This window comes from Oncorhynchus kisutch, linkage group LG11, assembly GCF_002021735.2.
Source record: "Oncorhynchus kisutch isolate 150728-3 linkage group LG11, Okis_V2, whole genome shotgun sequence".
Lineage (NCBI taxonomy): Eukaryota > Metazoa > Chordata > Actinopteri > Salmoniformes > Salmonidae > Oncorhynchus > Oncorhynchus kisutch.
The window spans coordinates 19,445,423-19,733,780 of record NC_034184.2 but is presented as its reverse complement, the minus strand read 5'-3'; the positions used below and the strand labels follow the sequence as shown (position 1 = coordinate 19,733,780).

At 43.1% G+C, this 288,358-nt stretch overlaps 6 protein-coding genes across 12 annotated transcripts in view; 3 read left to right on the top strand and 3 right to left on the bottom strand.

Moving 5' to 3' along the window:
• Nucleotides 1–62,139, top strand: part of ankfn1a (ankyrin repeat and fibronectin type III domain containing 1a) — a 221,125-nt gene extending 158,986 nt beyond the window's left edge. The window contains exons 10-25 of the mRNA XM_031835416.1: nucleotides 3,063–3,257; nucleotides 5,385–5,498; nucleotides 8,688–8,785; nucleotides 11,440–11,530; nucleotides 26,999–27,106; nucleotides 33,020–33,119; nucleotides 33,239–33,371; nucleotides 33,598–33,714; nucleotides 33,828–34,043; nucleotides 34,814–34,980; nucleotides 41,171–41,345; nucleotides 42,259–42,427; nucleotides 44,959–45,125; nucleotides 56,302–56,524; nucleotides 56,892–57,084; nucleotides 60,454–62,139. Of these exons, the coding sequence (XP_031691276.1) occupies nucleotides 3,063–3,257; nucleotides 5,385–5,498; nucleotides 8,688–8,785; nucleotides 11,440–11,530; nucleotides 26,999–27,106; nucleotides 33,020–33,119; nucleotides 33,239–33,371; nucleotides 33,598–33,714; nucleotides 33,828–34,043; nucleotides 34,814–34,980; nucleotides 41,171–41,345; nucleotides 42,259–42,427; nucleotides 44,959–45,125; nucleotides 56,302–56,524; nucleotides 56,892–57,084; nucleotides 60,454–61,174 (2,987 nt within the window). The 3' untranslated portion in view covers nucleotides 61,175–62,139. The remainder of the gene's footprint in view (nucleotides 1–3,062; nucleotides 3,258–5,384; nucleotides 5,499–8,687; nucleotides 8,786–11,439; nucleotides 11,531–26,998; nucleotides 27,107–33,019; nucleotides 33,120–33,238; nucleotides 33,372–33,597; nucleotides 33,715–33,827; nucleotides 34,044–34,813; nucleotides 34,981–41,170; nucleotides 41,346–42,258; nucleotides 42,428–44,958; nucleotides 45,126–56,301; nucleotides 56,525–56,891; nucleotides 57,085–60,453) is intronic.
• A 31,297-nt stretch (nucleotides 62,140–93,436) lies between these two features.
• nog3 (noggin 3) lies at nucleotides 93,437–95,374 on the top strand. The gene has a single exon (XM_020494204.2). It carries the CDS (start codon nucleotides 94,201–94,203, stop codon nucleotides 94,870–94,872), a length of 672 nt encoding a protein of 223 aa, XP_020349793.1. The 5' UTR covers nucleotides 93,437–94,200; the 3' UTR covers nucleotides 94,873–95,374.
• Nucleotides 95,375–112,530: 17,156 nt separating this feature from the next.
• Nucleotides 112,531–115,880, bottom strand: LOC109899149 (chromobox protein homolog 2-like). The gene is made up of 5 exons (XM_020494205.2): nucleotides 115,758–115,880; nucleotides 115,629–115,672; nucleotides 114,891–114,956; nucleotides 114,511–114,580; nucleotides 112,531–114,273 (listed from the first exon to the last, which is right to left on the bottom strand). Exons 1-5 carry the CDS (start codon nucleotides 115,821–115,823, stop codon nucleotides 112,645–112,647), a joined length of 1,875 nt encoding a protein of 624 aa, XP_020349794.1. The 5' UTR covers nucleotides 115,824–115,880; the 3' UTR covers nucleotides 112,531–112,644.
• An 11,998-nt stretch (nucleotides 115,881–127,878) lies between these two features.
• On the bottom strand, nucleotides 127,879–147,233 carry LOC109899918 (hormone-sensitive lipase). Of its 5 annotated transcripts, none has more exons than XM_020495551.2 (12): nucleotides 147,082–147,233; nucleotides 140,878–140,956; nucleotides 140,145–140,394; nucleotides 136,853–137,131; nucleotides 136,477–136,567; nucleotides 136,139–136,284; nucleotides 134,202–134,387; nucleotides 133,916–134,071; nucleotides 133,603–133,747; nucleotides 133,210–133,437; nucleotides 132,513–132,895; nucleotides 127,879–132,094 (listed from the first exon to the last, which is right to left on the bottom strand). In XM_020495551.2, the coding sequence occupies exons 3-12, from the start codon at nucleotides 140,382–140,384 to the stop codon at nucleotides 131,873–131,875; spliced, it is 2,076 nt and encodes a 691-aa protein (XP_020351140.1). In that variant the 5' UTR covers nucleotides 140,385–140,394; nucleotides 140,878–140,956; nucleotides 147,082–147,233; the 3' UTR covers nucleotides 127,879–131,872. The 5 variants fall into 5 exon arrangements, with proteins under 5 accessions (XP_020351140.1, XP_020351137.1, XP_020351139.1 ...); XM_020495548.2 differs by lacking the exon at nucleotides 147,082–147,233 and adding an exon at nucleotides 143,281–143,378; XM_020495550.2 differs by lacking the exon at nucleotides 147,082–147,233 and adding an exon at nucleotides 142,769–142,950.
• Nucleotides 147,234–151,299: 4,066 nt separating this feature from the next.
• On the bottom strand, nucleotides 151,300–254,475 carry abca5 (ATP-binding cassette, sub-family A (ABC1), member 5). Of its 2 annotated transcripts, XM_020495552.2 has the most exons (37): nucleotides 254,134–254,475; nucleotides 242,746–242,927; nucleotides 229,013–229,202; nucleotides 228,506–228,679; nucleotides 223,135–223,232; nucleotides 219,592–219,821; nucleotides 218,987–219,128; nucleotides 204,019–204,207; nucleotides 203,405–203,552; nucleotides 203,069–203,246; nucleotides 199,607–199,665; nucleotides 199,052–199,338; nucleotides 198,613–198,732; nucleotides 192,038–192,176; nucleotides 191,793–191,883; nucleotides 190,386–190,525; nucleotides 190,056–190,175; nucleotides 185,201–185,402; nucleotides 184,704–184,870; nucleotides 184,295–184,422; nucleotides 183,639–183,776; nucleotides 183,291–183,404; nucleotides 182,282–182,452; nucleotides 180,004–180,117; nucleotides 179,555–179,761; nucleotides 179,263–179,354; nucleotides 175,495–175,618; nucleotides 175,229–175,346; nucleotides 174,382–174,473; nucleotides 171,473–171,648; nucleotides 168,011–168,086; nucleotides 167,004–167,098; nucleotides 165,386–165,505; nucleotides 158,914–159,066; nucleotides 158,656–158,735; nucleotides 158,490–158,545; nucleotides 151,300–158,357 (listed from the first exon to the last, which is right to left on the bottom strand). In XM_020495552.2, exons 1-37 carry the CDS (start codon nucleotides 254,144–254,146, stop codon nucleotides 158,217–158,219), a joined length of 5,064 nt encoding a protein of 1,687 aa, XP_020351141.2. In that variant the 5' UTR covers nucleotides 254,147–254,475; the 3' UTR covers nucleotides 151,300–158,216. The 2 variants fall into 2 exon arrangements, with proteins under 2 accessions (XP_020351141.2, XP_031691274.1); XM_031835414.1 differs by lacking the exons at nucleotides 151,300–158,357; nucleotides 158,490–158,545; nucleotides 158,656–158,735; nucleotides 158,914–159,066 and adding an exon at nucleotides 164,960–164,993.
• Nucleotides 254,476–271,620: 17,145 nt separating this feature from the next.
• Nucleotides 271,621–288,358, top strand: part of c1qtnf1 (C1q and TNF related 1) — a 41,683-nt gene continuing 24,945 nt past the window's right edge. The window contains exon 1 of one of the 2 annotated variants that reach the window (XM_020495553.2): nucleotides 271,621–271,869. The gene's annotated coding sequence lies outside the window, so the exon portion shown is untranslated. The remainder of the gene's footprint in view (nucleotides 271,870–288,358) is intronic. The other variant, XM_031835413.1, reaches the window with a different exon arrangement.

Below are 288,358 nucleotides of genomic sequence, written 5' to 3'. Positions count from 1 at the left end.
CCCGGCCCACCACTGGAGTAGCTAGAGCGCAATGGGACAAGCACATTCCGGCTGGCCAGACCCTCCCCAGGTCCAGACAACACTGGGACAATTCTGTAGCACATCATGGGTCTCCGGGTCGCGGCTGGCTACGACACAGCCCGGGTTCGAACCTGGATCTGTAGTGATGCCTATGTAGTACTGCTGCTTGTTTGGGGAATCCGGAAAAAAGCTTGTCCGGAGAAGACAAGGTGAGCGCTACCATCAGTCCTGTGTCATGCCAACAGTAAAGCATCCTGAGACCATTCATGTGTGGGGTTGCTTCTCAGTCACGGGAGTGGGCTCACTCACAATTTTGCCTAAGAACACGGCCATGAATAAAGAATGGTACCAACACATCCAGGAACAGAGCAACTTCTCCCAACCATCCAGGAACAGTTTGGTGACGAACAATGCCTTTTACAGCATGATGGAGCACCTTGCCATAAGTGATAACTAAGTGGCTCGGGGAACAAAACATCGATATTTTGGGTACATGGACAGGAAACTCCCTAGACCTTAATCCCATTGAGAACTTGTGGTCAATCCTCAAGAGGCTGGTGGACAAACAAAACCCCACAAATTCTGACAAACTCCAAGCATTGATAATGCAAGAATGGGCTGCCATCAGTCAGCATGTGGCCCAGCAGTTAATTGACAGCATGCCAGGGCGAATTGCAGAGGTCTTGGAAAAAAAGGGTCAACACTGCAAATATTGACTCTTTGCATCAACTTCCTGTAATTGTCAATAAAAGCCTTTGATACTTATGAAATGCTGGTAATTATACTTCAGTATTCTATAGTAACATCTGACAAAAAATATCTAAAGACACTGAAGCAGCAAACTTTGTGGAAATTAATATTTGTGTCATTCTCAAAACTTTTGGCCACGACTGTATTTTAGGCCTACCATAAGCGACATGAGTCTCACTAGTGTTGAGTAATGTGCTGTTAAAAGTGGTGTAGGTCTTATTTATTTTAAAAGCATATTGAAGTTAGAAGCAGTACGATTTGAAACAATAGCCTACCCACTGTGGTCAACTATTTCATCACCGTTTCTTGCTGCTCTGAGAGAAGCATGGGGACTGGTCTTAATAAATCAATGAGATATTTATTTTCACTGAATCTCCATTTGGGTATTGGTTAGACTACAATTAGGGTGTGAAAATGTTATGCTCTTAGTACTGTAGCTTACTCCCGACCGTCACGTTGTACAGCACCATATTTTCCTAACAGAAACCTTGAGGGTTTTTCATTTTTCTTGGAATAGAAACACTATAAAATTAATCTAATTAATTAAGCTAAATTTCTTAAAATCAATCCCATATACTTCTTACAAAAAAAGTTTTTTCTCTAGTACAGCCAATATAGAAGGCTATCAAATGCTTGTCAAAGATGCCCTCTGGTGGTCAAACTAGCACTAACTAACATTAATGGTAACAAAGGCTGACAATTAAATAATGTGCCATAGAATTCTGTGGCAGCCCGTAAGGAGTGCGGCAGTATGGTGTAACTTTTACAGGAAGAACCACTGTAAACAAACACTTTATGGCAACCTCGCAATAGAGTATATTATGACAAGCACAAGCAAGCTGTTCATTATGACAATGTTTTCTTACAGAAACCATTTGTACGTTCCACTGTTATTTAATACGAAATGTATTAGCTATAAATTTCAACTGCAAATTACATGAGCTGATGACATTTATGCAGGCAAATACTTGCCGCACTACTATTAATCACACGTTGTCTAATTTAGCTAGCTAGCTAACTTAAGCTTCTTATCTCATCATGAATGCAAGCACATGGCCTGAACGATAGATCTGCGCCAACTGTCTGGCTTTTTGCAAATTGCATATTTGGGAAAACTAACTAAATAAGAACACTAGCTAACATAATAGGCCAAGACAGTAACAGTGTTCTTTTTGTATCAAGGACGAGAGTTCACTTTGGCGCCAGTCCAGTATTAGCACATAAGTAGCACAGATTGCTAGCTAAGCTAACTACTTTAACGAAGTGAGAATGTGATGAGGACAGGGCTCCTTGCTTGGTGACGTGTACTTTGGATTATTTACTTAATCAAATATGCTGGCTATGGCAAGCTACTCACCTTCAAGCCACCATGCCTACTCTCTCTCTCTCACACGTTGTGAGCTAGAGCTGAATGATTTTTAATGAGCAGCTGGTAGAGCGCCCTCTTCATGCAACCATTGAAAAATACTAAAAATGACCACAAATGAGCAGACATGTTTGTTTATTCTATGTATATAATATTGGAGCTGTATCTGTGTAATAAAGACACATTTTTTATTTTACCTTTCTTTAACTAGGCAAGTCAGTTAAGAACCAATTCTTATTTTCAATGACAGCCTAGGAACAGTGGGTTAACTGCCTTGTTCAGGAGCAGATTGTCAGCTCAGGGATTTGATCTTGCAACCTTTTGGTTACTAGTCCAACACACTAACCACTAGGCTACCTGCCGCCCCAAAATGAATATTTCTGTGAAAGGCTAATATTGTCCGATAATACCGGTCAACCGCTTTATCAGTCGGGCACTAATAGATGGCAAGCTTCTTTTTTTTTACTTACCTTGCCTGTGATAAGGAACATATTCCTGTCCTGCAATGCCATATTCGTGGCTCATTCACCCAACCCGTACTGAACTATCTGAAGCCATCAGTGTTTTTGTACGCCTTCAGGCTTTCTCCAGTGTAGGGTGAAGGGTTGTGTGTAAGGTACATGTAAACATCAGGACATGTTGATTCGGCAGCTTTTCTGTGTTTTCAGTGGCTTAAATGCGTTGGGTGGAGCACTATAAGGGTCGCATCCCCCAAGTACAGCTAGTTTTCCTAAATATCATTATTTAAATATTTTGCCATGTCAAGCTAGCTAGCTAGATTTATAATATAGCGGCTGTCTTTGTTACAGTAGTTGTGGACAGTGATGAGTCCCACCTTGGTTCCATGGTGGTGCAGGCTGAGATGAGGGCAGGGGAACTGTAATGTTATGTCTATAACTTTGTCTGTTTTGTGTCTGTCTTGTAGTTGTAAGTGTGGAGAGTCGCGAGGCCCACCTCGGCAGCCTGGTCATCGAAGCAGAGAGGAAGGCAGGGGAGCTGGCTGCCCAGGCCCAGAGAGAGGGTCTCAGCCTGGAGGCCTGTGACAAAGACAAGGAGCTCCGAGCCTGGGAGTGGAGGAGCAAGCTCTACAAACGCATGAGGACTGGCTTCCAGCATGCACGTGAGTATGCTGGGACCGAATGTGTGTGTGGGGGGAGAGAGGGAGGGTGCGTGCGTGTGTTAGGACTGCACGAGTCTTGACCAGAGCCCAATGCACAGCCATATTAAGGCAAGGGATGGGGAGAAAGAATACAACACATTATAGGGAAGACAAAGAAATGGTCATAGCTGCCACATACCTTAGTGTGGAGTGGTATGGCTTCAACCTTGGACATAAGTGGGGACAAGGCTAGCATCAATTGTTTGCAGGTAAGAATCTTTTATTTTTTGTGTGTTGATATGATCTCTTTTCTATATTTAGTCCTTTTACACAGAACAACTTGATTGTAAGCGTGAAATCAACAACCCCAGCATATGTCTTTGTCCACTAGGAGCTCTGATGGCACACACACACACCATGGGATGTGTCAAGTCTGAGATTGACAGGAGGATTTTTTGTATTTCAAAGGTGCCAGACAGGCTTGGAGGAAATCTGAGTGAGGTTATTATGGCTGGCAGGTCGTCCAGACTCCACAGTTACACCCTGTGTGTCCCAAATGGCACCCTTTTCCCTTTATAGGACATGGTGCATAGGGCTCTGGTCAAAAATAGTGCACTAAACCAGGAATAGGGTGCTATTTGGGACACCGTTCCAAACAGGCCTGGGGGTACAGCCTGCTAGGGAGGTGGAGTGGAGAGAATAAAGGGGAGAGTGTTCTATCATCTTGCCAAACATCTCCTATCCATTACAGCTGTGACGAGCAATAAAGGAGGATAGGAGCGAGTGTGTATTGGACACACATTTGTACACACACACTATTTTTGACCCTTTGATATTGATGACTGCGTTGTTGAGGAAGAGCTTGCATGTTTCACTGTGCTCTTTACACCTGTGCACGTGACAAATACACATTGATTTGATTTGACCACAGGAGGTTGGTTGCGCCTTAATTGGGGAGGACAGCTCATGGTAATGGCTGGAGCAGACTTGGTGGAGTGGTATCAAATACATTAAACACGTGGTTTCCATGTGTTTGATGCCATTCCATTTACTCCGTTCCATCCATTATTATGAGCCGTTCTCCCCTCAGCAGCCTCCACTGGATTTGACATACACACACATTCTCTCCTCCTCTGTTGGTGCACTGTGAGGTAAATGTTTGTGTTGTGTTTGTGCCCCATCTTTTTGTGTGCTCTATCCATCAGTCTGACAAGCATTGTTATGGACTAGGTTAGGTAGTTCAGTTCTAAGGGACACAGTTAGACACTACATTATCACGTCCACACTCCATCACCAGGTGGCAGCACCAGCCGGGTCAGGTGGCAGAACCAGCCGGGTCAGGTGGCAGCACCAGCCGGGGCAGGTGGCAGCACCAGCCAGGACAGGTGGCAGCACCAGCCGGGTCAGGTGGCAGCACCAGCCGGGTCAGGTGGCAGCACCAGCCGGGGCAGGTGGCAGCACCAGCCGGGGCAGGTGGCAGCACCAGCCGGGACAGGTGGCAGCACCAGCCGGGACAGGTGGCAGCACCAGCCAGGACAGGTGGCAGCACCAGCCAGGGCAGGTGGCAGTCTTGTTATGTGTTGATTGTGCACAGGTGTGGGCAATCAGGGATTGGCAATCAGTGAGAGAAAGGTGGAAAGGAATCTCTCGGCCTGCAAATTTAATTTTTTGTGTTGCGTCTTTAGTTTTGGACATGCCTTTAGTAGTTTCCCTTTTGTATATATTTATTTTCATAAACTGAACACACAATAATCTGTCTGGGCTGGTCGACCAAGGGGAGTACACTGACTTCTCACATAAATGCACACAGGTTACAGACCATTTAGCTAGAGCTAGGAATGTCTAGACCTGTAACAATATCAGTAGGTTAGCTCAGGGGTTTTGTAACAGCATACACATAATGAAAAACTATCTGTCCTTATTAATGTACTCTACAACCAGCACAGCCAGAGGAGGACTGGACACACCCCTCGGAACTTGGTTCTTCTTCAGGTTTATTCCTAGGTTCCTGCCTTCTAGGAAGTTTTTCCTAGCCACTGTGCTTCTGCCTCTGCTTTGCTTGCTGTTTGGGGTTTTTAGGCTGGGTATCTGTAAAGCACTTCGTGCCAACTGCAGATATGAAAAGGGCATTTCTTTTTTTTTTGGTAGGTGTGCCGGAGCCCCCGTCTGCAGTGGGTCTGTGTGTAACCAGTAGCTCCTCTCTCACAGTTACCTTCCAGGAACCCCACTGTCTCAATTCTGCTGTGGTCACCAAGTACAGAGGTACATACACACACAGACTTGTGGACACACACACCGACGCACGCGTACACACACAAACACACAGACGCGCGGACACACACATGAAAGGAACTGCAATTTAGAAAGGAAATTAATGGGAACAAATAAATGATTGTTGCTTTTCATTGTTACTTTCTCCCTCTGTATTCTCTCTCATGCTCTGTCTCGCTTCTCTCTCCCTCCTCTCTCTGTCTCGCTTCTCTCTCCCTCCTCTCTCTGTCTCGCTTCTCTCTCCCTCCTCTCTCTGTCTCGCTTCTCTCTCCCTCCTCTCTCTGTCTCGCTTCTCTCTCCCTCCTCTCTCTGTCTCTCTCTCCCTCCTCTCTCTGTCTCTCTCTCCCTCCTCTCTCTGTCTCTCTCTCCCTCCTCTCTCTGTCTCTCTCTCCCTCCTCTCTCTGTCTCTCTCTCCCTCCTCTCTCTGTCTCTCTCTCCCTCCTCTCTCTGTCTCTCTCTCCCCTTTCCTATTCTCCTTCCCTCTGCAATTTATTTCGAACCCCTGTGCCCCCTCAGTCTGTTGTCTCACTAACCTGCTTCCCTCCAGCCCTGTGGGATGACAGTAAATCTATTAACTATTGCCATGACTGATATTGACTTATTTCCCTCTCCTCCCTACCGGTCCCTCCCGCCATCCCTCTCTCCCTCCAAGCTACAATTACTTGGGGTGACAGTGAAACTATTAAATGTCCCTATACCATCCTCCACTCTAATCCATTCTGTCCCTGCCTCTCTTCTTCCTCCTCTCTCTCTCTCCCACCCTTATCCACCTTCATCCATTCTAGCTCAAGGCCAGAGAGCCCCAGAGAGCCCTAGCAGAGAGAGATCAGTGTATTGAACTGTAAAGGCTAAAGAGCCGGTCATTTCGGACTAATAGGCTTATGCTGCAGATGGAGCATGAAGGTTAACAACAGGCTTTGTAATGATCTATAGTTCATCTCTGCTCATCAGGGCTTTCCCTAGAGGTGTAGAAGTCTTCACACGCCTTTTAGGGGTTCTGTGGAAGTAGAAGCAAAGGAGAGAGAAATGAGAGAGATTGAGCAGAAAGAGTGAACAAGAGAGGGAGAGAGTGAGTACATTTCCTCAGTGAAAACGATGTACTGAGCAAATGGCAAAAAAACATAGTTCTTTCCACAGTGCTGTGGGGCGAGACAGTGATGCAGCTTAAGCCCCACCCTCTTCAAGATACATATCAACAAATTGGGGAGGGCACTAGAACAGTGTGCAGCACCCGGCCTCACCCTGCTAGAATCTAAAGTCAGATGTGTACTGTTTGCTGTGGATCTGGTGCTTCTGTCCCCAACCAAGGAGGGCCTACAGCAGCACCTAGATCTTCTGCACAGATTCTGTCAGACCTAGGCCCTGACAGTAAATCTCAGTAAGACCAAAATAATGGTGTTCCAAAAAAGGTCCAGTTGCCAGGACCACAAATACAAATTCCATCTAAACACTGTTGTCCTAGAATACACAAAAAACGATACATACCTCGGCCTAAACATGAGCGCCACAAGTAACTTCAACAAAGCTGTGAACGATCTGAGAGACAAGGCAAGAAGTGCCTTCTATGCCATCAAAAGGAACATAAAATTCGACATACCAATCAGGATCTGGCTAAAAATACTTGAATCAGTTATAGAACCCATTTCCCTTTATGGTTGTGAGGTCTGGGGTCAGCTCACCAACCAAGAATTCACAAAATGGGACAAACACTAAATTGATACTGCATGCAGAATTCTGCAAAAATATCCTCCATGTACAACATAAAACATCAAATAATGCACGCAGGGCAGAATTAGGCCGATACCCGCTAATGATCAAAATCCGGAAAAGAGCCATTCAATTCAACAAAGCCATCACCTACAGAGAGATGAACCTGGAGAAGAGTCCCCTAAGCAAACTGGTCCCCAGGACAGCAACACAATTAGACCCAACCAATCATGAGAAAACAAAAAGATAATTACTTGACACATTGGAAATAATTTTAACAAAAAAACAGAGCAAACTAGAATGCTACTTGGCCCTAAACAGAGAGTACACAGTGGCAGAATACCTGACCACTGTGACTGACCCAAACTTAAGGAAAGCTTTGACTATGTACAGACTCAGTGAGCATAGCCTTGCTATTGAGAAAGAAAAGGGCAACCAGTTAAGAACAAACATCACTGTAAATACAACCCATATTTATGTTGATTTATTTTCCCTTTTGTACTTTTAACTATTTGCAGATAATGACATTTGAAATGTCTTTATTGTTTTGGAAATGTAATGTTGTAATGTTTACTGTTAATTTGTATTGTTTATTTCACTTTTCTTTATTATCTACTTCACTTGCTTTGGAAATGTTAATATATTTCCCGTGCCAATAAAGCCCTTGAATTGAATTGAATTGAGAGATAATAGAGCAGAGAAAAGAGAGAAGAGAGCAGAGCTAGAGAGAGCAGAGAGCAGAGCTAGAGAGAGCAGAGAATAGAGCAGAGCTAGAGAGAGCAGAGCTAGAGAGAGCAGAGAAGAGAGCAGAGCTAGAGAGAGCAGAGAAGAGAGCAGATCTAGAGAGAGCAGAGCTAGAGAGAGCAGAGAAGAGAGCAGAGCTAGAGAGAGAGAATAGAGCAGAGCTAGAGAGAGCAGAGAAGAGAGCAGAGCTAGAGAGAGCAGAGAAGAGAGAGAGAGAAGAGAGCAGAGCTAGAGAGAGAAGAGAGCAGAGCTAGAGAGAGAGAGAAGAGAGCAGAGCTAGAGAGAGAGAGAAGAGAGCAGAGCTAGAGAGAGAGAGAAGAGAGCAGAGCTAGAGAGAGAGAGAAGAGAGCAGAGCTAGAGAGAGCAGAGAAGAGAGCAGAGAAGAGAGCAGAGCTAGAGAGAGCAGAGAAGAGAGCAGAGCTAGAGAGAGAAGAGAGCAGAGCTAGAGAGAGAGAGAAGAGAGCAGAGTGAGAGAGAGAAGAGAGCAGAGAGAGAGAAGAGAGCAGAGAGAGAGAGAGAGAGCATAGAGAGGGAAAGCGAGGGAAACTACACACCTCAAGGCATTAGCAGCCCAATGAGAAGGTTAATAGTGTAATACACAGCACCAGGGTACCTATTGATTTCTATTATGGAGAGAAGACACACACATACCCAGTCTGTGATGTTATTGTCTGTGAGTATTTGTAATGCTGACTTTGTGTGCATGTGCGTATGTATGTGTCATTACAGTGGAGTGGAGCTGTCTAAAGGATTTCTCATTGCTGGCCGGAGACATGGTGTTGGAAAACCTACAAACTCTCAAGTGTACCGTCAACGGCCTTACCATGGTAAATAGTACTGAAGTATATGCAGCAGACAGGGAGGAAGGGGGAGAGAGAGAGAGGGAGCACAGAGAGAGGAAAAATCGAATCACATTTTATTTGTCACATCCGCCGAATACAACAGGTGTACAGTGAAATGCTTACTTACAAGCCCTTAACCAACGATGCAGTTTTAAGAAAAATAAGTTTTAAGTAAAAAAAAAAATTGATAAATTAAAAATAAAAGTAACAAATAATTAAAGAGCAGCAGTAAAATAACAATATTGAGGCTATATACAGGGGGTACAGGTACAGAGTCAATGTGCAGGGGCACCGGTTAATGGAGGTAATATGTACATGTAGGTAGAGTTAAAGTGACTATGCATAGATAATAAACAGAGAGTAGCAGCAACGTAAAAGAGGGGGGGGTAATGCAAATAGTTTAGGTAGCCATTTGATTAGCTGTTCAGGAGTCTAATGGCTTGGGGGTAGAAGCTGTTAAGAAGTCAGGAAGCTCTTGGTGGTGCAGCTGTAGAACCTTTTGAGGATCTGAGGACCCATGCCAAATTGTTTCAGTCTCGCTTTGTCATCCCCTCTTCACAACTGCCTTGGTGTGTTTGGACCATGATAGTTTGTTGGTGATGTTGACACCAAGGAACTTGCCGCTCTCAACCTGCTCCTCTACAGCCCCGTCGATGAGAATGGGGGCGTGCTCTGTCCTCCTTTATCTCCTTTAGGGCACTATGGTGTTGAACACTGAGCTGTAGTCAATTAATATTATTCTCACATAGGTGTTCCTTTTGTCCAGGTGGGAAAGGGCAGTGTGGAATGCAATAGAGATTGCATCATCTGTGGAGCTGTTGGGGCGGTATGCAAATTGGAGTGGGTCTAGAGTTTCTGGGATAATGGATTTGATGTGAGCCATGACCAGCCTTTCAAAGCACTTCATGGCTACAGATGTGAGTGCTACGGGTCGGTAGTCATTTAGGCAGGTTACCTTAGTGTTCTTGGGCACAGGGACTATAGTGTTCTGCTTGAAACATTTTGGTATTACAGACTCAGTCAGGGAGAGAGTTTGAAAATATCAGTGAGGACACTTGCCATTTGGTCAGCGCATGCTCAGAGTACACGTGCTGGTAATCCGTCTGGCCCTGTGGGCTTGTGAATGTTGACCTGTTTAAAGGACTTACTCACATCGGCTACGGAAAGCGTGATCACACAGTCGTCCGGAACAGCTAATGCTCTCATGCCGGGGAAGTACGATTCAATCTTAGTCCTGTATTGACGCTTTGCCTGTTTAATGGTTCGTCGGAGTGCATAGAGGGATTTCTTATAAGCTTCCGGGTTCGAGTCCCGCTCCTTGAAGACGGCAGCTCTACCCTTTAGCTCAGTGTTGCCCGTAATCCATGGCTTCTGGTTGGGGTATGTACGTACAGTCACTGTGGGGACGACATCATCTATGCACTTATTGATGAAGCCAGTGACTGATGTGGTGTGCACCTCAATGCCATCGGAAGAATCCCGGAACATATTCCAGTCTGTGCTAGCAAAACAGTCCTGTAGCTTAGCATCTGCTTCATCTGACCTCTTTTTTATTGATCAAGTCACTGGTGCTTCCTGCTTTCGTTTTTGCTCGTAAGCTGGAATCAGGAGGATAGAATTGTGGTCATATTCGCCAAATGCAGGGCGAGGGAGAGCTTTGTACGCTTCTCTGTGTGTGGAGTAAAGGTGGTCTAGAGTTGTTTTCCCTCTTGTTGCACATTTAACATGCTGGTAGAAATGAGGTCAAACGGATTTAAGTTTCCCTGCATTAAATTCCCCGGCCACTAGGAGCGCTGCCTCTGGATGATCGTTTTCCTGTTTGCTTATGGCCGTATACAGCTCATTGAGTGCGGTCCTTGTGCCGGTATCGGTTTGTGGTGTCTCAGCAAAACCTTGCCTGAGACTTCCTTAGATTTCTTGCACCAGCTGTTGTTTACAAATATTCATAGACCGCCACCCCTTGTCTTACCAGATGCAGCTGTTCTATCCTGCCGAAAAAGCGTAAAACCCGCCGACTGTATGTTATTCATGTTGTTGTTCAGCCAAGACTCGGTGACACATAAGATATTACAGTTTTTAATGTCCTGTTGGTAGGATATAAGTGCTCGTAGTTTGTCTATTTTTTTATCCAATGAGAGAGATAAGGTGAAAGAAGGAGCTCACACAGAGAGAAAGGGGATGAGAGAGAGAAGGAGCACAACGACAGATGAGTAACTGATGGGGCCAGTATAGGAGGAGGGGTAATGATGGAGGGAGGAAGTGAAGGAGTGTGGTAATGACACAGTAATGGAGTGGGGGGCTGAATGAGGGAAAGCTGGTGACTTCTAGGATGCGTCCCAAATGGCACCCTATTCCCTATAACGTGCACTAGTTTTTATTAAGGCTCATAGGGCTCTGGTCAAAAGTAGTGCACTATGTAAGTTTATAGGTTGCCATTTGTGACATATCCTAGAAGTCACCATTCTAGCGAGTTGCCCTCATTCAACCAAAATACTGTGATATTACTGTGCTCTGCTCAACTTTCAGCTGTTTTAACTATCTTCCTCTGGCTAGTACATACTGTGTGTACGTTTTACGTAATGTGAACATGTATTTTACATAATGTGTGCGTGTTGTGTGTGTGCGTGTGTGTTTTCCAGGGGAGGCTGTACTATGTTCAGGTGTCGGCCTACAACATGAGGGGTTGGGGTCCACCTCAACAGTCTCTACCCCCCTCTGCTGCACCTTCCAGTGAGTCCATTACTTTATTAGGTTTAAATTAAACCTTTATTGAATGTACCTTCATACAAAATCATAGAATCGGTTTGGGCACTGCTGTTAAAACAGCAGGTAAACTGGTTGATATTTTCCTTCCAAAATAGTTTTGTTTTCGGAATAAGACACTTGTCCAGTAAAGTTGTGTTCTCAAAGCCTGCTATGGCAGTTATAATTAACTCCGTCATTCAGTTGGATTGAAACCCAAACTTGCTTTATTCCCTGCTACTTTATTCCCGGCTCTGTCCCAAATGGCACCCTATTCCCGATACACAGATGTCGCAGGAGGAATAATAATAATCCTGCAGCAGGAGGATTTGAATATCAAAATAAATATTTAGAATTGCCGTCAGGGGGCAGCTGGAAGCGCTGTCTGTATACAACGCAGTACCATAGCTACAGTGTACCTTATCAAATCAAATCAAATTGTATTTGTCACATACACATGGTTAGCAGATGTTAATGCGAGTGTAGCGAAATGCTTGTGCTTCTAGTTCCGACAATGCAGTAATAACCAACAAGTAATCTAACTAACAATTCCAAAACTACTGTCTTATAGACACAAGTGTAAGGGGATAAAGAATATGTACATAAAGATATATGAATGAGTGATGGTACAGAGCGGCATAGGCAAGATACAGTAGATGGTATCGAGTACAGTATATACATATGAGATGAGTATGTAAACAAAGTGGCATAGTTAAAGTGGCTAGTGATACATGTATTACATAAAGATGCAGTAGATGATATAGAGTACAGTATATACGTATACATATGAGATGAATAATGTAGGGTATTTAAACATTATATTAGGTAGCATTGTTTAAAGTGGCTAGTGGTATATTTTACATCATTTCCCATCAATTCCCATTATTAAAGTGGCTGGAGTTGAGTCAAGTGTGTTGGCAGCAGCCACTCAATGTTTGTGGTGGCTGTTTAACAGTCTGATGGCCTTGAGATAGAAGCTGTTTTTCAGTCTCTCGGTCCCTGCTTTGATGCACCTGTACTGACCTCGCCTTCTGGATGATAGAGGGGTGAACAGGCAGTGGCTCGGGTGGTTGTTGTCCTTGATGATCTTTATGGCCTTCCTGTAACATCGGGTGGTGTAGGTGTCCTGGAGGGCAGGTAGTTTGCCCCCGGTGATGCGTTGTGCAGACCTCACTACCCTCTGGAGAGCCTTACGGTTGTGGGCGGAGCAGTTGCCGTACCAGGCGGTGATACAGACCGCCAGGATGCTCTCGATTGTGCACCTGTAGAAGTTTGTGAGTGCTTTTGGTGACAAGCCGAATTTCTTCAGCCTCCTGAGGTTGAAGAGGCGCTGCTGTGCCTTCTTCACGATGCTGTCTGTGTGGGTGGACCAATTCAGTTTGTCTGTGATGTGTATGCCGAGGAACTTAACTTGCTACCCTCTCCACTACTGTTCCATCGATGTGGATAGGGGGGTGTTCCCTGTGCTATTTCCTGAAGTCCACAATCATCTCCTTAGTTTTGTTGACATTGAGTGTGAGGTTATTTTCCTGGAAGCTACGTGCCGGCTAAGAAGCATCTCGTGTGAATGCTGGCCCATGTTCAAATCAAATTGTATTGGTCACAAATACATATTTAGCAGGTGTTATTGCGGTGTGGCGAAATGCTTGTGTTCCTAGCTCCAACAGTGCAGTATTATCTAACAATTCACAACAATACACACAAATCTGAAAGTAAAAGAATGGAATTAAGTAATATAGAAATATTGGTTCAAGCGATGTCAGTGGCATTGACAAAAATACAGTAAAATAGAATACAGTGTGTATATATATATACAGTGGGGCAAAAAAGTATTTAGTCAGCCACCAATTGTGCAAGTTCTTCCACTTAAAAAGATGAGAGGCCTGTAATTGAGAGGCCTGTAATTGTCATCATAGGTACACAAAAATCGCAGAACCACACGGGGGGACCTAGTGAATGACCTGCAGAGAGCTGGGACCAAAGTAACAAAGCCTACCATCAGTAACACACTAAGCCGCCAGGGACTCAAATCCTGCAGTGCCAGACGTGTCCCCCTGCTTAAGCCAGTACATGTCCAGGCCCGTCTGAAGTTTGCTAGAGAGCATTTGGATGATCCAGAAGAAGATTGGGAGAATGTCATATGGTCAGATGATACCAAAATATAACTTTTTGGTAAAAACTCAACTCGTCGTGTTTGGAGGACAAAGAATGCTGAGTTGCATCCAAAGAACACCATACCTACTGTGAAGCATGGGGGTGGAAACATGCTTTGGGGCTGTTTTTCTGCAAAGGGCCCAGGACGACGGATGTAAAGGAAAGAATGAATGGGGCCATGTATCGTGAGATTTTGAGTGAAAACCTCCTTCCATCAGCAAGGGCATTGAAGATGAAATGTGGCTGGGTCTTTCAGCATGACAATGATCCCAAACACACCGCCCGGGCAACGAAGGAGTGGCTTCATAAGAAGCATTTCAAGGTCCTGGAGTGGCCTAGCCAGTCTCCAGATCTCAACCCCATAGAAAAAGTCTGAGTTGAAAGTTGAAAGTCTGTGTTGCCCAGCAACAGCCCCAAAACATCACTGCTCTAGAGGAGATCTGCATGGAGGAATGGGCCAAAATACCAGCAACAGTGTGTGAAAACCTTGTGAAGACTTACAGAAAACGTTTGACCTCTGTCATTGCCAACAAAGAGTATATAACAAAGTATTGAGATAAACTTTTGTTATTGACCAAATACTTTTTTCCCACCATAATTTGCAAATACATTCATTTAAAATCCTACAATGTGATTTTCTGGATTTTCTTTTCTCATTTTGTCTGTCATAGTTGAAGTGTACCTATGATGAAAATTACAGGCCTCTCTCATCTTTTTAAGTGGGAGAACTTGCACAATTGGTGGCTGACTAAATACTTTTTTGCCCCACTGTATATGAGATGAGTAAAGCAGTATATGAACATTATTAAAGTGGACAGTGATTCAAAGTCTTATTTACTTTCTTACAGTCCAAGAAGCTTTCTCTTCCCTCAACCTTGTTCTGAACACCTCCAAAACAAAGGTCATGCGGTTTGGTAAGAAGAATGCCCCTCTCCTCACAGGTGTGATTACTACCGCTGAGGGTTTAGAGCTTGAGGTAGTCACCTCATACAAGTACTTGGGAGTATGGCTAGAGGGTGCACTGTCCTTCTCTCAGCACATATCAAAGCTGCAGGCTAAAGTTAAATCTAGACTTGGTTTCCTCTATTGTAATCGCTCCTCTTTAACCCCAGCTGCCAAACTAACCCTGATTCAGATGACCATGCTACCCATGCTAGATTACGGAGAAGTAATTTATAGATCGGCAGGTAAAGGTGTTCTCGAGCGGCTAGATGTTCTTTACCATTGTGCCATCAGATTTGCCACCAATGCTCCTCATAGGACACATCACTGCACTCTATACTCCTCTGTAAACGGGTAATCTCTGGCTCAAATAGCCGACCAACCCTTAGTAATCTTCTGGAAAAAATTGTGTTCGACCAGATACAGTGCTGTTTCACAGTAAACAAATTGACTACAGTCTTTCAGCATGCTTATAGGGAAGGACACTCAACAAGCACAGCACTTACACAAATGACTGATGATTGGCTGGGGGAAATTGATGATAATATGATTGTGGGTGCTGTCTTGTTAGACTTCAGTGCAGCTTTTGACATTATCGATCATAGTCTGCTGCTGGAAAAACATATGTGTTATGGCTTTACACACCCTGCTACAATGTGAATAAAGAGTTACTTGTCTAACAGAACACAGAGGGTGTTCTTTAATGGAAGCTTCATATAGAATCCAGTTAGAATCAGGAATTCCCCAGGGTAGCCGTTTAGGACCCTTGCTTTTTTCAATTTTTATTAATGACACGCCACTGACTTTGAGTAAAGCCAGAGTGTCTATGTATGCGGATGACTCAACACTATACACATCAGCTACTACAGCAACTGAAATAACTGCAACACTCAAAAGGAGTTGCAGTTAGTTTCAGAGTTAACCTTAAATATTTCTAAAACTGAAAGCATTGTTTTTGGAACAAAACACTCACTAAACTCTAAACCTCAACTAAATCTTCTAATAAATAATGTGGAAATTGAGCACGTTGAGATGACTAAACTGCTTGGAGTAACCCTAGATTGTAAACTGTCATGGTCAAAACATATTGACGCAGTTGCAGCTAAGATGGGGAGAAGTCTGTCTATAATAAAGTGAGACTCTCTCTGCCTTCTTAACAACACTATCAACAAGGCAGGTCCTACAGGCCCTAGTTTTGTCGCACCTTGACTACTGTTCAGTCGTGTGGTCAGGTGCCACAAAAAAGGACTTAGGAAAATTGCAATTGGCTCAGAACAGGGCAGCACGGCTGGCCCTTGGATGTACACAGAGAGATAATATTAATAATATGCACGTCAATCTCTCCTGGCTGAAAGTGGAGGAGAGATTGACTTCATTGCTACTTTTATTTATGAGCGGTATTGACATGTTGAATGCACCGAGATGTCTGTCTAATCTACTGGCACACAGCTTGGACACCCATGCATACCCCACAATACATGCCACACAATCCCCAAGTCCAGAGCAGACTATGGGAGACACACAGTACTACATAGAGCCATGACGACATGGAACTCTGTAAAAAAGACAGATATAAAAAAACACCTTATGGAACAGTGGGGACTGTGAAGCATCACAAACATTGGCACAGACACATGCATACACACACACACACACGATAACATATGCACTATACATGCACATGGATTTAGTTTACATACACTTAGGTTGTAGTCATTAAAACTTGTTTTTCAATCACTCCACAAATTTCTTGTTAACAAACTAGTATTGGGAAATCGGTTAGGACATCTACTTTGTGCATGACACAAGTCATTTTTCCAACAATTGTTTACAGACAGGTTATTTCACTTATAATTCACCTTATCACAATTCCAGTGGGTCAGAAGTTTACAAACACTAAGTTGACTGTGCCTTTAAACAGCTTGGAATATTCCAGAAAACTATGTCATGGCTTTAGAAGCTTCTGATAGGCTAATTGACATCATTTGAGTCAATTGGAGGGGTACCTGTGGATGTATTTCAAGGCCTACCTTCAAACTCAGTGCCTCCTTTGCTTGACAACATGAGAAAATCAAAAGAAATCAGCCAAGACCCCAGAAAAAAAATTGTAGACCTCCACAAGTCTGGTTCATCCTTGGGAGCAATTTCCAAACACCTGAAGTTATCATTTTCATCTGTACAAACAATAGTACGCAAGTATAAACACCATGTGACCACGCAGCCATCATACCGCTCAGGAAGGAGACGCGTACTGTCTCCTAGAGATTAATGTACTTTGGTGCGAAAAGTGCAAATCAATCCCAGAACACCAGCAAAGGACAAAAGTACAAAAGTATCTATATCCACAGTAAAACGAGTCCTATATCGACATAACCTTGAAAGGCCGCTCAGCAAGGAAGAAGCCACTGCTCCAAAACCGACATAAATAAAGCCAGACTCTGGTTTGCAACTGCACATGGGGACAAGGATCGTACTTTTTGGAGAAATGTCCTCTGGTCTGATGAAACAAAAATAGAACTGTTTTGCCACAATTACCATCATTATGTTTGGAGGGGAAAGGGGGAGTCTTGCAAGCCGAAGAACACCATCCCAACTGTGAAGCACTGCAGGAGGGACTGCAGCAATTCACAAAATAGATGGCATCATGAGAAATGAAAATTATGTGGATATATTGAAGCAACATCTCAAGACATCTGTCAGGAAGTTAAAGCTTGGTCGCAAATGGGTCTTCCAAATGGACAATAACCCCAAGCATACTTCCAAAGTTGTGGCAAAATGGCTTAAGGACAACAAAGTCAAGGTATTGGAGTGGCCATCACAAAGCCCTGACCTCAATCCTATAGAAAATGTGTGTGCAGAACTAAATAATTGTGTGCGAGCAAGGAGGCTTACAAACCTGACTCTGTTACACCAGCTCTCTCAGGAGGAATGGGCCAAAATTCACCCAGCTTGTTGTGGGAAGCTTGTGGAAGGCTACCCGAAACGTTTGACCCAAGTTAAACCATTTAAAGGCAATGCTACCAAATACTAATTGAGTGTTTGTAAACTTCTGACCCACTGGGAATGTGATGAATGAAATACAAGCTGAAATAAATAATTATCTCTACTATTATTCTGACATTTCACATTCTTAAAATAAAGTGGTGATCCTAACTGACCTACGACAGGGAATTTTTACAAGGATTGAATGTCAGGAATTGTGAGAAACTGAGTTTAAATGTATTTGGCTAAGGTGTATGTAAACTTCTGACTTCCACTGTATGTTGTAGTGGTGGAGTAGGGGCCTGAGGGCACACAGTGTGTTCTGAAATCTGTGAATGTATTGTAATGTTTTTGAAATTGTATAAACTGCCTTAATTCTGCTGGACCCTTGGAAGAGTAGTAGGTTTTAATAGTCACAGTGGGTACAACATCTCCTATACACTTCCTGATGAGCTTAGTCACCATATCCGTTTATTCAATATTACTCTCAGAGGCTACCAGGAACATATCCCAGTTCGCATAATCAAATCTTGAAGCCTGGATTCCAATTGGTCAGACCAGTGTTGAATAGACCTTAGCATGGGTATTTCCTGTTTGAGCTTCTGCCTATAGGAAGGGAGGAGCAATCTGATGATCTGATTTGCCAAAGGGAGGGTGGGGGAGGGCCTTGTATGCATTTCGAAAAGTTGAGTAGCAGTGGTCCAATGTTTTTCCAGAGCGAGTACTACAGTCAATGGGTTTTTATTTATTTATTTAACCTTTGTTTAACCAGGTAGGCCTGTTGAGAACAAGTTCTCATTTATAACAGTGACCTGGCCAAGATAAATCAAAGCAGTGTGACAAAAACAACACAGTTACACATAAACAAAGGTACAATCAATACCAGAAAAGAAAAATAGAAAACTCTATGTACAGTGAGTGCAAATGTAGAAGATTAGGGAGGTAGGCAATAAATAGGCCCTAGAGGTGAAAATAATTACAATTTAGCATTAATACTGGAGTGATAGATGTGCAGATAATGATGTGCAGGTAGAGATACTGGGGTGCAAAAGAGCAAGAGGGTAAGTATTAATATGGGGATGAGGTAGTCGGGTGTGCTATTTACAGATTGGCTGTGTATAGGTACAGTACAACTGCTCTCACAGCTGATAGAACCGGTAGTGTTTTCCTCAAATTTGCTTTGTTAAAATCCCCAGCTACAATTAATGCAGCCTCAGGATATGTGGTTTCCAGTTTGCATTAAGTCCAGTGTAGTTCCTTGAGGGCCGTCATGGTATCGGCTTGAGGGGGAATATACACGGCTGTGACTATAACCAAAGTTAAGTATCTTGGGAGGTAATACGGTTGGCATTTGATTGGGAGGTATTCTAGGTCGGGTGACAAAAGGACTTGAATTACTGTATGTTATCACAATCACACCATTAGTAGTTAATCATGAAACATACACCCCCGCCTTTCTTCTTCCCTGAGAGTTCTTTATTCCTGTCTGCGCGATGTACTGAGAACCCAGCTGGCTGTTTGGACAGGGACAGTATATCCCGACAGAGTCATGTTTCCGTGAAACAGAGTATGTTACAATCCCTGATGTCTCTCTGGAAGGAGATCCTCGCCCTGAGCTCATCTACTTTGTTAGTGAGTAATATACTCTGAAGCAGTGGATGGTGTACACACCTCCTGAGTCAGACGAGAAGTTCACTCTGGATACCTCTTCTCCACTGACAGTGTTTTGGAGCAGTGTCTGGAAAAGTTCAATTGCCCTGTGGGGTACAGTACAAACAAAATATCAAATTCGAGAAAGTCGTATTCCTGGCCGTAATGCTGGTGAGTTACCGCCGCTCTGATATCCAAACATTATTTCCGTCTGTAAGTAATAACACAAAAAAATTATTGGCTAATAATGTAAGAAATAATACAAAAAAACGAAATACTGCAAAGTTGCTTAGGAGCTGTCATATCTGTCGGCACCATCTTAGTTTTGTCAAGTTGGCTCAATGTCCTTTTGGTTATGCAGTGTTGCAGTTCTTGACACAGACCGTGCACCTGGCACCTACTACCATACCCCGTTCAAAGGTACTGCAATCTTGTGTCTTGCCCATTCACCCTCTCTCTGAATGAGACACACACAATCCATGTCTCAATTGTCTCAAGGCTTAGAAATCCTTCTTTAACTTGTTTCCTCCCCCTTCATCTACACCGATTGAAGTGGATTTAACAAGTGACATCAATATGGGATCATCACTTTCACCTGGATTCACCTGGTCAGTCTATGTCATGGAAAGGGCGTTTTTCCTAGCCACCGTGCCTCTACATCTGCATTGCTCTCTGGGGTTTTAGGTTTGGTTTCTGTATAAACACTTTGTGACAACTGCTGCTGTAAAAAGGGCTTTATTAATACATTTGATTGATTGATGGAAAGAGCAGGTTTTCTTACTATTTGTATACCCAGTGTATGTTGAAGGCAAGCAATAGGCAGAATGAATTATTGATTTCTTCTGTGCCTGTGTGGTCCAGCGGTTACACTCACTGACCCCGGCACACATATACCTCAGCATGGATTCGAATCTGGCCCAATGCCGTTTGACTCATGAATGATCGTCTATTTTTGATGCATTAATTCTGCCTGGTTGCAGGTTTAATTGTGTGTGGTTACAGGGTTAAAACAGAAACAACTCAAAGGTTAACAGTTTAAGCATGAATTACTAGTGCTTAATGTTAGGGTTATGGTTTGGGGAAGGCTTAAAGCAACATAATAAAAACGATGCACATATCATCAGTATTCCTAGTACTCTCAGCGGTGACAATGGATAGGCTAACGGGCAGCGTACAGAATGTAGCTTATATGTAGGCACTAGATCAGTGGTTCCCAAACATTTTATAGTCTCTTACCCTTTCAAACATTCAACCTCCAGCTTTGTACCCCTTCCAACACCGGGGTCAGCGCACTCTCAAATGTTGTTTTTTGCCATCATTGTAAGCCTGCCACACAATATACAATACATTTATTAAACATAAGAATGAGTGTGAGTTTTTGTCACAACCCGGCTTGTGGTAAGTGACAAAGAGCTCTTATAGGACCAGAGCACAAATAATTACATGATAATAATCAATCATTTTGCTCTTTATTTAACCATCCTACATATAAAACCTTATTTGTTCATCGAAAATTGTGAATTACTCACCACAGGTTAATGAGAAGGGTGTGCTTGAAAGGAAGCACATAACTCTGCAATGTTGTATTGGAGAGAGTCTCCGTCTTAAATCATTTTCCACAGACAGTCTGTGCCTGTATTTAGTTTTCATTCTAGTGAGGGCTGAGAATCCACTCTCACAAAGGTAGGTGGTTGCAAAGTACGTCAGTGTCTTAACAACGCGATTTGCCAAGGCAGGATACTCTGAGTGCAGCCGTATTCAGAAATCTGGCAGGGGCTTCTGATTAAATAAGATTTTCACAGAACCGCTTGTTGCAATTTCGATGAGGCTCTCTTGTTCAGATATCGGTAAGTGGACTGGAGGCAGGGCATGAAAGAAAGGGATAATGAATCCAGTTGTTTGTGTCGTCCGTTTCGGGAAAGTACCTGTGTAATTGCTCACCCAACTCATTCAGGTGTATCACATTTGACATTGTCCGTAAGCTTGAGTTAATTTGCACACAAAAAAATCATACAATGATGGAAAAACCTGTGTTGTCCTTGTTGTCCTTGGGGAGGCAGGTAGCCTAGTGGTTAGAGTGTAGGGTCGGCAGGTAGCCTAGTGGTTAGAGTGTAGGGTCGGCAGGTAGCCTAGTGGTTAGAGTGTAGGGTCGGCAGGTAGCCTAGTGGTTAGAGTGTAGGGTCGGCAGGTAGCCTAGTGGTTATAGTGTCGGGTCGGCAGGTAGCCTAGTGGTTAGAGTGTAGGGTCGGCAGGTAACCTAGTGGTTAGAGTGTAGGGTCGGCAGGAAGCCTAGTGGTTAGAGTGTAGGGTCGGCAGGTAGCCTAGTGGTTAGAGCGTTGGACTAGTAACCGAAAGGTTTCGAGATCGAATCCCTGAGCTGACAAGGTAAAAATATGTCTTTCTGCCCCTGAGCAATGCAGTTAACCAACTGTTCCTAGGCCGTCATTGAAAATAAGAATTTGTTCTTAACTAACTTGCATGGTAAAATAAAGGTAAAAAATAATACAGAGAAGAGCACCAACTTCTTCATCATAGCCTCAATTTTGTCCTGCACTTTGAATATAAACTCAGCAAAAAAAGAAACTCTACTTCTCAACTGTGTTATTTTCAGCAAACTTAACATATGTAAATATTTGTATGAACATAACAAGATTCAACAACTGAGACATAAACTGAACAAGTTCCACAGACATGTGACTAACAGAAATGCAATTATTAAAAAATAATTATTTAAAAATAAAATGTGAATCACATTTTTATTTTGCGTACCCCCTGATGGCATTACACATATATTACACATATTTGAAATGTCAAAGTAAATCCAGTCAATCAGGTGGGGTGGAGTTATTTGTGCCAGAAGGACATTGGCTGGAATCAAACCCACGCCAACATGGTAGGCCCATACTGTATGTGCGCACTGATGGAAGTGTCCCTAACCACTACACCACCCCAGGCCACAATTGAACTTAATTTTGAGCTTAAGATACATTTGAAACTTGTTTTGTCATAGCCTAGTGGAGACCAATATCTATCTTGTGTTATTATGCTATACACTGACTGTAATGAGTGTCCATGACAGACTGACCAGGTGAATCCAGGTAAAAGCTATGATCCCTTAATGATGTCAGCTGTTAAATCCAGATGCATGGGAGGAGACAGGTTAAAGAAATATTTTTAAGCCTTGAGACAGTTCTGATATGGATTGTGTATGTGTGCCATTCAGATGGTGAATGAGCAAGACAAAAGTGTGTATCAAGAATGGTCCACCACCCAAAGGACATCCAGCCAACGGCAGGTCAGTGGTCGAAAAATGGGTCATTGATCAACGAGGACAAACGAGGCTGACATGAAATGTGCAGAGCAACAGACGGGCCACAGTTAGTCAACTGGCAGTCCAGTACAACATTGGCGCCCAAAGACCAATAAAAGAATGCACAACTCGACGTACCTTGACATGAACTGGGTATGGCAACAGATGACCTTATAGAGTTCTACTTCTTTCAGAAGAAAACAAGAAACTGCCGTTGCAGTGGGCTAAGGAATGAAAACACTGAACACGGGAGAATTGGAAAAACATTGCCTGGTCTGATGCATCCTGGTTCCTGCTGTTTCATGCTGATGGGAGGACTAGGGTATGGAGAAAACCACGAGTACATGCATCCATCATGCTGCCTGTCATCATTGCAGGATAGTGGTGGTGATGTGATGGTGTGGGGTGTGTTTTCATGGCACACATTGGGCCCCTTGATAAAAGTGGAGCAACATTTGAATGCCACAGGATAGCTAAACATCATTACCAATCAGGTGCATCCCTTCATGGTAGCAGTGTATACATCTGTGAATGAATTTTTTCCCAGCAGGATAATGCCCCATGCCACAAGGCTAGGATTGTCCAGGAATGGTTCCACGGAAATGACAGTGAATTCAACTTACTTTTCAAGTGGCCTGCCCAATCACCAGATCTCAATCCAATGGAATCTGTGGGATGAGATGGAATGAGCTAATCGGAGTAGAGATCCACTATCAGACAACTTTACACAACTGTGGGAAGCATTGGAGTCAACATTGGTCAGCATCCCTGTTGAACGCTTTCAACACCTTGTAGATTCCATGACCCGACAAATTGAGGCTGTTCTGAGGGCAAAAGATACGTTTTTGATACATTCAGATACATTTTTGTACATTTGAATCTTGCAGTAATAGAGCCTTGTCCTAACGTTTGTGTGAGCAAGAGAGAAAATGATTTTGATAGCAATCCCTGTTCCCAATGACTCAACTGTCCCTGCATGGACCAAAAGAGATTTGCTCATTTTCAGACACTCACGAGGCTCATTTGAATTTCCTGATGCAGAAGGAAAATTCTCTGTGACAAAAGATCCAACATCTGTAATGCACTACAGTCCTCAGCTACAATTGACACCTTTAACTAAAGCATATATTTGACACCACAGTTAGGACTCTCCTTCTAACCATTCACTCAGATCAGCCTTGGAGAGGGTGTCCCAGAACAAAATAAGACATAAAAAGAAAAATGTGAACAAATAACAAAGAGAGAGGTGGAAAGAAAAAAAGAGTGAGAAAAAGGGAAAAGGGGTAATAAGTAAATACTGAGTCAGGAGATGTTTTGGAACCGCTTAGATGACAAATCGAATAAAATATCTTCTTCAAACCAAAGTACACTTTATACAGTATGAATCACAAATTGGTTCAAACTGCATTGACAGAGGTCTGTTTGAATGTGTGAACTGTACATGTGTAGTGCTGAGAGAATGAACCCGAACACAACTACTACTGCGTTTTAGAGATGTAAACACACACTTAAGGACATTCACAGACTATTCCTGAAGCCACTCCTGCGTTGTCTTGGCTGTGGGCTTAGGTTCGTTGTCCTGTTGGAAGGTGAACCTTCAGGTGAGTGCTCTGGAGCAGGTTTTCATGAAGGAACTCTGTACTTTGCTCCGTTCATCTTTCTCTCAATCCTGACTACTCTCTCAGTCCCGGCCGTTGAAAAACAACCCCACAGCATGATGCTGCCACCACCATGCTTCACTTTTGGGATGGTGTCAGGTTTCCTCCAGATGCGACACTTGGCAATCAGGCCAAAGAGTTCAATCTTGGTTTCATCAGACCAGAGAATCTTGTGTCTCATGGTCTGAGTCTTTTAGGTACCTTTTGGAAAACTCCAAGCGGTCTGTCATGTACCTTTTACTGATGAGTGGCTTCCGTCTGGCTGCTGAACCATAAAGGCCTAATTGGTGGAGTGCTACAGAGATGGTTGTCCTTCTGGAAACTTCTCTCATCTCCACCGAGGAACTCTGGAGCTCTGTCAGAGTAACCATCGGCTTCTTGGTCTCCCTGACCAAAGCCCTTCTCCCCCGATTGCTCAGTTTGGCCAGGTATACATACAGTACCAGTCAAAAGTTTGGACACACCTACTCATTCAAGGGCTTTTCTTTATTTTTACTATTTTATACATTTTAGAATAATAGTGAAGAGATCAAAACTATGAAATAACACATATGGAATCATGTAGTAACCAAAAGATAGATATTGGTCTCCACTAGGCTACGACAATACAAGTTTCAAATGTATCCTAAGGTCAAAATACATTTTATACTTGAAATTCTTCAAAATAGACACTCTTTGCCTTGCCTTGATGTTCGATGAGAACACCTGCTCATCAAACATCTCATTACATGATCTTGGGCATTAGTATGGAGTTGCCCCCCCCCCCCTCCCCGGAAGGTTTTCCATTAGATGTTGGAACTGTGAGGGCTTGCTTCTATTCAGCCACAATAGTATTAGTGAAGTCGAGCAATTAGGTCTGGCTCACATTCGGCTTTCCAATTCATCCCAAAGGTGTTCGATGGGGTTGTGGTCAGGGCTCTGTGCAGGCCAGTCATGTTCTTCCACACCGATCTCGACAAACCATTTCTGTATGGACCTCGCTTTGTGCACCGGGGCATTGTCATGCTGAAACAGGAAAGGGCCTTCCCCAAACTGTTGCCACAAGGTTGGAAGCACAGCATGTATTTTATTTTATTTAACCTTTATTTAACTGGGCAAGTCAGTTAAGAACAAATTCTTATTTACAATGACAGCCTACCCCAGACAACACTGGGCCAGTTGTGCGCCACCCAATGGGACTCCCAATCATGGCCAGATGTAATGCAGTCTGGATTCGAACCAGGTGATGCCATTATAATGTCATTATATTCTGTAGCGATAAGATTTCCCTTCACTGGAACTAAGGGGCCTAGCCCGAACCATGAAAAACAGCCCCAGACCATTATTCCTCCTCCACCAAACTTTAGGGTTGGCGCTATGCATTGGGGCAGGTAGCGTTCTACTGGCACCTGCCAAACCCATATTTGTCCGTCGGACTGCCAGATGTTGGAGCATGATTCATAACTCCAGAGAACACGTTTCCACTGCTCCAGAGTCCAATGGCAGCGAGCTTTACACCACTCCAGCCGACGCTTGGCATTGTACAAGGTGATCTAAAACTTATGTGTGGCTGCTCGGCCATGGAAACCCATTTCATGAAGCTCCCGACGAACAGTTCTTGTGCTGACGTAGCTTCCAGAGGCAGTTTGGAATTCGGTAGTGAGTGTTGCCACCGAGGACAGACGATTTTTACAAACAACGTGCTTCAGCATTCGGCGGTCCCGTTCTGTGAGCATCAATGCCACTCCGACATTGCTCGTCCTAATATTTATTTCTTAATTCAATTTTTTTACTTTTAGATCAAATCAAATCAAATCAAATTTATTTATATAGCCCTTCGTACATCAGCTGATATCTCAAAGTGCTGTACAGAAACCCAGCCTAAAACCCCAAACAGCAAGCAATGCAGGTGTAGAAGCACGGTGGCTAGGAAAAACTCCCTAGAAAGGCCAATACCTAAGAAGAAACCTAGAGAGGAACCAGGCTATGTGGGGTGGCCAGATTTGTGTGTATTGTTGTGAATTGTTAGATATTACTGTACTATTGAAGCTAGTAACACAAGTATTAAGCTACAACCGCAATAACATCTGTTAAATATGTGTATGTGATCAATAACATCTGTTAAATATGTGTATGTGACCAATAACATCTGTTAAATATGTGTATGTGATCAATAACATCTGTTAAATATGTGTATGTGATCAATAACATCTGTTAAATATGTGTATGTGATCAATAACATCTGTTAAATATGTGTATGTGATCAATAACATCTGTTAAATATGTGTATGTGATCAATAACATCTGTTAAATATGTGTATGTGACCAATAACATATGTTAAATATGTATGTGACCAATAACATCTGTTAAATATGAGTATGTGACCAATAACATCTGTTAAATATGAGTATGTGACCAATAACATCTGTTAAATATGTGTATGTGACCAATAACATCTGTTAAATATGTGTATGTGATCAATAACATCTGTTAAATATGTGTATGTGACCAATAACATCTGTTAAATATGAGTATGTGACCAATAACATCTGTTAAATATGTGTATGTGACCAATAACATCTGTTAAATATGAGTATGTGACCAATAACATCTGTTAAATATAAGTATGTGACCAATAAAATTTGGTTTGATTTGTGTGGCCTACCACTTCATGGCTGAGAAACGTTGTTGCTCCTAGACGTTTCCACTTTACATTAACAGCACTTACAGTTGACTACCCCCTAACTCCCAAAACCTGACCCCTACCCCCTAACCTTTAGACTGGAGAGAGAGTGATGGTCGTGAGCCCAGGAGAAGAGGGCACATAGAGGCTATGGAGCGCTTGCTGCAACAGGTCCGCGCTACACACACACACTACAGCTGCGGAGGTGAGTAGACACACACACACGTAAAACAGCTCTCTCTTCTCCATCAGTGTGTGTGTGTGTGTGCGTGTCTGCGTGTGTGTGTGTCTGCGTGTGTGTGTGTCTTCTCACTCTAAGGCCACACTTCTTCCAGTAGATTAACTTTGTATTAAAGTGAATAAATGAAGCATGAAACTAAAAGTGTTTTTACTCCAGTATGCTATGAATGGGTTCTCACAGTACCTCTCACACACACACACACAAACAGTAGGCACTCCTCTCGTCACTGCCCCCCCTTAAACACCAGGGGTCCGTGTGTACATAAATAATGTTTCATACGTTTATCCATTCTGGATTATACACATTTATGTGTTTTAGCATGTCAACCGTATAGCCTTGCTTTGTAAATCATCATGCTGGGAGAGAAAATACACCTAGGGGGAGGGGGGAGAGAGAGAGATGGTAAGAGCTACTAAAGCCCACCGTGAGTGGCGGTCAGCGCTGGAGGGAGTTGTTGTTTATAAGATCAGATCCACCATCAGGTTGGGGGATTTCTCGACCATTATGATGGATCCTAGCTGGTTTCAGATCAGTCCCAAGGGCATCTTTCTGGTGGGCACAACACAGGGTAGGTAGAGTTGCGTTAGCAAGTGTGTGTGTGCGCGTGTGTTGGTGGTACGATGTGGCCTCAGTGTCTGGCTTAGTGCTTGACCCCAATCTTCGTGGTGGCGTGGGGGATAGGAGGAAGAGAGGGAGGGATGGATGGAGAAAGGTATAGAGGGCGGCTGTGCAGGCAGGGTGCTGAAAGTTGCCCAGCACGCACAAACGGCAGCTTCATGTCTAATGTGGGACTCCCCGAGAGGGAGCGTGCATGTGTGTTTGTTGGCGGGGGGGTGGAGAAAAACCCACCTTCACTCAACCGCTTAGGAGTGAACAGCTATGATGTCAGTGGGTTCGCTGCCAGCCACACACACACACACAGTCTGGAGTAGTAGAATATGTATAGTAGAAAGAGATGGGGTGTGTGAGATTGTTTGTCAAAGTGGATTTTGGACAGACACTTGCAAACAGAGAGCAACCTCATGGAAGGACAGACAAAAATGTGTTAAACTTGTAGTGAAAAAACTTCTGTAGGCATTTATTTGGAGTTGTTTGAATTTATGGTTAGAGTGTTCAGTTAATTACTCACTCTAATAGTGTGTGTGTGTGTGTGTGTGTGTGTGTCTGACCATGGGTGTGTGTGTTTCTGACCATGGGTATGTGTGTGTGTGTGTGTGTGTGTGTGTGTGTGTGTGTGTGTGTGTGTGTGTGTGTGTGTGTGTGTGTGTGTGTGTGTGTGTGTGTGTGTGTGTGTGTGTGTGTGTGTGTGTGTGTGTTTGTGTGTGTGCGTGCGTGCGTGTGTGTGCCTGCACACCCTCGCTCTGTAGGGTATGTGTTGACATAGTTTATTTTTGGCGTGTCAGTGTTAAAAAATACATTTGCAAAATGAATCAGAGGTTGGTACAATGCCACCACTATAGAAGGCTGGGAGCAAACCCCTCAGTTACCAGGAAGGTTATCTTCATTTCTGATGTGTATATGTGGAGCTTAGAGGACCTACACTACCAGCACAGCACAGAGACAGGGGTGTGTGGCACACTGCACCCTGCATTCCCACACACACACACAGCCATGTTCGCACACAAACACAACCAGCCCCAAATGGATCACACACACATTATTACGCTCACACACACTCTTTCTCTCTTTCGCTCTCTCTCTCTCCTCTCTCCTCTCACTCTCACTCTCACTCACTGCCCAGCTATGTAAGCAAACTCTCCAAACTGTATGATGAGCTTTTGAGGAGATTTCTTTCTCCTTGACACTCTCTCTCTCTCTCTCTTACACACACACACACACACACACACACACACACACACACACACACACACTCTCTCTCTCTCACCGCATCTCTTCCCTCTCTTTCCTCACTTCCACCCCTTCCCCCTCTCTGTCTGTTTGTGCCAGCAGTAGTAGTTGGATCAGATGGAATGGTCCTCACCTCATTAATCACTACCAATCCAGTTTCTCTCACTCTCTCTCCTTTCTCTTTTTATTCTCTGTGACGAGGATCAAGCAGCCTTTGTCATATTATCCACTTGTCAAAAGCAGTTGACCTGGTGGAAACAGAAATACACATAGACTTAAAGACTGGCGAGTCACCAGCACCGTTGTCTGTTCTGTCTCATGAAAATACACTATTTTTTAATTGTAACAATGCTGGATGCTATAAGCGTTTTTGGAGAATATTAAAAGAGAGCATTAAACTAGTTAACTATGTTTTGAATACCTAAACGTTAAAACTGTAGTCAGTAGATGAGAGAGGAGTGAAGAGCGAGAGGGAGACAGCGAGAAAGGTCAACCAGTGAAGAACAAACACCATTGTAAATACAACCCATATTTATGTTGATTTATTTTACCTTTTGTAATTTAACTATTTGCACATCATTACAACACTGTATATATACATAATGACATTTGAAATGTGTCAGGGATTTTCTCCTCTTCTTCTGAAGAGGAGAGGCGAGAAGGATCGGAGGAACAATATGCGGCATGGAAAGTGTCCATGGTTCTTTTAATAAGAAATAGTACACACAACTGAATAGAAAAACAATAAACGTGGAATGAACTAAACCCAAAACAGTACCGTGTGGTGAACAACACAGACACGGAAACAAACACCCACAAACGCACAGTGAAACCCAGGCTACCTAAGTATGATTCTCAATCAGAGACAACTAATGACACTTGCCTCTGATTGAGAACCATACTAGGCCAAAACATACAAATCCCCAAATCATAGAAAAACAAACATAGACTGCCCACCCCAACTCACGCCCTGACCATACTAAATAAATACAAAACAAAGGAAATAAAGGTCAGAACGTGACAAAATGTCTCTATTCCTTTCGAACTATTGTGAGTGTAATGTTTACTGTTAGTTTTTGTTTATTTCACTTTTGTTTACTATATATTTCACTTGCTTTGGCAATGCAAACATATGTTTCCCATGCCAATAAAGCCCCTTAAATTGAAAATGAGGGCCTCCCGGGTGGCGCAGTGGTTAAGGGCGCTGTACTGCAGCGACAGCTGTGCCACCAGAGACTCTGGGTTCGCGCCCAGGCTCTGTCGTAACCGGCCGTGACCGGGAGGTCCGTGGGGCGATGCACAATTGGCCTAGCGTCGCCCGGGTTAAGGAGGGTTTGGCCGGTAGGGAAATCCTTGTCTCATCACGCACCAGTGACTCCTGTGGCGGGCCAGGCGCAGTGCGCGTGTTTGTGAACAGAGCCCCAGGACCAGCTTGCTTAGGGGACTCTTAGGGCACCATTAGACCCAACCAAATCATGAGAAAACAAAAAGATAATTACTTGACACATTGGAAAGAATTAACAAAGAAACTGAGCAAACTAGAATGCTATTTGGCCCTAAACAGAGAGTACACAGTGGCAGAATACCTGACCACTGTGACTGACCCAAAATTAAGGAAAGCTTTGACTATGTACAGACTCAGTGAGCATAGCCTTGCTATTGAGAAAGGCTGCCGTAGGCAGACATGGCTCTCAAGAGAAGACAGGCTATGTGCTCACTGCCCACAAAATGAGGTGGAAACTGAGCTGCACTTCCTAACCTCCTGCCCAATGTATGACCATATTAGAGAGACATATTTTCCTCAGATTACACAGATCCACAAAGAATTTGAAAACAAATCCAATTTTGATAAACTCCCATATCTTCTACTGGGTGAAATTCCACAGTGTGCCATCACAGCAGCAAGATTTGTGACCTGTTGCCACGAGAAAAGGGAAACCAGTGAAGAACAAACACCATTGTAAATACAACCCATATTTATGCTTATTTATTTTATCTTGTGTCCTTTAACCATTTGTACATTGTTAAAACACTGTATATATATAATATGACATTTGGATTGTCTTTATTGTTTTGTAACTTCTGTATGTGTAATGGTTACTGTTAATTTGTATTGTTTATTTCACTTTATATATTCACTTTATATATTATCTACCTCACTTCCTTTGGCAATGTTAACACATGTTTCCCATGCCAATAAAGCCCCTTGAATTGAATTGAATTGAGACATGGAGAGAGATAGACAGAGAGACATGGAGAGAGATGGACAGATATGCAGAGAGAGATAGACAGAGACATGGAGAGAGATAGACAGACAGAGACATGGAGAGAGATAGACAGAGAGACATGGAGAGAGATGGGCAGAGATGGAGAGAGATAGACAGAGAGACATGGAGAGAGATGGACAGATATGCAGAGAGAGACAGAGAGACATGGAGAGAGAGAGACAGAGACATGGAGAGAGAGACAGAGAGACATGGAGAGAGATGGACAGATATGCAGAGAGAGACAGAGAGACATGGAGAGAGATAGACAGAGACAGAGACATGGAGAGAGATAGACAGAGAGACATGGAGAGAGATGGGCAGAGATGGAGAGAGATAGACAGAGAGACATGGAGAGAGATAGACAGAGAGACATGGAGAGAGATGGACAGATATGCAGAGAGAGACAGAGAGACATGGAGAGAGATAGACAGAGAGACATGGAGAGAGATGGACAGATATGCAGAGAGAGACAGAGAGACATGGAGAGAGATAGACAGAGACAGAGACATGGAGAGAGATAGACAGAGAGACAGAGAGACATGGAGAGAGATGGACAGAGATGGAGAGAGATAGACAGAGAGACATGGAGAGAGATAGACAGAGATGGAGAGAGCCTCAATCTTTAGTCTGATAATGGAGATTATATACGTCAGATCCTGATCCTCAGGCAGTTAGAGGCTTCACAAGGAAGAATTCTTCCTTCCCTTCTTGTATCCCTCCCTCCCTCCATCCCTCCTTCCCCTCCCTCCATCTCTAATGTCCCGGGGAGTGAGGGACATTACCAGACCGTGGCGTGGGCACATTTCATTTTTCCTTCCTTCCCTCCCTCCATCCATCCTTAGGGCAATGATACTTTGACTGAAATCGTGACTGAACCGAGTAGAGTTAGCTAACAGTATACTGTGGTCAGTCTGTCTGACTGCCTTGTGTTTCCACACTGTGATTATGTGTTTAATTAGCTGGTAGAGTCCCTGCGGTCTGGAGATTGGCATCACTGGGGCCAAGGGTCATGGGGCAGATAGCAGGGTGATGGGGGAGATACAGGGTTAGATGGGGGCTATGGAGGATAGACAGCTGAACAGACTGAGATAAAACAACAGAGTGTCACTGAAGCTTGACAATTGACCAGCACTGTGAACCTCTTATTTCTGACTCACTCTTCCCCTGCTGTTGTTTTGTGATTGTTTCCTTTCATTCAATTGCCAAGAAAGGACACGACATAACAAACAGTCAACAAGGTTGTTCTCTCCTGCTCTCTCTCGCTCTCTTTCTCTCTCTCTATTTCGCTGTCAATCCCTTTCTCTCGAAACCATCCACTCTCGCTCACTCCGATAAAGTAAGACTCACTTTGCATCTTAGAAGGTCAAGGTCCTAGTACAGCACTGACAATAACAACAATTACAATACTGAATAAACCATTAGAAGACATATGTACAAGTTCTGTACAATAACAGTTAATTGAGTACTGATCAACATGCAGGGAATAACATCATTACAATACTGAAAAACACACAAAACACAGAGTTACTATAACACAATAACACTCAGGCCTGGGTTTATAGACACTACTATGATTGCATTTCAATTCTGAAAGCATTTGAGTGTTTCAAATCAGCGCACAAACAGACATACAGACACTAGTTCATGTTCAAAACAGCAGAAGTAATGAGACCAACAAATAAGAGGTAAAATGTCTTGTTTACTATGAAGACAAGTAATCAGTTTCTCTTCTTCCTCAACCTGTCTCCTCTCCTACTCTCAGACACATCAAAGCTCCAGAACCCAAGCCGTAAGCAGTCCGTCTCCAGAAGTCTCAAGCACCTGTTTAACTCTTCAAACAAGTTCGTCAAGACACTCAAAAGGTGAGCTAGTAGTGTTTTTGTGTAAATTACACCACCTGGATGTACATCATGGACTGTTCAAATTGGAGACTCTCCATTGTGAAACTGAGCTGGACTATTCCATTGTGCTGGTTTTATAGGGGGGTTTACCTGGCAGCAGTGTTTTACCACAAAGACAGTGTTCTGGTGACCACAGAGGACCAGATCCCTATAGTGGAGGTGGATGACTCCTACGGCAGCTCTCTCATGCAGGACTTCCTCTGGTTCACTAAGGTATTGTGGGTAATGTAGTACATTGTATCAAGAACGGTGGCCACATTGAATTTATTTTTTGTATGACTAAATTGCATCAAGCTGGTTTCTGCATTTCACTTTATACTTAGCAGAGTAAAAAGGAATGTACCATGATACCTTTTCTAGATTATCTTCATGGTGCAGTCTCTCTTTCTCTCCTCTCTCTCTATTTCTCTCTATCTACATCCCCTCCCTCTCTCTGTAGTTGTCATGTATGTGGGAGGATGTGCGGTGGCTGAGACAGAGTATGTCTGTCTCCATGTCCTCCTCCTCCACTCTACAGGCCAGACAGAAGATGCTGTCTGCCGCTGGGCAACTACAGGTACACTCGTGTATGTGTGTGGTATGTGAGTGAGAGATGAATAGATAGGCAAACATACAGATAGAATGATTTATTGGTGTATTCAGTGATTGATTGACTGATGTCATTCTCAGAATCTGTTAGGCACACACAACCTGGGGCGTGTCCACTACGAGCCCATCAAGGATCGTCATGGTAATGTATTGTTATTGACGATCAGGGACATGGAGAGCCAGTACTCCTTCTTCAATGGGAAGTGGATGCAGGTGTCCAAGCTACAGAGCCAGAGGAAGAGTCTGTCCACACCTGAAGAACCCTACGCGCTGGACATACTGCTAATAACCATACAGGTAGAAGATAGATTTACCATAACATTCACACAACCCTACCATAACTCTACTATAACCCCACCATAACATAACCCTACTATAACCATATCATAGTGGTCCTCTGTAGCTCAGTCGGTACAGCATGACACTTGCTACGTCAGGATAGTGGGTTTGATTCCAGGTATCACCCATGCTTATGCACACATAAGCATGCTAAGTAGCATATATTATTATATTATAACCAGTGATGTATATAAACCCTGAATGAGAGGCGTTGAAGCCACCGGTCGGCCATATTGGCACTCCCAAGAAGAAGCAGTCCTCCATAGGAAGGAATGGAATTCTATTTCAATGAAATGTTTCATGGACAAAATTACATGTATTTAAGTATTTTATGTTGTAGTGGGGACAGTAACATTAGAACTTTCAAAAGATTATGCCTTAAGGAACATGTTTATCTCACATTATATCATTTAAAGCATTGAGATGTCTATAATAAAATAAACGTGGCAAAAGCAAATTTAGAAATGAATTCGTCCATTTCTATAGCTTCCAACATATTTGTTACATGGTGGGGGAGTGTCAAGATGGCTTCATTACAGCGCCCCCTGTCAGTCATCTAGTGTATACCCTATGCACTGGACATACTGCTCATCACTATACAGGTAGCACACACATACACACACACACTGACTCTGTATATTCTCTCTCCCCTTTTTCTCTCTCTCTCTCTCTCTCTCTCTCGCTGTCTCTCTCTCTTCCCCCCCCTCCCTCTGTCCCTCACTCCACAGGACATCTTGGCCTACCAGAGGCGTAGCCAGCATCGCCTGGTCCCAGGTCTGTACCTGGGCTACCTGAAGCTCAGCAGCTCTGTAGACCAGATCAGGGTGCTGGTACCACAGAGGATGCCCAACATGCTGTGCCACGCGCGGGTACGAGACAACGCCAATGTCTCCAGGTAAGGACTCACCACAGCTGGATGTATACTTACTGTCTTACTTACTCTTACCTTTACATTACCTTTGGATTTGTTGGGAGTGACACACAGAGCAACCAAGATGCAACTTTGTAGCAAGCAACCAAAATTGCATCCAGATTACTTCATGTGACATCAGTTTAAGGCTGCAATGAACTCCCTCCATGAAACATGTTGAGCGTCACTTCAAGAGAGGTTGATTTTGGACAGCTCCTCCATCATAGTGTTGCAACATGGTTCCAGGCCTCATATAAACCCCAAGATTCTAGCCCGGTCCAACCTAAGCATGGTGAGCTGAAGCCCGAGCCCAGGCTCGGACCGACATCACAGAAATTAAATGAGCCCGAACCTGAAATAAAAGCCATATTACTAGAAAACAGTATATATTTAAACTCATGCAGGCAGCAGCGGAGAGAGGAGACGAGGAAACAGCCCTTGGTTTGGATGCAGGCAGCAGCGGAGAGAGGAGACGAGGAAACAGCTCTTGGAGTGGATGCAGGCAGCAGCGGAGTGAGGAGACGAGGAAACAGCCCTTGGTTTGGATGCAGGCAGCAGCGGAGTGAGGAGACGAGGAAACAGCCCTTGGTTTGGATGCAGGCAGCAGCGGAGTGAGGAGACGAGGAAACAGCCCTTGGAGTGGATGCAGGCAGCAGCGGAGAGAGGAGACGAGGAAACAGCCCTTGGTTTGGATGCAGGCAGCAGCGGAGAGAGGAGACGAGGAAACAGCCCTTGGTTTGGATGCAGGCAGCAGCGGAGAGAGGAGACGAGGAAACAGCCCTTGGTTTGGATGCAGGCAGCAGCGGAGAGAGGAGACGAGGAAACAGCCCTTGGTTTGGATGCAGGCAGCAGCGGAGAGAGGAGACGAGGAAACAGCCCTTGGAGTGGATGCAGGCAGCAGCGGAGTGAGGAGACGAGGAAACAGCCCTTGGAGTGGATGCAGGCAGCAGCGGAGTGAGGAGACGAGGAAACAGCCCTTGGAGTGGATGCAGGCAGCAGCGGAGTGAGGAGACGAGGAAACAGCTCTTGGGGTGGATGCAGGCAGCAGCGGAGTGAGGAGACGAGGAAACAGCCCTTGGAGTGGATGCAGGCAGCAGCGGAGTGAGGAGACGAGGAAACAGCCCTTGGAGTGGATGCAGGCAGCAGCGGAGTGAGGAGACGAGGAAACAGCCCTTGGAGTGGATGCAGGCAGCAGCGGAGTGAGGAGACGAGGAAACAGCCCTTGGGGTGGATGCAGGCAGCAGCGGAGTGAGGAGACGAGGAAATAGCCCTTGGAGTGGATGCAGGCAGCAGCGGAGTGAGGAGACGAGGAAACAGCTCTTGGGGTGGATGCAGGCAGCAGCGGAGTGAGGAGACGAGGAAACAGCCCTTGGAGTGGATGCAGGCAGCAGCGGAGTGAGGAGACGAGGAAACAGCCCTTGGAGTGGATGCAGGCAGCAGCGGAGTGAGGAGACGAGGAAACAGCTCTTGGGGTGGATGCAGGCAGCAGCGGAGTGAGGAGACGAGGAAACAGCCCTTGAAGTGGATGCAGGCAGCAGCGGAGTGAGGAGACGAGGAAACAGCCCTTGGAGTGGATGTAGGCAGCAGCGGAGTGAGGAGACGAGGAAACAGCCCTTGGAGTGGATGCAGGCAGCAGCGGAGTGAGGAGACGAGGAAACAGCCCTTGGAGTGGATGCAGGCAGCAGCGGAGTGAGGAGACGAGGAAACAGCCCTTGGAGTGGATGCAGGCAGCAGCGGAGAGAGGAGACGAGGAAACAGCCCTTGGAGTGGATGCAGGCAGCAGCGGAGTGAGGAGACAAGGAAACAGCCCTTGGGGTGGATGCAGGCAGCAGCGGAGTGAGGAGACGAGGAAACAGCCCTTGGAGTGGATGCAGGCAGCAGCGGAGTGAGGAGACGAGGAAACAGCTCTTGGGGTGGATGCAGGCAGCAGCGGAGTGAGGAGACGAGGAAACAGCTCTTGGGGTGGATGCAGGCAACAGCGGAGTGAGGAGACGAGGAAACAGCTCTTGGGGTGGATGCAGGCAGCAGCGGAGTGAGGAGACGAGGAAACAGCCCTTGGGGTGGATGCAGGCAGCAGCGGAGTGAGGAGACGAGGAAACAGCCCTTGGTTTGGATGCAGGCAGCAGCGGAGTGAGGAGACGAGGAAACAGCCCTTGGTTTGGATGCAGGCAGCAGCGGAGTGAGGAGACGAGGAAACAGCCCTTGGGGTGGATGCAGGCAGCAGCGGAGTGAGGAGACGAGGAAACAGCCCTTGGTTTGGATGCAGGCAGCAGCGGAGTGAGGAGACGAGGAAACAGCCCTTGGTTTGGATGCAGGCAGCAGCGGAGTGAGGAGACGAGGAAACAGCCCTTGGTTTGGATGCAGGCAGCAGCGGAGTGAGGAGACAAGGAAACAGCCCTTGGTTTGGATGCAGGCAGCAGCGGAGTGAGGAGACGAGGAAACAGCCCTTGGTTTGGATGCAGGCAGCAGCGGAGTGAGGAGACGAGGAAACTCACCTTAGTTATGATCAACTGAATGACAAAAATCGTTGAATAAAGTATGCTAATGCAATTAAAGGCATCTAAACAATGAAATAACACATATGGAATCATGTAGTAACCAAAAAGGGTTAAACAAATCTAAATATATTTTAGATTTTAGATTCTTCAAAGTAGCCACCCTTTACCTTGATGACAGCTTTGCACACTCTTGGCATTCTCTCAACCAGCTTCATGAGGTAGTCACCTGGAATGCATTTCAATGAACAGGTGTGCCTTGTTAAAAGTGAATTTGTGGAATTTATTTCCTTTCTAATTGCGTTTGAGCCATCAGTTGTGTGACAAGGTAGGGGTGGTATACAGAATATAACCCAATTTGGTAAAAGACCAAGTCCATATTGCGTTCGCCTCAATAAAGGGCTCCGTTTGCTACACATTTCTGCTCTCCTGCGCCTGGCTTCCCTGCAGCCAGTTGCACACTCCTTTACAGGAAGTGCTCATCGGGATGGGGAAAGCACATTTCTGACCACACAGTGTGCTGGTGTCACAGACTAACTGAAACAGAAGTCCCGGGAATCAAGGCTGCTGATAGGCTGAATGAGATGTGGTGATAAGTATTTGGCGTGACCTTGACCAAAGAGACACTAACAAAAGTGAGAGTTGTCTGAATATGAGACTGAGCGGCCCGACTAGAACTAGCCATAAAGTGTGGCTAGAATCAGCTGACTGAAGCTGGCTGTTTTAACAGTGGTTCTAGCTAGCTGGGCTGCGCTCCTAGTCACCTGTGCTGCGCTCCTAGTCACCTGTGCTGCGGTCCTAGTTTGCTGTGCTGTGGCCCTAGTTAGCTGTGTTGCCGTCCTAGTTAGCTGTGCTGCAGTCCTAGTTACCTGTGCTGCGGTCCTAGTTACCTGTGCTGCGGTCCTAGTCACCTGTGCTGCGGTCCTAGTTAGCTGTGCTGCAGTCCTAGTCACCTGTGCTGCGGTCCTAGTTAGCTGTGCTGTGGTCCTAGTTAGCTGTGCTGCGGTCCTAGTCACCTGTGCTGCGGTCCTAGTTAGCTGTGCTGTGGTCCTAGTCACCTGTGATGCGGTCCTAGTTAGCTGCGGTCCTAGTCGCCTCTGCTGCCATCCTAGTTAGCTGTGCTGTGGTCCTAGTCACCTGTGATGCGGTCCTAGTTAGCTGTGCTGCGGTCCTAGTCGCCTCTGCTGCCATCCTAGTTAGCTGTGCTGCGGTCCTAGTTAGCTGTGCTGCGGTCCTAGTCACCTGTGCTGCGGTCCTAGTCACCTGTGCTGCGGTCCTAGTTAGCTGTGCTGCGGTCCTAGTCACCTGTGCTGCGGTCCTAGTTAGCTGTGCTGTGGTCCTAGTTAGCTGTGCTGCGGTCCTAGTCACCTGTGCTGCGGTCCTAGTTAGCTGTGCTGCGGTCCTAGTCACCTGTGCTGCGGTCCTAGTCACCTGTGCTGCGGTCCTAGTTAGCTGTGCTGCGGTCCTAGTCACCTGTGCTGCGGTCCTAGTTAGCTGTGCTGTGGTCCTAGTTAGCTGTGCTGTGGTCCTAGTTAGCTGTGCTGTGGTCCTAGTTAGCTGTGCTGTGGTCCTAGTTAGCTGTGCTGTGGTCCTAGTTAGCTGTGCTGTGGTCCTAGATACAGTGGGAAGTGAGAAACAAAGGGAAACATTGGACTGCGTTTTTCCCCTTCATCTCAAGAAAACACTGCAGTCAGACAGACTTTCTCTCATCCCACTTTCTCTCTCTCTCTTTCTGTCTGTTTACTCCTTCTATTCTCTCTATTTCACTGTCTCTCTCACTATCCCTCCCTCATGTTAGTGTGAGAGACAGAGAGGCAGACACTAGACGGGCAGCAGTGTGTATTTGGATCTGACAGTATAATATTATGCTACAGACACTGTGCCAAAGCCTCATGTATTTTCATCTACAGATCATGGAAATACTTGGGAGCTTTGGCTGTTGGTAGATGTAGAGAAACTGGAGAGTGTTGTACCCATGGTCAGTTGAGGAGCGAGAAAAGAGGGATGAGGGGAGAGGGGAGAGGAGAGAAAGAGAGGGATGAGGGGAGAAAGAGAGGGATGAGGGGAGAAAGAAAGGGATGAGGAGAGACAGACAGATGAGGAGAGAAAGAGAGGGATGAGGGTAGAAAGAGAGGGATGAGGGGAGAGAAGAGAAGAGACGGATGAGGAGAGAGGGGAGAAAGAGAGGGGTGAGAGGAGAGAAAGAGACGGGTGAGGAGAGAGGGATGAGGGGAGAGGAGAGAAAGAGACGGATGAGGAGAGAGGGGAGAAAGAGAGGGATGAGAGGAGAGAAAGAGACGGATGAGGGGAGAAAGAGACGGATGAGGGGAGAAAGAGACGGATGAGGGGAGAAAGAGAGGGATGAGGAGAGAGGGGAGAAAGAGAGGGATGAGGGGAGAGGAGAGAAAGAGACGGATGAGGAGAGAAAGAGAGGGATGAGAGGAGAGAAAGAGAGGGATGAGGGGAGAGGAGAGAAAGAGACGGATGAGGAGAGAGGGGAGAAAGAGAGGGATGAGGGGAGAGAAAGAGAGGGATGAGGAGAGAAAGAGAGGGATGAGGGGAGAGGAGAGAAAGAGATGGATGAGGAGAGAGGGGAGAAAGAGAGGGATGAGAGGAGAGGGGAGAAAGAGAGGGATGAGGGGAGAGGAGAGAAAGAGACGGATGAGGAGAGAAAGAGAGGGATGAGAGGAGAGAAAGAGAGGGATGAGGGGAGAGAAGAGAAAGAGACGGATGAGGAGAGAAGGGAGAAAGAGAGGGATGAGGGGAGAGAAAGAGAGGGATGAGGAGAGAGGAGAGAAAGAGAGGGATGAGGGGAGAGGAGAGAAAGAGATGGATGAGGAGAGAGGGGAGAAAGAGAGGGATGAGAGGAGAGGAGAGAAAGAGAGGGATGAGAGGAGAGGGGAGAAAGAGAGGGATGAAGGGAGAGGAGAGAAAGAGAGGGATGAGAGGAGAGAAAGAGAGGGATGAAGGGAGAGGAGAGAAAGACCTAAGGGGATAGAAGTGAGATAGAGGTGTTGAGTTTCTCTCTACAGGTGAAACAGAGATGTGTGTAGGTGTGCGTGTGTGTTCTCTGTGCGTTGGTGTGTGTGTTTGTGTGAGTTGTGTAAATGAGTTGTTTGTTGACATTGGTCTGAGGTGGTAGAGGTGACCTCAGTGGTTAGCTTGACACAGGGAGTATTATACAGTATATACACCCACTGGGCCAGTTACACACACACTCGCACTTTGGAAGAGGACTTCACATAAGTTTCAGGTAAAGAGGAATATAGACAGGCAGACATACACTCACTGTTGCTGGCAAGGAAGTATACACACACACGTCCAGGGGCAGTGGAAGATGTGATTTACTAGGTCTTTCCACAGACTGCACCACAGAGCACAGTGGGAGAGCCCACGTACAGAGAAATTCCCTGGAGCAAAACAACGATCCACACACACACACACACACACACACACATAAACAGACCGATGGACATAGTGATACTCTATTGGTGCATCGTAATGTTTTCGGCGGCATCAGCCTTCAGAGTCACAGCCCTTTACTCTGTTACTATTCTGCTGCTCAGTGCTATGCTCCGACACAGAGCCATCACAACAACTTGGAACCTATGATCTTATTCCTGCTTACATTAGGTGTTTCTCTTCTTTCTCTCTTTTTTCCCTCTCTTTTTCTCTCTCAGGGAGGAGTGGGACTGGCTGCAGAGACTGTCCACCCTAGAGGATGGAGAGGAGAGACCGGCGGGAGAGAGAGAGGGAGCAGATCAAACGACAGACAGTAACACACCGCTCCTCTACTACGAGCTACAGACTTCCCTCAAGGCCCTGCTCAAACTCATCAACCTACCTCTGCACCAGGTACACACACAGGAATGCACGTCTATACACACACACACACCAATCTGTCTCTACAGTAGCTCTGTGCCAGGCACATAAAACCCATCTCTCATCAGGTCCTTCTCTGACAGGAGCCATATTGGATGGTTGATGGTCCTGACGTGAGCCTCTCTATTAAGTTTATAGTTTCTGTTTGATCTTTTATCTTCTCTCTACCTCTGAACACTCCTCTCTTTACTCAGAGTTGTTTTACAACACAAATCAGCTGGGCTCTGAAAGCCATCTATCTCCCTGAGTGTCTTCAAATCAAATGTATTTGTCACATACATGTGTTTAGCAGATGTTATTGTTGGTGTTGAGAAAAATAAACAACATAGTTGTGTTCTTCAGGAATGTCAGTATCAGAGTGCTGAGGCTAGCTATGTGGTGGTGTCTGCGTCCAAAAAATGGCACCCTCTTTCCTATATAGAGCCATATGGGCCCTGTTTACAAGTAGTGCACTACATAGGGAATAGGGTGTCATTTTTCAAACGGAGGCACCGCCACATAGCTAGCCTCAGCACTCTGATACTGACATTCCTGAAGAACACAAAATGATGTCGTTTATGTTCTTAGAAGAACTGGACAGACAGAATTGTCTATCACATCTCACTGTCAAAGTATTCCATTAATTTAGAGATAAAGGAGAAATACAAGGCATGGAGAACATTTACCAAGACACTTAGATGGGCGAGTTGGAATGTGGGTTCAATGAGTCATGCCATGTCGTTTGTGCCTTAGTGAATGTGTGTGTCCCTGCCTGTGTCCCTGCCTGTGTGCGAGTGGGTGTGTGTGTGTGCGAGTGGGTGTGTGCGTGGGTGTGTGTGCGTGCCCGGCTGTATGTGTCCATCTTTGCCTCTGTTCATATTCTTACTGTGTTCATGTCTGGTTGCAGGCCAAGCACTTCCGTATCTACACTCACGAGGTGTTGGAGTTGGGTCATAATGTTTCCTTTCTGCTGCTGCTGCCGGCGGCTGAAGATGTGTGTACAGCTCCCGGACAGAGCAACCCCTACACTCCCCACTCCGGCTTTCTCAACCTCCCTCTACAAATGTTTGAGCTGGGTACGTCTACACTGACCACGGCCTTCTGTTAAGCCCCTCATCTTGTTGGAACATCTACTTTCTCCCATCTCTCCCTCCTCTATCCCTGTGTACATCTCTCCGTCCTCTATCCCTGTGTACATCTCTCCCTCCTCTATCCCTGTGTACATCTCTCCCTCCTCTATCCCTGTGTGCATCTCTCCCTCCTCTATCCCTGTGTACATCTCTCCCTCCTCTATCCCTGTGTGCATCTCTCCGTCCTCTATCCCTCTGTGTACATCTCTCCCTCCTCTATCCCTGTGTACATCTCTCCCTCCTCTATCCCTGTGTGCATCTCTCCGTCCTCTATCCCTCTGTGTACATCTCTCCCTCCTCTATCCCTGTGTACATCTCTCCCTCCTCTATCCCTGTGTACATCTCTCCGTCCTCTATCCCTGTGTACATCTCTCCGTCCTCTATCCCTCTGTGTACATCTCTCCGTCCTCTATCCCTGTGTACATCTCTCCGTCCTCTATCCCTGTGTACATCTCTCCGTCCTCTATCCCTGTGTACATCTCTCCCTCCTCTATCCCTGTGTGCATCTCTCCATCCTCTATCCCTGTGTACATCTCTCCGTCCTCTATCCCTGTGTACATCTCTCCCTCCTCTATCCCTGTGTACATCTCTCACTCCTCTATCCCTGTGTACATCTCTCTCTTTCTCCCTCACGCTCCCTTGAATGAGTGAGAGATTATTTTTTCTCTTTCTCTGTTGGCCCTTCTCTCTCTTTCTCGCTCTCTGTTCCTCTCTCCCTTCCTCTCCTTCTCTCTATTAGCCTCTGTTCTTCTCTCTCTCGCTCTGTTTCTCTCTACTAACCTCTGTTCTCTCTCTCTCACTCTGTTTCTCTCTATTAGCCTCTGTTCTTCTCTCTCTCACTCTGTTTCTCTCTATTAGCCTCTGTTCTTCTCTCTCTCGCTCTGTTTCTCTCTATTAGCCTCTGTTCTTCTCTCTCTCGCTCTGTTTCTCTCTATTAGCCTCTGTTCTTCTCTCTCTCGCTCTGTTTCTCTCTATTAGCCTCTGTTCTTCTCTCTCTCGCTCTGTTTCTCTCTATTAGCCTCTGTTCTTCTCTCTCTCGTTTTGTTTCTCTCTGTTAATCTCTGTTCTTCTCTCTCTCGCTCTGTTTCTCTCTATTAGCCTCTGTTCTTCTCTCTCTCGTTTTGTTTCTCTCTGTTAGCCTCTGTTCTTCTCTCTCTCGTTTTGTTTCTCTCTGTTAGCCTCTGTTCTTCTCTCTCTCACTCTGTTTCTCTCTGTTAGCCTCTGTTCTTCTCTCTCTCGCTCTGTTTCTCTCTCTCTCTCTGTGTTAGATCAGTGGTTGCAGAATCCTCTCTTTTCCTCTGGTCCGTAGGGCCACACATTAAATCAGTCTCTCTGAGGGCTCCAGAGCAGTGCCATGCTGATCTGACCTTTGACCCCCTCTCAGCGTGACTAGCCCCAGAGAATAGTAGTGCTGTGAATACAAAGACACGTTCATCAGTCACTGAATGTCTTGTTATACACCTGTTATACACCTGTTATATGCTGTTAACATATATTAACATATAGTTATTTATTTGATCAAACCTTTATTTTTTTCAGGCAAGTCCCATTGAGACTGTTTTTTACAAGGGTGCTCTGTTTACAAATGCAGAATAAAATGCATAACAAGGATTTAATAACACAATTATAACAATCTCGCCAGTCCACTTCCGTGCGTATAAGAAGTTAACTAGTCTATATATTGTATTTTCTTATATATATTTGTCTCTTTAATCCACTTCTGTGCGAATATGAAGAAGTTCATTAAAAACACCTGGTCTTTCCATGACACAGACTGACCAGGTGAATCGAGGTGAAAGCTATGATCAGTTGTCACCTGTTAAATCCACTTCAATCCGTGTAGATGAAGGGGAGGAGGCAGGTTAAAGAAGGATTTTGAAGCCTTGAGACAATGAGGCATGGATTGCGTTTGTGTGCCATTCAGAGGGTGAATGGGCAAGACAAAGGATTAAAGAACTACAACACTGATGGGTTTTTCATGCTCAACAGTTTCCTGTGTGTATCAAGAATGGTCCACCACCCAAAGGACATAAAGCCAACTTGACATAACTAACAAATGCTTGTAGTCCATGCCCCAATGAATTGAGGCTGTTCTGAGGGTAAAGGGGGTGCAACTCAATATTAGGAAGGTGTTCCTATTGTTTTGTACACTCAATGTACGTCTCGTTATACAGTATTAACACGGTATATGTCTCTATCCAGTCCATGTCTGTGCCTATAAGAAGTGATTTAGTCTATATATTGTATGTTCTGATATACTGTATATTTGTCTCACTCCAGCCCAATTCTGTGAATACAAGGAGAAGTTGGAGTCTATATTTTATATTCAAAAATATATTTCTCTCTCAAGCCCATTTCTGAGAATACAGGGATAAGTTTGAGGTTATATTTTATATACAAATATATATTTATCTGTCCAGTCCACTTCTGTGCGAATAAGAAGTTCATTGGTCTATATATGTCTCGTCTCTCTCCAGTCCATTTCAGTGCCTACAAGGAGAAGTGCATCAGTCTGTACTGCCGCATGTCATCTGTCTTGGACCTGGATGCACTTATTACCCAGCAGGCACTGCGAGAGGCCATAATGGACACAGAGGTTGCCACTGCCAAACAGAGACACCAACATATACTGGACTATATACAGGTAGGGAGATATAACTGTCCCTGTAAATGTACAGCATGAAACTGGCAGCAGAGTTGCCAGCTAAATGCAGTAGTTTTGCTTTACAGCAGGGATGCTGTCACTTGTTTAACAGTAAGAAAAACAGTGTTGTATTATACAATACAGCATTATACTGTAAATAGGCCTACTGTAATAATTACAGCAACACAGCTGTATTATATAATTACAGTAGTTTGCTGGCAACTCTGCTGCAAGTATAATGCTGTAAATGTACAGTACAGCATGTTACTGTAATATTTTTACGGTAATTGTAATGAATGAATTAAATTAATTGAAGGGAGGCAGGGTACAGTATTTTACTGTAATTGCTTGGGATTTGCTACTAGGTAATGTGTTTTCATATTACGGCATTTCAAATATATATATATGTAAACTTGTTTTTCAATCACTCCACAAATGTCTTGTTAACAAACTATAATTTTGGCAAATCGGTTAGGACATCTACTTTGTGCATGACACAAGTAATTTTTCCAACAATTGTTTACAGACAGATTATTTCACTTCAATTCCAGTGGGTCAGAAGTTTACATACACTGAGTTGACTGTGCCTTTAAACAGCTTGGAAAATTCCAGAAAATTATGTCATGGCGTTAGAAGCTTCTGACAGGCTATTTGACATCATTTGATTCAATTGGAGGTGTACCTGTGGATGTATTTCAAGGCCTACCTTCAAACTCTGTGCCTCTTTGCTTGACATCATGGGAAAATCAAAAATAATCAGCCAAGACCTCAGAAAAACAGTTGGAGACCTCCACAAGTCTGGTTCATCCTTGGGAACAATTTCTAAACGCCTGAAGGTACCACGTTCATCTGTACAAACAATAGTACGCAAGTATAAACACCATGGGACCTCGCATGGAAGGAGACGCGTTCTGTCCTAGAGATGAATGTACTTTGGTGCGAAAAGTGCAAATCAATCCCAGAACAACAGCAAAGGACCTTGTGAAGATGTTGGAGGAAACAGGTACAAAAGTATCTATATTCACAGTAAAACTAGTCCTATGTCGACATAACCTGAAAGGCCACTCAGCAAGGAAGAAGTCACTGCTCCAAAACCGCCATAAAAAAAGCCAGACTACGGTTTGCAACTGCACATGGGGACAAAGATCGTAATTTTTTGAGAAATGTCCTCTGGTCTGATGAAACAAAAATAGAACTGTTTGCCATAATGACCATCATTATGTTTGGAGGAGAAAGGGGGAGGCTTGCAAGCCGAAGAACACCATCCTAACCGTGAAGCACGGGGGTGGCAGCATCATGTTGTGGGGGTGCTTTGCTGTGCAGGAGGGACCTGTGCACTTCACAAAATAGATGGCATCATGAGGGAGGAAAATTTATATATTGAAGAAACATCTCAAGACATTAGTCAGAAAGTTAAAGCTTGGTCATAAATGGGTCTTTCAAATGGACAATGACCCCAAGCGGTTTTTGGGGGATTCAGTTCATTTGCATGGCAAAGAGGGACTTTGAAATTAATTGAAATTCCTCTGATCACTCTTCATAACATTCTGAAGTATATGCAAATTGCCATCATACAAACTGAGGCAGCAGACTTTGTGAAAATTTATATTTGTGTCATTCTCAAAACCTTTGGCCACGACTGTGCTGTTAAAACATGGTTTCATTGGAATTTACTACATAATTGACCAATTACCCCTAAAATCACCCGGAGTGCATTGGGAGTTATGACAATTTACTGTAAATACTTATTAGGGTACATTGCTGTTAGTTGTATTGTATAATACTGTAAAAACAACAACAAGCTTTAACAGTGTAAGAAAATATGAAAGAATGATGCGCCGGTAATATGGGTCATATGCATTTGCTGTTTGTTTTGGTTGTGTTTCAGATTATTTTGTATCCAATAGAAATTAATGGTAAATAACGTATTGTGTCATTTTGGAGTCACTTATATTGTAAATAAGAATATAATATGTTTGGAAACACTTATACATTCATGTGAATGCTACCATGATTACGGATAATCCTGAATGAATTGTGAATAATGATGAGTGACAAAGTTAGAGGCATAAATATCATAAACAGGCAGTTAACCCACTGTTCCTAGGCCATCATTGAAAATAAGAATTTGTTCTTAACTGACTTGCCTAGTTAAATAAAGGTAAAATAAATCAAATAAAATATATTTTTGAACTATTTGGGCTAGAAATAAGTTGGTTTCTCTGTAGTAATGGGGCAAACAAAATGGTCACGAATCAAATCAAATCAAATGTATTTATATAGCCCTTCGTACATCAGCTGATATCTCAAAGTGCTGTACAGAAACCCAGCCTAAAACCCCAAACAGCAAGCAATGCAGGTGTAGAAGCACAGTGGCTAGGAAAAACTCCCTAGAAAGGCCAAAACCTAGGAAGGAACCGAGAGAGGAACCAGGCTATGTGGGGTGGCCAGTCCTCTTCTGGCTGTGCCGGGTGGAGATTATAACAGAACATGGCCAAGATGTTCAAATGTTCATAAATGACCAGAATGGTCAAATAATAATAATCACAGGCAGAACAGTTGAAACTGGAGGTGGACTGGGGACAGCAAGGAGTCATCATGCCAGGTAGTCCTGAGGCATGGTCCTAGGGCTCAGGTACTCTGAGAGAAAGAGAGAATTAGAGAGAGCATACTTAAATTCACACAGGACACCGGATAGGACAGGAGAAGTACTCCAGATATAACAAACTGACCCTAGCCCCCCGACACATAAACTACTGCAGCATAAATACTGGAGGCTGAGACAGAAACGAATCTGTGCTCAGTTTATTCACTATGGCACCCAGAGGCTGCGGTACAGCGAAGCCTAATCATTAAAACAATTATTATCTGGGTGATTTATTTGATATTTGATTTGATTTATTTTACCTTTATTTAACTAGGCAAGTCAGTTAAGAACAAATTCTTATTTTCAATGATGGCCTAGGAACAGTGGGTTAACTGCCTGTTTATGATATTTATGCCTCTAACTTTGTCACTCATCATTATTCACAATTCATTCAGGATTATCTGTAATCATGGTAGCATTCACATGAATGTATAAGTGTTTCCAAACATATTATATTCTTATTTACAATATAAGTGACTCCAAAATGACACAATATGTTATTTACCATTCATTTCTATTGGATACAAAATCATCTGAAACACAACCGAAACAAACAGCAAATGCATCCAACAAATGTGTCGAGTCACAAGCTTGATCTAGTCATTCCGAACTATGAATATGGGACCAAATACTTAACTTTCTACTTCTTTAATACACACACAAGTGTACATGACCATCTGATCATTCATCACTCCAGTGTTAATCTGCAAAATTGTAATTATTTGCCTACCTCCTCATGCCTTTTGCACACATTGTATATAGACTCCCCCTTTGGTTTCTACTGTGTTATTGACTTGTTAATTGTTTACTCCATGTGTAACTCTTTGTTGTCTGCTCACACTGCTATGCTTTATCTTGGCCAGGTCGCAGTTGCAAATGAGAACTTGTTCTCAACTAGCCTACCTGGTTAAATAAAGGTGAAATTAAAAAAAAAAAAAAAAAATTTGCCCCAATACATTTGGTCCCCTAAAATGGGGGGAGTATGTACAAAAAGTGCTGTAATTCCTAAACGGTTCACCCGATATGGATACCCTCAAATGAACAGTCTGCACTTTAACCTCATATGTAATCATTTCCTATCTATAGTGCTGGAGTACAGAGGCAAAACAACTAAACGTGTCACTGTCCCAAATCTTTTGGAGCTCACTGTATAAACCATTTGTATCTATTTCTAATACAAACGCATGAGGCCTTTTTTTCACATTCATCAAAAGAAAATTGTTTAAAAGCTTATTTTTCATATCGTTTATGTTGTCCATTTTTAAGTAAATATATTTATCACGCACTAAAAATCTAAGAAACAGCAGAAACAACTGCACTAATAATCCTATTGGAGTCAGTTTATTGATGTAATAAAGCCTAACTGCTACGAGTACTAGCTGTTAAATAGCTTGTTTTTCTAATGTTAAAGAACTCCATAACTGCCCAGCCTTCTCTCTCTCATGTCAGAAAGTTGAAAGCATGAAAGTAAACCCATCTGGTGTTTTTCTCTGTGAAGAACTAATCCAGCTTTTACCACCATGGTCTCTACTGGTAATGGAGACCAACCACAAAACCACAAGTGTGTTTCTGTGATCTGAGAGTGTGTGTGTGTGATCTGAGAGAGAGTGTGTGTGTGTTCTGAGCTCAGAGAGGCACGGAAAAATGTGGCCCCCAAACCACAGATTACACAGTACTCGGGAGAGCGAGAGAGAGCGACAGGGGAAAAAATAATACCAATCATGAATGACTGAGAGGGAGAGTGTGTGTGGGTGGGGATGTCTGAATATGTGTCTCTGTATAAAAGTGCCAATGTCTGTCTCTCAGTCTGTGTATGTGCATGAGTCTGCCTCTGTGTGTGCATGTAAATCTCATAGTTGTGCGTGTTTGTGCATTTGTGTGTGTGTATGTGAGCTCAGCAATGTGGGCTGCATTAGAGAGAGTGAAGTGTCAATGTGAGGGGGCAAAGCGTGTGAAAAGAGGCCCGTCTGTCTGAAAGCTCTTAGTGCTGGCCTGTCATACCACAGTCTGTCTAGATACTGGGAGGTCCTGTCAGGGTGCGTGTGTGTGTGCACGTACGTGCATTTCTATGTGTGTGCGCATTGTTACTTGCGAGTGTATAGGTGCGTGAAAGCGTTTCTGTGTTTACGTGCCTGTGTGTGTGTGTGGCTGTGCAGAAATGATGACGTTAAGCCATCTCATTGTACAATTTGTTTAGACTTGCCATTACATGATCGGGGGGGGGGGGGGGGGGGGATTCCCTTACTGTGGTATTGTTGTCGAAGACTGGTTTAGTCCAGTAAACATCCTGTTAGTATTGTGTGGAAGTGCATCTTATTCAATTCATCACTGGATTTGGCATCACCCTCACATCAACTGACTAAATGAGTGAGTGGACTAAGTAAGGCCTGCGTCTTTTGAACATTGGAAGGAAGCCTCTGGTAATCTGGACTCCTGAGAGGAGAATTAGGGGACCAACCTCTAACCTCAATATGTGCAGTTCCTATTGTGTAGTTCAACACATTGATATACTATAAACTGACGTTGTCCTGCTGTGTGCGCTTGCGTCATTCATCCTCCAAAGGAACCACAAACCCAGCTGCATCTGGCTCTCTCAGGCACCACGACAGCCTGGTGGTGGGGGAGAGACCCCAGCAGTGGGGCCCCTGCCCTGGATCAAAGGAGAGTGGAGGGGGGCATCTGTGTGAATAGGGGGAATAGATGGGATAGGGTGCAATTTAGGATTCAGACTAAGTAAGCTTCATTGATTGAAGTGAAGGGAAGCTAGAATCATTCCTCTGCAGTCAGTTTCCTCAGTTGCTTTTCTAATAGCACCCTATTCCAGATGGGCCCTGGTCAAAACTAGTGCACTATATAGGAAATATCCATAATCTTAAAGCCAATATTGCATACTATATATCTCCTCTCCCCTTCAGTAGGAATAGTAGAGGAACAAATATGCCCGTAAACCAGCCAACCGTCCCGCATCACTCCCAATACGATCCCCCCTCTGGTTCTCATCTGCGTCTCACGCTGAATACCGTCCCACTCTGGCTCCAGTCCTTAGCTCCAGTGCGGGTTAATGGAATCTAAAGATGTCTGGTCAGAATGGGCAATTTCCTGTTTCAGGAGGAAGTCGTTTTGTCTGGCGCGCCTTACCTGTCACCATCATTTGGACTCTGGGACCACTGCTCTCTCAGCTGGCTGGAGCCTACCTGGAGAGGGGCGGGGGCGTCGTGTGTGTGTGTGTGTGTGTGTGTGTGTGTGTGTGTGTGTGTGTGTGTGTGTGTGTGTGTGTGTGTGTGTGTGTGTGTGTGTGTGTGTGTGTGTGTGTGTGTGTGTGTGTGTGTGTGTGTGTGTGTGAGTTTCCCAGTCACCTTCAGTAAGACTCATTTCTGAGATGACTTCTGGCTCCCTGCAGGCGTCTTGTGAGCTCTTGCTGTCAGGAAATTATGCTGCATCAAGAGCACACACACACACACACACACACACAGAATAGTCTTACACTCTCTTCCTCTCACACACCCACACACACAGGTCTTGGATGACACTTGGATCATCTGTCGAGTGCTCAAGAGAGATGATACTGCTGTGCTGATGAATGCTGGGAGTCTGGGGGATGCTACCTTTCTGGAAGCTATAGTGGGTTTCCTCTCCTGATTAGGGCTAGACGCAATCTGTTGAGATTGAATTTCCTCAATCTACAGAAATCATTGGCAAAAACTATTAAGTCAGTGGAATGAAGGGAAATACCTTGAAAGGAGGACAATGGAAGTTCAGTAAAAAGCTTTTTAATGATTAAAAGCCCAAGCATTTTAGAATGAAAGCCTTCGTCAGGGTGCTTAGAAAAGTTAAATGGCAGTTGACATGCATCCAGTTGCTTCTGGCTTCTTGGCTTTCAGAGAAGTGTATGGCTGGATTAGCATGCATTATTATCATACTGGCTGTAAAAGAGTGATGGAATTTGGTTATAGGGAGAAAGAGAGGAATATCCTCTATTATTCCCAGTTTTGTCTCCCTCTCTGCCATCTGATCCACGGCATTCTTTCCAGCCGAGTCATCCCCTGGTGTCACTCTCTTTTATATATATGTGTGTGTGTGTGTGTGTGTGTGTGTGTGTGTGTGTGCCATCCCCTGGTGTCACTCTCTTTTATATATGTGTGTGTGTGTGTGTGTGTGTGTGTGTCATCCCCTGGTGTCACTCTCTTTTATATATATATATATATATATATATATATATATATATATATATGTGTGTGTGTGTGTGTGTGTGTGTGTGTGTGTGTGTGTGTGTGTGTGTGTGTCATCCCCTGGTGTCAGTCTCTTTTATATATATGTGTGTGTGTGTGTGTGTGTGTGTGTGTGTGTGTGTGTGTGTGTGTGTGTGTGTGTGTGTGTGTCATCTCGTGGTGTCAGTCTCTTTTATATATATACAGTGGGGCAAAAAAGTATTTAGTCAGCCACCAATTGTGCAAGTTCTCCCACTTAAAAAGATGAGAGAGGCCTGTAATTTTTATCATAGGAAAACTTCAACTATGACAGACAAAATGAGAAAAGAAAATCCAGAAAATCACATTGTAGGATTTTTTATAAATTTATTTGCAAATGATGGTGGAAAATAAGTATTTGGTCAATAACAACAGTTTATCTCAATACTTTGTTATATACCCTTTGTTGGAAATGACAGAGGTCAAACGTTTTCTGTAAGTCTTCACAAGGTTTTCCCACACTGTTGCTGATATTTTGGCCCATTCCTCCATGCAGATCTCCTCTAGAGCAGTGATGTTTTGGGGCTGTTGCTGGGCAACGCTGTGTGTGTGTGTGTGTGTGTGTCATCCCCTGGTGTCAGTCTCTTTTATATATATATATATGTGTGTGTGTGTGTGTGTCATCTCGTGGTGTCACTAAGTGCTCTCATACTGTCTCTCAGACAGACGCCTAATTGCTGCTTAACATTTGTCATGCTTCATTCTCTACACACACGGAAACACAGAACAATGCTCTCTCACTCTCCCTCTCTCTCTCTCTCTCTCTCTCTCTCTCTCTCTCTCTCTCTCTCTCTGTCTCTCTCACACACACACCCTGACTCCCAGGGGAGGTTTGGAGTGATGGAAAGAATGAGAGGGGGAATAGGAGGAGTGAAAGCAGGAATGACGTTTGGTTACGGTGGCCTAGGGCCCCTGATAAGATTGGAACCACATTGGAGACTGCATGCATGGGGAGACTGGCAGGAGAAGGGCTTTGGTGTGCAGCCAGTCATTGTTATGGTCACAATGTGCTTTCTATTCTATACATTCATCACAAATGGCACCCTATTCCCTATATAGTGCACTACTTTTGACCAGAGCCCATAGCACTGTGTAGGGAATAGGGTGCTATTTGGGACAGTCTATACATTCACTACTGCTTCTTCACCAGACTGCTGTGATATGATCAGGTGCCAATTAAATGCAGGATTCTGTGTAGAGGAATCATATGCATTATGCATAGTTCTATTCGCTACAAACCCTTTGACTGTGTGGGAATATACAACAGTGCACACACTTGCACAAACACACATTCACCTATACACAGACACACACACCTGCGTGGTAATAATGTATTTAGTGAAGCTGTAGGCTTAATGTGTGAGTGGTTTTGTCCCTCTCGGAGTGAAATAGAAATAGAAACCTGCAGCTAACCTTAAGCTGCTGTACTACGTAGCTCTCAGCGGTAGTATCCAGGGGTCTACTAGTGTCACTTTCTCCTGGCTATCTTGACCTGGACCTGACTTTTGTTCTCCATTTCAGCAACTGGATGAGATGTTTTTTAACTGTTATAATCAACTATAACTATCTAACTATGACTTAAAACTGTTATAATCAATTACAACTATGATGCTTTATAACTGTTATAATCAGCTATAACTATGATGCTTTATAACTGTTATAATGAACAATAACTATGATGTTTTATAACTGTTATAATCAACTAACTATAACTATGATACTTTATAACTGTTATAATCAATTACAACTAATTATAACTATGATACTTTATAACTGTTATAATGAACTATAACTATGATGCTTTATAACTTTTATAATCAACTAACTATAACTATGATTTATAACTGTTTTAATCTACTATAACTAACTGTAACTATGATGCTTTTTAACTATTATAATCAACTATAATGAACTAACTTTGATGCTTTATAACTATTATAATTAACTATAATGAACTACAACTACAAATCTATGATGCTTTATATAATCAACTATAACTATGATTTATAACTGTTATAATGAACTATAACTAACTATATCTATGATGCTTTATAACTGTTATAATGAACTATAACTAACTATATCTATGATGCTTTATAACTGTTATAATGAACTATAACTAACTATATCTATGATGCTTTATAACTGTTATAATGAACTACAACTACAAATCTATGATGCTTTATATAATCAACTATAACTATGATTTATAACTGTTATAATGAACTATAACTAACTATATCTATGATGCTTTATAACTGTTATAATGAACTACAACTACAAATCTATGATGCTTTATATAATCAACTATAACTATGATTTATAACTGTTATAATGAACTATAACTAACTATATCTATGATGCTTTATAACTGTTATAATGAACTATAACTAACTATATCTATGATGCTTTATAACTGTTATAATGAACTATAACTAACTATATCTATGATGCTTTATAACTGTTATAATGAACTATAACTAACTATATCTATGATGCTTTATAACTGTTATAATGAACTATAACTACAAATATATGATGCTTTATATAATCAACTATAACTATGATTTATAACTGTTATAATGAACTATAACTAACTATATCTATGATGCTTTATAACTGTTATAATGAACTACAACTACAAATCTATGATGCTTTATATAATCAACTATAACTATGATTTATAACTGTTATAATGAACTATAACTAACTATATCTATGATGCTTTATAACTGTTATAATGAACTATAACTAACTATATCTATGATGCTTTATAACTGTTATAATGAACTATAACTAACTATATCTATGATGCTTTATAACTGTTATAATAATCTATAACTAACTATATCTATGATGCTTTATAACTGTTATAATAATCTATAACTAACTATAACTGTGATGCTTTATAACTGTTATAATGAACTAACTATAAATATGATGCTTTATAACTATTACAATCAACTATAATGAACTACAACCATAATGCTTTATATAATCAACTATATCTATGATGCTTTATATAATCAACTATAACTATGATTTATAACTGTTATAATGAACTATAACTAACTATATCTATGATGCTTTATAACTGTTATAATGAACTAACTATAAATATGATGCTTTATAACTGTTATAATCAACTGTATGAACTATAACTATGATGCTTTATAACTGTTATAATCAATTACAACTCATTATAACTATGATACTTTATAACTGTTATAATAAACTATAACTATGATGCTTTATAACTGTTATAATCAATTACAACTAACTATAACTATGATACTTTATAACTGTTATAATAAACTATAACTATGATGCTTTATAACTGTTATAATCAATTACAACTAACTATAACTATGATACTTTATAACTGTTATAATCAATTACAACTAATTATAACTATGATACTTTATAACTGTTATAATAAACTATAACTATGATGCTTTATAACTGTTATAATCAATTACAACTAACTATAACTATGATACTTTATAACTGTTATAATAAACTATAACTATGATGCTTTATAACTGTTATAATAAACTATAACTATGATACTTTATAACTGTTATAATAAACTATAACTATGATGCTTTATAACTGTTAGAATCAACTAACTATAACTATGATACTTTATAACTGTTATAATAAACTATGACTATGATACTTTATAACTGTTAGAATCAACTAACTATAACTATGATGCTTTATAACTATTCAAATCAACTATAACTAAATATGATGCTTTATAACTGTTATAATAAACTATGACTATGATACTTTATAACTGTTATAATCAACTAACTATAACTATGATGTATAACTATTAAAATCAACTATAACTATAACTGATGCTTTATAACTATTATAATCAACTACAACTATGATGCTTTATATTATCAACTACAACTATGATGCTTTATATTATCAACTACAACTATGATGCTTTATATTATCAACTACAACTATGATGCTTTATATTATCAACTACAACTATGATGCTTTATATTATCAACTACAACTATGATGCTTTATATTATCAACTACAACTATGATGCTTTATATTATCAACTACAACTATGATGCTTTATATTATCAACTACAACTATGATGCTTTATATTATCAACTACAACTATGATGCTTTATATTATCAACTACAACTATGATGCTTTATATTATCAACTACAACTATGATGCTTTATATAATCAACTATAACTATGATGCTTTATAACTGTGTTATAATGAGTGCATTTTGTTCTCTATTGCAGCAGCTGGATGAGATGTGGCGGGAGCTGCGTTGGATCACTGATGCCCTGCAGTGTGCCCGCTACAAGCAGCCCCGTGGCGGTGTTCCCATCACCAGCCTGGTCAATGCCAGCGAGCCTGAGTCAGACCAGGGGGCACAGAAGAGTGACTCAGCATCCTCTACCATGGACTACCTACCCACACCATCGCCATCACCTGAGCTACGGCGCAGGAAGGATGTTAGTGGTGAGGAGAATGCACACAGAGAAAGACACACACACTGTCTTGGCTGTCCATCGAAGACGATGATGACGATGCTCCTCTTGAGGATGGGGTTGTATGGGTGTGTTAGCCCTTCTGGCGCTGATGCCACTTCACACCTATACATGCAGTGCATACAAATACACAGACATAAACATACATATTGACAGACATTTGTCCACCTCCTCACTCTCAATACACTGGAAGTAAGTCAGGAATGGTATTTGTCATAAGCTAAACACATACCCCCACTCTATAATCATAGTTTGTACTGTGTCTGTGTGCAACGCTATTTTGTACATGGACTGTGTGTGTGTTTCTTACCCATCTGTCTCTCTGTCTCCTCCCTCAGACTCCCAGCTGGGGTCAGATGATGACGGTTGTTCAGAGGTGTTCCTGCCGACAGATAGTGACTACGACTCCAGCGAAGCCTTGTCCCCACGCGAGCTGGACCTGCTCTACTCCCCCCCACAGGACCTATCCCAGCAGGCCGTGCACGCCCTGGGAGGTAGCGCTCCCGACGTACTACAGATACACGAGCTCAGGTACGAGAAAGACCTCTAACCAATGTTCCCTGTAAAATGTTTTTGGTACTGAGCAAATTTCAGGTCTGCTGAGTGTAAATATGAATGTTGTGAAAGTGGTGTGCAACTTCCGGCGTGCATTTACTGTGAACACTGAGGCTATACCTGCTTTATGTTACTTTTTTTTTTTTTTCCCTTTTTCTCCCCAATTTTGTGGTATCCAATTGTTGTAGTAGCTACTATCTTGTCTCATCGCTACAAATCCCGTACATGCTCGGGAGAGACGAAGGTTGAAAGTCATGCGTCCTCCGATACACAACCCAACCAAGCCGCACTGCTTCTTTAACACAGCGCGCATCCAACCCGGAAGCCAGCCGCACCAATGCGCCGGAGGAAACACCATGCACCTGGCCACCTTGGTTAGCGCACACTGCACCCAGCCCACCACAGGAGTCGCTGGTGCGCGATGAGACAAGGACACCCCTACTGACCAAGCCCTCCCTAACCCGGGCGACGCTAGGCCAATTGTGCGTCGCCCCACGGACCTCCCAGTCGCGGCCGGTTACGACAGAGCCTGGGCGCGAACCCAGGGACTCTGATGGCACAGCTGGCGCTGCAGTACAGCGCCCTTAACCACTGCGCCACCCGGGTATGTTACAGTTTTAACAGTGGTCAAGTAGACTACTGTGGCTATTTGATCATAATGTAGGCCTACTAGAGTGGCCTACCATCAAAAACAATGGCAAAAAATGCAGTTACATTGAAAGTGGCTAATATTGCATTGATTCAAGCACAATTCCCACAATAGATCGAAACATTGATAGCGTTAACTAAAGGCAAAACTCTAGAAAGATGAGTGAAGCTTCTCTGTGCGGGCTAATATTTATTATTATTATATAATATTTATGATTCGGTGAGCGAGTTCATTAGAACGTGCGTTGAAGATGTCATTCCCATAGCAACGATTAAAACATTCCCAAACCAGAAACCGTGGATTGATGGCAGCATTCGCGTGAAACTGAAAGCCCGAACCACTGCTTTTAATCAGGGCAAGGTGACCGGAAACATGACCGAATACAAACAGTGTAACTGTTCCCTCCGCAAGGCAATCAAACAAGCTAAGCGTCAGTATAGAGACAAAGTAGAATCTCAATTCAATGGCTCAGACACAAGAGGTATGTGGCAGGGTCTACAGTCAATCACGGATTACGAAAAGAAAACCAGCCCCATCACGGACCAGGATGTCTTGCTCCCAGGCAGACTAAATCACTTTTTTGCCCGCTTTGAGGACAATACAGTGCCACTGACACGGCCCGCAACTAAAACATGCGGACTCTCCTTCACTGCAGCCGACGTGAGGAAAACATTTAAATGTGTCAACCCTTGCAAGGCTGAAGGCCCAGACGGCATCCCCAGCTGCGCCCTCAGAGCATGCGCAGACCAGCTGGCTGGTGTGTTTACGGACATATTCAATCAATCCCTATCCCAGTCTGTTGTTCCCACATGCTTCAAGAGGGCCACCATTGTTCCTGTTCCCAAGAAAGCTAAGGTAACTGAGCTAAACGACTACCGCCCCGTAGCACTCACTTCCGTCATCATGAAGTGCTTTGAGAGACTAGTCAAGGACCATATCACCTCCACCCTATCTGACACCCTAGACCCACTCCAATTTGCTTACCGCCCAAATAGGTCCACAGACGATGCAATCTCAACCACACTGCACACTGCCCTAACCCACCTGGACAAGAGGAATACCTATGTGAGAATGCTGTTCATCGACTACAGCTCGGCATTTAACACCATAGTGCCCTCCAAGCTCGTCATCAAGCTCGAGACCCTGGGTCTCGACCCCGCCCTGTGCAACTGGGTACTGGACTTCCTGACGGGCCGCCCCCAGGTGGTGAGGGTAGGCAACAACATTTCCTCCCCGCTGATCCTCAACACTGGGGCCCCACAAGGGTGCGTTCTGAGCCCTCTCCTGTACTCCCTGTTCACCCACGACTGCGTGGCCACGCACGCCTCCAACTCAATCATCAGGTTTGCGGACGACACAACAGTGGTAGGCTTGATTACCAACAACGACGAGACGGCCTACAGGGAGGAGGTGAGGGCCCTCGCAGTGTGGTGTCAGGAAAATAACCTCACACTCAACGTCAACAAAACTAAGGAGATGATTGTGGACTTCAGGAAACAGCAGAGGGAACACCCCCCTATCCACATTGATGGAACAGTAGTGGAGAGGGTAGTAAGTTTTAAGTTCCTCGGCGTACACATCACAGACAAACTGAATTGGTCCACCCACACAGACAGCATCGTGAAGAAGGCGCAGCAGCGCCTCTTCAGCCTCCTGAAATTCGGCTTGTCACCAAAAGCACTCACAAACTTCTACAGATGCACAATCGAGAGCATCCTGTCGGGCTGTATCACCTCCTGGTACTGCAACTGCTCCGCCCACAACCGTAAGGCTCTCCAGAGGGTAGTGAGGTCTGCACAACGCATCACCGGGGGCAAACTACCTGCCCTCCAGGACACCTACACCACCCGATGTCACAGGAAGGCCATAAAGATCATCAAGGACAACAACCACCCGAGCCACTGCCTGTTCACTCCGCTATCGTACAGAAGGCGAGGTCAGTACAGGTGCATCAAAGCTGGGACCGAGAGACTGAAAAACAGCTTCTATCTCAAGGCCATCAGACTGTTAAACAGCCACCACTAACATTGAGTGGCTGCTGCCAACACACTGACTCAACTCCAGCCACTTTAAACAATGCTACCTAATATAATGTTTACATACCCTACATTATTCATCTCATATGTATATGTATATACTGTACTCTATATCATCTACTGCATCTTTATGTAATATGTATGTAATGTATCACTAGCCACTTTAACTATGCCACTTTGTTTACATACTCATCTCATATGTATATACTGCACTCAATACCATCTACTGTATCTTGCCTATGCCGCTCTGTACCATCACTCATTCATATATCTTTATGTACATATTCTTTATCCCCTTACACTTGTGTCTATAAGGTAGTAGTTTTGGAATTGTTAGTTAGATTACTTGTTGTTTATTACTGCATTGTCGGAACTAGAAGCACAAGCATTTCGCTACACTCGCATTAACATCTGCTAACCATGTGTATGTGACAAATAAAATTTGATTTAATTTTGATTTGATTTGAGTTGCCACTCTTGTCCTGTCCAGTCCACTTGTGTCCACGAAAACCTCTTCCTTTCACTCTCCCCCAGCCCCAGATTTGTCCTTTTCCCTCTCTCTCCTTTCCTCTACTATCTCCTTTCCTCCTCTTCCCCTCTCCCCATCTCTTTTTGACAGCCATGAATAGAACCTAACAAATCTTATTTTTTGTTTTCCAGGTACAGCATCTGCCAGCCCAAAGACCTCGCTCTCTCCCCTCTCTCCCCTGCCTTCCCCCTCTCCCCAGGCCCAATCCTCTCCACCGCCCCACCCCCCTCACCTGCCCCCATCTTCCCTGAGACCACTCTATCCTGCTCCAAAACCCTGGAGGGTCTCTCCCTCTCCAAAACGACCCAGGACAAGCACTCCTTCACCCCGTTGCGGCACCTTGCCAACCCCCCAGCCAAGCGGAAGCTGCTGTCCCGGAGCCACGGGGCTACTGGGGCCCAGGCAGGTTACTTCAGCGGTCCCCAGCGGTGGCTCAGGGGCCACAGCGACAGCCACACAGGGTCCCTGTCTGAGGGTGTCTATACCAGGCAGAGGGACCCAGACCTGACCACCCTGCCCCTGAATCTCCCATCACCTCAGGGGGAGATATATGCTAGTCATGCTTCCTGTGTCCTGGAGGGCCGGAGGGGGGGACAGAGGGAGCCCAAGCCCCATATCAGGACTATCTTTGTGGAACCGTGTAAGGAAACGTCACCTGAGAACAGGGGCTGTGGAAAGGAGGAGAGAGGGATGGAGGGAAAGGGAGGGATGGAGAGAGGGGCAGGGGTGACAATGGTTTTGGCAGAGGAGGGGTCAGGAGAGGAGGGGTATGAAGGAGCGAGAGCCCAGGATCTGGACTCAGACGACCAAACAAACGCACAGGTGTCAGAGATCCTCAGCAGCAAGCTCTAGGATTAGACAATGGTTCGGCAAGGCGCTCCAGGATTGGACAATGCTCAGTAATATACTCTAGGATTGGCCATGTTCAGCATTTGACAGTGGTTCAATAACAACCTCCAGGATTGGACAATAGCTCAGCAACATGATCTAGGAGTGGACGGGACTGAGTAACACGCTTTTGAACGATTGGACATAGGCTAATTGATGACAGCTGGATGGAGCAATGTTGTTTTGGTGCGTTGCATACAGTCCCTCATCCCTGTGTCCAAACTGATAATGATGCTCCTTTTCTTGTCTGTTTGTCTCTGTGTGTGCTGTTGTGTGGGTCTATATCTTTCTTTTATCCCTTTCTCTTTCTATCTATCCTTCAAATTACTGTGGACAGGCATGCTGAACTGACACTGAGCTAGTGCATGTTTCTCTCTGAGCTCATGCACGTGTGTAGCTCACAGACTAGACAACCCTTGCTCTCTCTGTAGAATGTTCTAGAGACTCAGGTTGCTGGCCAACTGTCTGAACTGTTAACTCAGAACCAAGCCAAGGCTCCAACTGTTATGACCTATAATTAATGCAACATGACGTCGCTGTCGGATCTAAACGTCAACTCCAAAACAGAAAAAATACATTATAATGTATTTTCCAAATAACGAACATACAATTATGGAACTTCAGAAGTATTTTGAATACATTTTCTTTGTCCTAGAATGATGAAAGGAAGTTACTGCTTTCAGCACATATAAAACCTGAAAATTGGCAAAAATGGTGTTAAAGCTTTTCATCCGACAGCGACGATGAATTTAAGCACTGCTTTACCTATACCTCTGCACTTGAAAGTGTGTTGATGGCCGACAATGGCTCAAAGTTGCTATTTCAATTGATGAGTATCCATTATACATTGACACCTTACATAAACTCAGCAAAAAAAGAAACGTCCTCTCATATCAACTGCGTTTATTTTCAGTATAAATATTTGTATGAACATAGCAAGATTTAACAACTGAGACATAAACTGAACAAGTTCCACAGACATGTGACTAACAGAAATGGAATAATGTGTCCCTGAACAAAGGGGATATCAAAAGTAACAGTCAGTATCTGGTGTGGCCACCAGCTGCATTAAATACTGCAGTGCATCTCCTCCTCATGGACTGCACCAGATTTGCCAGTTCTTGCTGTGAGATGTTATCCCACTCTTCCACCAAGGCACCTGCAAGTTCCCGGATATTTCTGGGGGGAATGGCCCTAGCCCTCACCCTCCGATCCAACATGTCCCAGACGTGCTCAATGGGATTGAGATCCGGGCTCTTCGCTGGCCATGGCCGAACACTGACATTCCTGTCTTGCAGGAAATCACGCACAGATCAGCAGTATGGCTGGTGGCATTGTCATGCTGTCAGGATGAGCCTGCAGGAAGGATACCACATGAAGGAGGAGGATGTCTTCCCTGTAATGCACAGCGTTGAGATTTTCTACAATGACAACAAGCTCAGTCCGATGATGCTGTGACACACCACCCCAGACCATGACGGACCCTCCACCACCAAATCGATCCCGCTCCAGAGTACAGGCCTCGGTGTAACGCTCATTCCTTCGACGATAAACGCAAATCCGACCATCACCCCAGGTGAGACAAAACCGTAACCCGTCAGTGAAGATGACTTTTTTCCAGTCCTGTCTGGTCCAGTGACGGTGGGTTTGTGCCCATATGGGGACGTTGTTGCCAGTCCTGTCTGGTCCAGCGACGGTGGGTTTGTGCCCATAGGGGACGTTGTTGCCAGTCCTGTCTGGTCCAGCGACGGTGGGTTTGTGCCCATAGGTGACGTTGTTTCCGATGATGTCTGGTGAGGACCTGCCTTACAACAGGCCTACAAGCCCTCAGTCCAGCCTCTCTCAACCTATTGCGGACTGTCTGAGCACTAATGGAGGGATTGTGTGTTCCTGGTGTAACTCGGGCAGTTGTTGTTGCCATCCTGTACCTGTCCCGCAGGTGTGATGTTCGGATGTACCAATCCTGTGCAGGTGTTGTTACACGTGGTCTGTCACTGCGAGGACGATCTGCTGTCTGTCCTTTCTCCCTGTAGCGCTGTCTTAGGCGTCTCACAGAACGGACATTGCAATTTAAAGGCCTCTTTAGTGTCCTAAGTTTTCATAACTGTGACCTTAATTGCCTACCGTCTGTAAGCTGTTAGTGTCTTAAGGACCGTTCCACAGGTGCATGTTCATTCATTGTTTATGGTTCATTGAACAAGAATGGGAAACTGTGTTTAAACCCTTTACAATGAAGATCTGTGAAGTTATTTGAATTTTTACGAATTATCTTTGAAAGACAGGGCCCTGAAAAAGGGACGTTTCTTTTTTTGCTGAGTTTATTAGAAGTGTGGACACACGATACAAGCCTTATGTTTCTCTAGGTTTCTCAGCATGGGTTTATAGGCATTTCCCCACTCACAGTGATTGTATTGTCATGGTTTAAAGTTGGTTTTCTGCAGTAATTCATTCTGTTTCATTATCATCATGCTAAGCTGCTTGATTCTATTTGGTTCTTTTGTGGATCTGTTATAACAAGACCAGAGTATCATTCAGAACGATAGGAATGTTCTTCATACACTAAAACAGTAACTTTTCCCACTTTTCTCGAACTAAGAACATCTGACGACCAGCCTTCAATATCTGCATAGTATACAGTAAGAAGTAAACAGTTTTGAACCTGAAAGTTTACTGTCGATATACGCTAGTTGCCCCCGCGTCTAGTTCTGAAGAGCCCATCGTTAAGAATACTGATGATAACGAGAGTACTAAACATTCCACAGCAAGCTGCAGTGAATTCCAATATCATAGCCCCTATATCCCTATAAGTACGTTTGTACTCTCTTTTTTTTCATAACTTGCTATTCAGCATTGAATGCCTACCATTCGTATTGTACTTGAGTCAAATGATGTATTATTTGTTAGCATGGACTTGTTTTGTGTGGACTCTAGCTTATGTCCAGTTTGTGCCCCCCTTGGATTGGCTTGAGAAGGTCAAGGGTTAGAGGTCATGGTTGGTGGGGTCAGAGGTTAGGGACTTGAGTTACACAAAAACAGTCTGCACTTTGCATCCTGGACTTAAGTAGCCATGTTCTTCTGTTTAGCCAGAAAGTGATTTGTGGTTTGAAGTTATGTTTCTATAACACTTTAAGGGTTGTTTTAAACTAAGTTGAATCATGAATACTGTAGCTTTGTGTTCTTATCCTATCTTCTCTGGTACAGAGTATTATACCCTCTATAGTAGTATTGCTCTATATTACTCTCTAGAGTATTATATTCTCTGGTAGAGATGCATACAGAGTATTAGAATCATGTTATTAAAGTAACATTTCCAGGACCAGCTAATGATTGTGCTCATATGAGGTTTAACACATTATGGACTATATCGGACTAAATTGCACTTTCAACATATATGTCTTGTTTTTTTTTCATTTGATTTCTATGATACATCAAGCTAAATCCCAAATAATACCTTAATGGTTTTATCAAAGCCATGTTGCACGGGTAACAGGGATACCTTGAGCTAGCTTTCTACTATTTTAACATTGCAGGTGATTATAAAACCTCATTTCAATTTGATGTACTGATCGAGGGCAGCTTTATCGGTAACTATTGTAAAACAAATTGTTGCATTATTGGAATATTAATATGACTTGTTGAAGTTTATTGTTGCATCAACAGGCCTGTTGGTTTTCCACTATACAGTATATATTTGCAACAATGTTTTTATCATTAGGAAAATATGTAGATTGGTTAGTAATTATTGCGTCCTCACTTGACAGTGTATAAGCCACCTTTGCATTTACAGACTGTTGTAAATGAGTACTGATCGCCTACGAATAGCAAGTGTAATAGGGGATTATAACACGTGTGTTTCACAGTATGTATCCATTCATAGTTAATGGGCTAATAATTACAGTAGTTGTTATAAGTAGATATGAGCTGTAAGGAATGCTTATAACTAGTCTCATAATGCTCTACGAGTGTTGTAGAAGGCACTATAATGCATTATTAGGCTACACAGGTGGTTAATAGATAATGTATGTGTCCCAAATGGCACCCTATTCCCTTTATGGACGATAGGGCTCTGGTCAAAAGTAGTGCAGTATAGGGAATAGGGGGCTATTTGGAACACAGCCAGTGTTACACTCACTTTTATTTACAGTCATGTCGTCTTTAAACCACCTCCAAATGACCAAATGCATTAATGCTATTGTTTTAAGTGTTGGGCTTTGGATTTGGGTGTAGGTCTACTCCCAAATCTACCAGTTAATGTATATTTCCTCAGGAGTAAAAGCATCATTTGTCGCTATGAAATATTGAATATTACTATTTTATTGTCCTATTTATTTTGCTATATATGTCTCGCCACTTCCACCTCTATCTATCAGTCATTAGGCTATTAGTTTGTGGTCTATCAAGTGACTAGGCCTCATCAGATCAGTGTCAATGCTTTTATACCATGTGCACATAGTGAGTGGGCCAAAATCAAGAGGGGTCATCATTTCTGTATATTTTTGCATTTCCTGATAAAATGTTTGAACTATCATAGCTTCTTAAATGAAAATAAGGCTAATATGTTTGCGGTTGGGGTGAAAAAGTCCTAAAATCAACATAGTTCCTGTAATGGTTTGATTCTTTTCTTCCTGGCTTGTTGCAATGCTATCTCTGACTAGGGCAGGCCTACCTTATGGTGGCACATGGATGTGTTTGACCAGTTTAAATAATAAACCTTTCCCTTGTGGATGCTGTGTACAACACTGCCTCTGTATGTCACTCTTCTCTCACTACATTGATTAGTGAAGCCACTTCAAGGAGTGCAGACAACATACTGTACAGTATACCATCCTTTATTGATGATTCTACTTTACTCTAGTGGGTTATAGTACTTTATCAGTCTGTAGAAAGCCAGAATGGATCTATCTATCCAGTAGCAGCTCAAGAGAGTACGGTGTGTTAGTGGAGTTCTCTCACCTTCTTCTACCCCTCCTCTCCTCCAACTCACTTATTTCTCAGTTGAATACATCTTGGATCTGTTCCAGCTGATAGTTTTTAATGGCTGTCAATGTCCTGTGCCCACGGCGATAGAGTACAATGGAGTAACGCAACATCTCAAAGGCCTCCAGATATCAACATTGGTCTGAAGGCATGGCAACGGGTGTCCATGGCAACCACACAAAGGCGCTGTGTGCGGTCCTGATCTGCAACATTTTGTGGTGAGAAAGATAGAGATGGAGACAGGGGATTGGATAGAGAGATGGAGAGAGGTAGAGGAGAGGGGGGGGGTGGATAGAGAGAGATGGGGGAGTTGAGAGAAAGGGATGGGGTGGAGAGATGAACAAAGATAATGGATGCAGATGTATTATTGACAGGTATTGTCTGCTGCCAATAGCCATGTGGGGAGAGAGGGAGAAAGAGTGAGATAAGAGAGAAATGACTTCATACAGCATTTGGGTTTTTTCAATCATTTTTGCATTAATCCCCAGGAGATTGATTTAAAACATAATTAAAACAGCAGCACAGATAGTTAATTTGGGGGTAAGAGATATATTGTTTGTTGTTCTGTTTTTATCTATCTTAGATTCAAAAAGCCACAAGTAGAACTAAAATATACAAAAAATAAACGCAACATGTAACAATTTAAAAGATTTTACTCAATTACAGTTCACACAGGGAAATCAGTCAATTTAAATGAATTCCGTAGGCCCTAATCTATGGATTTCACACGACTGGGAATACAGATATGCATCAGTTGGTCACAGATACCTTAAAAAAAGGTAGGGGCGTGGATCAGAAAACCAGTCGGTATCTTGTGTGACAACTGTTTGCCTCATGCAGTGTGGCACATCTCCTTCACATAGAGCTGATCAGGCTGTTGATTGTGGCCTGTGGAATGTTCTCCCACTCCTCTTCAATGGCTGTGTGAAGTTGTTGGATATTGGCGGGAACTGGAACACGCTTGTTGTACACGTCGATTCAGGGCATTCCAAACCTGCTCAATGAGTGACATTTCTGGTGAGTATGCAGGCCATGGAAGAGCTGGGACATTTTCAGCTTCCAGGAATAGTGTACAGATCCTCGCAACATAGGGCCATGCATTATCATGCTGAAACATGAGGTAATGGTGGCAAATTAATGGCACGATAATTGGCATCACGATCTCATCACGGTATCTCTGTAAATTCAAATGACTATTGATTAAATGCAAATGTGTTTGTTGTACATAGCTTATGCCTGCCCATACCATAACCCCAAAGGCTTAAGGTAGAGAAATAAACATTCAATTCCCTGGCAACAGCTTGGGTGTACATTCCGGCAGTCAGCATGCCAAATGCATGCTCCCTCAAAACTTGAGACATCTGTGGCATTGTGTTGTGTGACAAAACTTCACGATTTAGAGTGGCCTTTTATTGTCCCCCGCACAAGGTGCACCTGCGTAATTATCATGCTGTTTAATATACGATCATGCTTTGTGATATGGTACACTTGTCAAGTGGTTGGATTATCTTGGCAAAGGAGAAATGCTCACTAACAGGGATGTAAACAAATTTGTAAACAACATCTGAGAGAAATAAGCTTCTGGATCGTATGTATAGGATTTTTTATTTCAGCTCATGAAACACGGGACCAACACTTTACGTTTATATTTTTATTCAGTGTTCATTTATGTTAGTTGAGTGTGATGCAAAACCCTGGATTATTGTTATTCTAACTTCCGCTACGCATATAAAGCCCTCCCCCGCCCTCCTTTCGGTAAATCTGACCACGACTCCATGTTGTTGCTCCCAGCCTATAGACAGAAACTAAAACAGGAAGCGCCCATGCTCAGGTCTGTTCAACGTTGGTCCAACCAATCGGATTCCACACTTCAAGATTGCTTCGATCACGTGGACTGGGAAATGTTCCGCATAGCGTTGGACAATAACATTGATGAATACGCTGATTCGGTGAGCGAGTTTATTAGCAAGTGCATCAGTGATGTTGTATCCACAGTGTCTATTAAAACATTCCCCAACCAGAAACCGTGGATTGATGGCAGCATTCGCGCAAAACTGAAAGCGCGAACCACTGCTTTTAATCAGGGCACGGTGACCGGAAACATGACCGAATACCAATAGCGTAGCTATTCCCTCCACAAGGCAAGGCAGCTGGCTGGTGTGTTTACGGACATATTCAATCAATCCATATCCCAGTCTGCTGTTCCCACATGCTTCAAGAGGGCCACCACTGTTCCTGTTCCCAAGAAAGCGAAGGTAACTGAGCTAAATGACTTCCGTCATCTTGAAGTGCTTTGAGAGACTAGTCAAGGACCATATCACCTCCACCCTACCTGACCCTAGACCCACTCCAATTTTCTTACATCCCCAATAGGTCCACAGACGACGCATTCGCAATCACACTGCACACTGCCCTAACCCATCTGGACAAGAGGAATACCTATGTAAGAATGCTGTTCATCAACTACAGCTCAGCATTTAACACCATAGTACTCTCCAAACTCATCATTTAACTCAAGACCCTGGTTCTCAACCCCACCCTGTGCAACTGGGTACTGAACTTCCTGACGGGCCGCCCCCAGGTGGTGAGGCTAGGTAACAACATCTCCACCCCGCTGATCCTCAACACTGGGGCCCAACAAGGGTGCGTTCTCAGCCCTCTCCTGTACCCCCATGTTCACCCACGACTGCGTGGCCATGCACGCCTCCGACTCAAACATCAAGTTTGCAGACGACACTACAGTGGTAGGCTTGATGACCAACAACGACGAGGCGGCCTACAAACTCGGAGTGTGGTGTCAGGAAAATAACCTCACCCTCAATGTCAACAAAACAAACGAGATGATCGTGGACTTCAGGAAACAGCAGAGGGAGCAGCCCCCCATCCACATCGACGGGACGGTAGTGGAGAAGGTGGAAAGTTTTAAGTTCCTCGGCGTACACATCACGGACAAACTGAAATGGTTCACTCATACAGACAGCATGGTGAAGAAGGTGCAGCAGCGCCTCTTCAACCTCAGGAGGCTGAAGAAATTTGGCTTGTCACCAAAAACATTCACAAACTTTTACAGATGCACAATCGAGAGCATACTGTCGGGCAGTATCAAAGCCTGGTACGGCATCTGCTCCGCCCACAACCGTAAGGCACTCCAGAGGGTAGTGAGGTCTGCACAACGCATCACCGGGGGGGGGCAAACTACCTGCCTTCCAGGACACCTACACCACCCGATGTCACAGGAAGGCCATAAAGATCATCAAAGAAAACAACCACCCGAGCCACTCCTGTTCACCCAGCTATCATCCAGAAGGCGAGGTCAGTACAGGTGCATCAAAGCGGGGACCGAGAGACTGAAAAACAGCTTCTATCTCAAGGCCATCAGACTGTTAAACAGCCATCACTAACATTGAGTGACTGGTGCCAACATACTGACTCATCTCTAGCCACTTTAATAATGAAAAAATTGATGTAATAAGTGTATCACTAGCCACTTTAATGGCACTTTATATAATGTTTACATTACTCATCTCATATGTATATACTGTACTCTATACCATCTACTGCATCTTGCCTATGCTGCACGGCAGTCGCTCATTCATACATTTTTATGTACATATTCTTATTCATTTCTTTACACTTGTGGGTATAAGGTAGTTGTTGTGAAATTTTTAGGTTAGATTACTTGTTAGATATTACTGCATTTCGCGTTCGCATTTCATGTTCTCTTGAGTGATGAATCACGCTTCACCATCTGGCAGTCCAACGGAAGTATCTGGGTTTGGCGGATTCCAGGAGAACGCTACCTGCCCCAATGCATAGTGCCAACTGTAAAGTTTGTTGGAGGAGGAATAATGGTCTGGGGCTGTTTTTCATGGTTTGGGCCAGGCCCCTTAGTTTCAGTGAAGGGAAATTCTAGATGATTCTGTGCTTCCAATTTTGTGGCAACCGTTTGGGGTAGGCCCATTTCTGTTTCCACATGACAATGCCCCTGTGCACAAAGTGAGGTCCATACAGAAATGGTTTGTCGAGATCAGGGGGGACGAACTTGACTGGGCTGCAAAGAGCCCTAACCTCAACTTCATCGAACACCTTTGAGATTAATTGGAATGCCGACTATGAGCCAGGCATAATCGCCCAACATCAGGTCTTGGTCTTGGTCTTGTAGTTGAATGGAAGCAAGTCCCCGCAGCAATGTTCCAACATCTAGTGGAAAGTCTTCCAGAAGAGTAGAGGCTGTTATAGCAGCAAAGGGAGGACCAACTCCATATTAATTATTTTGTCATTGGATGTTAGACGAGCCGTGTCCACATACTTTTGGTCATGTAGGTATTTTGAGCGGTAAAGGTTGTTTTGGCGTTTTTTTGTCAATTGGTGTAAATGTTATTTTCTTTGAGCCATTTTTAAAATGTACCTATGGCTTCTTTATTTATTTGCGATTCTTTGATCATCTTGGCATTAATCCCCAGGATATTGAATTAAATTATAATTAAAATAGCACCAGATACATTAGTTAATCTGAAGACATGAGAACATTCATTATGTATCCTTCTCTCAGTCTTACAACCCTAAGCCTGTGCTGTGTGCTTTCTATTCAGTAGCGATCGGCCTTGATCCTGGTAGCCTTCAAACCAACCATGAGCCCACAGCATTTACAGAAAGTGAAACTGCTTTCCAAGTGGCTCAGCGGTCTAAGGCACTGCATCTCAGTGCTAGAGGTGTCACTACAGACCTTTTTTCGATTCCAGGCTGTATCACACCCGTCCGTGATTGGGAGTCCCATAGGGCCTCGCACGATTGGCCAGCATCATCCGGGGTAGGCCGTCATTGTAAATCAGAAATTGTTCTTTCCTGACTTGCCTAGTAGATAAAGATTACATTTTTGTTAAATGATATATACACAAAAAAAAATGTGTTCCGCTTTGTGAAGTGTGGTGATTCAATGTGGAACCACAATGACTCAAATAACCCTTTGAGCTCTTCAGTGGTTCTTTACAGTTTACAAAAAGGGGTTCTTTGCTCTTTTGGTTATAAATAAGATGTGGGAGGCAGCTCATTGGAATATTTTGGGGTGTGGTTTGCTCACAGCTCTTTTTTGCAACCTGGAGTGAGAGTGCTAATTCCAGTTGATCTAATATGTTGTGGAATGCCATTACAGGTTATATACCACGGTTCCAAACTTGGTCCTGGGGCCTCTCTTGGGTGCATGTTTTGGGTTTTGCTGATTGAAATAACCAGCTCATCATCAAGCTTTGATTATTTGAAACGGCTGTGTAGTGCTAAGGCAAAAAACCTGAATGTGCCCCCAGTTTGGGAAACCTTGTTATACAGTATATGACTACGACCAGTGATGGTGTTTTGTAAATACTCACATGTGGCCCTGTGTCAATTTGAGAACGATTTACTAAATCAGTCAGTGGTTCTCAATTCAAATTGTCAATGAACACAGTAATAACACCTATGGAATGTTAACAAAACAAATATGGCTGACCAGAATACAAAAAAAACTGTATGGTTCTTCAAGAGAATCTACAAAAACCTTTCAGATTGAGAATAGTTCTAAAAAGAACCTTTCTCCATAAAGGTTCTATAAAAAAACATGAAAAGGGTTCTATTTAACCTCAAACAGGGTTGTAACCATAACGGAACCATTTTTGGTGCTATTAAGAACACGAGCATGTTTTTTTTATTGAACCTTCAAAAAAGGGTTATGCTAATGTTACAAGCCAAGGAACCCCTATCTGGTACTATTTAGAACACATTTCATGTGTGTATACATGCTATGTAGAACCGTATAGGGTGATTTGGTCTTCCCCCATGGTGCTTGGTAGAAGCCTCTATGTTCTACTAGCTTTATTTGCATATTTTTATGACAATACATTACAAATATCATAAGGCCTTTCTTTCAGGGCCTAGTTATACCCTAGCACAGTGGTCGCAAACTTCTGGTTTACATGCCACACCAGGCCTGCAAGTCATATTATGCTGGCTTGCAAAGTGATGTTTAATTCCTTTTGGAATCCAGAGTGAGGATCAGTGTTGCCAACTATTTTTCTGAGAGAATCACTATTGGATCCTTGATTTGTTGCTAGAAGTCGCTAGATGACTTCTCTGTTCATTGCGCAGACAGGAACAAAGAACTTTCCAGGAAACAGAGGTGGAGAGGAATGTCTCATGATTAATAACTCATGGGGTGATTGTGGTAACGTACACGATTTCAAGTCCTTTTGTTCTCCCGATCTGGAATACCTCACCATCAATTACCAACCGCATTTTTAAAATTTAACCTTTATTTAACTAGATAAGTCAGTTAAGAACAAATTCTTATTTACAATGACGGCCTACACCAGCCAAATCCGTACGACGCTGGGCCAATTGTGCGCCACCCTATGGGACTCCCAATCACAGCCGGTTGTGATACAGCCTGGATTACCTCCCGTGAGAATTTTCTGTGTACGCTGTCATGACGTTGGCCTCTTTGGGTATAGCAAGCCCCATCCCCCTCTCCCTGCCTCCCCCTTTCCTCCTTCACCTAGGTTGCTGTGGTCAGAGAGACGTCGTAAATTCCTGAGGATCTCCTCATGGACACACAGTATAGAGAGAGTAGAGGACAAAGGAAATCCTTCCACCTCATAGTACTTGAGATACGAACAAATTTCATGTTCTGGAGAAAGAATAAAAGATCTGTGACGAATCCAGCTACAAACTGGTCCGTTTGTCACAGCTTGGGGAAGCTCATGGGAGATGGTGTGGCCACATTACCATAACGCTGTCTATATAACAGCCTCAGATATGAGGTTTACATCTAATTGTTGTATGAGATGAATGAGTGAATATGATACTGTTTGTATAATTGTGTCATGTGATTTTGGATTGTTTAATGAAGAAAAATACAATTCCCTTTTTGATTTGAACTAAATCAGAGGACTGCCCCTGAGCCCAGTTAGGGTCAGGCCTCCTGGGACAGCCCTTTTTCGGCCCTTCCGAATAAAACCCCCCGCTCTGGTTTTCGATCAGTAGACCGAGCTTACCTCAATTACGAGATGGCTAAAGGTTGCAGACCATTTTTTTCTCCATTAGGAGGACAAAGGTTGTAGACCATTGCTGAATCTTTTAACCATACCACATGGTTAAACTCTTAAGACTATCGATACCGACAGAATATGAACAAGTCTTTGATATTAATTACTAGTCTGCAGCTAGGAATTCGGTATCATTGAACGCGAAGAACGACAACCGCCGAAACATCCATTCTATTATGAAATGATTGAATGTCACTCTGAACTATACACTATAACCAGAGAGAGATGGACAATTCTACAAAAGAAACAAACTTTTCACCAGCGATCAAGACAACACACTGAGCGTAAATATATATATAGATTGCAATTGTTCCCGAATGAGTGAGCGTTCATGTGCAAAGGATTAGCATTTCAATTGTTATAATTATCACTCTGTAGTGACTTCTTAGTCGACCCCCACTTCCCCTTTTGTCTAACAAGCCGCCATGCCGGTTTAGCCCACTAGGGCACATTCTCCTCTCATTTCATGTAACCACATTTACCTTGTTTGTTTGTTTGTTTGTTTATGCATTTCTGTGAATTACTTAGTTTGTAATAAATAAATTATTTAAGACAATTGATGTATGGATGACTCATAGTGAAGACTGGGTTTATGCAGATAACCAACAATTTACAACGTTTGGAATGAGACTAACGTGAGGTAAAGTAAATAATTCATTAATTCGAAGACTAATTGATCAGAGAAAATATCTGAAAAGTTATTTTAGGAAATGATAACTTTGTAATCTGAATATTTTTCCTTGGTGCCCCGACTTCCTAGTAATTACGGTTACATGATACATCAGTCTAATTGCGTAATAACTAATTACAGAGAATCTTTGATAAAAACTATCAGTCTTTAGTTAATGATAGTAAAGACACAACAACGTGATTTTATGACATTTTTGTCACAGCACCAATTTGCCTTGCTGCGGCACAGCTGTGGTCCTCGAAAGGATATCCAACAATTGGAACTTTTAATCACCTCAACCTGCATTTAGAATGACTGCCAGGGTAGGGCAGATTGATTAGTGGGACTACCTAAATCATTTCAACTGGAACAAACATCTCAGTAACAGGTGCGATAAATCCAACTACTAACAGATTGGATTAGTTTCGAAAAATCGTATTTATCTTTGCATACCAGTGCAATGAAATCAAATTGTATTCGTTACATGGGCCGAATACAACAAATGTAGAGTTTACCGTGAAATGCTTACTTACGAGCCCTTTCCCAACAATGCAGTTAAAAAGTAAGACAATTTACAAATAGATAAAAAACAAAATAGTAACACAATAAAATAGTAACGAGACTATATACAGGCTATATACAAGGAGCAGTTGGGGTGATTGATTGAGGTAATATTGAGGTAACCTACATGTAGGTTTGGTTAGGTGATCGATTGAAGTACTAAGTACATGTAGGTAGGGGGTAAAAATCAGGACGTTTGGGTAGCCGTTTAATTAACTCTTTAGCAGTCTTACGGCTTTGGAGTAGAAAATGTTCAGGAGCCTTTTGGTCCCAGACTTGGCGCTCCGGCACTGCTTGCCTTGTGGTAGCAGAGAGAACAGACTGTGACATGTGTGGCTGGAGTCTTGAACCATTTTTAAGGCCTTCCTCTCAATTGTGCAGCTGTAGAACTGAGGGCCCATGCCAAATCTTTTCCGCCTCCTGAGGGGGAAGAGGCGTTGTCGTGCAGTCTTCACAACTGTGTTGGTGTGTTTGGACCATGATAGGTCCTTAGTGATGTAGACACCAAGGAACTTGAAGCTCTCAACCTTCACCACTGCCATCCCGTTGATGTGAATGGGGACGTATTCAGCTCTCCATTTCCTGTAGTCCACCGTCAGCTCCTTTGTCTTGTTGACGTTGAGGGAGAGGTTTTTGTCCTGCACCACACTGCCAGCTCTCTGCCCTCCTCCCTATAAGCTGTCTCATTCGTCATTGGTGATTATGCCTACAACTGTCGTGTCATCAGAAAACTTAATGATCGCGTTGGAGTCATGTGTGGTTATACAGTCGTGGGTGAACAGGGAGTACAGGAGGGGGCTAAGCACGCACCCCTGAGGGGCCCCGTGTTGAGGTTTAGCGTGGCAGATATGTTGTTTGCCTACACTCACCACCTGGGGTCATACTGTAAGAAAGTCCAGTATCCAATTGCAGAGGGAGATGTTTAATCCTAGGGTCTTTAGGTTAGTGATGAGCCTGGAGGGCACTATGGTGTTGAATGCTGAGCTGAGGCCAATGAACAGCATTCTCACATAGGTGCTCCTTTTGTCCAGGTGGGAAAGGGCAGTGTTGAGTGCAACAGAGATTGTGTCATCTGTGGTCCAGTGAAAATAATGTTTTTCATCAAATTGGAAGATATATGGATGAAACCAGTTAATAGTTGGTAGATCCAAGTATGAACATTTCCTGTAGCTGGTACATTGACAAAGTTGCAACATCACCTATTGCCGGACATTTTATACACCAATGGTAGCGCCTTATAGTCGTAGTCGTAACTCATTTAAATATGTAATGCATTCAAACAGTCATCACATATGGCATCATACGGCTTGGTTCGCAAACCGTAAGATTGCTCAAGCAGAACATGGCAGAACGATAACTAACCCCGTTTCATCTGTGGTATGACTTTTAGCTAGCTTACTAGCATGCCGAAAAAACACACTGTGTTATGACTTTTAGCTAGCTTACTAGCATGCTGAAAAAACACACTGTGTTATGACTTTTAGCTAGCTTACTAGCATGCCGAAAAAACACACTGTGTTATGACTTTTAGCTAGCTTACTAGCATGCCGAAAAAACACACTGTGTTATGACTTTTAGCTAGCTCACTAGCATGCCGAAAAAACACACTGTGTTATGACTTTTAGCTAGCTTACTAGCATGCCGAAAAAGCACACTGTGTTATGCCTGGATGCCATACTCTTAATTTATTATCACACTATTTTCCAAAGAATGAAGACATTCGACAGCAGTGGTTGCTTTTTTAAATTCCATTTTTTTTTTTTTCGGGTGGACAGGCTGCACCAAACATTGTCATGCGTGTGCAGTGCACATTTCAAGCAAAGTTGCTTTATTAATTGGAGAGAACATTCGATGGGTCTTGCCAGGAAGCTAATCCTGAAGACAGATGCTGTACCATCATTAACAGTGGATCAGTGGATCTTGGAAGCGCTGCCGGTAACGTAAGTATATCTACAGGATCTCAAGTATTTGGGTCGGGGGTGCTAACGTTAGATTATGCAATTATAACTGTGGCTGCTTTGACTTGTGAACTGTATACTTTCTGTAACAAACCTGACAATCACTATATGTTTTTTGTTCTTCCATCCTTAAGCTCCCTACATTAAGACTGAGAACTGCCAGCACACAGCTGACACGAAGGAATGTTGTCCACAAAAGGAGTTGCAGTGTGTATAGTATTTGTAATTTACCCCTGGAAATGATATTTAACTATTCCATTGTGTGGGTTGTTGTCTTACAGTTGATGTAGCTTGTGTCATCGGGGGTAATCATGATTATTAGAGGGGGGGGGGGGGGGGGGGGGGTTATTATTATTGAACTATTATTTTCTATCTCCTTTTGTCTTTTCACTATCATCAAGCTGTAATGATCGACATTTTAGACAATTCAACATCTAGTCTGTCTGCGCAGCTTCCCAGGCAACCACCTCAGCAGGAATGATGTGATACAAAAAAGCACTATTTTTTAATTTTTTATTCTGTGATACAGCTTTCCCAAGGCAAAGAAGGGGGAATATGATGTAAAGACAGACACAACATACCAGTCATAGTATTTCAGGCACACACATTCCAAATACAAACAATGAAAAGTTTCACCAAAAAGTGCACTACCAAATATAGCACATATCAAATAGAGTACTTCAAAAATACCAGATAACACATTGTAGAGTGAATAGATCACTAGGTAAATTAATTGATGACTGAAGCCAAGTGGGTAACAGAAGCCTGCTTGATTGAAGCGGGGTACATGGGACCCACTCCTCTCCTGCTCCCTCCCCATCAATCTCTGTAGTTGGTTGCAATTCCTAAAGCCCAAGTAATTCACTTTTATGTGATATGATATGACATTTTGTTCATTTTTATTGTTTTTTTTCAAGCATTCGGACGGGAGATGAGTGTTACAAATTGTGCCAATCAATGGGGTCCTGCACACTGTAGGGAGGCCGGATGCCTATATTAGGTGTATGGCTCTAATATGTTTTTTCCACCAAATGATGTCTCACCATTATTTCTCACCTTTATTCCTCATGAGTGTTCATATTTATCAATATTTTAGCTATGGTAGCCTATTACAAATGATGAAATAATGTCTGATCAATACATAATATGGTTGTGGTTTTAAGTGTTTACTCTACACAGAGTAAAAATAATCACACTCAAATGTGTTTTTTAACACCGACACTGGGATTATTTTACATCGCTGAGTGAATAATCAACACTAGGTAACACTTGTCAATTTTCTCTGTACCATACAGTACACTGCTGGTTGACTCAGACTCCCTTCTATTCTCCTACTCTCTGCTCAATAACAGAAAAATACTAATTTGAAAGAAAGAAATCATGGCAAATATATAAACTATTTCAGTACTGTGTAAAATGATTAAGGGAATACCAGATACATGTACAAATACGTGTTTAATGCCATTCCATTCACTCCATTCCGGATATCATGAGCTGTCCTCCCCTCAGCAGCCTCCTGTGATGTACAAATATTCCAATATAGGTCAAGTTTCCTTATAGCTCCGACAATCGTCGAATGTGGCAGGACTTGCAAACTATTACGGACTACAAAGGGAGCAGGTTGAGAACTTAAAGTTCCTTGGTGTCAACATCACCAACAAACTAACATGGTCCAAACACACCAAGGCAGTCATGAAGAGGGCACGACAAAGCCTATTCCCTCTCAGGAGATTCCCTCTCTGCCACCGCACGGCAAGCGGTACTGGAGCGCCAAGTCTAGGTCCAAAAGGCTTCTTAACAGCTTCTACCCCCAAGCCATAAGACTCCTGAACAGCTAATCAAATGTCTACCCGGACTATTTGCATTGTGAAGGGTTCTATGTAAACTCAGCAAAAAAAAAGAAACGTCCTCTCACTGTCAATTGCGTTTATTTTCAGCAAACTTAACATGTGTAAATATTTGTATGAACATAACAAGATTCAACAGCTGAGACATAAACTGAACAAGTTCCACAGACATCTGATGGTGTCCACCTGCCACCTATCTGATGTGGCCACCTGCTGCATTAAGTACTGCAGTGCATCTCCTCCTCATGGACTGCACCAGATTTGCCAGTTCTTGCTGTGAGATGTTACCCCACTCTTCCACCAATGCACCTGCAAGTTCCCGGACATTTCTGGGGGGAATGACCCTAGCCCTCAACCTCCGATTCAAAAGCCAAGAGATCCGGGCTCTTCGCTGGCCATGGCAGAACACTGACATTCCTGTTGTCACGCCCTGGTCGAAGTATATTATGTTTGTCTTAATTTATTTGGTCAGGCCAGGGTGTGACATGGGTTATTGTGGTGCGAATCAGACCTGAGCCAACTCTCCCTGTTTATCGTGACGAGCCAAGGAGGAGACCAGAACCAGAGCCGGTGTTAGAGGTGAGCGAAGCAGAGACTGTGAAGGAGTTAATGGGGAAATTGGAGGAGAGAGTTATGAGGGAGTTGCTGAGTTGGTTCTTTAGGTACGGTATTCGCCCGACGGAGCGTGTCGGGGATTTGATGGCACCTGGGTCAGCGCTCCATACTCGTCCTGAGGTGAGTGTTAGTCGGCTGGTGAAGTTGGTGCCAGCCTCACGCACCAGGCCTCCTGTGCACATCCCTAGCCTTGCACGTCCTGTGCCAGCACTGCTCTCAAGATCTCCAGTACGCCATCACGGTCTAGCCCATCCTGTGCCACCTCCACACATCAGCCCTCCGGTGGCAGCTCCCCGCACCAGGCTTCCTGTGCGTGTCCTCGGCCCAGTACCACCAGTGCCAGCACCACGCACCAGGCCTTCAGTGCGCCTCACCTGTTCAGCGCTGCCAGAGCCTTCCTCCTCTACAGCACTGCTGGAGTCTCCCGCCTGTTCAGCGCTGCCAGAGACTTCCTCCTCTACAGCACTGCAGGAGTCTCCTGCCTGTTCAGCGCAGCCAGGGCTGCCAGTCTGCATGGAGCAGCCAGAGCTGTCAGTCTGCATGGAACAGCCAGAGCTGTCAGTCTGCATGGAGCAGCCAGAGATGTCAGTCTGCATGGAGCAGCCAGAGCTGTCAGTCTGCATGGAGCAGCCAGAGATGTCAGTCTGCATGGAGCAGCCAGAGCTGCCAGTCTGCATGGAGCAGCCAGAGCTGCCAGTCTGCATGGAGCAGCCAGAGATGCCAGTCTGCATGGAGCAGCCAGACCTGTCCGTCTGCATGGAGCAGCCAGAGATGTCAGTCTGCATGGAGCAGCCAGAGATGTCCGTCTGCATGGAGCAGCCAGAGATGTCAGTCTGCAAGGAGCTGCCAGTCTGCATGGAGCTGCCAGTCTGCAAGGAGCAGCCAGTCTGCAAGGAGCAGCCAGAGCTGTCAGTCTGCAAGAAGCCGCCAGAGCTGTCAGTCTACATGGAGCAGCCAGAGCCGCCAGTCAGCATGGAGCAGCCAGATCCGTCAGTCTGCCAGGATCCGCCAGTCAACCAGACTCTTCCAGATCCACCAGTCAACCAGACTCTTCCAGATCCGCCAGCCAGCCAGGATCTGCCGGATCCAACTACCTGCCTGAGCTTCCTCTCAGTGCTGAGCTTCCTCTCAGTGCTGGGCTTCCTCTCAGTGCTGAGCTTCCCCTCAGTGCTGAGCTTCCCCTCAGTGCTGAGCTGCCCCTCAGTCCCGAGCTGCCCCTCAGTCCCGAGCTGCCCCTCAGTCCAGTGGGGTTCTGGGTGAGGACTACTAGGCGAGGGTGGACTATCCTAGGACGCGAGGGGGAGGAACTAAGACATTGATAGAGTGGGGTCCACGTCCCGCGCCGGAGCTGCCACCATGGACAGACGCCCACCCGGACCCTCCCTATTGTTTTGATGTGCGTCCGGGAGTCCGCACCTTAGGGGGGGGGGGTTCTGTCACGCCCTGGTAGAAGTATATTATGTTTGTCTTCATTTATTTGGTCAGGCCAGGGTGTGACATGGGTTATTGTGGTGTGTTTTTTGTCTTGGGGTTTTGTGGGGTGTCTAGCATAGTCTATGGCTGCCTGAGGCGGTTCTCAATCAGTCAGGTGATTATCGTTGTCTCTGATTGGGAACCATATTTAGGCAGCCATATTCTTTGAGTATTTCGTGGGTGATTGTTCCTGTCTCTGTGTTTGTTGTCACAAGATAGGCTGTATAGGTTTTCACGTTCCGTTTGTTGTTTTGTATTGTTCGTTTGTTTTTCATTAAAGAACATGAGTAACCACCACGCTGCATTTTGGTCCGCTTCTCCTTCTACAGACGAACGACGTTACACCTGTCTTGCAGGAAATCACGCACAAAACGAGCAGTATGGCTGGTGGCATTGTCATGCTGGAGGGTCATGTCAGGATGAGCCTGCAGGAATGGTACCACATGAGGGAGGAGGATGTCTTCCCTGTAATGCACAGCGTTGAGATTGCCTGGAATGACAACAAGCTCTGTCCGATGATGCTGTGACACACCACCCCAGACCCTGACGGACTCTCCACCTCCAAATCGATCCAACTCCCGAGTACAGGCCTCGGTGTAACGCTCATTCCTTTGACGATAAAAGCCAATCCGTACCATCACCCCTGGTGAGACAAAACCGCGACTCGTCAGTGAAGAACACTTTTTTCCAGTACTGTCTGGTCCAGGGACCTTGGGTTTGTGCCCATAGGCGACGTTGTTGCCGGTGATGTCTGGTGAGGACCTGTCTTACAACAGGCCTACAAGCCCTCAGTCCAGCCTCTCTCAGCCTCTCTCAGCCTATTGCGGACAGTCTGAGCACTGATGGAGGGATTGTGCGTTCCTGGTGTAACTCGGGCAGTTGTTGTTGCCATCCTGTACCTGTCCTGCAGGTGTGATGTTTGGATGTACCGTTCCTGTGCAGGTGTTGTTACACGTGGTCTGCCACTGTGAGGACAATCAGCTGTCTGTCCTGTCTCCCTGTAGCGCTGTCTTAGGCGTCTCACAGTATGGACGTTGCAATTTATTGCTCTGGCCACATTATGCCTCCTTGCAGCATGCCTAAGGCACGTTCACGCAGATGAGCAGGGACCCTGGGCATCTTTCTTTTGGTGTTTTTCAGAGTCAGTAGAAAGGCCTCTTTAGTGTCCTAAGTTTTCTTAACTGTGACCTTAATTGCCTACCGTCTGCAAGCTGTTAGTGTCTTAACAAACATTCCACAGGTTATTGTTCATTCATTGTTTATGGTTAATTGAACAAGCATGGGAAACAGTGTTTAAACCATTTACAATGAAGATCTGTGAAGTTATTTTGATTTTTACGAATTATCTTTGAAAGACAGGGTCCTGAAAAAGGGCCGTTTCTTTTTTTGCTGAGTTTAGTACCATTCTTGCCTTCCAAAGAACCCTTTGATTACAAAGAACCTTCATCGTCCAAAAAAGGGTTCTTCAGATGAAAACGGTTATTGGCAGAAACCTATGCCTCCACAAAGAACCCTTTTGGAACCCTTTTTTCTAAGAGTGCACAGCGCGTGTCAAACTCTTTCCACGGAGGATCGAGTGTCTGAGTTTTCACTCCTCCCCTGCACTTGATTGATGAATTCAGTTTTTTTATTTCGTTTTTTATTTCACCTTTATTTAACCAGGTACGATAGTTGAGAACAAGTTCTCATTTGGGACTGCGACCTGGCCAAGATAAAGCATAGCAATTCGACACATACAACAACACAGAGTTACACATGGAATAAACGAAACATACAGTCAATAATACAGTAGAAAAAATAAAACAAAAAAGTCTATATACATTGAGTGCAAATGAGGTAAGATAAGGGGGGTAAAGGCAATAAATAGGCCATAGTAGCGAAGTAATTACAATATAGCAATTAAACACTGGAATGGTAGATGTGCAGAAGATGAATGTGCAAGTATAGATACTGGGGTGCAAAGGAGCAAGATAAATAAATAAATACAGTATGGGGATAAGGTAGATAGAGGGGCTGTTTACAGATGGGCTATGTACAGGTGCAGTGATCTGTGAGGTACTCTGACAGCTGGTGCTTAAAGCTAGTGATGGAAATATGAGTCTCCAGCTTCAGTGATTTTTGCAGTTCGTTCCAGTCATTGGCAGCAGAGAACTGGAAGGAAGGGCGGCCAAAGGAGGTATTGGCTTTGGGGGTGACCAGTGAGATATAGGTGAGGTAACTGATTAGTAAGGAATTCTTCTCACCTGGTTGTCTAGGTCTTAAATGAAAGGGATAACCAAAAACCAGCCGACACTAGACCCTGCATGGAATGAGTTTGACACCCCTGGTGTACAGTATACAGTGTATGGACTGTATATAATTTATTTTGGTCTCTATTCAATCCGTATCATGCAAAGGCCTAATGGAAATGTAAAGGCAATGTTCCCGCGTTGGCGGAGACTGGATTCACGGTCAATTCTGCATATATCAACTCAACCTGAAATTATCTTAAAATTTAAATTGTGCAATCTGTAACGCTTCAGTGATACAGATTGAATAGATCCCTCATTTAGCATAGGTAGCTGAGAACACATTATATTTTACAATAACAACCTGGTAGATCTTAATTTATGCTACTGTCCCCAGGTGAGGGAAGAGGAGCTTAGGGGCAAGACATATCAATGATGAGTGCTGATCTAGGATCTGTTTTGCATAATTAATCTGATTATTATGGACAGGGAGGACACAAATCTACAGGTGCTCCACACCCCTTTCCCTGCTAAGCACCCCTCTCCCTGCTCCACACCCCTCTGCCTGCTCCACACCCCTTTCCCTACTAAGCACCCCTCTCCCTGCTCCACACCCCTTCCCCTACTCCACACCCCTCTCCCTGCTAAGCACCCCTCTCCCTGCTAAGTACCCCTCTCCCTGCTAAGCACCCCTCTCCCTGCTCCACACTCCTTCCCCTGCTCCACACCCCTCTCCCTGCTCCACACCCCTCTCCCTGCTAAGTACCCCTCTCCCTGCTAAGCAACCCTCTCCCCTCTCCCTGCTCCACACCCCTTCCCCTGCTCCACACCTCCCTCTGCTCCACACCCCTCTCCCTGCTAAGCACCCCTCTCCCTGCTAAGCACCCCTTTCCCTGCTCCACACCCCTCTCCCTGCTAAGCACCCCTCTCCCTGCTCCACACCCCTCTCCCTGCTAAGCACCCCTCTCCCTGCCAAGCACCCCTCTCACTGCTCCACACCCCTCTCCCTGCTAAGCACCCCTTTCCCTGCTCCACACCCTCTCCCTGCTCCACACCCCTCTCCCTGCTAAGCACCCCCTCTCCCTGCTCCACCACCCCTCTCCCTGCTCCACACCCCTCTCCCTGCCTAAGCACCCCTCTCCCTGCTACGCACACCCTCTCCCTGCTCCACACCCCTCTCCCTGCTAAGCACCCCTCTCCCTGCTCCAACCCCTCTCCCTGCTCCACAACCCCTCTCCCTGCTAAAGCACCCCTCTCCCTGCTCCACACCCCTCTCCCTGCTAACACCCCTCTCCCTGCTAAGCCCCCCCTCTCACTGCTCCACACCACCTCTCCCTGCTAAGCACCCCTTCCCCTGCTCCACACCCCTCTCCCTGCTCCACACCCTCTCCCTGCTAAGCACCCCCTCCCCTGCTCCACACCCCTGTCCCTGCTCCACACCCCTCTCCTGCTAAGCACCCCTCTCCCTGCTCCACACCCCCTCTCCCTGCTCCACACCCCTTCCCTGCTAAGCACCCTCTCCCTGCTAAGCACCCATCTCCCTGCTCCACACCCTCTCCTGCTAAGCACCCCTTTCCCTGCTCCACACCCCTCTCCCTGCTAAGCCCACCCCTCTCCCTGCTAGCACCCTCTCCCTGCCTCCACACCCTCTCCTGCAAAGCACCCCTTTCCCTGCTCCACACCCCTCTCCCTGCTCCACACCCCTCTCCCTGCCTCCACACCCCTCTCCCTGCTAAGCACCCCTCTCCCTGCTAAGCACCCCTTTCCCTGCTCCACACCCCTCTCCCTGCTAAGCACCCTCTCCCTGCTAAGCACCCCTTTCCCTGCTCCACACCCCTCTCCCTGCATTTTTATTTGATTTATTGAACCTTTTTTTCTAACTAGGCAAGTCCGTTAAGAAGAAATTCTTATTTTACAATGACGGCCTACCCCGGCCAAACCCTCCCCTAACCCAGTCGATGCTGGGCCAATTGTGCGCTGCCCTATGGGACTCCCGATCCCGGCCGGTTGTGATACAGCCCAGGATCGAACCAGGGTAAGTAGTGACACCTTTATCACTGAGATGCAGTGCCTTAGACCGCTGCTCCCCACCAGTCTCCCTACTCAACATCCCTCTCACTGCTGGCGGGTGGCACAGTGATCTGTAGTTAAGGGGACCGAGTAGGGACGCCATGTGGGAGTGTGTGATGGTGGGGTGTGAACCGACTGGAATCTCACACCACTTTTGGCAGGGAATATTCCCATTGGAGCACCTCGGAGCACTGGGGAGCGCCAATCCAAGCCACAGGATCGCGGTCCCAGAGCTGCCCTCGCTAGCTGCCGAGCTGACGGGGGTTGGCACTCTCACAGTGGCCTGTCAGAAAAAGGACTGCATCTATCTATCTATCTATCCCTTAATCAATCTGCCTCTCTATCCATCTGTCTCTCTACCTTTGCAAGGTCATGGGCAGAGCAGCAGACAACGCTTGGCAGTAAGAGGTCTGCACACTGTACATTTTCTCTCTGTTTCTTTTTCACTCCCTTTCTCTCTCTCACTCTCACTATTCATCGCTCTATCCATCTCAATGCAAGACAATGCATTGAAAAACAATTCCATGAATTTCTGATTTTCAACCGGGCGTGTTTCCCAAGAGAGAGGGAAGGAATTTGAAATAATGCACTACTGTGAAGTAGTGTATTGTGAATCTAGTGTTTTTTTTAAATAATATATTTGGTCAGGCTTGAGAGAGGGAGAGAAAGGGGTGGAAGACAGAAACAAAAGAGTGCTACTCTTTATTTGTATCTCTCTTTATGTGTGTGTGTGTGTTCAGCGTATGTGTGTGTTTATGAATTGACCCTTGGCTGCCACCCTGAAGCCTTCGCACCCAAATGGACCGTCCAAATTGCCCTGTTGTCAGACCATCAAAGGTCTGTGAGGAGAATTACACAAAAACAAACAAATGACGTTTCAATCTTTATCTAGGGTCACAAAAGTAGCAAATAACTACTCTCTCTCGACCTGGGAGGCCTGTTGATTCACCATTAAGATTAACAAGACTTTGTATTTGAACATCAGAGCAAACATACTGTATTTTGTGTGTGTCTGTGCATGTGTGCATGCGTACGTGCGGGCATCCATTGTGTGTGTAATATATACGTGTGTGGCATTATTGCCGGCCACTGCTTCAGACGACATGTCCACAGCGGCCCGTGATCTACTGCGCTGGGCTGTAGCAGTCATCCTCTGGAAAATCTAAGGAAAATCTGATTGAAACCATGTGGATCTCCATCCGTAGTGGAAAGAAGAGGGGAAAAAACACACTCAAGGAGCAAATTGGAATATACAGAAAGTCGTAATGACTATGGGGCTTCATTTGACGATAACGGAAGCTAATACTGTATACATGACAAAATGTAGTTAAAATACAAAATTGTGTTGCCTCGTGCCACCATATTGCCGGCACGTTGGCCACCTAAACCAGGTAAACACTTTGACTCAGCACTGGAACATTTGTTTAGAAGTTAGACAGTTGTACAATAGGCCTATACTGAAATAGTTACTTTGTTCTGCAATGGATCAGTATGGTCAACAAAGTTAAAGCCACCATCTATGGACAAATACAAACTTTCATGTTAAATTCATTGATTTAATAGATTAAGCCCTTGGCTCCTTTAAAGCTGCAATCCTTAGTTGCTACATCCATTTTTGGACTTATAAATTAATGATATACCAATTGATTCTTGAAGAATATAACCTAGAAATGACTCATGAGCTTGGTTCAACTGTCCTACCCCGTCAGACCTCAAAATATAAGCCTTTAAAAAAAATGTTTTAAACAAATATACTTATTAGTTCCAAATAGAACAATCAACAAATTACAAAAATACAACTTTATTTTTTATTTTTTTCACACATACCCCCACCCCAACCTAAATAGACCCAACCAAACATTCACAAAAAAAATTATAATAGTCTTAACATTTCCAAGTATAATATGCAGTCACAGATGTATTTTTCACTATATAAGTACATTTTTTCAAGAGCCAGGCTTGACATTAATTATTTGAACCAATGACCTAGTGAGGGGGAACTGACATACTTCCAGTGGAGAGCAATTGAACATCTACAGTAGCTTGTAATAGACAGAGGTCAACCATTTTCTTCTCTCCTATGTAAAGAGATGTTCTCTGGGTAAAAATGTAGGATGCAAAGTTTAGGGATTTGTTGTATTGGGGTAGAGGTAATCTCAGAGATATAGTGCAGTACTGAGCTCCAGAATGTTTGTATCTCAGCACATTCCCACAGGTATACAAGGTGCCTAAATGCATTTAACATTTAACACACAGGTCTGGGATATTAGGATCAAATTTGTGGAGCTTTACAGGGTGATATATGTTCTCATTATCCAATTGTATTGCAACAATCTCAGGCGGGTGTTTATTGTCTGTATCTGAGCTCTAGAGCATATCATACCCCAGTCCTCTGCTGAAATATCTTCCTGCATATCTTGTATCCACTGAAGTCTCTTACTATCAGAGTTGTCTTTGAGTAGCTACCATTTTCCCATATAATGATGTCATTTGACCTCTTCCATAACAAATTTCAACAGAGAGCATTTCTAAAGTGGTCAAAGGAGATTCTAGGGCAGATTGTTATAGACTGGAAAAAATAAAGCTTTCAACTGTAAGTATTTTTTTTAAATGGTTTTGTGGTACGTTAAATCTTCCCTTTAGTTCGTCAAACGACATGATCCCTTTTTCATTGTATATGTCCATTACTCTAACAATACATTTTCTTATCCATTCTTTAAACCCCAAGTCATTTTTACCAGGGATGAAATTGTCATTGCTCCAAATTGGTGTAAAACTGGATAATACAGTACAAATATCCATGCAAAGCTAAGCCTTTTGTGGGCAGCATTTCAGTCTGCAGCCAGGGTACAGTAAGTATGGTTTCTAAAATATTGCAGCCCTAAGTTGTGCAGCCCAGTAGGCTTGTAGGTTTGGTAGTTGCAACCCTCTATCATAGGGCAAATAAAGAAGGGAAAGTCTAAACCTTGGTTTTCTGTTGCTCCAGATAACATTTGAGAGTGGCCTTCTGCTCTTTGGGAAAAATTAAGATGGTGGAGAAAGAGGAATTGATTGAAATAGATAAAGACATTTGGGCAGAATATTCATCTTAATTATATTTATTCAACCAATAATAGATATAGGCAATTATGTCCATCTGTTGATGGATTCTGTTACACTCGTTACCATGGGTTCATAATTTGTTGAACTCAAGGAACTAATTTCTGGTGTGATTTTAATACCAAGATATGTGAGACCTTGTTCTGTATTCACAAATGGATGATGTACAACTAGTGTCAGTCTCTCTTGCTTGTTGAGGAAAAGGATAGAAGATTTGGTTTTATTAACTTTAAACCCAGAAAACTAACTAAAGTTATTAATTAAATTGGAGAGAGAGAATTATTTAGATCTGTTAGGAATAAGAGGGTATTATCGCCATACAGGGCTACTTGATGTACAAAATTCAATGTTTTAATTCCACGGGTAGGCCCTTACTGCAACGGCAAAGGGTTATTTTGCTAAAAGAAAGAGTCCAGGACTGGTCGGACATCCTTGTCTCGCGCCCCGAAAAAGCTTAAAAGGTTATGAAATCAAGTTGTTAGTGGCAACTTCTGTAGTGGGGTCGGTATGTAATATCCTAATCCATTTATAGAAGCAGTTCCCAAACCCAAATCTCTTAAGCACTTCAAATAAATAAGACCCCTTAACCTCGATCAAATGCCTTCTCTGCATCAAGTGAGAGTATGGCAGTATCAGGGGGCCCTTCACACATATGCACTATGTTTAGTACTCTCCTTACATTGTGAAAACCTTGACGTTTTTTCATGAAGCCATTTTGGTCTTTGTGTATTAGATATGGGAGCACTCTATCCAATGTCCGTCCTGGCTAAGGCTTCAGGAAAAAAAGAAATGAGTAGGAGTTCAGAAGAGAAATTGGTCTGTAACTTTCACATTTTGTTGGGGATTTATCAGGCTTCAGAATGAGAGTCATTATAGCACTCCTTCAAGAGGGGGGGAAACAACCTTGCTGAAATGATTCAGCATACATATCCAAAAGTGGACTTAGAAGTTTGACCTTAAATGTCTTATAAATATCAATTTGGAGCCCATCTGGACCTGTCGCTTGACCTCCCTTCATATTGGAAATAGCATCAGATATTTCAACAGCATTCCTTTTCCACATCCAATTTTGTGCCTTCTGAAATAGAGGGAAAATCAAGACCATACAAAAATGATGTCTGATTAGTTAAGTTCTCAGGAGATTCAGAGTTGTGTGTTGTAGTAGGAAGCAAATGTTTGGTTTATTTCTACAGGATCCATTGATAATTGTCCTTGTAAATTATGAATTGCATTAATGGCTCTGTCTGAATTTAACTTCTTAATCCACTAGGCCAGCAATTTACCAGGTTTTTCACCTTGATTATAGAAAGACTGTTTCAGACTCGTGAATCTGTTTGCAGCCTTTTAGGTGGAGAGTTCTTCATACTGAGCTTTTAGAACTAATAATTCCTTATTTACTTTTACTGAGTTATCCAAAAAAGCTTTCCTCCCCAATTCTCTGATTTTGCTGTCCATCCCTCTCATTTTCAGATTGAATTGATTTGAAACTGGTAAATCGTATCATTTGCCACCTAATATATGCTTTGAAAGCCTCCCATCTGGTACTCGCTGACGTTTGGTCAGTGTTCAATGTAAAATAAACATCTATATGCACTCCAACGTAATGTAAGAAGTCTGTGTCCTGTAACCACCTCGGATGCAAATGCCATCTAGAGGATCCTTTTACTAGTTTTGTATCCCTATAGAATAATGACACAGGGGAATGGTCACTTAGAACAATACTATCATATCCACTTCCTGCTACAATGAGCAAGAAACTAAGAAGTAGTCTATCCAAGAATCTGATTTAAATGTCGACGAGTAACATGATACTTGGGTTCTGAGTCCTCCAAGGTTCACATAGATTTAAGTCCTTAATGAAATGCTGTCATTTCTTTCTACTCTGAGATTGGGAAGTGTCTAAACCAGAGGAGCGATCTAAATGAGGATCAAGAGTGCAATTAAACTGATGAGCACATACAGGCTACAAATAATATAAAGAAACTGAGTGGGCTAGCTCGCCATATTATTCACTTAACTGTTATGCTAGCTACAGTACTACAGTAGCAGCTAATACATTGGCTAATGTTAGTTAGCTTGCCAACACTCACATAATCCAAGGTGGTTAAATTCTCCGTAGTCCAGAGTGGTGGTAAACTTCACAGCAGCAACATGACTAGGAAGAAGATTCACGTTGTATGCCGCGGATGAACGCCTCGGCTTGAGAGGGAGATTCAAACTTGTTGAGGGACCTGTGCTGGCATTTGACCCCGTCGTAGCCTTTTCTTTTTCGGTGCAGGTCCGCGGATAGGTGAGGGAAGAACATGATCTCTTGGTCCCCATACATTGCCCTTAGCCCTGAAACTTCACGATAAGGATCAGAGGAGACGGGTGGTTACTTGGTCCTGTAGGAGCCGGAAGCCGATGGGCTCGTTCAATGCGCAAGAGGTCTGGAAAGTTGTCAGGCCCACATGCCTCAGGAAGCCATTTTCCACTTTTTCGGGTAGATTAACTAGTCTCAAATTAGACCTGTGGTGATTCTCGAGCAAGCTTAGTTTTGAAGCCAAATGTTTTCCAACTTTTCGGTCGTTGTTTTGACAGTGATGACGGTATCTTCCACCATGCTAATGCGTTCCTCTGCTTCGTCCAAGCGTAGGCTTGAAGGTCACATTTAACCTCACTAATCCTTGTTCGGACACCTTTGAGTTTAGTGGAAAAGTCTGCCCGCATGACAGAGATTGCTTCCAAAATCCCTTGGTTCTGGTTGTAGTTTAGGTTGTCATGTCAGACTCTTGGCGTCAGGAGCTTGCAGGGCTAACTGGGTTAGTAGAGCTGGCTGAATTAGCAGGGCTAACTGGCCTAGCCTGGACCACGTTGTCGATGTGAGATGTTCTTCTTGTTATAGGAGGACTATTTTTAGTCGATCCATAACGGATGTAGATATGCCTGAAATTGTTGTTCGTGTTATGAGGATTTAAAATAAGAGATAATTCCGAAGTTTAGCCAAAATTGGGAGGAGAGCACAAAAAACATCTCAGTTCAATGCCATAATCCCCCCATAACTTTACTCCAATGTTTGTAAACAATGAAACTATAAAGCCTCAAAACATGGTTAAAACTATAATGTTGATATCATGAATGGCCAGTCCTTGCATCCATAGCTCTACCTATGAATTTGAGAGTGGTTACATTTCTCCAGACCCATCCCTCAGCTTTTTACCAAAACAGAGGCGGGTGTGGCTTTGTTATTGTTTCAATTAAGGATTCTAGCTTTAACAGGCTGACTACACAGCTCGCGTTGCAAAATGGTTTTAGAAATCTATATTATTCAATTATTGCACCCACACTGCTCACGCACGCCAACGAGCATCTGCATTGCCAAGGGCTAAAATAGAAGTCAGTTCTATTTGTGACGCAGATCGTGCTGCAAGTCCTGCCTCTCCCATCTCCTCATTGGTTTATAGAAACAGGTACCCACGTGCCATCTCCTCATTGGTTATACCCACGTGGGTAACTAAAAGTCGAACGAGGTCAGTGGCAGTAATGCACCTAATTTATGAAAGTTGCCAATCACAATATAAAGTCAAGAGAAGAAAAAGCCTGGAAGGAAGAAAGATGACTAGAAACGATTCGGTTGACCGTTTTATGCGTTGATTAATTGTCTGAGTAGAGGACCTTGTGCATTTCAGGTAAAATAACAACTCAATGTTTCTATCCCAGGACAAATTAGCTAGCAACAGCAAGCTAGCTAAATAGGACAAATTAGCTAGCAAGTGCAAGCTAGCTACCTAAATTGCCATAAATGTTTAATGCTTTTCGACCTGTCCCCAAGACCTGTTCAGAGTTTGTTTTGATATTTTAATCTGTGTGTCGTGATCACGTTTGGTGTGGGGGGACAAAGTATATTTATGCACGATGGTGCACGCGCGCAGCTAGTTTGGGTTCCGTGTTAGGTGCATAGGCCACTCACTAATGTACAGTCATGAATCTGAATTAAACTTCAATTTTCCCCTTGGGGTCAGTAGGTTTCGTGAGACGCTTGGCCACTTTGTCATGGTGGCATAGACAGGGTCCCTATGCAGCCTGACAGGAAAGACCCTTATCTGAGAATCACCGTTTTGCCCTTAACTTCCCTTGTACAGAGAGATAGGCTATCACTGGCGCCTGCCTCCCTTCACATACTGTCACACTACTAGGCCAGAAAATTAGGCCAAGGTCAATTTAAAAAGTGAATGAGGAAGAGAGGGGGTTGGGCTGCAAAAAAAATAACATTGGGAGATTGGTTCTCTAGTTCTTTCTGTAGAAAGTGACTCCGTTGATATGTATGCTGGTGGCCTAGTCAAACTCTGAACAGGTGAATAAAAAGTTGCAAATGAATGCAAATGATTTCCCATAATTTGCATTCATTCGTTTGAGACATCAATGATTAGAAAATGTTGATTAGAAATCTATAATGTATAGGCCTATAAAATGTATCCACTATCACCACACTAGGTGAGTGTGGCAGGGCCTGTCTAGTAGCGAACTACATTGTGTCAGCAAGTTGTCACTATGAAATAACGCTATTAATTCCCGCGGTCAGGTCGCCGCAGCCCTCGCAGTTGGAACTAAAACAAGTTCCTGACATTCTAGGACTTATTTGTCCATGTCTCGTGCGGTTGAGCCGAGAGAGCACAGACGCCCCTTTATCTGGGCGCTGGACTTTTCAGCATTAGCGTCGTAGACAAGAGTTGTTTTTTATCTGGGCCATAATTCAACCTTTACTACATGCGCAAACATTCCAATGGTTTGCCTTTGGCGAGAGAAGGCAGCGCGAGCCAAGCCTGGCGCATGGCTCCGTGGAAGTCCGTCTGACTAATTGAATTGTGACCGTTTAAGTACTTTTCTCTGCTTCTACCGTTCATTTATTAGACCCCGGAATTAACTGAGCCTATAAAGGATTTTACAATGTCAGCCTGGTATACTTTGTCACCTTTTCCCCCCTTAAAAGTCCCGCCTGACCCTAATGAATTAAGTCGTGTTTCTGTCAATTAAACACTTTGTCCACTTTGTGTCCTGAACTGAAGAAGAACAAATCTATAGAGACTTCCTTGTCCAATAAAAAGGATAAATAATATTGGTAATGAAATGGAGTAGCCTACTTTGCTCACTCTCCTCCGTCCTGGATAAGTCTAAACACACGTTGAGAGCATCTAACTGGAGAGAGTTATAAAATAAACATCGCTCTGGCACCAGCCGTCTTCAGGACAGGCGCCCTCGTAAAAAAAAACTCGCAGTTTGTCTGTCTAGAAGAGAAGGCTCTCGGCACCTCCGCTGTTGAACTTGAACTGTCGCTTGATTTATGACACCGCTATTCTAATCTATGAGACGAATCAGCCAATTTTTTAAACGATGTGTTATTGCACTAGAATTTAATGCGCCAGGTTTGGGTGCATGTCATATTTATTTTTATTATGAACATGCATTAATAAAGTTTGTGTAAATAAAGTTAGAGAGATATGGGCTACTCATGTCTGCGTTTTACTAGTGGTGGGGAACAGGACTCCCCCCAAACGCCTCGCCTCCCCCGGGAAAAAGGGGGAGGGAAGGCAAGATGGAGAGTGGGAGGTGTAGGGTCTTTTTGGCCCCCAGCCTCTTGGTTAGCACAGAGACCCACAGAGAGGGCGAGAGAGGGATAGGAGAGAGAGCGATAGAGGGAGAGACATAAAGCCCTTCAATTGAATTGACAGAGAGGGAGAGAGAGAGAGGGAGGTGTAGTCTGAAGGATTACATCACGGCGCGCGTGGATATATCGTCGGAGCCAGATGCGGCTCAGTTTGGCGTCCGGCACCGACCAGTGCATCGCCTAGCCCCAGACAACATGCGGACACCTAGAAACCAACAGGACCCAACGCTGAGACTAGAGAGAAAGCAGAGAAACCAGGACCTGACGCATTTTATGCACGGGAAGGCCCAGGGGAAATGCAGCCAAGTCGGTTCATGCTTCTGACACTAATGGGTATGGTTCAACCTTTTCGTTGAAAGTGCTTTGAAAGTGCGTTTTGCCGTCTTGTTAAAGTGAAGGACTTCATTCTAACCAGTTAGACGCGTGTCATGGACTCAAGTTACGCAGCGAAACTCTCCACTGGCTCAGCGCGTCAACTTTCCTCTCTGACTGCAGTTGCCGGTTGCTATGGTGAATAGGCTCCAGCCAGCTGAAACTTTCTGAGAGCAAGTTTTTCGTGGAGTTTAACAGATCACCGGGTGGAGCGCGTGCGTGACGACGTGATCGCCGGGTTGAGCGCGTGCGTGACGACGTGCGCTGGACTACGGGGCGCATCGTGACTTATCCACACGCAACCTCTCCCCCTCGGGGGAAAACGGATGATAATTTCAAACCTCTAAGGATTAGACTTTTTATATTCTATACATAACTTGGAACTATTGTTACTTGAGATATGGATAACTCGTACTATTTTCTGGCCATGTCCATGCTGGTTCTGTCCCTCGGGTTAAGGATTGAGGAGGGCATGTGCCAACACTACTACCTCCTCCGTCCCATCCCCAGCGACACTCTCCCCATAGTGGAGCTCAAAGAGGACCCAGACCCTGTCCTGGATCCAAAAGAACGGGACCTGAACGAGACCGAACTCAGATCCACCCTGGGTAGTCACTTCGACCCACACTTCATGTCCATTACCCCGCCAGAGGACAAGTACTCGGGCAACGAGGACCTGAGCGACTCGGAGATACGTCAGAAGCCGTCCGGCGCGATGCCCAAGGAGATCAAAGCCATGGAGTTTGAGATCCAGCACGGCAAGAAGCACAAGCCCAGTAAAAAACTTAGAAGAAGGCTGCAACTGTGGCTGTGGTCTTACGCCTTCTGTCCAGTTGTTTATACATGGAACGACCTCGGGAACAGATTCTGGCCGCGCTACGTGAAGGTGGGGAGCTGCTACAATAAGCGTTCTTGTTCCGTCCCTGAAGGGATGGTTTGCAAACCTGCCAAATCGGCCCATTTTACGATCTTACGATGGAGGTGCCTGCAGAGAAAAGGAGGTCTGAAATGCGCTTGGATACCAGTTCAGTACCCCATTATATCTGAGTGCAAATGCTCATGCACGAACTGAAATAAACTGAAATGATCTTTTTGTATTGTTATTATTTCTAAAAAGATTCATAAAAAAAGTCATAGTTACATGATTATTTTTATATGCACTGTCAAGTGCAAGAATGTATATTTTATGTATATGTGGTCTTATTTTATTTTATGATGACAAACTTTGTAAAAAGTTCACTATTATTATTATTATATAACCAGCATCTACTGTATTTGTTGAACATATCTTGGATGTGATGTATCTTTATATTTATACTGAAGAAGAGCACTTCGCATTGTGAAGCATTAAAATACTGTTATTGAAGGACTACAGATATGTTCCATTCTTTGGGAAGAAAATAAGTGGTTTATGGACCTCTGTGTCAAAATTAGCCAAAATGTCAATTCAGCTTGTGATACTAAATAAAGGGACAATTGTGGGTAAACCATGTAAAATAACAGTAACTACCAGGCTATTTATTCTCTGTTCATGTAGTCATTGCCAGTTAAAATAAAACCACTCAAATGAGTCTTTGGAAGGAGTTTTGTTTTGTTAGAAAAATGTGTTCCATCTTTGATTTACATCTCCTTTGTCCTCAATTTGCAGTCAGTTTTGCCAGATTTTTTTTGGACTGTTTCAAAACAGGAAGAAATGGGCCTTACAGCTCATGCAGACCTGTGGAGGAAAAGTTTAGGGAAAGTGTACTGTTTGATTATTCAGCTGCTGACCACACACGTATACATGTCTCACATGGCACCTTTATGCACTCAACATCTGCCCTGTAGCTACAGGATATTGGCACCTCTTGGTCCTCTTCCCTTGTTCCCGTATTCCACTCAGTAGATGCTCTCTGTGTTCACTGATGATTCACTTGCCCTATTCTCCTCAGCCCTTTTCCTGGTGGCTCTCCTCCAACTGCAGATGTCAAGACATTGGTTTTAACTTAAACTCCAAAGGCCTTGAACCAACAATCCTGCAGTTATATGGCAAGGTCACTACCTCATTCTTTATTTATTTTAGCAGACACTCCTATCCAGAGCAATTTAGGGTTAAGTGTCTTGCTCAAGGACACATCAACAGAATGTTTTGTTTAACCTAGTTGGCCCAGGGATTCGAACCAGCGTCATTTCGGTTAATGACCCAACGTTCTTAACCACTAGGCTACCTTCCAGAAAGGTCCAGACCCCTTGGTAGACAGAGGCATGCTACACTATAATAGCCTAGACATGGGTAGGATGGTGTTCCATTTAAACAAAGGACATACAGCTTAGTCCCAATGACCATTCTCATCACACCCCGGTGACAGTTTCTCATCTCACCCGGTGACAGTTTTGAGAGAAGAGAAATTAACTCTCACTGAAAGCAGTCTTTTTTTCAAACCTGTGACCTCTGCTACTGCTCCAAAATGAATTAACTATCTAGACTACTTTCAGTAAGTGGGAATTCTATCAGAAAACTGCTTGTGTAATGAGAATGCCCAATGGGGAAATCCAACTCAATCTTTTTCAAACCATGACTTGTGACCTCTGCTGTTGATACAAATTGAATGAAATATCAAGAGACTATACTCTCAGTGAATGTGGGATTTTCTCTTCCATAATCTGCCTTTACAATTTACAATAATCTGCCCCTATAGACTTCTTGCATAAAGACCATGAAGTTGGGCACAGCACACCAATCTTTCATTCAATCAGAATTTTTGGAATTCACTGTTCAAATTCAGGTATACTGTGTGTGAAGTAAAGGAAATGGAAGCCATCCGAATCCCAAGCCAGGAACACTGCTCATTTAACATAAGCAAGAGCAGGACCTGGTCTGATTTGGTCAACACTGCTTCATTCCATTACACTACCTCTTGATGAGAGCTACTGCTGGAGTCTTTTACTAATTCAATATACTGTATATTTGACTGTAAAAGTGGTTTCAGGAAAGGAGAGCGAGATTAATTTGTAGAGACACTAGTGGCCTGCCAGGGACTTGTGTATTTGTCTATATGTCAGTGTGCTTAGTGTACGCCTGCTTTAAGAGGTGCCTAAAGCCCAGACACACCTTTGAATATTTCAAACAAGTGCAACTTAAGTTTTCCAGCTTTCGTCCAGACATTTTTTTTTTTTCTTAATTTCAGCAGTTTTCTGCAGCAGCAGAAATGCTAATGTGTGGACGTATTGGAATCTCGGCCCAAAGTAATCAAACAAGGATTCTGAAACTAAAGTAGAGGACATAGTATGTGGTTATACATTATCAATAGTATATTATACTATATCAATATGAGTGTCCTAAGAACGACATTAAATCTCTTTACTGGAATAACACAGGAAAAGGACAGCCAATCAACTTGTTTAATTATTTATGTGATAAATGTTCATTACTACAGCACCAATATTGTACACCATTACAACAACGCGCTGGCATTACATTGATGGCAGCTACGGGATTAACCAACATGAACTTCAACCAGCATGTTTATTATAATGTAGGGATGTAACCTGGATTGCCCTATAGGCCCTGGTTAAAAGAAGTGCACTAAATAGGGAATAAGGTGCTATTTGGGATGCAGGTCATGCCGCCATGCCGTGACAGTTGGAAGGCGAGAACGAGTGAGAGAGACAGACAGAGAGCGAGACAGGTAGAAAGAGAGAGAAAGAGAGAAAGACAGAAAAACAGACAGAGGATGTGAGATTTTATTGCCAGTGTTAATGATTGAAGTGTTGAGTACTTTTCTGCCACAAATCATAATGGGAATGGAGATCTCAGAGTGTTGTGATGATCACAATGTTGTTTTGGGTCTCTATTTGGATCATATCTCTTACTGGACCGGACTCAATGCCATTCCCCCCCTCTACCCCCCAACCTCCATCACCCATGCTGCACCCACACATTAAGTAAACTAAAACTACTATCTAATAACAAAAATACAACGTCAAGCATCTAAAACATTTTTTTCCCCCTTTGTCTCCTCAAAGTTTAAAGCCTGTTTTATCCCAAAATTCCCCTTAGAATTGCAAGGATTTCATTGATGACGTCCACAAGCTTGTAACGCTCTGCAAGTTATGTCCACAACCCTTTTAATGAGGTTTACGAGCCAAGGGGCATTTCTCTACCTTTGTATGCTGTTGCAATTAGTCATTCTTGGAGCTACAGTAATCAATAACATCCAACACTTTCAAAGTGGAACAAATTCCATCATCAAATCGTTTTTTAACTTCAATTAGTTACCACAATAAGCACCGGAAATCTATCTCTCTGATCTCTTCTTGCCTTATTTCCAACACACACACACACACACACACACACACACACACACACACACACACACACACACACACACACACACACACACACACACACACACACACACACACACACACACACACAAAGTCACTGGAGACAACTTAAAACACATCTTTTATGTGCCCATCTTGTTTTGCTCTCAATCATCAAGGATGGAGAGGGGAAGTGGAGAGAGGTGGAAGCAACGGAGGATTAGTGGAAGAGAGTGCGGTGGAGATGAAAGGAGGGATAGAGGAAGAGATGTGAAGAGGAGGAGGTGGGTATTCTTGGGTTTCAAATAAGACTGTTATCGGTGGAGTGTAGGCAGGTATGCAGGCCGAGGTCAGACCAGGCTTTGATGTATGTCTGTGTGTGTGTGTTTTGTGATGTGTGGTGGTTGGCACACTGCCAGGTCTGATAGGGAGTGTTTCAATCAGGGCAGCTTCTGTGTGACGATTCTCAGCACTCCATTCAATGACCAGAGACTGCAAAACAGATAAGTCTTCTGATGTTTGAAGCTTGAGCTCTCTTTAGCCAGTGAAGGTGGCAAAATAACATAGAATGTTGTCAAGCGTTTCAAGAGCTCAGCATTTCAGAAGTAACACCTGTCAGAAACAGCGTTCGAACCATTCATGCGAAACAAGGGGAATGCTGCTATTGTTGAGAACACTAACTGAATACTCCATATGAAAGTTCTTCAAGTATGTGCAACATTTCTCGCACTCATTATTCAATGAATGAAATTAAACCCCAACTTCTCATTAGATATCATTATTATTGATCATTAACTTTTATAAAACGAGGCCACAGATGAAGAACTGTATGTAGATATTCTCTGTACATCAGTCAGTGTGTTCACATCATCTCTCACCGGATTCAGTTCAGTAGGAAAATGCAGTTATAGCCGGTAATGCTTCACTTGAACAGTTTTATAGCTAGCTGTCACATTTAGGGACGATGGAGGAATTCACACAGAGGGAAAGTAATGCTGCCCCCCCCCACACACACCACACACACACACACACACACACACACAGAGGAGAGAAGGAGAAAAGAGCGAGAGAGAGTAATGCTGTAGACTTACTGCTCTACCTACTGCTGGCTGTTAAGACCTGGTCAGAGGAGAGACAGCAGTGTGCCTCTGGGACTGACTGGTTGTGTGCGCATGTCATTGGGCTGGCTGCAAACACACACAAAAGCATGCACATAGACACACGCAGGCACATACACTTACACACACACAAACCCACACAGGCACACGCATGCAACAATCCACCAAACATCCTCCTAGCACTACATCAGTCACCTCATCTGCTCTCATCAGAAGGACATTTCGGTCCTAAATATTTGCTTACTACACTCCTATTTTCTAACATCCAGTTATATTAATAATTTTGATGGGAGAAAAGCTGGCGTTCCTTCTCTTTGCACAGAGCTGAGAAACGCTAAGCAATTATCTCTTCAGAATATTAATAAGACAGTTTGAGTCTCTCTGGGCAGACTGCCTTCTAACAAATCCAGACAGACTGACTGACACAGCTATGGAGAAGTTCTCAAAATGGAGTTCTGAAGTTTCTATGAACCTCCTATGAAGCCTTTATGCATCTTCTCAGTTGGCTCAGTTGGTTGAGGTATGGTGCTTTCAACACCAGAGTTGTGGGTTTGACTCCTGCATGGCCCTAGCAAACCCCATTGGCCATATTTCTCTGACCTTTGTGGCTGTTACAGCCTGTTGTCATTTTCTCATTATGACTGGCTTGTTAGCCCTACTGTTATCCCTGATATCAAAATATACACACACAACACACACACACTCACATGCAAACACAAATACACACTGACACACACAAACATGTCGACACCGACCTGCCCATCCTGATCTGCCCCCTCAAATATTCCATTGTGTTATCTTGAAATACCACAGTCACAATTAATGTGTGTTCTCTAGGACATACACACTTCAGCTTCACACAAGGGGACATTTGTCGTCTGTCATCAACTTATTTTCCTCTGGTCTTTTTTTTTGTTTTTTGTTTTCGTCTCTCTCTGGAAGAGAATAGAAAGATAAATGTCTGGCTCTACCTGAAGTAAACCTTAGAGAAGTGGTGGGAGACATGCAGAGGACTGTGTGGAGGTCTTGAACTGCTTTCTCTGAGTGGGCTGTCTGCTCCGATTAGTGCTGACACACACGCACACACGTCTCTGGCAGCGGGCCGTGAAAGCTGTCTGCTCCAAATCGATTGGCTGTCAGATGCAGAGATCCATCATGCCCTGAATCTTTCGGGAACTTTAGACTGGTGTGTTTGTATGTGCACTCAAAAAAACACACAAAAAAAGTGGATCTAGTTAATTCAATTTTAGACAGTACTTACATCTAATGGAAACAGGTTATTTTTACACAAACATTTTTAGAACTACTAAATGAAAAAAAAAACTTATTTACATGATTTTTTTTTTTTTTCCAATTAACAATGGGGAGCTTTCAGCTCCTATCTGCTTCTGGCTCCCTCATGAGCCTCCCTGCCAGCTCCTTAGCCAGCAGGGCTTAAAGGGTATGAAGCATGAGTTTTTATTCACCAATGTAACACAGTGTGGTCAAAGACTAAGTTAATTATTTGTAGTCACCATCTGGTTGCCTATAAGTACAAACCTAATTATGTTTTGAGGTTATTACATATTTATTAACAAAAGAGAAAATCACACCTGCTTGCTCTATATGTGTAACGCTATTATCTCGTCTGTTCTGGCAACTTTTCGGCATGTTCTCTCTAAAGTAGGCTACAGGGTTAAATTTTTTCTTCCACATTTGCTTAGTGCTAGCGCGCTAGCTGACTGACATCTGGAATCTATCTATTTTTGATTTTTCTCCCAATAGCTATTGGATTTTCCATGACTCTTCCCATCAGAAGGTCCTCAGCCAACAATTTGTAAGTCTCTTTACTTTTTATCTGCGGTTATGTTTTAGTTTTGTTGGGTTATTTGTGTTCTAACTGGTCCCCGGAAGTTGGGCTCTAGCTTGCTGATCAGGCTGGCAAGGCAAATCGCTATTGTTAGATGGCTAAATAGCTAACGTTAGCAGGCTGGCTAGCTTGGTAAGATGGCTATATGCAGTTAACATTCTTTGAAATGTGGTTAGATGGCAACATGTTTTTCCAAAACTTTGGTTTACTTTAATGTAGCTATAAGCTGGGTGTTGATAGCAACTGGCTGACTCATTCAGCCTGGTAGGGCTAAAGTTATCAGGCTAGAAAGGTTCAAGTTAAAAGGCTAGTATGCTAGCAACCTTGCAAGTTGATTTGTAACAATACATTCATAAAGTATTTGCTTGTAAATTTGGTGAAAATATAATTGAAACCAGTAATCACGAGTGCAAACGATTTGGTTTAATTTGAAGTTATTTCTGTTGGAGTTTACATTATAGGGAGTAGACTGGCTTGCCAGGTCCTCCATATGACATCACACCCCGGAGACATGACTTCCACATTCTTTGGATTTCTGATAGGTTTTATGTAATCACTCCAAAAATAGGAAAGTGAGGTGTAACTTTTCTTTGGGACTTTTGATGCACATACTAACTCAAATCCATATGTTGCATGTGGTTATGTTCATGCTACCTAACATTTAAGAAACAGTAAACTAATCAACAGACCAGTTTAACTATAATGACATTCTCAGTAACGGTTACAAACTTTTTACATCAAGTTGTTTATCTACCTTAGTTGAATGCACTAACTGAAGTCGCTCTCGATAACAGTGTCTACTAAATTACCAAAATGTTGCAGAGCATGCTGGGTATTATTCTAATACTATCCACCCCCCCAAAAAGACAAACTCTTTAAATAAACTCAGTTAATTTCTACATGAATGAATCTGGTGCACATCAAATTCCACTGAGTTAAGTAAATTCTACAAGAGACAATTACACTCCGCCATTAAATATGAATTGATTGTGTACTGTTAACAAAATATGATAGAGCAAAACTTAAATGGCAGCCAAAACTCGTGTGTGTGTGTGTGTGTGTGTGTGTGTGTGTGTGTGTGTGTGTGTGTGTGTGTGTGTGTGTGTGTGTGTGTGTGTGTGTGTGTGTGTGTGTGTGTGTGTGTGTGTGTGGCTGGAGCCTTGAGGGCTTTGGGCCTGCTCTGGAGCAGGATTAGTTTTGTAAAGACATCTAAGCAGTCACCAGCACTTCCACAAGTGTGTGTGCACATCATGCGTACGTTCACAAGATACATTTAGCAATTAAGGCAATCACTTCTCATTAATAATTTAATTAAATGGTAGCTGCAAGCCACAACATTATCATGCAATGAATTAAGCAATTAAACTGTATAAATTGCAAAGGCAATTTTGCAGTCGATTCAAGTTTCTGATGTTGTTTTGATCACTTTAATATTTACTGATATTTATTCACTGACAGCTTACTGAAATTTCTGATGACTTTACTATACGACTTGAATTACTAAGTAATGTTTATCTTAGGTTCTCATATTCCAGCATTATACTCCCCCTAGTGTCAGATATTCTGATGACGCTGCTTTCAGCCTGCATACTGCTCTGACTGCATGCTGCTTTCAGCCTGCTCACTGCTCTGACTGCATGCTGCTTTCAGCCTGTACACTGCTCTGACTGCATGCTGCTTTCAGCCTGCTCACTGCTCTGACTGCATGCTGCTTTCAGCCTGCACACTGCTCTGACTGCATGCTGCTTTCAATCAACTCCAATCACTTGAAATTACTGTTTATAGAATTTAAAAATATAGAAATGAACTTAAGCCCAATTAGTACAAACGCTTGCTCTTTTTCGCTCTATTTCTCTCGCTCACAAGCTTTCATACAGTGTTGGACTGAGAGGGGATTAAAGGGCGCAGAGCAACGGTTACACAGAGAAAGAAAAACAGAGAGGGTCAGAGAGAGAAAGAGAGACGTTGAGTGTCCTGGGAGGCTATGGCTTTAGCGAGGGGCTTTGTGTGGGCCTAACAACCATGTCTCCCTGTGGCAGAAAAGACGCCACACTAGACACCTTCACCTCAGGATTATGAGGTAAACCTTCCCATACCTGTGAGCCTCAGACAACAATAACACAATGCTGGGATGTCCTGTATACCCAACCACACACATGCACGGGTGGCAGTGCTGGAATAAACCTACGACCTTACACATACAAACACACACACACACAGAGAGAGAGCCCTTAGACAACAATAACAAGGCCCTTTGGACGCCCACTGAGCTCAGATGGAGGAGGATGCCCTCTACCTTTATGCTTTAACATGCTGTCGCCAATTATGCTGAACAATAATATAAATGCAAAATTTAAAAATGTCAAAGATTTGACTAATTAGGCAGTATGTCCAACCGGCCTCACAACCACATACCACGTATATGAACTGTTCATATGAGGAAATCAGTCAATGTAAATAAATTCATTAGGCCCTAATCTATGGATTTCACATGACTGGGAATACAGATAACGCATCTGTTGGTCACATATACATGAAACAATGGGCCTCAGGTACTGGTCACGGTATTTCTGTGCATTCAAATTGCCATCAATAAAATGCAAATGTGTTTGTTGTCCATAGCTTATTGCTGCCCATACCATAACCCCACCACCACCATGGGGCACTCTGTTGACAGAGTTGACTTAAGCAAACCGCTCACACACATGACGCCATACACGTGGTATTTGGTTGTGAGGCCGGTTGGACATACTGCCAAATTATCTAAGATGTCGTTGGAGGCAGCTTCTGGCAAAAGCTCTGGTGGACATTCCTGCAGTCAGCATGCCAATTGCACGCTCCCTCAAAACTTGAGACATCTGTGGCATTGTGTTTTTTGACAAAACTGCACATTTTAGAGTGGCCTTTTATTGTCCCCAGTACAAGATGCAGCTGTGTAATGATAATGCTGTTTAATCAGCTTCTTGATTTGCCACATCAGTCAGATGGATGGATTATTTTGGCAAAGGAGAAATGCTCACTAACAGGGAAGTAAACTCATTTGTGCACAAAATTGGAGAGAAATAAGCTTTTTGTGCATATGGAAAACTTCTGGGATCTTTTATTTCAGCTCATAAAACATGCAGCCAAACACTTTACGTTTATATTTTTGTTCAGTGTAACTCCAGCTATCTCCTCTGAACTCCAGCTAAACTACCTTCAGAAAATAATCACACCCCTTGTCACTCCCTGGCCTTAGTTATCTTTGTTTTCTTTATTATTTTGGTTAGGTCAGGGTGTGACATGGGGGATTTATGTGATTTGTCTGGTCCAGGGGTTTTGTATGTTTATGGGGTGTTTTCTAGTCTAGGTGTTATGGAAGTCTATGGTTGCCTAGATTGGTTCTCAATTAGAGGCAGGTGTTTATCGTTGTCTCTGATTGGGAACCATATTTAGGCAGCCATGTTCTTTGGGTATTTTGTGGGTGATTGTCTTCTGTCTTTGCACCAGATTGAACACTAACCACGCTGCATTTTGGTCCTCCTCTCCTTCAGCGGAAGAAAACCGTTACACCCGTGACTTTTTCCACATTTTGTTGTATTACAACATGAATATAAAATGGATTAAATGTAGTTTTTTTTTGTCACTGGCCTACACACAATTGCTCAATGTGTAATTATGTAATTATGTATTTTCAAAATGTTTACAAATTAATACAATAAGTATTCAACCCCTTTGCTATGGATGTTTTTTTAGGATAAAAAGAAACAGAGCAGAGCTAAGCACAGGCAAAATCCTGGAGGAAAACCTGGTTGTCTGACACTGGGAGACAAATTCACCTTTCAGTAGGACAATAACCTAAAACTCAAAGCCAAATTTCCACTGGAGTTTCTTACCAAGATGACACTAAATGTTCCTGAGTGGCCTAGTTACAGTTTTGACTTAAATCAGTTGGAAAATCTATGGCAAGACTTGAAAATGGCTGTGTAACAATGACCAACAACCATCTTGACAGAGCTTGAAGAATAATATTGTACAATCAAGGTGTGCAAAACTCTAAGAGACTTACCCAGTAAGACTCACAGCTGGAATCACTGTCAAAGGTGATTCTAACATGTATTGACTCAGAAGGTTGAATACTTACCTAATAAATATATATTACTGTTTTTATTCCACTTTGACATGAGTATTTTGTGTAGATCGTTGACCAAAAAATGTAACCATAACAACAAGAGCATTGTGTGTTTCTGTGGGTCTGTCTCCATATGCATCTGTGTGTGTGTCTGTGTCTCTGTGTTCGTGTGTCTCTGTGTGTGTGTGTGTGAGGGGTTGAGACAATCCTTCTTATAAAACGTAATGAACACATCCAACAAAGTTTTAGATGCTTACAGAGGATTTAGATCTCAAATGTCTTTAGCTTCAGTAAAACTAGCCCTGCACATTTCCACCCATCTAGTGCGTACTTAATTTAGCTAGTATTTGTTAAAGGCTAATCTGCTCTAAGGAAGAAACTGAGGGGAGTCAGCTAAATGACATTTAAAAAGCGTAATAAAAAGGTGTTAACCTGCTCTAAGAACTTGGTTGCATCCCAAATAGCAACCTATTTCCTAAATAGGGAATGGGCCCTGGTCAAAAGTAGTGCACTATACAGGGAATACTAATAGGGGCTGAGTTCTCTCTGTGATTTTCTGCTCTGGAGTTTAATGACATTCTGTCAATAAGAGGTATAGTATATATCATCCATGCTGTGGATTATGTGGAGGGTGTGGGCAAACAGGGGGTGTGAAACAATGTCAGGTATTTCGAGAGTACCGCACAGACAACAGGGCCTGGAGGCAGGTTGCTGGAGTTGCTGTGTGTGAAGTTGCCACAAGGTTGGTTTTGTCTGCGCTTGCCAGCCTGCGTTCAGGTAGTGCGTGTGTGATGCTTGGCGGCAGCCTGGCTTGGGCATGGATGGGTGGAGATGCAGGCTGTCTCCTCACATTGAAGTGAAAACTTTGGAACGTCTCTCTGTGACATCCGACTTTTCCTAACCCTCCCACTCCCTGTCATCCCTGTTTCTCCATACCTGTCAAAGGGGTGTCATAACCTGTCATAGTTGTGTCACAGGAGTGGTGGAGCCAGTGTGTGTGTGTGTGTCAATGGCAGAGCTGACTCAGTGTCTCCATATCAACAGTGTGTTAGAAAAAGCCCGTCTCCAAATCAGACATGCCTCAGTTATGGCCAGCATTCCTGAACAGTGATACAATGACCAATCCGCAATTATGTGCTTTCTTTCTCTGTGTGCAAGTGAGTGATGGAGAGAGGGAAAGAAGAGAGCGTAAAACGCTAGAAAGAGTTGGGAAAGAGAAAGGCAGCAAAAGATGGAAGGAGAGAGAGTGTGATGTTGTTTCAGAGTGCAGCGGAAGACGGATGGTAGTCTGTGCGTGTATCTGCTGGTGGAAACTCCTCCATCCAAGACAGTGCAACCTGCCGGTAGAGACTAAAGGGGGAAAAGACAGTGGGTTTACATTTCTCTACGCTTTTCTGTGTGTGTCTACGCTATATTACATCGATAAGTCTTTCTGTGTGTGTGTCTACGCTATATTACATCGATAAGTCTTTCTGTGTGTGTCTACGCTATATTACATCGATAAGTCTTTGTGTGTGTCTACGCTATATTACATCGATAAGTCTTTCTGTGTGTGTCTACGCTATATTACATCGATAAGTCTTTCTGTGTGTGTGTCTACGCTATATTACATCGATAAGTCTTTCTGTGTGTGTGTCTACGCTATATTAAATCGATAAGTCTTTCTGTGTGTGTGTCTACGCTACATTACATCAATAAGTCTTTCTGTGTGTGTGTCTACGCTATATTACATCGATAAGTCTTTCTGTGTGTGTGTCTACGCTACATTACATCGATAAGTCTTTCTGTGTGTGTCTACGCTACATTACATCGATAAGTCTTTCTGTGTGTCTACACTACATTACATCGATAAGTCTTTCTGTGTGTGTGTCTACGCTATATTACATCGATAAGTCTTTCTGTGTGTGTGTCTACGCTACATTACATCGATAAGTCTTTCTGTGTGTGTCTACGCTACATTACATCGATAAGTCTTTCTGTGTGTGTGTCTACGCTATATTACATCGATAAGTCTTTCTGTGTGTGTCTACGCTATATTACATCGATAAGTCTTTCTGTGTGTGTGTCTACGCTATATTACATCGATAAGTCTTTCTGTGTGTGTGTCTACGCTATATTACATCGATAAGTCTTTCTGTGTGTGTGTCTACGCTACATTACATCGATAAGTCTTTCTGTGTGTGTGTCTACGCTATATTAAATCGATAAGTCTTTCTGTGTGTGTGTCTACGCTATATTACATCGATAAGTCTTTCTGTGTGTGTGTCTACGCTATATTACATCGATAAGTCTTTCTGTGTGTGTGTCTACGCTACATTACATCGATAAATCTTTCTGTGTGTCTACGCTACATTACATCAATAAATCTTTCTGTGTGTGTCTACGCTATATTAAATCGATAAGTCTTTCTGTGTGTGTGTCTACGCTATATTACATCGATAAGTCTTTCTGTGTGTGTGTCTACGCTATATTAAATCGATAAGTCTTTCTGTGTGTGTGTCTACGCTATATTAAATCGATAAGTCTTTCTGTGTGTGTGTTAGCTAGTGTCTGTCACTACGTCTGTTTTTTTTGCATCTATATGTGTGGGTTTGCGTGTCTGTGACTGCGTGCCTGCTAAGCTATGTTACTTTGTCTGTATCTCTATGTCCGTCTAGGTGTGTGTGCAGCGTTGTGAGCACTCAAGAGTGTGTGTGTTTGTGTGTAGACTGGAGAGAGGGAGGTGAGGGTGGGGGATTACACTGCCCCACACTGTTCAAACTGTTTATGCATACCAGTCTGCTCTGAGGGGCTCTCTGTCGCACTCTGTTTACACAAACTTATTTTGGGAAAATTCCACAGAGCTGGACAGGCCCTGGCCATAAATCACAGAATCTGCAGCTTTGTGGAATGATAGCTTCTGTCACTCACACTCCTCAACACACACTTTAACAGCATGTAATTGGCAGAGGACACTGTGTGAGAATATGAGTGAGTGAATTGAATAAGTGTGTGTGTTTGTGTGTGTGTGTGTGTGTTGAGATATTATTCTGTGTGTGCACGCACAGGTAATATACACTAAATATACAGATGTATGTGGACACCCCTTCACATTAGTTGATTCTGCCTTTTCAGACACACCCACTGCTGACAGGTGTATAAAATCAAGCACACAGCCATGCAATCTCTGTAGACAAACATTGGCAGTAGAATGGCCCATACTGAAGAACTCCTTTTTTAAATTATAATCATTTAAAAATATATATATATTTATGATCCAGTCTTATCGTTGCAACTCCCCAACAGGCTCGGGAGAGGCCAAGGTCGAGTCATGCGTTCTCTTACACATGACCCACCTGATCACACTTCTTAACACCTGCCCACTTAACATGGAGGAAACATTGTTCAATTGACAACCGATGTCAGCCTGCAGGAGCCTGGCCCGCCACAAGGAGTCTCTAGAGCGCGATGAGCCAAGTAATGCCCCCGCGGCCAAACCCTCCCTAACACGGACGACTCTGGGCCATTTGTGCGCCGCCCTATGCGACTCAAGGTCACGGCCGGGTTATGACACAGCCTGGGATCGAACCCGGGACTGCAGCGTGCTGAAGTGCATAAAAACAGTCTGTCCTCAGTTGCAACACTCACTACCGAGTTCCAAACTGCCTCTGGAAGCAACGTGAACACAAGAACTGTTCGTCTAGAGCTTCAAGAAATGGATTTCCATGGCCGAGCATAAAGTAGGTATAAAGGTATAAAGCTCGCCGCCATTGGACTCTGGAGCAGTGGAAACGCATTCTCTGGGTGATGAATCACACCTCATCATCTGGCAGTCAACGGACGAATCTGTGTTTGGCGGCTGTCAGGAGATCACTACCTGCCCAAATGCAAAGCGCCAACTGTAAAATTTGATGGAGGAGGAATAATGGTTTGAGGCTGTTTTCCATAGTTCGGGCTAGGCCCCTTAGTTCCAGTGGAGGGAAATCTTAACATTACACCATACAATGACATTCTCAACGATTCTGTGCTTCTAACTTTGTGGCAACAGTTGAGGAAAGCCCTTTCCTGTTTCAGCATGACAATGCCCCCATGCACAAAGTGAGGTCAATACAGAAATGGTTTGTTGAGATCGGTGTGGAAGTACTTGACTGGGCTGCACAGAGCCCTAACCTCAACCCCATAGAACACCTTTGGAATGAATTGGAATGCCGACTGCGAGCCAGGCCTAATCGCCCAACAACAGTGCCCGACCTCACGAATGCTCGTGTTCCAACATCTAATAGAAAGCCTTCCCAGAAGAGTGGAGGCTGTTATAGCAGCAAAGGGGGTACAAACTCCATATTAATGCCCATGATTTTGGAATGAGATGTTCGACGAGCAGGTGTCCACATACACTAAATGACCGGAAGTATGTCTACTGCATGGGTACAATATAGTGTGCACTGGGAGATAAAGGGGTGTGGTGAGTGCTATACAACAGTGACATCTACTGGTAGCTTTGTGAACGGTGCTTCCAAAGACATCTGGTGACCACCAACTTAGATGTGTATGACAGAAAAGCACCTACCAATCACGAAAACAACAACCAGTGGAGGCTGCTGAGGGGAGGACGGCTCATATAATGGCTAAAATAGAGTCAGTGGAATGGAAACCACGTGTTTGATACCATTCTTTGAAATCCATTCCAGCCATTATTATGAGCCGTTCCTCCCTCCATTCAGCAGCCTCCATTGACAACAACGTATCCAGTACAGCCAGAAGACGGGTCACCCTTCAGAGCCTGGTTCTTCTTCAGGTTTCTTCCTAGGTTCCTGCCTTCTAGGGAGGTTCGCCGGGTATCTGTAAAGTACTTTGTGACAACTGTTGATGTAAAAAGGGCTTTATAAAAACACATTTGATTGATTTAACCATAAAGAGCATTTTGGTATGGTTAAGCACCCACTTTTATAATACTCACGTTTATTCCAATACCTTAGAAATGGCAGGAGGCACACAGGCTACGAGTTTCTGAAGCCATGAAAAGCACCAGAGTTACAGATACATATTAATATCAAGAGTAACAAATGTGCAAATATAAATGAAATGAAAACACTTCTCCACTCCTATGATGCTCTTACAGTCAATGACTGAGTGTGATTGTATTCAAATGGTCTTCACCACAGGTAGGCAGATAGGACTAACACTGGTAAATAAGTACAATTTTTAAATGCCTGCTTGAGATGAGTGGGTATGTTTCAGAGTTGGATATAGTTAGCTTAAAATATTGAAATAACATACTGTAGTGCAAGATAAATACTGACTGACAGGATACAAAATAAAACATATTTTTTTAAATACGCAATTCACATTCATGACTCCTTTGGTGTCCAAAGACAAACAGACAGAGAAAAATAAAAAAGCAAGATGGGATATGTCACCATTTACTGGCCAATATCTTGACAGTTCTTTGTAAATGCTGGCAAAGCTTCATAGACAGCTATGTCTTTGCAAAAGTCCTCAATTGGCAAGGGTCCAATACCAAAGGTCTCTTTCCTCTATCCCTTGTTGACTCCACTTCGCAGATCTAAATAGATATGTATGTAAAACTGGATATGTATGAGAAAAATATGCAGAAAAGTGAAAGACCTAGGCAAAGGGGTTGAGGGCAGAAGTGGAATCAGGCCCAAGCCTCCCTGACTTATGTCTAATATCCAATCCTTGAAAATCTTCAAGGGGGCAGTCAATGGGCTAAGGGACCAGGGATGGGTTTGGAATCAGGCCTATCGTTGTGTCGTACCTCATCCCTCCAGGTATAGGTTGTCATTAGGCACAGATCCAGGATAAGCTCAGTGAGTTTAACCTCCCTCCAGATTCTTACTTTAAAAGGGGACATTTCACTCATAAATAAAAGTGTCAGCTGTTTTCAGACCTCTAAAGTACTCTAATGAAACTACGTCACATGACTTAAGTTGTGTAGATCCAGCTATCGTTGTTTTACCTTAACATCAGACTACTGTAGAAGCCTGAAAATGTCTGTCAAACTTTAATTTGAATGCGTAATGTCTCTTTAACCATTAGGAGGGGCAATGGCCAGTGTCTAGGGGCATCCTGTACATGTACACTACTGTTCAAATGTTTGGGGTCACTTAGAAATGTCCTTGTTTTTTGAAAGAAAAGCAACTTTTTTGTCTATTAAAATAACATAAAATTTGATCAGAAATACAGTGTAGACATTGTTAATGTTGTAAATGACTATTGTAGCTGGAAACGGCATATTTTTTTATGGAATACCTACATAGGCATACAGAGGCCCATTATCAGCAACCATCAATCCTGTGTTCCAATGGCACGTTGTGTTAGCATATCCAAGTTTATCATTTTAAAGGGCTAATTGATCATTAGAAAAACATTTTACAATTATGTTAGCACAGCTGAAAATGGTTGTGCTGATTAAAAAGCAATAAAACTGGCCTTTAGACTAGTTGAGTATCTGGAGCATCAGCATTTGTGGGTTCGATTACAGACTCAACATCATCAGAAACAAAGAGCTTTTGTTTAACGTACAACGCTGTGTACTACTCCCTTCACAGAACAGCGCAAACTGACTAACCAGAATAGAAAGAGGAGTGGGAGGCCCCGGTGCACAACTGAGCAAGAAGACAAGTACATTAGAGTGTCTAGTTTGAGAAACAGACGCCTCACAAGTCCTCAATTGGCAGCTTCCTTAAATAGTACCCGCAAAACACCAGTCTCAACGGTAACAGTAAAGAGGCGATCCCGGGATGCTGGCCTTCTAGGCAGAGTTGCAAAGAAAAGCCATATCTCAGACTGGCCAATAAAAATAAAAGATTAAGGTGGGCAAAAGAACACGGACAGAGATATGGCTTTTTCTCTGCAACTCTGCCTAGAAGGCCAGCATCCCGGAGTCGCCTCTTCACTGTTGACGTTGAGACTGGTGTTTTGCGGGTACTATTTAAGGAAGCTGCCAGTTGAGGACTTGTGATGCTTCTGTTTCTCAAACTAGTCACTCTAATGCACTTGTCCTCTTGCTCACATTGTGCAACGGGGCCTCCCACTCTTCTTTCTATTCTGGTTAGAGCCAATTTGCGCTGTTCAGTGAAGGGGGTAGTACACAGCGTTGTACAAGATCTTCAGTTTTCAGGACAACAGTTTTCAGCTGTGCTAACATAATCGCAAAAGGTTTTTCAGATTATCAATTAGCCTTTTAAAATGATAAACTTGGATTAGCTAACACAACGTGCCATTGGAACACAGGAGTGATGGTTGCTGATAATGGGCCTCTGTACACATATGTAGATATTCCATTAAAATAATCTGCCGTTTCCAGATACAATAGTCACTTACAACATTAACAATGTCTACACAGTATTTCTGATCAATTTGATGTTATTTTAATGTACAAAAAAAGTTGCTTTTCTTTCAAAAACAAGGACATTTCTAAGTGACCCCAAACTTTTGAACAGTAGTGTACATGGACAGGCTTTAGGGATTGCGGACGTTGAAGAACCCCACACTGGTTGGAGACTCCTTCACTGTTACTGTGACAAAGTTGGCGGTGACGTCCGTGACAAACACGTGTTCTAGAAGGCTAAGTGCCGGCCGCCAGTCCGTCTCAATTTCTGTCTCCATAGAGACCAGGCGGGGCCCGTTGTTGTTGGGATAAGGGGAGGAGTCTGGCTCTTCTGATTCGCTGCTGCTGGTGTCATCTGAGTCACCTGTGCTGAGCTCGTTAAGGGTCCGAGAGTTCTCGACGCTCCGGGAGTTCCGCTCGTTAAGGCTCTGTTCTGACCTCCTGTCCTCCTCTCTCGCCGCGCTTGAACCACCTCCCCCGGCCGACGACACACCTCCCTGTACACTCCCCCCTCTCTCCAGTCTTCCATTACCACTCCCTACACCCCTTGGCCCCTTGCTGTCCATCTCTCTCTCAGTCTCTGCACCTGTGGTCTTCCCTCTCTCCTCTCTGGCTTGTGGAATGCTTCCAGAGCGCAGCATCCCTGCCCCTAACCCTCCAGACGCCAGGCTCTGGTCTAGCCCAGACGATGTGTGCATCTCTTTAATGATTCCTCCTGCTCCTTTTCCTGCCTGACTGGCACCGCTTCTCAGGCTCGACCTTGAAACTGCAATTCCAGTGGTGCCAGAGGTTCCGTATCCCTGGAGACCATTGCCGGGCGCCCGTTTGTTGACGCTCTGCAGGTTGAGAGCTCGGAGGCTGAGGGCCTGACTGATGCGATCTCTAGCCGAGGGAGGTGGAGAGGAGGAGGGCTTGGCTCCCTGCTGCTGAACCACCACCACCGCCTGACTTCCAGGGCCCTCCTGCTGCCTCCTCTGCACAGCTGGGGAGCGTTGAGCTGGGCTACAAGCCGCCGGAGAGCCACCGAACCCACTGGAGGTCTTGGAGCTGTGGAGACCAAGTGATGTTAATGTAGACACCCCTGGTTTTACAGAGGACGCCACCTTAAGCCCTTCTGCTCGGCCACTGCTGTTGCCGGCGTCGGAGACAGAGAGGGAGCGCTTCAGATCTGACAATCCCTTACTGTGAGGTGGGGGAGGTCTGCTGAGAGAAGAAGAGGAGGATGGAGAGGAGGGGGTGATGGTCGACATGGAGCGACCCGACCATATGGAGTTTAGCATCCCAGGTTTGGAGGCCCCTGCCTGGAAGAAGGCCCCTCCAGCAGCCCGCTGGGATGCAGTCTCATCTCTGGAGCCCCGGCTGGCGCTCAGGCTGGTGTAGGTGAAACTGGCCGGCTGTAGAGGCTTCTTCACCCCCCCTCGAGGTTCCTCTTTGGGGGGCTCACGGGGGGGCCTGAGGACCTGGTGGTGGCGAGAAAGAGGAGGGGGAGGCAGGGGCAGCCGGGTATTTGCCTGTCTCAAGGCCCTCAGCTCGGGGAGCAGCGGTTTCCTCCCGCGCCTTTTCTGGACGGGCTCCTGATTGGCCACCACGATATGGGGCCTCGTCTGGAGGACAGGGTGGAGGTTGAGGCGCCGAGGACCTGGTTTGGCCTTCTTCCCGTGGTCTTCATCTTCTGAGGAAGAGGCGGAGGGAGAGGAGGACAGGCCAGATGAAGAGGCTGAGGAGGACCGGTCGGATTTGGTTTCAGTTGGCTCTGGTTCCTAAAGAAATTAGACAGAATGATTTGTAATGTAACCATGCATTATGTGATGTCAGATTGTATCTTCATCATCCAAACAAACAAATGGATTCATGTTACTATTGTTGTTTGGAAATGTAATGAAAGCAATCATTGGGAAGAGATTATAATCAAGATGACAAAAGTAAGTCAATTTACTGCATTTGTTGTCACGACTACATCTTATACGATTGAATAGCAGCAACAGTGTGTTGATTACCAGAATTTTCCGTGGGCGCCCCCTTGGCCTCTTCCCTCTCTTACCGAACAGTAGCTCCCTCTCTTGCTCTCTGTAGAAAGTACACACACATGGCAACAGAAACAGTTACTACCAATGTTCTGCTACTTTAAAAATACATCCTTCCTTACTTGGAGTCACTACTAATATAATAACTAAATAACCAGAAGCAAGGGTTGTATTTCAATTATTTCACCAATTTGGTTATGTCAGATATAAATGATAGCTTCAAGGATGGGAGGAAGGAAACAAAGGATGCATTTGATCTGGGCAACTCTAATACACCATGGACAGTGCTCTACAATAAATACGAATGAATATGTTCTGGTCAAACATCAACCAGTATGATATTAATAACACACCTCTTGTGGAAGGCAGCCATTAATCTGGGGTCCAGAATATTCTCTTCGGGCTCCCAACTGTTGTGCCTGTAAAGAAAACCCCATATTAGAAAACGGTTTATTACAGAACAGTAGCTAGAGAGACATTGCAATTATAAATGTCACACCCATAAATCTCTGCCCATTTGTTTCTAGTCTGCTATCTCCTTTATCAGATGCAATGTCACTACATAGTAGCATCCTATCAAAAACAAACATAGGCCTAATTGACGTTGTCTCTAAATAAAATATTAAGAACATTGTCTGAATAATGAAAATCTTGAGAGGGTAGCTGTTCATGGCTAGCCTAAATGTAAATGGCTAAAACTTGAGCGTTTGCTCAACTATTTACATTCAGCCACATTATTGGTAAACGATCACGACGCAAGCACGGTGCATGAAAATAGTGGGCGTCACATATTCCGGTGCTCGAGTTCGCTACCGTAGTAGGAGGATGCCTGCTCACGTTACTAGATACCGGTTTGGCATCGTATCATCAGCTGCTCGGGCTTAAGAAAACAAAACAAGACTCCGAAACGGCTAACACCTTCATTTTTCTTCCATGCATCCTGCAGTCTATCCAAAACAACATGCGACGGGAATAGCATCATATGAATGTAAATATAGCGTAGCTATGAGATAAATACGGGGTCGCAGGGGGATCATGGGCTACATTGTCATTGTTTAGCTCAGCCAGCTTCTTGCTAAATAGCTACTCACTTGGACGACCACCCTCTCCACTTCACCAAATACTCAAACTTCCCCTGCAAATGATAAGAGTGGGAAAGAGTTAAACAATTGTAAAGGGTCTAATGTTTCCATATTATGATAAAATACGTTATTTCATACCTTTCTTGGGCGTTTGTTGAGGATGCATTCGGCGTCAAATACCTGCCCTACAGTTACCCCCTCCATAGCTACAGCCCCTCTCCTTTTTTTTAACGAGAAAAGCAGAACAGGGAGAAAAGATTGTCCTCCCGCGGCGTCCTTAGTTCTGCACGGTGCCTCTGCCTCTCATACGTCACTTTAAAAATGTTATTCTAGAGAATTTGACTGGCTACAAAATATTTCGGCATAAAGTAGTTTTAACTGCTTTATTAGTACATATGTTCCGGTATGCTAAGTTCCATAAAAGGCTATTACTAAACAAATCTATAAATTGACAAAATATTATTTCAGCGATTACTGTTATTACATTTACATTTGAGTAATTTACAGTGCATTCGGAAGTATTCAGACCCCTTGAATTTTTCCACATTTTATTACGTTACAGCCTTATTCTAACATGGATTAAATTATTTTTTCCTCCTCATCAATCAACACATTACCCCATAATGACAAAGCAAAAAAAGGTTTTTAGAAATTTGTGCACATTTATTACAAATAAAAAATTCAGACCCTTTATTCAGTACTTTGTTGAAGCACCTTTGGCAGTGATTACAGCCTCGAGTCTTGATTGGTATGACACTACAAGCTTGGCACACCTGTATTTGGGTAGTTTCTCCCATTCTTCTCTGCAGATCCTCTCAAGCTATGTCAAGTTGGATGGGGAGGGTTGTTGCACAGCTATTTTCAGGTTTCTCCAGAGTTCAAGTCCGGGCTCTGGCTGGGCCACTCAAGGACATTCAGAGACTTGTCCCAAAGCCACTCCTGGTCATCTTGGCTATGTGCTTAGGGTTGTTGTCCTGTTGGAAGGTGACCTTCTACCCATTCTGAGCTCTGAGAGTCCTTTAGGTGCCTTTTGGCAAACTCCAAGCGGGCTGTCAGGTGCCTTTTACTGAGGAGTGGCTTCCGTCTGGCCACTCTACAATAAAGTCCTGATTGGTGGAGTGCTGCAGAGATGGTTGTCCTTCTGGAAAGTTATCCCATCTCCACAGAGGAACTCTGGAGCTGTGTCAGAGTGACCATCGGGTTCTTGGTCACCTCCCTGACCAAGTCCCTTCTCTCAAGATTGCTCAGTTTGGCCATGCGGCCTGCTCTAGGAAGAGTCTTGGTGGTTCCAAACTTCTTCTATTTAAGAATGATGGAGGTCACTGTGTTCTTGGGGACCTTCAATGCTGCAGAAATATTTTTGTCCCCTTCCCCAGATCTGTGCCTTGACACAATCCTGTTTTGGAGCTATATAGACAATTCCTTCGACCTCATGGCTTGGTTTTTGCTCTGACATGCAATGTCAACTGTGGGACCTTATATAGACAGGTGTGTGCCTTTCCAAATCATGTCCAATCAATTGAATTTACCACAGGTGGAATCCAATCAAATTGTAGAATCATCTCAATTATGATCAATGTAAACAGAATGCACCTGTGCTCAATTTCGAGTCTCATAGCAAAGGGTCTGAATACTTATATTACTTATATGGTATCTTTTTTTATACATTTGCAAACATGTCCAACAACATGTGAAAAAAGTCAAGGGGTCTGGATACTATCAGAATGCACTGTAGGGGCTTGTACATTATTTATAATGAGGGATACCTGCAGAAAATCGTATCTCTCTGAAATGAAAATGAATGGCCCTTACTTCAGTAAAATGTATTTTAACCTGACACACCCTGAAAGCTTGAAAAAAAAACAAATTCACCCTCCCCTCCACCCAAAATAATATTTTAAACAAATTGGATCGTAGAAAACATGCCTACCATTTACCCTCACTCCTAGGACAGACCAGAGCATTAGATATGCAATATTAGACACTGTTATTTGTTTTGTAAGCATTACATGGCAAAGTAGACAGACGGTGGCGGATTCACAAACCACCTTGGACAAGGATGAAAATATATCCATTATAATAAAAGTACTGCATTAATCAATCATCTTATTTGCAGTAGGAGAAAAAGGTGTGTTGTAAACACATTTCATGCATGTCTGTCATTTTAGATGACAAGCAGAATATTTTTTTAATACCACAACAGAGCACATTGACTCGGCACCGGCCCCTGTTTATACACTACCAGTCAAAAGTTTTAGAACACCTACTCATTCATGGGTTTTCATTTAATTTTTTACTATTTTCTACATTGCAGAATAATAATGATGACATCAAAACTATGAAATAACACATATGGGATCATGTAGTAACCAAAAAAGTGTTAAACAAAATATATAAAATATATATAAATATATCAAAATATATTTTATACTTGAGATTCTTCAAATACCCACCCTTTGTCTTGATGACAGCTTTGCACACTCTTGGTATTCTCTCAACCAGCTTCATGGGGTAGTCACCTGGAATGCATTTCAATTCACAGGTGTGCCTTCTTAAAGTCAATTTGTGGAATTTCAAATCAAATTTGATTTGTCACATACACATGGTTAGCAGATGTTAATGCGAGTGTAGCGAAATGCTTGTGCTTCTAGTTCTGACAATGCAGTAATAACCAATGAGTAATCTAACCTAACAATTTCACAACAGCTACCTTACACACACAAGTGTAAAGGGATGAAGAATATGTATATAAAGATATATGAATGAGTGATGGTACAAAACAGCATAGGCAAGATGCAGTAGATGGTATCGAGTACAGTATATACATATGAGATGAGTAATGTAGGGTATGTACACATTATATTAAGTGGCATTGTTTAAAGTGGCTAGTGATACATGTATTACATAAAGATGTCAAGATGCAGTAGGTGGTATAGAGTACAGTATATACATATGAGATGAGTAATGTAGGGTATGTAAACATTATATTTAAGTGTAATTGTTTAAAGTGGCTAGTGAAACATTTTTTACATGTCTGGCAGCAGCCACTCAATGTTAGTGGTGGCTGTTTAACAGTCTGATGGCCTTGAGATAGAAGCTGTTTTTCAGTCTCTCTGTCCCTGCTTTGATGCACCTGTACTGACCTCGCCTTCTGGATGATAGCGGGGTGAACAGGCAGTGGGCTCGGGTGGTTGTTGTCCTTGATGATCTTTATGGCATTCCTGTGACATCAGGTGGTGTAGGTGTCCTGAAGGGCATGTAGTTTGCCCCCAGTGATGCATTGTACAGACCTCACTACCCTCTGGAGAGCCTTACGGTTGTGGGCGGAGCAGCTGCCGTACCAGGCAGTGATACAGCCCGACAGGATGCTCTCGATTGTGCATCTGTAAAAGGTTGTGAGTGCTTTTGGTGACAAGCCAAATTTCTTCAGCCTCCTGAGGTTGAAGAGGCGCTGCTGCACCTTCTTCACCACGCTGTCTGTGTGGGTGGACCAAATCAGTTTGTCCGTGATGTGTACGCCGAGGAACTAACATTTTTCTACCCTCTCCACTACTGTCCCGTCAATGTGAATAGGGGGGTGCTCCCTCTGCTCTTTCCTGAAGTCCACGATCATCTCCTTTGTTTGGTTGACGTTGAATTTGAGGTTATTGTCCTGACACCACACTCCGAGGGCCCTCACCTCCTCCCTGTAGGCCGTCTCGTCATTGTTGGTGATCAAGCCTACCACTGTAGTGTCGTCTGCAAACTTGATGATTGAGTTGTAGGCGTGCATGATGGCCACGCAGTCGTGGGTGAACAGGGAGTACAGGAGAGGGCTCAGAATGCACCCTTGTGGGGCCCCAGTGTTGAGGATCAGCGAGGTGGAGATGTTGTTACCTACCCTCACCACCTGGGTGCGGCCCGTCAGGAAGTCCAGTACCCAGTTGCACAGGGCGTGGTCGAGACCCAGGGTCTCGAGGTTGATGACGAGTTTGGAGGGTACTATGGTGTTAAATGCTGAGCTGTAGTTGATGAACAACATTCTCACATAGGTATTCCTCTTGTCCAGATGGGTTAGGGCCGTGTGCAGTGTGGTTGCGTCGTCTGTGGGCCTATTTGGGCGGTAAGCAAATTGGAGTGGGTCTAGGGTGTCAGGTAGGGTGGAGGTGATATGGTCCTTGACTAGTCTCTCAAAGCACTTCATGATGACGGAAGTGAGTGCTAGTCGTTTAGCTCAGTTTCCTTAGCTTTCTTGGGAACAGGAACAGTGGTGGCCCACTTGAAGCATGTGGTAACAGCAGACTTGGATAAGGATTGATTGAATATGTCCGTAAACACACCAGCCAGCTGGTCTGCGCATGCTCTGAGAACGCGGCTGGGGATGCTGTCTGGGCCTGCAGCCTTGTGAGGGTTAACACGTTTAAATGTTTTACTTACGTCGGCTGCAGTGAAGGAGAATCCCTCAGGTTTTGGTAGAGGGCCGTGTCAGTGGCACTGTATTGTCCTAAAAGCGAGCAAAGAAGTTGTTTAGTCTGTCTGGGAGCAAGACATCCTGGTCCGCGACGGGGCTGGTTTTCTTTTTGTAATCCGTGGTTGACTGTAGGCCCTGCCACACCTCTCGTGTCTGATCCGTTGAATTGCGGCTCTACTTTGTCTCTATACTGACGCTTAGCTTGTTTGATTGCCTTGCGGAGGGAATAGCTACACTGTTGGTATTCGGTCATGTTTCCGGTCACCTTGCTCTGGTTAAAAGCAGTGGTTCGCGCTTTCAGTTTCGCGAATGCTGCCATCAATCCACAGTTTCTGGTTTGGGAATGTTTTAATAGTTGCTGTGGGTACGACATCACCAATGCACTTGCTTATGAACTCGCTCCCCGAATCAGCGTATTCGCCAATGTTGTTGTTTGACGCAATGCAGAACATATCCCAATCCACGTGATCGTGGATTAAATGTATTTCCTTCTTAATGCATTTGAGCCAATCAGTTGTGTTGTGACAAGGTAGGGGGGTATACAGAATATAGCCCTATTTGGTAAAATACCAAGTCCATATTATGGCAAGAACAGCTCAAATAAGCAAAGAGAAACAACAGTCCATCATTACTTTAACACGTGAAGGTCAGTCAATACAGAACATTTCAAGAGCTTTGAAAGTTTATTCAAGTGCAGTTGCAAAAATGAATGAATATGATGAAACTGGCTCTCATGAGGACTGCCACAGGTACAGAAGATCCAGACTTACCTCTGCTGCAGAGGAGTTACCAGCCTCAGAAATTGCAGCCCAAATAAATGCTTCACAGAGTTCAAGTAAGACACATATCAATATCAACTGTTCCGAGGAGACTGCGAATCAGGCCTTCAGGGACAAATTGCTTCAAAGAAACCATTGCTAAAAGGACACCAATAAGATGAAGAGACTTGCTTGGGCCAAGAAACACGAGCAATGGACATTAGACCAGTGGAAATGTGTCCTTTGGTCTGGAGTCCAAATTGGAGATTTTTGGTTCCATTTGCCGTGTCTTAGTGAGACGCGGTGTGGGTGAACGGATGATCTCCGTATGTATATTTCCCACTGTAAAGCATGGAGGTGGTGGTATTATGGTGTGGGGGTGCTTTGTTGGTTACACTGTCTGTGATTTATTTAGAGTTCAAGGCACACTTAACCAGCATGGCTACTACAGCATTCTGCAGTGATATGCCATCCCATCTGGTTTGCACTTGGTGGGACTATAATTTGTTTTTCAAAAGGACAATGACCCAACACACCTCCGGGCTGTGTAAGGGCTATTTGACCAAGAAGGAGAGTGATGGAGTGCTGCATCAGATGACCTGGTCTCCACAATCCCCTGACCTCAACCAAATTGAGATGGTTTGGGCTGAGTCAGACCACAGAGTGAAGGAAAAAGCAGCCAACAATGTGGTAACTCTTTCAAGACTGTTGGAAAAGCATTGCAGGTGAAGCTGGTTGAGAGAATACCAAGAGTGTGCAAAGCTGTCAATGCTACTTTGAAGAATCTCAAATATAAAATATATTTTTTAACCTTTTTTTTGTTACTACATGATTCAATATGTGTTATGTCATAGTTTTGATGTCTTCAGTATTATTCTACAATGTAGAAAATAGTATAAATAAAGAAGAACCATTGAATGAGTACTGTGTCCAAACTTTTGACTTGTACTCTATACTTTTTTCCCACAAACGTTACGTGGTCCAAAAGACACTGCATTGTAGGAATGACCCAGGCCAGCATTTCTCAAACTTTTTTGTGCCAGGGACACCCCAGAAGTGTGTTTCAGACAGTCTGTTGCGATATTTAGATTTGTTTTTGCAGTAAGAGAGGAGAAATTGCCTCGCGTATTCTCTGCACCTTAACACCGGAATGTGGACAGGCATATCTCGTTAAAACGAGCGCGCAGGCCTTGGTCACAGGACAGCTCCAATAGTTGATCATCAAGGACCTGTGACAAGTTGTGCGTTTCTTCTGTGTTGGCGTGCACTACTTTCCCGGCCGTGGATCAGATTAATTCCCTTTACAATCTTCGAATTTGAGCAGAGTTTTGCTCAGATGTGACCCCATCAATTTAGGCACGTTATCCATGTTTACATCACCCACGTCAGCCAGAGCTGAGAATAGTGGGAACATATTGAAAATGCCTTTATCCACTCGGGCTATCCAGACGCCCAGTTTTTCTTGAAATCGGCTATTTTATCGTTTGCTTGATAAATGACACTTATGCATCCCTGCATGGATAGGTTGGAGAGCAATGTTCCCTTTAAACTGCGCGCACACAGTAGCCCAGACACCGCCTTGCAGAAATATCAGCCCACAGAGCGATGGGCTGGATTGAACTTTCTAGAGCAGTGGTCACCAAGAGTGGCGGATCTCCAAGCATTCATAGTCCATAGCCAAACATTTATGTAAAAAACCCAACGATATTTTGTATTTGTATTTGCATGTATTATTCATCTTGGGGTCCGGCAGAATTAAGGCTGTTATACAATTTTAAAAACATTACCATAGATTCATTACAGAATTCACAAGAAGTGTGTTGCCCTCAGGCCCATATTCCACTGCCACATGTCTAATATACCCTTCTATTTTTTTCTATTCGTCTCGGGCTGTTGCAGGTAGGTGCACCCTATTAAGCTGCCCTGCGCGCGGGGTAGTCGAACTGTTGCCCTTTTGAACCATTTCATGTGTCTGAAGGTACAAACTCTGCCTTCCCGGCGGGCCCAGAGAGCAAATCAAGTGTACTAAAGGTCTACCGGATGGCGTAGATGACGACGTCTGCAGTGACGTAGCAGGCACACAAGAAAGGTACAGCAAAATTGATACTGTGAGATTTCAAAACGTTTGAAATCATGACTATAGAGAGAGACTGTTAATTAACGAATACAGTGAGTGAGTTCATGTTTAAGTTCTTACTCAGCACTGTCAACACTTTTATGAGCCATTAAATGCGCTTTCTTCCCATTTCTACTCAGAGCTACAAGCACTGCAGCAGTAATGAATGAAAGTGCATATATAGGCTTGTGCTGTTATTATTAGTGGCTTGGGTCTTTTTTAATTTCTATGTTCATAGGAGTAACAACATGAATTTGTTCATCATGCAGAAATAATGCGGTGAGACTCGAGTTTCGCCGTCATCTGGAAGACGGTGTGGTGTCCCTTTTTTGTCCGTGTCAGTGGAGGACAGGGAGAGCTGGGGGATGTTGAGAGGCGGACCCTCAGACTGCTGCTCTCTCCCTCCGCTGAGACTGACCATCAGATGCAGGCTTTTGTCTTAAAGGTGGCCTTACAGGTTCGTTACAAATTGGTGACAGCGGTGGGATCAGCACGTCAACTAGCTAACATCAACTCGCAAGCTTGGCTAACTTTAGCTGGTTAGCTGCGTGGGACAATGGAGGGAGAAGTCGAACAACCCGGGAACATCAATTAACAACCACCGACTGACCGACAGCTGGTGGTGGATCACCCAGTTGCCATGGACAGGCAGATTGACCGTCCGGTGTTCATGCCAGAATCTTTCGAGGGGAAAGAAGGCGAATGGATTGTTTGGATTGAACAATTTGAGTTAGCAGCGCAAATTGAAAGGATGACAGAAATCGTGCATGGGCAAAGCTTCAAAGGCTTATCCAGATTATTAAGGGAAAGGGGATATCTACTCAGTTGTACAACTGAATGCATTCAACTGAAATGTGTCTTCCGCATTTAACCCAACCCCTCTGAATCAGAGGTACAGGGGGCTGCCTTAATCAACATCCACGTCTTCAGTGCCCGGGTAACAGTGGGTTAACTGCCTTGCTCAGAACAACCGATTTACACCTTGTCAGCTCGGGGATTCGATCCAGCAACCTTTTGGTTACTGGCCCAACACTCTAACCACTAGGCTACCTGCGCAAGCACACGTGATTTGCAATCATTTTATTATAGACATTGGGTGCAGTGATCTTTGTATGCACCTGCACAAGACAGTATCAACTACGTGGGAAGAGGCAATTAGCATTGCTACAGAGCTTGATCAGATAAGCCAGCTAGAATTGCTAGAAAGCAAAGACACTGCACAATGCAAATTGAACAAAGGCCATCAGATTGTTAAACAGCCATCACTAGCAGAGGTGGCTGCCTACCTACAGACTTGATATCATTGGCCACTTTAATAAATGGAACACTAGTCACTTTAATAATGCCACTTTAAGAATGCTTACATATCTCGCATTACTTATCTCATATGTATATACTGTGTATCTTTCACTATCTATTCTATACTATCTATTGCATCTTAGCCGCTCTGTCACTGCTCATCACTTGTCATCCCATTCCTTTACTAGATTGTGTGTATTAGGTTTTGTTGTGGAATTGTTAGATATTACCTGTTAGATAATGCTGCACTGTCGGATCAAGAAGCATAAGCATTTCGCTAAACATCTGCTAACCATGTGTATGTGACCAATAACATTTGATTTTGGCATGTGAGGGACAAGCAAGGTTACTCTGCTTCCAGTTGGAGACAATTTCAGAGTTCCAAAAGAGATGTTCGAGTCATTGTGTGAGAGCATTGCGGACCGAGGTGCAGTATCTGGCAGCCACATCAGAGGGAGACATACCAAAATAGCAGAGCATTTCCAGGATCTTCTACAGTAGCAACGGTTGACGCTGCGGAAGGATACAGACCGGACCAAGGGAGAGGGAGATCTAGGTTCCCCGGGAACAACAGAGGACGACCTACATCGACCAATAGCAGGGCCTGCTGGCACTGTTGTTGCACATTGCTCATGGAAAAAATTAACTGTCCTTACATGGAAAAGGACAGTGCAGCAACTACATGCACAGCTGACCAGCCCATAGCGAGGATTACTTCAAGTGTTGTGGGGAGTGGGGTTTACTTGGAGTGCAAAATTGCTGACATTGAGTGTGAGGTCACGGTGGGCTCAGGTTTCCATTGTACACGAACAGGTATGGAGAAATGTTACTGGAGGTAAGAGTGGTACACTGCAACCATAACACAGCACAGTTAAAGTAGCAAATGGACAGTTTCTCACAGTCCAGGGGAGCTGGTCTACAGTCATGAACATAGACAGTTTGAATCTGACCTGGGATTTTGTGGTCGCTAATGAATCAGACCAGTGTGCACTGATAGGGACAGACTTCCTGGTAAAATATGGGGCTGTACTTGATTTGCTTCCCTTTTGGGGAAGCAAATTCCGTTGATTTTCAGGGGAGGGGCAGGGGGAGTGAGTAAAGTGGTGGTGATGAATGACACGACTATCACCTCCAGAAGTGAAATGTTTACAACTGGTAAAGTTGAGGGTACAGTAAACTGAGGGTCTTCTGAGCCCTGAGTTAAAGTCACTGATACAGCTAACATGTTGGTAGCATGTAGCGTGTGCAGCTCAGTGAAGGGGAAACTGCCAGTGAGTGTGATGAATGTAACTCCGGAATCACAGTTACTGAGGGAGGGCACTGAACTGGGGGGTTTTCTCTATCTGGGAGAAGGGTAGTGAAGACATTATCGTTGCTAGCCTACAGGATTCTAACAAGCCACCATACTCTTCTACCACAGCAAAGTGGGATGTAGAACAGTTAATGCAGGACATAGATTGCAGCCAGCTAACTGAGGTGCAGCTGAGAGCTGTAAAGGAAATAGTGGGGAGGGATGTGGGAGTGTTTAGCACTGGTGATTTTGACTTGGCCTGCACAAAATTAGTCCAGCATAGGATTGACACAGGAGACAACAGGCCGATCAAACAAGCATTGAGGTGGGTTCCTGTTCATCTGCAAGCAGAGTTTGACAAGCATGTGCAGGACATGTTAGAAAGGGGAATAGTTAACCCATCCAGCAGTCTATGGGCAGCACCAGTTGTGTTTGTAAGAAATAAGGACGGCTCAATCAGGTTCTGTGCGGATTACAGAAGGTTAAACGAGAACACTGTTAAAGATGTTTATTCACTTCCTGATCGTTGCAAAACTGCTTTTGTGACAGGACATTTTGAATTCCAGGTCATGGGGTTTGGGCTAACAAATGCTCCAAGCAGCTTCCAGCATCTCATGGACCTGGTTTTGGCTGATTTATAGTGGACAACATGTTAGGTGTACTTAGATGACATCATAGTGTTTGGTCGTACATTCCAAGAGCATGTGAAGCGTTTAGACAAGGTTTTCAGCAGATTGGAGCAGGCAGGATTTAAGGTGAAGCCATCTAAGTGCCATTTGGTCAGGTCGCAGGTGAGTTACCTGGGACACATCATCTCAGCTGGTGGAGTGTCCACTGACTCCATGAAAACAGGTCATGGCCTAGCCCCAAGTCATTGACAGAGACTGTCAGGTTATGGCCTAGCCCCAAGTCATTGACAGAGACCGTCAGGTTATGGCCTAGCCCCAAGTCATTGACAGAGATAGTCAGGTTATGGCCTAGCCCCAAGTCATTGACAGAGACCGTCAGGTTATGGCCTAGCCCCAAGTCATTGACAGAGACAGTCAGGTTATGGCCTAGCCCCAAGTCATTGACAGAGATAGTCAGGTCATGGCCTAGCCCCAAGTCATTGACAGAGATAGTCAGGTCATGGCCTAGCCCCAAGTCATTGACAAATCTACATTTCATAATGGATACCGACGCATGTGACACAGGCATAGAGGCAGTCCTCTCCCAGAAACATGAGGGTAGAGAGAGAGTAGTAGCATATGCCAGTCGGGCACTGTCAAAACAAGAGAGGAAGAATTCAACTACCAAGAAGGAGCTTCTTGCTGTGGTAGTGTTTCTTAAACATTTCAGACCAAATTCAGAGGAATTTTCTACTGAGAACTGATCACAGCTCACTGAGATGGCGGAGTAACTTCAAACAACCTGAGAGACAGTTTGCTAAATGGTTAGGGAACCTGGATCAGTTTGACTATGATATTGTCCACAGGCCAGGGAGACTGCACAGTAATGCAGATGGTGTAGCACGCCAGCACATACAGAGTGTGGACACAGCCGTCTCACAGGAGGCCACTGTCAATCTGAGAGCCATCTTAAACAATCCTCAAGATGTCACTATTGAGCCTGTAGTTGGAGCTCAAACAAGCCAGGCAGTACCCAAAAATGCAGCTTTCCTGTTGGAAGCACAGGATAGACTCACAGTTTCATAAATGCATAAAAAGAGGGTAGAGCAGAGCTCCCTGTGGAGTTGCAATCGGAGCCAAAGTTCAGGCCTTTCAAACAAGTCTGGGGACATTACATGTGAAGAATGGAGTGTTATGCCTTGAGAGTCAAAACTATGACAGATGGCACCATCTGGAGAGGGGTTGTACCAGATGAGCTCGTACATGAGATACTTACCTTTATCCACAATGATAGAACAGGAGGCCATTTAGGAGTTGAAAAACTCACCAGTAAAATTAGAGCAAGCTTTTATTGACCAGGCTGGCAGAGAGCCATTAAGCAGTGGTGTAAGGACTGTGTGGTGTGCACTGCATACAGGGTCCAGTCCCCAGAACAACCATGACAAGTTCTGTCCCAGGCTGCCCTTTTGAGAGGATAGCTGTAGACTTAATGGGTCTGGTAACAGAGACGGAACGAGGTAACAAACACATTATGGTAGTGTCAGATTACTTTACTACGTGGTCAGAGGCATATGCCATACCCAATCAGGAAGCAGTAACAGTGGCCAAGAAACTGGTAGAGGAATTTGTGTTGAAGCTATGCTTTCCTCGTTCTACACATAGTGACCAGGGGCAACATTTTGAATCTACTCTTTTTAGAGAGATGTGCAATCTTTTACAAATGAATAAAACACGAACCACAATCAGATGGTTTAATGGATAGCATGAACAGAACTCTGATCAACATGCTGACAATCAAAGAAATTGGGATGAGATACTCCCATATGTGATGATGTCATACAGGAGTAGTCTTCAATCTTCCACGGGGTTCACACCATACAGGGTGCTGTTTGGTGCTGAAATTACTTTATTGGTTGATGTGGTTATGGGAACACAAAATGAAGGGGAACAGTATTTTTCTCAGTATGTGCAAAAGGGTATTTAAGCACTGTAAAGAGAAATCACATAAAAGCCACAGGTAAACAAAAGCAGTACTTGGATTCTAAAGGTGACACCCCAGAGGTATGAGGACAATTAATGTGTGGCTTAGAGACTACCAGAGGGAAAAGGGGTTGTCACTCAAACTGAGAAAGAAATTGAAGGGTCCTTTCAAAATGTCAGAAGTGCTGTATGAAGTAGTACATTGTAATGGATCTTATCATGCCGTGATACACTACAACCGGATCAAACCTTCCTTTGGCGTTGTTTCCGAGCATGAGGGGGTAATGTAATGTTTTATACATTCGAAAGTCTCTCAGCCTATCACACAATGTTAAGCAAATGAGTTGCTGTATGTTATGATGCAGAAGACATGTTGGAGAGTTTTTGGGAAGGCTTGGTGTGCGGCTGGTCAGTTTTGGTGTGCACTGTATGTTCATTCAAATAAAATAAATGTGATTATTTAATGGGAAATCTGTGTTAACGCTAGTCAACAAACAACGTGAGGGTTTCTGTGGCTTTACAGGTTCTTTACAATAGCATCTTGACACATCACACAGACCGGTTTTGTCAGGCAGCTGTTATTTGGGATCCCGAGTGACGCAGCAGTCTAAGGCACTGTATCTCATTGTAAGAGGCACTACAGTCCCTGGTTTGAATCCAGGCTGTATCACATCCGGCCATGATTGGGAGTCCCATAGGCCGGCGCACAATTGGCAAAGCGTTGGCCGGGGTAGGCCGTCATTGTAAATAAGAATTTGTTCTTAACTGACTTGCCTAGTTGAATGTACAATTTTTTAAATAATAATGCAGGCTGCGCAGCAGAGCTAGCTTGTGTGGTGTAGCTAAACACAGTCATGCCAACACCATTTTTTTTGTGCGGCAAGTGCTTCGTTCAGTGCATTGTGCAAGTAGGCCCAAGGCAAGTATTTATATGAGTCAAATAAACCAAAGACCACAAAAAAGCCAACTAAATCATATTCAATACAAATACACTCCAGACCAGCATGCATTCCTCCATGGACCGGCACGGGCTTGAGAAAGACTAGACAATGAATCATTTTATTGAGATCACACTTGGCACACTTGATATTGCAAGCCCAGTACAGAATAAGGGACATCATCAGGCACACAAGAAATAAGCAACTACACTGAACAAAAATATAAAACACAAGATGTTTTAGTGTTGGTCCCATGTTTCATGAGCTGAAATAAAAGATCCCAAAAATGTGCACAAATTTGTTTACATTCCTGTTAGTGAGCATTTCTCCTTTGCCAAGATAATCCATCCACCTGACATGTGTGGCATATCAGAACCAAATTAAACAGCATGATCATTACACAGGTGCACCTTGTGCTGGGGACAATAAGACAAAAGGGCCACTCACAACACAATGCCACAGATGTCTCAAGTTGAGTGTGCAATTGGCATGTTGACTGCAGGAATGCTCACTAGAGCTGTTGCCAGAAATTAATGTTAATTTCTCTACCATAAGCCACCTCCATCATTTTAGAGAATTTGGCAGTACGTCCAACCGGCCTCACAACAGAGTGCCCCATGGCAGCAATTGGGTTATGGTATGGGCAGGCATAAAGTACAGACAACAAACAATTTCATTTTATCGATGGCAATTTGAATGAACAAGAATACCGTAAAGACATCACGAGGCCCATTATAATTTTTTTAGGTATCTGTGACCAAGAGATTAGCGGTCGACCGATTAATCGGCATGGCTGATTAATTATGGCCGATTTCAAGTTCATAACAAATCGGTAATCAGCCTTTTTTATGCCGATTATTGCTGATTACATTGCAATCCACGAGGAGACTGTGTGGCAGGCTGACCACCTGTTACGCGAGTGGAGCATCAAAAGGACCTTGTGGCTGCAAGGAGCCAAGCTAAGTTGCTAGCTAGCATGAAACTTATCTTATAAAAAACAATCTTCACATAACTTCACATGGTTGATGATATTAGTAGGTTAACTAGCTTGTCCTGCGTTGCATATAATCAAAGCGTTGCCTGTTAAATTTACCATCGAAACACAGCCTACTTCAACTTAGCCAAACGGGGGAAGATTTAACAAAAGCACATTCGCGAAAAAAAAGCACAATTGTTGCACAAATGCACCTAACCATGAACATCAATACCTTACTTAAAATCATTTTTAAACCTGCATATTTAGTTAAAATAGATGCATGTTAGCAGGCAATATTAACTAGGGAAATTGCGTCACTTCTCTTGCATTCAGTGCAAGCAGAGTCAGGGTATATGCAGCAGTTTGGGCTGCCTGGGTCGTTGCGAACTGTGTGAAGACCATTTCTTCCTAACAAAGACTAATTAATTTGCCAGAATTTTACACAATTATGACATAACATTGAAGGTTGTGCAATGTAACAGCAATATTTAGTCTTACCACCCATTCGATAAAATACAGAACGGTTCCGTACTTCATTGAAATAATAAACGTTTTGTTTTCGAAATGATAGTATCCGGATTTGACCATATTAATGATCAAAGGCTCGTAGTTCTGTGTTTATTATATTATAATTAAGTCTATGATTTGATAGAGCAGTCTGACTGAGTGGTGGTAGGCAGCAGCAGGTTCGTAAGCATTCATTCAAACAGCACTTTACTACATTTGCCAGTAGCTCTTAGCAATGCTTGAAGCACAGCGCTGTTTATGACTTCAAGCCTATCAACTCCCGAGATAAGGCTGACAATACTAAAGTGCCTATAAGAACATCTAATAGTCAAAGGTATATGAAATACAAATGGTATAGAGAAAAATAGTTGACGCGTCATAATTCCTATAATAACTACAACCTAAATCTTCTTAAATGGGAATATTGAAGAGTCATGTTAAAAGGAACCACCAACTTTCATGTTCTCATGTTCTGAGCAAGGAACTTAAACATTAGCTTTTTTTACATGGCACATATTGCACTTTTACTTTCTTCTCCAACACTGTTTTTGCATTATTTAAACCAAATTGAACAGGTTTCATTATTTATTTGACACTAAATTGCTTAAGCATTTCACTGTAAGGTCTACACCTGTTGTATTCGGCGCACGTGACAAATACACTTTGATTTGAATTGATTTTATGTATTATATTAAGTTAAAATAAAAGTGTTAATTCAGTATTGTTGTAATTGTCATTATTACAAATATGTATACATTTGTATTAATTGGTATCGGCTTTTTATGGTTGGGTATACAGGACTTCCCAGCATTGTGTTATTGTTGTCTGAGGCTCACAGGTATGGGAAGTTTTACCCCATGATCCTGAGGTGAAGGTGTATAGTGTGGCGTCTCTTCTGCCACAGGGAGACATGGTTGTTAGGCCCACACAAAGCCCCTTGCTAAAGCCATAGCCTCCCAGGACACTCAAGTGTTTTTTTAACTCAATAAAAATGTGTGAAATTGCATTTTTGCGTCAGTATTGTTCTCAAACCTTAAGCAATATGACATTTAATTAATTACAAATGACATGACCCTTTCCTGGACTAAAACACACTAAACTGTGAACATTGACATCACCCTCAGCAGATGCTCTTTAACCAGTAACTTCAAATATCACTCATAATTAGAAAATGTTTTCCTAAATAAAGCAGCATTCAGTCAGTGCTAGTCAGAAAAGTGCAAGAAAGGCAAGGGTGTTATCTTTCACTTTCGTTAGGACAACAACTAGTTTTCCCCTTGGTTTTATTAGGCAGATGGTCAGCCCCATTATTATTCCTTTCAAACATTGGTCACTTGCGAGTACAGGAAGGCAGAGTTGTCTGCTGGAAGACCTCCCTGATTCGCTCTACGCAGATGTCGGAGGCCACCTTTATCTCCTCTGCGTATCCCGATAGGCTAAGGAAGCCATGTGGGAGGTCTTCCACTACCCTTAGGGTCACTGGTTGGCCCATATTCCGCAGTTTCCTGGCGAACATCACAGAGTCATCCAGCAAAGCATCCAGTGCAGAGGCCTGTGGGGACAGACAGGGGAGTAAAAACTACAGAAAACTCAGAGATTAAAGTGGAAAGACCATCAATTGTGGAGTGAGATAGAGACCAGTGAACAAGGACAAAATAGGCCTGCTGCAGTAAAATGTGTCTTGGTTTTTCTTTCTTTATCTTTTCCATCCCTCTCAACCTACAAACACGTCTTCCTAAATCAGCATTTCCCTAACTCAGTCCTCGAGACACAAGGGGTGCACGTTTTGGTTTTCGCCCTAACACTTCACAGCTGATTCAAATGATCAAAACTTGATGATTAATTGATTATTTGAATTGGCTGTGTAGTGCTAGAGCAAAAACATGCACCCCTTGTGTCTCGAGGACTGAGTTTGGAAAACCCTGTCTTAAATGCATTGACTCGCCCCCTCCCCATCCCTCCTCTCTCACCACTATGTGTACATGTGGTAGTCCACGCAGTAGGTCGTCAGAGGCTAGCAGGGGTGACACAAACGGGTTCTTGACGGTGGGACAGCTATGCGGCTGGATCACAGACAGGCGCTCGGAGCGCAGGGGCTCAAAGCCATCTGGGTAGTCCCTGGGGCCTGAGGAGGAGTCGGGTGAACATGGCAACACTGATCTCTGGTGGGCCTTGTTGTCCAAGGACCTCTGGTGAGACGATGACCATGACCCTAGGACCTCTGCGGGAATGAAGGACTGGATCCATTTGGACGCCCCGTGTGAGAGGTCACTGATCAGTGAGGCTGTGTCTCTACCTAGAGCGCTCAACGTGCTGATCCCCTCTGTAGGCTGAACCGTCTCAGAGTCTACACCTGGAGGGGGTGAAAAAGAGCAAGACAAGGTCATTTGGAAAAAAGGAGAAATAAAGTAACTTAACTTTTCCTATTGAAAAACAATACCACACATATAAATACAGTAAGGTAGTGATAGCTACTCTGAGGAAAAATGTACTTTCTATGCCTGTGATATGTGGTTGTCCCACCTAGATATTTAACTAGTCGCTGTGGATAAGAGCATCTGCTAAATGACAAATGTTTTAAAAAAGTAAAATAAGACTGGAGTGTGACTTTAACTACCTTTTACATAACCTTGGACTAATACCCTCTCATGCCTTTCACTTCCTCACCTGTGTAGGCGTTGATACACTTGGAGAGCACCCCTAAGGGCAGCAGTAGGTCAAAGCTGGTGAGAAGGCGGGAGGGCGAGGCTTCAATGGTGAGCAGGGTAGCAGGATATGCAGCCATAATTCCATCAGGGATGCGCACACCGCAGGCAATGGCCCTCATGGACACAGTGATGCAGAGGTTCCCCCCAGCACTGTCCCCAGCCAGACACACACGCTCAGCAGTGGAGCCTAGGGCAGAGGTACAGACCAATCAGTACCAGCGGGTCCGACAGACGTTTTGTTGTAATACTGCAATATAAGATGTACCAATATGATTGAGCCGAGGGTCCTCTGTCGAGCTAAGAAACCATTGCCTTTGGCTCTTAGCTCTAACATAGTGGTAATGACACTGACCCAGAAGATGGCAGTTCTTGAGGGCCCAACAGTAGGTGTAGAAGCACTCCTCCAGGGCTCTGGGAAAGGGGGCCTCAGGTGCCAAGGAGTAATCCACAGACAGGATGGGGACATTCAGATCCTTGGACCAGCTCTTCAGATAGTTCTGGGAGATAGAGGACAGATGGAGATGTGACAGGAAAATTAAACAGCAAGGTTCAACAATATGAAAGTATTCATGGTATGTTCTGAGCCCCAAGCTCCACTTAATTACTGTGAAACTAGGGTTTAGCAGTCATTTCAGGCGACACACCACTACCCCAGGCCTATGTACCTCATGGGATTTGGAGGTCTGGGACACGAAGCCTCCTCCATGGAAGTGGATCAACAGCCAGGGGGAAGGAGGTCGCTTCTGGGCACCAAACGGTACTAAAGACAGGGAAATGGGTGGAGCTTCTGTACGAGCGAAGGCTAGCAGCTCTTTACTGTCCTGAAGAAAGAGAGAGGGTAAGATGTATGCATCATAACAGAACCCTTTTTACAGTAATATGATTGATAAAACAGTGTAGACCTGTGATAAAATCATCAGATAATAAGCAAGGTAAAAGCTGAGTTCTCACCTGTCCTTCTCGAAGCTCATAGGAGATGAGGCGCATGTTGACAGGTCCAGGGCCCCAGTGGGCCACTGGCGGGGACACAGGGGTAGAGAGACGGGGGTCTGAGACCAGGGGGAGGAGTAGCGGTTCAGGGGGTATGGTCAGGGTGAGGTTCACCTGCACTAGGGTAGAGGTTAAACTGGCAAAGCCCTGTGGAATGGATGGACAAAAAAGATGGAGGACATTGCAAACAGTCAGAAAAGGAAACAAACAGGAAGATGGAGTGAGCAAGGAGAGACTGAGTAAGTAGGAGAAACACTGCTCCCCCTTTGTAGAGTGGTGTGATGAATCACGCTTGGTCCTCAATACCAATAAGACCAACGAGATGCGCAAAGACTTCAGGAAGCATACAACACCTATCAGAGGTCAGAATATAGAGATTGTAGAGGAATACATATATCTGGGTGTCCTCTTAGACAATAAACTTCAGTGGAGTAAATGTACAGACCTGATCTACAAAAAGAGTCAACAGAGACTGCTTTCTCAAAAAGCTGGGATCTTTTAATGTTAATTGTACTATACGGACTCTGTTTTACAAATCTTTCATTGAGAGTATTTTAACTTTTTGTATTGTCTGTTGGTTTGGCAATGTCACTCAGCCAGAGAAATATGCTGAGAAGGATTATCACCACAACAAGCAAGGAGTCAAACAGACAGGCCTGGATGAGATCTTTAAGGTCAGGGCCCTCCGCAAGGCTCACAAAATCATTTTAGACCCAAGCCACCCCCTGTACCCAGACTTCGAACTACTCCCCTCTGTCTGCAGGTATAGGCTCAGGAAAAACAGGAAAAACACAACTAGCCTATGATATCCCTCCTAAATAGCTTGTGCTAATGTTTCTATTGACCCAGTAAGGCCAGCAGGCTAATGTTTCTATTGACCCAGTAAGGCCAGCAGGCTAATGTTTCTATCCACCCAGTAAGGCCAGCAGGCTAATGTTTCTATCCACCCAGTAAGGCCAGCAGGCTAATGTTTCTATCCACCCAGTAAGGCCAGCAGGCTAATGTTTCTATCCACCCAGTAAGGCCAGCAGGCTAATGTTTCTATCCACCCAGTAAGGCCAGCAGGCTAATGTTTCTATCCACCCAGTAAGGCCAGCAGGCTAATGTTTCTATCCACCCAGTAAGGCCAGCAGGCTAATGTTTCTATCCACCCAGTAAGGCCAGCAGGCTAATGTTTCTATCCACCCAGTAAGGCCAGCAGGCTAATGTTTCTATCCACCCAGTAAGGCCAGCAGGCTAATGTTTCTATCCACCCAGTAAGGCCAGCAGGCTAATGTTTCTATCCACCCAGTAAGGCCAGCAGGCTAATGTTTCTATCCACCCAGTAAGGCCAGCAGGCTAATGTTTCTATCCACCCAGTAAGGCCAGCAGGCTAATGTTTCTATCCACCCAGTAAGGCCAGCAGGCTAATGTTTCTATCCACCCAGTAAGGCCAGCAGGCTAATGTTTCTATCCACCCAGTAAGGCCAGCAGGCTAATGTTTCTATCCACCCAGTAAGGCCAGCAGGCTAATGTTTCTATCCACCCAGTAAGGCCAGCAGGCTAATGTTTCTATCCACCCAGTAAGGCCAGCACGCCAGTCTCTTTTTATTGGTATGGAAGTGTTATGAAAGTTGTATTGTTAATTTGTTCTGTATTTAAACACCACTTTAAACATGTATATGACACTGCAACAAAATTTCCCCATTGGGACAAAGTAAAGATCTGCTAAATGTACAAATATTATGCAGATGATCTTACAAAGAGTGACTTACAGTTAAGTCTGTTCATCTTAAGGTATCTAGGTAAGACAACCACATACCACAGTCATAGTTTAAACTTTTCCTCAGTACAGCTGCTATCAGCAAAGTCAGTGGTAGTAGGAAAAGTAGAATTAGTTAAGAGCCTCCTCCCCTCACCGATACAAGCTCTGATTCGGTGAGGTTCCAGAAGGACTTCCAGAACTTCATGTCCAAGTTCTGGGTGATCCGCTCATATTCTTCTCCTCTCAGCTCTGGATCGATGACATACTTCCCAGAGGTAAGGAGGGAGAATGCTGCCATGCCTAAGGGATATGGAGGAGAGCAAATGGGAAGTCAGTATAGCACTGCACACTATGCACTAACTTTGTAAAATGACAAAGGATTACCATAAATCTTGCAATAGGCCCTACAAGGTAGATAATCAGTCAGTTGTTATGACAACTAATATGTATAGTTTTACAACTTGATACAGCCCAAAGAACTCAGAGACTGACCTAACCCGGAATGCTGTTTTTCGTAGCTCTCTCCAAACGAGACCATGCTTATGATTAATGACTGCAGGATCGGACGAAGGGAAGATGAGAACTGTGGAAGCAGAGGGGGAAAAAATATTTCAGAATCTATTCATTCACCAAGTACATTTACACATACCTGGAATTTGACTTAGCGAATAGTTGCTGCCAGCAATAAACAACGTACATACAGAATACAGACAGTAAGTCAACATACAGTATATACAATATAAACATAAAACTCTGTGGAGAAAAGCTGATTTACAGTGAGGATATACAATTTACAGAGGGAATATATCTCTAGTACCCCCGGTTGAGAACCACTGCTCTATAGCATCTCCCCCTGGTGGTGACTGACCTGAAAGCCCAGGCAGCGGCCGTAGAAGCAGGCCTTGTGCATGGAGGCATACTCCCTCACCAACCACCTGCTCAGCTCCTGCTCTCCGTACAGCTGCCCGGGACTGTTGTCGTGGAGCATTCCCTGGGCAATGTAGAGGAGGGCCCGTAGCTGACACAGGACACTGCCATAGGCTTCCATCTCTGAGGCATTGTGGTCGGCCCTGAAGAAGGCCCTGTGGCAGTTAGAGGCAATGTAGCGGCCGTTGTGGATGATGTGCAGAAGGCAAGACTGCAACACCTGTGAAATGAGATTATATTTTGTTTGCTTTGAAATATGAATACAAATATGTAAAATATAAATTTGTTTTAATAATCGAAGGAGCTCCATCACTCCCTCCCAGGGCCGGCCCTCCCATTAGGCAAGATTCTTGAATTTGGGGCTGCATTTTGACAATTGGCTGCCGCCATCCGGGCGCCCCTGATCGGCTGCTTCACTACCCGCGGCACCCCATTCCCACTTCTCCCCAAGTTCACTCCCACTATCCTTGGTAGCTATGGTGATGTGTGTTTTTTATGAGATTATCCAATTGCGAAACATTGAATCTGCCAGTTATTTTTTCATTTTTATGTGACGAAGACGATTAGTGATTAAGGCAGTAGCCTAACCTAGCCTGTTAACTTTGGCTAGCTACTACTAGTGGATATTATTTTAGCTTAAAGTAATCTATAGAGATCTGAAACAATTTTCTACCATGTCAAAGAGACAAAATCTAAATCAGGAATCGAATATATATATATATATATATTTTTTTTTTAAACAATGAGAAAAGAGGCATAATCTCTAAACCAAAGAAATTTGCTGGTGAAATTTATCCGCATGCAGCAATGTCCATCAGCCGTTGGGGAGAATGACAAGCCTACGAGGACAGGCCATTTATTCGGCGAGAACGACAAGCCCCCGGTGATGGCAGCTCTCTGGCTGGACAAGTACAGGTGGTCGCACCAGGCCTAGCCACACCTCCAAACAATGCCGGCGAAGGTCCTACTATGATGACAGTGGTGGTGCTGTTAAATCCGACTCCCATACAACAACAAAAAAGATCCCGGTGAGTGGCCAAAATATATAAATGGATGCTAGTGCAGGCTGGGCCACATCAGGATAAGGAGGGGAATTTCCAAAGAGATGAGGGGCAACAAAAGTGTTCAGTGGCCCACTACAATAGGAGGATGGCGAATGGGGAGAGGGTGGAGAGACCAAGGCTTGTCTATTCCAACAAAAACGATGCAGCCTTCTCTGTTTTTGCTGCAAACTTTTTTCACATGAGTGCAAATCTGTGTTGGTTAGGGATGGAATCAGGGACTGGAAGAATCTGTGCCACCTCCTCAGCTCGCATGAGAAGTCGCATGACCACCTAGATAGTTTCCAGAGGTGGAAGGAGCTGGAGATCAGGCTGGGGTCCAATCAAACTCAGATGATTTGATTTCAGGACCATGGACCGCTACCAAGAGAAAACATTGCTGACTGTATGCAGCGCCACAGCAGAGGAAAGAGGCCACTAGGTGGAGATGAAATAAATTCAATATGTAAATTTTAAAAAATAATTAAGGCTAGGTCATTGACATGAAGCTTATTTTACACTGCTCCAGTGAAACGAGGCCCGTCATGCATTTATGAAAGCAGTTGTTTCTAAAGCTCAAATTATCTTACTGTTTTACAGTTCTACAGGAATATAAAAACATGTTAAATATGTTATATAAAAGTGTTATTTTTATTGTAATTGTAACAATTATGTGGTCGTGCCATGTGTGATAACAGGTGGGATATTATTAATAAGAAACGTGTTTTCCAGCCACCTGAGTGGCACAGTGGTCTAAGGCACTGCATCACAGTGCTAGCTGTGCCACTAGAGATTCTGGGTTCGAGTTCAGGCTCTGTCGCAGCCGGCCGTGACCGGGAGACCCATGGGGCGGCGCACACAGCATTGCCTGGGTTAGGTGAGGGTTTGGCCGGCAGGGATGTCCTTGTCCCATCGCACACTAGCGACTCCTGTGGCGGGCTGGGCGCAGTGCACGCTTACCAGGTGTACTGTGTTTCCTCCGACACATTGGTGTGCCTGGCTTCCGGGTTAAGTGGGCATCTTGTTAAGAAGCAGTGCGGCTTGGTTGGGGTGTGTTTCAGAGGACGCATGGCTTTCGACCTTCGCCTCTCCCGAGTCCATACGGAAGTTGCAGCGATGAGACAAGACTAACTACCAATTGGATAAAAAAATGCTACTTATTTTCCTCCTATAGGTAGTAGGTTGCATAGTGATAGCAACATTGTAACTCTCCGATAAAGGGGTTCAAGTAAAATTCCCTTCTGCCTGGAAAGGGACCTTCTATATGTGCACGCGTGCACCAACATTTTCTATGGGCATAAACATATATAATTGGAGATTATTTCTTAATCTTTCAAAAAAATAAGTGTTAAGCCTACCTGTTTGACAGACACAATTATCTAAATACCTCCGTACCTGGGAAGGGCTTGGTGTGTTTGACTAAAACCAGGGCTCGAATTGAGTGAGGGTATCACGTATCCTTTTGCCCATTTCTTTAACAAAGGGTATCTATTGGTTTGCTTTACATTTTGAAATAAATACATAAAATGTATCCAGATTATATCAAGCATTCTAGAACAATGCTTAACTCTGATGCCTTATGGTAGAAACAAGCTCTGAAATGTCTGTGAAAGAAGTGACTGACCCATGTGGTGATATATTGATTCCTCTCCATGACAGTCTGAAGCTAAACTGCAGCCTATAATATTCGAGGAGAATCAAAAAAATATACTTTGCTATTCTGTCTTTTCTCTTTCTGAAAAGACAAGATGTTTGTTTAAACCCAAGCAGCTTTTAGGGAAGCACTTATGTTGTTGGGTTATACAACGGACGAGTAGCCAGCAGTTGAAGCTTATAGGCTCTGCTGCAGCAGAAAACTGTTTCTGGGTGGAAAGGTAACTTTTGAAAGTGCCATGCTTAGATTCTATAGGATGTCTAAGATGTAATCATTTTTGTCTCACCTAGGGCGGCAGAACCTCTAGGGTATTGGTGATTTTATCAATGTAATCAGATTGAAAATATTAGACTATGTTATTGACATTGTACTGACTATATGGCCTACAAACCAGCTGTGCTAAAATTTGTAGCATATGGGCGGCAGATTATGGTCTCGCCTACGGTGGCAGAACGCCCAGGACCGGCCCTGCTCCCTCCTATTTTCCCCTCTGTGGCAAGAGAATGAGAGGCAATCACAGAGTGATAATTCTACCCTACCTTGACCAGTGTGCGATACCCATTCCCAGGGGTATCAGAGTCAAAGTCATAGTGGTGGTAGACTGCAGTGATGCCAGAAACCACAGGTTCCAGGGCACGACCATGGTCCTGAATCTTTCTCATGCATGTCACCAAGCGCCTGGACACGTCGCCATATGGCAAGTCAGGAGGCCCAGACAGAGCAGTGATGTTTTCCTTACACACCGCCTCCAAGGATGTGAACACAGCTATCCAATCCATACCTGAGACACTAGAGCGCACACATACAGAAATATAAACCAAACCTAGACCAAAAACATTATTTTATTTCTGAATAATCACACTATATCTGAGCTTTGAAAGTTTAAATAAGGAGATATAAAAATCATTACATCTGACTAACCTCTTTAAAATGACTGGTTTGGTTGTGTGTGCCAAAGGTCAAGGATTAAAAGATGCAACTAGCACAGGACTCCTCTTACAAACTGACTTAGCAAAAATAAATAAATAAAAGGCTGTTGACAACATTTATCAAAATGTACACAAAATATTGTCCTAAAGCCTTAATTTATAGGCCTAGTCAATAGAAGACTAGGCTACTAAGAATCAACAAATCAAACCAACCTTGTTCCGGTATATATGACTGACAAGTTATGTAGGCTATATGCTTGTACGCCAGATATGTAATAACCATGTTTCCATTACAGGTTAACGTTAGCTTATACAAAACGTTGAAATTGATTATTCAACTAACCTGCTCTTGCGACAACGTCTTCGTTCTCGATTCGGGGAAAGGGTGCCTTATAAATGTCAGTATCCAGTTGCAGGGGGTTCTACAAAAAAACAGATTTATTTTTATTTTTATTAAATTCATGTTTTGTACGTCACGAGGAGGTTCCTAGCCATTTTAGGGCGTGTTCGTAAATTCAATCTGGATTGCCAGAGGTGCGCTCTGGGGTCGCTCTAATCGGGGAGAAGGGTTTATACGAGCGTTCTGACAACGGCAGTCAAACATCCACGCTAACTGGCTAACGTTGGCTAGCTACTTCCAGACATACTAGCAGAGCTGGTTAGGCTGTTCATGTTATCCAGAGCGCTGGTGACTGTCACTGTGCTGCTCTCAACAATTTAATTACGCGTTTTTGCCGAAACCGGCCATATTCAACGGGTGTTGAGCGTTCGTAAATTCGTCAGTTATTCTTCGCTCTGGCACACTTAGGTAAGTGTCTTCTGAAATCGGTGTAGATGGCCAGAGTAAATTTACGAACGCACCCTTGCTGCCCCGCATTGCTGCCCCGCATCTTGCATTTTCCAAGCATCTTTGCAGGAACTAGTCGTTTCTATGCGACGCGGCCACGTGTAGACGTAGTTAACGCGCGTCACACAGTGCGACCAAAACAAAGATTGACACACATGCAAAAGGTATTTGTCACTCGATACAAAACATGGATTTAACATTTAAAAAAGTGTCACACAAGCATGAAGATATTGTGCTAGAGGGGGAGGGGGCCAATGGGGTGTTCATGCAGGAACCCGGAATTGCAGTTGAACACTAGTGCATCAGACAGGGTTCTGGAGAACGGAACAGCCATCATCGGTGCATCCTTTGACCCGCGAGTCCTGTCGTACTGATCCTAGCCCAAGTTACTAATGCATAGCGAACGTTCTCTCTTTGTGGTGTTTTGGGAAACGTATGTTAGCCGTCATATTCGGCCGTTGTAGGAAGTATGTATCGTTAAAACACTACACGACTTACGGACGTGCTCTCAAATATTTCCGTCCATCCTCAACCCCAGGACGTGGGTGCTCACATATTACGATGATTCCCTAGTTGATCATGGTAGGGAAGCAGATGTAATATTGGTACAGTTCGTTTTGCACTTGAAACGGTCTAAAACAACAAATCCACTAAACCGGGGCACCGGGCCATGTAAAACGAACTCGCCCATTGAAAAGGCATTGGGTTCTCTCCACAGTTCCACCAATCTGTATTCTATCACCGCAGTCCGCATGGTGCGTGTTGTTAATTTCCTCTTCGCCATACAACAATATGCACGACCAACATTTACTGACATCTGACAGGTGTATGGAGAACAGAACAGCCATTGTCGGTGCGTCCTTCACCCGCTCAAACTACCAGATTCCCAGAGTACTGATCCTAGTGACTCCTTTAGCACTGCATATCAGTGCTAAAGGAGTCACTACAGACCCTGGTTCGATTCCAGGCTCTATCACAACCGGTCGTGATTGGGAGTCCCATAGTGCGCACAATTGGCCCAGCGTCGTCCGGCTTAACGTTTGGTCGGTGTAGGCCATCATTGTAAATTAGCATTTGTTCTTAACTAACTTGCCTAGTTAAATAATGATTTAAAAAAAATAAAAAAACAAGTCACCTTTCATCTAATTACTCAAGACTCCCCAGCGCTCAGAACCTAACCAGCTGCTTGATGACGTCACCACACATCGACAAATAAACAACTCCTCTAAACTGACCAAATCCACTCTTCCCAATATATAAACTCTAAACTGGGACACTGGTAGCCGCGATATCATCTTTCCCGATGGTAACCACATGTAAATCCATATAGTTAAAAAAATAGCACTTTCAAACACGACAAAGAACTTTGGAAAAAAGTATAACCTACCCCAGCTTCAGCCCTGCCCAGTTGAAACAAAAAGGGAATCAGCTGGTACTTGACTGATGAACTTTAAAATCCCCCAAAATGAATTAACCCCAGAACACTTCTATTGAAGATTATCCGGGGGAATAAAAACAAGGAGCAATCGGTTGCGGCGTAAATCTGATCGATTTATTGAAGGAAAAAACACATTTAATCAGAGGCTCTGATTAAGGCGATTCATACCGAAACGTAAGCTAATATTGTTTGTCCCGTCAATACATGTCAGATTTACGCAAACAGTGTTATTACATTTTTTATCCCCAGGATAGTCACCAGTTGAAGTGTACATCGTTTTTTTCTACGACATTGAATTTGGCCGCCCAAGACTGGCAAAAATTGTGACGGACGAACGACAATTAAACAAGTGACTTCAAACGAACACTTGCAATAAACGTGCGACCTATGTTTACCAGAAAAGTTCGTGTACAGTATGATCAAATATGGAAAGCCTTGCATTGTACAGCCTACAAACTTACCAACACGCATCCTCTATTCTTCAGCTGACAGTTTCTGTTTCGCCCCACCGATTGGGGTGCGTTCAATTCGTTTAAAAAAATAATAATCTTTGGCTTCATTGTTTTTTCTTCTATGGTATAATGGCATCCCGCACACACGTTTAAGGTGCATGCCTGCCGCCACCTACTGTGCTGGAGTGTGCGATTGATCATGGTTTGTATAATTCTATACTACAAAAACCCATATTAACTTCTAACAAACCCTCCCGTCCCCAAAACACATCAAACCTTTTCAAACTTTTGCTCTGTAATGTTGAGACAATCCATCCTTAGGATTACTCTTCACTTAAAAAAATAATGTGGCCAGTAACATTTTTATTTAACCAGGTAAGTTGACTGAGAACACATTCTTATTTACATCAACGACCTGGGGAATAGTTACAGGAGAGAGGAGGAATTAGCCAATTGTAAACTGGGGATGATTAGGTGGCCATGATAGTATGAAGGACAGATGGGGAAATTTGGCCAGGACACCAGGGTTAACACCCTACTCTTACAATAAGTGCCATGGGATCTTTAGTGACCAGAGAGTCAGGACATCCGCTTAACATCCCATCCTAAAGACAGCACCCTACACAAGGCAATGTCCCCAATCTCTGCCCTGGGGCATTGGGATATTTGTTTTAGACCAGAGGAAAGGGTGCCTCCTACTGGCCTTACAACACTACTTCCAGCAGCATCTGGTCTCCCATCCAGGGACTGACCAGGACCAACCAGCTTCAGAAGCAAGCCAGCAGTAGGATGCAGGGTGGTATGCTGCTAGTTTGCTGCTACATTCTGTTAACATCTGTTGCCACTAATAACTCTGTTGCCATATCCACAATAATCTTCAACATGGCATTTCTGCTTTTCACAATCTGAGTCATGTTGATAACCTTTCCAATGAAAGCTATGAAATCAATTTTTATTTAGTATCAAAGGGTCCTTTGACCAGACCCGGCGCCAGAATAAAGTGGCTAAGGGTGCGGCAGGATAAAGTGGCTAAGGGTGTGGCAGGATAAAGTGACTAAGGGTGCGGCAGGATAAAGTGGCTAATGGTGCGGCAGGATAAAGTGACGAAGGGGGCGCCAGAATAAAGTGGCTAAGGGTGCGGCAGGATAAAGTGGCTAAGGGTGCGGCAGGATAAAGTGGCTAAGGGTGCGGCAGGATAAAGTGGCTAAGGGCGCGGCAGGATAAAGTGGCTAAGGGTGCGGCAGGATAAAGTGACTAAGGAGGCGTCAGGATAAAGCGAGGGGAGAGTTGAAATCGGCAAAGGGGCACAATTTTGAGGGGTTCTTGCATTGGAATTATATTGAATTCGGCTTATATCAAGCTATATCACAATAAACAAAGTTAAAATGCAGAGACTGAGATCATTGAGTGCTTTTGAAGTGACAGTCAGGTTGGTGCGAAATATGTAGCCTATCACCGCTGCGCTGTATCAGCACAATAGACAGCACCCTACACCAAAATGCTATTCAGTATTTTTGTTTCCATACATGAATAACTAGGCTACTACTTACAGCATTTAGTTTGCATTATTTTGGCAAGACAGCTGTGTGTAAGGCTGAATTCACATAGGCTATTTGCAGTAGGGTAATTCACCTATCTTGTAGCCTATATTCATTACCAAAAGGCCTTGCTTTAAGGCTTAGAATACCAAATGAATGAATGAGAACAAAACAGCGGTACCAAGTACAGTAGTAGGCCGAGTAAACTAAATATCAGATCAACAAAGGCATGACAATCTATATCTAGGCTAGTTACATTAACAGTCAACAAACACATTAAACAAAAGGTGAATGGAGATCCAAATAGCCTAAAGCCTACTACAGTGCAATGTAGCCATGCACAGCTGTCTTGCCAAATAAATAGTCCTATAACAAGTTGTGATATGGCGCAATATACTTCTGTGAATCAAATTCGACCCACGTAATCAATTAAGCAATGCCAGCCTACCTTAAACACATTTCCAATATGTACGGTTCCATTTACAACCACGAAAACCAATAGGCTACGAAGAAAACCATAATAGAATGTATCGATTTCTATGATGAAACTTACTGATATGTACTGTAGCTACTATACCCAGGGGCATCATTTGGGTTCTTGCATTGGAATCCTATTGAATTCTGCTTATATCACGCTGTACCACAAACATAAAAGTTAACATGCTTTTGACAGCGCCCTATACACTAAAGCAAGATTCTTTATGAAAAACAACCAGCTAGATTGTTTCTTAACCTTCAGAACAGTTGAAGTCTCCTTGATGCTCTGTGGAACTTCCTGAGGAATTGATCATTCCATTCTCCCCAAAATCTTCTTGTAAGAACCCCCTCAAATGCCAGTTGGATTAGTTGAGCTATCCTCGGGTGTAGTATGCTTCTTCTGTGCTGACTGAACACGTTTGTCAAAGTGGAAAATGAGTTTTCACATGTAGCTTCCTCAGTGACAATCTCACCAATGAGCCCTATGATTTCATTTTGAATATCGTGTGACATGTATGTGGCACTGTGGGGTATGGTGCTAAAACCCCTTGGCAAGTTCCTTGTCTTTTCGGAAAGTGTATTCCGTCAGACAGGAAAAGTCCACTGCCCCCCTCCCCCACCGACTCTATCATGTCCAATGTCCACCTCAGTGGTTGCTGGTTTGAAACAAGTAACTCAATAATGTCCACAATCGCCGACACATACATGTGATTTCTTGCCAGCTACCCATCATTAAAAAGTGTTTCGACATGGGATACAAAATGCAGCATTTTCAGTAACCGAGTACTCCAGCCACTCTCTTCCTCTGAACCAATTGCTATTAAATTAACGTTTTTGGACAGGAAACCTGGGACTAGGGTAGGATTCTAGAGGCTGTCTCCTCTGTTCCAAGATCATAAGGAACAGCCATAGGTGGAGGGGGCTGTGCAGCCATTATTCTGGCAGCACTTGTGGAAGAGGGTGAAGGCTCTGCATGCGGAGCTAGCTAGAGCTCAGTAGCATCATTGCTGCTGGGCTTTGTGACAGCCTCAGTGGTTTGATCCTGCTGCTACTCAATGCTCTTCTTTGGCTTTGTTTGGGTACTTTGGCAAGGCCAATTTCTGATATCCATCATGGCAGTGGCAGATTAGCTGGTTCCTGCTAGCTAAATAGGCTAAGGCTAATAACACTAACGCTTTTTACTGCTAGCTAAGAAGCTAGCTCTGTAGTGGTGTGAGGCAGAGTTGAGTGAAGCAGCTCTAATTGTAAAATTGACCCCGCCCAAAAACAAATATTACAGCCCAAAATCAAATTTACAGGCAGAGGCGTATGTTGTTATTCACTTCGCCTACCACAGAGAACCGTTTCCCCCCCGCTTTTTATGGAAGACCAAAGGATTCATACCTAACAGCCCCAGTGGCTTTCCAAAGCCCCCCTTCACATACCTTGGCGCGCTCTGTCCATTGTGCTGACACAGCGCAGCTGTCACTCAATTTCTTACTTGTTTTGCTATTTTTATATTGGGACATAAAACTGAAATTGAGGGGGCAAAGGTTTCAAGTTAGGGGGTTAAGCACTCTTTTACCCCCTTGTGGAGCCAGGTATGCCTTTGACACAGCACATTTATGGGAGCAAGACTTCTGAACAGGTTTCAAAACCATATCAGGACAAGTAGAAGTATTATTCTCCTGACAGAAGGGGCCTCATTAATAAATCGTGTATAAGTACAAAAATAGACCCCAAAACATGCGTGTGCCAGTTTTCACGCAAAAGTGGGCATTTACAAAAACTGAACTTGACGTGAAAATGTACTCACCTTCCCGTAAACTTTAGACCATGTGATATGACAGACAAGCTTATTCATAAGAATAAACATATTAATAACAAGATGCAATCTTTTTTTAATCCTCAATTTTACTAGGTAAATTGACTGAGAACACTTCCCATTTACAGCAACGACCGGTGAATAGTTACAGGGGAGAGGAGGGGGATTAATGAGCCAATTGGAAGCTGGGGATGATTGGGTGCCTATGATGATATGATGGCCAGATTGGGAATTTAGCCAGGACACGGGGTTAAAACCCATACTCTTATGATAAACGCCATGGGATCTTTAGTGAACAGAGTCAGGACACCTGTTTAACGTCCCATCCAATAGACGTACCCTACAGAGGGTAATGTCCCCAATCACTGCCCTGAGGCATTATTTTTTTTAGATCAGAGGAAAGAAAGAGCCTGCTACTGGCCCTCCAACACCACTTCCAGCAGCATCTGGTCTCCCATTTAGGGATGACAAGGACCAACCCTGCGTAGAGTCAGTGGCAAGTCAGTAATGGAATAGGTCGTATGCTCCTGGCAGAGTGGTATGCTGCTGGCATCTGCCAATAGTGATGAGAGAAAAACGAAATATAATAAATAAATTAAATATTTGCATTTTAAAATAATTAGAAGTAAGCATTTTCTAGGCTATTTTTTATTTAATTTACATGATCATTGCATAATAAATTCCTCACCTTTACTGTGATGTTTCATACTCATGAGGTAGCATAGGCCTACAACAAGGATACCAATCGTCCCATCTCTCCTTTAAATTGGAACCACATCACAGTAGTAAATACAATGCTTTCGGAAAGTATTCAGACCCCTTGACTTTTTCCATATTATTACATTACAGCCTTATTTTAAAATGGATTAAATAAATAAAAATCCCTCGGCAATTTACACAAAATTCCCCATAATGACAAAGCGAAAACAGGTTTTATTGCATTTTTGTAAATGTATTAAAAATAAACATAAATACCATAATTACATAAGTATTCAGACCCTTTGCTATGAGACTCAAAATTGAGCTCATGTGCATCCTGTTTCCATTGATCATCCTTGAGATGTTTCTATAACTTGATTTGAGTCCACCTGTGGTAAATTCAATTGGACATGATTTGGAAAGGCACACACCTGTCTATATAAGGTCGCACAGTTGACCGTGCATGTCAGAGGAAAAACCAAGCCATGAGGTCGAAGGAATTGTCTGTAGAGCTCCGAGACAGGATTGTGTTGAGTCACAGATCTGGGAAAGGGAAGCAAAAATGTCTGCAGCATTGAAGGTTCCCAAAAACACAGTGGCCTCCATCATTCTTAAATGAAAGAAGTTTGGAACCGTCAATACTCTTCCTAGAGCTGGTCACCCAGCCAAACTGAGCAATCGGGGGAGAAGGGCCTTGGTCAAGGAGGTGACCAAGAACTCAATTGTAAATCTGACAGAGCTCCAGAGTTCCTCTGTGGTGATGGGAGAAACTTCTAGAAGGACAACCATCTCTGCAGAAAAAACATCAAGCGCTATGATGAAACTGGCTCTCATGAGGACTGTCACAGGATTGGAAGAGCCATATTTACCTCTGCTGCAGAGGATAAGTTCATTAGAGTTGCCAGCCACAGAAATTGCAGCCCAAATAAATGCTTCACAGAGTTCAAGTAACAGACACATCTCAACATCAACTGTTCAGAGGAGACTGTGTGAATCAGACCTTCATGGTCAAATTGTTGCATAGAAACCACTACTAAAGGACACCAATAATAAGAAGAGACTTGCTTGGGCCAAGAAACATGAGCAAGGAACATTAGACCAGTGGAAATTTGTCCAAACAGGTGATTTTTGGTTCCAACCGCTGTCTTTGTGAGACGCGGTGTGGGTGAACGGATGATCTTCTGCAAGTGTATTTCCCACTGTAAAGCAAGGGTGCCTTGCTGGTGACACTGTCAATGATTTATTTAGAATTCAAGGCACACTTAACCAGCATGGCTACCACAGAATTCTGCAGCAATACGCCATCCCATCTGGTTTGGGCTTAGTGGGACTATCATTTTTAAAATTTGCTTAACACCTTTTAGGTTACTACATTATTCCACGTGCGTTATTTCATAGTTTTGATGTCTTCACCATTATTCTACAATGTAGAAAATAGTAAAAGAAAAACTCTTGAATGAGTAGGTTTTTAAAAACTTTTGACCAGTATGTAATTGTGATTACAACAATTTCTAAAAACCTGCTTTTTCTTTGTCATTAAGGGGTATTGTGAGTAGATTGATGGAGGGAAAAAACTATTTAATACATTTAGAATAAGGCTGTAACATAATGTGTAAAAAGTCAAGGGGTCTGAATACTTCCTGAAAGCACTAAATAAAAAAATACATAAAAAAAATCTGCATCTCTTCCCAGCCTGGCAAGAGTAGCTCTAAGGGTGTTTAGCTTCTCCAGTGGCTCTGCAAGAATGGAGAGGATATTCTCCGCTGCTATACAGGCACCATCGCATAAAGCCACAGACTCTGGCCAAACTCGTGTTTCTAAAAATTAATTAAAAGGCACTGTAGACTGAGCATAATAAGGCATGTTTCCTTTAATTTGTATTTAATTCTAAGTATGTCCCAGCCTATATGCGCAATTTATAGACGATGATTTAATACAACGAAATGTTGTATATTGATGAGCGCTTTATGTCCTTACCAGCCTAGTATCACACTCGCAAATGCTTCACAATGTATTTCTTTGTAGGCTATAGCCTTGAAATAATTGAAATAAATAGCCAGAATAATTCATTTTCATTCCTTCTTAGGCTCCCTGTCTGGCTCCTGACCTATTTAAAGTGTTTATATGCCCTTTAATACGACATGTAACCTATTTGAAATGATGAGTGCTACTTACATTCACCTTTTCATGTTTATTCAAATACGTTTCATTCAAATCATATGGTTTGGTTAAATTGTGAGGGGCAGCTTTATTATCTGTGAGCGCAGAGTGGTTTTTGGAGGAGCCGTTGGAAAGGATGTGGAGAGCTGGAGCTGCTCCATGACCAATGAGCGCGATTTCTGACCGCTCAACTCTGTTCACATATTCTGCTCAGGTGGAACAAACTTAAACTTGCCCCTACTTTCAATGCTGAATTGAATGTCATTGAGAAAACAGAAAGGTGTCATGTTTTTTGTTGTTGCAAACATCCTTTCTAAATTTAAAAGTAATCCAAGTTAAAAATATTTAGCTGGTAAGTGATTTTAGTTCGTTTTCTAATCAGTTTACATGTAACACTATCTAATCATGTTTAAAAGATGTGTTGATATCCTACTTGTTTATTGATTGTATATGGGACTATCCAAATAATAGTGTGACCGTTTTATTTGTCATATATTGTTGGAGAGGAAAAATGCGTCGTTTTATTAGACAAGTTTAAAAGATTGACGTTTCGGCCTTCTTGAGATTTAATATTGATTCTGAAGGCCAATGAAGGATGAAACGTCAATGTCTTAAACTGGTCTAATAAAAAAAACTATGGTGAGTGAGCGCTGCGCCTTTTCCTGTCCAATGATGTCAACACATTTTTAGGTTGCACCTCCTACTTCTTTCCAAAATGTTAATATATTGTATTGATATCCTATGTTTATTTGTATTGTATATTTTTATTAGAATTTAAATGACATGTGCCCTGCTACTGTAGCAGGCTAGATCGGGCTGTCATGGCATTATTAGGCAGACTGATTTTGCTGCGGGTCATTCCAGCTGCAGAGTTGTTTGATGACGTGACTCTTCCTATTCAGTCCCTATTGGGCAAAACACAAGCAAAACAAACCGCAATTGCATCCAACAAGTTTGTAGAGTCACAAGATTGATGTAATCATGGGACCAAATACTTAACGGTTTGACTACTTTGATACACTAAGTGAATTTGTCCAAATACTTATGACTTCTTCAAATGTGGGGACTAGATACATAAATGTATTTGATGTCTAAATGGTAAAACAGATATGTATGAAAATACCCTCAAATAAAATCTGACATTCTAGCTCAAATCTAAAATGCTGGAGTATAGAGACAAATAAAATGTTTTCACTTTGCTGTCCAAATACATATTGAAGGGAGTAAAAACAAAATGCTTACCTGCTCAGGGAATGGGCACCAAAAAAGAGCAAAAGGAAAGTAATCTAATGTTATTAACATGTTACTGCAAGTGACACTAAAGTCCACAGAATAAAGGATGCATTGATATTTTAGTTAACCATGATAGCCTTTATAATAGAACGCTTGTGACAACACACATCTAAATATTGCACTTGGGAAAAACATCTTAAAGTAACTGCCAAGTGAAAATCTCACTTAAAAGTTACAATTTAGTAAACTCGTATCCAACTAATGTTGACTCGTCCTATACTCGTTTGTGGCCGGGGCATACATTGGGGAAAAAAAAACACAACAACCCCACCTCAAACGATCTCAAACAGACCTTTTCAAAAATGCATGCTATTTCCTCATAGAACATGTCATCTCCCTGAGGATGAGCTGGCCAATCAGAGGTCTAGAGGAGGCTGAGCTGGCATACCAGCGGTCGACTTGCAAGAATATTTTTGACCGGTATACGCACACACCATTTTGTTGTTGTTATACACCCACATCATTCCGACACAGGAAAGCAGATTTTTAAGGTAATTTAAAAATAATAATTGGAAGGAAAACCACTTCACTCATATTGTAAGTAATTATAGAAATTTGGAACATCTGGGCAGTTACTTTGAAATAGATAAGAATTCAGTGAATGTAGTCTATCTCACCCCATACACAACTCATACAGAATGAAACACAACAGACATTCTATTTTCGCTCTATTATAGTGGCGACGATAGCACAAGGCTACATGTGTGCAAAAATAATGTTCAGAGTTAAAAATAAAAAATGCTCTCTCCACTCACACGATAGTGTTAGAGTATGTCAATAGAACAAAGCAATATCTTTAAACATACAGTCAGTGGGGTATTCTAGAAAGAAGGATTATCAGACAACAAATGCTGCATGTGAGAGGTTGTACCGTATCATCATAAAAATACCATGAATCACAGAACCATACACTGATTTTTCACCAACAATGCTCAGTAGCAAATATCCTTAGAGAGAGTAAAGTAGAAAACATGCTTTACAAATTTAAAATAAAACCAATTGTAATTAATTTCAGAGGGCAAATGAACAGAAACCCAACAGACCGGTCCTATACCAACATACATTTTCAGATCCCTTTCTTAAAAAAAATATATATGAATAGAAAACACAAAACATATATTCCATCAAATGAAGGTCAATGGTGGCAAAACAGGACTCAGATGCTACTGCATCCTATTTCTTGGGCTTCAACCTCTCCTTTAATTACTTTTCATCAGTTTAAAAGACAACACAATAAGCATAATGATAAACTAAACCACACACATGACATGGTAGAGAGACAAAAGAAGCTATGAACAACCACTTCAAGTAACTTGCTCCAACATTATCCATCACCTCAATAACCCAACCACCACATTACAAAACTAAGTCACACAGCTCCCCATTAAAATAAACAATGTTGTAATAAAAAATATCCCTTAAAAAGTTGAGATGACGACTATAAAGCTTCTGCACCCCAGGTTGGAGATGAGACGTGAGAAAATACAGTGGGGCAAAAAAGTATTTAGTCAGCCACCAATTGTGAAAGTTCTCCCACTTAAAAAGATGAGAGAGGCCTGTAATTTTCATCATAGGTACACTTCAACTATGAAAATCCAGAAAATCACATTGTAGGATTTTTAATGAATTTATTTGCAAATTATGGTGGAAAATAAGTATTTGGTCACCTACAAATAAGCAAGATTTCTGGCTCTCACAGACCTGTAACTTCTTCTTTAAGAGGCTCCTCTGTCCTCCACTCGTTACCTGTATTAATGGCACCTGTTTGAACTTGTTATCAGTATAAAAGACACTTGTCCACAACCTCAAACAGTCACACTCCAAACTCCTCTATGGCCAAGACCAAAGAGCTGTCAAAGGACACCAGAAACCAAATTGTAGACCTGTACCAGGCTGGGAAGACTGAATCTGCAATAGGTAAGCAGCTTGGTTTGAAGAAATCAACTGTGGGAGCAATTATTAGGAAATGGAAGACATACAAGACCACTGATAATCTCCCTCGATCTGGGGCTCCACGCAAGATCTCACCCAGTGGGGTCAAAATGATCACAAAAATCCCAGAACCACACGGGGGGACCTAGTGAATGACCTGCAGAGAGCTGGGACCAAAGTAACAAAGCCTACCATCAGTAACACACTACGCCGCCAGGGACTCAAATCCTGCAGTGCCAGACGTGTCCCCCTGCTTAAGCCAGTACATGTCCAGGCCCGTCTGAAGTTTGCTAGAGAGCATTTGGATGATCCAGAAGAAGATTGGGAGAGTGTAAACCAAAATAGAACTTTTTGGTAAAAACTCAACTCGTCATGTTTGGAGGACAAAGAATGCTGAGTTGCATCCAAAGAACACCATACCTACTGTGAAGCATGGGGGTGGAAACATCATTCTTTGGGGCTGTTTTTCTGCAAAGGGACCAGGACGACTTATTTTCCACCATAATTTGCAAATAAATTCATAAAAAATCCTACAATGTGATTTTCTGGATTTTTCTTCTCATTTTGTCTGTCATAGTTGAAGTGTACCTATGATGAAAATTACAGGCCTCTCATCTTTTTAAGTGGGAGAACTGCGCACAATTGGTGGCTGACTAAATACTTTTTTGCCCCACTGTATCTAGTTCACAGAGAGGGAGGGGAGGTGGGTTTATGTTAGAAGGCAAAAAGGGACGAGGCATTTTGCTCAATGATTATCACTGCCCAAAATAGGCGCTACACTCAGAAATATAATCGCTAGAAGGAACAGTGCCCCTCAGGCCAACAGTATATTTCTATGGCCACACCACCCGTAAACAATAAGTGAAGGCCTCCTGTTCTCTGTGAATGTTTCTTAATTCAGACTCATGGCCAACAGACTGATATTAAGTCTCAGTATCAGAGAGAGGCTGGCGAGACATCAACAAATCTGACTCACTGTCATATTCTCTACTACGAAACGTCTTCTACGGCAGGATGATATTCTCTACTACGACACATCTTCTACGGCAGGATGATATTCTCTACTACAACACATCTTCTACGGCAGGATGATATTCTCTACTACAACACATCTTCTACGGCAGGATGATATTCTCTACTATGACACGTCTTCTACGGAACGATGAAGAACACACTTCTGTAGAAAATGCAAGCACTCGTGATTTATGCTACAGGAAAATATATCAAATTAGACATAATATTATGCCGCACTGTACAATATATTTACCTTTAGTGAGACATATAGACAGTTAGGTATTGTAGACACTTTTTAGGGCATCCTGAAATTGTGTTTGCATCTTTGTAAGTATGTGATGCAACTTGCAACCAGAGGGATCATGCGTTTCAAGCAATCAAGAATCTACCATGCCGAGCATACGCCCGCATCACAAATAGGGTCAAAAGTGTCATCTGAAAACATTAGTTCAATTCCATGGACTCTCAATTTGGAAACCAAGGAAACCAACATATTCTCTCAGTTCCTCCATCCTCACATTCTAAGAATTCTCTTCTCAACTCCCTTCTGTTCATCTCTTATTTGCTCTTTCAAAGCTCACCTGAATGTCACAAGAAAAAGTTAACATTTTTACTGTTAAAATTGTTTAAGTATTGCACCAACACTTAGTGTGCTTCCCTGGAGAGGGTTATATTAGTACTGTAGTAGTCTTATAACAGTAGCCAAACATAAGTCACGCACGCATGCGCACACACACAAAATACAAATAATAAAATATATCTGTGGTTAAAAGCGGCACCAGTGTGACAGAGTGAAAACTGAACTCCTTTCAGTCCAACAGAACTTCAAAAACTAAGTCACCTAGATAAAATAAGAAGCCTCTTTTTGGAGGCATGATTTTTGTTCATACATTCAAGATTCACTTTGTCACAAAATACCAATTTGAGCACACCTGGCCAAGATAAAATAATCCAAATATATCATAATAATAAAATAAAAACAAGAACTACTCTTCCAAACAATATTTTTCAAATTGACTGATTCTCTAGGGTTGGTGACTTGGTTCCCATACCAAATGTTTGATGAAGCCAGAGTGCTACATGTACTGATGTGAATTTAAGATACTACATTACCAAGCTATCATTCCTATTTAGACACTAAAGTATTGTAGGAGTGGAAGGCCACTGGGCAGTGTGAGCACATGTCCTAAACTCTCCACCCTAAACCCTCCATACTAAACTTTACACTTGTGCCTTTTATAACATCACTACAATACTGACCATCTTCTCCTTATTTATCCATAATTCTTCCTCTCAGACAAGCATGTTAAGTCACTGAAAAGCAGGCCTCTTTCTCCTTGTCTATGAGAACTGGGGAGAGCTGTGTTTATAGTATACAATGGGCCGGAACAACACTAAAATGCATGCTGGTGTAGAGGAGATACAGCACTCAGTGCCCCACAGAAACATAGAGGAAATGGCACCCTAGTCCCTATATAGTGCACTACTTTTGACCAGAGCAAGTAGTGAATATTGTGCCATTTCAGATGCAGCCAGAGAGAAACATACAGTAACAGCAACAAACCCTTAAGTGCAGAAGAGGCAGGGGCAGAGTGAGGTGTGATTTTCTTCACACCCACCAGAGGGCGATGCAGGGGAGGAGAGGGACAGGAGCTCCAGTTCAGCTGGGTTTCCTCTTTTGCAACAAAAAAAGGCCACTCCATCTGCCAGTAACTCTGTCTGTACTGGAGATCTGTCAGTTGATCTGTCAGTAGTTTATCTGTACTCAGAACAAGCAACCGACACAACTACGACACAAATAGTCCATATCATGCTACAGACGCTAAAAGCACCTTAGTGTCAACGTGTTAGGTTAGGAGTGTGTGAGTAAATAGGGATGTACTGCTTTGGTTCTAGTGGATCTAGAGCCAGAACTGGATCGGTGTTGTTATAAAACACACAAAGTTTCACAAACACAGTGGAAGACACGAGCAAACACACTTACTGCACTGATTCCCCATGGATAATCTTGTTCACTAGACACTTCCAATTTGCCTAGGGACGAGGGTACCCCAGGTAGGGAAATGGATGGAAAGTAAAAGGAATCAATAAATACTATATATATATATATATATAAATAACGGTTCAAAAGTTTGGGGTCACTTAGAAATGTCCTTGTTTTTGAAGGAAAAGCTAATATTTTGTCCCATAAAATAACATCGAATTGATCAGAAATACAGTGTAGACATTGTTAATGTTGTAAATGAGTATTGTAGCTGGGAACGGCAGAATTTTTATGGAATATCTACATAGGCGAACAGAGGCCAATTATCAGCAACAATCACTCCTGTGTTCCAATTGCACATTGTGTTAGCTAATCCAAGTTTATAATTTTTAAAGGCTAATTGATCATTAGAAAACCCTTTTGCAATTATTTTAGCACAGCTGAAGACGGTTGTGCTGATTAAGGAAGCAATAAAACCGGCCTTTAGACTAGTTGAGTATCTGGAGCATCAGCATTTCTGGGTTCGATTACAGACTCAAAATGGCCAGAAACAAATAACTTCTGAAATTCATCAGTCAATTCTTGTTCTGAGAAAAGAAGGCTATTCCATGCGAGAAATTGTCAAGAAACTGAAGATCTCATACAACGCTGTGTACTACTCCCTTCACAGAACAGCGCAAACTGGCTCTACCCAGAACAGAAAGAGGAGTGGGAGGCCCCGGTGCATAACTGAGCAAGAAGACAAGTACATTAGAGTGTCTTTAAAAAAAATGTTTTACCCGTATTTAACTAGGCAAGTCAGTTAAGAACAAATTCTTATTTTCAATGACGGCCTAGGAACAGTGAGTTAACTGCCTGTTCAGGGGCAGAACGACAGATTTGTACCTTGTCAGCTCGGGGGTTTGAACTTGCAACCTTACGGTTACTAGTCCAACCACTAGGCTACCCTGCCGCCCCTAGTTTGAGAAACAGACAGCAGCAGCTTCATTAAATAGTACCCGCAAAACACCAGTCTCAACGTCAACAGTGAAGAGGCGACCCCGGGATGCTGGCCTTCTAGGCAGAGTTGCAAAGAAAAAGCCACATCTCAGACTGGCCAATAAAAATAAAAGATTAAGGTGGGCAAAAGAACACAGACACTCGACAGAGGAACTCTGCCTAGGTTTTCTTTCAAAAACAAGGACATTTCTCAGTGACCCCAAACTTTTGAACTGTAGTATATATATATAAGAAGATCTATATTTATAAACTGGGTGGTTCGAGCCCTGAATGCTGACTGGCTGACAGCTGTGGTATATCAGACCGTATACCACAGGTATGACAAAACATTTATTTTTTACTGCTCTAATTATGTTGGTAACCAATTTATAATAGCAATAAGGCGCCTCGGGTTTTGTGGTATATGGCAATTATACCATGGCTAAGGGCTGTGTCCAGGTACTCCGCGATGGGTCATGCATAAGAATAGCCCTTAGCCGTGGTATATTGGCCATATACCACACCTCCTAGGGCCTTATTACTTAAATATATATATCCATATATACGAACTTGCTGTGAATTCAGATAAAAAATAAAATAAAACCTATTAAAAAAACGTAGTAGGTATTAGTCGTATCAGTGCGTCATCAGAGGAGGGAGATTCTGGTTGGGTGGAGTGGAGCAGGCCCCTTGGTTAGTCAGTGCAAAGGTCAGAAAACACACAGTAGTTCGGACAACTCACACACCTCAGCCCCAGAGAGACTTCCCATCCCAAACACACACAGTTCCGGTGTGAGTGTGTAGTTGCTAGCCCTCCAGGGCCATGTCCATAGGGGCATCCATCCGTCCTGTGACGCCCATCTTGTCCTATTAGTTTGGGCTGGTGGTGGGTGGTGGTGTTAGCCGTGAGGTGAGGGGTGAGTGCATTGCCAGGGCTGGCATAGCCTGTGCCATAGTAAACTCGATTCCAGCCTCTTTAGGCTGGGGACGAGGTTAGTGCCATGTAGGCAGGGAGAATGGGAGCCCAGAGACTGTGCCGGGCCACCCCCCCCCCCCCCAGTGGAGCTCAGAGCTGGTGCACAATGCTGTCTGTGTGGTTGACAGGCACAGGGCCGTCCTGGCGGAGCCGCTGCCACTGGAACGTGGTGCTGAGGGAACCCACCTCTTCCTCCTCGTTCTCCTGCTCCTTAGCAAACTCCATGAAGACCTGAGAGATGGGGTGAGAGAGAGCAAGAGAGAGACTAGCTAAGACAAATAGTCAGGAAGTGGATGGAGTTTGCATTGCAGTTGTTGTAACATCACATGATATTCAAGGTAAGGTTCACAAATGAGTACTTACCTGCTCTAAGGTTGATTGTGAAAAGTTGTACTCTTCAAAGTTGAAGGCTTGCTTAGCTGGAGGAAGCGGAGAGCAGAAAACATTAGAACACAATGCATTTTGCCTAAATTGTAACGGATCAATGAAACATGAGGCAGATGGTCAGAGAGTGATCACACACACTCACCACTCTCTAGCTGAGAGAAGGACTTGGCCAGTGACTTGACATCCTCCATGGGGATCTTGTAAACCATCAGGGTGGCAAAGCTGCAAGACAGAGGCAGCAGGCTTAAGCATTTCATTACACACACACACACACACACACACACACACACACACACACACACACACACACACACACACACACACACACACACACACACACACACACACACACACACACACACACACACACACACACACACACCCCTCTGCTCTGACTCACCTCTCCTGTCTTGCAGCGTGAGGGAAGATTCGACGTATCTCCTTGTGGAGCAGTGCCACTTGTTGGAGCCCCGTCAGCTCCTCTCTCAGCTTCAATTCCAGGCTGTAGCCACGCCCATACTTCCCCTTCAGGTGCTGGATAGACCCAATACACCTGAGAGACAGAGACACATCATCATGTGCCTGGGCTTACCTTCGCTGTACCCGCACCCCACCATACCCCTGTCTGCGCATTATGCCCTGAATATATTCTACCATGCCCAGAAATCTGCTCCTTTTATTCTTTGTCCCCAACGCTCTAGGCGACAAGTTTTGATAGCCTTTAGCCCCACCCTCATACTACTCCTCCTCTGTTCCACGGGTGATGTAGAGGTAAACCCAGGCCCTGCATGTTTTCAGGCACCCTCATTTGTTTACTTCTGTGATCGAAAAAGCCTTGGTTTCATGCATGTCAACATCAGAAGCCTCCTCCCTAAGTTCGTTTTACTCACTGCTTTAGCACACTCTGCCAACCCTGATGTCCTTGCCGTGTCTGAATCCTGGCTTAGGAAGGCCACCAGAAATTCTGAGATTTCCACACCCAACTATAAAATGTTCCGTCAAGATAGAACTGCCAAAGGGGGAGGAGTTGCAGTCTACTGCATAGATAGCATGCAAAGTTGTCATACTTTCCAGGTCCATACCCAAACAGTTCAAACTACTAATTAAAAAAATTACTCTCTCCAGAAATAAGTCTCACTGTTGCCGCCTGCTACCGACCCCCCTCAGCTCCCAGCTGTACCCTGGACACCATTTGTGAATTGATCGCCCCCATCTAGCTTCAGAGTTTGTTCTGTTAGGTGACCTAAACTGGGATATGCTTAACACCCCGGCAGTCTTACAATCTAAGCTAGATGCCCTCAATCTCACACAAATCATCAAGGAACCCACCAGGTACAAACCTAAATCTGTAAACAAGGGCACCCTCATAGACGTTATCCTGACCAACTGGCCCTCCAAATACACTTCCGCTGTCTTCAACCAGGATCTCAGCGATCAATGCCTCATTGCCTGTATCCGCTACAGGTCCGTAGTCAAACGACCACCACTCATCACTGTCAAACGCTCCCTAAAACAATTCTGCGAGCAGGCCTTTCTAATCGACCTGGCCTTGGTGTCCTGGTATACTTCTGTCCCTTCCTTGGACACTGTGCTATCTAACCTCCAAACGAGCTTCAATGCCATACAACACTCCTTCCGTGGCCTCCAACTGCTCTTAAACGCTTGTAAAACCAAATGCATGCTTTTCAACCGTTCGCTGCCTGCACCCGCACGCCCGACTAGCATCACCACCCTGGATGGTTCCGACCTAGAATATGTGGACATCTATAAGTACCTAGGTGTCTGGCTAGACTGTAACTCTCCTTCCAGACTCATATCAAACATCTCCAATCTAAAATCAAATCTAGAGTCAGCTTTCTAATCCGCAAACAAAGCCTCCTTCACTCACGCCGCCAAACTTACCCTAGTAAAACTGACTATCCTACCGATTCTCGACTTCGGCGATGTCATCTACAAATTAGCTTCCAATACTCTACTCAGCAAACTGGATGCAGTTTATCACAGTGCCATCCGTTTTGTTACTAAAGCACCTTACACCACCCACCACTGCGACCTGTATGCTCTAGTCGGCTGGCCCTCGCTACATATTCGTCGCCAGACCCACTGGCTCTAGGTCAACTACAAGTCCATGCTAGGTAAAGCTCCACCTTATCTCAGTTCACTGGTCACGATGGCGACACCCACCCGTAGCACACGCTGTATCTCACTGATCATCCCTAAAGCCAACACCTCATTTGGCCGCCTTACCTTCCAGTTCTCTGCTGCCTGTGACTCAAACGAATTGCAAAAATCGCTGAAGTTGGAGACTTTTATCTCCTTCACCAACTCTAAACATCTGCTATCTGAGCAGCTAACCGATCGCTGCAGCTGTACTTAGTCCATCGGTAAATAGCCGACCTAATTTACCTACCTCATCCCCATACTGTTTTTATTTATTTACTTTTCTGCTCTTTTGCACACCAGTATCTCTACCTGCACATGACCATCTAATCATTTATCACTCCAGTGTTAATCTGAAAATTGTAATTATTCGCCTACCTCCTCATGCCTTTTGCACACAATGCATATAGACTCTTTTTTTCTACTGTGTTTATTGACTTGTTAATTGTTTACTCCATGTGTAACTCTGTGCTGTTGTCTGTTCACACTGCTATGCTTTATCTTGGCCAGGTCGCAGTTGTAAATGAGAACATGTTCTCAACTAGCCTACCTGGTTAAATAAAGGTGAAATAAAAATAAAATAAAATCATCACAACTATATAGACCCAATACACCTGAGACATATCATCATCATCACAACTATATAAACCCAATACACCTGAGACACATCATCATCATCATAACTAGATAAACCCAATACACCTGAGACACATCATCATCATCACAACTAGATAAACCCAATACACCTAAGACACATCATCATCATCACAACTAGATAAACCCAAAACACCTGAGACACATCATCATCATCCTAATCACAACGACCACAAATCAACTCCCCAATACACCTGAGACACATCATCATCAACATCATCACAACTAGATAAACCCAAAACACCTGAAACACATCATCATCATCACAACTAGATAAACCCAATACACCTGAAACACATCAGCATCACAACTAGATAAACCCAAAACACCTGAGACACATCATCATCATCCTAATCACAACGACCACAAATCAACTCTCCAATACACCTGAGACACATCATCATCAACATCATCACAACTAGATAAACCCAAAACACCTGAAACACATCATCATCATCACAACTAGATAAACCTGAGACACATCATCATCATCACAACTAGATAAACCCAATACACCTGAGACACATCATCATCATCACAACTAGATAAACCCTGTCATGGCCTGGTCGAAGTATTTTGTGTTTATCTTTATTTATTTGGTCAGGCCAGGGTGTGGCATGGGTTTTTGTATGTGGTGTGTATGTATGGGGATAGTAGCTAGTGGGGTGTTCTAGTTAAGTCTATGGCTGTCTGAAGTGGTTCTCAATCAGAGGCAGGTGTTTATCGTTGTCTCTGATTGGGAACCATATTTAGGCAGCCATATTCTTTGAGTTTGTCGTGGGTGATTGTCCTTAGTGTCCTTGTTCCTGTCTCTGTGTTAGTTTACACTAGTATAGGCTGTTTCGGTTTTCGTTATGTTCTTTGTTTGTAGTGTTTATAATTGATTCGTGTTTTACGTTTGTTCATTAAACATGAATCGCAATCTACACGCTGCATTTTGGTCCGACTCTCCTTCACCACATGAAAACCGTTACAGAATCACCCACCACAAAAGGACCAAGCAGCGTGTCAACAGGCAGGAGCCGCAGGAGAGGCAACAGAGGCAGCAGCAGCAGGAGCAGCAGCAGCTGCAGTGGGAGAGGCTGCACTACTTGGAGAAATGGACATGGGAGGACGAACTGGACGGTAAAGGACCCTGGGCTCAGCCTGGAGAATATCGCCGCCCCAAGGAAGAACTGGAGGCGGCGAAAGCTGAGAGGCGCAGGTATGAGGAAGCAGCACGGCGAAGCGGATGGAAGCTCGAGAGTCAGCCCCAAAAATGTATTGGGGGGGGGGGCTCACAGGGAGCATGGCGACGCTAGGTAGGAGACCTACGCCAACTTCCTGTGGTTACCGGGGGGCTAGAGAGACCGGGCAGGCACCGTGTTATGCAGTGGTGCGCACGGTGTCCCCAGTGCGGGTGCATAGCCCGGTGCGGTATATTCCAGCTCCGCGTATCGGCCGGGCTAGAGTGGGCATCGAGCCAGGTAAGGTTGGGCAGGCTCGGTGCTCAAGAGCTCCAGTGCGCCTGCACGGTCCGGTCTATCCAGTACCACTTCCACACACCAGCCCTCCGGTGGCAGCTCCCCGCACCAGGCTTCCTGTGCGTGTTCTTGGTCCAGTACTACCAGTGCGAGCACCACGCATCAGGCCTACAGTGCGCCTCGCCTCTCCAGCGCTGTCGGAGTCTCCTGTCTATCTAGCGCTGTCAGAGCCTTCCTCATCTCCAGCGCTGCCGGAGTCTCCTGCCTGTTCAGCGCAGCCAGAGCTGCCAGCCTGCATGGAGCAGCCAGATCTGTCGGTCTGCATGGAGCAGCCAGAGATGCCAGTCTTCATGGAGCAGCCAGAGCTGTCAGTCTGCATGGAGCAGCCAGAGCTGTCAGTCTGCATGAAGCAGCCAGAGCTGTCAGTCTGCATGGAGCAGCCAGAGCTGTCAGTCTGCATGGAGCAGCCAGAGCTGTCAGTCTGCAAGGAGCTGCCAGTCTGCACGGAGCTGTCAGTCTGCAAGGAGCTGTCAGTCTGCAAGGAGCTGCCAGTCTGCAAGGAGCTGCCAGTCTGCATGGAGCTGTCAGTCTGCAAGGAGCTGCCAGTCTGCAAGGAGCTGCCAGTCTGCAAGGAGCTGCCAGTCTGCACGGAGCTGTCAGTCTGCAAGGAGCTGTCAGTCTGCAAGGAGCTGCCAGTCTGTAAGGAGCTGCCAGTCTGCAAGGAGCTGCCAGTCTGCACGGAGCCGCCAGAGCTGTCAGTCTGTAGGAAGCCGCCAGAGCTGTCAGCCTACATGGAGCAGTCAGAGCCGCCAGTCAGCGTGGAGCAGCCAGAGCCGCCAGTCAGCATGGAGCAGCCAGATCTTTCAGTCTTCCAGGATCCGCCAGTCAGCCAGACTCTTCCAGATCCGCCAGTCAGCCAGACTCTTCCAGATCCGCCAGTCAACCAGACTCTTCCAGATCCGCCAGTCAACCAGACTCTTCCAGATCCGCCAGTCAACCAGACTCTTCCAGATCCGCCAGTCAACCAGACTCTTCCAGATCCGCCAGTCAACCAGACTCTTCCAGATCCGCCAGTCAACCAGACTCTTCCAGATCCGCCAGTCAACCAGACTCTTCCAGATCCGCCAGTCAACCAGACTGTTTCGGTTTTCGTTACGTTCTTTGTTTGTAGTGTTTATAATTGATTCGTGTTTTACGTTTGTTCATTAAACATGGATCGCAATCTACACGCTGCATTTTGGTCCGACTCTCCTTACAAACCCACAAACCCAATACACCTGAGACACATCATCATCATCACAACTAGATAAACCCAATACACCTGAGACACATTATCATCATCACAACTAGATAAACCCAACACACCTGAGACACATTATCATCATCACAACTGGATAAACCCAACACACCTGAGACACATTATCATCATCACAACTGGATAAACCCAATACACCTGAGACACATTATCATCATCATCACAACTAGATAAACCCAATACACCTGAGACACATTATCATCATCATCACAACTAGATAAACCCAATACACCTGAGACACATTATCATCATCATCACAACTAGATAAACCCAACACACCTGAGACACATCATCATCATCACAACTAAATCAAATCAAATCAAATTTATTTATATAGCCCTTCGTACATCAGCTGATATCTCAAAGTGCTGTACAGAAACCCAGCCTAAAACCCCAAACAGCAAGCAATGCAGGTGGAGAAGCACGGTGGCTAGGAAAAACTCCCTAGAAAGGCCAATACCTAGGAAGAAACCTAGAGAGGAACCAGGCTATGTGGGGTGGCCAGTCCTCTTCTGGCTGTGCCGGGTGGAGATTATAACAGAACATAAACCCAATACACCTGAAACACATCATCATCATCACAACTAGATAAACCCAATGCACCTGAAACACATCAGCATCATCATCACAACTAGATAAAGCCAATACACCTGAAACACATCAGCCTCATCATCACAACTAGATAAACCCAACACACCTGAGACACATCATCATCATCACAACTAGATAAACCCAATGCACCTGAAACACATCAGCCTCATCATCACAACTAGATAAACCCAATGCACCTGAAACACATCAGCCTCATCATCACAACTAGATAAAGCCAATACACCTGAAACACATCATCATCATAATCATCATCACAACTAGATAGACCCAATACACCTGAGATATAACACATCCTTGTCTTCATCACCATCATCCTAATCACAACTACCACAAATCAACTCTCCAATACACCACCTGATCTCAACACCAAACAAAATATCTAAACACTAAAAAAGTACCCACAGTATGAAAAAAGACAAAGTACTTGTAACAAAGTTATTTATAACCTAGTTACTGCATCATAGATTATTAGCTAAAGCAATGTAATTGCAACATATCACACCTTTCCCCAAAGCCAGCCCCAATGTCAGAGCTTCTGGATGTCCCCCTGTCCCCCTCATTGAGTTGAATAGAGGGCAGACCACAAACAGCCATTGTGGCAAGTGCATTCTCTATCCAACGCTATGTTCCATCCATCTTCACCCCTACTCTGATACCCCAACACTCACCTGAGCTGCCCTGACACCATGATGGCCACGCGGTCACACACAGCCTCAGCCTCCTCCATGTAGTGAGTGGTCAGAATGGCCCCACGCTGGCGGTTCTTAAACGCTGCCCGGATAGCCCTCCTGGAGACAGGACGAACCAGAGGGACAGAAGGACCACAGCCTTAGCACTTTACTGGCTACTTAACAGAGTAGAACAATGAAAACCTAAAACTAAAAAACTAACTGAAAACCTTTGAAACTGAAGTTGACATATACCTTTGGTTATGTAGTGTATGGACACCTGCTCGTCAACCATCTCATTCCAAAATCATGGACATTAATATGGAGTTGGTCCCCCTTTTACTGCTATAACAGCCTCCACTCTTCTGGGAAGGCTTTCCACTAGATGTTAGAACATTGCTGCAGGGACTTGCTACCATTCAGACACAAGAGCATTAGTGAGGTGGGACACTGATGTTGGGCTATTAGGCCTGTTGGGTTAGTCGGCGTTCCAATTCATTCCAAAGGTGTTCGATGGGGTCGAGGTCAGGGCTCTGTGCAGGCCAGTCAAGTTCTTCCACACTGATCTTGACAAACATTTTCTATATGAACCTCGCTTTGTGCACGGGGGTATTCTCATGCTGAAACTGGAATGGGCCTTCCTCAAACTGTTGCCACAAAGTTGGAAGCGCAGAATCTAGAATCTAGAATGTCATTGTATGCTGTAGCGTTAAGATTTCCCTTCACTGGAACTAAGGGGCCTAGCCCAAACCATGGAAAACAGCTCCAGACCATTATTCCCCCCTTTACAGTTGGCACTTTGCATTCGGTCAGGTAGCGTTTTCCTGGCATCTGCCAAACCCAGATTTGTCCGTCGGACTGCCAGATAGTGAAGCGTGATTCATCACTCCAGAGAAAGTGTTTCCACTGCTCCAGAGTCCAATGGCGGCGAGCTTTACATCACTCCAGCCGACGCTTGGCATTGCGTATGGTGATCTTAGGCTTGTGTGCGGCTGCTCAGCCATGGAACAACATTTCATGAATCTCCAGACGAACAGTTATTGTGCTGATGTTGCTTCCAGAGGCAGTTTGGAACTTGTTAGTGAGTGTTGCAAACGAGGACAGACGATTTTTATGCGCTACACACTTCAGCACTCGGTGGTCCCATTCTGTGAGCTTGTGTGGCCTACCACTTTGCAGCTGAGCCGTTGTTGCTCCTAAACGTTTCCACTTCACAATAAGGGCAGCTCTAGCAAGGCAGAAGTTTGACAAACTGACTTGTTGGAAAGGTGACATCCTATGACGGTGCCACTTTGAAAGTCACTGAGCTAATCAGTAAGGCCATTCTACTGCCAATGTTTGTCTATGGAGATTGCATGGCTGTGTGCTCGATTTTATTCACCTGTTAGCAATGGGTGTGGCTGAAATAGCTGAATCCACTGAAGGTGTGTCCACATGCTTTTGTATATATAGTGTACATATACAAATTACACAATGAAACACGATACATTCTGGTTTCTATTGATTGCAGTGTGATTTTGCTGTAATTTCTCAGCCTTGTACCGCACAACTACTTCTTGTCAACAACATTGTTTTGGTCTGATTGTGCCTGTCCCAGGGAGAGGAGCATGGGTCTCACCACATGCGTTGTTTGGATTTGGGGTCCATCCCTGTAGAAGGCTCGTCCAGCAGAACTATCTGAGGGTTCCCCAACATGCTGAGAGCAAAGCACAACTGAAACACATAAACAGGAAACACAAAGGAATACAGTCAACAACGTGTGGCACAGATACAAATTAAACAGGCAAATGAGAATTAGTGAGGGCAAAAGGATTTGAATGTTTGGGCTAGGCTAAAACGCACAAAGAAAACACAACAATCAAATCAAATGTATTTATAAAGCACTTTTTACATCAGCAGATGTCCCAAAGTGCTTATACAGAAACCCAACCTAAAACTCTAAACAGCAAGCAATGCAGATGTAGAAGCAAGGTTGGCTAGGAAAAACTCCCTAGTAAGTCAGGAAGAAACCTAGAGAGGAACCAGGCTCTGAGGGGTTGACAGTCCTCTTCTGGCTTTCCCAAGTGGAGATTATAAGATTGTCCATGAAGGCCAGATCGTTCTTCAAGATGTTCAAACGTTCATAGATGACCAGCAGGGTCAAATAATAATCACAGCGGTTGTAGGGGGTACAATATGTCAGCACCTCAGGAGTAAACGTCAATTGGCTTCTCATAGCTGAGCATTCAGAGATTGAGACAGCAGTCAACATACTGTGACACAGATATACAAATTAAACAAGTGAGCAAAGTAAGGTTTTAGGATTTGGTTAATGTTTATGGGCTAAGCTTGGTGGTTATTTTACACACACACCAGCTAACATTGTAGGGTTGTTTGAGCTGGCAGAGGGAGGAAATACTCACCTCATTTCCTCTCTCTATTATCAAACGTCATATTAAATGATGGATGGTACTGCTAGGCCCAAACGGAATCTCTGAAGCAACCCCATTTCAGCTCTCCAAAGGTCTCCCTGGCAGGCAGTTTCAAACTAAACGTCTCCCTTTCCACAGTGTTATGTAAAGGTGTGTGGAGAGTAGACAGAGTGTAAAGTGGAACTCTCTCATGCTCTCCCTCTTTCTGTCTCACCTTCCTCTTGATCCCAGCTGAGAGGTTTTTGGCCTGCTTGTGGAGGTGGCCCTTCAGCTCCAGAGCATTCACCACACTGAAAGGAACACAGAGAGAGAGACAAACACAACGTTCACACAAAGACCACAGCAAACCACAGTCCTGTGGACCACAGTCCACAGGAGACCACAGCAAAAAGGTACATAACAGAAAAATAAAGAGGGCCAAGTCTAAAAGGTAGGTTAGATAAGACGCAAATGTTAGATACATTATTCATTTTTTAGGATTAAAATGAACTCCAGATAAACAATCCAATCAATGCTTAGTTGTCAACAGCACATCTCTGACTACATCAGGCACCACCTGTTACTACCACAAGACAGTTGTCATAAGGGTATTTATATCTATTATGGGGTCCAAACACATTAAAGCACTTACATTACATATAAAACCAGAGAAAACAGGACATCATATAACATTATTACACCACTACATATCTACAATACAAACTGTATAAAACCACCATACAACAATATTATAATGTACGTGTGTGTAGAGTGTGTGTGCTAGCGCTTGTGTGCGTATGTTTGTGTCTGCACCTTTGTGTGTGTCTCTTCACAGTCCCCGCTGTTCCATAAGGTGTATTTTTACCTGTTTTTTAAATTAATTTTTAAATTTAAATTTTAAATCTGGACTTGAGCATTGTGAAGAGACCTCTGGTGACATGTCTTGTGGGGTATGAATGGGTGTCTGAGCTGTGTGCTAGTAGTTTAAACAGATAGCTCGGTGAATTCAGCATGTCAACACCTCTTACAGAAACAAGTAGTGATGAAGTCAATCTCTCTTCCACTTTGAGCCATGAGAGATTTACATTCATATCATTGTTAGCTCTCCGTTTACTTTAAAGGGCCAGCCGTGCTGCCCTGTTCTGAGCCAATTGTAATTACCCTAAGTCCCTCTTTGTGGCACAGTGGTTAACATCTCTTTTCTGAGTGTACTGCATATAACCAGCTTCTCAGGCACCATCTCAGTGTGCTTCATTCTATAGCTAGAGGACTCCTGATAGTAGAATTATTTTTTTGTCTTTATCTATTGATGTCTAGTACTGTCTGTAAGCTAGCTAGGGCCATCTACTGTAAGTGCTCCCTGTCTTCACAGTGACCTACTTGGTGTCTGCTGACTGTTCATAATTTGCAGATAGTTCATGACACATCAATCAGGATGAAGGTACAGGGCCATTGGTGACTTATTTTGGGTAATTAGTGGCTATATTGGAGGGGGAGTGCTTTCGCTTCTCCTAGGCAATCAGCAATTAGTACAGGGAGGCGTGCGCTCCACCTCTGATAAGCAATTAGCAATTAGTGTTAGTTCTTCAGCCTCCCCTGGTTTCTCAGCGGTAGCTGTAAGCAGCGGTCGTGTCAGTTCGGTCTCATAACTAAGATCAATGCCGAAACAAAGACGGTTCTGTGGAGTTGTTGGAGGAAGGCTCCACACTCTCATTTGAGTATATCTTACCTAGTTATTTACTTTCTGATTTTGCAGCTTTGTCAACCCTGTGTGTTTTCTATACCTGTTTGCACCTCCCCCTGTAGGATTTATAGACGTTCCCCACAACTTGGTTGCAACCCTCCTAATTTAGTGCACCCTACACGCACAATCCATGTGGAATTCCTGGTCTCTGGCAGCATTTGGAACTGCCACTCTGCGGTCAAGAACGCCTAGTTCATCTCAACCTATGCTGCCCTTCAGTCCCTCGACTTTCTGGCCCTGACAAAGACATGTATCAGCCCAGAGAACACTGCTACTCTAGATCTGACTGTTTCTCTCATAGTCCGAGAGCACCTGGTCTTTGGTGGTGGTGACACAGGTCTACTAATTTCTATTCTCACCTGTCCATCTCCTCTCCCTTCTGCTAAATACTTATCCCGACTCTGCCTCTTCAACTCTACTCCCCTCCCTTTCCGCATCCTATGACCTGCACAGTCCCCTTTCCTCCCGGCTGGCTCGGCCCTCCCCTCCTACTCCGTGGCTGAGTGACTCATTGTGAGTTTACAAAACAGGGCTGAGAGGAAAATGGAGGAACAAACTTCCAGAGAACCTATCATCCTTTCACTCCCTCCTCTGTATCTGCTGCTAAAGCCACTTTCAACCACTACATTTCATGCTTCTGCCTCTTACCCTAGGAAACTCTTCCACCTTCTCCCTCCTTAATCCTCTACCCCCCCTCCCTCCCTCTGGACGACTTTGTCAACAACTTTGGGGGGAAAAAAAGATTGACGACATCTGCTACTCCTTCACTCAGCCTATTGAGTCCACTGGTCTCACTCAGAACTACCCTACACCTTGACCTCTTTCTCCCCTTTTCCAGATGACGTCTGGCCACTGGACAACCTGCCTGCTCGACCCCAGACCATCTTGGAGACCTTCTCCCATCAACTTATCCCTGACCACTGGCTGCATCCCCTCTAACTTCAAAATGGTTTCTCCCCTCAAGAAACCAACACTCGACTCATCTGACATCAAACTATAGACCTGTAGCCTTTTCTTTCCAAAACACCTGAGTGTGCTGTCTATGATCAACTTTATCGTTATGGCTCTCTATGATCTTGACCCTAACTAGTCAGGCTTCAAGATGGGTCACCCAAACGTGACTGCTCTTCTGTGTCAGAGGCTCTCTGCACTGCCAAAGCTGACTCTCTCCTCTGTTCTCATCCTCCTAGATCTATCCACTGCCTTTGACACCATGAACCATCAGATCCTCCTCTCCACCCTCTCAGGGCAGGGCATCTCGGGCTCTGCACACTCTTGGATTGCGTCCTACCTGGCAGGCCGCTCCTACCAGATGACATGGAGAGGATCTGCGTCGGACACAGATTTACTGGTGTCCCCCAGCGCTCGGTTCTAGGGCCTCTATACACGAAGTCACTCGGCTCCGTCATATCCTCACATGGTCTCTCCTATCATTGCTCTGCAGATGACATGCAACTACGTTCCCTTCTGACACCCAGGTGCCCGGCCCACCACCTCAAGCTCAATAAGACATAACTGCTCTTCCCCTGGGGGAAGGCCTGCCCGCTCAAAGAAATCTCCATCACGGTTGACAACTCCAGTGTCGCCCTCCCAGAGTGCGAAGAACCTTGGCGTGACACTATTGTTCTCTGCAAACATCAAAGCAGCACCTGTAGAGTACGACCCTATAATACACAGGATGAGGTGAAGGTCAATCCAGGCACTTGTCATCTCCGGTCTGGACCACTTGTGCCATCAAACCCATGAAACTTATCCAGAACGCTGCCGACTGCCTGGTTTTCAAGTTCTCCTATATCACCCCGCTCCTCCTCACGATCGGAACAGCAACTGCCCCCACCCACCACACTTTCGTTGCCTGTGTTGTTGTTGTCCTTCCTAGTTAACATGAATGCAGTCACACTGGAAAAGAGCATCTGCTAAATGACAAGTGTTAACATGATAGTGGATAGTTACCGTGTGATGATGCCAGGGACGTCCTGTCCGCGGAGGCCCTTGATGGCAGCGTAGATCTCCAGGTGTTCCTCCAGGGTGATGCGGGGCCACAAAGGGCTGACCTGGGGACAGTAGCCTATATGTTCCAGGGGGTTGTCTACTGGACGGAACTCTGTACTGTAGTCCCCCATCAGGACCTGAGGCAAGAAAAACAGACTGTTATATAGGATCAGATTGGACCTTAAAAGCAGCTGTTTTTTGTCTCAATATTAAACCATTTCTGGGCAATAATTAAGTACCTTTTATTTGTGATTGTTTTATACAATTTTGATTGAAAACCAACCTTAGGAAAGAGCAATTTCTCAAGCAAGAATTGTTAAGACTGGACAGCATCCCAATTTTGACTTATGTATTGTTTCCACTGAGGTTAGAATAATACTAAGTATTCAGACCCCTTTCATCACATTGAAAGCCTTATTCTAAAATTGATTAAAAGAAATCTCAATCTACACGATACTACTTAATGACAAAGCAAAAACAGGTTTGCAAATACACATTTAAATGACTTGAGCTCAGGTGTATCCTGTTCCATTGATCATCCTTGATGTTTCTACAACTTCATTGGACATGATTTGGAAAGTTACTATACAAGGTCCCACAGTTGACGCATGTCAGAGCAAAAACCAAGCCATGAGTTTGTCTGGAGAGCTCTGAGACAGGATTGTGTCAAGGCACCAAAACATTTCTGCAGCAATGAAGGTGCACAAGAACACAGTGGCCTCCATTCTTAAATGGAAGAAGTTTGGAACCACCTAGACTCATCTTAAACTGAGCAATCGGGAGAGAAGCACCTTGGTCAGGGAGTTGACCAAGAACCCCAGAGTTCCTCTGTGGAGATGGGACAACCATCTCTGCAATACTCAACCAATCAGGCCTTTATGGTAGAATGGACAGATGAAAGCCACTCCTCAGTAAAAGGCACCTGAAGGACTCAGACCATGAGAAACTAGATTCTCTGGTCAGATGAAACCAAGATTGAACTCATTGGCTTGACAGCAAAGTGTCACATCTGGAGGAAACCTGGCACCATCCCTACGGTGAAGCATGCTGGTAGGGCTGGGCGATATATAGATTGTGTGACGATAGAGCATAATATTTCATTGTTGCAAATCACTCTTTACAGCAATATTTTTTGTCAATTGGAAAACGCTTAGCGTTCTTCCACACGGGGAAATTTGCAACACAAACAAACACGGAGGAGAAGAATCGTGACACGGAGCTCGTACCTAAAAGGGCTACTTCGGTCACATGGACGTGGTTTGGGTATGAAAAGTCTGACACGGACCAGAAAACCGTCCTCTGCAAAATATGCCTCAGGCCGGTTCTCGATAACGGGCTCAAACACCACCAACACAAAAATCGTGTGAAACAGTACAGAGAGAGTCTACGGATGAGATCCAAAAAAGTACGGTTGAGTGCTCAAAACAAATCCCCGACTCAGACCACGAAGATGGGAGTTAACAGCTGCCGTTACAACTTACATCTGCAAAGACATGGCCCCAATTTACACGGTCGAGAAACGGGGGTTTTCGTGAGTTGGTGCTAACACTTGACCAAATGCAAATTGGTGTGACACGTATTAATGCAAAACATGCAAGCCCACAAAAATATTTTTAAGAAGAAAAATATGTAATAAGAAATAGGCCTTTACATGTGGTCATTTTATATAAAATGTGCTATATCAGGATATGAGATTTTTACCATATTGCCCAGCCCTACATGGTGGTGGCAGCATAAAGACACTAAGCACACAGCCAAGACAACGCAGGAGTGGCTTCGGGACAAGTCTCTGAATGTCCTTGAGTGGCCCAGCCAGAGCCCGGACTTGAACCCGATTTGAACATCTTTGGAGAGACCTGAAAATAGCTGTGCAGTGACACTCCCCATCCAACCTGACAGAACCTGAGTAAAGGGTCTGAATACTTACGCAAGTGTAAACGTTTTATTTGCAAAACTGTATTAAAATATTTTTTTCCTTTGTCATGGGGTATTGTGTAGATTGAGGAAAAAACTATTTCATACATTTTAGAATAAGGCTAACGTAACAAAATGTGGAAAAAGTCAAGGAAAATCTAGTTTTTGACTGCACTGGGCCTTTAAGGCTAAACCTCACATTAAACAACCATCTTTCCTGTAGTTGTGCGCACACTAAACGATGGTGGCACAGACGGGGGTCGCACTACAAGATTCTTCACTTGGTCTTGAGGATTGCTAATACCACGGTGTCGCACGAAAACAATGATGGGATTAGATTTAACGTAGCTACAACAAGCTGTGGCTCAAAGCAGTCCTAAATGTTTTCAGTCAGACATTCACGCTTGCCATTCAGAGTTGAAATATCTAGCCAACAATTTGAAATGAATAAGATTGATTGTGAACTTCAGAGCTGTAACAATTTGACACGTTGGCTTTGATTTAAAGGCAAGTACAAATGCATACTAGCAGTAGTCATCGCTCCTTCTCGAGTCTACACATTATGGGTGACGTGAAACAACGTGCTCTCATTAGCTATTGCTCATCACCGTTCTCAAAACTTGTCGTTGCACATCTCACACAACGAGAATTGTTTGAAAATATCGTGACGTCTGGGACTGCTCAAAGATTGATCGTTAGCCCTCAGATTGAGTCTCTGACCCACTCCCATTAAATAAGCGTTGGTTACTGCCGCGCACCCCAAGTAGGCAACAACATGGGGATTTTGTCTCTGATCTCAAACTTGTCTGGGACAGCTAAATCGGGACCAAAATTGTGTAATGTACACCCAGCTTAAAAGGCATTTTCAATTTAAATGACGTTTAAGTCCAGGAAACTGGCCCTAAAAATTCCATATAGGGTCCAGTCAAAAGACAGAGAGGGTGAATGGTATGTACCTGTCCAGCGGTTGGGACTGTGTCTCCAGACAACATATGCATGATGGTGCTTTTCCCTGCTCCGTTGGGCCCCAGCAGTCCAAGCACCTCACCTGAACACACATACAGTTGATATACTGGTTATCTGTTATGAGACCATTGACATTGTTCAAAAACCCAAGCCTCACAGTGCAGACCTCAGGGATTTCTCTGCCATTAATATCCTTGGACGGGTTGCTTAAATACAAACAATGTAAAATATATCTAGATTTGTTTTGAACTAACAACCACCAAAATAAAAAATAGACAGTCAGGGAGAATAGAAAAACCCCAAAACAATTAATTTAGCAGTATATATTTTGTTATGTTTGGGCAAAAGAACACAGCATTAGCCATGGCAAAATGCATAGAATTGCAGGAAATCTGCTTTAAAACAAAAATAATAGCAGCTGCATCGAAAGTGTAGAATTGGGGGAAAATGGCTTGTCTATAATTTCCTGACACCGCTAAGATTGGGGCCACTATTTTTTTTATTTTTACTGTGCAGGCAGAACAACTGCGCCCCTGCCACAACCCTTACCACGCCCACCACCTAAGCCTCATTTAAATCCAGTTGAGGCTGCTGAGGGGAGGACGGCTTATAATAATGGCTGGAATGAAGTACATGGAAACCATGTGTTCGATACCATTCTATTTATTCCGGTCCATCCATTACTACGAGCCATCCTCCCTTCAGCAGCCTCCATTGCCCTGGACATAAATCATTGCATTCATAACTTCATGTGATAAATGTCAAGCAATGGAATTGTTTAGTGTTTGACTGATCAAATGTACAGTTTACAGTTGGAGAGCAGTAAGCTCGGCTGACCTTTGCGTACACAGAAGGAGATGTTCTTGGTGGCTACCGTCCTCCTCTTCTTGAGAGAGATTCCTTCCCTTGGACATTTAAACTGCTTCCTCAAGTTACTCACCACCACTACTGGTTTCTGAAGGGGGGGGCACAATTTTTTTAAAATTAGCTGACAGTTAATAGATCTGAGGAAACCGTCAAAACATGGCAAATCCCCTTTCAAAGATGGGATTAGTCTTCCACAGAGATCAAGGTGTGAATAAAAAAGCACTTAACACACACACCTCCTCACAGCACTGGCAGGTGAGGGCCTCCTTCACCCGAGCCTTTTCCATCTGAACATCTTCATCCTCGTTGATCCCCTCCTCTGGGTTACGCTCCACTTTAGCCTTAGTATTGGAAGAGATCCTTCAGGAGAAAGAATGGTAATATTCAGTTTCATAGTCTCACGTTACCATACTTTCAAGTCTCATTCAAATCAAGGAACATTGGAATTGAAGCTAGGTGGAGTATTATGACGAATTAAAGATCCAATGCAGCCATTGTTATCTCAATATCAAGTACCACACTGTGATTGTTTTAAATTGAAAAGGTCAGAAAGAAACAAAAACAATTATTTATTTTTACTGTTTGTTTTTTTTCCGTAAAAAAAAAGAAGATTTTTTTTTGGGACTACGCTTTTTATTTGTCATTTTTTGATTGGGGGGGGGTTACAGGTACAATATTGATGTGCATTTACACACTTTTAGTTTATTCTACAAGCTGCCCCTCTACAGTAAAAGAAAATGATCATATTAACCACACAGCATTTTGTAATAAAATTGGTAGGTAAAGAAAAGATAAACAAAAAAAGAGGTGGGCCTCCAGAAGTCTCAAGTTTTGAGGGAGCGTGCAATTGGCATGCTGACTGCAGGAATGTCCACCAGAGCTGTTGGCAGATAATTTTGTGTTAATTTCTTTAGCAAAAGCCACCTCCAACATCATTTTAGAGAATTTGGCAGTATGTCTAACACTGCAGACCACGTGTAAGCACGCCAGCCCAAGACATCCACATCCGGGCTTCTTCAATTGCGGGATCGTCTGAGACCAGCCACCCGGACAGCTGATGAAACTGTGGGTTTGCACAACCAAATAATTTCTGCACAACCTGTCAGAAACCATCTCAGGGAAGCTCATTTGCGTCAAGTGTATGTTAGCGGAGCAGAGCTGGAGCGTGGAGAAATATTCCTAAAGGCTAGAGAGTCGGGTTTCTCGCCCGCTCCAAACTTCGCTTCAATAGCGCTCACTTCACGAGCTCAGGGCATGCCTGACCCAGCATGCATTTGTAGTCTACTTATGCCTTGCGTGAGCTACTGTCATGGAGTTCGCTAAATACAGTGCCTTCAGAAAGTATTCAGACCCCTTGACTTTTTCCACATTGTTACGTTACAGCCCTATTCTAAAACGGATGAAATAAAAACAATTCCTCAGTAATCTACACACAATACCCAATAATGACAAAGCGAAAACAGGTTTTTAGAATTTGTTTTTAGAAACCTTTACATAAGTGTTCAGACCCTTTGCTATGAGACTGGAAATTGAGCTCAGGTGCATCCTGTTCCATTGATCATCCTTGAGATGTTTCTACAACTTTATTGGAGTCCACCTGTGGTAAATTCAATTGATTGGACATGATTTGGAAAGGCACACCTGTCTATATAAGGTCCCACAGTTGACAGTGCATGTCAGAGCAAAAACAAAGCCATGAGGTCGACGGAATTGTCAGTAGAGCTCCGAGACAGGATTGTGTCGAGGCACCGATCTGGGGAAGTGTACCAAAACATTTCTGCAGCATTGAAGGTCCCCGAGAACTAAGTGACCTCCATCATTCTTAAATAGAATATGTTTGAAACAGTCAAGACTCTTCCTAGAGCTGGCCGCGCCGCCTAACTGAGCAATCGGGGGAGAAGCGCCTTGGTCAGGGAGGTGACCAGGAACCCGATGGTCACTCTGACAGAGTTCCAGAGTTCCTCTGTGGAGATGGGAGAACCTTCCAGAAGGACAACCATCTCTGCAGCACTCCACCAATCAGGCCTTTATGGTGGAGTGGCCAGACGGAAGCCACTCCTCAGTAAAAGGCACATGACAACCCGCTTGGAGTTTGCAAAAAAGGCACCCTCAGAGCATGAAAAACAAGATTCTCTGGTCTGATGAAACTAAGATTGAACTTTCTGGTCTGAATGTCAAGCGTTGTGTCTGGAGGAAACCTGACACCAAATATATTTAGATTTGTTTAACACTTTTTTCGTTACTACATTATTCCATGTGTTAAGTTGTTTTGATGCCTTCACTATTATTCTACAATGTAGAAAATAGTAAAAAAATTAAGAAAAACCATGGAATGAGTAGGTGTGTCTAAACTTTGGACTGGTAGTGTATATGGAATTGCTTTAAGAAGGTCACACCAAGGATCATTTAGTTATTTGATATGGAATTTTAAGACACCTTGAAGTATAAAAATATATGTATAATAATTATGAAAAAAATGTTTTGGGCCTTACTGCTATTAGCCAATACAAATGTATTGAATAACAGACTATCCACATGGACAGTCCCCCAAAAATATAAAAAGGATGTTTGTTCTGAAGTGTCTCTAGAGAGACATTTATATCTTGAGATATAAGAAAGATCAGGAAACTTTTATAATTATTATTATATTTATATTATTATATTATTATTATTATATTTATATTATATTATATTTAAATGTATTTAAAACCTTATTTTTTGTCATTAAACAGTCTCCATATATACTTCCATTCATTTTTTTCAACTGGTACCAGGGGACCTTCAGACAAGTCTTGTGAGGCCTGTGGGTGTTCTAAAGAACTGTTTGGGTCAAAGGTCCATTTGATACTTGTGGTGGCAGAGGAGACAGTTACTCAATGTATGTGTGTCTCACTCCCTCCCCCTCTCAGTCTGGCATTGTTCCTGGTCTTCCTAGCTGCTGTGCTAGTATTGTCTCTGGCTACGGGGAACATCCAGATCCACGCTCCAGAACTCATCAAGGCAAAGGGTGGCTATTTGAAGAATCTCAAATATAAAATATATGTTGATTTGTTTAACATAACACACTTTGGTTACTACATGATTCCATATGTATTATTACATAGTTTTGATGTCTTCACTATTATTCTACAATGTAGAAAATAGTAATAATAAAGAACAACCCTTGAATGAGTAGGTATGTCCAAACTTTTAACCGGTAGTGTACATTGTCTAGATAAAGTTTGATATTATCTGAGTATAATGAGATGGCATGACCTGTAGAATTGAGAGATATGATTGTAATTTCTTTTGATTGTTGAAGTCCCTGGGTCAGGGCCTCCATAGACAATACTAATAGCTGAGGTGAGATGGGATCACCTTGCCTGCTTATTCTGACCAGAACAGAGCAGGTATTGCCTGTTATTACTATGGCACATAGTAGGCAGGTATTGCCTACTTATTACTATTCGCACATAGTATTTTAATAATATTTTCCAAAACCGACCAAAGATATGACCATTTAGTCTATCAAAAGCTTTTTTCTGCGTTGAGAGATATAACTGCCCAATGAGCTTTGGTTTCTGATGAGCATGTAAGATACTGTAAGTAATAGACAATGGCGGCTATTTGAGGATGTACCAATTTGGGTAAGTAGGTTTCGAGACAGGACGACAGGATTTTACAAAATGGTTTAATATCTGTTTTTATCAAAGATAGGGGGTGATAGTGAGAGCACTGGGTGGCGTCCTTATCTTTTTTAATAAAAAATAAATAAAAAAAGCAAAATTAGCGCTGTATTTATATCCCTTCCAAGTAAACCTTTGTGACCAGTTGTGTTAATAATTTCCGCTAGTTTGTACAAATGGTTTTCTATTCTACTGTATGCGAGTCCTTTTCGACTGCACTGGGACTTTAACAATGACTTTAGTTGTGAGATATTTTTATCAACATACTCCCCTATCCATTGACCACCACCTCTTCCCTCTGAGTAGCCCTGCCCCTCTTCTTCTTCTCTCATCCCTTACCTGCAGAACTGGTCATTCTTCATGGTCCTCCCTCCATAGCGGATCTCCAACCAGCGCAGTATGAACAGCAGCAGGATGCACTGCAGATAGGGCTGGGGAGAAACAATGTGTGTGATGTATGTCTGTCTACAAAAAAATATTGATATGCTAGCATGCTGTATGAAACAGAAATAATTTCCTACCAGACACAAAGTAAGCAACAACAACAAACCCAATCCATGTTAGACCTCAACATCTCTGTACTCTGACTCCTATCCCTACTGTAATGTCCAGGGCATTTCCTGCTACTTACAGATAGGACAGCTATGAGCAGGTTCTTCCAGAGGAAGTCCTCTTCATAGAGGGAGGGCAGGAAGGTGGCCTTGGTGATAGAATTAAGGCAGCCCATTAAGGGGTAGAGAGGGTTGAAGAAACATAGTGTATTGTGGAGGATCCTCGTCAGCCCGGGGTTGTCGTTCACAAATGACAGCTGGACGATGGAGGCAGACACCACACACACCTAGTATGCAACAGAACGACACACACACACAAAATAACCAAACAAAGTAATATAGCTGCTCCCACATTGACACAAATCATTAATCTACTTATATTGTTTTTCACTATAGATGAAACTTCATAATAAAAACAAATCACGGTTTTGTTAATATTGTAAGAATGTTGTGTGAACGTTGTAATGTTGTGTGTGAATGTTATATAAATGTTGTGTGACAGGGAGGGAGGGAAGATTGTTGTTCTCACCATCATTGAGACCACAGAGAAGAAGTCTCTGTTACTCTGGACGCGTGTGAACATGAAAGACACCACATAGGCGAACAGGATCATAGCTGGACCAAAACCTATCAGACACAGGATCTATAGAAAATAAGATGGAGAGAGATTCAGTCTGAGGGAGTGTACAGTGGCATGAAAAAGTATGTGAACCCTTTGGAATTACCTGGATTTCTGCATAAATTGGTCATAACATTTGATCTGCTCTTCATCTAAGTCACAACAATAGTCAAACAGTCTGCTTAAACTAATAACACACAATTATATGTTTTCCTGTCTTTATTGAACACACCATGTAAACATTCACAGTGCAGGGTGGAAAAAGTATGTGAGCCCTTTGATTTAATAACTGGTTGACCCTCCTTTGGCAGTGTTAGCAATTTATGTTATTCTTCAATAACACAAACTCCAAAGCAAATCAGGGAGAGAAAAATAGGTTTATTTGAGAAGGACAAATCAGGATGTTATGCTGGTAGGTAGATGTTTAGTCTCCCCTCTCCTCAGCTTTTCTCCACTGAACAAAGGAATAGGCTGCCATTTATAACCCCCCACCCTAACCTGGGGTTGACTAATCAGAAGTCATTGCAGTACAACTTGGCCAATGGCCAAGTAACAAGTATCCTGCCCCCGACTCAATGTACAGACTAATGAAAACGTGGCACACGTCGCTCTGAGTTCAGGAGTGACATTCCACAGATTCTAAACAGATGTTGAACTGAAACCCAACTCCTATTTACAATTTGCTATTGACCATTAGTATTCTGGTACTCTCGTCCTCTGCGTTGTGTATTTATCTTCAAAATATTCTTAAAGCAGCAATAACCTCAACCCAAAGTTTTCTGTTGTTGCGGATCAGACCTGCACAACAGTCAGGAGGAATTTTGGACCATCCCTCTTTACAAAACCGTTTCAGTTCAGCAATTTTCTTGGGATGTCTGGTGTGAACTGCTCTCGAGGTCATGCCACAGCATCTCAATCGGGTTGAGGTCAGGACTCTGACTGGGCCACTCCAGAAGGCGTATTTTCTTCTGTTGAATCCATTCTGTTGTTGATTTACTTCTTTGTTTTGGGTCGTTGTCCTGTTGCACCACCCAACTTCTGTTGAGCTTCAATTGGCGGACAGATAGCCTAACATTCTCCTGCAAAATGTCTTGATAAACTTGGGAATTCATTTTTCCTGTTGATGATAGCAAGCTGTCCAGGCCTTGAGGCAGCAAAACAGCCAAAACCATGATGCTCCCATCCACCATACTTTAGGGTTTGGATGAGATTTTGATGTTGGTGTGTCTTTTTTTCTCTCGACACAGTGTTGTGTGTTCCTTCCCTACAACTCAACTGTAGTTTAATCTGTTCACAACATATTTTGCCAGTAGCGCTGTGGAACATCCAGGTGCTCTTTTCGAACTTTAGACGAGCAGCAATGGGTTTTTTTGGACAGCAGTGGCTTCTTCCGTGGTGTCCTCCCACAAACACCATTCTTGTTTAGTGTTTTACACATCGTAGACTCGTCAACAGAGATGTTAGAATGTTCCAGAGATTTCTCTATGTCTTTAGCTGACACTCTAGGATTCTTCTTAACCTCACTGAGCATTCTGCACTGTGCTCTTGCAGTCATCTTTGCAGGACGGCCACTCCTAGGGAGAGTAGAAACAGTGATGAACTTTCTCCATTTATAGACGCTTTGTCTTACCGTGGACTGATGAACATCAAAGCTTTTAGAGATACTTTCGTAACCCTTTCCAGCTTCATGCAAGTAAACAATTCCTAATCTTAGGTCTTCTGAGCGCACTTTTGTTCAGACATCAGACAATGCTTCTTGTGAATAGCAAACTCAAATTTTGTGAGTGTTTTTTATAGGGCAGGGCAGCTCTAACCAACATCTCCAATCTTGTCTCATTGATTAGACTCCAGGGTAGCTGACTCCTGACTCCTGGCTTTTGGAGAAGTGATTAGCCTAGGGGTTCACATACTTTTCCCAACCTACACTGTGAATGTTTAAACGCTATATTCAATATAGACAAGAAAAATACAACAATGTGTGTGTTATTAGTTCAAGCACACTGTGTTTGTCCATTGCTGTGACTTCGATAAAGATCACATCAAATTGTATGACCAATTTATGCAGTAATCCAGGTAATTCCAAAATGTTCACATACTTTTTCTTTCCACTGTATGTGTGTGTTGTTTCTGACTGACCACGGAAGTGTGCATGTGTACTGTACTAGACACGCGAGTCTAACTAACTGACCACTGCGGTGACGTTGCTAGAGGTAAGCAGGTTGGCAGTATGGAAGGAGAAGAGGATGCTGGTCATGGTGGTCAGTATGAGGTAGTAGAAGGGGATGTCCACTGCAGCCTGACCACACCAGTACGCAGACGGGACCAGGCCAGAGATACGCAGCGTTGAACGGCACTTTATCTTGGATTGAGAAGAGAAAGGAAAGAGTTATCAGTCAATATGGAAAGCACAGCAAATGCATGTTTTTGAATGTAGATCACAAAAGGAGTGCCTTTTTTGTTGTATTGTAGGCTTTCAGTTTCACCGCTATTGTTGTTCAATCAATCACCAATGAGGTCATTTCTGAATCGGGAGAAAACTGAAAGCTCCAGACAGTTCTGCATTAGAGCAGTCCCAGACAGTATTCATGGAAAGTCTACTATTCTGTGAATCGACTGCTTAGTGCTTACCCTCCCCGGCTCAGGTGAATCGACTGCTTAGTGCTTACCCTCCCCGGCTCAGGTGAATCGACTGCTTAGTGCTTACCCTCTCCGTCTCGGGTGAATCGACTGGTTAGTGCTTACCCTCTCTGTCTCGGGTGAATCGACTGGTTAGTGCTTACCCTCTCTGTCTCGGGTGAATCGACCGCTTAGTGCTTACCTCTCTGTCTCGGGTGAATCGACAGGTTAGTGCTTACCCTCTCCGTCTCGGGTGAATCGACTGGTTAGTGCTTACCCTCTCCGTCTCGGGTGAATCGACTTGTTAGTGCTTACCCTCTCCGTCTCGGGTGAATCGACTGGTTAGTGCTTACCCTCACCGTCTCGGGTGAATCGACTGGTTAGTGCTTACCCTCTCTGTCTCGGGTGAATCGACCGCTTAGTGCTTACCCTCTCCGTCTCGGGTGAATCGACTGGTTAGTGCTTACCCTCACCGTCTCGGGTGAATCGACTGGTTAGTGCTTACCCTCTCTGTCTCGGGTGAATCGACTGGTTAGTGCTTACCCTCTCTGTCTCGGGTGAATCGACCGCTTAGTGCTTACCTCTCTGTCTCGGGTGTGGTCCATGGCGAAGTAGGCAGGCATGCCTGCAGCTAGCATCCCCAGTATGATAGCCTCAATGTAGACCAGAGCATATGACGTGGCGTCGGGAATTTGCTAAGGAGAAGAACATAGGGAACGTTAAATTATTGTAGCATGACGCTCACTCTTTCAGGCACCTTTTGTTAATTCGATAGATACATGGATACATATACTTTATTGCTTGTTTATGTCTGTAACAAGTTTTAGATAGAATATAACTTCATTTTTCTAGACTATTGCTCTACGTGCTATTCTAACTAAACCATCACGGTGTTATTCCAATCATTAGTTTTATTGGACTTGACTTACATAGTCGAAGGGCTTGGTCCAGGTGTGGATGCGTTGTGTGCCGTTGAGACCTCGTAGGATGGCGTTACTGAGGACGTTGACTGTCATGGGCAAAGAGTGGACGGTAGTACTGTTGAATGCTACACTGTATCTGAAACCCTGCAAAGCGGAGAAAGAAAAAAGTGTCTGTTGTCGATGGTTGTCTGTGTGTATGTGCGCAGGCGCGCTTGTGTAAAGCTATGCTTAACTGAAACCCTGTAACCAGACAGAAGAGTCAATCAAGGACTGGGCATTTAAAGTGGCATTAGTGGCCTCTCTATGTCTTCTGATCTTATGCCCCAATTATTGGTAAAAGAGCTGATTTGATTTTGATTGGTCAAAATAGTCAGAGGGGGGAAATCAGAATTGGGCTGCCTGTGTCGACACATCCTATGTGGCCCTGCACCATAGACAGACAGCCAGGGTAAACCTGAACCACTCTACTGAAGCACCCTACTACCAATTAGGGCACTTGCTGCATAACTAGCCTCAGCCTAAGAGCACTCCATATAGCATCTCATTTAGAACCATCCACATCATGCATATAATCAGAGGGTAAACCGCCCACACACATACACACTCACAGAGAGAAAGAAAGAATGTCACCCTTCTGTAAAAGAGGGGTTATTATTTTTCACCTTGTTGGATCCGGTGACGTTGATGGCTGCACTGTGAGGAGCACAGGACATGTAGTCTGTGTTCTTCATCATCTCCACCTTGATGTCCTGAGATTCCAGGTTACGGATGAAGTCGGAGATATCCGAGCCTGCACAGAGAAACAGACCACAGTTTTTTTGTGTGTGTTTCTAACCAGAGTGTTTCTATTCTCGTATTCAGCCATTCATATTCTGTGAACAGATGCTGCTAGGAACTCTACTGCTTGGGAAGAGCTAGATAGAGAACAAAGTATTTCAGAGCTGTAGTGATGGGAGGAGAACACAGTATTCAAGAGTATCAGTTCACAGTATAGAAGAGAGTATGGACTAACCTGATGAGTTCTGGACCAGTAGACTGGTGGTGTATTTCCTGACTGATTGGCTGACGTACCTGATGAGTTCTGGACCAGTAGACTGGTGGTGTATTTCCGGGGAGCCTGGTTCGGTCTCAGCAGGTAGATGGGGAGAAACTGCCGTTCTGGAGCGTGGATCTGGATGTTCCCCGTAGCCAGAGACAATACTAGCACAGCAGCTAGGAAGACCAGGAACAATGCCAGACTGAGAGGGGGAGGGAGTAAGACACACACAAATACATTGAGTAACTGTCTCCCCTGCCACCACATGTATCAAATGGACCTTTGACCCACACTGACACTGTGTTGGGGTTCACACTCACACCCAGAACAGTTCCCTGTCCTTCTCAACCCAGACTAGCCCGTGTAGCCAAAGGCCTTCCTCTCTCTCTACATGTTGAGCATGTGGGGAGGGAACTGCTTACCTCCCTATTATCTTGCCTATAGCCTTAGTACAACAACACAGTGTATAAGGTCAATAACATCATATTAGGTTAGGTAATAGAGAGGTAAGCAGTTCCCTCCCCAGACTCACGTGTAGACAAAGGCCTTCCTCTCTCTCTGCATGTTGAGCATGTGTAGCCAGGCCACGGTGCTGAACTGCTGTCTCCACAGAGCATGGCCCTGGACCGCCTCTGGCTTGCTGTCAGAGAAGGTCAGTAGTCTTTGGTCAGTGTCGTCCAGAGAGGATGCATCACCCTCATCCTCAACCTGCTCCTGGTTGAACACACTGTAGTCTGGAGACGGGAGGGGTGGGAGAGAGGAATATGTTATTAGGCTACTCAACAGGGTTGTACTTTTCGGGCTCACCGTTTAAAATGTTTTTGAAGGGCCTCCCGGGTGGCGCAGTGGTTAAGGGCGCTGTACTGCAGCGCCAGCTGTGCCACCAGAGACTCTGGGTTCGCGTCCAGGCTCTGTCGTAACCGGCCTTGACCGGGAGGTCCGTGGGGCGACGCACATTTGGCCTAGCGTCGTCCGGGTTAGGGAGGGGTTGGCCAGTAGGGATATCCTTGTCTCATCGCGCACCAGCGACTCCTGTGGCGGGCTGGGCGCAGTGCACGCTAACCAGGTCGCCAGGTGCACTGTGTTTCCTCCGACACATTGGTGCGGCTGGCTTCCGGGTTGGATGTGCACTGTGTAAAAAAACAGTGTGGCTTGGTTGAGTTGTGTATCGGAGGACGCGTGACTTTCAACCTTCGTCTGTCCCGAGCCCGTAAGGGAGTTGTAGCGATGAGACAAGATAGTAGCTACTAAACAATTGGATACCACGAAATTGGGGAGAAAACGGGGTAAAATTCAAAAAAATAAAAAATAATGTTTTTGAACAGAAAACTGAAAATTATATTTCTAATTGGACAAGTCATCTCCCTGTTTGTCAGTTTTCTTCAGTTCGGTGCCTAATGAATACGACCTAGTAACATAGTTGTCAGTAGATTGCATCTTATGATCACATGTGAAGTTAATGTGATAACATGTGTGAACATAAAACTACACGTGACAACATGTGAAATAAATGTGAAATAAATGTGACATGGGATTCAAAATGTAAATGTGAGAATATGAAATTACACGTGACAACATTTGAGCACATGTGAAAGCTGAGATGTACAATATCATTTAGAATATTACTTTAAAATGAATAGTTGATGTTAATGGACAGTATGCGGCTGTATGCTGATTACTTGGGACTCAACCTCACTTGGGATTTGAACTCACAACATCTTGGTTGCTAGCTACCGGATGTTGCTGCTGCACCACCAGATCTATGGGCATAATGGAGATTGGCAATATATTTTTTGCCAAGAATACGTTTACAATTTGTCTAAAGTTGCAGTAAAAACGTACAACTTCTTGTTTCTATAAACATGACAGTATACTGCTATATTCTGATTTCAATTACTGTAAAATATAATTTTGTACTGTGAACAATGCGTTCTACAGACTAATTGGCAATAATTGGCCATTTCTGCACTTTGCTAAAAGCTGCACAGAATCAAGTAACGTAAGTGTAAAACTAGCAGTGCTCAATGACACTTGAGAGAATATACAACAATTATTTGAGGATTTGAACGTGCAACCCCTTTGTTGGGAGTGCAACAATGTTTCTGCAGTGCTCGGAACATACGGTATATTAACACAAAATACAAGGGTATGGTTCGTGTAGTGTTGTTCCCCGGGGAACAAAAAGGTCAAAGATACACTTCACAGCTATACATACTGTAAACTCACATGGAACAGTTCGGGGTGTACCTCATAGGTATATCAGATTTTCCCACCATTTTGAACATAAGGAATGATCATCACCACACTTTAAAATATAGGTGGGGGCAATGTACTGTTGGGTCTCATTCGCATATTTGGGGGCGTGGTTAAATACACTACATGACCAATAGTATGTGGACACCTGCTCGTCGAACATCTCATTCCAAAATCATGGTCATTAATATGGAGTTGGTCCCCTCTTTACTGCTATAACAACCTCCACTCTTCTGGGAAGGCTTTCCACTAGACGTTGGAACATTGCTGCGGGGAATCTCACAGGCACAAACATGACTCGAGGCGCACTACCACAGCAACCTCCCGCCATCTTGAAGAACGATCTGGCCTTAATGGTCATGTACTCTAATAATCTCCACCTGGCCACCCCTCAGAGCCTGGTTCCTCTAGGCTACGTCAGAGTTTCCTAGGGAGTTTTTCCAAGCCACTGTGCTTCTACATCTGCATTGCTTGCTGTTTGAGGTTTTAGGCTGGGTTTCTGTATAGCATTTTGTGACATCTGCTGATGTAAAAAGGGCTTTATAAATACATTTGATTTGATTTAAAGGGGCAGGTGAATTTGTCTAATCTGTGATATTTTGGTTAAAATACTCTTAAACAATATACCTCATTACTTCTTACTAGTAATACATTTGTTTTAGAAACATGACAAAGCATGCTCATGCATTTTTTGTGTTTTGTTGGTGTAATTTGAGCACCCAAGAATATTTTTCTGTGGTAATCTACCTGCCACAGAGGCTGGTGGACCAAAAATAGAATGCTATGCCCTGAACCCTAGAAACTGTTGTCAAAAGCCCAGGAGTGTGGCTGTTTCTGAGATAATGGATCCGACACACCTGGCACTGACGATCATACCAAGCTCAGTCGCTTAGGTCACTAATTTTGCCCATTCTAACATTCAATCGAACAGAAACTGAATGCCTCGATGTCTGCTTCATATAACAAGCCAGGGCCACGTGACTGTCTGTAGGAGTGATACATTGTTGTGAAAGGTATGGTGTACCTCAAACTGTCCGGTGAGTGTATGTTCTTGGTAACAAGCTGTTTTCCCCCACAGGACTGCTGCTGACTGGATGTTTTTTATGTTGAATCTTGTGGCACTCCAGTTTAAATCCAGAGAGCATTTATGCAGACTTAGGGCTAGATTCTATCAGATCAGGAAATAAGGAAATTCAGGTTGCTGGCATCCAAGTGGTTGTGAGTTCAAATCCTAGGTGTGGTTGCATCCCAAGTGAGCTAACCAATGTTGAGGTCAATTCCATTCAAGTTCCAGTCAATTCAGAAAGTGAACCAAATACCAATTCCACATTTTTCGGTATTGAAAATAACCTATGTGTACCTTCTGAAAATAACCTATGTGTACCTTCTGAATACAGTTAGTTGTTTCACAGTAGATTTACTGTAGAAATACAGTTCAGGCGTAGAAATAATTTAAAACTTGTTTGCACTATTTTCACCATAACTCAGTAGCTGATAACTTACAGAATAAAAAAAATAACAGTTTGTCATAAAACAAGTATCCTATAAGTTAAAATGCAATTACAAGTGAAGCGTGCCAAGTTAATTTGCAGTACAGATCAAAAAGTACATTGTTATTCACAGTAAATATAGCAAAACACTATTACTGTAGAAATGTACAGTAAAATTACTAAAATCTACCTCAAAATTAACAGCAATGGCCAACAGTGTAATTTCAAGTTATCACATATTGAAACACATGATTTCAAATGTGGAAAATCACATGACTTCACAATACATGTCAGAATGTGTTTTTGGAACACGTGAAATGATATGAAAACATGTTTTTCCCAAAACTTCACATGTGGAATTGCATGTGTTATTGCTCCTTCAGCAAAAGTATGACCCAACCTGGGATTTGATCGCACAACCTCTGGATTTGAGGTACACTGACCTTTCTGCTGTGCCACAAAGTCTGTAGCATTCCCCTACAGATTCATTACCTATAATACATCTCTGCACTTAGCAAAAGACTGCCAGCTGCACTGCTATTTTAGTTGTCAATTATTCTGACTATTCTCTCATTATTTATTTAAATTGACTTATTTCAGCAATTTCAGGGTTTTCTGTACAGTTGTCTAATGTTGGTGTGGCATATAATTCTGTTTTAATGGTACTCCTGAATCACTATGATAAATATAATACTTTTTCTTGAGCATATGCGATCACGTGAAAATCCATGTGAAATATCATAGGTGAAGTGTTCTAAGAACACATGGTTTCACATGTGAAAATCCAGATCACCACGTGACGTGTTCCAAAAACACATGGTTTCACATGTGAAAACATGTGGAAATATCACATGTGGAATCATGTGGAAATATCACATGTGGAATCATGTGGTTTTTCCATAAGGGCAGGGCTTTAAAGTGCGACCAAGGAGTTTTATTATGGGAACACTGTGCGATTATGAAAGAAATCTCCCAGATAATAATTGTTGTAATGATAATGTTTCCGAATACCCTAGAGAAAAAAGTGAAAACGTCTTGATTCTAGCCCAACCAGGACCAAAAGATCTGACCCATATTACCGCAAAATGTTTATCTTCCTATAGTGGATCGCTAGGACCCCATTTTACATTCATAAACCATGTCGTTGGTTGTTCTAAAACTACTTGAGCATTGTTAAATAATTTGTTCAATCATGTTACCTCATTGGCTAGCTAGCTAACAACCTGGTAACTTTACCAGTATATCCAAACATTTGCAGGCACAGAAAGAAAGCAAAAGGGATTTCTTCTTCAGGAGCTCAATGATCATAGCAATGAATGAAAGATCTGGTACATGGTACAACTTTCAATAGGAAAATAGTGTTTTTACACAATGTAGAAACCTAATATTCCACAAAAGACTTTGTAATTTAAATGACAAGTATTTGGATCAACATTTTAGTGATACATATTCGTTTCTAGCTCACAACATGTGCTGCAAAAGTAGCTAGAATTCATGTAGGCCGTCTCTCAATAAATAAAATGTATAATGTTTTCTGGTGCTCCAAAATATAATGTGGTGCTCCTAACTTTTTTAAGTTGGGAGCACCAGTGCATGTGAATGTAGAGCCCTGCTTAGTACTGAAGGAGAGAAAAGAAGGCTCACCAGCCTGGTCCACCTCAGCCTCAGCCTCCAGACGAAGAAACACATCCTCCAGCGTTGTCATGGACACCCCGTAGTTGATGATACCCAGGTCTGGCCTGCAGTCTAGTTCTGAGAACAATCCTGAGAGAGTGAAGTCAAGGTACAGTAAGTACAGAACCACAGATCTAAAACTCGACCTGCTATATATGAATAGAAATATAAGTCCTCGAAAGTGAATAGCCCCTCGGACTATAGCAATTTGACTTCCCCGTCATGGGTACACTCAATAGGAATTATATTTCTATGATAGGTGCGATCAACTGAGCCGTAGCACAGAGATTAGTTTCTGACCTGAAAAGGTGTCCATGCTTTCGAAAGGGAGGGTGAATGTCAGCTCAGCCTCTTGTTGCCGTGACAACTGCGCCTTGGGGACGTGGTGCTTGACCAATGATGTGACACCATCCACCTCACACCGTCCACCAATAGACATTCTATAGGAAGGGGAAAAAAAAACATGACTTAGCTGTGGTATGTATGCATCAGTCTTACTGTCATCAAACAACATGATTTAGCTGTGGCATGTATGCATCAGTCTTACTGTCATCAAACAACATGATTTAGCTGTGGCATGTATGCATCAGTCTTACTGTCATCAAACAACATGATTTAGCTGTGGTATGTATGCATCAGTCTTACTGTCATCAAACAACATGATTTAGCTGTGGTATGTATGCATCAGTCTTACTGTCATCAAACAACATGATTTAGCTGTGGTATGTATGCATCAGTCTTACTGTCATCAAACAACATGATTTAGCTGTGGTATGTATGCATCAGTCTTACTGTCATCAAACAACATGATTTAGCTGTGGTATGTATGCATCAGTCTTACTGTCATCAAACAACATGATTTAGCTGTGGTATGTATGCATCAGTCTTACTGTCATCAAACAACATCATTTAGCTGTGGTATGTATGCATCAGTCTTACTGTCATCAAACAACATGATTTAGCTGTGGTATGTATGCATCAGTCTTACTGTCATCAAACAACATCATTTAGCTGTGGTATGTATGCATCAGTCTTACTGTCATCAAACAACATCATTTAGCTGTGGTATGTATGCATCAGTCTTACTGTCATCAAACAACATGATTTAGCTGTGGTATGTATGCATCAGTCTTACTGTCATCAAACAACATGATTTAGCTGTGGTATGTATGCATCAGTCTTACTGTCATCAAACAACATCATTTAGCTGTGGTATGTATGCATCAGTCTTACTGTCATCAAACAACATGATTTAGCTGTGGTATGTATGCATCAGTCTTACTGTCATCAAACAACATGATTTAGCTGTGGTATGTATGCATCAGTCTTACTGTCATCAAACAACATCATTTAGCTGTGGTATGTATGCATCAGTCTTACTGTCATCAAACAACATGATTTAGCTGTGGTATGTATGCATCAGTCTTACTGTCATCAAACAACATCATTTAGCTGTGGTATGTATGCATCAGTCTTACTGTCATCAAACAACATCATTTAGCTGTGGTATGTATGCATCAGTCTTACTGTCATCAAACAACATGATTTAGCTGTGGTATGTATGCATCAGTCTTACTGTCATCAAACAACATCATTTATGAAGAAACAATCTGCTGGATGGCTTAAATAGGTCAAAACGCTTTAGGTCGAGATATGTTTTATAGTGTATTTTTTTGTGACATTTAGAGAGCTGTCTGCCGAAATTACCTGAGGTGGTATCCTACTCCACACTTGGTCTTGAGATATAAGGAAGAACCAACACACTTAAGTTGGCCCTGAGAGATCACAGCTTTGCGGTCTAGAAGGGAATGGGAAAATGAAAGAGAGAGAGAGATAAGAGAAAAAGAGAAATTGAGATGGCGAGTGAAAGACGTAAGTGTATTGAGGGATAGAGAGAACTCTGCTATAGATGAACACATTGTTAGAGATAGATAGGGAAGAGATGGGTGTACCAGCGAGTATGTCTGCCTCGTCCATGTAATGTGTGCTGAGCACCGTGACTCTGCCTGCTCTGCGACTCTTCAGCAGAGACCACACCTGGTGTCTGGAACAGGGGTCCATACCAGCAGTAGGCTCATCCAGGAGCAGGATCTAAACATATACACACACGCAAAATCTAATCACATTTTATTTGTCACATGCTTCGTAAACAACAGATGTGGACTAACAGTGAAACTGTCACGCCCTGGTCAAAGTATTTTGTGTTTATCTTTATGTATTTGGTCAGGCCAGGGTGTGGCATGGGGTTTTTGTTATTGTGGTGTGTTTGTCTTGGGGTTTTGGTGGTGGTATTGGGATTGTTGCTAGTAGGGTTATCTAGCAAAGTCTATGGCTGTCTGGAGTGGTTCTCAATTAGAGGCAGGTGTTTATCGTTGTCTCTGATTGGGAACCATATTTAGGCAGCCATATTCTTTGAGTTTGTCGTGGGTGATTGTCCTTAGTGTCTTACTTGTACTCTCTGTTAGTTTGCACTAGATAGGCTGTTTTCGGTTTTCATTACGTTTATTTGTTTTGTAGTGTTTATTGTTTAGTCGTGTTTACGTTTTGTTTAATAAATATGGATCGCAATCGACACGCTGCAGTTTGGTCCGACTCTCCTTCATCACCACTAGAAAACCGTAACAGAAATACTTACTCATAGGAACTTCCCAAAAATGCAGAGAGAAAGAAAATAGAGAAATAATAGAAAAGTAAAACATGTAATAATAAAAATAACAATAGATACACAATGAGTAACGATAACTTGGATATATACACTGTACAAGGGGTACAAGTACCGAGTCGATGTGCACGAGGTAATTGGGGTAAATATGTACAGTACCAGTCAGTAAAAAATTTGGACACACCTACTCCTTCAAGGGTTTTTCTTTATTTTTTTACTATTTTCTACATTGTAGAATAATATTGAAGACATCAAAACTATGAAATAACACATAGAATCATGCAGTAACCCAAAAAAATGTATTTTAGATTTTTCAAAGTAGCCATCATTTGCCTTGATCACAGCTTTGCACACTCTTGTCAGTCTTTCAACCAGCTTCACCTGGAATGCTTTACCAACTGTCTTGAAAGTTCCCACATATGCTGAGCACTTGTTGGCTGCTTTTCCTTCACACTGCAGTCTGACTCATCCCAAACCATCTCAGTTGGGTTAAAGTCAGGGGATAGTGGAGGCCAGGTCATCTGATACAGCACTCTATCACTCTCATTCGTCAAATAGCCCTTACACAGCCTGGAGGTGTGTTGGGTCATTGTCCTGTTGAAAAACAAATGACAGTCCTACTAAGCGCAAACCACATGGGATGGTGTATTGCTGCAGCATGCTGTGGTAGCCATGCTGGTTAAGTGTGCCTTGAATTCTAAATAAATCACCAACACTGTCACCAGCAAAGCACCCCCACACCATCACAACACCTCCTCCATGCGTCACGGTGGGAACCACACATGCGGAGATCATCCGTTCACCTACTCTGCGTCTCACAAAGACACGGCAGTTGGAACCAAAAATCTCTAATGGATTCATCACACCAAAAGGACAGGTTTCCACCGGTCTAACGTCCATTGCTCATGTTTCTTGGCCCAAGCAAGTCTCCTATTATTGGTGTCCTTTAGTAGCGGTTTCTTCACAGGAATTCGACCATGAAAGCCTGATTTATGCATTCTCCTTTGAACAGTTGATGTTGAGATGTGTCTGTTACTTGAACTCTGAAGTATTTATTTGGTCTGCAATTTCTGAGGCTAGTAACTCGAAGTAACTTATCCTCTGCAGCAGAGGTAGAGTGCCTTGCGAAAGTATTCAGCCCCCTTGAACTTTGCGACCTTTTGCCACATTTCAGGCTTCAAACATAAAGATATAAAACTGTATTTTTTTGTGAAGAATCAACAACAAGTGGAACACAATCATGAAGTGGAACGACATTTATTGGATATTTCAAACGTTTTTAACAAATCAAAAACTGAAATATTGGGCGTGCAAAATTATTCAGCCCCTTTACTTTCAGTGCAGCAAACTCTCTCCAGAAGTTCAGTGAGGATCTCTGAATGATCCAATGTTGACCTAAATGACTAATGATGATAAATACAATCCACCTGTGTGTAATCAAGTCTCAGAGGTCCGTTAAAAGCGCAGAGAGCATCATGAAGAACAAAGAACACACCAGGCAGGTCCGAGATACTGTTGTGAAGAAGTTTAAAGCCGGATTTGGATACAAAAAGATTTCCCAAGCTTTAAACATCCCAAGGAGCACTGTGCAAGCGATAATATTGAAATGGAAGGAGTATCAGACCACTGCAAATCTACCAAGACCTGGCCGTCCCTCTAAACTTTCAGCTCATACAAGGAGAAGACTGATCAGAGATGCAGCCAAGAGGCCCATGATCACTCTGGATGAACTGCAGAGATCTACAGTTGAGGTGGGAGACTCTGTCCATAGGACAACAATCAGTCGTATATTGCACAAATCTGGCCTTTATGGAAGAGTGTCAAGAAGAAAGCCATTTCTTAAAGATATCCATAAAAAGTGTCATTTAAAGTTTTCCACAAGCCACCTGGGAGACACACCAAACATGTGGAAGAAGGTGCTCTGGTCAGATGAAACGAAAATTGAACTTTTTGGCAACAATGCAAAACGTTATGTTTGGCGTAAAAGCAACACAGCTCATCACCCTGAACATACCATCCCCACTGTCAAACATGGTGGTGGCAGCATCATGGATTGGGCCTGCTTTTCTTCAGCAGGGACAGAGAAGATGGTTAAAATTGATGGGAAGATGGATGGAGCCAAATACAGGACCATTCTGGAAGAAAACCTGATGGAGTCTGCAAAAGACCTGAGACTGGGACGGAGATTTGTCTTCCAACAAGACAATGATCCAAAACATAAAGCAAAATCTACAATGGAATGGTTCAAAAATAAACATATCCAGGTGTTAGAATGGCCAAGTGAAAGTCCAGACCTGAATCAAATCGAGAATCTGTGGAAAGAACTGAAAACTGCTGATCACAAATGCTCTCCATCCAACCTCACTGAGTTCGAGCTGTTTTGCAAGGAGGAATGGGAAAAAATTTCAGTCTCTCAATGTGCAAAACTGATAGAGACATACCCCAAGCGACTTACAGCTGTAATCGCAGCAAAAGGTGGCACTACAAAGTATTAACTTAAGGGGGGCTGAATAATTTTGCACGCCCAATTTTTCAGTTTTTGATTTGTTAGAAAAGTTTGAAATATCGTTCCACTTCATGATTGTGTCCCACTTGTTGTTGATTCTTCACAAAAAAATACAGTTTTATATCTTTATGTTTGAAGCCTGAAATGTGGCAAAAGGTCGCAAAGTTCAAGGGGGCCGAATACTTTCGCAAGGCACTGTAACTCTGGGTCTTCCTTTCCTGTGGCAGTCCTCATGAGCCAGTTTCATCATAGCGCTTGATGGTTTTTGCGACTGTACTTGAAGAAACTTCAAAAGTTCTTGAAATGTTCCAGAATGACTGACCTTGAAGTAATGATGGACTGTCCTTTCTCTTTGCTTATTTGAGCTGTTCTTGTCATAATATGGACTTGATATTTTACCAAATAGGGCTATCTTCTGTATACCCACTTACCTTGAAACAACACAACTGATTGGCTCAAACACATTAAGGAAAGAAATTCCACAAATGAACTTTTAACAAGGCACACCAGTTAATTGAAATGCATCCCAGGTGACTACCTCATGAAGCTGGTTGAGAGAATGCCAAGTGTGCAGAGCTGGGGTGGCTACTTTGATTTGTTTAACTCTTTTTTGCTTAATACATGATTCCATATGTGTTATTTCATAGTATATGTTGTCACTTTTATTCTACAATGTAGAAAATAGTAAAAATAAAGAAAAACCCTGCAATGAGTAGGTGTGTCCAAACATTTCTAAGTGACCCCAAACGTTTGAATGGTAGTTTGTGTTTGTATGTGTGTATACATACAGTTGAATTCGGAAGTTTACATATACCTTAGCCAAATACATTTATACGCAGTTTTTCACAATTCTTGACATTTAATCTTAGTAATATTCCCCTGTCTTAGGTCAGTTAGGATCACCACTTTATTTTAAGAATGTGAAATGTCACAATAACAGTAGAGAGAACGATTTATTTCAGCTTTTATTTCTTGCATCACATTACCAGTGGGTCAGAAGTTTACATACACTCAATTAGTATTTGGTAGCATTGCCGTTAAATTGTTTAACTTGGGTCAAATGTTTCGGGTAGCCTTCCACAAGCTTCCCACAATAAGTTGGGTGAATGTTGGCACATTCCTCATGACAGAGCTGGTGTAACTGAGTCAGGTTTGTAGGCCACCTTGCTTGCACACGCTTTTCAGCTCTGCCCACAGATTTTCTACAGGGTAGGGGTCAGGGCTTTGTAATGACCACTCCAATACCTTGACTTTGTTTTCATTCATCAATTTTGTCACAACTTTGGAAGTATGCTTGGGGTCACTGTCCATTTGGAAGACCCATTTGCAACCAAGCTTTAACTTCCTGACTGATGTCTTGAGATGTTGCTTCAATATATACACATAATTTTCCTCCCTGATGATGCCATCTAGTTTGTGAAGTGCACCAGTCCCTCCTGCAGCAAAGCACCCCCACAACATGATGCTGCCACCCCCGTGCTTCACGGTTGGGATGGGGTTCTTCGGCTTGCAAGCCTCCCCCTTTTTCCTCCAAACATAACAATGGTCATTATGGCCAAACAGTTCTATTTTTGTTTTGTCAGACCAGAGGATATTTCTCTAAAAAGTACGATCTTTGCCCCCATGTGCAGTTGCCAACCGTAGTCTGGCTTTTTTTATGGCGGTTTTGGAGCAGTGGCTTCTTCCTGGCTGAGCAGCCTTTAAGGTTATATTGATATAGGACTCGTTGTACTCTGGATATAGATACTTTTGTACCTGTTTCCTCCAGAATCTTCACAAGGTCCTGTGCTGTTCTGGGATTGATATGCACTTTTCGCACCAAAGTACAGCCATCTCTAGGAGACAGAACACGTCTCCTTCCTGAGCAGTATGACGGCTGCGTGGTCCCATGGTGTTTATACTTGCGTACTATTGTTTGTACAGAGGAACGTTCTACCTTCAGGCGTTTGGAAATTGCTCCCAAGGATGAACCAGACTTGTGGAGGTCTACAATTTCTTTCTGAAGTCTTGGCTGATTTATTTTGATTTCCCCATTATGTCAAGCAGAGGCACTAAGTTTGAAGGTAGGCCTTGAAATACATCCACAGGTACACCTCCAATTGACTCAAATGATGCCAATCAGAAGCTTCTAAAGCCATGACACACACACACACGCACGCACATGTTCAACGGTTGTGTCCTTGTTTTTGAAAGAAAAGCACATATCTTGTCCATTAAAATAACATAAAATTTATCAGAAATACAGTGTAGACATTGTTAATGCTGTAAATGACTATTGTAGTTGGAAATGGCTGAAATTGCAAAAGGGTTTTCTAATGATCAATTAGCCTTTTAAAATGAGAAACTTGGATTAGCTAACACAACGTGCCTTTGGAACACAGGGTGATGGTTGCTGATAATGGGCTTCTGTACACCTATGTAGATAATTCCATTGAAATAATCAGCTGTTTCCAGCTACCATAGCCATTTACAATATTAACAATGTCTACACCGTGTTTCTGATCAATTTGATGTTATTTTAACAGACGTTTGTCTTTAAAAAACAAGGACATTTCTAAGTGACACCAAACTTTTATGATCTACCCTCTAAATGTTTTATTTTTTTAATGAACTATTTATCAGTCTTATGGCTCGGTGGTAAAAAGCTGTTCAGGCTCATGTCGATACCGCTTGCAGTGCGGTAGCAGAGAGACAGACAGAGAACGAGAGACAGACAGAGAGCGAGAGCGAGAGACAGACAGAGCGAGAGACAGACAGAGACAGACAGAGAGCGAGAGACAGACAGAGAGCGAGAGACAGACAGAGAGCGAGAGACAGACAGAGAGCGAGAGACAGACAGACAGACAGACAGAGACAGACAGACAGACAGAGACAGACAGACAGAGAGCGAGAGACAGACAGAGAGCGAGAGACAGAGAGCGAGAGACAGACAGAGCGAGAGACAGACAGACATAGAGCGAGAGACAGGCAGAGAGCGAGACAGGCAGAGAGCGAGAGACAGACAGACAGACAGAGAGCGAGAAACAGAGAGTGAGAGACAGACATAGAGCGAGAGACAGAGACAGACAGAGAGCGAGAGACAGACAGACATAGAGCGAGAGACAGAGACAGACAGAGAGCGAGAGACAGAGCGAGAGACAGACAGACAGAGCGAGAGACATAGAGCAAGAGACAGAGAGCGAGAGACAGACAGACATAGAGCGAGAGACAGACAGACATAGAGCGAGAGACAGAGAGCGAGAGACAGACAGACAGAGAGCGAGAGACAGACAGCGAGAGACAGACAGACAGCGAGAGACAGAAAGACAGAAGGCCATTTCTGTTGTGTTGTGAGGGTGGATGATCAAGGATCCAGCTACCTTGGGGTCTCCCAGGATGGCTATGCCCACAGACAATTTCCTCTTCTGGCCTCCACTCAGGTTTTTAGCCTGGGCGTCCATGATCTTCTCCAGGTCTAGATCCTTCAGCACCTTGGACACCTAACAGACAGATCCAACACACAGGAGGGAGGGAGAGATAAGGATGTGATCCCAAACATGACTCAATATTATCCATCTTGTGAGTTGAAGCTGAATTCAGAAATACGGAAGCAACATAAGAGGCCTGCCAGTTACCAACCAGCCATGCTAGTGACCGAGTGATCATATATGATGCATTTTACATTTACATTTGACTATTTTAGCAGACGATCTTATCCAGAGCGATTTGAAACAGCATTCAGTATCACAACATCTCAAGTAAATCCTTATTTAAAATAGCCGCTATCAGTAGCTGTACTGGTAATAAAAATTCCCTCACCTCATTGTCAATGTCAGAGGGCAGAATCCCTTTAATGGCAGCAAATATCCTCAGGTGCTCTTCTACAGTGAGCACGTCAAAGATGATGTTGAACTGAGGGCAGATGCCCACCAGCTGCCTCATCTCTGCCCCCTCAGCTATCTCTGCCACAGGGGAGCCATAGATGGAAGCGTGGCCGTCAGTCGGAGGACAGATCCCACACAGGATGTTCATCAGAGTGGACTTCCCTGCTCCGCTGTGGCCCAGGAGGGCTGTGATCTGACCTTCATAGATGTCAAAGGTCAAGCCTGGATAGAAGGGAAGGGGGCGGGACATGAAGACATTAGGGTCTACGAAGAGCCTCATATGGGGCGGTTTCGTGGACACAGATTAAGCCTAATCATGGTCATGGACGATGATAAACAGAGAAAGGTAAGACAACGTCAGGATCTGTTAAGGAAGTTCAGAACTCTGCCGATTTCCAATTTGTCTGTTAGATACGGCAACTAGAAAAGAGGCTCCACACAGACATAGATACAGAGTGACAAGAGAAATACTTAGAGGAATGAGCCTCACCCCTCAGAGCTTCCACGATGCTGTCCTTCTCTTTGTACACCTTGCGGATGTTGTTAATGCTGCCAGGGTGGGGAGACAGAGAAGAGGGTAAACAACAGGTTTCAATCTGGCACTCATTCTTTCTGGATCAAAGCTAATGGAAGTTTTCAGGCTGGAAGCAGACCAAGCTAGTGGGTTCCTATCAGGTGCTCATCTATATCGATACAGCTCGGCTGAGGTTATCGTTTCAACTGGTAACTCTAAAAGCCTGTATTTCTGTCCTGGAAAGTCAATAATGGGACCAGGTTTCTCTATAATGTAAGAGGATATCAGCCTGATCCGGAGCTGTCGAGCTGAGGCAGCCACAGAGTCTATTTTCAAAGCCACTTGTTACAGAGAGACACAAGTGTCCTCTTCCAGCCAGGGACAGGAGCATTATGATAAGAAGATCTGCACCAAAACATTTCTTATCATGCACCATCAGAACTGATGTCAATGGAAAGTTGCTGATTCACACTATAGGGCCGGCCGAAACCTTACAGTGTTCCCTTCACATTGTCCTTTACAGCATGGTTCAAGCAACTATGAAGGTAAAGTCAGTAGCCTTGTCCGAGTGTGAGGCAGCTTCATGTACAACCACACCAGTGGCGGCCAGTGTCGTTTAAGATGAGGGAGGACAATTTTTTTTTTTATGAGCATGGCCTTATTTCTATTGCAGCATATTGGATGATTGTCATTCATATTCCATTCACCCAGTTCAATGTAACAGCAATATGGTTAGGCTACTAATAAGATAACTAAGACATTTACGAGGTTACAGCCTCAATCTCATTTCCCTGACAGGTAGTAGTAGGTGAACAGTTCAGAGGTCTATTTCTTGCTTTAGAAAACACAATTAGTTTAGTCAGCATTGAGGAGACAACAATAACTAATAAATAAAAGTATAATCAGCATAAAAGTGAATTATTTATATAAATAGTGAATAAGAGTGGACCAAGTCCCGAGCCCTGGGGCACACCATTACAGACAGACAATTTAGCAGACATGAGCACATCAAATTGAGTGCACCGAGTTCTATCAGACAGATAGTTAGCAAACCATGCAACTACATGCTCAGAAAGACGTATGCTCGATAATCTCTGCCTCAGTAGAGCATGATCAATTGTATCAAAAGCCTTAGAGAGATCAATAAAAAGTGAGATAGTGCTGTTTTTTTGTCAAGGGCTTCAGTGATATCATTTAAAACCTTCATGGCTGCTGTAATTGTGATATGCTTCTACTTGAAGCCCGATTGGTGCATTGATAAAATAGAGTTCATTTTTATATACTATTTTAGCTGTTCAGTAACAAGGGTTTCTAGTATTTTTGCTAGGGGTGACAGCTTTGAGATTGGCCTATAATAGAGTTGGATCTCCCAGTTTTAAAAGTTGTAGGACAAATGCTGATTTCCAGATCCTTGGAATTGCATTACATGCCAGGGTTATATTGAACAGATATATTAGTGGTTCAGCTATGAAATCAACTGCCAGTTTTAAAAAGCAGGGATTAAGAAGATCAGGACCTGCAGGATTTCTCTGATCTAAGGATGTCAGGGCTTTATGTACCTCCTGCACTGAGAATGGCAAAAAGCTAAACGTTTGACCAGCTCTCACCGGTTCATCCACACAGGGCTGTATAGAGACAGAAGATACTAAATCAAACAGCCTATCAGATGACATTGAAACAATTCAGCATTTCAGTTTCGTCATGAAGAGCAACAGAGTCCTTCAATAAACATGAAGGTAATTCATTAACAGTACTGTTACCAGACAGACTTAATAGCACTCCAAAACTTCCTAGGGTCATTCAGGTTATTAGTAGTAACAGACATAAAATATTCAGACTTGGCCTTCCTGAAAAGAGAAGAACACTTGCTTCATAGCTGTGAAAAAAGAAGCCAATCAGCATAAGAACATGATTTCTTTGCTTTAGCCCAGGCTAGATTACGTTAGTGAATAATACAAGACAGCTCAGAAGAAAACCATGGATTATCCCTCCCTTTAACTCTGAACCTGTGGAATGGGGCATGTTTTTTACTATTTGGAAAAAAACAATAAGGAAAGAATTTCCAGGCAGTTTCCACATCAGGAAAAAGCTCAATCTTGCTCCAGTCAAAATAAAACAAATCATGAAAGAAAGCCTGCTCATTAAAACTCTTAAAGTTTCTCATCAAATCAAATCATATTTTGTTTGTCACATGCGCCGAATACAACAGGTGTATTAAGTACATAAGTGTACTTACAAGCCCTTATTCACTTATTGTTCTTAAAACTGCATTTTTGGTAAAATATATTTTTTTTAAAGGTCCAAAAATAGAAAAAAGTAACAAATAATTAAAGAGCAGCAGTAAAATAACAATAGTGAGGCTATATACAGGGGTACCGGTAAAGAGTCAATGTGCGGGGGCACCGGTTAGTGGAGGTAATATGTACATGTAGGTAGAGTTAAAGTGACTATGCATAGATTATAAACAGAGTAGCAGCAGCGTAAAAGAGAGGTTTGGGTAGCCATTTGTTTAGCAGTTCAGGAGTCTTATGGCTTGGGGTTAGAAGCTGTTAAAAAGCCTTTTGGACGTAGACTTGGCACTCTGGTACCGATTGCCATGCGATAGCAGAGAGAACAGTCTATGACTAGGGTGGCTGGAGTCTTTGACAATTTTTAGGGCCTTCCTCTGACACTGCCTGGTGATGTACTGGGCCGTACGCACTACCCTAAGTAGTGCCTTGCGGTCGGAGGCCGAGCAGTTGCCATACCAGCTCTCAACCTGCTCCACTACAGCCCCGTCAATGAGAATGGGGGCGTGGTCGGTCCTCGTTTTCCTGTAGTCCATAAATCAGCTCCTTTGTCTTGCTCACATTGAGGGGGAGGTTGTTGTCCTGGCACCATCGTTGTCGGTGATCAGGCCTACCACAGTTGTGCTATTGGCAAACTTGATGATGGTGTTGGAGTTGTGCCTGGCCATGCAGTCATGAGTGAACAGGGAGTACAGGAGGAGACTGAGCACACACCGGAGGGGCCCCTGTGTTGAGGTTCAGCGTGGTGGATGTGTTGTTACCTACCCTTACCACCTGGGGGCGGCCCGTCAGGAAGTCCAGGATCCAGTTGCAGAGGGAGGTGTTTAGTCCCAGGGTCAAGGGCTTGTAAGTAAGCATTTCACTTTAAGGTCTACACCTATTGTATTGGCGAATATGACAAATAACATTTTATTTGATAATATTTAGTATAGTTTTATCTAAAAAAACATAACTTTAATGTTTTACCATTTTTGTTCTTATGAAATTCACTGAGGATGGTCAACCCCTTCCTCCTCTGAGGTACGTCCACTGAACTACACCCATTGGACAGGACGCATCAAGCAACTATGGTGGATGTATAACCAGGCCAGCCCAGTGCAGCTTGGCTTAGATCAGTAGTGTGGAAAGGGTATAAAGGGGAGGCTCTTACCGGATGGCCTCTTTCCCCCTGAATTCCGGAGAGACGGGCTCCACAGACTCATTCACTCCTGTGGCCCCGTTCACCTCCGTCTCGTACACAGAGCTCACCTCGACGTAGCGCTTACTGCGCTTGGACCAATAGGATGGCTTCATGAAGTATACCAGGGAGCGCCGCATGCCAAACTCACCTGCACAAAGGACACAGGAATACGGAAGGCCATTTGAGATAAATAGACAGGTCACTGTTTTAAAAAATGTACTCAATTAAGACCAAACTGTATGAGTAAAGGTTGAATGAAATCAATACTTCCTTGATGTGTTGAGAAGAGAGAAGTCAAAACAGTACCTGGTAGGACCTGGTCCAGGTAGACAGCCAGCAGCAGGTAGAGTATACAGTCCAGGACGAGCATGACAAGGGGGGCGTATAGGGGATGGGGGCCGTTGGCCAGGGTAGCGAACACAGCTCCGTCCCCCTGGGCCTCCAGGTACACCACCTAGACTCACAGAGAATAGAACAGAATGGCTTTATTACATGGGGGGTGGTCTCCGTAAACATTGCACACTGTCTTGGACAACCTTGACAATAAAATGTTGGGCAATTCCATGGTAACAGGCTGATGCTGTGAGTCCGGTTTTTCATTTTAAAATGTATGTCAAACAAAAAACAATGATTGCAAAGTTAAACAAACAATACAGCTTTATGCACAAGAATAACTTAATTTCCACAGAACATTTTACAAAAACACATTTACTTGAACAGATTTGCAGATGCAAAGTTTGGTAACAGAATGATGGTTTGTGCTGTTTGTTCTGCGATTCTGTAACTAAACTTTGCACCGTATCACCACAGAAAATGTGCGCTTCTATTGTCCAAGTCCAGGTAGTCGCTCCCTGTTTCGGTCTGTTTAATCCCATTTGGTGCTTAATGAACACGACACGGGCGTTGACTGTGTTGGTTACCTGGGCAATGCCGATGGAGAATGCGCTGGGGGACAGCAGACAAAGAACCCAGACCAGCGGCTGGGGGAAGTCCTTCATCAGGACAGTGAACAGGGACAGGCAGCCGAACACCACAGTCAGCATTGAGCCCACCGTACTGGCAAACTTAGGCTTCTTAAACAGAGGGGTCAGCATGAAGGAGAAGAAGATCTGGGGAAGGATAAAATACAAGAGTTTAAAAGGTAGTTCACTGAGGTTTGAAAATCGGATGGAACATTATAGGTAAGTAGAAAATAACCTACGCTTTAAAAAAGTGAACAATCCCTTTGTTATGGCCTGTCACAACCAATGCGAGTCAACCAAATGCAGTGTCAAATCTATTGGTAGAGGGGAGTTAAAAGCTAACAGCATCCTATGGTAACTGAAATTAAGAAGCCAATTTCAGGTCAAATCCGTGACACACATGGCACATTGAATAGAAATCTTGGCCTTAAAACATTTTCAGACATCTTTCCTCTGACACGCACATAAAAGCATCTGCTAAATATAAATAAACTCAGCGAAAAAAGAATTGTCCCTTTATCAGGACCCTCTCTTTCATTAATGAATTAAAATCCATCCATTGTAAAGGGTTTAAACACTGTTTCCCACGCTTGTTCAATGAACCATAAACAATTAATGAACATGCACCTGTGGAACCGTCGTTAAGACACTAACAGCTTCCAGATGGTAGGCAATTAAGGTCACAGTTATGAAAACTTAGGACACTAGGGAAGCCTTTCTATTGACCCTGAAAAACACCAAAAGAAAGATGCCCAGGGTCCCTGCTTATCTGCGTGAACGTGCCTTAGGCATGCTGCAAGAGGGCATGAGGACTGCAGATGTGGCCAGGGCAATAAATTGCAATGTCCGTACTGTGAGACGCCTAAGACAGCGCTACAGGGAGAAAGGACAGACAGCTGATCGTCCTCGCAGTGGCAGATCACGTGTAACAACACCTACACAGGATCGGTACATCATTGTAGGCCTGTTGTATGGCAGGTCCTCACCAGACATCACCGGCAACAACGTCGCCTATGGGCACAAACCCACCGTCGCTGGACCAGAAAGGACTGGCAACAAGTGCTCTTCACTGACGAGTCGTGGTTTTGTCTCACCAGGGGTGATGGTTGAATTTGCGATTGTTGTTGAAGGAATGAGCGTTACACCGAGGCCTGTACTCTGGAGCGGGATGGATTTGGGGGTGGAGGGTCCATCATGGTCTGAGGCGGTGTGTCACAGCATCATTGGACTGAGCTTGTTGTCATTGCAGGCAATCTCAACGCTGTGCGTTACAGGGAAGACATCCTCCTCCCTCATGTGGTACCCTTCCTGCAGGCTCATCCTGACATGACCCTCCAGCATGACAATGCCACCAGCCATACTGCTCGGTCTGTGTGTGATTTCCTGCAAGACAGGAATGTCAATGTTTTGCCATGGCCAGCGAAGAGCCCGGATCTCAATCCCATTGAGCACGTCTGGGACCTGTTGGATCAGAGGGTGAGGGCTAGGGTCATTCCCCCCATAAATGTCCGGGAACTTGCGGGTGCCTTGGTAGAAGAGTGGGGTAACATCTCACAGCAAGAACTGGCAAATCTGGTGTAGTCCATGAGGAGATGCACTGCAGTACTTAATGCAGCTGGTGGCCACACCATACACTGACTGTTACTTCTCTGCCTCCCCCCTTTGTTCAGGGACACAATATTCAATTTATGTTAGTCACATGTCTGTTGCACTTGTTCAATCTTGTTATGTTCATACAAATATCTACACATGTTAAAATGCTGAAAATAAACACAGTTGACAGTGAGAGGACGTTTCTTTTTTTATACCCCTAGGTGAAAATGTCCAAATTGGGCCCAAAGTGTCAATATTTTGTGTGGCCACCATCATTTTCCAGCACTTCCTTAACCCTCTTGGGCATGGAGTTCACCAGAGCTTCACAGGTTGCCACTGTAGTCCTCTTCCACTCCTCCATGACGACATCACGGAGCTGGTGGATGTTAGAGACCCTGCACTCCTCCACCTTCCGTTTGAGGATGCCCCACAGATGCTCAATAGAGTTTAGGTCTGGAGACATGCTTGGCCAGTCCATCACCTTTACCCTCAGCGTCTTTAGCAAGGCAGTGAGGCAGTGGTCGTCTTGGAGGTGTGTTTGGGGTCGTTAACATGTTGGAATACTGCCCTGCGGCCCAGTCTCCGAAGGGAGGGGATCATGCTCTGCTTCAGTATGTCACAGTACATGTTGGCATTCATGGTTCCCTCAATGAACTGTAGCTCCCCAGTGCCGGCAGCACTCATGCAGCCCCAGACCATGACACTCCCACCACCATGCTTGACTGTAGGCAAGACACACTTGTCTTTGTACTCCTCACCTGGTTGCCACCACACATGCTTGACACCATCTGAACCAAATAAGTTAATCTTGGTCTCATCAGACCACAGGACATGATTCCAGTAATCCATGTTGTTAGTCTGCTTGTCTTCAGCAAACTGTTTGCGGGCTTTCTTGTGCATCATCTTTAGAAGAGGCTTCCTTCTGGGACGACAGCCATGCAGACCAATTTGATGCAGTGTACGGCGTATGGTCTGAGCACTGACAGGCTGACCCCCCACCCCTTCAACCTCTGAGCAATGCTGGCAGCACTCATACGTTTATTTCCCAAAGACAACCTCTGGATATGACGCTGAGCATGTGCACTCAACTTCTTTGGTCGACCATGGCGAGGCCTGTTCTCAGTGGAACCTGTCCAGTTAAACCGCTGTATGCTCTTGGCCACCGTGCTGCATCTCAGTTTCAGGGTCTTGGCAATCTTCTTATAGCCCAGGCCATCTTTATGTAGAGCAACAATTCTTTTTTTCAGATCCTCAGAGAGTTCTTTGCCATGAGGTGCCATGTTGTTTTTTAACTCATCAATCTTCCGACTAGCTTGGAAAGACAGTACCGTGCAGTATCGAAGAGCCCTTACTGCTGCTCGATCATCCTATTTTTCTAACTTAATTGAGGAAAATAAGAACAATCCGAAATTCCTTTTTGATACTGTCGCAAAGCTAACTAAAAAGCAGCATTCCCCAAGAGAGGATGACTTTCACTTTAGCAGTGATAAATTCATGAACTTCTTTGAGGAAAAGATTATGATTATTAGAAAGCAAATTACTGACTCCTCTTTAAATCTGCGTATTCCTTCAAAGCTCAGTTGTCCTGAGTCTGCACAACTCTCCCAGGACCTAGGATCAAGAGAGACGCTCAAGTGTTTTAGTGATATATCTCTTGACACAATTATGAAAATAATCATGGCCTCTAAACCTTCAAGCTGCATACTGGACCCTATTCCAACTAAACTACTGAAAGAGCTGCTTCCTGTGCTTGGCCCTCCTATGTTGAACATAATAAACGTCTCTCTATCCACCGGATGTGTACCAAACTCACTAAAAGTGGCAGTAATAAAGCCTCTCTTGAAAAAGCCAAACCTTGATCCAGAAAATATAAAAAACTATCGGCCTATATCGAATCTTCCATTCCTCTCCAAATTTTTAGAAAAGGCTGTTGCGCAGTAACTTACTGCCTTCCTGAAGACAAACAATGTATACGAAATGCTTCAGTCTGGTTTTAGACCCCAGACGGCACTTGTGAAGGTGGTAAATTACATTTTAAATTGGTATCATTTCTAAACATGTTTTTGCTTTGTTGTTATTGGGGTATTGTGTGTAGATCAAATCAAAATCAAATCAAATCAAATGTATTTATATAGCCCTTCGTAAATCAGCTGATATCTCAAAGTGCTGTACAGAAACCCAGCCTAAAACCCCAAACAGCAAGCAATGCAGGTGTAGAAGCACGGTGGCTAGGCAAAACTCCCTAGAAAGGCCAAAACCTAGGAAGAAACCTAGAGAGGAACCAGGCTATGTGGGGTGGCCAGTCCTCTTCTGGCTGTGCCGGGTGGAGATTATAACAGAACATGGCCAAGATGTTAAAATGTTCATAAATGACCAGCATGTTCAAATAATAATAAGGCAGAACAGTTGAAACTGGAGCAGCAGCACGGCCAGGTGGACTGGGGACAGCAAGGAGTCATCATGTCATCATTTTAGTGATATATCTCTTGACACAATTATGAAAATAATCATGGCCTCTAAACCTTCAAGCTGCATACTGGACCCTATTCCAACTAAACTACTGAAAGAGCTGCTTCCTGTGCTTGGCCCTCCTATGTTGAACATAATAAACGTCTCTCTATCCACCGGATGTGTACCAAACTCACTAAAAGTGGCAGTAATAAAGCCTCTCTTGAAAAAGCCAAACCTTGATCCAGAAAATATAAAAAACTATCGGCCTATATCGAATCTTCCATTCCTCTCCAAATTTTTAGAAAAGGCTGTTGCGCAGTAACTTACTGCCTTCCTGAAGACAAACAATGTATACGAAATGCTTCAGTCTGGTTTTAGACCCCAGACGGCACTTGTGAAGGTGGTAAATTACATTTTAATGGCATCGGACCGAGGCTCTGCATCTGTCCTCGTGCTCCTAGACCTTAGTGCTGTTTTTGATACCATCGATCACCACATTCTTTTGGAGAGATTGGAAACCCAAACTGGTCTACACGGACAAGTTCTGGCCTGGTTTAGATCTTATCTGTCGGAAAGATATCAGTTTGTCTCTGTGAATGGTTTGTCCTCTGACAAATCAACTGTAAATGTCGGTGTTCCTCAAGGTTCCGTTTTAGGACCACTATTGTTTTCACTATATATTTTACCTCTTGGCGATGTTATTCGAAAACATAATGTTAACTTTCACTGCTATGCGGATGACACACAGCTGTACATTTCAATGAAACATGGTGAAGCCCCAAAATTGCCCTTGCTAGAAGCATGTGTTTTAGACATAAGGAAGTGGATTGCTGCAAACTTTCTACTTTTAAACTCGGACAAAACAGAGATGCTTGTTCTAGGTCCCAAGAAACAAAGAGATCTTCTGTTGAATCTGACAATTAATCTTAATGGTTGTACAGTCGTCTCAAATAAAAGAGAGACCCTGATCTCTCTTTTGAAGAACATATCAAGACCATTTCAAGGACAGCTTTTTTCCATCTACGTAACATTGCAAAAATCAGAAACTTTCTGTCCAAAAATGATGCAGAAAAATTAATCCATGCTTTTGTCACTTCTAGGTTAGACTACTGCAATGCTCTACTTTCCGGCTACCCGGATAAAGCACTAAATAAACTTCAGTTGGTGCTAAATACGGCTGCTAGAATCCTGACTAGAACCAAAAAATGTGATCATATTACTCCAGTGCTAGCCTCTCTACACTGGCTTCCTGTCAAAGCAAGGGCTGATTTCAAGGTTTTACTGCTAACCTACAAAGAATTACATGAGCTTGCTCCTACCTATCTCTCTGATTTGGTCCTACCGTACATACCTACACGTACGCTACGGTCACAAGACGCAGGCCTCCTAATTGTCCCTAGAATTTCTAAGCAAACAGCTGGAGGCAGGGCTTTCTCCTATAGAGCTCCATTTTTATGGAACGGTCTGCCTATCCATGTCAGAGACGCAAACTCGGTCTCAACCTTTAAGTCTTTACTGAAGACTTATCTCTTCAGTGGGTCATATGATTGAGTGTAGTCTGGCCCAGGAGTGGGAAGGTGAACGGAAAGGCTCTGGAGCAACGAACCGCCCTTGCTGTCTCTGCCTGGCCGGTTCCCCTCTTTCCACTGGGATTCTCTGCCTCTAACCCTATTACAGGGGCTGAGTCACTGGCTTACTGGGGCTCTCTCATGCCGTCCCTGGAAGGGGTGCGTCACCTGAGTGGGTTGATTCACTGATGTGGTCATCCTGTCTGGGTTGGCGCCCCCCCTTGGGTTGTGCCATGGCGGAGATCTTTGTGGGCTATACTCGGCCCTGTCTCAGGATGGTAAGTTGGTGGTTGAAGATATCCTTCTAGTGGTGTGGGGGCTGTGCTTTGGCAAAGTGGGTGGGGTTATATCCTTCCTGTTTGGCCCTGTCCGGGGGTGTCCTCGGATGGGTCCACAGTGTCTCCTGACCCCTCCTGTCTCAGCCTCCAGTATTTATGCTGCAGTAGTTTATGTGTCGGGGGGCTAGGGTCAGTTATATCTGGAGTACTTCTCCTGTCCTATTCGGTGTCCTGTGTGAATCTAAGTGTGCGTTCTCTAATTCTCTCCTTCTCTCTTTCTTTCTCTCTCTCGGAGGACCTGAGCCCTAGGACCATGCCCCAGGATTACCTGACATGATGACTCCTTGCTGTCCCCAGTCCACCTGGCCGTGCTGCTGCTCCAGTTTCAACTGTTCTGCCTTATTATTATTTGAACATGCTGGTCATTTATGAACATTTTAACATCTTGGCCATGTTCTGTTATAATCTCCACCCGGCACAGCCAGAAGAGGACTGGCCACCCCACATAGCCTGGTTCCTCTCTAGGTTTCTTCCTAGGTTTTGGCCTTTCTAGGGAGTTTTGCCTAGCCACCGTGCTTCTACACCTGCATTGCTTGCTGTTTGGGGTTTTAGGCTGGGTTTCTGTACAGCACTTTGAGATATCAGCTGATTTACGAAGGGCTATATAAATACATTTGATTTGATTTGATTTTGATTTGATCTACACACAATACCCCAATAACAACAAAGCAAAAACATGTTTAGAAATGATACCAATTTATTAAAACTAAAGAACTGAAATAATTAAGAATTCAGACCCTTTACTCAGTACTTTGTTGAAGCGCAATTGGCAGCGATTACAGCCTCAAGTCTTCTTGGCTATGATGCCACCAGCTTGGCACACACCTGTATTTGGGGAGTTTCTCCCATTCTTCCCTGCAGATCCTCTCAAGCTCCGTCAGGTTGGATGGGGAGGGTTGCTGCACAGCTATTTTCAGGTCTCCCCAGAAATGTTAGATTAGGATGAAGTCCGGGCTCTGGCTGGGCCACTCAAGGACATTGAGACTTGTCCTGAAGTCACTCCTGCGTTGTCTTCGCTGTGTGCTTAGGGTTGTTGTCCTTTTGGAAGGTGAACCTTCACCTCAGTCTGAGGTTCGGAGAGCTCTGTAGCAGGTTTTCATCAAGGACATCTCTGTACTTTGCTCTGTTCATCTTTCCCTCGATCCCCTAGTCTAGTCTCCCAGTCCCTGCCTCTGAAAAACATCCCCACAGCATGATACTGCCACCACCGTGCTTCACCGTAGGGATGGTGCCAGGTTTCCTCTACACGTGACACTTGGCATACAGGCCAAAGAGTTCAATCTTGGTTTCATCAGACCAGAGAATCTTGCTTCTCAGAGTCTTTAAGTGCCTTTTGGCAAACTCCAAGAGGCATGTCTTGTACTTTTATTGAGGAGTGGCATCCATCTAGTCACTCTACCATAAAGGCCTGATTAGTGGAGTGCTGCAAAAACAGTTGTCCTTCTAGAACAGGGTTGGACAATTCCAGTCCTGATTGGTGGCACAGTTTTGCCCCAGCCCCAGCTAACACACCTGACTCCAATAATCACCTAATCATGATCTTCAGTTTAGAAGGATATTTGATTAATCAGCTGTGTTTGCTAGGGATGGAGAAAAAATGTGACACCAATCAGGCCCTCGAGGACTGGAGTTGCCCACCCGACTTCTAGAAGGTTCTCCCATCTCCACAGAGGGACTACGGAGTTCTGTCAGATTGACCATTGGGTTCTTGGTCACCTCCCCGACCAAGGCCCTTCTCCCCGACTGCTCAGTTTGGCCGGGCAGCCAGCTCTAGGAAGAGTCTGGGTGGTTCCAAACTTCTTCCATTTAAGAATGATGGAGGCCACTGTGTTCTTGGGGACCCTCAATGCTGCATAAATGAATTGATACCCTTCCCCAGATGTTCCTCAACAGAATCCTGTCTCAGAGCTCTACGGACAATTCCAAACCCCATGGCTTGTTTTTTTCTCTGACATGCACTGTCAACAGTGGGACCTTATATAGACAGGTGTGCCTTTCCAAATCATGCCCTGTCAATTGAAATTTACCACAGGTGGACTCCAATCAAGCTGTACAAACATCTCAAGGATGATCAATGGAAACAGGAAGCACCAGTGCTCAATTTCCAGTCTCATAGCAAAGGGTCTGAACTCTTATGTAAATAAGGTATTTCTGTTTTTAATACACACACACACACACACAAAAGTTTGGACACATCTACTTGTTGCAGGACTTCTTTCTGTATTTTTATAATAGTGAATACATCAAAACTATGAAATAACACATATGGAATCATTTAGTAAGAAATGTTAAACATATGTCAAATATATTTTATATTTGAGATTCTTCAAAGTAGCCACCCTTTGCCTTGACAGCAGCTTTGCACACTCTTGGCATTCTCTCAACTCAGGTAGTCACCGGGAATGCATTTCAAATAACAGGTGTGCCATGTTAAAAGTTCATTTGTGGAATTTCCTTCTTAATGCGTTTGAGACAATCAGTTGTGTTGTGACAAGGTAGGGGTGATATGTAGAAGATAGGGCTACTTGGTAAAAGACCAAGTCCATATAATGGCAAGAACAGCTCAAATAAGCAAAGAGAAACAACAGTCCATCATTACTTTAAGACATGAAGGTCAGTCAATCTGGGAAATGTCAAGAACTTTTAAAGTTTCTTCAAGTGCAGTCGCAAAAACCATCAAGCAATATGATGAAACTGGCTCATGAGGACCGCCACAGGAAAGGAAGACCCAGAGTTACCTCTGCTGCAGAGGAGTTACCAGCCTCAGAAATTTCAGCCCAAATAAATGCTTCACGGAGTTGAAGTAACAGGCACAACTCAACATCAACTGTTCAGAGGAGACTGCGTGAGATTACAGCAAAGAAAACACTACTAAAGGATGGCAATAATAAGAAGAGACATGCTTGTCCAAGACACACGTGCAACGGACATGAGACTGGTGGAAATCTGTCTGATGAGTCCAAATATTTTATGAGACGCAGAGTAGGTGAACGGATGAACTCCGCATGTGTGGATCCCACCGTGAAGCATGGAGGTGGTGTGATGGTGCTTTGCTGGTGACACTGTTGGTGATTTATTTACAATTCAAGGCACACTTAACCAGCATGGCTACCGCAGTGATACGCCATCCCATCTGGTTTGCGCTTAGTGGTACTATCATTTGTTTTTCAACAGGACAAAGACCCAACACGCCTCCAGGCTGTGTACGGGCTATTTGACCAAGAAGGAGAGTGATGGAGTACTGCATCAGATGACCTGGCCTCCACTATCCCCTGACTTTAACCCAACTGAGATGGTTTGGGATGAGTGGGACCGCAGAGTGAAGGAAAAGCAGCCAACAAGTGCTCAGCAAATGTGGGAACTCCTTCAAGACGTTTGGAAAAGCATTCCAGGTGAAGCTGGTTTAGAGAATGCCAAGTGTGTGCAAAGCTGTCATCATGCAAAGGGTAGCTACTTTCAAGAATAAAAAATATATTGATTAGTTTGCAATGTAGAAAATAGTAAAAAATAAATAAAAACCCTGGAATGAGTAGGTGTGTCCAAACCTAGGAAACTAGGCATATGTCGTACATAACTACTTCACGGGAGAGGCATTCCCCCCCCCCATCAAAATGCGTTTTTTTTGGCAGAAATGCCTTCTGGAACATATGAACATTCATGTGCCTTAATAACTACATTTTATGCCATCTGTAAATTTGAATAAATAAATACAATTATAAGTTTAGTTGGTTTAGCCACGGAAAAAGCCAGGAACCTTCCCGCTAGCAATGATTGGCTATGAAAATGGATGATCTGGACATGCTGAGAGAGGAGTTCAGATTGGTCTGCCATGTAGCATGCTTGTCTTTAACATGAGCTGCTCAGTATGTGTTTTGGTAATCCTTACTACTGTGGCTTTTTTGAAAGGTATCATGAAGAACTGCAAAAGTGTTGCTACTGTACTGCTCTCATTTTCTGGAGTACTATTGTGCCATGCGGACTCTTCTCGGACTCAGACTATGGGGAAATCCCTGATTTAAGTTAAAACATTTTTATTGAACAAGACATTGGAGTCTTCTCTAACGGTAATCAACATTGTTGTTGTCACAGAAGAAGTTGACAGAGTTTTGAAATCAGTGGAATGCCCAGTGAAAGCAGAGTATGCTAGCTAAGGAGATGGAGAAAATTCTGGCTTTTGATAGAAAATATGCAGAGTGAGTCGAAAAGAGAACACACAGAAGGCTGTTGTATAAAACAAATGTCTCTGGATTACAGCTTCAATTTAATGGCAACCATGGCATCCATGACAGAGGGAGAAGCGTTCATCCAAGTATACGGGGAATATAGTCTAGCTAGCTACATTTTCAAATACTATACATTTCTAATTTAGTCAGAAAGTCATTTTCATTGCAAGTTAAAGAGTACTGTTAGATAACATTTGCTAGCTAAAGTTAGCTGGCTGGCTCGCTAGCTATATATTATTTGTATCTCACAAAGCCATTTGCATTGCTAGTCATAGCCTAATGTTAGCTAGCTAGCTAACACTGAACCTAGTTAGCTTTAGCTACCTGCAGATTGCATAGTAGCTAGCTATGACAATCAGTTTGTATTGCCAGTAGTTATGGTTGGGATTATTGCCACATTCAAAACAACTGGGAACTCACGAAAAAAAATGAGCTCCGACTGGGAAAAATAGTTTTTTTTGAGGTCATCCAACTCGGAATCTCGGGCCTCTTTATAGAGTCCCGACCTTCCGACCTGAAGAGAGAGCACTGATGTCATGATTTCACCTCGTATTTTTTACAAGTTCCCAGATGTCTTGAAAGCACCATTAGGTTCATTGTTTATCTAGCTACATGTCTAAACAAAAGACTCTACCTCACCAGATGACATGACCCACCAAGTTAGCCAGATGTGATTACGGTCATCTATTGTATTTCATGACCATGTCTAGACAATAGTGACCCATACACTTAACTAGATGTGGCTGCGGGGTGGTTATTGCACTTCTTTCACATGACCCATCGATTTAGACAAGTGTGTCTGGGTAAGAATCATCTAATAAATATAAAATATTTACATGGACACTTTCTATTTTTGATATTGCTACTATGCAAATATGCAAGTAACCACTTCACTGTATCATTTACACCTTTTGCATGTGAAAATAAATTTAGATTTTGGTTGATATGTTGTGTGTTTACCAGAGATGGTAAGGTGAAGAACATGACCTGCCCAAAAGTCAGAATAGGGTATAGGCCAAGGACTAAATAAAGTGTATTTTTGCTACTACTTATCACTTTTAGTATTTCAATCTTTGGTTGTTTACAAATTTCTCACTATGTTTAGCACATGTCCTCACATGTGAATCCTTAAAAAGATGGGTGGGGCTAAGGCTTAAGAGGGTGTGAACAATGATGAATGGGTATAGACAAAGAAGAGCTCTCCAGCAGGTGTACCCAAACATTCAAGGGCCATTTTCTCATAAGTGGAGTTACAAGTTAATAAACTTTCAAAGCATAACTGCAGTGTATGACATACCATTGTCCAGCTCCGAGTCTCTACTTTTATCCAATGTAAAAAATACTATTTCAAATCTTGCTACATAGCACCGAATCGAGCCAGTCGGTGTCACACATACACACACCCACCCACACCAGTGGCGGTCGGTGCCGTTTAAGATGAGGAAAGATTATACAGTTGAAGTCAGAAGTTCACATACACCTTAGCCAAATACATTTAAACTCAGTTTCACAATTCCTGACATTTAATCCTAGTAAAAAATCCCTGTCTTAGGTCAGTTAGGATCACCACTTTATTTTAAGAATGTGAAGTCACAATAATAGTAGAGAGAATTTTTTATTTCAACTTTTATTTCTTGCATCACATTACCAGTGGGTCAGAAGTTTACATACTCAATTAGTATTTGGTAGCATTGTCTTGAAATGGTTTAACTTGGGTCAAACGTTTCTTGTAGCCTTCCACAAGCTTCCCACAATAAATTGGGTGAATTTTGGCCATTCCAGAGCTGGTATAACTGAGTCAGGTTTGTAGGCCTCCTTGCTCACACACACTTTTTCAGTTCTGCCCACAAATGTTCTATGGGATTGAGGTCAGGGCTTTGTGATGGCCACTCCAATACCTTGACTTTGATGTCCTTAAGCCATTTTGCCACAACTTTGGAAGTAGGATCATTGTTAATTTGGAAGACCCATTTGCGCCCAAGCTTTAACTTCCTGACTGATGTCTTGAGATTTTGCTTCAATATATCCCCATAATTTTCCTGCCTCACGATACCATCTATTTTGTGAAGTGCACCAGTCCCTCCTGCAGCAAAGCACCCCCACAACATGATGCTGCCACCCCCTTGCTTCACGGTTGGGATGGTGTTCTTCGGCTTGCAAGCCTCCCTCTTTTTTCCTCCAAACATAACGATGGTCATTATGGCCAAACAGTTCTATTTTTGTTTCATCAGATCAGAGGACATTTCTCCAAAAAGTACGATCTTTGTCCCCATGTGCAATTGCAAACCGTAGTCTGGCTTTTTTATGGCGGGTTTTGGAGCAGCGGCTTCTTCCTGGCTGAGCGGCCTTTCAGGTTATGTCGATATAGGACTCGTTTTACTGTGGATATAGATACTTTTTTTACCCGTTTCTTCCAGCATCTTCACAAGGTCCTGTGCTGTTGTTCTGGGATTGATTTGCACTTTTCGCACCAAAGTACGTTTAACTCTAGGAGACAGAATGCGTCTCCTTCCTGAGCGGTATGACGGCTGCATGGTCCCATAGTGTTTATACTTGCGTACTATTGTTTGTGTAGATGAACATGGTACCTTCAGGCATTTAGAAATTGCTCCCAAGGATGAACCAGACTTGCGGAGATCTACATTTTTTTCCTGAGGTCTTGGCTGATTTTTAAAATTTTTCCCATGAAGTCAAGCAAAGAGACACTGAGTTTGAAGGTAGGCCTTGAAATATATCCACAGGTACACCTCCAATTGACTACAATTATGTAAATTAGGCCATCAGAAGCTTCTAAAGACATGACATCATTTTCTGGAATTTTCCAAGCCGTTTAAAGACACAGTCAACTTAGTGTATGTAAACTTCTGACCCAATGGAATTGTGATGCAGTGAATTATAAGTGAAACAATTAGTCTGTAAACAATTTTTGAAAAAATTACTTGTGTCATGCACAAAGTAGATGTTCTAACCGACTTGCCAAAACTATAGTTGGTTAACAAGAAATGTGTGGAGTGGTTGAAATACGAATTTAATGACTCCAACCTAAGTGTACGTAAACTTTTGACTTCAACTATATACATTTTCTCATGAACATGGCCTTATATCTATTACAGCATATTGGATGACTGTCACTCATATTCCATTCACCCAGTTAAATGTAAATCAAATCGTATTGGTTACATAGACATATTTAGCAGATGTTATTGCGAGTGTAGAGAAATGTTTGTTCATTGCTCCAACAGTGCAGTAATATATAACAATTCACAACAATACACACAAATCTCAAAGTAAAATAATGGAATGAAGAAATATAAATATTAGGACGAGCAATGCTGTAGTGGAATTGAGAAAAATACAGTATATACAGTGGAGAGAACAAGTATTTGATACACTGCCGATTTTGCAGGTTTTCCCTACTTACAAAGCATGTAGAGGTCTGGAATTTTTATCATAGGTACACTTCAACTGTGGGAGACAGAATCTAAAACAAAAATCCAGAAAATCACATTGTATGATTTTAAAGTAATTAATTTGCATTTTATTGCATGACATAAGTATTTGATACATCAGAAAAGCAGAACTTAATATTTGGTACAGAAACCTTTGTTTGCAATTACAGAGATCATACGTTTCCTGTAGTTCTTGACCAGGTTTGCACACACTGAAGCAGGGATTTTGGCCCACTCCTCCATACAGACCTTCTCCAGATCCTTCAGGTTTCGGGGCTGTTGCTGGGCAATACGGACTTTCAGCTCCCTCCAAAGATTTTATATTGGGTTCAGGTCTGGAGACTGGCTAGGCAACTCCAGGGCCTTGAGATGCTTCTTACGGAGCCACTCCTTAGTTGCCCTTGCTGTGTGTTTCGGGTTGTTGTCATGCTGGAAGACCCAGCCACGACCCATCTTCAATGCTCTTACTGAGGGAAGGAGGTTGTTGGCGAAGATCTCGTGATACATGGCCCCATCCATCCTCCCCTCAATACGGTGCAGTCGTCCTGTCCCCTTTGCAGAAAAGCATCCCCAAAGAATGATGTTTCTACCTCCATGCTTCATGGATGGGATGGTGTTCTTGGGGTTATACTCATCCTTCTTCTTCCTCCAAACACGGCGAATTGAGTTTAGACCAAAAAGCTCTATTTTTGTCTCATGAGACCACGACCTTTGCCCATTCCTCCTCTGGATCATCCAGATGGTCATTGGCAAACTTCAGACGGGCCTGGACATACGCTGGCTTGAGCAGGGGGACCTTGGGTGCGCTGCAGGATTTTAATCCATGACGGCATAGTGTGTTACTAATGGTTTTCTTTGAGATTGCAGCGCACGTAAGGAAAACATTTCCACTGGTCTACTGTACATTGCTCGTGTATAGAGGTCCTGGAAGGCAGGAAGCTTGGCCCCAGTGATGTACTGGGCCATACGCACTACCCTCTGTTGTGCCTTGCGGTCGGAGGACGAGCAGTTGCCATACCAGGCAGTGATGCAATAAATATATTTGGATTTGTTTAACACTTTTTTGGTTACTACATGATTACATGTGTGTTATTTGATGTCTTTACTATAATTCTACAATGTAGAAAATAGTAAAAATAAAGAAAAACCCTGAAATGAGTAGGTGTCCAAACTTTTGACTGGTACTGTATATTATCTTTTAGAACAGTCTGAACTTCAACTCTGTTCTTCTGTTTCAGGGATTTATTTGAACACACAGTAAATGGCATGTCATGAACGAACCAGGGCTCATTAGAGGTACTCACAGAGGAGATGCCGTAGAGGAAGATGAGGAGGAAGATGACGATGAAGTCACTGTTGGGGAAGAGAGCTGTATAGGTAGCGATGATGGACATGAGGATGGACATGGTGGTGACCAGAGCTGCATACAGCAGGCCCCACGATAGCCTGTTGAAACATCAACACACACACACACACACCTTTGTAGAGAAAAAAAAGCAGATATCATAACATAAATTATGTAAAAATCCTCCCCTCTTATTTAAAAAAAATAATTGTACCTTTATTTAACTAGGCAAGTCAGTTAAGAACAAATTCTTATTTTCAATGACGGCCTAGGAACAGTGGGTTAACTGCCTTGTTCAGGGGCAGAACGACAGATTTTTTACCTTGTCAGCTCTGGGATTCAATCTTATAACCTTTCGGTTACGCTCTATCCACTAGGCTACCTGCCGCCCTTACGTGGGATGATGTAAAAAGCCTTAATAATGTTATTTCTTTAACAACCTAGTTTTGCACATGGTACGCCAGCCTCCATCATTGAGTCAGTTAACTGTTGGAGGTTCTTTATGGCAATATAGTATAAATTTATACAGCAGTTACTTTAACAAACACAAATCATCCTACTGACCAGAAGGCAGAGTCATAGAGGCCCATCATGGTCATGGTATCTTTGAGCCTGTGTTCCTTCTCTGCTGCCACGTTGACGATGAGGAAGGTGATGAAGGGTGTGAAAGCCAGCACCAGGTAGATGGAGATGAGAGCGTGGGGAAACTTTTGGACCTCCACTGACCCTGGCTGGCCCATCATCACCACACGCAGGTGGTCCATCTCACTCCATACTGACCGCTTGGTCTGCATCTGAACACAGGACATAGGCAGGGATCAAGCATTAATATACACTGAACAAAAATATAAACGCAACATGTAAAGTGTTGGTCCCATGTTTCATGAGCTGAAATAAAATATCCCAGAAATTCCATACACACAATAAAAGGCCACTAACATTTGCAGTTTTGTCACACAACGCAATTCCACAGGTGTCTCAAGTCGAGGGAGCATGCAATTGGAATGCTGACTGCAGGAATGTCCACCAGAGCTGTTGCCAGAGAGTTTAATGTTAATTTCTCTACCATAAACCGCCTCCAACGTCATTTTTGGCAGTATATTCACCTACAGTGGGGCAAAAAAGTATTTAGTCAGCCACCAATTGTGCAAGTTCTCCCACTTAAAAAGATGAGAGAGGCCTGTAATTTTCATCATAGGTACACTTCAACTATGACAGACAAAATGAGAAAAAAATCCAGAAAATCACATTGTAGGATTTTTTAGGAATTTAATTTGCAAATTATAGTGGAAAATAAGTATTTGCTTCTTACGAAGTCACTCCTTCGTTGCCCGGGCGGTGTGTTTGGGATCATTGTCATGCTGAAAGACCCAGCCACGTTTCATCTTCAATGCCCTTGCTGATGGAAGGAGGATTTCACTCAAAATCTCACGATACATGGCCCCATTCATTCTTTCCTTTACATGGATCAGTCGTCCTGGTCCCTTTGCAGAAAAACAGCCCCAAAGCATGATGTTTCCACACCCATGCTTCACAGTAGGTATGGTGTTCTTTGGATGCAACTCAGCATTCTTTGTCCTCCAAACATGACAAGTTGAGTTTTTACCAAAAAAGTTATATTTTGGTTTCATCTGACCATATGACATTCTCCCAATCTTCTTCTGGATCACCCAAATGCTTCTAGCAAACTTCAGACGAGCCTGGACATGTACTGGCTTAAGCAGGGGGACACGTCTGGCACTGCAGGATTTGAGTCCCTGGCGGCGTAGTGTGTTACTGATGGTAGGCTTTGTTACTTTGGTCCCAGCTCTCTGCAGGTCATTCACTAGGTCCCCCCGTGTGGTTCTGGGATTTTTGCTCACCGTTCTTGTGATCATTTTGACCCCACGGGGTGAGATCTTGCGTGGAGCCCCAGATCAAGGGAGATTATCATGATCTTGTATGTCTTCCATTTCCTAATAATTGCTCCCACAGTTGATTTCCTCAAACCAAGCTGCTTACCTATTGCAGATTCACTCTTCCCAGCCTAGTGCAGGTCTATAATTTTGTTTCTGGTGTCCTTTGACAGCTCTTTGGTCTTGGCCATAGTGGAGTTTGGAGTGTGACTGTTTGAGGTTGTTGACAGGTGTCTTTTATACTGATAACAAGTTCAAACAGGTGCCATTAATACAGGTAACGAGTGGAGGACAGAGGAGCCTCTTAAAGAAGAAGTTACAGGTCTGTGAGAGCCAGAAATCTTGCTTGTTTGTAGGTGACCAAATACTTATTTTCCACCATCATTTGCAAATAAATTCATTCAAAATCCTACAATGTGATTTTCTGGATTTTTTTCTCATTTTGTCTGTCATAATTGAAGTGTACCTATGATGAAAATTACAGGCCTCTCATCGTTTTAAGTGGGAGAACTTGCACAATTGGTGGCTGACTAAATATTTTTTTGCCCCACTGTATATCCTACCAATGGGACATTAAAAACTGTAATATCTTATGTTTCACAGAGCCGTGGCTGAACGACGACATTAAGAACAAACAGCTGGCGGCATCGGCAGGACAGAACAGCAGCCTCTGGTAAGAAACAGGGCGAGGGCCAATGCATATTTCTAAACAATAGCTGGTGCTCGATATCTCAGGAAGTCTCACGGTTTTGCTCGCCTGAGGTAGAGTATCTCATGGTAAGCTGTAGACCACACTATCTACCTAGAGATTTTATCTGTATTATTCGTAGCTGTCTACATACCACCACAGACCGAGACTGGCACAAAAACCGCACTCAATGAGCTGTATTCCTCCATAAGCAAACAGGAAAACGCTAATCCAGAGGTGGCGCTCCTAGTGGCCGGGGACTTTAATTATTGCAGGAAAACTTAAATCAGTTTTACCTCATTTCTATAAGCATGGTAATGTGCAACCAGAGGGGAAAAAATTCTAGAACACCTTTACTCCACACACAGACGCGTACAAAGCTCTCCCTCGCCCTCCATTTGGCAAATCCTCCTGATTCCTGGATGCCACCCGTTCTGTAAAATACGTAACGGTTTCGTATTTCACTGAAAGAATAAACGTTTTGTTTTCGAAATGATAGTTTCCTGATTCAACCATATTAATGACCTAAGGCTTGTTATTTCTGTGTCTATTATATTACAATAGAGTCAATGATTTGATAGAGCAGTCTGACTGAGCGGTGGTAGGCAGCAGCAGGCTTGTAAGCATTCATTCAAACAGCACTTTACTGCGTTTGCCAGCAGCTCTTCGCAATGATTGAAGCACAGCGCTGTTTATGACTTTAAGCCTATTAACTCCCGAGATTAGGCTGGCAATACTATAGTGCCTATAGGAACATCCAATAGTCAAAGGTATATGAAATACAAATGGTATAGAGATAAATAGTCCTATAGTTCCTATAATAACTACAACCGAAAACTTCTTAACTGGGAATATTGAAGACTCATGTTAAAAGAAACCACCAGCTCTCATATGTTCTTACGCTCTGAGCAAGGAACTTAAACGTGAGCTTTTTTACATGGCACATATTGCACTTTTACTTTAAACCAAATAGAACATGTCATTATTTATTTGAGACTAAATGTATTTTTATTTATGTATTAAGTTAAAATAAAAGTGTTCATTCAGTATTGTTGTAATTGTCATTATTACAAATGTATATATAAAAATTGGCCAATAAATTTTTTGGGATCTCCAATAATCGATATCGGAGTTGAAAAATCATAATCGGTCGACCTCTATCCTGAACAGCTCATCAAATGGCTACCCATACTATTTGCATTGCCCCCCTCACGCTGCTGCTACTCTGTTAATATCTATGCATAGCCACTTTAATAACTCTAACTACGTGTACATAATTACCTCAATTACCTCGACACCGGTGCCCCCCACACATTGACCCTGTACAGGTACCCCCCGTATATATCCCCGCTATTGTTATTTACTGCTGCACTTTAATTATTTGTTATTCTTATCTCATACGTTTTTAAAAGGTATTTTCTTAAAACTGCATTGTTGGTTAAGGGCTTATAAGTAAGCATTTCACTGTAAGGTCTACTACACCTGTTGTATTCGGCACATGTGACAAATAACATTTGATCTCACCTGTATGATGGCGGCGTCGATGAGAGTCTGGAGGCGGATGAAGCCAGAGTACCAGTAATTAGCTGCTCTGCAGTTCACTGAGCTGGCAAAACAGTTGGCTGAGGGAGGGAGGCACAAACAAAGAAATTGACAGACACACTCCGTTAATGCCTTCATAACTCACATCTGTAAATGGACTAGTGACCAATCCTTTGAATAATCTTGGAATTTAAAATCATCTAGCAGTATGCAAACAATATATCTCCAAGCGGAAGGCTATCTATTGTATTGGGGATGTTCTGCTTGTACAAAGAGGGTAGGGTCTCTCTCACTAATGGACATTAGGAAGGTATAGGCTCAACTCTCGCTCACAATTAAAAAATACATTTTTTTCACCTTTATTTAACCAGGTAGGCAAGTTGAGAACATGTTCTCATTTACAATTGCGACCTGGCCAAGATAAAGCAAAGCAGTTTGACACATACAACAACATAGAGTTACACATGGAGTAAACATACAGTCAATAATACAGTAGAAAAATATGTCTATATACAATGTGAGCAAATGAGGTGAGATAAGGGAGGTAAAGGCAAAAAAAGGCCATTGTGGCGAAGTAAATACAATATAGCAAATAAAACACTGGAATGTTAGATTTGCAGTGGAAGAATGTGCAGGGTAGAGGTAGAAAAAATGGGGTGCAAAGGAGCAAAATAAATAAATAAATAAAGTAGGGGGAGAGGTAGTTGTTTGGGCTAAATTATAGATGGGCTATGTACAGGTGCAGTAATCTGTGAGTCGAGGATCGGTAGGATGGTCAGTTTTACAAGGGTATGTTTGGCAGCATGAGTGAAGGATGCTTTGTTGCAAAATAGGAAGCCAATTCTAGATTTAACTTTGGATTGGAGATGTTTGATGTGAGTCTGGAAGGAGAGCTAACAGTCTAACCAGACACCTAGGTATTTGTAGTTGTCCCCATATTCTAAGTCAGAACCTTCCAGAGTAGTGATGTTGGACAGGCGGGAAGGTGCAGGCAGCGATCGGTTGAAGAGCATGCATTTAGTTTTACTTGTATTTAAGAGCAATTGGAGGCCACGGAAGGCGAGTTGTATGGCATTGAAGCTCATCTGGAGGGTTGTTAACACAGTGTCCAAAAAAGGGCCAGAAGTATACAGAATGGTGTCGTCTGCGTAGAGGTGGATCAGAGACTCACCAGCAGCAAGAGTGACATCATTGATGTATACAGAGAAGAGAGTCAGTCCAAGAATTGAACCCTGTGGCATCCCCATAGATACTGCCAGAGGCCCGGACAACAGGCCCTCCGATTTGACATAGTGAACTCTATCAGAGAAGTAGTTGGTGAACCAGACGAGGCAATCATTTGACAAACCAAGGCTACCGAGTCTGCCGATGAGGATGCACAGTATTGTTCCTTATCGATGGCAGTAAAGATATCGTTTAGGACCTTGAGCATGGCTGAGGTGCACCCATGACCAGCTCTGAAACCAGATTGCATAGCGGAGAAGGTATGGTGGGATTCAGAATGGTCGGTAATCTGTTGACTTGGCTTTCGAAGACCTTAGAAAAGGCAGGATAGATATAGGTCTGTAGCAGTTTGGATCAAGAGTGTGTCCCCCTTTGAAGAGGGGGATGACCGCAGCTGCTTTCCAATCTTTGGGAATCTCAGACGACACGAAAGCGAGGTTGAACGGGCTAGTAATAGGGGTTGCAACAAATTCGGCAGATCATTTTAGAAAGAAAGGGTCCAGATTGTCTAGCCCGGCTGATTTGTAGGGGTCCAGATTTTGCAGCTCTTTCAGAACATCAGCTGACTGGATTTGGGAGAAGGAGAAATGGGGACGGCTTGGGCGAGTTGCTGTGGGGGGTGCAGTGCTGTTGAACGGAGTAGGGGTAGACAGGTGGAAAGCATGGCCAGCCGTAGAAAAATGCTTGTTGAAATTATCTATTATAATGGATTTATCGGTGGTGACAGTGTTTCCTATCCTCAGTGCAGTGGGCAGCTGGGAGGAGGTGTTCTTATTCTCCATGGACTTTACAGTGTCCCAGAACCTTTTTCAGTTTGTGTTGAAGGAAGCAAATGTATGCTTGAAAAAGCTAGCCTTGGCTTTTCGAACTGCCTGTGTATATTGGTTTCTAGCTTCCCTGAAAAGTTGCATATCACGGGGGCTGTTCGATGCTAATGCAGAACGCCATAGGATGTTTTTGTGTTGGTTCTCTCCAGGTCTGGAGAGAACCAAGGGCTATATCTGTTCCTGGATCTAAACATCTTGAATGGGGCATGCTTATTTAAGATGGTGAGGAAGGCATTTAAAAAATTAAAAAACAGGCATCCTCTACTGACGGGGTGAGATCAATATCCTTCCAGGATACCCCGGCCAGGTCGATTAGAAAGGCTTGCTTGCTGAAGTGTTTCAGGGAGCATTTGACAGTGATGAGTGGAGGTCGTTTGACCGCTGACCCATTTCGGATGCAGGCAATGATCACTGAGATCTTAGTTGAAAACAGCAGAGGTATATTTAGATGGCAAGTTGGTTAGGATGATATCTATGAGGGTGCCCGTGTTTATGGCTCTGGGGTGGTACCTGGTAGGTTCATTGATAATTTGTGTGAGATTGAGGGCATCAAGCTTAGATTGTAGGATGGCTGGGGTGTTAAGCATGTTCCAGTTTAGGTCGCCTAGCAGCATGAGCTCTGAAGATAGATGGGGGGCAATCAGTTCACGTATGGTGTCCAGAGCACAGTTGGGGGCAGAGGGTGGTCTATAGCAGGCGGCAACGGTGAGAGACTTGTTTTTAGAGAGGTGGATTTTTAAAAGTAGAAGTTCAAATTGTTTGGGTACAGACTTGGATAGTAAGACAGAACTCTGCAGGCTATCTTTGCAGTAGATTGCAACACCGCCCCCTTTGGGCAATCTATCTTGCCTGAAAATGTTGTAGTTAGGGATGGAGATTTCAGAATTTTTGGTGGTCTTCCTAAGCCAGCATTCAGACACGGCTAGAACATCCGGGTTGGCAGAGTGTGCCAAAGCAGTGAATAAAACAAACTTAGGGAGGAGGCTTCCAATGTTAACATGCATGAAACCAAGGCTATTACGGTTACAGAAGTCCTCAAAAGAGAATGCCTGGGGAATAGGAGTGGAGCTAGGCACTGCAGGGCCTGGATTCACCTCTACACCACCAGAGGAACAGAGGAGGAGTAGGAAAAGGGTACGGCTAAAAGCTATGAGAATTGGTCGTCTAGAACGTCCAGAACAGAGAGTAAAAGGAGGTTTCTGGGGGCGATAAAATAGCTTCAAGGTATAATGTACAGATAAAGGTATGGTAGGATGTGACTACAGTGGAGGTAAACCTAGGTATTGAGTGATGATGAGAGAGATATTGTCTCTAGAAACATAATTGAAACCAGGTGATGTCATCTCATGTGTGGGGGGTGGAACTGAAAGGTTGGATAAGGTATAATGAGCAGGTCTAAAGGCTCTACAGTGAAATAAGCCAATAAACACTAACCAGAACAGCAATGGACAAGGCATATTGACATTAAGACTAGAGGTCGACCGATTATGATCTTTCAACGCCGATACCGATTATTGGAGGACCAAAAAAGCCGATACCGACTAATCGGACAATTTCAATTTATTTATTTGTAATAATGACAATTACAACAATACTGAATGAACACTTATTTTAACTTAATATAATACATAAATTTAGCCTCAAATAAATAATGAAACATGTTCAATTTGGTTTAAATAATGCAAAAACAAAGTGTTGGAGAAGTAAAAGTGCAATATGTGCCAAGTAAAAAAGCTAACGTTTAAGTTCCTTGCTCAGAACATATGAAAGTTGGTGGTTCCTTTTAACATGAGACTTCAATATTCCAAGGTAAGAGGTTTTAGTTTAGGTTGTAGTTAATATAATATTTATAGGACTATTTCTCTCTATACCATTTGCATTTCATATACCTTTGACTATTGGATGTTCTTATAGGTACTATAGTATTGCCAGTGTAACAGTATAGCTCCCGTCCCTCTCCTCGCCCTTACCTGGGCTCGAACCAGGAACACATCGACAACAGCCACCCTCGAAGCAGCGTTACCCATCGCTCCACAAAAGCGGCGGCCCTTGCAGAGCAAGGGGAATAACTACTCCAAGTCTCAGAGCGAGTGACGTTTGAAACGCTATTAGCGCACACCCAGCTAACTAGCTAGCCATTTCACATCGGTTACACCATCCATTTAGGCTGATAGGCTTGAAGTCATAAATAGCGCTGTGCTTGCGAAGAGCTGCTGGCAAAACGCATGAAAGTGCTGTTTGAATGAATGCTTACGAGCCTGCTGCTGCCTACCATCGCTCAGTCAGACTGCTCTATGAAATCATAGACTTAGTTATAACACACAGAATTACGAGCCTTTGGTCATTAATATGGTCGAATCCGGAAACTATCATTTCGAAAACAAAACGTTTATTATTTCAGTGAATCTAACGGATGGCATCCCTAAGTCTAAATATTCTTGTTACATTGCACAACCTTCAATGTTGTCATAATTACGTAAAATTCTGGCAAATTAGTTCACAATGAGCCAGGCTACCCAAACTGTTGCATATACCCTGACTCTGGGTGCAATGAACGCAAGAGAAATGACACAATTTCACCTGGTTAATATTGCCTGCTAACCTGGATTTATTTTAGCTAAATATGCAGGTTTAAGAATATATACTTCTGTGTATTGATTTCAAGAAAGGCATTGGTGTTTATGGTTAGGTACAGTCGTCCAACGATTGTGCTTTTTTTCGCAAATGCGCCAGTGTTAAATCATCCCCCAGCGTTGCATTGATTATATGCAACGCAGGACGCGCTAGATAAACAATTAATATCATCAGCCATGTGTAGTTATAACTAGTGATTATGATTTACTGATTATTTTTTGTAAGATAAGTTTAATGCTAGCCAGCAACTTACCTTGGCTTCTACTGCATTCGCGTAACAGGCAGGCTCCTCGTGGAGTGCAATGAGAGGCAGGTGGTTAGAGTGTTGGACTAGTTAACTGTAAGGGTGCAAGATTGGATCCCCCGAGCTGACAAGGTGAAAATCTGTCATTCTGCCCCTGAACAAGGCAGTTAACCCACCGTTCCTAGGCCGTCATTGAAAATAAGAATGTGTTCTTAACTGACTAGCCTAGGTAAATAAAAGGTATATATTTGTTTTATATATATATTTTTTTTAAAGACTCGGGCAAAATCGGCGCCCAAAAATACCGATTTCCGATTGTTATGAAAACGGCCCTAATTAATCGGCCATTCCGATTAATCGGTCAACCTCTAATTAAGACATTGATAAATATTTTATTTATAGCAAAATTAAAATCATCTCTCACCAATAGATTCAGTGTAGTCGCTGGGCAGGGGCAGATGGTTGTAAGGGAAGCGCAACCTGTAAGAGGTGGGTGTGCTGCCCATGAAGACCACCCCAACGTAGCCTGAGGGCTCATAAAGACTGGCATTCTCCAGATCCTCTTCACTAGAGAACATCTCCAGGCGATCCTGCAAGTCTACAGTGCAATCAGGAAATCACAAGAAATAAGGCAGACATAAATACACTGTCTGTTTCCCCAATAGCACAGTATTCCTGTTATAGCGCACAACTTTGACAAGGGCCCATATAAATTCCCTCCAGGCTCCAATCAATGCTTAGTCTACACCAAGGCAATGCTTTTAGGCTAAATCCATGACGGGACGGGGAGGGCTTAATCCATGCCTTGGTTTTGTTAATCTGGTCACAGTTGCCAAATGCTAACGTTTTAGCATTTGTGCGACAAATCCAAAGCAAGTCAATATCCCCTATATTAGCATTTTACGCACTTCATGTCCATCCTCCTACTTACGCATTTCCTGGGCCACCTCCTCCATGATGTGATTGGTGGCATTGTTAATGGGGGTGTATCCCAGGCCCTTGAGTAAGTGGTAGTCCTCCCTCTCCAGCTCCATGGTACTGATGCCTCCGTAGTAGACATGTGGGTTCAGGGTGCTGATCAGAATCAGCAGGCACAGCAGCAGCAGCGGCAGGATCAACTCCTAGAGGAGAAAAGGCACCAATCAATCAAATCATCTCCTGGAGGGAAAGGGAATTAATCAACCACTCACTACCTCAATAAATCAAATTGATTTATAAAGGGCATCAATTAATCAATAATACAATGAAACAAATGTATTTATAAAGCCCTTTTATATCAGCATTTATCAAACTGCTTGACAGTAACTCGGCCTAGATGGAAGGACACAAAACTGAGGTTGAATTAACATATCAGCCTTGTCATTCTAATAAACAGCACAGTGACACTACCGTAAACATCCTACTACCGTAGACACTACTCCTCCTCCATAGCCACTCGGTGGCCTGGTTTGAGCGGATCAAATCTGTGACACATTGTGATTGACTGACTGATCTACAAATAATAATGACTGAGTAGTTATTAATGATGCAAAGGGATTTGTCAGTCAGTCGGCAGTTGCTTACAATGTCGAACAAGCCCACTGTCTTTAGCTTTTCCACGGTCTCAAATTCTCACTACCATCAAGGTTGGCGACAAACAGTGCTATTGGGGAGCAGTGAGATTAATTGAAACACTTAATTGTTGTGTTTGGCATGTCATGCCCTCAGCTGGAGGCTGGCATATCTTTCAAACAGCCATGGATAAAAAAGATGTGTTAGCTACTCCTATGACATGCCTAGTCCTATGCCTATTAGTCTAGTAGTGTGAGGCAGCTTGATGTACTATACAAGTACACCCACTGGACAGGATGCTAGTCTATTGCAGGGCCTATGCCGATTAAGTCCATATAAACACACTGTGGGTTGGTTTTCCGGAGCAAAAAACACACATTATGAAGGGGGTATTAAAACCTCAAACGTTAAGTCCCCTATTTATGAAACTTACAGCGGTTCTGACCAATATTTCTGTGTGAACAGAAACATCAATTGCTTTACACTCTCTAAAAGCGCTGGTTGTCCCGATTCATGTGCGCTATTGCAAGCGCAGCTGTGAGGTTCACAAACACCGGAAACTGTTCATTTGCATAGGGAGAGACGCGTCACATTTTCTGGCTTCCTGTGCCTGAGTCTATCGGATGCAACAATAGCGGTTTCATCTCGCTGTGATGTTCTCAGCTGGATTTATAGCTCTCAACAGGAAAAAATTGAATTGAAACAAGACCAATATCTCTTGGTCACAGACTAAATTGATTTGTGCTTAAAGCTGTAGTTGTAATGAGTCTGCACACATTTGAATGGCATTTCGCTCAGAAGACATCAGGCAGAAAAGTCTGTCCGTTTTATGAAATTGTGCAAATATTGTACTGTCACTACAATGATATTTATTTTACAGTTATAAGGTGAAATCTTACAGCAAGTACTTTAGAATTTCATTGTTACTATATTTAGAATAGGGGTGTGAACATTTAAAAGCTAAAATGTTTAAACAAAATTGGGATCTTTAATATTAAGAAAAATCCTTCAGGGAAATTCTCTTTTCCCCCCACCAAAATGTTTATCACAGTGCAACTGGCTGCTCTTTCGCTTTGCTAATGATGCAAGTGGGTGTTCACTCTTCGGTCTGTTGCACGTAGAATATCCTAGCCTATTCATTGATGATAGGCCCTGCTTTACTGAAGTTGTGAGACACTGCAAGCCAAGAAATTGCGAAATTCAGCATTCCATTGCGAGATACAGCTTTTAATTGCAGATAGGCCTAGCCAAGGCACGTTCAAGGATATATGACTGCAGTAGATAGGCTATAACTTCATTGCCCGGCTCTAGCAGTCATAGATACGTAATAGGACGGGATGAAAAACATTTCTGCACAAAGTTTGAGAGAAACAAGCTTTGTGCATATGGAACATTTCTGGGATCATTTATTTCAGCTCATGAAACATGTGACCAACACATCACCTGTTGCGTTTATATTTTTGTTCAGTGTAGACAATTATTAATATTTCTATAATATTTGTACTATGTACTTGAGCTTGTTTCCTCAAAAGTGAGTACACCAAAAAAGGTAAGTTCCAGACCTTTATAAAACTATGCAGCTTTACCAGTTATTTTTTTATTTACCTGGCTATCCAAACTCCTTGCTTTGGCGAAATGCTACGCCCATGGACGTTTGTTCTACCAATGAGTCTGGGTCGGAGTACCTCCCCGCCGATTCTAAAACGGAAAAACATTCTAACAGTTCTGATTGGTCATAGAAACCGATACGCCATTGTCTTTGATACTCCGATCGGTTAGAGATGATCACTGATGACTTCGTTCTGTACAACAGACCTCATTTTCACCACAAACTACTTAAATGATGGCAGTTTCAGACTGAAGTATTGTATGTAGCGAACAATAGAGCAGCGGAAGAATTCCGTTTGAGTCGTCAGTTGGTTTGCACATTTTAGGGAATATTCAGAGGTGGGAACTTTTCGTAGGAATTAATGGGGGAAAAAATGGGAATTAACAGAAATATATGCAAATGAATACCATTTAAATGTCGATGTTTTGTGTGTTGGATATGTTTACCATATGATATGGAGACAGAAACATAAAACCTTTTACCTCATTAGGTAGACAATTTTAATAAAATGAGTTGACTCTTCACATTGCGCACACACACAGTACCAGTCAAGAGTTTGGACACACCAACTCATTCCAGGGTTATTCTGTATTTTTCTATAATAGTGAATATATAAAAACAATAAAATAACAGAAGGAATCGTGTAGTAAGAAGGGTGAAACAAACAAATACATTTTATATTTCAGATACTTCAAAGTAGCCACCCTTTGCCTTGATGACAGCTTGGCACACTCTTGGCATTCTCTCAACTCAGGTAGTCACCCGGAATGCGTTTCAATTAACAGGTGTGCCTTGTTGAAAGTTCATTTGTGGAATTTCTTTCCTTCTTAATGCGTTTGAGCAAATCAGTTGTGTCGTGACAAGGTTGGGGTGGTACTAGGGTTGCACATTTTGGGGAATATTCAGAGCTGGAAACTTTGTGGGAATTAACGGAAATATATGCAAACTAATTTTAACACCATTTAAATGTAGATGTTTAATGCATTGGATATACAGTTGAAGTCAGAAGTTTTAATGAATTTGGCTAAGGTCTATGTAAACTCAGTTTTTCACAATTGCTGACATTTAATTCAAGAAAAATTTCCATCTTAGGTCAGGATCACCACTTTATTTAAAGAATGTGAAATGTCAGAATATTAGTAGAGATAATGATTTATTTCAGATTTGATTTATTTCATCACATTCCCAGTGGGTCAGAAGTTTACATACACTCAATTAGTATTCAGTAGCATTGCCTTTAAATTGATTAACTTGGGTCAAACGTTTTGGGTAGCCTCACACAAGCTTCCCACAATAAGTTGGGTGAATTTTGGCCCATTCCTCCTGACAGAGGTGACTGTAACTTTTGCCACAACTTCGGAAGTATGCTTGGGGTCACTGTCCATTTGGAAGACCCATTTGCGACCAAGCTTTGACTCCCTGACTGATGTCTTGAGATGTTGCTACAATATATCCACATACTTTTCCTACCTCACGATGCCATCTATTTTGTGAAATGCACCAGTCCCTCCTGCAGAAAAGTACCCCAACAACATGATGCTGCCACCCCGTGCTTCACGGTTGGGATGGTGTTCTTTGGGTTGCAAGCCTTCCATTTTTCCTCCAAACATAACGATGGTCATTATGGCCAAACAGTTCTATTTTTGTTTCATCAGACCAGAGGACATTTCTCCAAAATGTACAATCTTTGTCCCATGTGCAGTTGCAAACCGTAGTCTGGCTTTTTTATGGCGGTTTTGGAGCGGTGGCTTCTTCCTTGCTGAGTGACCTTTCAGGTTATGTCAATATAGGACTCGTTTTGCTGGGGATATAGATACTTTTATACCCGTTTCCTCCAGCATCTTCACAAGGTCTGTTGCTGTTCTGGGATTGATTTGCACTTTTCGCACCAAAGTATTTTCATCTCTAGGAGACAGAACGCGTTTCCTTCCTGAGCGGTATGACGGCTGCATTGTCCCATGATGTTTATACTTGCGTACTATCGTTTGGAAATTGCTCCCAAGGATGAACCAGATTTGTGAAGGTCCACATTTTTTTTCTGAGGTCTTGGTCGATTTCTTTTGATTTTCCCATGATGTCAAGCAAAGAGGCACTGAGTTTGAAGGTAGGCCTTAAAATACATCCACAGGTACACCTGCAATTTACTCAAAATAAGTAAATTAGCCCATCAGAAGCTTCTAAAGCCATGACATTATTTTCTGAGATTTTCCAAGCTGTTTAAAGGCACAGTCAACTTAGTGCATGTAAACTTCTGACCCACTGGAATTGTGATACAGTGAATTATAAGTGAAATAATCTGTCTGTAAACAATTGCTGGAAAAATGACTTGTGTCATTCACAGAGTAGATGCCCTAACCAACTTGCCAAAGGTATAGTTTGTTAACAAGAAATTTGTGGTGTGGTTGAAAAACAAGTTTAATGACTCCAACCTAAGTGTATGTAAACTTCTGACTTCAACTGTATTTACCATATGATATGGTGACAGAAACCTTGTACCTTATCATAAGCAGACAATTGCAAATTATTAAATTCTTCCAATAGCAATAAAAACAATTTAGTTATGAATTGAACTTTAATTAAATGAGTACACTCTTCACATGGGATAATTTCACTGAACAAAAAGGGAATATTGAATGATCCCCAATGATCCATCGCATCTCCCAAAAACGTTTTCAACATGCATCTATAAAATGACAGTCTAGAAACTAAAGCTTTGGTTGTCTTCCTCAGGCTTCCATGTCTTCTCCCTGGACCTCCTCAATGTTCACCTCTTGAACATCCAGACTCTGAGACCTCATCTTCACGGTCACTTTCCAACCTTGAGGGTGGCTCGTTGTCAGGCTCAAAATGCCTCACATGGCCACCAATTGTTCAACCCTTGTATTGGTCAGCCTGTTGCGTTCTTTGGTGTGTGTGTGTGTGTTCCCAAACAAGGACCAGTTGTGCTCTGAGGCAGCTGATGTTGGTGGGATTTGGATGATAATGGAGGCAACAGGGGAAAGAGCCTCAGATCCACAAAGTCCCTTCCACCAGGTGGCTGATGAGATATGTTGGCACGACTGCCATATTGTATCTTCATCCCAAAGCCCTTGCTTGGAAGTGTACTTCGCCAAACTGCCAAGAACCTTGCCCTCATCCAGGCCAAGGTGGCGAGACATGGTAGTGATGACACCATAGGCCTTGTTGATCTCTGCACCATACAGGATGCTCTTGCCAGCATGCTTAGGGTCCAACATGAACGCTACGGCGTGTATGGATTTCAGGCAGAAGTCTTCACACTTTTTGATGTATTTCAGAACTGCAGTATCCTCTGCTTGGAGCAACAGTGAAGTGGGCAGGGCAGTACGTGTTTCTTCTCTTACATCTGTAAGCAGAGTCTGAACATCAGACAGGATGGCATTGTCTTCCTCAATCCGTGCAATGGCTTTTACTATAGGTTTCAGGAGTTTCAGGCTGCTTACCACCCTCTCCAAAAACACATAATCAAGGAGGATCCTCTTGATGGGGCTGTCCATATCGGCAGATTGTGATATGGCCATTTCTTGGAAAGACTCCTTCCCCTCCAGGAGACATGACAACAACACCACCCCAATGGGTGTTGCTGGGCAGCTTCAATGTGGTGCTCTTATTCTTCTCAGTTTACTTGGTGAGGTAGATTGCTGCTATAACTTGATGACCCTTCACATACCTAACCATTTCCTTGGCTCTCTTGTAGAGTGCATCCATTATTTTCAGTGCCATGATGTCCTTGAAGAGCACAGCCAATGGGTGTGATGTGTGGGTAGGGCTCCACTTTAGACCAAGCAGTCTTCGTGTTCGCAGCATTGTCTGTCACCAGTGCAAATACCTTCTGTGGTCCAAGGTCATTGACTGCATTCAGCTCATCTGCAATGTAGAGACCGGTGTGTCTGTTGTCCCTTGTGTCCGTGCTCTTGTAGAATACTGGTTGAGGGGTGGAGATGTAGTTAATTATTCCCTGCCCACGAACATTCGACCACCCATCTGAGATGATTGCTATACAGTCTGCTTTCTCTATGATTTGCTTGACCTTTACTTGAACTCTGCATCCATAAAATGAGTAGATAAAGCATGTCTGGTTGGAGGGGTGTATGCTGGGCGAAGAACATTCAGAAATCTCTTCCAATACACATTGCCTGTGAGCATCAGAGGTGAACCAGTTGCATATACCGTTCAAGCAAGACATTCATCAGCATTTCTCTGACTATGTTCCTCCATTGAGCAAAACAAAACTTCTGATTCCAGGAGGACCATGAGCTGTTCCTATCGATAAGGTGTCGGATTCATCATTTTCACCTTGAATAGAAATAGAGGGACTTTTGTCAGAGGTTGTGAGTGCAGAGGGAACTTTATGTACATGGCCAGATTATTCTGCATCTTTGTTGCATTCTTCACATATGATTTGGCAAATGTACATCGTTTTCCTTCTACATTAGCTGCAGTGAAATGTTTCCACACATCAGATAGTGCCCGTGGCATTTTCCTGTAAAGATGATAAAATAAAATTGTAAAAATAAATAATACAATTCCATGTACAGATAAAAAGTTAAGCAGTTAGATGAAACAATTCCTTTGAAAGATAAATGTTTTAAAATTAAACATGTATGGAAACAAGTGAATTAACAGTTTGCAGGCTCAAACAAGCTAAAGCAAGCTAAAACCCACATGGGTAGCAAAAACTAACCAGCAGAAACTGTTAACAAGTTAGAAATGATTTAAACACACTTTGCTGTCACCCATTATTTACCAGTTTACAAAAAAAAACATACGCCATACAAAATATATTCACCCCAACAAGTATTGTAATCAAAACTTACCAGAAAACATGTAGTCCTTGGCTCAGACAGTGTAGTAGTGTGGGCTCAATAGCATCTCAATAGTGTGCAATATCTTGAGAATCAGCTGTACATGTGTTGGAAGAGAGCACTGTACATGTGATGGAAGAATGCACTGTGCATGCAGAGGGTTGCAATTCCATTGAATTGGGTATAGTTTAACCAAAATGCCACAAGACCTAGAATTGCCTGATGTGTATCCCGCAAAAAAAAAATGGTTCACTGTTATAAGTAAACTTTTTTGATGAATTTAAGCAAAATTCCCCAAATTCCAGGGCTTAACTTCCCATGGAAAATTTCCAGAAAATCTACCCACCCTTTGTAACCCTTAGTTGTCAGGCAAATTGTTTATGGCCATCACATTATTTTTTTTCTTCACTTTTGGGTATGTCTATATTTAGGCAGAAATCTACATTTTGCCATTACGTTCAAGTTCAGTTGTTAATAAACTTAATTACTTGCTTATCGTTAGTGTATAAATCTGTAATGAACAACTATTGCAAAAAAAAAACACGTTTGATAAACACAGTTTCGCCAAAGGATAATCATTAGCGCTAAACTGGCATTGGTGCTTTGCTCCCAGACAAGCTTGGCATGGAGGTATGGAGCGCTACATAACACGCTTCATTTATTTGGTTGCATTTTAATAACCTTTAAAAGGATTGCAGCCAGTCCAAGACAGATTATGACATTCAGCGAGCGGTTGATGTGGCCAGCATGATTAAAAAGCAGAGTCGACCACTTCGTTTTGACAGCACATGTGCAGTAGGAACTGTATGCTAAGTGTCAGCCTGCGGCGTCTCGATATAGTGCAAAACGACAAAGGTACCATTTGGAACTCAACCCTAGTTATTCAACACTTTCTGACTTCCCTTATACAGCGACTTAATTTCCAGGAAGCCCCTCAAACACTGGCTACCCTGGGTGGAAAATATGAAACCGGGAAATGCATTAATAATGCATTACAGCAATTTAGCAACTCCAAATGAAAAACGCATGGCCCTACAAAGAAGGAAAATAAGAGGAAGGACTTAAAACAAAACAGAATATAACTATTGTAAAACAGATTGTGTATAATATGTATAAACTGAAGGTAGAAACCTAAGAGTTATTGTTTATTAGTTTACTCCAATTGGGGGAGGGATGGTAGGGTTTGCCGGGAAATAATAAATATATTTTTTAAAGTGTGTATATGCATGTATGTTTATGTATATATATATATATATATGGGTATGTATGTATGCATGCATGTATACATTCCAAAAATATATGGGGTACTGGAAATGATGCAGACAATTAAATTGATGGAAGCAACAATCCAAAATATTAAAGCTGATTCACCCCCTAAAAAAAATGTACTATATAAAATAATACAAAAGAAAGAATGCATAAAAAAAAAGAGGAAAAAGTTTCTTATTTTGTTCAATTCCAAATCAAAATTGTGGAGACCAGCTGATTTGCGAAGCAGAAGGCAGTCATATTTTCACTGGTCACAAATAGGGATGTACGATATTTTGGTTTTATTTAACCAGGTAGGCCAGTTGAGGACAAGTTAGCATTTACAACTGCGACCTGGCCAAGATAAAGCAAAGCAGTGCGACAAAAACAACAGAGTCACACATGGGATAAACAAACGTACAGTCAATAACACAATAGAAAAATCTGTATACAGTGTGTGCAAATGAAGTAAGGAGGTAAGGCAATAAATAGGCCATAGTTGAAGTAATTACAATTTAGCAATTAATACTGGAGTGTGCAGATGGGGATGTGCAAGTAGAAATATTGGTGTGCAAAAGAGCAGAAAAACAAATATGGGGATGAGGTAGGTAGTTGGTTGGATGGGCTATTTACAGATGGGCTGTGTACAGCTGCAGCATTTGGTAAACTCCTCTGACAGCTGATGCTTAAAGTTAGTGAGGGAGATAAGTCTCCAACTTCAGTGATTTTTGCCATTCGTTCCAGTCATTGGCAGCAGAGAACTGGAGGGAAAGGCGGACAAAGGAGGTGTTGGCTTTGGGGATGACCAGTGGAGCGCATGCTACGGGTGGGTGCTGCTATGGTGACCAGTAAGGTGAGATAAGGCGGAGCTTTACCGAGCAAAGACTTATAGATGACCTGGAGCCAGTGGGTTTGGCAACGAATATGTAGCGAAGACCAGCCAACGAGAGCATACAGGTCACAGTGGTGGGTAGTATATGGGGCTTTGGTGACAAATCGGATGGCACTGTGATAGACTGCATCCAATTTGATGAGTAGAGTGTTGGAGGCTATTTTGTAAATAACATCACCGAAGTCAAGGATCGGTAGGATAGTCAGTTTTACACGGGTATGTTTGGCAGCATGAGTGAAGGTGGCTTTGTTGAGAAATAGGAAGCCGATTCTAGATAGAATTTTGGATTGGAGATGCTTAATGTGAATCTGGAAGGAGAGTTTACAGTCTAGCCAGACACCTAGGTATTTATAGTTGTCCACATATTCTAAGTCAGGACCGTCCAGAGTAGTGATACTAGTCGGGTGGGAGGACGCGTAGAGCAGCGATCGTTTGAAGAGCATGCATTTCGTTTTATTAGCATTTAAGAGCAGTTGGAGGCCACGGAAGGAGAGTTATATGGCATTGAAGCTCGTTTGGAAATTTGTTAACAGTGTCCAAAGAAGGGCCAGATGTATACAGAATGGTGTCGTCTGCGTAAAGGTGGATCAAAGAATCACCCGCAGCAAAAGCGACATCATTGATATATATATATACATAGAGAAAAAAAGAGTCGGCCCGAGAATTGAACACTGTGGCACCCCCATAGACTGCCAGAGGTCCGGACAACAAGCCCTCCGAGTTGACACACTGAACTCTGAGAAGTAGTTAGTGAACCAGGCGAGGCAGATATATCGGTGAACATATCGGAATCGGCCAATATTAGCTAAAAATGCCGGTATCGGCCGATGTCTAGTTTAACGACCAATGTGCAAAACCGATGTCAAAGCTGACGTGCATACTTATATAACGAAGATACATGACATAATGACGCCACGTAAAATGTTACTCTATACGTGCAACACAGCATTCCTAAACTAGCCCAATGTCTGCTGTGCGGATCTACCAGTCAACAAGTCAAGCAGTCATTTGAAAGAGTAACAAAATTTCAGCAAGACAACTCAAAGGCGAAATCCATTAAAGCCAAGATAATGGAATTCATTGCCCTTGACAATCAACCGTTCTCTGTTGTGGGTGATGTTGGCATTCGCCGACTGGTCGAGCACCGGGTAACACTACCAAGTGTGCTATTTTTCCGATGTTGCCCTACCGGAGTTACACAGTAATACCGTCACTGCTATTAGCTTCACGACCAACATACTATGGAATGCCGTTTGGGTATTTGCATGTCAAAAAATATACAGGAGCACTGTCAAAGCTGTACAAAAAAAGTCAGCAAACAAGCAAACACTGACCACGAACGATGTGTTTACAATACCGCAGTGGTAATAAAGCATAATTTATTCAACTTCTGGGGTAGCCTGAAAACAATAACCAGTAAAAAACTGCAGTCATTTTCATTGTTCTTAGCAATGATTTAGGAATCCTTGTGACTAAGTATTAGCTATGTTGCCACTTGTTGTTCGCCTATTGAAATTGAACTTCAGTTCATGAAAATAAATAGCTAGCCAGTTACTTAACCCTGTTGGCCAAAGCTAACGTTATTAGCAGGCAGCTAAGGATTAGGCACAATAGTGGAATTTGCATTTGCCTTCAAAATAAAGTAATTGACAGTGATGCAATTGAATACAAATAGTAGAATTATGCCATACTTTTATTTTGAAGGATAACCAAAGTCTACTATTGTGGCTAAACCTTATTGTGGCTAGCTTCACATACATGGGTCCGACCACCATTAATCAAAGAACTGGTTATTTTAGACAATGACACCTAGCTATATAGTTAGCTTGCTAACTACAGCTACTGAAACAGATGTTGTTTTGCTATGTTTTTGGGGAAGAACATTGTTTGCATCTATGCGCTAGCTAGCGCATGACGAGCACTGTAGGTGCACGAGACTTTACCAGTATCATAACATACGTATCGATGAATAGTTGTGACATATGAAATACGATTAAGTGTAATCAATGTGTAATAACTACGTAAAAAATATGTAAATGCATTAAATTATTATGTGACGAGCAGTCACATTCAGGTCCTGATTGGTCAACAAGCTTATTTGACACGTTAAATAGTATATCTTTTTGACGCACAAAGACGCAAACGGCGTTCTATAGAAATCCTGGTTTAGAATGAAACGACTGAACAAATTAACAACGAAACAGCACAGCAAGTAAGTGAAATAAATAAGTTTGGATGTTTTACTGGTAATGGGGACATATGTAAATGCCAAGAAAATAACTTTTTGGTCAATGTGGTGTGTGTAACCTTTATTTAACTAGGCATGTCAGTTTTAAGAACAAATTATTATTTACAATGACGGCCTACCCCGGTCAAACCCGGACGACGCTGGGCCAATTGTACACCGCCCTATGGGGCTCCCAATCACAGCTGGATGTGATACGGCCTGGATTCGAACCAGACTGTAGTGACGCCTCTTGCACTGAGATGCAGTGCCTTAGACCGCTGCGTCCATGTGTGAACTATAAACTGTACAAGAATGCTTAAAAGGCCGCTAAAATATTAAATATTGGTTATCTGTATCGTTTTTTGGGGGCAAGGAAAATATTGGATATCGGTATCGGCCAAAAATGTCATATCGGTGCATCACTAGTCACAACAAGTTTAACTTCTTTGGGACTGTGGGGCAGTATTGAGTAGCTTGGATAATAAGGTGCCCAGAGAAAACTGCCTTCTACTCAGACCCAAAAGCTAGAATATGCATAGAATTAGTAGATTTGGATAGGAAACACTCTGAAGTTTCTAAAACTGTTTGAATGATGTCTGTGAGTATAACAGAACTCATATGGAAGGCAAAAACCTGAGAAGGAAGTGGGAAATCTGAGGTTTGTAGTTTTTCAAGTCATTGCCTATCGAATATACAGTGTCTATGGGGTCATATTGCACTTCCTAAGGCTTCCATTAGATGTCAATAGTCTTTAGAACCTTGTTTGAGGCTTCTACTGTGAAGCGGGACTGAATGAGAGCTGTTTCGACCAGGTGTCCATGAGAGTTAGCTGCGTTCCATTGCATTTCTAAAGACAAAGGAATTGTCCGGTTGAAACATTATTGAAGATTTATGATAAAAACATCCTAAAGATTGACTATATACATCGTTTGACATGTTTCTACGAACTGCAATATAACATTTGGGACTTTTCGCCTGGACTTGCCCGCGCCTCGTGAGTTTGGATTTGTGAACTAAACGCGCGAACAAAAAGGAGGTATTTGGACATAAATTATGGACTTTATCGAACAAAACAAACATTTATTGTGGAACTGGGATTCCTGGGAGTGCATTCTGATGAAGATCATCTTAGGTAAGTGAATATTTACAATTCTATTTCTGACACCTCTCCTTCTTTGGAAAATGGCTGATGTTTTTCTGTGGCCTGGTGCTGACCTAACATAATCGCAAGGTGTGCTTTCGCCGTAAAGCCTTTTTGAAATCTGACACAGCGGTTGCATTAAGGAGAAGTTTATCTATATTTCCATACATAAGACTTCTATCTTTTATCAATGTTTATTATGAGTATTTCTGTCATTTGATGTGGCTCTCTGCACTTTCACCAGATGTTTGTTTGAGACAATGCATTTCTGATCATAAAACACCAATTTCAAAAGAGCTTTTTGGACATAAAGATTAACTTTATCGAACAAAACACACATTTATTGTGTAACATGAAGTCCTGTGAGTGCCACCTGATGAAGATCATCAAAGGTTAGTGATTAATTTAATCGCTATTTCTGACTATTGTGAGGGCTCTCCTTGGCTGGAAAATGGCTTTATGGTTCTCTGTGACTAGGTGCTGACCTAACGTAAATCGTTTGGTGTGTTTTCGCCGTAAAGCCTATTTGAAATCGGACACTGTGGCTGGATTTACAAGAAGTTTATCTTTAAAATGATGTAAAATACTTGTATGTTTGAGGAATTTTAATTATGGGATTTCTGTTGTTTTGAATTTGGCGCCCTGCAATTTCACTGGCTGTTGGCGAGGCTAGCGTCCCACATATCCCAGAGAAGTTAAAGCTTGCGGGCGGGTGGGCACAATAAAATGCTAGAGCCAAAATGCTCTGGAGGGAGGTAAAACAAGAGAAAGGAAGGTACATGTGACTGACCATGTCAGTGCACTCCTAGCCCTAAGGGAGTAGTATGAACCTGATTGAGTGGCATACGTAGGCTATAAACACCACATACAAATCAGCGTTCAGCAGGTTGCAGTAGTATTACCGAACTAAGCCTTATAGTCCTAATGGGGGCAGCCTAAAGTGTGGTGTGAATATTATCATAGAATTGAATGAGACTTTTGTACTACCATTCTCCTGGCAGAAGGAAATGATGATGGCAGCATGGGTTAGATACAGATGAGTTATATAGTTAACTATACAGCTAGCTACGTTTCTCAGATGCAAAACATAATAGGCTTTATCTGTGTCCGTGAAACTGCCCCAAAGTGATTCAAATCAGGCAGACAAAGGACAAGGTGCAGCAAGTAACCCACCTGCAGACTCTGTTGTTTAGTCCTCCATTTGATGAGAAGATTCTTGTAAAGCAGGCTTTTCGTTTGATGCCAGACTCCGGCATCTCTTCTGATTATGTTGGGCTGCATACTAACGTTACTACCAGCATGCTTCAACTGTCTGGGGCATGAATGAGGACGTTCTCCACAGCTGGGCGCAATAGCTGCAAAACAAGAAATAAAGCATCCTCCTTGTTTTGAGCAACTTTTTTTAGATGGCTCACTAACTACTAGATTGATAAATTCTTGGCATTAATTTGATGATGGAAGGGATCTCAAGGGAAGTAGCTAGCTAGCTGGCTGGCTAGCTAAATAATTAACGCATGGGTCAATAATTTAAGCAAGCAAGGCTAATTGGGCGATTCGATGACAGCAGAAAATATTTTTGGCATCTCAGATTGTTCTTGAAATTCTCACATTGAAACTTCATTGGGAGGAAGGATGTTTAACATGTTTTTAACATTTGTATCACAAATCATTTTGTAGAAAATCATGATGAAATTAGCCATTTTAGGCCATATATAGACCTATACATGCCTCCTGCAAGACCCTATGATCTGTGAACCTTACATGATACAGATATCATCTTGGTGTCAATATACAGTGGGGCAAAAAAGTATTTAGTCAGCCACCAATTGTGCAAGTTCTCCCACTTAAAAAGATGAGGCCTGTAATGTTCATCATAGGTACACTTCAACTATGGCAGACAAAATTAGAAGAAAAAAAATCCAGAAGATCACATTGTAGGATTTTTTATGGATTTATTTGCAAATTATGGTGGAATTATGGCACTGCTGCGCCTTCTTCACAACGCTGTCTGTGTGGGTGGACCAATTCAGTTTGTCTGTGATGTGTACGCCGAGGAACTTATAACTTACTTACTACCCTCTTTTAAAAAAAATTTAAAATGTATTTTACCTTTATTTAACTAGGCAAGTCAGTTAAGAACACTTATTTTCAATGACGGCCTAGGAACAGTGGGTTAACTGCCTTGTTCAGGGGCAGAACGACAGATTTGTACCATGTCAGCTAGGGCATTTGAACTTGCAACCTTCCGGTTACTAGTCCAATGCTCTAACCACTAGGCTACCCTGTCGCCCCCCTCTCCACTACTGTCCCGTCGATGTGGATAGGGGGGTGCTCCCTCTGCTGTTTCCTGAAGTCCAATCATCTCCTTTGTTTTGTTGACGTTGAGTGTGAGTGTGAGATTATTTTCCTGACACCACACTCTGAGGGCCCTCACCTCCTCACTGTAGGCCGTCTCGTCGTTGTTGGTAATCAAGCCTACCACTGTAGTGTCGTCAGCAAACTTGCTGATTGAGTTGGAGGCGTGCATGGCGTGCATGGCAGTCGTGGGTGAACAGGGAGTACAGGAGAGGGCTCAGAACGCACCCTTGTGGGGCCCCAGTGTTGAGGATCAGCTGGGTGGAGATGTTGTTACCTACCCTCACCACCTGGGGGCGGCCCGTCAGGAAGTCCAGTACCCAGTTGCACAGGGCGGGGTCGAGACCCAGGGTCTCGAGCTTGATGACGAGTTTGGAGGGTACTATGGTGTTGAATGCTGAGCTGTAGTAGATTAACAGCATTCTCACATAGGTATTCCTCTTGTCCAGATGGGTTAGGGCAGTGTGCAGTGTGGTTGCGTCGTCTGTGGACCTAAAGAGATCTTCTGTTGAATCTGACAATGGTTAATCTTAATAAATAAAACTGTGAAGGTCCTCGGCGTTACTCTGGACCCTGATCTCTCTTTTGAAGAACATATCAAGACCATTTCAAGGACTGCTTTTTTCCATCTACGTAACATTGCAAAAATCAGAAACTTTCTGTCCAAAAATGATGCAGAAAAATTAATCCATGCTTTTGTCACTTCTAGGTTAGACTACTGCAATGCTCTACTTTCCAGCAACCCGGATAAAGCACTAAATACACTTCAGTTAGTGCTAAATACGGCTGCTAGAATCCTGACTAAAACCAAAAAATGTGATCATATTACTCCAGTGCTAACCTCCCTACACTGGCTTCCTGTCAAGGCAAGGGCTGATTTCAAGGTTTTACTGCTAACCTACAAAGCATTACATGGGCTTGCACTTACCTATCTCTCTGATTTGGTCCTGCCGTACATACCTACGCGTACGCTACGGTCACAAGACGCAGGCCTCCTAATTGTCCCTAGAATTTCTAAGCAAAGAGATGGAGGCAGGGCTTTCTCCTATAGAACTACATTTTTATGGAATAGTCTGCCTACCCATGTGAGAGACGCAAACTCGGTCTCAACCTTTAAGTCTTTACTGAAGACTCATCTCTTCAGTGGGTCATATGATTGAGTGTAGTCTAGCCCAGGAGTGTGAAGGTGAATGGAAAGGCTCTGGAGCAACGAACCGCCCTTGCTGTCTCCCTCTTTCCACTGGGATTCTTTGCCTCTAACCCTATTACAGGGGCTGAGTCACTGGCTTATTAGGGCTCTTTCATACCGTCTCTAGGCGGGGTGCGTCACTTGAGTGGGTTGAGGCACTGATGTGATCTTCCTGTCTGGGTTCTTTGTGGGCTATACTCGGCCTTGTCTCAGGATGGTAAGTTGGTGGTTGAAGATATCCCTCTAGTGGTGTGGGGGCTGCGCTTTGGCAAAGTGGGTGGGGTTATAATCCTTCCTGTTTGGCCCTGTCCGGGGGTGTCATCGGATGGGGCCACAGTGTCTCCTGACCCCTCCTGGCTCAGCCTCCAATATTTATGCTGCAGTAGTTTGTGTGTCGGGGGGCTAGGGTCAGTTTGTTCTATCTGGAGTACTTCTCCTGTCCTATCCGGTGTCCTGTGTGAATTTAAGTATGCTCTCTCTAATTCTCTCTTTCTTTCTCTCTCTCTCTCAGAGGACCTGAGCCCTAGGACCATGCCTCAGGACTACCTGACATGATGACTCCTTGCTGTCCCCAGTCTACCTGGCCGTGCTGCTGCACCAGTTTCAACTGTTCTGCCTGTGATTATTATTATTTGACCATGCTCGTCATTTATGAACATTTGAACATCTTGACCATGTTCTGTTATAATCTCCACCCGGCACAGCCAGAAGAGTACTGGCCACCCCACATAGCCTGGTTCCTCTCTAGGTTTCTTCCTAAGTTTTGGTCTTTCTAGAGAGTTTTTCCTAGCCACCGTGCTTCTACACCTGCATTGATTGCTGTTTGGGGGTTTAGGCTGGGTTTCTGTACAGCACTTTGAGATATCAGCTGATGTACGAAGGGGTATTTAAATCAATTTGATTTGATTGGGGCGGTAAGCAAATTGGAGTGGGTCTAGGGTGGAGGTGATATGGTCCTTGACTAATCTCTCAAAGCACTTCATGATGACGGAAGTGAGTGCTACGGGGCGGTAGTCGTTAAGCTCAGTTACCTTAGCTTTCTTGGGAACAGGAACAATGGTGGCCCTCTTGAAGCATGTGGGAACAGCAGACTGGGATACGGATTGATTGAATATGTCCGTAAACACACCAGCCAGCTGGTCTGTGCATGCTCTGAGGACGCGGCTGGGGATGCTGTCTGGGCCTGCAGCCTTGCGAGGGTTAACACGTTTAAATGTTTTACTCACGTCGGCTGCAGTGAAGGAGAGCCTGCAGGTTTTGGTAGCGGGCCTTGTCAGTGGCACTGTATTGTCCTCAAAGCGAGCAAAGAAGTTGTTTAGTCTGTCTGGGAGCAAGACATCCTGGTCCGCGACAGGGCTGGTTTTCTTTTTGTAATCCGTGATTGACTGTAGACCCTGCCACACACCTCGCGTGAGCCGTTGAATTGCGACTCTACTTGTCTCTATACTGACACTTAGCTTGTTTGATTGCCTTGCGGAGGGAATAGTTACACTGTATGTATTCGGTCATGTTTCCGTCCACCTTGCCCTGGTTAAAAGCAGTGGTTCGCGCTTTCAGTTTCGTGCGAATGCTGTCCTCAATCCACGGTTTCTGGTTTGGGAATGTTTTAATCGTTGCTGTGGGTATAGCATCGCCAATGCACTTTCTAATGAACTCGCTCACCGAATCAGCGTATTCCTAAATGTTGTTGTTGGACGCAATGCGGAACATATCCCAATCCACGTGATTGAAGCAGTCTTGAAGCGTGGAATCAGATTGGTCGGACCAGCATTGAACAGACCCGAGCGCTGGAGCTTCTTGTTTTAGTTTCTGTCTGTAGGCTGGAAGCAACAAAATAGAGTCGTGGTCAGCTTTTCCGAAAGGAGGGCGGGGGAGGGCCTTATATGCATCGCAGAAGTTAAAATAACAATGATCCAGGGTTTTACCAGCCCTGGTAGCACAATTGATATGCTGATAGAATTTAGGGAGTCTTGTTTTCAGATTAGCCTTGTTAAAATCCCCAGCTACAATGAATGCAGCCTCAGGATATGTAGTTTCCAGTTTACATAGAGTCAAATAAAGTTAGTTCAGGGCCATCGATGGGTCTGCTTGGGGGGGGGGGGGGGGGGGGGGATATATATGGCTGTGATTATAATCGAAGAGAATTCTCTTGGTAGATAATGTGGTCGACATTTCATTGTGAGGAATTCTAAGGCAGGTGAACAGAAGGACTTGAGTTCCTGTATGTTGTTATGATCACACCACGTCTCGTTAATCATAAGGAATACCCTCCCGCCCCTCTTCTTACCAGAAAGATGCTTGTTTCTGTCAGCGCGATGCGTGAAGAAACCAGCTGGCTGCACCAACTCTGTTAGAGTCTCTCGAGTGAGCCACGTTTTCGTGAAGCAAAGAACGTTACAGTCTCTGATGTCTCTCTGGAATGCTACCCTTGCTCGGATTTCATCAACCTTGTTGTCAAGAGACTGGACATTGGCGAGTAGTATGCTAGGGAGTGGTGCGTGATGTGCCCATCTCCGGAGCCTGACCAGAAGACCGCTTTGTTTGCCGCTTGGGATCCGATCCATTGTCCTGGGTGGAAGGCAAAACACAGGATCCGCTTCGGGAAAGTCATATTCCTGGTGAGTTGACGTTGCTCTTATATTCAGTAGTTCCTCCCGACTGTATGTAATGAAACCTAGATTACCTGGGGTACTAATGTAAGAAATAACACGTAAAAAAAACACGAAGCGAGGCGGCCATCTCTATCGGCGCCGGATATGTATTTGGATTCATATGTATTAATTAAGGATTCATCTGTGAGGCCATGTGCTAAACAGAGTGAATCGTTAAGTAAACATGAAAGATTTCAAGATTAAAAGTGGTAAAAATAGTTGCCTACAATAAGGAAAAACTCCAGGTAAAAATGCACTATCTAGTCCTTGGCGTATATCCTAACCAGACTTTGGTGCAGGTCATGTTGTTCTTCACATTACTGCCTCTGTTTAACACACACTATATCAAATAAAATCTAAGTTTGTCATAAGCAGAGGATACAGAAGGTGTAAATGGTAAAGTGAAATGGTTACTTGCATAGTAACAATATCAAGAGGAGAAAGTGTCCAGATTTAAAATGTTTAATTATTTGATGACGCTTTCCCGACACACTTGTCTAAATTGATGGGTCATGTGAAGGAAATGCTAAAACCAACCGAGCCACATGTAGCTAAGTGGATGGGTAACTATTGTCTAGACATGTACACGTGTTCATGAAATACGATAGATAGCCGTAATCACCCCTAGTCACACCTTTCTAACTTGATGGGTCATGTAATCACCTGGTGAAGTGCAGCCTTTTGTTTAGACCTGTTCTTCTGACATTGCCCATAATAATATTGAGATATTTCTTAATTCCATTCTTTAACTTTTAGATGTGTGTATTGTTTTGAGTTGTTAGATACTATGGCACTGTTGGAGCTAGGAACACAAGCATTGATACACCCACAATGGTCAAGTTTGCGGACGACACTACAGTGGTAGGCTTGATTACCAACAACGACGAGACGGCCTACAGGGAGGATGTGAGGGCCCTCGGAGTGTGGTGTCAGAAAAATAACCTCACACTCAACATCAACAAAACAAAGGAAATGATTGTGGACTTCAGGAAACAGCAGAGGGAGCACCCCCCTATCCACGTCGACGGGACAGTAGTGGAGAGGGTAGTAAGTTAAGTTCCTCGGCGTACCCATCACGGACAAACTGAAATGGTCCACCCACACAGACAGCGTTGTGAAAAAGGCGCTGCTCAGGAGGCTGAAGAAATTCGGCTTGTCACCAAAAGCACTCACAAACTTCTACAGATGCACAATCGAGAGCATCCTGTCGGGCTGTATCACCGCCTGGTAAGGCAACTGCTCCGCCCACAACCGTAAGGCTCTCCAGATGGTAGTGAGGTCTGCACAATGCATAATCGGGGGCAAACTACCTGCCCTCCAGGACACCTACACCATCCGATGGCACAGGAAGGCCATAAAGATCATCAAGGACAACAACTACCCGAGCAAGCCACTGCCTGTTCACCCCGCTATCATCCAGAAGGCGAGCTCAGTACAGGTACATCAAAGCAGGGACCGAGAGACTGAAAAACAGCTTCTATCTCAAGGCCATCAGACTGTTAAACAGCCACCACTAACATTGAGTGGCTGCTGCCAACATACTGACTCAACTCCAGCCACTTTAATAATGGAAAAATGTATCACTAGCCACTTTAAACAATGCCACTTAATATAAATGTTTACATACCCTACATTACTCATCTCATATGTATATGTATATACTGTACTCATTTAAACTGCTGCATCTTGCCATCTTTATGTAATACATGCATCACTGGCCACTTAAAACAATGCCACTTGTATATGTTTATATATCCTACATTACTCATCTCATATGTATATACTGTACTCTATACCATCTACTGCATCTTGCCTATGCCGTTCTGTACCATCACTCATTCATATATATTTATGTACATATTCTTTATCCCTTTATACTTGTGTGTATAAGGTAGTAGTTGTGGAATTGTTAGGTTAGATTACTTGTTGGTTATTACTAGAGTTCGACCGATTAATTAGGGCCTATTTCAAGTTTTCATAATCGGAAATCTGTATTTTTTTTACACCTTTATTTAATCTTTATTTAACTAGGCAAGTCAGTTAAGAACATATTCTTATTTTCAATGACGGCCTAGGAACGGTGGGTTAACTGCCTCGTTCAGGGGCAGAAAGACAGATTTTCACCTTGTCAGGGGGATCCAATCTCGGGGGATCCAATCTTGCAACCTTACAGTTAACTAGTCCAACGCAATAACGACCTGCCTCTCTCTCGTTGCACTCCACAAGGAGACTGCCTGTTACGCAAATGCAGTAAGCCAGGGTAAGTTACTAGCTAGCATTAAACTTATCTTATAAAAAAAACAATCAATCATAATCACTAGTTAATTACACATGGTTGATGATATTACTAGATATTATCTAGCGTGTCCTGTGTTGCATATAATCTGACTGAGCATACAAGTATCTAAGTATCTGACTGAGCGGTGGTAGGCAGAAGCAGGCACGTAAACATTCATTCAAACAGCACTTTCGTGCGATTTGCCAGCAGCTCTTCCTTGTGCTTCAAGCATTGCGCTGTTTATGACTTCAAACCTATCAACTCCCGAGATGAGGCTGGTGTGACCTGGTGTGACCGAAGTGAAATGGCTGGCTAGTTAGCGCGCGCTAATAGCGTTTCAAACTTCACTCGCTCTGAGCCTTGGGGTGGTTGTTTCCCTTGCTCTGCATGGGTAACGCTTCGATGTGGTGGCTGTTGTCGTTGTGTTGCTGGTTCGAGCCCAGGGAGGAGCGAGGAGAAGGACGGAAGCTATACTGTTACACTGGCAATACTAAAGTGCCTATAAGAACATCCAATAGTCAAAGGTTAATGAAATACAACCTAAAACTTCTTACCTGGGAATATTGAAGACTCATGTTAAAAGGAACCACCAGCTTTCATATGTTCTCATATTCTGAGCAAGAAACATTAGCTGTCTTACATAGCAAATATTGCACTTTTACGTTCTTCTCCAACACTTTGTTTTTGCATTATTTAAACCAAATTGAACATGTTTCATTATCTACTTGAGGCTAAATTGATTTTATTGATGTATTATATTAAGTGAAAGTGTTAATTCAGTATTGTTGTAATTGTCATTATTACAAATACATTTTTTATTTTAAAATCGGCCGATTAATCGGTATCGGACGTTTTGGTCCTCCAATAATTGGTATCGGTATAGTCGGTCGACCTCTAGTTATTACTGCATTGTCGGAACTTGAAGCACAAGCATTTCGCTACACTTGCATTAACATCTGCTAAACATGTGTGACAAATAACATTTGATTTGATTTAAAGAGATAAGTGGGGCTAACACAGAACCCAAACTGTTTGTGCGTGTGCGCCATCGTTCATAAATATATTTTGTCCCACTACACCAAACACGATCACAACATGCCGATTAAAAAATCAAAACAAACTCTGAACCAATGACATTAATTTGGGGACAGGTTGAAAAGCATTAAACATGTATGGCAATTTATCTAGTTAGCTTGCACTTGCTAGCTAATTTGTCCTATTTAGCTCGCTTGCTGTTGCTAGCTAATAGGTCCTGGGATATAAACATTGAGTTGTTATTTTACCTGAAATGCACAAGGTCTTCTACTCCGACAATTAATCCACACATAAAAACGGCCACCCGAATCGTTTCTAGTCAATTCTCCTCCTTCCAGGCTTTTTCATCTTTGAACTTATATGGTGATTGGCATCTACACTTTTACCACGACAACCGGTAAAACATTTTTATCTTTCAATCACCCACGTGGGTATAACCAATGAGGAGATGTCACGTGAGTATCTGCTTCTATAAACAAATGAGGAGATGGAAGTGGCAGGACTTTCAGCGCAATCTGCGTCAGAAATAGAAAGGAGTTCTATTTTAGCTCCTGGCATTGCAGACGCTCGTTGGTGCACGCGAGCAGTGAGGGTGCAATAATTGAATAACATGGATTTCTAAATTTATTTTGCGACGCTCCCGCACGCGATGTCTGGTCTGGTCAGCAAGTAAGGCTTAAGAGGGTGTGAACGATGCTGAATAGGTGTAGACAAGGAAGATTTCTTCAGTAGGTGTACCAAAACATTCATGGGCCATTTTCTCAAATGTGGTGTTAAAAAATTATATAAACTTTTAAAGCAGAATTACTTTCCCATTGTTCCTCAATCTACTTTTATCCTACGTAAAAACATAATTTCAAATGTTGCTACATAAGACCGAATCGAGTCGATGGTCACATTTTAGAGCACACTGTAAGGAGTAGCTATAATGTAATGACACCAAAATGCTGTCTGTATCATGTAACGTTATCAGTGGAGGCACCTCAGAGGAAGAGGAGGACCATCCTCATTTTGCAAAGGTCTACATTAGCCTCCACAGCATATGTAGCGTAGCACCATGGTATAGCTGGAAGAAAGCTATCTTCCGTCTTCCTCTGGGTACATTGACTTCAATACAAAACCTAGGAGGCTCATGGTTCTCACCCCCTTCCATAGACTTACACAGTAATTATGTCAACTTCCGGAGGACATCCTCCAACCTATCAGAGCTCTTGCAGCATGGATTGACACGTTGTCCACCCAATCAAAGAATCAGATAATGAATTTAGTACTGAACACATAAGCTACAGCTAGCACTGCATAAAATGAGGTGAGTAGTTGACTCAGAGAGAGAGAGACAACAGTTAAATTAATTTCTTCCGAAATGAAGGAGAAGAGCAATTTTTTTCACTTTCACAGCTAGTTTAGCCTGCTCAAACAGAGGGATGCTATGTTAGCTAGCTGGTTATGACTATCCAACACAACACTGAAACTCTTTCAAGTCAAGGTAAGCTTTTGGTTTGACCAATTTATTGCCACCGGGGCCTGCCGGTGTAACTGCTTACTAACTGCTTACTGACTGTACACTAATGTAACTGCATGATTGTAGAGGGTTTACTAACTTGTTAGTTCTGTTAGCTATGCTTACTATGATGTTATTTTAGCAAATATTGTGAGAACAATGGAGGCTGTGTGGAGTGGTTTGGCTCGGAAAGGTTTTTTCGCCTGGTCACATACAGTTGATGTGTTGTGCATCCCCAAGCGAAGAGGTGAGAGGAGGAGAGTGCATAGATAAAAAGAATAGAACGTGGCTGCTATGAAAGTGAATAGTGTTTACACGTGATCACTGCTTGCGATTACTGCTGCTCTTTAATTACTTGATACTTTTCTTTCTTATTATTTTAAACTGCATTGTTGGTTAGGGGCTCGTAAGTAAACATTTCACTGTAAGGTCTATAGACCTGTTGTATTCGGCACATGTGACTAATACAATTTGAATTGATATTCATTCAGCTGATTCTACTGAAAAATGTTTCTTAAACGGATGCAAATGGAACAAAACAGGGATAAAAAATAATAATTTGTCCAATCGTTTGCAACTGTTGGACTAATGATTACACCCTATATCAGCTTGATGCAGGCAAGAGTGTGCAAGGTGGTACTGAATGTCACCATCAGTCCATATGTCAAGGTCTGTCACCTCAAATTTGTCTCTAGTCCTGTGTGCGCCTACGTTGTAAATTTTCATTCATAGGCTTGGTTGTAGCAACCTCATGATAGGTATAGGGAAAATGTTAGTATCATGTAGTAGTCTAAACCTATCGCTGTTACATTGAACAGGGTGAATGGAATATGAATGACAGTCATCCAATATGCTTTAATAAAAATATGGTCATGCTCATGAAAAAACATCGTCCTCCCTCATCTTAAATGGCACTGACCGCAACTGAGCGTTATTGTTCACCGATTATAGGGTCTTACAGGAGGCATATAGGTCTAAAAAGGAACACTTTAATAATGATTTTCTCAAAAATGGTTTGTGATACAAATGTAAAAAGCATGAACAATGAAGTTTTTGAGAATTGCCAGAACAATGACATACCAAAAATATTTCCGCTCCCGCTGGTGTGGAATCGGCATATTATTCTACAACGTTCGTAGTTCAATGATTTATATAACATGCAACATGAGGAAAAACGCCAACCGAGCTGTGGCCATGGATCAATAAATAACCCTGTTGTACACGTTAGCTAGCTAACTACAGTTGCTAGCTACCTAGCTAACTAACGTTACCGACTAACTACAGTTTATGTTAGATAGCGAAGATTAGCAAGCAATACCAGACAAGTGGAATGCCTGGCATGGGAATGTTAGATATAAGACGAAATATTATGTAGTGGATAGACACAAATATCGCAATTTAAAATAAATTCAGGTCGGTTTTTATGTAGCTAACGTTAACGCGTATCCTAGTGAGCTAACTGAGGGCACAAGGAGTGATGCTAGAAAGGAAAGAATGCTAACACAAAAATAGCTCTGCAATTAAATAAAATATAAACGTTTTAGCTACTCACGTATGAAATACATTAAGACATGTCTTTTTGTCTAATTTGTTCCTTTGTGGCCCTTGTGCTCTAGGTCCGTTTTATGTAAACAAACCAAAATCGCCGTTCCTGGTCGTTACTAGTTACAACAGTCACAAAGTCATACACCCCGCCTATTTCTACAATCTATCTTCTTAAAATGTCATTTTGACCCTAACACTAACCTTAAGCCTAACCATAGCCACACTGCTAACCTTATGCATAAACCTAAATTAAGACCAAAAAGCTAATTTTTGTTTTCATGATTCTTTACGATATTGTCAAAATTGACTTTGTGGCTATGGTAACTACTAGAAATGGTGTTTTCTGTCGTTCTTCGTCTCTGCCATCGAATGCGGTGCCACAGAGTGTGACGTTGACCAATCAAGAGTCATTGAAGCTGTATTGTGCTCTGGGTGGTTGGTAAATTCAGAGCGCAGTCAGCTTGTCCGTTCGTAAATGTATTGCACAACTGTAACTTTCATAGAAGAAAATAGACTGAGATAAAAACTCGGTGCCAACCAAGACCGACAGTAGGGATAGGGTAGCAATTTCAGCAACACTATGGTCTATAGTTACTCATCAATAAGTTTATTTATGTAGACACAAATACTGAACGCACATTGGGTAAACCTACAATACAAAATATTGCATGTTGAGTCCGCGCACAATAATATGGTCCAGTAGGGAATTTAATGTAGCTTTATGTGGTTTTGGTGGAATTTCAGCAAATGATCAAATACCGTTTCCATATACACGGGCGAAGGGAATGCTGGGTAATATTGTACCCACTACTTTCTGATTGTTTCGCTGAGAGAATATGCTTCATTCCGCTGTTAAACTACAGCATTGATGTCTGGAATAACACGTTTGAAATTACAAGTCAAAAAGCTGCTAACATTTACGCATTTACAGCATTTACGCATGCGCAGACAACAGTTCCAGTTCAGGGTCGTCATTAGTTACCACAGACAGAACGTTATAAACCTCGCCGATTTCTACAATTTCTCTTCTTAAAATGTCATTTTAAACCTAAAAATAACCTTAAACACACTACTAAGCATAACCCTAACCTTAAATTAAGACTAAAACCACATTTTTATTTTCATGAACAGAATAAGTTAGAAGAAAAACAAAGAAATGGAGTTGCTTATTCAAGAAAGTTCAAGCGTAATATTTTTTTACAAAATAAAGCAAATTGGATGGAATATTGGGAAAAATGCACCAAATTCTTTTTTAATCTTCAACATAGAAATGCTACCAAAAATAATATACAGAAACTTATTACAAATGACGGTGTCATCCATGATTCACCAAACTATATTTTGAGAGGAAGCAAAGTACTTTAAGCTTATGTTTCATTTCAGTCTAGTCCGTCTCTACTAACTGAAGTTAATTGTGAGGAATTTTTTTCTATTAGTAGTGTCAAATTAACAGAGGTACAGAAAGACTCATGTGAAGGCCTGAATACAGAGGATGAATTTCTATATGTAATTAAAGCCTTTAAGTCCAGGAAAACTCCAAGGCTGGATGGCAGTTGAGGTATATCAAATATTTTTAGATGTACTCAAATGTCCATTATTAACATGTTTTAACCATTCCTATAAAAATGGAGAACCCTTACACTTCAGTGTTGTGATGCCAACATTTTAGCAAAATGTATAGCACTTAGAATTAAAAAGGTGTTATCAAATATTATTCATCCTAATCAGATTTTTTACATAGGAGATACATTGGAGATAATATAAGACAATAACTGAAAACAATAGAACCAGGCCTTTGATAAAGAACAACTATAATGTATACATAAATGCATGGACTATTTTAATTTAGGAGAATCTCTTATGCAATGGGTTAAAGTTACAGAATGTATAGTAACCCCAGGTGTAAAATAGTAAATAATGTCTACATCTCAGAAAGTATTCAACTGTAAAAGAGTAGTAAAACAAGTTTGTCCACTATCAGCATACTGTATCTATTTATTATGGCCATGGAAATGTTAGCTAGTAAAATCAGATCCAACAATAAATCTGCAATATTGATATCTGCATTGAGAGCATCCTGACCGGTTGCGTCACCACCTGGTATGGCAACTGCTCGGCATCTGACCGTAAGGCGCTACAGAGGGTAGTGTGTACGGCCCAGTACATCACTGGGGCCAAGCTTCCTGCCATCCAAGACCTATATAATAGGCGGTGTCAGAGGAAAACCCATAAAATTGTCAGAGACTCCAGTCACCCAAGTTATAGACTCTTTCTTCTGCTACCGCACGGCAAGTGGTACCAGAGTGGCAAGTCTAGGACCAAGAGGCTCCTCAACAGCTTCTACCCCCAAGCCATTAGACTGCTGAACAATTCATAAAAATCGCACTGCACAATTTACATTGATAACCCCTCCCTTTTGTACACTGCTGCTACTCGCTGTTTGTTTGTTACCTATGCATAGTCCTCAACTAGCCTGTACCCCTGCACACGGACTCGGTACCGGCGCTCCGTGTGCACCGGTACCGGTGCTCCTGTATATAGCCTTGTTATTCTTATTGTGTTACTTTTTATTATTACTTTTTTATTTTAGCCTACTTGGTAAATATTTTCTTCTTCTTGAACTGTACTGTTGGTTAAGGGCTTGTAAGTAAGCATTTCATGGTAAAGTCTGCACTTGTTGTATTCAGCGCATGTGCAATAAAGTTTGATTTGACTAAAGGCTTCAGTCATACAAGTTAATACTTGAATCCGAACTGGTTCTGCAACAGATTATTAGGAATGGCTTACCCTCTGTTCAAAAATAGCCCTTTCCATGAATTCAGATTACAACATCTCACTTTCGGTCATTTAAAAATTTAATAATCTCCGAAATATTAATATTTTTTAAAACAAGCCATAGAAAGCTGGTTGCAATTTCAGTTTAATCCACCAGAAAAATAATAATTGATAAAAAAAATATGTTAAAATAAATGTTTAAAAATTGTATAATATTTGTAAATAATATAATTTGTATTTGTATTTATTATCGATCCCCATTAGCTTCTGCTAAGGCAGCAACTACTTATCACACATAAAACAAAAGATAAAACAGTATATCATAACATTATTACACCACTACATATCTACAATACAAAATGTATAAAACCACCATACAATAATATTACAATGTGTGTTCTGTTAGACAGGTAACTCTTTATCCACAATATAGTAGGGGCTGTAAAGCCATGACACGTTTTTCCAGCAGCAGACTATGATCGATGTCAAAAAGTCTAACAAAATAGCTCCCACAATCTTTTTATCATGAATTTCTCTCAGCCAATCATCAGCTCCTTTGTCTTTCTCACATTGAGGGGAGAGGTTGTTGTCCTGGCACCACAACTCCAGGTCTCTGACCTCCCTGTAGGCTGTGTCATCGTTGTCGTTGATCAGGCCTACCAAGGTTGTGTCATCGGCAAACTTGATGATGGTGTTGGAGTCGTGCCTGGCCATGCAGTCATGAGCATCCACCTCATCTGACCACTTCCGTATTGAGCGAGTCACTGGTACTTCCTGCTTTAGTTTGTGCTTGTAAGCAGGAATCAGGAGGATAGACTTATGGTCAGATTTTCCAAATGGAGGGCGAGGGAGAGCTATGTATGCATCTCTGTGTGTTGAGTAAATGTGGTCCAGATTTTTTTTCCTCTGGTTGCACATGTGACATGCTGGTAGAAATGAGGTAACTCAGATTTCAGTTTGCCTACATTAAAGTCACCGGGCCACTAGGAGCTTCTGGATGAGCATTTTCTTGTTTGCTTATGGCCTTATACAGCTTGTTGAGTGCGTTCTTAGTGCCAGCTTCGTTCTTTGGAGGTAAATAGACGGCTACGAATAATATAGATAAGAACTCTCTTGGTAGATCGTGTGGTCTGCAGCTTATCATAATGTACTCTACCTCAGGCAAGCAATACCTTGAGACTTCTTTAATATTAGACATCGCACACCACCTGTTATTGACAAATAGACACACACCCCCACCCCTAGTCTTACCAGACGTAGCTGTTCTGTCCTGCCGATGCACGGAAAACCATGCCAGCTCTATATTCTCTGTGTTGTCGTTCAGCCACAACTCTATTAACATGAGATATAACAGTTATGAATGTCCTGTTGGTAGAATAGAATGTTATGTATATGGGGGATATGGGGGATACAAACATCCCAGCTCTGCATATTTTGTTGCAAAGATATATAATCATTAGATCACTTGTTTTGGTATTGCCCATATGTAGTTTGTTTTTGGTCGCAGGTTCAGGAATGGCTGAAAAATCCCAACATTCACTTAAAGCTATCTTTGCAAATAGCACTGCTGAGTGACTTGAAAAGCCATGGTCAGTCAAACAATAATATAATAGTACTTTTAGTAAAGGTGTTCGTCTTTAATGTAGAATCTGTGGAAACTATAAGAATAGGTAGGTTCAGAACTTTTGTGAAACATCACAGCACAGTGAAAAATATATGGCAAGTAGAAGTCAAGACTGGATGGTTTTTAGAGATAGATGGGAGGGGTTAAGGGTAGCTGAAGAATATATAAAATGTGGATTGAAGAGTGTAGAGAAATAGTGAAGTGTAGGAACAGGGCTTTCAGAATGTTGAAAGGGTCCCATAATTACCAGCACCTGATTCATTATAAACAAGCAGTAGTAAGAACAATCATTAGGACAGTTAAGAGAGGATATTGGTGCCGGTTCTGTGGAAACATAGGCAGGACCACTTCTGTGGGAAAGGTACTGTATAGGGGATGATTAAGAGGATGAGTGGGGTCAGAATAGATTGGGATCTCCCTGTGCTGTAAAGTGGGGAGACTGTTGCAGTGAGAGACATGGAGAAGGCAGAGATGTTAGCCCAGGCATTTGTGAAGGTGCACAGCTCAAATAATCTGACAGAAGCGTGGGAGAGAGAGGGTCAGAGGAGAACATCAGAGGGTCCTGGATCAGGACCAAAAGTGGGGATACATTGAATGGCCCTTTTACATTGGCTGAGATGAAGAGAGCATTAGCTAAAGCTGGAGCAACATCTCCTGGGATGGAAGGGATGTGTTACATCATGATGGCTCATCTCAGTGACGCTGCAATGGGGAAAGTATTGGGCCTTTACATTAAGGTGGGGCAGGAAGGGAAACCACCTGGAAGTTGGAAGCAGACTGTAGTGGTGCCGATATGGAAACCAGGGAAAGACCCTAATACTCCTTCAAGCTATAGGCCGATAGCGTTGACATCTCATGTATATAAACTTATGGAAAGGATGATAACGTACTTTCTGGAGAGTAGAGGACTAATGTCACCAGATCAACGTGGGTTCAGGAAAGGCAGGGGAGCGATTGATCCTGAACTGTGCATTGAGTCAGTCAAACGGAAGGCACAGGCAAATAAGGAGGTGGTGGTAGCCGTTTTCTTTGATGTAGGCTTATGATATGATGTGGAAGGGAGGCCTACTCATCAAGCTGGATAACATGGGGGTTGGAGGAAATCTTGATAAAAATCATGGATGCGTTGAGTAATGCGGCGTCAGTTAGAATAACAAGTGTTTTCTTTTTTTTGTTTGGTGTCTGCGAAGCAGATGAAGCGTGCTTTGTGCCCTTTAAACAGTTATCTGAATGGAATGTGTAGTGTGTGGGTCTTCAAAGCAGGACACCTATCAAGGGGGTTATCTCTGGGGTGGCGCTGGAACTTAATGCAGATGATATAACTGAGGAACTAGATGGAGGGTTTGAGGCACGTTACTGCTAGATATCTACCTAGCTAAGTATAGCTTTTAGCCTTCACCTACGCTAGACTTTTGTTTACCACTTACTAGTTAGCTAGTCATGGTAACAAATATACTTTTTTAAATCTTTGGAAGTAACATTAGCTATGAAAGTTAGTCTATTAGGGTATTAACTAATCTGTCTCCTAATCCCCTCCCTCTTAGCCTGGTCCCAGGTGATTTGTACTCTTGCCAAATGACTGAATGCCTGTGTGAGCTACTCACCTCTGCCTGTAAGGTTTCTGTTGGAGAGAAGGTCACTTTCTATCTTCCAATATGTTCTTCTCAGTGGCGGCTGGTGGGAGGAGCTGTTCTATTGATAGTATGTAAATGAATTGTACATAGGACAAGAGTGGCATCTAGTGGTGAATTGATAGTACTGCTGAATAATAGTTTTTTATTCCCCAGTGTCATTTCATTCACTCTACCTTCTTGTGCATTTCACGGCACATGTGGCAAATAACGTTTGATTTGATTTTACGTATTTTTGTCGTCTCACTTGATTGTGTCTTGACTGACATTCCTATAGGTGTGATGTGAGATGATGGCATAACCTTTTATGTATATCATTTATTTAATCTTGATCATGTTTGTTACTGTATGTAAACCCTGCAGTTCACTCCTTCATCAACTGAGTAGGTAGAGTGAATGTCAGAAAAATAAATAACGTGCATGTCAGAACCAAGTTTGTCAAGTGTCAGTGTGTCAGTAGTGCACACACACACACACACACACACACACACACACACACACACACACACACACACACACACACACACACATTAATGAATCCACATTGTTCATAATAATAACCACAATAACCAACTGATACTAACATTGTGTTGGTTGATCTCAGGAGACATAGAGAAAAGCCCTCAGTGTGAAAGAGGTATGGGAACCTGCTAATCCAAACTTAATCTACAGAAAATAGACCAATACAGGTGGTGTGTGTGTGTGTGTGTGTGTGTGTGTGTGTGTGTGTGTGTGTGTGTGTGTGTGTGTGTGTGTGTGTGTGTTAGAGAGTTAGTAGGGCCTTGGGGATTCAGGGAATGGTTTTGCCACTCAACACCAGTATCAAAGCCATGTGTGTCAACTAGCCTACCACAAAACAGAGTTGGTGACAACAGCAGCTGTCTAGATACACCTCTCGTCACAAAGTCCTGTTTTAAATTACAAAACAAAATAATGTAGTGCAATCAAGGTATGAAATGATTATATTTGAAAATACAATTTCTTTTGGGGCTTAGTTGTGGTTTATTTGTTATGTTCTGGCCCGCCGACCATCTGCTCCAACAAAAATCATTCCACGGCTGAATCTAGTTGCCTACCCGTGCTTTAGTCTCTGGGAGTGTCCCAAATGGCACCATATTGCATATATAGTGCACTACTTTTGACCAGAGCACTATGGGGCAGCAATCTGTCGATCATTCATCTCTTCAATCTTTAGAATGGAGTGAGTTGATTGACAGAAATCACTGAGCCTTTACAGCTCCCTCCATTTAGGGATTCAGTCATTCATCACATTAAGGAGCTAGTTACAGACGTGTGTGTGTGTGTTTGTGTGTGTGTGTGTGTCTAGGTCTAAGGTAAGTGAGTGAAGTTGGGATTTCCATCCAACAGTAGACTGCACATGACGTTGTTGGGAGTGTGACGACTCCAACTTTATTTGCACGTAAGCAGAAAGGCATGGTTTTTAGTTTGATATGTAAGCCTAATTTAACACCCCTATACCTACAGTTGTATTAATATACATGTAGCAGTATGAGTGGTATTGTTCACTGACAACATCTTGACTATTTTGGCTTCTTTCCAATTTGAAAATGTAAATATCAGTCCTGTTTAAATCCTTCTTACATCACACTATTATTATCATCACAGTGTTCAATCAAACCTTTTGTGGCATCACACTATTATTATCATCACAGTGTTCAATCAAACCTTTTGTGGCATCACACTATTATTATCATCACAGTGTTCAATCAAACCTTTTGTGTCATCACACTATTATTATCATCACAGTGTTCAATCAAACCTTTTGTGGCATCACACTGTAAAACATTTCCTGTCAAATATCTTGTAATTTACTGGCAGCAATTGGCCAGAAAGTTACTTTAATTTATTGTAGAGCACAGCTACTGTAATCCATTTGACAGTAATCCATTGTACAGTACCTAATGCTGAGCAATTAGTGCTTTTTGAAATCAGTTCGGTTTCAGTAAGATTCTAAAAGAAATTATCATGGTTTTCGATTTAAATATATATATTTTTTTTTACATGAAATGCACTATTCAATTTGCATACCGCTCAAACAGATGATGCAATCTCTATTGCACTGCCCTTTCCCACCTGGACAAAAGTAACACCTACATAAGAACGCTATTCATTGACTACAGCTCAGCGTTCATCACCATTGTGACCTCAAAGCTCATCACTAAGTTAAGGACCCTGTGTTAAGGACCCTTCCTGACGGGCCGCCCCCAGGTGGTGAGGGTAGGTAGCAACACATCTGCCACGCTGATCCTCAATACTGGAGCCCCTCAGGGGTGCGTGCTCAGTCCCCTCCTGTACTCCCTGTTCACCCATGACTGCATGGCGAGGCACGTTTCCAACACCATCATAAAGTTTGCAGATGACACAACAGTGGTAGGCAACATCACCGACAATGATGAGACCTGGCCGGGTGGTGCCAGAATAACAACCTATCCCTCAACATAACCAAGACAAAGGAGATGATTGCGGACTACAGGAAAAGGAGGACCGAGCACGCCCCCATTCTCATGGATGGCGCTGTAGTGGAGCAGGTTGAGACTTTCAAGTTCCTTGGCGTCCACATCACCAACAAACTAACATGGTCCAAACACACCAAGACAGTTGTGAAGAGGGCACGAAAAAACATATTCCCCCTCAGAAGACTGAAAAGATTTGGCATGGGTCCTCAGATCCTCAAAAGGTTCTTCAGCTGCAACATCGAGAGCATCCTGACAGGTTGCATCACTGCCTGGTACGGCAACTGCTACAGAGGGTAGTGCGTATGGCCCAGTACATCACTGGGGCTAAACTGCCTGCCATCCAGGACCTCTATACCAGGTGGTGTCAGAGGAAGGCCCTAAAAATTGTCAAAGACCCCAGCCACCCCAGCCATAGACTGTTCTCTCTGCTACCGCATGGCAAGCGGTAGCGGAGCGCCAAGTCTAGGACAAAAAGGCTTCTCAACAGCTTTTACCCCCATGCCATAAGACCCCTGAACAGGTAAACAAATGGCTACCCTGACTATTTGCATTGTGTCCCAGCACCCCGCCAACCACACTTTTACGCTGCTGCTACTCTCTGTTTATCATCTATACATAGTCACTTTAACTATACATTCACGTACATACTACCTCAATTAGCCAGACTAACCGATGCCTCCGCACAATGGCTACCCGGACTATTTGCATTGTGTCCCGCCACCCCGTACCCGCCAACCCACTCTTTTACGCTGCTGCTACTCTCTGTTTATCATCGATGCATAGTCACTTTAACTGTACCTACATGTACACACAGTTAAAGTCAGAAGTTTACATACACCTTAGCCAAATACATTTAAACTCAGTTTTTCACAACATAATCCTAGCAAAGATTCCCTGTCTTAGGTCAGTTAGGATCACCAATTTATTTTAAGAATGTGAAATGTCAGAATAATAGTAGAGAGAATGATTTATTTCAGCTTTTATTTCTTTCATCACATTCCCAGTGGATCAGAAGTTTACATACACTCAATTAGTATTTGGTAGCATTACCTTTAAATTGTTTAACTTGGGTCAAACATTTCATGTAGCCTTCCACAAGCTTCCCACAATAAGTTGGGTGAATTTTGGCACATTCCTCCTGACAGAGCTGGTGGAACTGAGTCAGGTTTGTAGGCCTCCTTGCTCGCACAAGCTTTTTTCAGTTCTGCCCACAAATGTTCTATAGGATTTAGGTCAGGGCTTTGTGATGGCCACTCCAATACCTTGACTTTGTTGTCCTTAAGCCAAAACTTTGGAAGTATGCTTGGGATCATTGTCCATTTGGAAGAGCAATTTGCGACCAAGCTTTAACTTCCTGACTGATGTCTTGAGATGTTGCTTCAATATATCCACATACTTTTGCTTCCTCAATATGCCATCTATTTTGAGAAGTGCACCAGTCGCTCCTGCAGCAAAGCAACCCCACAACATGAGGCTGCCACCCCGGTACTTCACGATTGGGATGGTGTTCTTCGGCTTGCAAGCCTCGCCCGTTTTCCTCCAAACATAGCAATGGTCATTATGGCCAAACAGTTCTATTTTTGTTTCATCAGACCAGAAGACATTTCTCCAAAAAGTACGATCTTTGTCCCCATGTGCAGTTGCAAACCGTAGTCTGTTTTTTTTATGGCAGTTTTGGAGCAGTGTCTTCTTCCTTGCTGAGCGGCCTTTCAGGTTATGTCGATATAGGACTCGTTTTACTGTGGATATAGATACTTTTGTACCTGTTTCCTCCAGCATCTTCACATGGTCCTGTGCTGTTGTTCTGGGATTGATTTGCACTTTTCGCACCAAAGTACGTTCATCTCTAGGAGACAGAACGCATCTCCTTCTTGAGTGGTATGACGGTTGCGTGGTCCCATGGTGTTTATACTTGCGTACTATTGTTTGTACAGATGAATGTGGTACTTTCAGGCGTTTGGAAATTGCTCCCAAGGATGTACCATATTTGTACATTCATTTTTATAATTGAGCAGAAACTCCTATCATACCATAGTGTCATGAGACATCTGACACCAATACAGGGTGAAAGTCGGCCACAAAAATATGAACCCCTGTAAAAACAAATGGTATAGAACAGTATTTTGTAATTTACAACAAAGTAAAATACAAATTACAGGTCTCAAAAATATCTTGTTACAAAATACATTGGATTGTAGTTTGTATTTCACTGCAAGCCAGTGAAATACAAATGACGGAATACTCAAAAGCAATTGAAATAAGTATTTCAAATACATGTAACAGAAATACTGCCCATCTTTGCACACACATGCACACACACACACACACACACACACACAGTAATGATAACATGCCAGGAGCATTTTCACCTGTAGCACGATAGAGGACCAATTAAACAAAACACCTAGGTTACATTCCAAATGGCATCCTATTCCCTATATAGTGGCTTACTTTGACAAGGGCCCACCAGACCCCTATGTGCCTTGGTTAAAAGTAGTGCACTAAATAGGAAATAGGGTGCCATTTGGGATGCAAGCCTATTAATGATATAGTGAATGCTAAAAACAACAACATGGAAATAGACATGTACTCACTGGCAGAGTATACAGACCTGTACTCACTGGTAGAGTATACAGACCTGTACTCACTGATAGATTATACAGACCGGTACTCACTGATAGATTATACAGACCTGTACTCACTGGTAGAGTATACAGACCTGTACTCACTGGTAGAGTATACAGACCTGTACTCACTGATAGATTATACAGACCGGTACTCACTGATAGATTATACAGACCTGTACTCACTGGTAAAGTATACAGACCTGTACTCACTGGTAGAGTATACAGACCTGTACTCACTGGTAGAGTATACAGACCTGCACTCACTGGTAGAGTATACAGACCTGTACTCACTGGTAAAGTATACAGACATGTACTCACTGGTAAAGTATACAGACCTGTACTCACTGATAGATTATACAGACCGGTACTCACTGATAGATTGTACAAACCTGTACTCACTGGTAAAGTATACAGACCTGTACTCACTGGTAGAGTATACAGACCTGTACTCACTGGTAGAGTATACAGACCTGCACTCACTGGTAGAGTATACAGACCTGTACTCACTGGTAGAGTATACAGACCTGTACTCACTGGTAGAGTATACAGACCTGCACTCACTGGTAGAGTATACAGACCTGTACTCACTGGTAGAGTATACAGACCTGTACTCACTGATAGATTATACAGACCGGTACTCACTGATAGATTATACAGACCTGTACTCACTGGTAAAGTATACAGACCTGTACTCACTGGTAGAGTATACAGACCTGTACTCACTGGTAGAGTATACAGACCTGCACTCACTGGTAGAGTATACAGACCTGCACTCACTGGTAGAGTATACAGACCTGTACTCACTGGTAAAGTATACAGACCTGTACTCACTGGTAAAGTATACAGACCTGTACTCACTGGTAGAGTATACAGACCTGTACTCACTGATAGATTATACAGACCGGTACTCACTGATAGATTATACAGACCTGTACTCACTGGTAGAGCATACAGACCTGTACTCACTGGTAGAGCATACAGACCTGTACTCACTGATAGAGTATGCAGACCTGTAATCACTGATAGATTATACAGACCTGTACTCACTGGTAGAGTATACAGACCTGTACTCACTGGTAGAGCATACAGACCTGTACTCACTGGTAGAGCATACAGACCTGTACTCACTGGTAAAGTATACAGACCTGTACTCACTGGTAAAGTATACAGACCTGTACTCACTGGTAGAGTATACAGACCTGTACTCACTGATAGATTATACAGACCGGTACTCACTGATAGATTATACAGACCTGTACTCACTGGTAGAGCATACAGACCTGTACTCACTGGTAGAGCATACAGACCTGTACTCACTGATAGAGTATGCAGACCTGTACTCACTGATAGATTATACAGACCTGTACTCACTGGTAGAGTATACAGACCTGTACTCACTGGTAGAGCATACAGACCTGTACTCACTGGTAGAGCATACAGACCTGTACTCACTGGTAAAGTATACAGACCTGTACTCACTGCTACAGTATACAGACCTGTACTCACTGCTACAGTATACAGACCTGTACTCACTGATAGATTATACAGACCTGTACTCACTGCTACAGTATACAGACCTGTACTCACTGGTAGATTATACAGACCTGTACTCACTGCTACAGTATACAGACCGGTACTCACTGCTACAGTATACAGACCTGTACTCACTGCTACAGTATACAGACCTGTACTCACTGCTACAGTATACAGACCTGTACTCACTGCTACAGTATACAGACCTGTACTCACTGCTACAGTATACAGACCTGTACTCACTGATAGAGTATACAGACCTGTACTCACTGCTACAGTATACAGACCTGTACTCACTGCTACAGTATACAGACCTGTACTCACTGCTACAGTATACAGACCTGTACTCACTGCTACAGTATACAGACCTGTACTCACTGCTACAGTATACAGACCTGTACTCACTGATAGAGTATGCAGACCTGTACTCACTGATAGATTATACAGACCTGTACTCACTGCTACAGTATACAGACCTGTACTCACTGATAGAGTATGCAGACCTGTACTCACTGATAGATTATACAGACCTGTACTCACTGCTACAGTATGCAGACCTGTACTCACTGGTAGAGTATACAGGCATGCATTGCTGTAAAATACTTCCGAATTGAACGAGAGTTGCAGTGCACTGTTCAGATGCTGGAATTATTTTTGGATGAATGTGCGAAGGTATCCTACTTTTTAATGATTGGTTTGGTTCATTAAAAGGCAATACCTTTTTCCTGGCCTCTGCCTGCGGCCTCTAAATCACTAAGTCCGACCCTGAACCTCATCAAACTTCACTGGCTCCCTATCCATTTCCATATAAACTTCAAGACCCCTCAAAACACCTCTTTCAGAAAGTCTATGGTCTTTGATTGACTTATCATTTACATTAAATGTTTGGTCATCTAGCGGACACTCTTGTACTTATCAACTTACAGTCAGTGCATTCAACCAAGGTTGAGAAAGAAAACACATCACAGTCATATCAACTGTTACTGAAAATGTTGTGGTTAAGGATACGTTGGTCTTCAGTGTAATTGTAATTACAGCAAGATATCTTACGATGTATCTCTGACTAGATCCAATCCAATCATATACTGAGATATTAATGGTCATTTGAAGCCAGAGCAATAACACACAGAACAGTAAGTGTGACTTTAAAGTTCTAACAAAATTATTTCTACAGTATTTTACTGTAATTACAAGGCATTACAGCAAGCAGGTTGGCTGCAGTCACTTGCACTTCTAGAGGCCAAAACAAAAGCTTCCTAACTGGCTGTAATCACAGAGCAAAACAGATCAAATGGACATGGGTAACAGGTTAAGCAGTAAAACGGTTAAGACCCACTACCACTCTGACCTGTTCCCTATATACATTTAATTGTTAGGAAACTTCTACCACATATCACTTAAATTGGTACAGGACTCTCTCTAACAGCTGTAACAAATATAGCCTCTTACAAGACAGGCCTCAAAGTATGTTAATGAGTGAGAAACAACAATACCATGCACCCACTAGGGTTCAAAATCATTTTTTGTTCTCCAAAAATGTGGTAAGACACTGTATTCTGAATTACATTAAATTACTTGTAGCAATTGGCCAGTAAGTTACTGTAAAGTTTCAGGACAGATTCTATAGAATTAATCAAATACAGTATGTTAGTGTATTGTGTGGGGGTACAGGATTCTCACTCATGGGTGCAGCAAATATAGCCTCTTACAATGCACGCCTTAAAATATTCTAATGAGCCAGAGACTCCCCGCCTACAACGTTTCCCCACAATGCACCATCATTAATACTGTAAAACATATTTATGGTATTTTACTGTGCATTCTTTTTCTTTTCTTTTTTTGACCCTTTTTCTCCCCAATTGGTAGTTACAGTCTTGTCCCATCGCTGCAACTCCCGTACGGACTTGGGAGAGGTGAAGGTTGAGAGCCGTGCATCTTTTGAAACACAACCCAACCAAGCCGCACTGCTTCTTGATACAATGCCCACTTAACCCGGAAACCAGCCACACCAATGTGTCGGAACACCTGGTGACAGTGTCAGCGGGCATGTACCCGGTCTGCCACAGGCGTCACTAGAGCGCAATGGGGAAAGGACATCCCTGCCGGCCATATCCTCCCCTAACCCGGATGACGCTGGGCCAATTATGCGCTGCCCCATGAGTTTCTCGGTCACGGCTGGCTGTGACAGAGCCTGGACTTGAACCAGGATCTCTATTGGTTGTCTGAGGTTCCCAAAGATTGGAAAGCAGCTGCGGTCATCCCCCTCTTCAAAGGGGGGGACACTCTTGACCCGAACTGTTACAGACCTATATCTATCCTACCCTGCCTTTCTAAGGTCTTCGAAAGCCAAGTCAACAAACAGATTACCGACCATTTTGAATCCCACCATACCTTCTCCGCGATGCAATCTGGTTTCAGAGCTGGTTATGGGTGCACCTCAGCCACACTAAAGGTCCTAAACTATACCTTAACCGCCATCGATAAGAAACAATACTGTGCAGCCGTATTCATTGACCTGGCCAAGGATTTCGACTCTGTCAATCACCACATCCTCATCGGCAGACTCGATAGCCTTGGTTTGTTAAATGATTGCCTCGCCTGGTTCACCAACTACTTCTCTGATAGAGTTCAGTGTGTCAAATCGGAGGGCCTGTTGTCCAGGCCTCTGGGAGTCTCTATGGGGGTGCCACAGGGTTCAATTCTTGGACCGACTCTCTTCTCTGTATACATCAATGATGTCGCTCTTGCTGCTGGTGAGTCTCTGATCCACCTCTACGCAGACAACACCATTCTATATACTTCTGGCCCGTCTATGGACACTGTGTTAACAACCCTCCAGACGAGCTTCAATGCCATACTACTCTCCTTCCGTGGCCTCCAATTGCTCTTAAATACAAGTCAAACTAAACCAATCGCTGCCCGCACCTGCCTGCCCGTCCAACAACACTACTCTGGACAGTTCTGACTTAGAATATGTGGACAACTACAAATACCTAGGTGTCTGGTTAGACTGTAAACTCTCCTTCCAGACTCACATCAAACATCTCCAATCCAAAGTTAAATCTAAAATCGGCTTCCTATTTCGCAACAAAGCATCCTTCACTCATGCTGCCAAACATACCCGTGTAAAACTGACCATCCTACCGATCCTCGACTTCGGTGATGTCATTTACAAAATAGCCTCCAATACCATACTCAATAAATTGGATGCAGTCTATCACAGTGCCATCCGTTTTGTCACCAAAGCCCCATATACTACCCACCACTGCGACCTGTACGCTCTCGTTGGCTGGCCCTCGCTTCATACTCGTCGCCAAACCCACTGGCTCCAGGTCATCTACAAGACCCTGCTAGGTAAAGTCCCCCCTTATCTCAGCTCGCTGGTCAGCCTAGCAGCACCCACCTGTAGCACCCGCTCCAGCAGGTATATCTCTCTGGTCACCCCCAAAACCAATTCTTCCTTTGGCTGCCTCTCCTTCCAGTTCTCTGCTGCCAATGACTGGAATGAACTACAAACATCTCTGAAACTGGAAACACTTATCTCCCTCACTAGCTTTAAGCACCAGCTGTCAGAGCAGCTCACAAATTACTGCACCTGTACATAGCCCAGCTCTAATTTAGCCCAAACAACTTCCTCTCCCCCTACTGTATTTATTTATTTTGCTCCTTTGCACCCCATTATTTCTATCTCTACCTGCACATTCTTCCACTGCAAATCTACCATTGCAGTGTTTTACTTGCTATATTGTATTTACTTCGCCACCATGGCCTTTTTTTTGTGTTGCCTTTACCTCCCTTATCTCACCTCATTTGCTCACATTGTATATAGACTTATTTTTCTACTGTATTATTGACTGTATGTTTGTTTTACTCCATGTGTAACTCTGTGTTGTTGTATGTGTCGAACTGCTTTGCTTTATCTTGGTCTGGTCGCAATTTTAAATGAGAACATGTTCTCAACTTGCCTACCTGGTTACATAAAGGTGAAATAAAAAATAAAAAAATTGGTACAGCTAATGTAGCACTGTGATGTTGTGCATTTACTGTGCATTCTACATTGTATAACTCTTGAAATTACAGGAAGCTCTTAGTGTGCTGTAAAACAAATGTACAGTATTTTACTGTGCAGTCTATGGTAATCTACTGTATTCAGTTTATACAGTACCATACTGTTGATTAATACAGTAAATTACTGATAAAATTACAATAACGGCTAACACTGTCGGTTAAAGTTGGATTACTTAAACATGCACTTTACATCTGTCAAACAATTGAACTACAACAGATGATTCTTAACAAAACGCTGGGAGAACAATTTGTTTAATTTGTCCAGACAAACTGTTAAATCTTGTTTCAGCTACTTTACCCCCCCCCCTTTCTCTCTCTCTTTCTCTCTGGGTCCCTTCATTGCTCTCTCTCCTTATCTCTCTCTCTTTTCTCTCTCTCCCCGCTCTCCCCTCTAGTCCCCTCAAGTTGCTCTCTCTCTCCTTGTATCTGCCCTTTCTCTCTCTCCTCCCTCTCTCTCCTTATCTCTCTCTCTTCTCTCTCTCCCCGCTCTCCCCTCTAGTCCCCTCAAGTTGCTCTCTCTCTCTCCTTGTATCTGCCCTTTCTCTCTCTCCTCCCTCTCTCTCCTTATCTCTCTCTCTCTTCTCTCTCTCCTCCCTCTCTCTCCTTATATCTCTCTCTCTTCTCTCTCTCCTTGTATCTGCCCTTTCTCTCTCGTTTTGTTGTTATTTTTCTTTCATCCCTATAGGTCACAATCTGTGCTCCTCCCTTTATTTCTCCAACCCTCCCTCTCTTCCTCCCTCCCTCTCTCCACTCCACTTGTTTTGAAGACCTAGTCTCTCTGCAGACAGCAGGCAGCCAGCAGTGTTCAGTGTTAGGTGGAGAGTTGGAGGAGGATGACACTCACACACTGACTGACTGCAGGGATCTGAGGAAGACTAACCTGGAGAAAACCAGGACAAACTAAGGCTGACGGTGTGATAAACGTGGGCTAAACCAGGCTAAAACCAAGTCAAAGAAGCAAGCAGGATCCTTTCCATATAGCCTTGTGGATCCAAAATCATAGAAGCAGTAAGTGTTGTCATATTATCTAGAATGCTCATTTTGTTGAATTAAATCTAAATGTCAGAAATAACATGTAGATATCTATTAACTTTAATAAACACATTCTGCTCAGATCCAGTTTCTATAGTCTTTGCCACTGGACACTATTCCTTATGAAATGTGTTAACAAGGCCTGTCCAAACAGACACACACACAGCTTCTGTGGAGTTGTGACAAACCGTTCCCAGATGTCGTACTAAAATGCCCTCTACCCCAGAATACAGGAATACATCTCTCTGAGGCTTTACAGCTGCTGCAGGGTCAGTGGTAAGAGTTAACCACTCTAACACTCAGCAAAGTGTTTTCACTAAGCAAAGTGTTGAATTTTTTGTTTGGAAAGCAAAAACTGTCACCATGAACTGAGTAAGTACTGTAGTGGTGTCATCTGGCCTATATTCAATTCTGGGACTGAATGCATTTGAGATAAATCATGAATGATTTCAGCACCTCACTGAACTGTGCTAGCTGACAGCAAGGGGCTGACACGTTTTACACTTTTATTTTCTGTTGTCGTTGGATACTTGTCGATCATTTCTGTGTTTGCTTTGTTCTGAGATGACTGCATGGTTTTTGCCTCACCCTGTCTCCCGTGACAGTGTAGTCAGATACGTAAATACTTGAATTGGCCCCAAATAACATCCTATTTATATTGTAGTGCAGGCCCTGGTCAAAAGTAGTGCACTATAGGGAATAGGGTGCCATTTGGGACTCAATCCTTGTCTCTCTGTTTGACAGTAACAATGGTGATAGTATAAAGACAGAGATATAATCAGAGAGCAGAAGTAGAGCTGGTTGGAGAGGGATAGGCATCTGGGTGTCCCGAAGAGGCAAAGTGAAATGAATGTGGGACAGGAATTCTTTGGGCATACCATCACAAAGCCTGTAGGCTGCAGCTGAATTTACTGCTTCTGCACTGGTTATGTCCTGCCTTGGGAGAGAGGGAGTGTCAGAGAATACAGGAAGCAATGTCTAAACATCATACCTTACATAACAAAACACAATAATGTTCTTCTACAGTAGTTCCCTAACCAAAAATATTGCTGCCGTCAAAAGGCACTGCACTTGTTCAATCCTTGTCCGCATACTCTACACCGTTTTTGTAATTTTATCAGTAACGTACTGTATTAGTCAACAGTACGATACTGTATAAACTAAATTACTGTAGAATGCACAGTAAAATACTGCACATTTGTTTTACAGCACACTGTACAACCTTTCTGTAATTTCAACGGCAGTACACAGTAGAATGCACTGTAAAATACTGTAAATGTGTTTTACATTATTCATTATGGCACATTGTGGGGAAATGTTGTGGGCGGGGAAAGTCTCTGTATCATTAACATATTTTAAGGCGAGCTTTGTAAGATGCTATATTAGTTGCACCCATGAGTAAGAAGGTTGTACCCATACACAATATGGTAATATAGTACACTTTAGTCATTTTACACACTTTGTTCTGATACTCTATCATCTATTGGCTAATTGCTGCTAGTAATTTACTGACATTTAGAATACAGTAGCATACCATGAGAGCCCAATTTTTTTTCAACACTAGTGGGTGCATGGTATTACATTTGAATAATTTAGCAGATGCTCTTATCTAGAGTGAGTTACAGTTAGTGCATTCATCGTAAGATAGCTAGGTGGGACAAGCACGTCACGGCACAGTAACTACACGTTCCTCAATACAGTAACTATCAGCAAAGTCAGAGCTAGGGGGGGGGGGAGTCAAGTGCTGGTTCAGGATTATTATTATTATTTTAAATACAAATGGGGGGTGTCAAGGTGAGATGGAGGATTATTTAAGATACTCTTTGAAGAGGTAAGGTTTCATGTGCTTTGGGAAGATATTGACTCATTAACAAATTTTAAGGCTTGCCTTGTAAGTGGCTGTATTTGTTGCATCCGTTACTGCGTGGCCTGTACCAATTTAAGTGATATGTGGCAGTAGTTCCCTAAATATATTGTGTGCAAGAAATAGGTGTCTAGTGATGGAGAAACAAAGCTTCCTTAACTATTGAGGCTTTCCAGCCAATTGTGTCAAAAATAGGTTAATTACTTGAGGCATTGATGTACAGTGTACACTAGTGGCACCTGCTGGTCATAAGAATTTAGAATAGTCAAATTATTAGAGATAATGTCACACATGTTGTAGCGCATGGGCAATGTAGCCCTTTTGTTTCCCACCGAAACCAATGCCAAACCAATCAGGTGGTTGTTCGACGAAACAAAGCTTTGAACGTCATTGATCAAGTGCTTCTGATAAAGCAAGACAGGCATCAGCACACTGCTACGAAATAAATTAAGCGATTCCGACGCATGCCCCAGAGCGGCGGTATCAAATGTAACATCACTATAGTGGTAGTGGGTGTTAAACCTTTTAATGCTTCACAATTTACCCATGTCCATTTAATCTGTTTTGCACTGTAATCACAACCAGTTTGGAAGCATTTGATTAGGCCTCTAGTTTTCAATAATATTATGTAATATGCAAATGCCTACAGCCAACCTGCTTCCTCTAATCTCTTGTAATTACAGTAAAATACTGTAAAAATAATTTTCTTACAGTTTAACAGTCCCTTTCACTGTCTTGCACTGTGTTTCATTGCGCTGACATCGAGTTCCCATGAATAGCTCAGTATTGTATTGGCACTATCAGGATATATCATAAGCTATCTTGTTGTAATTACAATTATTTTGAAGACCAATGTATTCAACATTTTCAGTACTGGTTACAGAAGCTTTTTACTTACTATGACTGATATGTGTTTTCTTTCTCAACCTTGGTTGAATGCACTGACTGTAAGTTGATAAGTACAAGAGTGTCCGCAAGATGACCAAACATTTAATGTAAATGATAAGTCAATCACAGACTATAGACTTTCTGAAAGAGGTGTTTTGAGGGGTCTTGAAGTTTATATGGAAATGGATAGGGAGCCAGTGAAGTTTGATGAGGTTCAGGGTCGGACTTAGTGATTTAGAGGCCGCAGGCAGAGGCCAGGAAAAAGGTATTGCCTTTTAATGAACCAAACCAATCATTAAAAAGTAGGATACCTTCGCACATTCATCCAAAAATAATTCCAGCATCTGAACAGTGCACTGCAACTCTCGTTCAATTCGGAAGTATTTTACAGCAATGCATGCCTGTATACTCTACCAGTGAGTACAGGTCTGCATACTGTAGCGGTGAGTACAGGTCTGTATAATCTATCAGTGAGTACAGGTCTGTATACTGTAGCAGTGAGTACAGGCCTGTATAATCTATCAGTGAGTACAGGTCTGTATACTTTACCAGTGAGTACAGGTCTGTATACTGTAGCAGTGAGTACAGGTCTGTATACTTTACCAGTGAGTACAGGTCTATATACTGTAGCAGTGAGGACAGGTCTGTATACTTTACCAGTGAGTACAGGTCTGTATACTGTAGCAGTGAGTACAGGTCTGTATACTGTAGCAGTGAGTACAGGTCTGTATACTTTACCAGTGAGTACAGGTCTGTATAATCTATCAGTGAGTACAGGTCTGTATACTCTACCAGTGAGTACAGGTCTGTATACTGTAGCAGTGAGTACAGGTCTGTATACTGTAGCAGTGAGTACAGGTCTGTATACTTTACCAGTGAGTACAGGTCTGTATGCTCTACCAGTGAGTACCGGTCTGTATGCTCTACCAGTGAGTACAGGTCTGTATACTCTACCAGTGAGTACAGGTCTGTATACTCTACCAGTGAGGGTTAGGGTTAGGGTCTATGTCTATTTCCATGTTGTTGTTTTTAGCATTCACTATATCATTAATAGGTTTGCATCCCAAATGGCACCCTATTTCCTATTTAGTGCACTACTTTTAACCAAGGCACATAGGGGTCTGGTGGGCCCTTGTCAAAGTAAGCCACTATATAGGGAATAGGATGCCATTTGGAATGTAACCTAGGTGTTTTGTTTAATTTGTCCTCTATCGTGCTACAGGTGAAAATGCTCCTGGCATGTTATCATTACTGTGTGTGTGTGTGTGTGTGTGTGTGTGTGTGTGTGTGTGTGTGTGTGTGTGTGTGTGTGTAAAGATGGGCAGTATTTCTGTTACATGTATTTGAAATACTTATTTCAATTGCTTTTGAGTATTCCGTCATTTGTATTTCACTGGCTTGCAGTGAAATACAAACTACAATCCAATGTATTTTGTAACAAGATATTTTTGAGACCTGTAATTTGTATTTTACTTTGTTGTAAATTACAAAATACTGTTCTATACCATTTGATTTTACAGGGGTTCATATTTTTGTGGCCGACTTTCACCCTGTATTGGTGTTCGATGTCTCATGACACTATGGTATGATAGGAGTTTCTGCTAAATTATAAAAATGAATGCTTGCAAAGCAAGCTGGGTATTATTATAATGAACACCCAGTGTGCTTTGCAATTGTTAATTTTTTACAATTACATTTTGTTCAAAAAGCAGACACTCTTAAAGTCAGTGAATTCAACTAAGGTAGATAAAAAACCACATATCACAGTCATAGCAAGTACAATTGTATTTCTTTGTGTCAATAATGGTCAGACCAAGACGCAGCGCGATATGAGTTCTACATATTTATTAGACAGTGAAACTTGGAAAAAACAAAACAATAAAGAATAAACGAAACGTGACTCACAATGCAGTGGTAACATGCAACTAAACATAAACAATTTCCCATAACCCACAGGTGGAAAAAATGCTACTTAATAAGTATGATCCCCAATTAGAGACAACGATACCCAGCTGCCTCTAATTGGGAATCCTACCAAAACCCCAACATAGAAAAAACAACCTAGAACCCAAAATAGAAAATATAAACTAGACTAACCCCCCTAGTCACGCCCTGACCTACTCTACCATAGAAAATAAAGGCTTTCTATGGTCAGGACGTGACACTTTGTTACTGAAAATGTTGTTGTAGTGAAGGTGTGTAATTGCAAATGTAAATACAAATATTTGGGTAGCACTTTATAATAACTCCACGTAATAAATCATTTATAATGGATCAGTAAGTAGTTTGTTCATCATTTATTAGTAAGTACTCCCACATTTGTAAATTTTAGTAACCTAGTTATTCACACATGTATAAACAACTTTTAAAGTATTTATAATGATTCATAAGATCAAATCAAATCAAATTTTATTTGTCACATACACATGGTTAGCAGATGTTAATGAGAGTGTAGCGAAATACTTGTGCTTCTAGTTTCGACAATGCAGTAATAACCAACAAGTAATCTAGCTAACAATTCCAAAACTACTACCTTATAGACACAAGTGTAAGGGGATAAAGAATATGTACATAAAGATATATGAGTGAGTGATGGTACAGAGCGGCATAGGCAAGATACAGTAGATGGTATTGAGTGCAGTATATACATATGAGATGAGTATGTAAACAAAGTGGCATAGTTAAAGTGGCTAGTGATACATGTATTACATAAAGATGCAGTAGATGATATAGAGTACAGTATATACATATACATATGAGATTAATAATGTAGGGTATGTAAACATTATATTAGGTAGCATTGTTTAAAGTGGCTTGTGATATATTTTTACATAATTTCCCATCAATTCCCATTATTAAAGTGGCTGGAGTTGAGTCAGTGTGTTGGCAGCAGCCACTCCATGTTAGTGGTGGCTGTTTAACAGTCTGATGGCCTTGAGATAGAAGCTGTTTTTCAGTCTCTCGGTCCCAGCTTTGATGCACCTGTACTGACCTCGCCTTCTGGATGATAGCGGGGTGAACAGGCAGTGGCTCGGGTGGTTGTTGTCCTTGATGATCTTTATGGCCTTCCTGTGACATCGGGTGGTGTAGGTGTCCTGGAGGGCAGGTAGTTTGCCCCCGGTGATGCGTTGTGCAGACCTCACGGTTGGAGAGCCTTACGGTTGTGGGCGGAGCAGTTGCCGTACCAGGCGGTGATACAGCCCTACAGGATGCTCTCGATTGTGCATCTGTAGAAGTTTGTGAGTGCTTTTGGTGACAAGCCGAATTTCTTCAGCCTCCTGAGGTTGAAGAGGCGCTGCTGCGCCTTCTTCACGATGCTGTCTGTGTGGGTGGACCAATTCAGTTTGTCTGTGATGTGTACGCCGAGGAACTTAAAACTTACTACCCTCTCCACTACTGTTCCATCAATGTGGATAGGGGGGTGTTCCCTCTGCTGTTTCCTGAAGTCCACAATCATCTCCTTAGTTTTGTTGACGTTATTTGTTGACGTTGAAGTTATTTATAAGATGTTTAATATGGGTCCTAAGTATTTTTGCTTGGCCTCATCTAAAGTGTGGGCTTTTTAAAATTGTATAAATACTTTATAAATGTTTTGAGGGAGCAGTTGTTACAATTTTCTTCCTGGGAAGGAGAGGAGGACCAAAATGCAGCGTGGTTATGGTTGAACATCTTTAATAAAGATACAGATGATAACGTGAACAATATACATATACAAAATAAGAAAACGTGGAAAAACCCAAACAGTCCTAACCGGTGCAAAACACAGAGACAGGAAACACCCAAACAGTCCTAACTGGTGCAAAACACAGAGACAGGAAACACCCAAACAGTCCTAACTGGTGCAAAACACAGAGACAGGAAACACCCAAACAGTCCTAACCGGTGCAAAACACAGAGACAGGAAACACCCAAACAGTCCTAACTGGTGCAAAACACAGAGACAGGAAACACCCAAACAGTCCTAACCGGTGCAAAACACAGAGACAGGAAACACCCAAACAGTCCTAACTGGTGCAAAACACAGAGACAGGAAACACCCAAACAGTCCTAACCGGTGCAAAACACAGAGACAGGAAACAACCCAAACAGTCCTAACCGGTGCAAAACACAGAGACAGGAAACAACCCAAACAGTCCTAACCGGTGCAAAACACAGAGACAGGAACAACCGAAACAGTCCTAACCGGTGCAAAACACAGAGACAGGAAACACCCAAACAGTCCTAACTGGTGCAAAACACAGAGACAGGAACAACCGAAACAGTCCTAACCGGTGCAAAACACAGAGACAGGAAACACCCAAACAGTCCTAACTGGTGCAAAACACAGAGACAGGAAACACCCAAACAGTCCTAACTGGTGCAAAACACAGAGACAGGAAACACCCAAACAGTCCTAACTGGTGCAAAACACAGAGACAGGAAACACCCAAACAGTCCTAACCGGTGCAAAACACAGAGACAGGAAACAATCACCCACAAGATACCCAAAGATTATGGCTACCTAAATATGGTTCCCAATCAGAGACAACGATAAAAACCTGCCTCTGATTGAGAACCACTCTAGGCAACCATAGACTTACCTAGAATACTACACTGAACACAACCCCATCAATCTACAAAACCCCTAGACAAGACAAACACATAATCACCCATGTCACACCCTGGCCTAACCAAAATAATAAAGAAAACACAGAATACTAAGGTCAGGGCGTGACAGATGGACATGCCATTGCTAGACATTTCAGCAGTACCTGATGCTCCTTAACTCTTAAGTTGACAGTCCCCAAAATCAGGCTATAGAATTCCTTAAAAAATTATTTATGTGTTTATATGACTTATTTAATTGATTTCCCACCATTTTATAAATCAGAAGACAGCCATTCAATCAATCAGCCACATTTATTTATAAAGCCCTTCTTACATCAGCTGATGTCACAAAGTGCTGTACAGAAACCCAGCCTAAAACCCCAAACAGCAAGCAATGCAGGTGTAGAACAGTGGCTCGGGAAAATTCCCTAGAAAGGCCAGAACCTAGGAAGAAACCTAGAGAGGAACCAGGCTATGAGGGGTGGCCAGTCCTCTTCCGGCTGTGCAGGGTGGAGATTATAACAGTGCAAGGCCAAGATGTTCAAATGTTCATAGATGACCAGCAGGGTCAGATAATAATAATCACAGTGGTTGTAGAGGGTGCAACAGGTCAGCACCTCAGGAGTAAATGTCAGTTGGCTTTTCATAGTTGATCATTCAGAGTATCTCTACCGCACCTGCTGTCTCTAGAGAGTTTAAAACAGCAGGTCTGGGACAAGGTAGCAAGTCTGGTGAACAGGTCAGGTTTCCATAGCCGCAGGCAGAAGAGTTGAAACTGGAGCAGCAGCACGAGTAGGTGAACTGGGAACAGCAAGGAGTCATCAGGCCAGGTAGTCCTGAGGCATGGTCCTAGGGCTCAGGTCCTCTGAGAGAGAGAAAGAAAGAGAGAATTAGAGAGAGCACACTTAAATTCACATAGGACAAAGAATAGGACAGGAGAAGTACTCCAGATATAACAAACTGACCCTAGCCCCCCGACACAAACTACTGCAGCATAAATACTGGTGGCTGAGACAGGAGGGGTCAGGAGACACTGTGGCCCCATCTGAGGACACCCCTGGACAGGGCCAAACAGGAAGGATATAACCCCACCCACTTTGCCAAAGCACAGCCCCCACACCACTAGAGGGATATCTTCAACCACCAACTTACCATCCTGAGACAAGGCAGAGTATAGCCCACAAAGATCTCCGCCACGGCACAACCCAAGGGGCGGGGCGCCAACCCAGACAGGAAGATCACATCAGTGACTCAACCCACTCAAGTGACGCACCCCTCCCAGGGACGGTATGAAAGAGCCCCAGTAAGCCAGTGACTCAGCCCCTGTAATAGGGTTAGAGGCAGAGAATCCCAGTGGAAAGAGGGGAACCGGCCAAGCAGAGACAGCAAGGGCGGTTCGTTGCTCCAGAGCCTTTCCGTTCACCTTCACACTCCTTGGCCAGACTACACTCAAACATAGGACATACTGAAGAGATGAGTCTTCTATAAAGACTTAAAGGGTGAAACCGAGTCTGCATCTCTTACATGGATAGGCAGACCATTCCATAAAATTGAGCTCTATAGGAGAAAGCCCTGCTTCCAGCTGTTTGCTTAGAAATTCTAGGGACAGTAAGGAGGCCTGTGTCTTGTGACCGTAGCGTATGTGTAGGTATGTACGGCAGGACCAAATCGGAAAGATAGGTAGGAGCATGCCCATGTAATGCTTTGTAGGTTAGCAGTAAAACCTTGAAATCAGCCTTAACAGTAAGCCAGTGTATGGAGGCTAGCACTGGAGTAATATGATCACATTTTTTGGTTCTAGTCAAGATTTTAGCAGCCGTGTTTATTTAGTGTATTTAGTTCTTTATCCGGGTAGCCCGAAAGTAGAGAATTGCAGTAGTCTAATCTAGAAGTGACAAAAGCATAGATACATTTTTATGCATGATTTTGGACAGAAAGTTTCTAAGTTTTGCAATGTTATGTAGATGGAAAAAGCTGTCCTTGAAACAGTCTTTATAAGTTCGTCAAAAAAGAGATCAGGGTCCAGAGTAATGCCGAGGTCCTTCAGTTTGATTTGAGATGACTGTACAACCATCAAGATTAATTGTCAGAGTCAACAGAAGATTTCTTTGTTTTTTGGGACCTAGAACTAGCATCTCTGTTTTGTCCGAGTTTAAATGTAGAACATTTGCACAACCCACACACTTCCTAAAACTTAAAATAAGTAAAGAAGTAATTTTGTATGGAAGTAAATCATTTGTTTTACGTTGGAGGCAGACACATTGTATATGGTCAGAATGATACAATTGAGCCCTTTACTTAGCTCTTCTTCCCTTGTCTATAGGAGGGTCCAACGCTGTTAAACTGGCCCAAATGTTGATTTAGACGTTCACAAATGTAACACATGTTGAGCACCACTATCGTCATGATATGTTTGGCAAAGTAATAAAGAAGATTACATATTTTGGGTAGATGATCCAAAAAAGATTATAACTATATATGGAGATATTCCATCCTTCCACTTCACATCGTGTCTTGAATGTTTTTGGACTACTTCCAAACTTGAAATCCACTTGGATTTACACTTTTTGGACTCTCCTCGGCCCAGTGTAGTGCTTGCCACCCTCCCGGCTTTCCACTGTCCTGTACTGGAAAATACATCCCTCCAAGGTGCTTCTCTTTTGGCTATCATTCTGGTAACATGGCCTCCGTTGCATTGCTGCTTTGATGGAACCCAGCATTTAATTGCCACTCTCTCCCTGCTGTTGATTTCTTCACCAGTTTTGTGCCTTGGTTGTGTTTATTGTGGGTCCTAGTGCTGGCTGGAGTTTAGTCTGTGGTTGTGTTCTGGCTTGCTGCCTATAACTGTGGTGATCCTACGAACTGTGTGATTCAATCTAACTAACTATCACACTGTGTGGAGTGATTGACTTTTAGCTGATTCCTCAACAACATATTTTATTTGAGTGGAGTTTAACATAATTTTGTCTACCATTTTCTACCATTTTCCTGGGAAACTGAGTTTTCCCCAGATTGGTAGAAACCACCTTCAGAGATTACAAAGAATGTTTCATCAAGTTTGGAACCACCAAGACTCTACCTAGAGCTGGCCGCCCAGCCAAACTGAGCAATCAGGGGAGAATGGATTTTTGTTCAGGGAGGTGACCAAGAACCAGACGGTCACTCTGACAGAGCTCCAGAGTTCCTCTGTGGAGATGGGAGAACTTTCCAGAAGGACAACCATCTCTGCAGCCCTCCACCAATCAGGCCTTTATGGTAGTGAACAGACGGAAGCCACTCATCAGCATAAGCCACATGACAGCCCGCTTGGAGTTTGGCAAAGAGCAACTAAAGGACTCTCAGACCATGAGAAACAAGATTCTCTGGTCTGATGAAACTAAGATTGAACTCTTTGGCCTGTAAGCCAAGTGTCACGTCTGGAAGAAACCTGGCACCATCCCTACAGTGAAGCATGGTGGTGGCAGCATCATGCTGTGGGGATGTTTTTCAGGGACTGGGAGACTAGTCAGGATGGAGGGAAAGATGAACAGAGCAAACTACAGAGAGATCCGTGATGAAAACCTGCTCCAGAGCGCTCAGGACCTCAGACTGGAGCGAAGGTTCACCTTCCAAGAGGACAACATCCTTAAGCACACAGCCAAGACAATGTGGGAGTGGCTTCAAGTCTCTGAATGTCCTTGAGTGGCCCAGCCTGAGCCCAGACTTGAACCCATTCGAACAACTCTGGAGAGACCTGAAAATAGCTGTGCATCGACCCTCCCCATCCAACCTGACAGAGCTTGAGAGGATCTGCAGAGAAGAACTGGAGAAACTCCCCAAATGTGTACCAAGCTTGTGGCGTCATACCCAAGAAGACTCAATGCTGTAATCGCTACCAAAGGTGCTTCATCAAAGTGCTCTGAAAAGGGTCTGAATACTTATGTAAATGGCACATTTCTTCTTTTTTTTTATACATTTGCAAAAATGTATAAAACAATAGTTTTAGCTTTGTCATTATGAAGTATTGTGTGTAGATGGATGAAGCTGTAAAATAAGGATGTAACGTAAAAAATGAGGAAAACGTCAAGGGATATGAATACTTTCCGAATGCACTGTATCTCTGGGCCCATGCCGTTGCTGGGTCGTGGCTGCGAAAGGTTCAGCAGGCTCTTAGCACTTCATATCTGGCATAAAGACTACTGCCACTCTGTTGGCATGACAACCCTCAATTTTTGACACCGTTTGGAAATAAAATATGCTCTACAGGGATGATGGGCTCCACCCAAACCATCTAGGACCTGAACCCTGTGTTCATATTTCCTTTTTTCTTATTCTTTTACCCTCTTTTTCTCCCCAATTTTGTGGTATCCAATTAGTAGTAGTTACTGTCTTGTCTCATTGCTTCAACTCCTGGGAGAGGCGAAGGCCACACGTCCTCTGAAACACAACCCAACCAAGCCGCACTGCTTCTTGACACAACGCACATCCAACCCGGAAGCCAGCTGTGTCGAAGGAAACACCATACACCTAGTGACCTGGTCAGCGTGCACTGTGGCTGGCCCGCCACAGGAGTCGCTAGTCCGTGATGAGACAAGGATATCCCTGCCGGCCAAACCCTCCCTAACCCGGGCGACGCTGGGCCAATTGTGCGTCGTGCCATGAGCCTCCCGGTCACGGCCGGCTGTGGCAGAGCCTGGGCTTGAACCCAGAATCTCTGGTGGGGTCGGCTAACCTTTTTTGCACTCAAGGAAATAATTTGTTTGTGGTCTTCTTTTACTAAATCAGCAGTTATTATCCGGGGTGACCTAAATTATGATTGGGAAATACAGGCTTCAGACAATCTAAAAAACATGTCTAATGATCTAAAACTAACCCAGCTGGTGACAAAGCCTACGCGGCCCAACCCTAGAGATCCTAAAATGGCGCCGACATTAGAGGGCTGCCTTGCTTCTATCTCTTAGGAAACATTATTAGCCCAGATATTTTTTGGTGTTATTACATACAGCCAAGAAGAACTATTGGATATCAGAGCAGTGGTAACTCACCAGCACTACTTGCGTTACAACCAGGAATATGACTTTCCCAAAGCGGATCTTTTGTTCGCACCCCCCAGGGCAATTGAACTGATTCCAGAGGCCAACCCAAAACAACGCCGCGGAGGAGAGGTACTCGGAGTGGTCTTCTAGTCCAACTTAGGAGGCACGCACACCACCCACCGCTTCAGAGTATATTACTAGCTATGTTCAGTCTCTGGATAATAAAGTTGATGAGCTCAGGGCGAGGGTCTCTTTCCAGAGAGACATCAGGGATTGTAACATACTCTGTTTCACGGAAACAAGGCTCTCTCGGGATTTACTGTCTAAGTCGGTCCAGCAAGTTGGATTTTAAGTTCATCGCATAGACAGGAATAAATATCTCTCCAGGAAGAAGGGCGGGGTGTATGTTTCATGATTAACAACTCATGGTGTACTTGTGATAACAAACAGGAACTCAAGTCCTTTTGTTCACCTGACCTAGAATACCTCACAATCAAATGCCAACCGTATTATCTCCCAAGATAATTTTCTTCGGTTATAGTCACGGCTGTGTATATCCCCCCTCAAGCCGATACCACGACGGCCATCAAAGAAATTCACTGGACTTTGTGCAAACTGGAAACCACATATCCTGAGGCTGCTGTTAATGTAGCTGGAGATTTTAACAAAGAAAATTTGAGGATAAGGCTGCCGAAGTTCTATCAACACATTGACTGTAGTACTCGTGCTGCTAAAACACTCAACCACTGCTACTCCAACTTCCGGGATGCCTACAAAGCCCTCCCCCGCCCTCCTTTCGGCAAATCTGACCATGACTCCATTTTTTTCCTCCCTTCCTATAGGCAGAAACTAAAACAGGAAGTACCCGTGCTAAGGACTATTCAACGCTGGTCTGACCAATTGGAATCCACACTTCAAGATTGTTTTGATCACTCGACCTGGGATGTGTTCCGGGCAGCATTCGAGAATAATCTCGACGAATATACTGCTACGGTGACTGAGTTTAACAGGAAGTGTATAGGAGATGTTGTACCCACTGTGACTATTAAAACCTACCCTAATCAGAAACCGTGGCAAAGGGCAGCATTCGCGCAAAACTGAAAGCTGCGAACCACCGCATGTAACCATGTCAAGGTGACTGGGAATATGGCAGAATACAAACACTGTAGTTATTCCCTCCACAAGGCAATCAAACAGGCAAAACGTCAGTACAGAGACAAAGTAGAGTCGCAATTCAACGGCTCAGACACAAGACATATGTCGCAGGGTCTACAGACAATCATGGACTACAAAAGGAAAACCAGCCACGTCGCAGACAGCGACGTCTTGCTTCTGGACAAGCTAAACACCTTCTTCGCCCACTTGGAGGATAGCACAGTGCCACCGACACGGCTCGCTACCAAGGACTGTGGGCTATCCTTCACCATGGCCGACGTGAGTAAGACATTTAAACGTGTTAACCCTCGCAAGGCTGCCGGCCCAGGAGTCCTCAGAGCATGCACAGACCAGCTTGATGGTGTGTTTATGGACATTTTCAATCTCTCCCTATCCCAGTCTGCTATCCTAACATGCTTCAAGATGGCCACCATTGTTCCTGTTCCCAAGAAAGCAAAGATAACTGAACTAAATGACTACAATTCTTTCATCATGAAGTGCTTTGAGAGACTAATCAAGGATCATATCACTTCTAACTTACCTATCACCCTAGACCCATTTCACTTTGCTTACCACCCCAATAGATCCACAGACGATGCAATCACCATCACACTGCACACTGCCCTATCCCATCTGGACAAGGAGAATACTTAAGAATGTAGTTCATTGACTATAGCTCAGCATTGAACACCATAGTACCCTCCAAGCTCATCATTAAGCTCGAGGCCCTGGGACTGAACCCCGCCCTGTGCAACTGGGTCCTGGACTTCCTGACGGGCTGCCCCCAGGTGGTGAAGGTAGGAAACAACATCTCCACTTCGCTGATCCTCAACACTGGGTCCCCAGAAGGGTGCGTGCTCAGCCCCCTCCTGAACTCCCTGTTCACACATGACTGCGTGGCCAAGCACATCTCCAACTCAATCATCAAGTTTGCAGACGACACAACAGTAGTAGGCTTGATTACCAACAATAACGAGACAGCCTACAGGGAGGAGTTGAGGGCTCTGGGAGTGAGGTGCCAGGAAAATAGCCTCTCACTCAACGTCAACAAAACAAAGGAGATGATTATGGACTTCAGGAAACAGCAGAGGGAGCACCACCCTATCCACATTGACAGGACCACAGTGGAGAATGTGGAAAGCTTCAAGTACGTTGGTGTATACATCACTGACAAACTGAAATGGTCCACCCACACAGACAGTGCAGTGAAGAAGGCGCAAAAGCGCCTCTTCAACCTCAGGAGGCTGAAGAAATTTGGCTTGGCACCTGAAACCCTCACAAACTTTTACAGTCCAACGCATCACCGGGGGCAAACAACCTACCCTCTAGGACACCTCCAGCACCGATGTCTCAGGAAGGCCAAAAAGATCATCAAGGACAACCGCCACCCGAGCCACTGCCTGCATCAAAAGGTGCATCAAAGCTGGGACCAAGAGACTGAAAAACAGCATCAGGCCATCAGACTGTTAAATAGACATCACTAGCACATTAGAGGCTGCTGACTATGTAAATAGACTTGAAATCTCTGGCCACTTTAATTAATGGAACACTAGTCACTTAAATAATGTTTACATATCTTGCATTACCCATCTCATATGCATAACTGTATTCTATACTATTCTACTGTATCTTAGTCTACATTGCTCATCCATATATTTATATATTCTTAATTCCATTCCTTTACTTAGATTTGTGTGTATTGGGTATATGTTGTGAAATTGTTAGATATTACTTTTCAGATTTTACTGCACTGTCGGAGCTAGAAACACAAGCATTTCGCTACACCCACAATAACATCTGCTAAACACGTGTATGTGACCAATACAATTTGATTTGATTTGTAAAACGAGATGATGCATGGGGGTAAAGGCCAGGAGCACATGCTTTGGCCCACACTGGCAAGCTTTTAAGCAATTGAGGAATCATTGTGTAAAACAAATTAAAAAGGCTAAATCTGATTATTATGTAACCGCTCTTCCATTTTGTAATGGGAACCCGGCTAAATTATGGGAAACTGTCAAATTCCTGAAGGGTTCTACTTCCTCCTCTCTACAACAACAAATGAATTCAGACACTGGCCTCATTATTGAAAAAAATGCCTGGTGCCGTTCAGCCAATTTTAAAGTATTGATTGGGGATTAATTTGTGGATGAAAATAACATTTTTTTCTGGGTGATTTGTGCTTACCATGACTGTGTTTTTGTTTTCGTCTGTCTGTCTGTCGTACCAGTCAAAAGTTTGTACACACCTACTCATTCAAGGGTTTTTCTTATTTTATTTTTACAATTTTTCTACATTGTAGAAATAACACATATGGAATCATGTAGGAACCAAAAAAGTGGTAAACAAATATATTTTAGATTTTAGATTCTTCAAAGTAGGCACCCTTTGCCTTGATGACAGCATTGCACACTCTTGGGGTAGTTACTTTTTTCAATCAACAGGCGTGCCTTGTTTGTGGAATATCTTTCCTTCTTAATGCGTTTGAGCCAATCAGTTGTATTGTGACAATGTAGGGAGGATATACAGAAGATAGTCCTATTTCGTTAACCTCTCTGGGATATGTGGGACGCTCGTTAACCTCTCTGGGATATGTGGGACGCTCGTTAACCTCTCTGGGATATGTGGGACGCTCGTTAACCTCTCTGGGATATGTGGGACGCTCGTTAACCTCTCTGGGATATGTGGGACGCTCGTTAACCTCTCTGGGATATGTGGGACGCTCGTTAACCTCTCTGGGATATGTGGGACGCTCGTTAACCTCTCTGGGATATGTGGGACGCTCGCCAAAAGCCAGGGAAAATGCAGAGCGACAAATTCAGAGCACCAAAAGAAAATGCAGAAAGAGCCAAAAATAAATTACTATAAAAATCAAACTTTCATGAAATCACACATGCAAGACAGCAAATTAAAGCTACACTTGCTGTGAATCCAGCCAACATGTCACATTTCAAAA

What these genes read in the sequence shown, in the direction of transcription:
- nog3 (XM_020494204.2), top strand. Translation starts at nt 94,201, where the DNA reads ATGGATAACTCGTACTATTTTCTGGCCATGTCCATGCTGGTTCTGTCC.
- LOC109899149 (XM_020494205.2), bottom strand. Translation starts at nt 115,823, where the DNA reads ATGGAGGGGGTAACTGTAGGGCAGGTATTTGACGCCGAATGCATCCTC. An exon ending in TCAACAAACGCCCAAGAAAG is followed by an intron (nt 115,673 to 115,757) that starts GTATGAAATAAC and finishes TATCATTTGCAG; the next exon opens with GGGAAGTTTGAGTATTTGGT. An exon ending in GGCGCCCACGGAAAATTCTG is followed by an intron (nt 114,274 to 114,510) that starts GTAATCAACACA and finishes TAATTTCTTTAG; the next exon opens with GAACCAGAGCCAACTGAAAC.
- LOC109899918 (XM_020495551.2), bottom strand. Translation starts at nt 140,384, where the DNA reads ATGGATTGGATAGCTGTGTTCACATCCTTGGAGGCGGTGTGTAAGGAA. An exon ending in GCCGCTGCCTGGGCTTTCAG is followed by an intron (nt 136,568 to 136,852) that starts GTCAGTCACCAC and finishes CTGCTTCCACAG; the next exon opens with TTCTCATCTTCCCTTCGTCC. An exon ending in TACCACATGTACACATAGTG is followed by an intron (nt 132,095 to 132,512) that starts GTGAGAGAGGAG and finishes CTGTCCCCACAG; the next exon opens with GCCTCTGCACTGGATGCTTT.
- abca5 (XM_020495552.2), bottom strand. An exon ending in CGACTACACTGAATCTATTG is followed by an intron (nt 223,233 to 228,505) that starts GTGAGAGATGAT and finishes TCCCTCCCTCAG; the next exon opens with CCAACTGTTTTGCCAGCTCA. An exon ending in GGCTGAGGTGGACCAGGCTG is followed by an intron (nt 185,403 to 190,055) that starts GTGAGCCTTCTT and finishes TCCCGTCTCCAG; the next exon opens with ACTACAGTGTGTTCAACCAG.